The sequence below is a fragment of the Mesocricetus auratus genome, unplaced genomic scaffold (genome assembly GCF_017639785.1).
Source record: "Mesocricetus auratus isolate SY011 unplaced genomic scaffold, BCM_Maur_2.0 Super-Scaffold_100009, whole genome shotgun sequence".
Lineage (NCBI taxonomy): Eukaryota > Metazoa > Chordata > Mammalia > Rodentia > Cricetidae > Mesocricetus > Mesocricetus auratus.
In genome coordinates, this window is record NW_024429193.1 from 50,138,357 (window position 1) to 50,426,714 (window position 288,358).

Genomic DNA, 288,358 nt, shown 5'->3' on the forward strand with positions numbered 1-288,358 from the left:
TTTGTATTTCTGGCAGAATTCTGCACTGAAACCATATGACCCTGTCCTTTTTTTTTTTTTTTTTTTTTTTGGTTGGGAGACTTTTGATGACTGTTTCTATTTCATTAATTGTCATAGGTGTATTTAAACTGTTTCTCTGTTGTTGATTTAATTTTGGTAAGGATATCTATTCTGAAAATTGCCCATTTCCTTTAAATTTTTCAATTTCGTGGAGTACAGGTTTTCTTTTCTTTCTTTTTTTTTGTTTTTTTTTTTGAGACAAGGTTTCTCTGTATTGTTTTGGAGGCTATCCTAGAACTTATTCTGTAGACCAGGCTGGCCTCAAACTCACAGAGACTCACCTGCCTCTGCCTCCCAAGTGCTGGGAAGGAGTACAGGTTTTCAAAGTATGACTTGATGATTCTCTGGATTTACCCAGTGTCTGTTGTTATGCCCCCCTTTTTCTTTGTGATTTTGTTAATTTGCATGTTTTCTCTCTGCCCTTTTTTTAGTTTGGATAAAGGATTATCTCGTTGATTTTCTTGAAGAACCAAATCTTTTTTATTGATTCTTTGTGTTGTTTCCTTGTTTCTACTTTATTGATTTCAGCCCTCAGTTTGATTATCTCTGCTGTCTACTCTGCTTGGATGAGTTTGCTTCTTCTTGTTCCAGAGCTTTCAGGTGTGCTGTAAATTTTCTAGCGTGACTACTGTCCAATTTTTTCTTGTGGGCACATAGAGCTATGAACTTTCCTCTTTCAAAGTGTCCCATAAGTGTGGGCAAGTTGTGTTTTCATTTTCATTGAGTTCTAGGAAGTCTTTTATTTCCTTCTTTATTTCTTCCTTGATCCAAGAGCATTGTTCAATTTTTATGAATTTGTAGGATTTCTGTAATTTGTGTTGTTCTTGAATTCTAATTTTAAACTATGGTGATCCAATAAGATACAGGGGTTATTCCAAATTTTTTGTATCTGTTGAGGTTTGCTTTGTTTCCAAGTATGTGGTCGATTTTAGAGAATGTTCCATGTGTTGCTGATAAGATGGTATATTCTTTTGTGTTTGGATGGAATGTTCTATAGATGATTTTTAAACCCAATTGAGTCATAACTTCTGTTAGTTCCTTTGTTTCTCTGCTAAGTTTCTGTCTGGTATTCCTGTCCAGTTGTGAGAGTAGGATATTGAAGTCACCCATTAGAAGTGTGTGGTGTTTTGAGTTTTAGTAATGTTTCTTTCAGGAATGTGGGTGCCTTTGTATTTGGTGCATAGATGTTCAGAATTGAGGCTTCATCTTGATGGATTTTTCCTCCAGCATAAATTGTCTTCAGTGTTTTTGATTTTAGCCATTCTGACAGGAGTAAGACTGTATCTGAAAGTTGTTTTGATTTGAATTTCCCTGATGGCTAAAGATGTTGAGTACTTTCTTAAGTGTCTCTTGGCCATTTTAGCCTACTCTACTGAGAATTCTCTATTTAGTTTTGTACCCCACCTTTAAATTGGATCCTTTGGTGTTTTGGAGACATGCTTCTTGAGTTCTTTGTGAATTTTGGAGATTAACCCTCTGTCAGATGCAGGGTTAGTGAATATTTTTTCCCATTCTGTGGACTGCCTTTTTGTCTTGTTGACTGTGTCCTTTGCCTTACAGAAGCTTTTAGTTTCAGGAGATCCCATTAGTTAATTGTCGATCTCAGAGTCTGTGCCACTGGTGTTATGTTCAGAAAGTGGTCTCCTGTACCAACTCGTTGAAGAGTATCTCCCACTTTCTCTTCTAAAAATTGCAGTGGTGGTTGGATTTGTGTTGAGATCTTTGATCCATTTGGACTTAAGTTTTGTACACGGTGATAAACATGGATCCATGTATCCAGCTCTACAGAAAGTGCTAGAAGGAAAACCTAGACCCAACAAAGATAACTACACTGACAAATACACAGGCAATAGATAATCCCACTTTACCAAACACCAAAAGAAAAAGGGAGGAGAAACTACAAAAAATAACTCCACTACCAATAAATCAAGCACAAACAAGAATCATCAATCAATGGTCATTAATATCCCTCAATGTCAATGGTCTCAACTTGCCTATAAAAAGACACAGAATAGCAGAATGGATACAAAGACAGAACCCATCCTTCTGCTGCATACAAGAAACACACCTCAACATCAAAGGCAGACGTTACCTCAGAGTAAAGGGTTGGGGAAAGATTTTCCAATCAAACAGACCCAAGAAACAAGCGGGTATAGCAATCCTAATATCTAACAAACTAGACTTCAAATTAAAATCAATCAAAAGAGATGAAGAAGGACATTTCATATTCATCAAAGGAAAAGTCCATCAAGATGAAGTCTCAGTTTTAAACATCTATGCCCCAAATACAAAGGCAGCTACATTCATGAAAGAAACATTACTAATGCTCAAATCACACATAAAAATGCACACACTAATAGTAGGAGACTTCAACACTCAGCTCTCTCTGCTAAACAGGACCTCCAGACAGATACTTAATAAAGAAACAAAAGAACTAATAGAAGTTATGACCCAACTGGATTTAACAGACATCTATCGAACATTCCACCCAAACACAAAGGGATATCCCTTCTTCTTGGTGCCACATGGAACCTTCTCTAAAATTGACCACATAATAGGAAACATAGAAAATCTCCACAGATAAAAAATAGGAATAACCCCCTGTATCTTATCAGACTACTATACATTAAAATTAGAATTCAACAATAACACAAATCACAGAAACCCTATAAACTCATGGAAATTGAACAATGCACAATTGCACCATCCCTGGGTAAAGGAAGAAATAAAAAAAAGAAATTAAAGACTTCCTGGAATTCAATGAGAATGAAGACACAACATACACAAACTTATGGGACACTCTGAAAGCAGTGCTGAGAGGAAAGTTCATAGCACTAAGTGCACACGTGAAGAAACTGGAGAACAGTCATACTAGAGAATTAATAGCACAGCTGAATGTTCTAAAGCAAAAAGAAGCAAACTCACCCAGGAGGAGCAGACGCCAGGAAATAATCAAACTGAGGGCTGAAATCAATCAAGTAGGAACCAGAAAAACACTGAGAAGAATCAATGAAACAAAGAGTTGGTTCTTTGAGAAAATCAACAAAATAGATAAAATCTGTCCAAACTAACCAAAAGACAGAGAGAGCATGCTAATTAATAAAATCAGAAATGAAAAGGGGGACATAACAATGGACACTGAGGAATTCAAGAGAATCATCAGGGCTTACTTTGAAAATCTGTATTCTGCAAAATCGAAAATTTAAAGGAAATGGGCAGTTTCCTGGATAGATATTACTTGCCAAAACTAAATCAAGAACAGATAAGCAATCTAAACAGACCTATAACCCTTAATGAAATAGAATCAGTCATCAAAAGTCTCCCATCCAAAAAAAAAAGCCCAGGCCCAGATGGCTTCCATGCAGAATTCTATAATCCCTTTTAAGGTGACCTTGTTTGCCACAACTAAAACACTTGAGATTTCGATTTTTCTTCAAACCTCTGGAAACCACGTTTCATGCATCATCATGGTCATGAGATTCAATATTGATCGTATCTCCAATCCATTCTTTTAAGGGTTCTGACCTTGCCTCTAAAAGCCTAATTATCATTTTGCATTATGCATTCATATTTTCAAAAGCCAGAGATTCAGTTAGTGTTTGTCTAGCTTCTGAATTTGGTATCACTCTATTTACTGCTGATATGAATCTTTATAAGAAATCAGGGAAGGTTTCTTTAGGGCTCTGTATGACTTTAGTAAATGACTCAATCTTCTTTCCTATCTATTCAATTGTTTGTCAAGAGATTGTTAGAGATTCTCTGAGAGGGTGGATTTTGGAGAGAGAGGAATGAGGCTCTCCAGATCAAGCATAAGTGAACTGGAGGTTCTAGTCAAACAATGTGGACCAGGCTGACATTAAACTCAGAGACATAAGCTCTTTTTTAATTCTTTCATGTGCTGGAAGCTTAACTGGGTGGGGTTTTATCCTGAGGCCATCATTCCCTTTATTCCATTCAACATTGTTGGGACCTAGCCTCGACAGGGTCTCTGAATTGTTTGTCAGCTGATAGCCACAGGTGCATCCTGTTTTCTAGTCCTGGCTTACTGCCCCTGCATTGCCCCACTGACATCAATATCTAGCAGGAGGAAAACACTCTCTCTTCCACCTGGGGTTTTTCCACTGTGTTGTAAGACTATATAAGACTGCTCTCTCCTACAAGAGAGAGACCTCTTAGCACTTGCAATAAAGATGCAGACACACACTCTCCAGGCATTAAGGCAACACATGCATTCTCTTAGTATAAACAGCTGGACATCTGGTCTTTCTTTTCCTGTTACCTTGGACCTGCTTGTGGCACCGGCGCTGCAATTGGAGGTCCCACCGAGATTTAGAGAGACTTTGAAAGATTGTGAAAGATCAGCCAGAAAGAAGACTCAGGAGAGGAGAGACTCGAGAAAGAAAAGATTTGAAAACAGCTACTTTATCAGTAAAATTGAATGGTCAAATCTCCAGGCTTTTGCCTGAGAGATCACCTTCTAAGGAGAAGGTGTATTGGATTAATTTCCAGCCTTTACCTGATCCACTGAGGTTAGGAAAGTAAGGGGAAAACTGAGAGATTGTCCTCAGTTGAAGGGTGTATTGAACTAATCTCCAGCTTTTTACCTGATCCACTGAGGTCAGGAAAGTAAACGGGAACTGAGAGATCGCCCTCAAAGGCTGAGCAGCAAGTAAGGCTATGAGGGTGTATTGGAAAAGGGGACTAAGTTAGGGGTACGAGGTTAAATCTCCAGGCCTTTGTCTGACACCAAGGTCAGGAAAGAAAGGGGAACCTGAGAGATCCCCTCAGTTGGAGGGTGGATTGAGTAAATATTAAGGCTTTTGCCTGAGGGCTCATCCTCGGTTGTAGGATGGATTGAAATGGGTAAATTAAAAATTGGTAACAGTTAGTAAACGAGGTACTGGTCTTAAGTAAGAGAAAAGGACAAGGCAAAAGTATATGGAATGGAAAATACATGGAGAGTCTGGATACTGTGTGTTGTTGTTTTGTCTTTAAACTGTTTAATTGCTAAGAAAGGAACAAAGACTGCTAAAAGACATTTGATTATCAATGCTGCTAAATTAATCCAACTTAAATATTTTGAAAATGCTTTGACTTCTAAATTTAAATATAAGGACAGATTACTTGGGAAAAGAATTTCTGCTTTTGTTTCCACAGAAAATAATAAGCTGTGGGTTCCTTCCAGACTTGTATGGTTTGATGAAGCAAGACCACCTGAAGCAGTGGCCCAGGTGATCCAGCATATAAAATAGCTGAGATGATGCAGCCTTGCAGACCACAAAAACAAGGACTTCAACAGGTTTCTGGTTTTTTCCTGTCATGATCCCCCTGGTATTTCAGCACCCCATAGCAGCAGGAAGTAGTTTGGAAAAAATGATGCCCACATTCCCAAATATTGTTTATAAATGTTTGTTTGCATTTATACAGGGTTGGTTATTGATATAAGTTTAAGGTCAATTTTGTGAGTCATCTCTAAAAGCTTTTACAAGGAGTGGGTATGGCTGTAGCCCCTGAGTGTAGCTCAGAACTTCTCAAATGGAGGGATGATGAAGGGCATACAGGACTTTTTCAACCTTTTGTTTTAATTCAAGGGTTGACTGGAGTTGTTCTGTCATAGTGATTTCAATTAAGGAAGTTTCATTTCAACAAACTAATCATGACCTAGGGGAAAAGGGTGACTGAAAGATGTATGTATGTTCTGAATGTATGGTGTGGCCACACCAGTATGTATGAAATGCGATTGTGAATGCATGAGTGTGAACTGCTTAAATTGCCTTGGATATGATTAAAAGGATACTTAAGTTACTTTTGATATAGTTAAAAAGTTACCTAAATTGCTTTGGATATAGCCAAAAAGGTCATCCAGCCAGTCAATGTCTCAACAGGAAAGGTTGACGATTTTCATCCTCAGAGACAGTCAGTGGAAAAATAATAGAAGCCTACAACATGGCCCGAGAACCAAAGAAATCTGCATGGAAGATTCTATAGAGTAGCAAACAGTTCAAACAAAATTTCAAAAGATAAACAAGTGGGAGATGTTGGGGCATAGCCCCCACAGGGTCTCTGAGTTTTTTGTCAGCTGATAGCCACAGGTGCAACCTGTTTTCTAGTCCTGGCTTACTGCCCCTGCATTGCCCCACTGACATAAGCATCTAGCAGGAGGAAAACACTCTCTCTTCCACCTGGGGTTTTTCCACTGTGTTGTAAGCCTATATATAAGACTGCTCTCTCCTACAAGAGAGAGACCTCTTAGCACTTGCAAAAAAGACTCAGACACACACTCATTTGGAAGTGGCTTACAGTCCAAAAGTTTAGTTCATTGTCATTATGGTGAGAAGTATGGCAGCATACAGGCATACATGGTGCTGGAGAGTTCTACATCCAGATCAGAAAACAGTAGGAAGAGACTGGGACATACTTCCTCCAACAATGCCACACCTACTCCAAGAAGATCATACCTTCTAATAGTGCCACTCCCTGTGATCCTATAGGGGCCATTTTCTTTAAAACTACAACAACATTATGCTGCTTGTACCAAGTGAACAGGAGGTAGTAACCACTTGGATTGTTGGTAATACATATACACATCAGAGAATGGTAAATAAATGCACCCTAACTTCATGAACCTACTTTGTTGAAATTTCTTGGTGTGGGGGCACACAGAGATATTCCTTGTAAAGTGAAGGATACATTATTTTGCCTGGCATTTCCCACCACCAAGAAAGAAGAACAATGTTTAATTGGCCTACTATATTTTGAAGAGAGAACATTCCTCACTTAGGTGTGTGACTCCAGCCAATATAGCAGGTTACTCTGATAGCAGCTAGCTTTGAGTGGGGCCTGGTAAAGAAGGCTCTTCAACAGGTACAGGCTGCTGTGCAGTTGTCTCTACCACTTGGACCATATGATCCAGTAGACCCAATGATACCTAGTGTGTCAGTCACAGAGATGTTGTTTACAACTTTTGTAAAGTTCCTATAATGAATTATAGATGAGCCTCTTGGGATTTGGGATTAAGTCTCTACCATCATCTGCAGATATATATTCTCCCTATGACCATTGACAATATTTAATGACAATGGGTCACCAAATTACCATGTGACCTGAGCTGTACATTATGAGCTAGGTATTATTTGACCTACTATGTCATAAAGTAGTATATGTGCACAGCAGCAAATCAAAGTTATGAAGGGGCAAGGTGGAAAAATATTGGGGTGGAGGTGCATTGCTGTTTATTCTTGTTGATTGTCATGCCTCCACAGTGCCTGAGGTGACTTCCAGAATATCCCAAACCCTAGCACTTAAAACAAACATCTGTTACTATATTCCATTGTTCTTCTTTTGAGAAACAGACATTGTCATTTTCAATATTTTTCTTTTATTTTTGAAATCATATTTATATCACTTCCACCTTCCCTTTTCTTCCCCCAAACCTTCTCATATACCCCTACATGCTCTTTCAAATACATATCCAACTTTTATTAATTATTGTTACCTATATATATATATACATATATATATATATACACATATACATGCATACATGTTGCTGAATATAAACTGCCAGTCTGTATAATGTTACTTGTGTTCATGTTTCCAAGGCTGATCATTTGGTATTAGGTAAGCAATTGGTGACTCTTTACTGGAGAAGGCTATTTCTCCTACTCTCATGATTCCTTAGTTGACTGTATGTAGTCTTTGTGTTGGATTGATGCCTCAGGGCATTTTGCACATTCACTTTTGCATGTCTATTGTTGCCTTGTTCAGCTCATGTTTATGTAGTTGTGTCGGTGAGACTTTGTGTGTGTGGCTTCTAGCATTCTAACTAGGAGACAAAGTTTCACAGCAAGCTTCCTGATTCTATGTCTCTTACAATCTTTCTGTCCCTGCTTCCACAATATCCCCTGAATCTTAGGTGCTGGAGTTGTTAGCAGGTGTATCAATCGAGACTGAGCTCCATAACTTTACATTGATTGGTTGTGTTTTTTTGTAATAATCTTCACTGTTGAAAAGAGAAATTTCCTTGATGGAGGTGAGGACTACACTTATTTGTGGGCATAAGAAGATATATTTCAAGTGTAATTAGGGGTTATTCTGGTTTAATAAAGAGGAGGCTGTAGGCTTTCCTGTATAACTTCATTAGTCCCAGGTAGTTGGTTAGGTTTCCAATACCAGGTATGATTTCCCTGTTGTTGAGCAAAATGTAAGTATACTTAGAGAGCTGTTGGGCATCACCAAAGTTTAAACACCACTACTGCATTTAGAGTTATCATGCCATACTGGTTGTTGGGATTTATAGATGATATAGGAAGCGAGAACTATTGATAGCCTCCCTCCTTTTTAAGTTTGCATGGTGCCTTGGGCATCAGTGAAATAAAGATATTATTTAGGGAGGAAGCACTCTGGTCAGTTCCAGGTTTGGGGTGTCTGATCCCTGTGTCAGAAGTGCAAAGTACAAGGTGTCTACCTCTTGTGAGGGGTGGTGGTGTGGGGGACTAAAGACAATAACAATAGCCTGTGTGTCCAGGAAATTTCTTGAACTACCATATCCCCTGGCTCTTACAATCTTTCCAACTCCTCTTTAACAGGGTTCCCTGAGCCCTTAGGGGAAGGCTTTGATGGAGATATCCCATTTAGGATTGAATATTCCAAGGTATTTTAATCTTTGCACTTTGTTCAGCTGTGGGTCTCTGTATTTGTTCCCATGTACTTCAGGAAGAAGCTTCTTTGATGATGGATTTTGTCAAAGGACTTTTCTGTATCTAATGAGTTGACCATATGATTTTTTGTGTTTCAGTCTGTTTATATGAGGGCTTACATTTATCAATTTACATATCTTGAATCATCCTTGGAACAAAATCCACTTGATTGTCCTGGATTGTCACTGCTCTAGAGGTGGTGGAACCTGGGAGAATGAAGCTAATAAATGAGGCAGAAGCCAGTCTCATGCAATAGCTAATTTTATTCATAGCCCCAAAGAATTTATACTCTAAAGTCTAAAAAGGGTCACATGAATGAAGTTCTCATGAGTTCAAGCTGTACACAATCACAAGGACAAGTGGCAAAAACATGTTTTTCCATAGAGGCATATAAAGGATAATTTAAACAGTTGATTGAATAACAATAGAGAGCGATGTTGAGTAATCTGAGGTAAACTCTCTCCTATCTGCTACACAAAACAAATTCCAAGAACAATTAAGTTTTTAAAGAAACCTAGATCACAAGACTGTTTTGTTTTTTTGAGTGTTCTCACAAGCACTCAGAATTCTCCTCACGTGACTTCATTCCTGGACTGTGTTCTGACAATGGATCTTTTTGATCTGTTTGGTTTGCAAGCATTTTTTGAGGATTTTTGCACCTGTAATTCTCTTTCTTTGTTGGGACTTTATGTGGTTTGGATACCAAGGTAACTGTGGCCTCATAAAAGGAACTGGGCAATATCCCTTCTATTTCTATTCTCATGAAATAATTTGAGGAGTTTGGATGTTAATTCTTTCAAAGTCTGATAGAATTCTGAGCTAAAACCATCTGGTCCTGGGAATCTTCTGGTTGGGAGACTTTATCGCTCTATTTCCCTAGGGGTTATAGGCCTGTTTAGATTGCTTATCTGATCTTGATTTACCTTTAATAAGTACTATCTATAAAGATCTTTGGGATTTTCCAAATTGTTGAAGCACAGGTTTTGAAAGCATGCCCTAAAGATTCTCTGGATAGGTTTGGTGTGTATTATGTCACCCCTTTTGTCTCCAATTCTGTTAATTTGGATTTTTTCTGTCATTTTTTTAATTTGTGTAAGGGTTTGTCAATGATTTTCTCAAAGAACCAACTATTTGTATATTTTTGTTTATTTTTTCTACTTTACTGATTTCAGGCCTCTTTATTTCTTGCTATTTGCTCCTTTTGTGTTTTCTTCTTTTTCTTCTAGAGCTTTCAGTTGTTCTGTTATGGTACATTTAACATTTTTCCATTTTTTTAAACAATGGAAGCACTTAGTTGTAAAGAGAAGCCTTCCCGCCAGCCTGGTTCCAGAGCCACATGAGTCCCAAATAAACACACAGGAGGTTATATTAATTATGAAGCTGTTGGCCTTGCTTGTTTCTTACTGGCTAGCTCTGAATTAAGTATTTATTCCATAATTGCTAATTTAAGTATTTCTCTTACCAGAGAGGTTTCTGGGCTTCTTATCCCTATGGCAGTTACATCTTGACTTCCTGTGTTTCTCCTTCCCAGAGTACTCCTCGGCTCCTAGTCCCACCTATCTTGCTTCCCTATTGGCCAACAGTGCTTTATTGACATATACACAGGACTTTCCCCATCATCTCCTCTTTTCTGTCTAAACAAAAAGAAAGGTCTTAACTTTAACATAGTCAAATTATATATAACAGAAGAGTTATCAAGTAGGAACACAGTTACAATATTTTGTCTATCAACATTTAGTAAGATTTAAAGAAAATATCATCTATCTCATTCTTGTGAGTCCAAAGTCCTATATGTAGCTTATCTTTTATCATAACTAAGGAAAACCATCAGCCTTCAACTCTATCAAAGACCACAGAAGGATAATACATAAACACTAGGATTGACAGAGACATCTTACTGCCTGGACAGTCACACGAAGTTCCTCTGTAATTTTGGGGCATCCATCATCAGCCCATAGGCCACAATGTGTCCAGAAGATTTCTCAGCAAAGCAGGAAATTTCAAACTGTCCATCTGCATCAGCAGTCTGTCATTTCTTTTTCTGTGTCCTATAGAAAGTCTTGTAGACTCTTCCATGAAGCAGGAACCCTGAAGGACTGTTTGAGTTTAACAGTCACTTTCCTGTGGGTCCTGTATATCCAGTTTATACAGCAACAGTCAAACAGTCTAGGCATGAGCAGTTTTTTGCCCAAATGGCTAATCTTGCCATGTTGAAAGCAAACTCCATAACAAGTTTCTTCGATGCTCATTTTCCTCTCAGACATAATTGATGCTGCCAGGAGTAGACATTTCTCATTGTAAAGAAAAACCATAAACCATTTTAAATGCCATTTTCTGAAGGTCTTTGAAAGGTTTGAAGACTATCTATCTCAAATATATCTCTGTATATCTAGAAAACTTAACTTACCTAATATAAGTTCTGACTATTATAAGTAACTATCTATAGTCTGTATTCAGTTATTCATTATGTTTTAAAAGATCAGTATAAGCACAATACATAATCAAGAGGAGAAATATACACATCACAAAATTGACCTTGGATTTGTATGAATAAATGAAAAACCATACCAATACAAAGTACTCACTTCCATACCATAATCCCCTTTTTCCTTTAAAAAGAGATTGTGATCATTAACCAATTATAAGCAATGCCATTCAAATGAAAACAAAGATTTATAAACAGTATGGGAATTTGGACGTCACTCATTCCAAACTGCTTCATGCTGGATTGGGGCGCTGTTCATACCATGGGGATCATTATTTTCAGGGTCTGTAAGGCTACACAATTACAGGAAACCATCAGAAACAGGACTCATCCTATATATATAAAACACACATCAGATCCCATATGAGTCTGCTAGGTCCTCTGGTGCAAGGCAATGATGAAAATGATCGTTTATTAATAATTAATGTGTTGGAAGCTTCAGAATTTCCTAAGAAACACCATGTTAACAGCAAAGGTTTAAAGAAGGATTTTTCTATCACTTGGCAACAAGCCAAAGAAATATTATGCAATTGCCCCACTTGCTCATTCTACAATCAAACTCCATTACCAGCAGGTTGTATTCCTAAAGGTATTCACAGAAATGAACTTTGGCAAATGAATGTATTTCACTTCCCAGAATTTGGCAGTTTGAAATATGTACACCATACAATAGACACATTCTCAGGCTTCCAATGGGCTACTGCCCTCAGCTCTGAAAAAGCTGATTATGTTATTACACACCTCTTAGAGGTGATGGCTGTTATGGGTATACCTGCACAAAAAAAAAACTGACAATGCTCCAGCATATGTCTCCAGTAAATTGGGACAATTTTTCAAATATTATAATATAAAACATGTAACTGATATACTTTACAATCCCACAGGACAAGCAGTGGTTGAAAGATCTAACCAAACCTTAAAAGAATTGCTTCATAAACAGCCAGGAGGAACAAAGACCCCCAAACACAGGTTACATAATGCTTTACTAATATTGACTTTTCTTAATGCCAATGAAAAAGGACAAACTGGAGCAGAAAGACACTGAACTACGGAGAAGACTTCTGAACTGAACCAACCAGTGCATTTTAAGGATGTTATGACCTCTGTCTGGAAACCAGGATATGTGTTACGTTGGGGAAGGGGTTTTGCTTTTGTTTCCACAGGAGAAGAAAAACTTTCGGTTCCATTGAAATTAATTAAGATTTGATCTGAACAGAAGACATCTCAGGAGGAGGAAAATCATATTCTACCATAGGTAAAGTGGCCTCATAAAAGGAAGAGAAGTGTTTTGAGTTTGTTTTTTTTTTGTCTTCACAGGTAAACTCAGGAAAGAATACTGGACATATGGATTCCTGAAGAATAATGAAAAGCTACCCTGAGGACCATCACAAAAACAATAACTCACTGTGTGGTATCAAAGTCTAAATCTCTCTATATTGCTCTTTATAATACCCTTATATCTTTGTTTCTTCATATACTTTAGTCCCCATTCATTTAACCGAACCTGGCTTTGGAGTTGGATTGGCTCTCCTACTCTAAATTCAAGCACATTATTTAAATAAAATTCAGAATTTCTGTATTATTTCAAAGAGCCTTTGATGTAAGACAGAAGAAAATAAAATTAGGGACTGTTATCTGTGGATTTCTTTTTCTGAAAAGTCTAATCTCCTTCATGTTTACCATCTTCCCTATTGTCACCTTTTCCACTATGCATACATATGAAAGTTACAATATTTCTTTGTTATCATTAATGTTTGAGTTTTCCAGAGAACAAGGGATTTCCTGACAGCAGTCTTCAACTGCTTCGGAGAGAGAATGAGGATCCACTTCCTTAACTCTACCTGATTCGACTGGATGCATCTGAACTGCCCCAAATCATCAACTCCACCTGACAAGCACCATCCTGAAACTTGCTTGGAGCTACATCCCTCGACACAACTCTTGACCAAGGGACTGACACAGTGCACCTTCTACAATCTGGCCAGAGCTTTAGACCAGAGCTTCAATCAGAACTCCAGTCAGGAACTTCAATCAAGCATCTCCTGCCAAACAGAGACTGTCTAATCTATTTAAGATTTTATTACACTAACTTTTTTCTTCTCACAGAGATTGTAATCAACCCATCTCAGCAGGAAGTAATTTTGATATTTCCACACCCCCTCTCCCTACTATTGATATTATAGGATAGTTTACATCTGTTAGGGTTAGTTTTCAATTATTTTAGAGTTGGGATTGGAAGGAGGTGTTCAGACTTGGGTGTTTCTTTCAGATAAGCCTAGGTTTAGATGGGATAGATGTTTGATAAATTTTGTTCATTGACACAAGTTAGTTTTGTTTTAAGTTTAAATATTCTTTTTAGACTAAAAGGGGAATTGTAGGGTGAAATTTAGTACTCCACCATTAACCATGTGGCATATTAGAGGCGCATACAGATGAGGTAATTAAAGGGCGGTTTACTGCACAGCTAACCACACCCACTTTAGGAGTGACTAAAGACGTATACAGACATAGGCAGTGAACTACGTCACTAGCCAGGCCCACTTTGGGCATGGCTAGGGGCATGTACAGAGGAAGGAATAAAAGACTGAGCAGGGGAACTCTCGCCCTCTTTTTGGCCTCCAGTTCAGAGGCGGAAAAATACTTGGCTCATTTGGGTTGCTTGTTTTTCTCTTGTGAGTAATTTCTACAATAAATACTTACCTCTACTCTCAATAAGTGTGCCATTTATCATTGCAGCATCACCTCATGGTGGATTTTTGCTTGGATATGCTGTGCCCTTACCTATCTCTTCTGATTAGTTTTGGTTTGAAGTCTATTTTGTTACACATTAAAACGGCATACTAGTTTGCTTCTTATATTCATTTGCTTAGGATATATTTTTCAACCCCTTCACCCTCAGGTAATGTCTACCTTTGATGTTAATGTGTTTCTTGGATCCAGCAGCAGAATGGGTGTTTTGAAACCATTTTGTTAGTCTATGTCTCTTTATTGAGGAATTGAGATCACTGATGTTGAGAGTTACCAATCAGCAGTGTTTGTTGATTTCCATTATTTTGATGTGTTTACCACCCCCTTCTGATTTGTTGATCTGATATTGTTTATTCCTTGAATTTTCTCTGGTGTGGTTAACCTTCTGGTTGAAGTTTTCCTTCTAGTGCTTTTTGTAGGGCTGAATTGTAGATCGATGCTGCTTCAATTAGGTTTTACTATGGAATGTTTTTCTTTTTTCATTATGATTGAACATTTTGCTGGTTATATAGTCTGCGATGGCATCTCTGTTCTCTTAGAATTTGTAGAAAATCTGTCTAGTTCCTTACAGCTTTTAGAGTCTACACAGAAAAGTGAGGCTTTATTCTAAAAGGTCTGCCTTTATAAGCTGGTTGGTCTTTTTCCCTTGCACCTTTTAATGTTCCTTCTTTCTTCTACACATTTATACGCCATGGAGAATTTCATTTCTGGTCCAGACTATTTGGTATTGTGTATGCTTCTTGTACACTATTAGACACCTTCTTCAGGTTAAGAAAATTTTCTTCTGTGATTTTGTTGAAAATACTTTCTGTGCCTTTGACCTAGGTTTCTTTTTCTTCCTCTACTCCTACTATTCATAGATTTGGTCTTTTTATAGTATACCAGAATTCATGAATGTTTTTTTGCCTGCATACATACATGCATGCATACATACATACATACATACATACATACATACATACATACATTTTATTTCAGGCTTCACATGTCAACCCCAATCCCAGATCCCTCTCCCTCCTCTGTGCCACCCCAACAGCTCCCCCAGATTCCCACCCAATCCCCACTCCATTCACCAGGAAGGGTGATACCCTCTGTGGGGGATCCACAGACTCTGCCATTTCAACCAGGGCAGGGCCCAGGTCCTTCCCCAAAGAGATCAGGCTGAGAGAGCATCCCTCACTGTTGGACGGGCACCGACAGTCCATCTGTATGCCAGGGACAAAAACCAATTAACCACCCAAGGCCCCACAGATTGTCCAGGTTTCCTCGCTGACACCCACAGTCAGGGGGCCTGGATTAGTCCTATGCTGGTCTCCCAGCCATCAGGCGGGGGATCTAAGTGTTTCCGCTTGTTCAGATCAGCAGTTTCTGTGGGTTTTACCAGCCTGGTCTTGACAAATTTGCTCATCATTCCTCCCACTCTGTCACTGGCTTCCAGGAGTTCAGTTCAATGTTTAGCTGTGGGTGTTTGCCTCTGGAAATCTCATTAGGGACAGGTCTCTCCCCAAACCTATAATGACTCCCTCTATTATGGTATCTCTCATCTTGTTCTCCTCTATTCTTCCCCTGACTTAATCTTCCTGCTCCCTATGTCTTCCTCTCCTCCATTCCTCTTCTCAGCTCTCTCTCCTCCCACCATGATCCCAGTCCACTCAGGAAATCTTGGCTTATTCCCCTTATATGGGGTACCATGCATATCTCTGTTAGGGGGTCCTACCTGATTCCCAGACTCTCTGATGGTGGGATTGTATGCTGGCAATCCCGAGTCATGTCTAAAATCCATATATGAGAGAGTACATACCATGTTTGTCTTTTTGTGACTGGGTTACCTCACTCAGAATGGTTTCTTCCAGTGATATCTATTTACCTGCGAATTTCAAGATTCCATTGTTTTTTTTTTCTGCTGAGTAATACTCCATTGTGTAAATGTACCACATTTTCTCTATCAACTTTTCAGTTGAGGGGCATCTAGGTTGCTTCCAGGATCTGGCTATTACAAATAATGCTGCTATGAACATAGTGGAGCAGATGTCCTTGTTGTATGAATGTGCATCTTTTGGGTATATGCATAAGAATAGAATCGCTGGGTCTTGTGGTAGATCGATTCCCATTTTCCTGAGGAATCTCCATACTGATTTCCAAAGTGGCTGTACAAGTTGGCATTCCAACAGTAGTGGAGGAGTGTTCCCCTCTCTCCACATCCTCTCCAGCATAAATGGTCATTGGAGTTTTTGATGTTAGCAATTCTGACAGGAGGCAAATGGTATCTCATAGTTGTTTTGAGGTTCATTTCCCTAATGGCTAAGGATGTTGAGCACTTTCTTAAGTGTTTCTCAGCCATTTTAGACTCCTCTATTGAGAATTCTCTATTTAGTTCTGTACCTCACTTTTTAAATGGCTCATTTGGTGTTTTGGAGATGTGCTTTTTGAGTTCTTTGTAAATTTTGGAATTAGCCCTCTATCAGATATGGGGTTAGTGAATATCTTTTCCCATCCTGTGGGCTGCCGTTTCTTTCTTGTTGACTGAGTCCTTTGCCTTACAGAAGCTTCTCAGTTTCATGAGATCCCATTTGTTAAGTGTTGATTTCAGTATCTGTGCTACCAGTGTTATGTTCAGGAAGTGATCTCCTGTACCAATTCGTTCAAGAGTACCTCCCACTTTCTCTTCTAACAGGTTCAGTGTGGCAGGATTTATGTTGAGGTCTCTAATCTATTTGGACTTAAGTTTTGTGCATGGCAATAGACATGTATCTATCTGCAGCCTTCTACATACCAATATCCAGTTATGCCAGCACCATTTGTTGAAGATGCTTTCTTTTTTCCATTGTATAATTTTAGCTTCTTTGTCAAAAATCGAGTGTTCATAGGTGTGTGTGTGTTAAAATCAGGGTTTTCAATTCAATTTCATTGGTCTACCTGTCTATTTTTGTGCCAGTACCAAGCTGTTTCCAGGACTATAGCTCTATAATAGAGCTTGAAGTCCAGGATGTTGATGCTTCTGGAAGTTCCTTTATTGTACAGGGTTGTTTTGGCTATCCTGGGTTTTTTGTTTTTCCATATAAAGTTGATTATTGTTCTTTCAAGGCCTGTGAAGGATTGTGCCAGTATTTTGTTGGGGATTTAATTGAATCTGTAGATTGCTTTTGGTAAGATTACCATTTTTACTATATAGATCCTATCTATCCAAGCGCATGAGAGACCTTTACATTTTCTGGTATCTAATTTCTTTCTTTAGAGACTGAAAGTTCTTGCTATACAGGTCTCTCACTTGTTTGGTTAGTGTTATCCCCAGATATTTAATGGTGTTTGGGGCTATTGTAAAGGGTGATGTTTCTCTGATTTCTTTCTCAGCCCATTTAACATCTATATATAATAAGGCTACCAATTTTTTTTTAGTTAATCTTGTATCCTGCCACTTTGCTGAAGGTATTTGTCAGCTGTAGGAGTTCCTGTGTAGAGGTTTTTGGGTCACTTATGTAAACTATCCTATCATTTGCTAATAGTGAAGGTTTGACTTCTTCCTCTCCTATTTGTATCCCCTTGATCTCCTTTTGTTGTCTTATTGTTTAGGTAAAACTTCAAGTACAATATTGGTGAGATATGGAATGGACAGCCTTGTCTAGTTCCTGGTTTTATAGTAATTGCATTGAGTTTCTCTCCATTTAGTTTGACGTTAGCTGTTGGCTTACTGTATATTGCTTTTATTATGTTCAGGTATGTTCCTGTTATCCCTGATCTCTCCAGGACCTTTAATATGAAGGGGTGTTGGATTTTGTTGAAGGCTTTTTTCAGCATTCAGTGAGATGATATTCATTTCTTCTGTCTTGTCTTTATTCCCTGAGATCTCTCTTCCATCTCTTGTATTGTGTAGATGAGAGTTGCCTCTGATGTGCCTGTTTAGTTCCTGAGTTTTTCATTTCTAAATTCCTCTCATTTTTCATTTTATTGAACGAATCAACTGTCACTTTTGTGCCTTGAACTGTTTTCATTTCATTCCACTATTTCTCATAGATTTCCTTGGTAAATTTATTCATATCCTCTTTTAAGAACCTCTAACATACTCATAAAGGCTATTTTCTAATCCTTATCTTGCACTTTAGCTATATCATATTTCACAGGGCCTACTGTAGTTTGATTGCTGGGTTCTTATGCTGGAGCTGTGTTGTGTTTTTATGCTGGAGTCTAGGCATCTGGTTTGGGGAGGATTGTAATTCTATGTGCTGATATCTGGTGTGTAGGGTTTTTTTGTTGTTGTTGTTTTGTTTTTTGTGGGTGTTCTCCTTGGTTTCTTTTGCCTGCTCTGGTTCTTAGAAGTAGGGTTTCTATGTGTTGCCAGGTAGGGCATTAGATCCTGCCAAGTGTGGTCACTTGGAGTCTGGCAGAATGTGTTTCTGGGTATTGGGAATTGACACTAAGGAATGTGGATGGGCTGGGAGGGTTGACAAGAGAGACCATCTGGGTGAGGAAGACCACCTGTAGTCTGTTACAATGCTATGGGTAAGACTGGGGAACTGGAATTGGAGGGGAGGAGGGAAAGTAAAGATTGCCTTTCTGACTCCCTGGCTGGCGTGGCCTGCATGTTTCCAGGGAATGCCTGTGAGAATTGGCAGTTGAGACAAAGAGGTGGTAGGAGAGGTGATTCCTTGGCAGGCATGTCAAGGCTGTTTTGATTTACACTCCTCTAATTGCTAGAGATGATGAAGATTTTTTGAGATATGTCTTAGCTATTCATTTTCTTCTTTTGAGACCTCTGTCTCATTTAGGTAATTCTCATTGGAAAACATTTTTTTGCAGGATTGGCAGGCTTTTGAGACAAAAGACAGGAACGATCTTTCATATTGTTGGTGTTTTCTTTTTGTGATGAGATCTTGAAATATGTATTTTTGTTTGTCTAGGAAGGCTGGAACTACAGGCCATACATGGTTTGGGTGGAATGGAATTAGGGACACTATGGGGATTGGATGTGCCTTCTGGTCCAAACCTAGAGTGTAGGGGGTAGATCTGGCTGGGTTGAAAAGTTAGATGTGGTTTAGGAGGAGACTGTGGGTTGGGGAAAAGATGAGGGTTCTGGCTGAAAGCTAGAGGTAGATTTGCCATAGGCAGGGCAAGGGCAGGATATGGGCTGTGAGATCTGGGCTAGATATGGTGTGTTGGGGACGTTCAGGAAGACTCATGGGGTTAGGCCACAGAGGATGTGAGAGATTTAGCTGAATGGAGAGGTTAGGTGCAGGGTAGAAGAGATGTGTGGGTAGAAAAAGATGTGTGGGTGATGGCAGGCAGTGAAGGTCCTGGTGCATACCTACTTAGAGGTTTGTTGTGGTGCAGGAAGGCTGAAGCAAGAGTAGGCCCAGGTACTTCATGTACAGACACCCAGGCTAGATCTGTTGGGCTGGGGTGAAGGGGAGTGTCAGGGAGACTCACAGTACTAGACCCTGAAGAAGGAGGAGGGGGAGGGGCCTGGCTAGGTGAAAGACATTAGGACCAGTGCCTCATCTTAAAAGTCAGCAAATCTAGCTATTATATGTAATGCTGCTATGAACATAGTGGAACAGACATCCTTGTGTGAATGAGCATCTTTGGGTATATGCCTAAGAGTGGAATTGCTGGGTCTTGTGGTAGACTGAGTCCCATTTTCCTGAGGAATCTCCATGCTGATTTCCATAGTGGCTGTATGAGTTGGCACTCCCACCAGCAGTGGAGGAATGCTCCCCTTCCTCCACAACCTCTCCAGCACAAACTGTCATTGGTGTTTTTGATTTTAGCCATTCTGACAGGAGTAATTTGCATTTCCCTATTGGCTAATGATGTTGAGCACTTTCTCAAGTGTCTCTCTGCCATTTTATATTCTTTTATTAGAAGTATTAGAGTGTAATTCTCTATTTAGTTCAGTCTCCCACTTTTTAATTGGATCCTTTGGTGTTTTGGAGACTTGCTTCTTGAGTTCTTTGTAAATTTTGGAGATCATCCTTCTGTCAGATGTGATGTTAGTGATTATCTTTTCCCAATCTGTGGGGTGTCTTTTTGTCTTGCTGACTGTGTCCTTTGCCTTACAGAAGCTTCTCAATTTGAGGAGATCCCATTTACTAATCAATGTCTGTAGTACTGGTGTTATGTTCAGGAAGCAGTCTCCTGAACCAATTCATTCGAGAGTACCTCCCACTTTCTCTTCTAACAGGTTCAGTGTGGCAGGATTTATGTTGAGGTCTTTGATCCATTTAGACTTAGGTTTTGTGCATGACAATAGACATGGATCTATCTGAAGTCTTCTACATGCGAATATTCAGTTATGCCAGCACCATTTGTTGAAGATGCTATCTTTTTTTCATTGTATAATTTTAGCTTCTTTGTCGAAAACCAGGTGTTCATCGGTTTGTGGATTAATCTCAGGGCTTTCAATTAGATTCCAAGACACTAGTGAGATCTCCAAAGATCTACAAGGATGATACCAACTGGCAAACTAAACAATAGTGGAGAGACTACACTAATAGCCCCTCCTTGATGATATGGTTGATGACTATCCTATATGCCATCCTAGAACCTTCATCCAGTGACTGATGGAAGCAGAGACAGACACCCACAGCTAAACACTGAACTGAACTCCTGGAACCTAGTGACAGAGATGGAGGAATGATGGACAAAGGGGTCAAGACCATGATGGTGAAACCCACAAAGACAGCTGACAGGATAAGGGGAAGCTCTTGAATCCCAGACTGATTCCTGAGAGGCCACCAGGGGACTGATCCAGACTCCATGAATGTAGTCTCAGTGAGGAGGCCACATAAATCACTGGGGCCTTGGGTAGTAGATCAGTGTTTACCATGGTTTATGAATGATCTTTGAAAGCCCATTCCAAATAGAGGGATGCTCTCTCAGCCTGGACACATGAGGAAGGGCCTAGGTCCTGCCCTGGATGAAATGACAGATTTTAGAGATCCCCCCCAAGGAGGGCCTCACCCTCCCTGGCGAATGATGTGGGGATTGGGTGGAGGGCTTGGGGGCTGGTGGAGGGACAAGGGAGGAGGGATGGGAGAGGGAGCTGGGATTGACATGTGAAGCATTCATGTTTCTAATTTAAATAAAAACATTACCAAAAAAACAAAACAAAACAAAAAAAAGTCAGGAAATCGACCGCCACAGAGCCTCCCCTCCGGGCAGGAGCAACACACCACAGATTTCTGGTTTTCTTTTCCTACAACGGGACCAGGTAAACCAGGTCCTGTATCCGGGCCTACCTTACAGTGCCTGGGGACTGCCACAGAGCCTCACCTCCCAGCGGGAGCCACACACACCAGATTCCTGGTCTTCTCTTCCACCAACAAGACCAGGGAACCAGCAACAGGACAGGGAACCAGCAACAGGACCATGGGACCAGGTAAACCTGGTCTTGTCCACCCACTGGACCAGTGCCTGCAGTCTGCCAGTGGGAGCCTAAGCACTCCAGATTTCCGGTCTTCTTCTCCATCCACAGAACCAGGACTAGAAAGAGGAGAACTACCAGAGTATTGGACTTGCTTGCACACTGACAGGAAACTCTGGTCCCCTAACCACCAGACCAGTAAGCGGCTCTTTCTGCACCCACTAGAAGAAGGGATGGCAAAGAGACAATAAAAAACACACTCAGTAAAAGAAAAACAAATATGACACCACCAGATTTTAGAGACTCGGCACCAGCAAGTCTTTAACATTCCAATGCAAAAGAAGCAGAAGAGAATGACCTTAAAAAACAACTTCATGAAAATTATAGAGGCCTTGAAAGAGGATATAGAAAAATCCCTCAAAGAAATGGAAGAAAAAGCAAACCAAAATAATCAAGGGAAGAAAAAACAAACCAAAAAATCTAAAAATGCAACAAATGGTCAAAAACACAAAGCAAAACTTGCAATACACAGTTCAAATAGTAAAAGGGTTGTAAACTTAAATAGAGACAATAAAAAAAAAACACAAAATCTGAAGGAAGGCAGGAAATAGAAAAGCTGGGCAAATGGTCGGGTACTACAGATACAAGAATTACCAACAGAATACAAGAGACGGAAGAGTGAATCTCAAGTGTTGAAGACACACTAGCAGAAATGGATTCTTCAACCAAAGAAAATCTTAAGTCTAACAAATCCTTAGCACAAAACATCTAGGAAATATGGGACACCATGAAAAGACTAAACCTAAGAATAATACGTATAGAAGAAGGTGAAGAATACCACCTCAAAGGGGCAGAAAATATATTTAACAGAATCATAGACGAAAACTTCCCCAACCCAAAGAAAGACATGCCAATGAAGGTACAAGAAGCTTACAGAACACCAAATAGAGTGGATCACAAAAAAGTCCCCTCATCACATAATAATCAAGACCCCAAATATACAGATGTAGAAAGAATATTAAGAGCAGCTAAGGAAAAATATCAAGTAACATATATAAAGGCAAACCTATCAGAATTACACCTGACCTCTCTATGTAAACTTTGAAAGCCAGTAGATCCTGGATAGATATTCTACCAACACTATGCCCAGACTACTATACCCAGCAAGGCTTTTAATCACTATAGATGGAGAAAAGAAGATGTTCCATGACAAAACTAGATTCAAGCAATACATATCCACTAACTTAGCCATACAGAAGGTTCTGAAAGGAAAACTCCAACCCAAGGACGTTAACTACAACCAGAAAAACATAGGCATTAGATAATCTGACCTTACCAACAGCCAAAAGAAAAAAGGGTGGAATTCACACAATTCCACCAACAACAACCTTCCAAATCAAAGAAGAATGAACAATCAATGGTTATTAATATCCTTCAATATTAATGGTCTTAACTCGCCCATTAAAAGACACAGGTTAACAGAATGGGTTCGAAGACAGAACCCATCCTTCTGCTGCATACAACAAACACACCTCAGACTCAAAGACAGACATTACCTCATAGCTAAAGTTTGGGAAAAGATTTTTCCAATCAAATGGACCCAAGAAACAAGCAGGGTAGCAATCCTAATAGATTTTAAAATTAGATTTTAAAGTGAAATAAATCAAATGAGATGAAGGTCATTACATACTCATCACAGGAGAAATCCACCAAGATGAAGTTTCAATTCTGAACATCTATGCCCCAAATACAAGGGAATCCATGTTTGTAAAAGAAACATTATTAAACTCAAATCACATATAAAGCCCCACAAACTTATAGTGGGAGATTTCAACACCCCACTCTCACCACTAGACAGGAATACCAGACAGAAACTTAACAAAGAAGCAAAGGGGCTAATAGAAGTTATAACCCAATTGGGATTAATAGACATCTATAGAACATTCCATCCAAATAAAAAAGAATATACCTTCTTCTCAGCACCACATGGAAACTTCTCAAAAATCGACCACATACTTGGAAACAGCAAACCTCCACAGATACAAAAAAATTGGAATAACTCCATGCATCTTATCAGACCACCATACGTTAAAATTATAATTCAACAACAACACAAATTGCAGAAACCCTAAAAACTCATGGAAATTGAATAATGCACAATTGCACCATTCCTGGGTCAAAGAAGAAATAAAAAAAGAAATTAACGATTTCCTAGAATTCAATGAGAATGAAGACACAACATACCCAAACCTATGGGACACTTTGAAAGCTGTGCTACGAGGGAAGTTCATAGCACTAAGTGCTCACATGAAGAAACTGGAGAAGAGTTACACTAGAGAATTAACCACACAGCTGAAAGCTCTAGAACACAAAGACGTAAACTCACCCAGGAGGAGTGGACACCAGGAAATAATCAAACTGAGGGCTGAAATCAATAAAGTAGAAACTAGGAAAACAATACAAAGAATCAAAGCAAAGTTGGTTCTTTGAGAAAATCAACAAGATAGATAAACCTTTGTCCAAATTACCAAAAGGCAGAGTGTGAACATGCAAATTAACAAAATCAGAAACAAAACGGGGACATAACAACAGAAACTGAGAAAATTCAGAGAATCACCAGGTCATACTTTGAAACCTATACTCCACAAAATTTGAAAATTTAAAGGAAATGGACAATTTTCTGGATAGCTATCACTTGCTAAAATTAAATCAAGAACAGATAAGCAATTTAAATAGACCTATAACCCCTATGGAAATAGAAGCAGCCATCAAAAGTCTCACAACCAAAAAAAGCCCAGGTCTAGATGGCCTCAGTGCAGAATTCTACCAGAAATTCAAAGAACAGCTTATACCAATTCTTCTCAAAGTAGTCCACGCAATAGAAGCAGAAGGGTCTTTGCCAAACTCTTTCTATGAGGCTTCAATAACCTTGATATCCAAACCACACAATGACATAACTAAGAAAGAGAACTTCAGATAAATGTCCCTCATGAACATATATGCAAAAATACTCAATAAAATACTGGCAAATCAGATCCAAGAACAAATCAAAACAATCATTCACCATGATCAAGTGAGTTTTATCCCAGGGATGCAGGGATGGTTCAACATAAGAAAATCCATTAAGGTAATCCACCATATACAGAAGCTGAGAAACAAAAACCACATGATCATCTCACTAGATGCAGAAAGAGCCTTTGACAAAATCCAACACCCCTTCAGGATAAAGGTCTTGGAGAGATCTGGGATAACAGGAACATACTTAAACATAATAAAAGCTATATTCAGCAAACAAACAGCCAACATCAAACTAAATCGACAAAAACTCAACGTGATTCCGCTAAAATCAGGAACAAAACAAGGCTGTCCACTCTCTCAATACCTTTTCAATATTGAACTTGAAATTCTAGATAGAGCAATAGGACAACAAAAGGAGATCAAGGGAATACAAGTTGGAAAGGAAGTGGTCAAACTTTCACTATTTGCAGATGATATGATAGTTTACATAAGTGATCCAAAAAACTCTACCAGGGAACTCCTACACCTCATAAACACTTTCAACAAAGTGGCAGGATACAAGATCAACTCAAGAAAGTCAGTAGCCCGACTATATGCAGACAATAAAAAGGGCTGAGAAAGAAATCCGAGAAATAAGGCCCTTTACAATTGCCACAAACAACATAAAATACCTTGGGGTAACACTAACCAAACAAGTGGAAGACCTGTATCACAAGAACTTTCAGTCTTTAAAGAAAGAAATTAAAGGAGACATCAGAAAATGGAAAGATCTCCCATGCTCTTGGATAGGTAGGATCAATGTAGTAAAAATGGCAATCCTGCCAAAAGCAATCAACAGATTCAATGCAATCCTCATTAAAATACCAGACCAATTTTTCACAGACTTTGAAAGAACAATAGTCAACTTTGTATGGAAAAACAAAAGACCCAGGATAGCCAAAACAACTTTATTCAACAAAGCAATATCTGGAGGCATCACCATCCCTGACTTCAAGCTCTATTATAGAGCTGTAGTTCTTAAAACAGCTTGGTATTGGCAGAAAAATAGACAGGTAGAGCAATGGAAGAATTAAACACCCTGATATTAACCCACACATGTATGAACATCTGATCTTCGACAAAGAAGCTAAAAATATACAATGGAAAAATGAAAGCATTTTCAACAAATGATGCTGTCATAACTGGATGCTGGCATGTAGAAGAATGTGGTTAGATAGATCCATTTCTATCACCATGCACAAAACTTAAGTTCAAATGGATCAAAGACCTCAACATGAACCCAGCCACGCTGAAACACTTAGAAGAGAAAGTGGGTGGTATCCTTGAATCAACTGGCACAGGAGACCACTTTCTGAACATAACACCACTAGCACAGACAGTGAGGTCAACAATTAATACATGGGACCTCCTGAAACTGAGATGCTTCTGTAAGGCAAAGGACACAGTCAACAAGACAAAAACGCAGCTCACAGAATGGGAAAAGATATTCACTAACCCCACATCTGACAGAGGGCTAATCTCCAAAATTTACAAAGAACTCAAGAAGCAAGTCTCCAAAACACCAAAGGATCCAATTAAAAAGTGGGCTACAGACCTAAATAGAGAATTCTCAATAAAGGAGTCTAAAATGGCTGAGAGGCAGTTGAGAAAGTGCTCAACATCCCTAGCCAACCAGGAAATGCAAATCAAACCAACTCTGAGATACCATCTTACTCCTGTCAGAATGGCTAAATCAAAAACACCAAGGACAGTTTATGCTGGAGAGGTTGTGGAGAAAGGGGAACACTCCTTCACTGCTGGTGGGAGTACCAACTCATACAGCTACTTTGGAAATCAGTATGGAGATTCTTCAGAAAAACGGGAATAAGCCTACCACAAGACCCAGCAATTCCACTCTTAGGCATATATCCAAAATATGCACATTCATACAGCAAGGACATCTGTTCCACTATGTTCATAGCAGTATTATTTGTAATAGCCAGAACCTGGAAGCAACCTAGATGCCCCTTAACTGAAGAGTGGATAGAGAATATGTGGTACATTTACACAATGGAGTACTATTCAGCAGAAAAAAAAACCAAGGAATCCTAAAATTTGCAGGCAAATGGATGGCACTAGAAGAAACCATCCTGAGTGAGGTAACCCAGTCACAAAAAGACAAACATGGTATGTACTCTCTAATATATGGATTTTAGACATAGATCTGGGGAGTGCTAGCTTACAATCCCCCAGCCAGAGAGTCTGGGGAACAGAACCTTCATCCAATGGCTGATGGAAGCAGAGGCAGACTCCCATTGCTAAACAGTGAGCTGAATTCAAGGAACCCAGTGACAGAGAGGGAGTACCGATGAGCAAAGGGGTTATGACTGGGCTGGTTTAACCTCCAGAAACAGCTGACCTGAACAAGGAGTAGCTCTTGAATCCCAGACTGATGACTGGGATCCAGCATGGGACTGATCCAGACCCCCTGAATGTGGGTGTCAGTGAGGAGGCCTAGGCAATCTATTGGGCCTTGGGTACTAGATCAGTATTTATCTCTGGCATATAATGGACTCTGGGTGCCCATCCCACAATGAGAGATGTACTCTCAGCCTGAACTCTTGGGGGAGGGTCTAGGCCCTGCCCTGGATGAAATTACAGACTTTGGACACCCCCCATGGAGGGCTTCACCCTCCCTGAGGGAATGAGGAGGTATTAGGGCATTGGTGGGAGGGAAAGGGAGAGGGACCTGAGATTGACATGTGAAGCAACCTTGTTTCTAATTTAAATTTAAAGTAAAAAGAAAAACAAAAAAAAAAACACCGTTGCCTGGAGAGACTTAGAAGAAAGATAATAAATCTTTAATTTTCATGCATGAAAAAAAAAGTCAGCAAATCCCCAAAGTGCCTATCAAAGGGCCCAAATTTAGAAAAACATAAGACGTTAAGTTTACATCTCAAGGGCTTATTAGATAAAGTGCAGGATCTTTGGCACCCATGTAAAAGCTGTCCATGGTCATTTACATCTCTAACTCCAGCAATGGAAGAGGGGTTACAGATGTGAGTTACACTGTGAGTTATAGCAACATGTAAAGAATAGGACCCTGTCCCCAAACTACCCAATATAAAGACAAAGGAGTAACCAAATTGAGGTAGTTATGGTGGGAGCATGCTTATAACCCCAGCTTTTTGGTGGACATTGTTTTTTTTTTTTTTTCAAGACAGGGTCTCGCTATGTAGATCAGGCTGCCTTGTAACATAAAGTGATCTATCTACCATCTCCAGTATGAACATCAAATTTATATGACACACTAGGAAAGACAATGTGGCTGATGATTAAGGAAAGAAGCTGACACAATAAATAGACCCAGAAATTGTAAATAATTGCAAATCTCACTACGAACAGGAAAATCCAAATACAATCTAGGCAAAAAAAAAAACAAAAACAAAAAACCTACCAGAAGAATACATGGAAAATAGTTATATCTTTTATTCATGAGGAGAATGCCAGCTAAATCCAAGTCTAGACAACACTAAAGAACTATCCAAGACACCTAAAATTAAAAAACAAAAAAATGCCAATATCTTCAAAGGCATCAGAGGATACACACAAACTTGGTAGCTGTAGAAATATAAAATGGTATCAACACAGCATTCAGGAAAACACTCTGGCAATTTAAAATAAAACTAAATGTGCACTTGTTATGTGACCAGCACTCAGTGTTGGCTATTCTCTTAAAAAAAACATTAAAGTTGATGTTGACACACAACCTTGTTATCAATAAGAGCTGGAAATTGAAAATAACCCAAATATATTCTCCAATTTGTAAAGTTCTGCATCTTAAATGTGGATATACAATTATATACATGAAACAAAATATCAAAGAATTATAAACACACATACATGAAAAACATGGAAATGTGTAACCGAGGTAAGATTATATTGTCATTGGCAATTTCCTAATTCTTTTACCATAATGCAGTGGTTTGAAAGAAAATGGCTCTCGAAGGGGGCCATTGTCAATAGCACTATTAGGGTGTGACATTAGTGGATAGTGGAGTAGGTGTGGTCTTGTTAGAGGAAGAGTATCTCTGTGGAGGCAGGGTGTGTGCAAGTCACACCCAGTGATTCAGACCATTCCCTGTTTTCTGCGAGTCAAGATGTAAGAACAGTCAGCTCCAAATCTGCCTAAATGTCGCCTTGCTTCCATCCATGACAATAATGGACTAAAGCCCTGAACTGTAAGAGAGCCACCACAATGAAAAGATTTGCTTTATAAGAACTGTTGTGGTCCTGCTGTCATTTCACAGCAACAGAAACTCCAACTAAAACACATAGTTACATAAAACATTACAACTAGGAAAAAACAGGTGAAAAATAAACGGGATTCCAAACTATTTGGCAACTTCCTACAGTATACATAATTATTTGAAAACCAAAGTTTAAAATAAAGGAAAACACAAACGAATAAAAGCCACCTTTACCTTTTAATTAGTATCTTTTAGGGGTACATCCCAAGATCTCCATTGGATATCTGAAACAGTTCTGAACCTTATATATACTATGTTTTATTATTTACTATGTACACAAATTTATAGCCTCTTTTACATAAAGTAATGCACCATAACTACAACGTTTATTCTGAAGTAAAACCAAAACTGACAATGCTTTTTTCTTCTTCACAATATCATGAATAGACTCGTTCCTACCAACTCAGTATTCTTTTCTCATTAAGTCATGAACTTTCATATTATTACATAAAGAATGTAATTTATGGAGTTTCTTTAACATACCCAAATTTCTTGCACTATTGCACTTATGATTTTGAGCTACTTTCAGTAAAGAAAAAGTTCCTCAATCATAAGGATTGCATTTGACAAATATGATATCCACTAAAGTTAAAATATACAGCATGATTCAGGGATAAGGGGATGATTTATATGCAGGTGAGATGATACAAGATTTCAAGTGACACATATCAGTAAAAAATGCAAAACTTACTAACTGTGGAATTCTGGTATTTTTCATTTAATGCAATTAGACCATAAATGACTTTGTGCCTATGTTGAGTCTATGTACATAAACTTTGTCTACGTACAGTTTAATATTGTAACCTAAATATCTGGAAGAATTCTCTGAACAACAATGAAAATTACTTTTTGATAAGGTTTATGAATACCAATCCAGTTTTCCAGGAAGTACACAGACTTTTTAGATCTATTTCCTTCTGCAAGGCACTGACAAACTGTGTTTCAAAGGACATTTGTTCAATCCAACTAAGTCACTCAATCTGTTGGTACAAAGATATTCATTATTTATCTTTGCTATCATTAATATAAGCAGTTTATGTGGTGATGCCCCCCTTAACCCCGCAGTCTTAGTTAGGGTTTCTATTGCTGTGAAGAGACACCTTGACCACAACTCTTTTACAGAAAAGCATTTAATTGGGTGGCTTATAGATCAGAGGCTTGGTCCATCATCATCATGGTGGGACATGGTGATGTGCAGGCACAAATGGTATTGGAGAAGGAGCTGAGCATTCTACATCTAGTGCAGGCAACAGGAAGTGAACTGTCTCATTGGGCATGACTTGAGCACATATATAAGACATCAAAGCCCACTTCCACAATGATACATTTCCTCTAACAAGACATACCTACTCCAACAAGGTCACACCTCCTAATAGTGTCACTGCCTTTGGGGGCTACTTTCTTTCAAACCACCACACCCCCTAAATTTAATCTTGATTGTTACTTTTAATGAGATCTGAGTGGGTATCAACTTTTGGCAGACAGTCCCAAAACAAAGAATGCCAAGGAAAAATTAGTGCTGCTTGCTAGTCTGCCTTCATGGATCTTATTCTCCAAGTTTTCTGGGCTTCCAATGTGGACTGAAAACCAATGTCTCTCCATGAATCTTTCATTCTTTCAAAGGCACCTGGCACTGTGAACTATCCAGCATGCAGAGAGTCATTGTTTTACTTACTATCTAGACCTTATTGCTTGGTTCTCAGTAACTGTTAAATTTTACACACACACACACACACACACACACACACACACACACACACACACACACATTTATCAGAACCATAATATTTCTGGGGAAGTCTACCTCTTCTGATATTTGATATTAATTATTTGCTTTCCTTTTTAATTTGATGGGTTTTCTTAGTAGGATCCCATGATAAATTGCCATAAGGCAGGTGGCTTATATAACATAAAAATTTCTCTAAGCTTTAGAGGGTAAATTCTCAGGATTTTCTTTGAAAACACTATAGGAAAATATCCCATCTACTCCTACCATCTGGCTGCCAGCAATGAACACACTTTAGCTTGCAGCTGTTTCTTTCCCATTTTTTACTCCATTTTCACATGACCTTCTTTTCTATGTCTTTGTATTTTCCTGTCTTCTTTAAGGACAATGGCCATTGGATCTGATGAGCAGAATCTGATGTGGTATTAATCTGAAAATTTATATTTATCAACTCCTATCAATTCCAACAAAATCCCCAGTTTTAATAGCTATTGAAAACCTTTTATTTATCATTCTTTCAATTTCTTCCTCTTGCATCATCAAAATGGTAAGGTATTAGATTTGACATTCAAATCTCAGATACTGTATTTCTATTTTTACTACTTTTCCTTCATGATAATTACTTTATATATTTTCTACCATTTTGTCTTAAAGTTGATTGAAAATTCTTGTGTTTTTTAGATTATATTCAGTTCTAGAACAGCATTTTAATTTTCCACATCTGTGCTACAATTTTTATGACTTCATAATCACTTTCCTAAATATTTTATCATTGTTACTAATCTCTATTAGTTTGCTTCTACTCAGATTCCTCCTTAGATCAATATTTCCTGCTCTTTTATATGCCTTGCATTCTTTTTAATTTTGTGTCAGACATTTTCTACAAATGGCACATGTATAAAATGACACATTACCTCCAGAAAACAGTATGCCCTTCTCTTGTCATGCTTCAATGTGTGGAGATCAGAAGCAATCTGACTGCAGGTGCAGAGGAGTTGGCCTCTGTTGCTAAGATGGACTCACCTTATTCTGTGTTTATTACTACAGGTTTCTGTTACTCATGCGATTACTTTGGGCTTCCTTTGTGCAGTGGTGAGAGACTCTATTGGAATTGTTTTGTCTTTCTGGTGACCTTTCAGTTTTTAAACAATAAATGTCTGTGCACTGTATCATTATTACAAAATTTAGGATACCTGGGGATTTCTTCATATTCCATATATGTCTTTGGCTTTAAGTACCTCAGGATAATTTTTTTTCTTTTTTAGTTAATTAATAAGCTCTGTGTTGGGTACAGTTGCTTACACAACCTTAACAGACAAGCATGGGAGTATGAACCGACAATCCTATCACTTGGCAGACTAAGGAAATCATGAGTTTGGGTTCAGCTTGCTCTACCTCACCAGTTTCAGAACAGGCTGGAATATACTGCAAAATTCTCAAAAAAAATCTCAGATTTTATTCTTTGTTTTAGGTCTGTTCTACATTATTTCAGTCCTAAAAAATCAGTATACCCTGCGAAGATACAATATGTATCTTTTCTAAAACTATAAACTGTGTGAGAATTCATCAAAAATTCTTCTACAAACTTGTTATACTCTGGGCACTTTCCAGGTCAACTATTTCCTCCCTTTTAATCCTAATGAGGATCTAGAAATTATCCTTAACCATAGAGATCTAAATAAAAACTTTTCAATCATTTGCATGAGGAGAGAAAAAGATTCATTTATCACTATTATCTTATAGTTAGGTTTTTATTTTGGATTTTGGTCTCAAGATCTAGGTTCTAAAAAGATCAAATTCCAGTAAAAAGGCTAAGTATCTACCCAAAACTACTTTAACTAGCAATTATAATTTTCTATAAATGAAAAAGAAGCTCCTAGCTGTAGTGTAGAGTAACTTTTGTTATTAATCATGTCTACATTTGTTTACAGACTTTTCAATCTTATATTGTTTAGGAACATCGACCCTAATTTATTCATTATCATATGCATATAGAGGTCAGAGTATAACTGGTAGGAGTTTTCTTTTTTTCCACTATGTGGGTCCCACATATTGAATTCAGGCTATCAGGCTGACAAGTGTCATTAGCCATTGACGTTCACTTTTACAAAGAACAAGATAGTAGTATATTTGCAACAAATACTTCCTTGTTCACTAGTAATTAAAAAATCCAATCTTAGAGACCAGACTCTATGAAATTATTGCAAGCACGTATGATAGACATATGTCCAGAATCAAATAAATACCCACTGACTTTATTTGTGTGTGCAAAATTTAAGCCATCAGAGAACTCAGGCCAGGTTCTATTTATGGGGTGGGGGATTTGAGGGGTGGGAGCTTGGGGGTTATTACAAACAACGATGATGACGACACAAGTTTAAGCACTATAAGAAATGTCTTAATAAGGTAAAACTTCAACGTTAAACCCTGATTCTACATGATATGCTGACCAATGTTGATTATTATGGGTAATGGAAAATGTCTCTCATAAAAGTGTTTCTAACAAAGATGCTTTTAAAATGACTTGCAGAATATTTAAGGCCAGTGATACAGACAACTTGGTGTTCTTTAGTCTGTTTTTCTTCGATAAAATAGCAAACATTACAATGGTATTATCCTTTGGTTTTATTTTCTGAGATAAAAAAAGTCTAGGCATAAATATTTCTAATCTTCTTAATGGCATCTTTAAGAAACTTACCAGATGGCTTATTACAATTCTCCTGATTATCATCTTTCATTAATGTCACTGTCAGCCTTGATTAACTGATTCAAATTTTCAGAGTATCATGAGCAACTTTTTGTACATCTTTCTCAAATCCCTGAGAATCATTAATTATCACAGAAGTAGTTTTTTTCCTTCATCAAAAGTCTCTGGAAAGCAGTGGTGTTCTTTCATTGGTTACAGGGCAAGGAGCAGTGTCATAGAGAGTTAATCCATGTAAATTGGCTTCCACCCGTAAAGTAATTTTCTGGAACAGAAAAGAAAATTATATAGAGAAGTTTGGTCCTTATGAGAGACAATCTCTTCATTATGCTCCATAGTCTCCCTTACGCAGTCAGAGATAAAAATGGATCTAAAGGGGAACAGGAAATCACTGCCACAGGCATCATCCTGAGCACCAAGTGGAATTGGAAAATCACCTTCTTGCCTCAGTAAGTTTCCTGGTTTTCTTTTGTAGTTTTTTGTAAACTTATACGGCAGGGCTGAATCTATGTGAATGCACACAGATTACAGAAGTCTATTGGAGATTTTCTTGTTATGCTCTGCAATTCCATTATCAAGGCTGAAATTTACTTTTAATACACTACTTCCTCAAACCCAGAAATAATTTCACCAGAAGTTCCTCTTCTTGTATCACTGTCTCTGGTGACAGATATTAAACTGCTAATTTTCAAGGACAGGGAATTAGTCAATGAAATAATCTTGTATTCCACATGAAACTTTACTGAATGAAATTCAAACTATTTTCTTACCTGAAAATCACGAATGTAAGTCAGGAAAAATCCAAAGAAGGAAAATGACATAGACCATTCTGCAGCAGTAGTGACTATGTGAAGCACATAACCCTTGAGTCAAAGACAAAAACAGGATAGTTTTGTGAAGCTTTATTCAAATACTCTAAAGTATTTCTCAAACTAAGCAACATGAAATTCTTATAGCTCAATCTCTTCCTTCTGAAAAATCAACCTTTGAGTTTTGAATGTTTTGAGAATTGCAGTAGCTTTGAGGAATACACCTCCTAAACCATACTAGATGTCTGAGTTTCATTAGATTAAATATAATTTCCACTAAATAACCAAGACAAAAGAGACTCTCCACTATACAATCAAGGAGTTACTTCTTTCTCTGAGACATAAGAATCATAAATCAACACGCATAATCCTTATACTTAGGAGGCTGAGTGAAGATCACAAATTTAAGGTCATCCAGACCACAGAGTGAAATTAAAAATATACCCCTCCCCCACAAAAAACACAACAAAACAAGTTGTGCCTAGCTTGTACAAGACCCTTTGTTTGGTCCCCATCCCTGTAAATCTTTAAAAAGTATATACGGAGGGAGCATGGGGAGATGCTCAGTTGGTAGTGCTTGCTGTGCAAACACGAGGACCTTCACTCTCTCCCCAGAACCTCAGCAAAAAAAAAAAACAGTGTAATGGTGCATGCTTCTGACCCTAGAATTGCGAAGTGGAACCGGGCAGACTATTGAAGCTTGGTGGCCAGATAGCACAGGAGCACAGCCACATTAGCAAGCCACACACACACACACACACACACACACACACACACACACACACACACACACACACACACACACACACACATCTCTCTCTCTCTCTCTCTCTCTCTCTGTGCATATATATGTATAAATCTCCATAAAAGTCATAAAATGACACTAGGAAAAGTTCAAGAATACTCACTATAAGCTTTCATAAGGTCTAGTTTTAGAGTCTGTACACTAACTTACAACATATTTGAAACAGGGTTGGAGAGATAGCTCAGTGGTTAAGAGTGCTTGCAGCTCTTTCAGAGGAACCAAATTTGGTTCCAAGGTGCAATGTTGGGCAATTCATATTTGCATGTAAATATAGCCTCAAGGGATCCAATGCCCTCTTCTGGCCTGTACAGGCATCCATGCATATATGATGTACAGATACATACAAATAAAGATAAATTTAAAATGAAAATAAATCCTCAAAAAATCATACACACACACACACACACACACACACACACACACACACACTTTTGATAGACTTTAAGCTCTTACTTTATCCTCAGGGTTCCAGTGTAGTTTCTGTACTACATCAGCACCAAAATCACTACTGTACAAAATTGATGAGCAAGTCAGCACTATAAAAAAGTCAAGGAAGAAGCTCAGAGACTTGAGGGTTTAAACTTGTAAATCCTAACAACAACAATAAATCACTTTAAAGGCTAGCTTACCCATTTGTTGCTATGGTCCAATTCTATTTCTTTAAAGAATTAATGTCATATGGCAGTATTAAAACTAAAGATCTATCCAGAGGGCCCCCAGGAATAGTTAACATTATTATGCCCTTTCCTCTTTGATCAAAAAGTAGCAGCTCTACCATAAATTTCCACCGAATAATTTTCTGTAATGAAATTCTGATTTCTCTTAAGTATGACTATGCTAAACATTATTTTTGTTCCTGGCACAACCACTTGATTTCAGTCTGAATTTCATGTACAAATGTATAACTTTCATTAGCCTAGAGTGACTTTAAAGGGAGGTGGATGGGTAGGGAGTGGGCGGTGTTGGAGTAATGCCTCAGCAGTTAAAAGAACATGTTGCTTTCACAGAGGACCAAGATTCAATTCCCAAAACCCACATGGTATTTAACAATCATCCATAAACTCATTTCCATGGTATCTGACACCCTCTTCTGATACTGGCAGTTACTAGGTATGCACACGGTACACATGCATACATGTAGGTAAAACACCCTTACACGTGAAATAATTAAATATTCATTTGTTTAATAAAAAATATTAAAATTAACAAACTGGTACTTACATTGTACCTATTTTACTCACTTGTTTTATTCTTCTATTCTCTTTGCATAATAAACCACACTTTACAACAAAGGATACTGCTAAGTGCACTTACTCCACACCAGATAACCAACAGCAGTCTGACCCAGAAGACTTGTTTGCTGTGAATTTTAGGTTGCATTTGGTAGGAAATGATGGTCTGAACAAACATGTATAATGAACCCATACTAAAGGCAAGCACAGCTCCAAATACATGTGCAACAAATAGTGTTGATTTCTGAGAAGCAGAAAAAAGAAGTCAGTCAACGAGAGAAACTCAAACACACCAACAATTATCATTTAAAGGCACAAACCACATAATTCAATAGGACATTTGCTGCATGGACAAGCTCTGTGGATTCCAAAATCACTTCCCCAAAGCACTGGAAGATTATAGTGAAACCAGATAACTTCATTTATCAACAATTACAATGATAACAAGCATCCATGATTTTTGGTTATTTTTTTACTTATTTAACATTTTTATTGGGTCCTATTAGGTGTCAAATATTTTTTAAAGTTATTAATATGCAAATGAATGAAACACACTCAGCCCTCACAGTACATGTTTCAGTGAAGGTACACAAAAGTAAATAATAAACTTCAGAAATAAGGATATTCTATAGTAAAGTACAAAATGGTAATAATAATAGAAAAAGGCAAGAGCAGAGAGCTAAGGACACCAGGGGAAGAGAATTTAAATTTAAATGTAATTTAAGGCCTTCAGGTCACTAATTTGTTATTGATTATGCCACAGGGATTACTATTAGTTTGTATTGATTATTCCAACAGGGATTATTATAAGTTACAGTGTCTTTCCCTTATTTACTTAATTCAATTTCTATCATCATGTGTTCCATCTGTTTAAAAGTAACAACCAGAAATATTAAATTTTTATAATCAAACTTTTAAAGCAAATTTTTGTTGAATCATTGTTGTTGTTTTTTTAAATTAGTGGTATTTGTACGTCCTTTGGTAGAAAAGGCAAATTCAATACTTGGTGCAGAAAGAGCATAATGACTAAGAAAACAAAGGAAGGGCAGGGTTCAGTTTCCTTTCTTATATCAGCTACATAATCCACAAATGCAGTTGATTTGCTATCCCTCAGTTGATTGCTACAGGTGATTCTTAATGCACAGAAATCAGAGAGTTTGATTTCTCAAAGGCAGCAGCTTCTTTTCTTAATGAGAGAGTGGGTTACTTGCTTGAAGACTTGGATTTTTTATCTGGTAAAGCTAAATATAGACATAGCCCAACCAATGCCATTACATAATTCCTTAACAAAATCATTGAATTAAAGGCAAAAACTAAAGAATGGAGGGAAAGCACTTGCTGTATTAAAAATCGAAATGGAGGTGTATAAAATTAAATGGAAACAGAAGAAAGGAAGGTAAGCAGGGACAGCTAACACTAATAGCCACTTGAGGGGGTCTTATAGAAACCTACTACAGTAGAAGCTTCTTAAAATATATACATAAAATGAAAGAAATCTAAATAGAATCACCAAATAACAGGGGGAGACAAAACCCCAAGAAGATCTCTTGTGATCAAGTGAAACCTTCAGTGCCATGAATAGGTTATATCTAATTGAGTTGTTGGCTTAAGGGGCCCAATGAGAACCCCTAAACAACTCAACTATTGCCAAAGCAATTGATTGCTCTCCGCAAACTGATGGTAAGGTCTTATTGCTAAAGACAACGTCTACAGTCTCACTGAACATGGAGAAGCCATGATGTTGCCTAACTAGAGCCTTCACACTTACTGATTAGTGTTCATGGTACTGGATGCTATGCTGCATGCCATCGAAGGAGAGACATAAACACCAGCCCAGCTGCAAACCCTTTATTCTACAATGGTGACCGGCCTGAAAGATACACTGGTTCAATAGTGGCACAAAAGTTGTAGGAGTAACCAATGACTAGCTGATTGGACTTAAAGCCCACCTCACTAGATGGAACCCATAGCTGACACTGTTTGGGTGGCCATGAACCTGAAATTAGACAGGTCATGGGTCTAGGGGAAAACCAAATACTACTGTTCCACTAAAGAGACATAGCAATAAAATGACTCTTAATGACATTTTGTTATAGTCTTAGGTCAATGTCTCACTCAGCTATAATTAGAGAAGCTTCCTCCTGCAGGAATACTGAGACCCACAATTGGACAATATGCAGAGAGTAAGAGACCTTGGAACACTAAGTCCTAAATATAATGTCTTCATCAAACCCCTTCCTTCAAGGATCAGGAAGCATTGCAGAGGAGGAGACAGAAAGAGTACAAAGACCCAGAGGGGATAGAAGATACCCAGGAACCAGTGCTTTCCAGATACAATAGGACTGACACACATATGAATTCACGGAGACTGGCAACATACACAGGCCTTGCACAGATCCAAGCTAAATGGGGTTCCACACTGAGAGAGGAAGTAGATATGTACCCCATCCTTAACCATTAAGCTATCTAAATTAATAACTGCTCACAAAAGAAAAATTAATCTTCTCCAATGGAGTCTCTGTTAGGTATACAAAGTACACTTAAGAGCAGGCTCCATGCTCAGGAGTAGATGACCAACACAAAACAAACTCAATGGGATTTTGGAAATTTTTTGTCTTATAATGCACTTTTTTTTTAACATTACTGGTCTTTTGCTTATATATCATGGTTCTCACTTTTGTGTTTAAATGGTTTTTGCATGTTTAAATGGCTTTGTGTATGTATGTATGTGTGTGTGTGTGTGTTTCTCCTAGTTTTTCTGTTTGTTTTATTCCAGTTCATTTGTTTTTGTTATTGTTTTCTTTTGCCTGTTTGCTTTCTACAAACAGAAAGAAGGTGTGGAGTTAGACAGTTGGATGGGTGGAGAGGTGGGGAGGATCTGAGAGGAAATAGGAAGGGAAATTGTGATTAGAATGTATTGTATGAAAAGAAAATTAATTTTAATTTTGAAAAGTTCAATACATGAGTAGTTATCAGCTTTAATCATTTGTGTAAATAAACTATTAAAAAACAAACCTACAACTTACTATTTAGTTTCATAATTTTAGAAACTAGGGAAACAAAAGAAAAGAGCTTAAGGTTACTGACAACTATCGGAATGAGATGTAGAAGGTCTGGACCAGTGGCTGTATAGTAGAGCATGGAAGAGAACCAGCCCTACTAATACCTTGACTTTATGAGATTAAGTTTCTTTTTGAAGTTATCCAATCCATGGTATTTTCATATGACAAGTCTTCATATCTCCCTGCTTATTACCCGATTCCAAACCTCCTGAAGGATAAATCTAGAAGGGAAACATTTTTCTAAGTGAACACCAAGGACCCTTGCCACCCATTACTCATCTTGTTGGATTTTACATATTTACTGTTCAAAGGCATTCAACTTATATTAAATTATATTTAAAATACCACATTCTAATAATTATCAGGCTTCCCCTTTAATACAAGCCACCACATGATAAGACATCTTTTCTCCAACCTTTTAAGTACCTTCAGTGTTTCTCAAAATGTTCCTAAATAATGAGCACTTGCATGAACTAAGTAGTGTGCTGGGTGCTGGAGTCATAGTGGTGAGCAAACTGCGCTTACAATTAATGAGAAATATACTAAAATATGAATAGGAAAATGAAAACTACTAATAAAAAATAATTAGACCCCAGTAAGAACTAGAAAGGATGAGCTTTCCAAGACTAGAGAGTACAAAAAGAAAACTCAGAACACATTGCAGTAGGACCCAGCAAAAAGACTTTCTAGGAAAGTGAGGGCTACACTGAGGTCTGGATCTACTTAGGACTGAGACTTGTAGCATGCTCAAGTACTTATTAAGGGGGGGTTAAAGAAACCTGCTTTATTTAAGGAACAACAAAAAAGTGGGCAGGCATCATATACAGTGGCAATGTTAGGAATATAGTGATACAAAAATGAGGCTAGAGAACCAGATTAGAGAGGACCTTTGATCAGGTTAAATATCTGAGTTTATTAAATTATTTTTTCTTAATGTATATTATCCAGAGTTTTAAGGAAGGCAACAGAGAACCTTTTTTTAAATGGAGAATTGAGTAAGGGAAAGTAAGAGTGAATACAGATGAACAATTCCTTCAAAAGAATTGGCAGGAAAGGAAGGAGAAATAAAAACTATGAGAAGCAGAGCACTTAAGAAATATTTAAGAGTGAAATCAGTAAGTCATTATCCCATTCACTCCAGTCCTAAACTTACCTCCAAGGACCCTCTACCTCAAATCATAAAGGAGGGATAAAACGTAGGTGATAATATTCACCACTTTAAGTGGCAAAACCTTACATGGGAAGAAGAGGAGCACATGGATATTTGAGAGACACTAGCATCTGTGGACAAAGGGGCCAGAAAGGAAGCTATGAGTAAGAGTCAGAATGTTCAAGATATCCAAAGGTGAAGGAGGAGGTATAACCAAATGATCTGATTCAAAATGATAAAGCCCAGAGGACTGGTATGATTACATGAATTTGGAATGAATGCAGAAAACAAAACACCAATTTTAGACCTCCAATGTGTCACTTACAATGTCTACCAGTTCTGTCTGATTTTGAGGTAACCTCCAACTAAGAATGATGAAGTCTGTCCTGACTGTACTGACAAACAGTTCTAAGAACTTAACGTTTGTTCAGATCATTGAATATGGATTACTCTAATAGTTAAAGCAGCTGTTTTTATAATGGTCAAACACAGCTTAATTTTCTTAGGTGAAGAGGCAGGAGCAGCATGTGATTGAACAGCTCCGTTTTTCTTTTACCACAGACATCCAAGAATTTCTGGAAAACACCCTTCTTGGTTAAAAAACGAACCTGAAAATTTGCCACAAGAGAAAGTCCTAAACAACTCAGTATCCCAAGTACAAGGCCAGCTTTGTTGAATTTGATGATTAGGCTCTCTTCAGGACTCAGTGCATGAACTTGTTTGTAACGAACATACATGGTAGCAATACCTGGGAAGAAAGAATTTGAAAAAACAGCGAAGTAATGAGTAACCAGGGGAATGAAATGCCAGCGAAGAGTTTGCACACAAAGGTGAGCTCTATCTAGAACCACAGAGTGTCCTTTGAACATAAATAGGAAAGGAGAACATAAAAACAGCAGTACATATTAAAGAACTTTTACAGCTACACCATAGAACTACTTGAACCTCTGTGTGTCTGAGCAAGCCATTTGCCTTTCCCCTTTCCTGTGCCTCATGTCTACAACTACTTAGTATAAAACTTAGAAAATAAATTTGATGTGTTCTGAAAAAAATCTCATGATATTCTTATTATATTAAATCCATAATATTTTTAGGATCAGCATCAAAGTCAAAAGTAGAATCCAGATGGGATGTGCATAGGTAAAACAATCAAAAGCTTCCTCCTCATTCTTGTACTGTTTTATTTCAGGTTTCCACAAGTGGGCTCATGCAGCACAGCAGTCAATTTCACAAGAAAACAGAGCCTGCTTTATATGTTCACATTTCAAGAAAGGGCCAAATCAAACTTTCTAGTGGAGAGTTATTGCCAAACAACACTGGAGTATAATAAGCATGACAGATACATGCTTCGTAGATATAAAGAGATAATATATTTTTATAAATTACTTTAACTTCTATTTTTTCAATGGTATTTTACATTTGTTTGTTTTGTGTGTGTGTGTGTGTGTGTGTGAGTGAGAGAGAGAGAGAGAGAGAGAGAGAGAGAGAGAGAGAGAGAGAGAGAGAGAGAGAGAGAGAGTCATTAGACACTCTTTGGTAGCTTGTTCTTTCCTCTCCAAGGTAGGATCTGGGGATCAAACTCAAGGTCATCAGGCCAAGTACCTCAATCTCCTGAGCCATCTGGCCAGTTCTATTTTCTTTTCTCATGCAAGCAAATAATATTTATTGAATTGACACATGAAATTACTTTAAATGACCATATTTGATGATAAAACATTTTATTAAATTAATAAAAATCTGGTTTGCAAAAAGGGCTTGAATATAACTTACTATATTCAATATATACTAACCAAAAGTAAAAACATAATTCCATCCCTCAAACTTTTAAACTGTTCTTCAGGAAAGAATTTAGTAGTGTCAGTTTTACCTACTGTACTTGATTTCACACTGGTTGTTTAAGAAATCTACCTAAGGCCCCAAGGGATGTTTCATTGTGTCTGAAACCTCTGCTTAGCTAAGACATCAAATAACAACACAAATTATTTCTTCAAAGTGTATTTTTATAGTTTGATATATTACAGCAGGCAGTAATGCTTACCACTATATAATGAATTTTCTTTCTGTTTTTTAAAGAACATAACTACAATCCACAATTTAGAAGTAACACATTCTCAAGTATAACTAGAAAATAAGCAGTGATACAATTTTGAAAGAAGAAAACAGTAGTTTGACTATACTTAAAACCACTCCCACTTCCATTACTCACCTAAAACTGCAGCGATATTTAGCATTACTCCAAAGAGGCATCTTTCTGGAGGTACTGTACCAGTATCACTGAAAGACAAAGAGAAAGTATGTGGGGTTCTTACACTAAGTAGACTACCATACATAACAAGGGCTGTTTAAAAAAACCCTTTATCATTTAAAAGACACTGAACTCAACTCATATATTTGTAAGAAGACCATAACTTGAGTTTATAAATACCTGCCTGCCCTTTTTCTATCATTTCCTATCTTTTCACTACCATATAACAGAAACCAACAGAAACCAATTATCCTTAATATGTTAAACATACATTCTGCACTTATCCAAAATTAGGCACATAAAATATCAATGTATCAGCCTCACTGGAATATTCTGTAAATAGCACTGACCCTTTCATAGCTCTTGTCTCTTTGTACCTGTTGTTGATTGCCTGTACTTCAACTAACACTTGTTTATCAACTGATCATTGAAAATACTTATCAAACACCAATTATCAGTTATTGTCTTATAGTTAGGGTTTTCACTACTGTGAAGAGACACAATGACCACAACTCTTATAAAGAAAAATATTTAATTAGGCTGGCATACAAGTTCAGAGGTTCAGTTCATTATCATCAATCATGGTGGGAAGCATGGCAGCATGCAGGCAGACATGATGTTGGAGAAGGAGCCAAGAGTTTTACATCTGGATCAGCAGGGAGCAGGAAGAGAGAGTGATGATCGGCCTGGCTTGAGCTTCTGAAACCCCAAAGCCCAACCCTAGTGACACACTTCCTCCAAGAAGGCCACACCTCCTAATAGTGCCTATGGGGGCTTTTCATTCAAACCACCAGTGATCACTTCTGGGACAGTAGTAGAGAGGATAGTAAGTTTGATGAAACCTCTACCCTCATGGAACTCATAGTCATGACCTATTTTGAGCATCTTCTTACTTTTAACTTGGACCAGTCCTCTAGCAGACTATGACTGATAACACTGTATCCAGGATCTTCAAAATACTTACCACACTGCATTTCAACAGTTCTTTATAAAATCCTATCCTCTAAGGCACTGTAGACTACTACACAGACCCAGATAGAAAACAAACCATTTAAAAAGTATAAATCTTTCGATACATTCTTTTATCTCCTTAACACTATTTTTTCATCTGCTAAATGAAACCATTCATTCCTAGCTTTGCTGGGTCATACAAGAATGAATACAATGTGAGATAATTCATGTAAACTGTACAGCAAAGTGGAGACATACAATAAGTGTTACTGCCTTTCCTTTCCCTAAAACTACTATAAAGATAAAAAAGACAAGGTTGTTAGTCTGTAAGTAAATTATTACAGATTATACAATTATTGGTTATTGCCCTAATACAAGTGCCATTATTGCATCTTTAGGGATGTCTTTGTCTTGCTGGTCATTGCTGTAGTTTGTAGGTATCATAACTGGGTAGGACTATTGATTGCTCGTCTCCTTTTGCAGCTTGCATGGCACACTGTAGTACTAAGAAAGCTAGTCTTCTGGGAGGACGCTTCCAGATCAGATTCAACTTAAATTCTGAGTCCTATGTCTAAAGCACATGGGTCTTCAGCAATAGGAGCTTACCTTCACATTCTGTGAAGCAATCAAGAGCAATGGCAATAATCTGTACTCTTTGGGGAGTTGTTTGGACTGCCCTAACTAACAACACAAAAGGAAGGTTTTCATGCCTAGCACTTGAGTTTTGTTAGGTAGTGTATGGCTGTTGCAGGGAGAATTCTATCACTTCAAGTGGCAAATTTTCATTTAAACTATATATTGGTACACACACACACACACACACACACACACACATGTAAGTTCAGATAAACATAAAATAGTATGATTCCATATGGCTTTTTTCAAACATCTACAGTGTTTTTCCCCTTTCCTGCTTCACACGACCCGTATCTTGCTCTTGAGTTCACTCACATATGAAGATTTGGAGTTAGGAACTGCAGATGAGAGAGAATGTGCAGCATTTTTCCTTTTTTTCTGAGTCAGGATTACCTAACGCGATAAGCCTTTTCTAGCTGGATCCATTTACCTGAACATTTCATAATTTAATTTTCATTACAGCTTAATAGTATTTTATAGTATATTTGTACTATGTTTTCATTGTCCATTCATCAGTTGAAGGACATTTAGGTTGCTTCCATGTGCTGTGGACTGACTGTTACTGAATATAACTGAGCAAGTATCTGTGAAGCAAGATGTCAAATCCTTAGAGCAATAGGCCAAGGAGTGGTACAGCTGGGTCATACGGAAGATTTATTTTTAGTTTTGTAAGAATTCTATACATTGATTTCCAGGGTGGCTCCATCAGTGTGCAGTCCTATTAACAGCAAGTGAGGGTTCTCCTTTCCCCACACCATTGCTAGCATTTGTTGTCAATTGATTTTAGACATCTCAAAGGAGTTTTAATTTGCATTCTCTAATTTCTAAGCATGGTAAGTACTTTTTAAGATATTTCTTAGCAATTTTTATTTCTTTGAATTCTGTTCATATCTATAGTCTATTTTTAATTGGATCATTTTCTTGGCTCTTTACTTTTTTAGTTCTTTGCATATTTTGGATATTAATCTTCTATCATATGCATGATTTGCAAAGACTGTCTCCCACTGTGTGTGCTCCTCTTTCCTGAACTGACTGTTTCTTTGCTGTACAGCCAATGGCTGGCCCACCATCTGAAGCATACTACTTACAAACCTTTGAAGTGAATTTTGCATTTGTTTATGGCCTTTGGGACTGTAACTGTTTGTAGCATCTACAAACCAAAAGGAAATCCTTTTGCAGAATATTTAGATTAACTTAGTTATATATCATGCAGATCAAATAAATGAGTCTAAGTGGAGAATAGGTACTATATTTTAGCATTAGAGAAAGAGCTCAGGGTAATACAGAGCTTATTATCAGAAAAATAAAAGCAGAAAGAGATGGGGCAGGGGAGAGGGCATGTCCAGGGAATTTGGAAACGAGAACAACAGAGAACTGAAACACTCAAAAGATACTCATTAGCTCCTAAGTTACAGAAGGCACTGAATGTAATAAGACAAGTTTTCAGAAGGGGAAATAGAAAATGTTGACAGACCTTCATCAATCTTAAATATGCATCTTCTTGCAGAGTTACAAGGAATTTGCCTGTCTGCTTGGGCTATGTGTTTGTCTAACACAAGGGAGACTGTCAAATATTTACTAGAAATGAACATTTGAAATCATAAAAAAATGTGGGTTTTATAAACATCTCTAAGTGTACCCAATTTGGGTATGACCTTTGTGTGTTATCTCCATTACAGAAACCACAGCCATATGGTAACCTTCTGAAGCACACCTATTTGCCAACGCATAAAAACTCAACTGTTTTAGTGGTTCAACTGAACCTTCTGGTTTCATTTTTTAAAAATTTGCTGTTTTCTGTGTTAATAAGGTTAATTATCAGACATAAATGAAGAAATGAAACAATTGCAACTAACACAGCATAAAAATACTATTTAGACAAAGGTAAAAAAAAAGCAATTGATTCACTGTCTCTAAGATGATGTTTCAAAGGCTTCAGCTATACTTCAGGTGGAATCATTTAGATGAAAACACTAGGGCCTGCTGAGTTGTACTTAGTGATGGTGTTTTCACCACCTCTAACCCTATGTAATTCCTTTAACTCTTCCTTTCTCCCTATTTAATTCACCTTTTCTTATGAGAATGTTTTTATTAATAAACTTTAGTATCTTAGAAATTATTCCTAACTATCTTTCTAATATTCTCTTTGTGAAATGCATAAACATGCCTGGCAGTGTCAAAGTCAAAATCTTTTTATCTTGTTGTCTATCCAACAATACCACATAGAGAAATACGCAATGGGGTCTTTAGCATCACATTATTTCTAAAAGCCAAGGGGGGATGTTAACATCTTATTTTTTAATTTAAATTAGAAACAAGTTTGCTTCACATGTCAATCTTAGCTCACTCTCCCTCCCCTTCTCCCCCTCCCCCCGCTTAACCCTCCTGCAACCCCTTCCCCAATCCCCACTCCACTCTCCAAGGAGGGCAAGGCCCTTGTTGGGGGAATCTCGAAAGTCTGTCATAGGATCTGGGGCAGGGCCTAGACCCTCCCCATGTGTCCAGGATTGTATGCTGACACTCTCTTGATTCATATCTAAAATCCATATATGAGTGAGTACATACCATGTTGTCTTTTTGTGACTGGGTTACCTCACTCAGGATGGTTTCTTCTAGTGCCATCCATTTGCCAGCAAATTTCAAGATTCCATTGTTTTTCTCTGCTAAGTAGTACTCCATTGTGTAAATGTACCATATTTTCTCTATCCACTATTCAGTTGATGGGCATCTAGGCTGCTTCCAGGTTCCGGCTATTACAAATAATGCTGCTATGAACATAGTCAAACAGATATCCTTATTGTATGAATGTGCATCTTTTGGATATATGCCTAAGAGTGAAATTGCTGGATGTTGTGGTAGACTGAGTCCCATTTTTCTGAGGAATCTCCATACTGATTTCCAAAGTGGTTGTGTAAGTTTGCACTCCCACCAGCAGTGGAAGAGTGTTCCCCTCTCTCCACATCCTCTCCAGCATACATTGTCATTGGTGTTTTTGATTTTAGCCATTTTGACAGGAGTGAGATGGTATCTCAGAGTTTGTCCTGATGGCTAAGGATGTTGAACACTTTCTCAAGTGTCTCTCAGTCATTTTAAACTCCTCTATTGAGAATTCTCTATTTAGTTCTGTGCCCCACTTTTTAACTGGATCCTTTGGGGTTTTGGAGACTTGCTTCTTGAGTTCTTTCTAAGTTTTAGAGATCAGTACTCTATCAGATGTGGGGTTAGTGAATATCTTTTCCCATTCTGTGGGCTGCCTTTTTGTCTTTTTGACTGTGTCCTTTGCCTTACAGAAGCTTCTCAGTTTCAGGAGGTCCCATTTGTCAATTGTTGATCTCAGTGTCTATACTACTGGTGTCACGTTCAGGAAGCGGTCTCCTGTACCAATTCGTTCAAGGGTACCTCCCACTTTCTCTTCTAAGAGTTTCAGCGTGGCAGGATTTATGTTGAGGTCTTTGATCCATTTGGACTTAAGTTTTGTGCATGGTGATAGGCATGGGTCTATCTGTAGTCTTATACATGCTAGCATCCAGCTATGCCAGCACCATTTGTTGAAGATGTCCTTTTTTCCATTGTATATTTTTAGCTTGTCGAAGTTCAGATGTTCATACATGTATGGGCTAATATCAGGGTGTTCAATTCTTCCATTGGCCTACCTATCTATTTTTGTGCCAATACGAACCTGTTTTCAGGACTACAGCTCTATAGTATAGCTTGAAGTCAGGGATGGTGATGCCTCCGGAAATTTCTTAATTGTACAGGGTTGTTTTGGCTATTCTGGGTCTTTTGTTTTTCCATATAAAGTTGAGTATTACTCTTTCAAGGTCTGTGAAAAATTGTGCTGGTGTTTTGATGGGGATTGCATTGCTTTTGGCAAGATTGCCATTTTTACTATGTTAATCCCATCAATCTCATCTTATTATTTTTAAAAATGAAAATTATGGAGTAAAAAAATACTAACAATAAGAAAAAGGGAAAGAAGTAAAGAGAGAAAGAACTCTTTAAAAACGCAGATGACAAAACAAACTCTGGATGGAAAGCTACCAAACTACCTATCAATTTAGGAGGCGGGAACTTCAGGCATGAAGAAGGGACTTTCACTATATTTTTTATTATTATTTTTTAATTTTAAATACAATCTTTTCTCACTTTACATACCAATCCCAGTTCCCACTCCCTTCCCTCCTCCTGCTACTCCCTTTTTCTCCCCACCCCATGCCCTATCCACTCCTCAGAGAGTTCAAGGCTTCCCATGGGAGTTAATGAACTTGGGCACATCACTTTGAGGCAGGACCAAGGCCCTCCCCGCTATATCTAGGCTGATCAAGGTATCCCTCCTAAGAGAATGGGTTCCAAAAAGCCAGTTCAAGCACTAGGGACAAATCATAATCCCATTGCCAGTGGCCCCACAGACTGCCCAAGTCACACAACTGTCAGCCACGTTCAGAGGGCCTAGCTTGGTCCTGCACAAGTTCCCCTGCTGTCAGTCCAGAGTCAGTGAGCTCCCACTAGCTCAAGTCAGCTGCTTCTGTGGGTTTCTCAAACTGGTCTTGACACCTTTGCTCATGTTATTGCTCCTTCCTCTCTTCAAGTAGACTCTTGGAGCTCAGCCCATTTACTTTATTTTTTTAAATTTTTATTTTGAATTTATGTTTATGTGTGTGCATCTGTGTGGGCTAGAAGAATGTATCAAGTCCCCTGAAACTGGAGTTACAGGTAGTTTGGAGCCACTCTATGTGGGCCCAGGGAATCAAACGTGGGTCCTCTGCAACAGCAAGAATTCTTAATGGCCAGGTCAACCCTAGTGACTCCCTGTGTATAAGCAACATCATCCTGTTAAAAGTTTGTTGCAATAATTACTTGCTGCTTCTGTACTTTAAAAAGGTGGGACAAGGAGGGCTAGAAAGGTGACTCAGCAGGTAACAGCACTTACAGCTCTTACAAAGCACCTGGGTTCCATTTCCAGCACTCACATGGCTTACAACCCTCTGTAACTCCAGTTCCAAGGGCTTGGATGCACTCATCTGGCTGGCACCAAGCATGTATGCCACACATACATATTGCCTGATAAACACTCATAAGAATAAAATTTAAAAGTGGTTATGAACACAGTGCATGCAACACCCATAATTAAACTGTTAGTAGTTTTGAAATTTCAAAAATATAACTATTGATAACTATTTTTCAGAAATATCTAGTCAGTAGGTCATGAAAAGTAAGAACACAGTCCCTAGAGTAAAACTGAAAGGTACAAACCACGATTCATTCACTGAATGAGTTGTATATCATTGAGCAAATTACATACTTTTCCAGGACCTTATTTCTGTGATATAGTTATTGATCATGGTCAAGGTATAGTCTACAGGGAAGCATTATGGGTAGTTAGTGGGCCCTTTAAGATGTGAGGCCCATTAAGAGGTCTTTAGGTCACTGGGTATGCATACTTAAAGGGAATTACAAAGCTCTGTCCTCCTTCTTGCTTTTGCTTTCAGGTCATGAGGTGAGTGCGTTTGTTCCCTGTATATTATTGCCATGACATTTGCCCTGCCCCAGGCTCAGAGCAATAGGACCCATTGAAAGCTCTACAACTGTGAGACAAAGCAAACCTTTTCTCCTTAAGTTGGTTACTTCAGATAAATATTATAGCAACAGAGGATGACTACAGAGCCTCTCTTCTTAAATGAGGATAAATTTCTCTACCTCATATGGATGACGTAAGGATTCAATTACTTAAGGCATGAAGAGTACTTAGAATATCACCTTGTCACACAATAAATCAATAAATATTTGCCAGTACTATTATATTTTCTTAATGTTACTATTGTTTGCAACATTTATTAACTTTAAGAGAAAAGTAATTCTATTCCTAGTTTCTGAGGCAAGCTTAAGCACTTATTTAGAAGACAAGTCACTAAGAGATTAGAATCTATTAACTGACTTATCCCATTGTTTCTATATTTCTCCATTACATGTAGAGAATCAAATGCAAGTTCTAGTTTATGTTTCCTTTGCTATAATGGCAACATGAAAACTTGAATTTTCAAATGAAAATTGAAAAGCCACATTCATTATAAACTGCTAATTAAGTAGTCATAAAGATTCTCCATGGTCTGGTAAAGTAGCTTGGTGGCGGGACACTTACCTGGACCTGTGTTGCCACCCCAGTTCTGAGGGTAGGGATTACTTCTAAAAGACCAATATATTTCACTGACCTGATATAAGGCAATGCAGGGTCAACATGGTGGAGTGTTACTGCAGTGATGTATGAGAATATGAAGGTAGCAAATGTCCAAATTACAAGTGCTGATGGCAGGAAACAGAGGCCTTGCTGAAACCACCACATTTCAAACAGGCTGTCTACAGCAGAAAATACAAATGAGAAACAGTGATGGATAAGTTTTTCTACTCGTTAGTCACCCACTCCACAAAACTTGTTCTCTTGTTCTGCAAGCATCCCTGCACTTGCACCCTTACTCTATAAGCCTCCTTTACATACTATTACCAGCATTATTTTTCAGAACTAAGACTCACCTACTGGCCACAGCCAGAAACTTGCTTTGTACCTTATCATTTCACACATAACTAAGTACCAGTCCTGATTCTTCTCCTATTATTTCTTTGCAGTCTATCTTCTCTCTCCATCTTCATTGCTTCTACTCTATCTAAACAGCTATTACCTTTGACCAGATTATTAGAATAACTTTCTAACTGGACCTTGTAATGCTGTTAGGTATAAAGCTACCCTTTTGTATCATCAGTACCTCACTAATACCAAAATATAAAAATGTTGAAGTCCTTCATACAAAATGCATAGGATTTGCCTATAGTCTACATACACCCCATACATTTTAGGTCACCTCTGTATTATAATAATGAAAATCAACAAGACAGTTGTCATAATGTATTATTCAGATAATAAAAATATTTTTACATCTACAATACAATTGAGTTTTTTACCCCCTAATATTCTCAATCTACAACTGGTCAAATTAGTGAATGTGGTCTTCTGTTTCTTAGAGAAGAGAAAGCTACTAAAATCTTTGTAATCTCTAGACTGGCAAATGTCTTATATACTGATGAGCTGGTTGGGCAGTGTAGCCTCTGGCCATCCTTAGAAGCACAGATTGACATTAATCAATCCTGACTCTGCAATGTAGTTTCAGTTCAAAATCTAAAAGAGACAAATCAGATGAACAAAAGAAGTAGTGGAGGATGCCTGTAATCCACAGAAGACATCTAGATGGGGAGAGAGACGCTCTTGAGCTACAGTGGGCAATAGTTTCCCTGGTCATGCTTTCCAGACCTCATTCCTCTCATCCAGGTCCTCATGGTAAACTGGAAATCTGGTGTTCGGAGCCAAACAGATCTTTTTTTTAATCAGTTAAGTTGAACCTAAAAGTTTGAAATCCAGAGGTCAGTGACTCTCCCACATCAGGCTCAGTCTGCCTGCCTATATATGTGCCAGTGTGCCTCTCTCTGAAACAAGGTCTTAAGCATTCCAGGAGAGCTAAGTTAATTGTTGGGATTTCAAGTGTATACCACAGCATGCCTAGTTGATGAGGTTCTGAGGCTCAAATCCAGGACTTTGGGTATAGTAGATAAGCCATATCAGTTTCTCAAGAAGATATGGTCCAGAGTCTGACTTGTGACTATGGATGATAGAGAGAAGACAGCAAAAGATGTAGGGCTTCAAAATGTAAAAATGCAGGAAGACCAGGGTGACAAGACCAGCACAGGGCTATCCCTGACCACAGTTTGGATTTCCCTTATCCAGACAAATGAGTGGGAGTACTGCAGCCAGGAACAGGATGACAAGGAAGGCATGCTGCTAGTAAATCCACCCAAGCACCAGGGCTTCCACTGGAGTCTGGAGAACACTGGGAAGTTGATAGGTAGGAAGCCTGCAAATGGTAAAGGGGAAGTGGAGGAGTATTTGCATGACAGCAGAGTTCCCATGACTGAAAAACAGCTGCTCTACGATTTCAGGAAATCTTTCTTTACTTCCCCACCCAGAGAGAAGAACTACTTTCTGGACCTGCCTGTGAGTAATACGTCCATAGATGATATAAGAACGAGCCATCTGGGTCAAAAGGTGCTCAGTGAACTAAAGAGTCAGAAGAATACAACTATACAGAGGCATAGGCTCAGCGCCTGCAGGGACACCATAAATGAGCACTCTGCCTACCCGAGGCTACCATCACTCCTACACCTCTTCTACATATTTTTATTTTTTTATTATCTTATGTGTAGGTGTGCTTTGTCTGCATATATGTCTGTGTATGTGCCCCTGGTGCCTTGAGAGGTGAGAAGAGGGTGTTAGATCCACTGAAGCTGGAGTTACAGTTAGGTGGTTGTAAGCAGCTATATGGATGTGGGAACTGACATAAGTCCTCTTCTCTGGAAGAATAGCTGCTGCTCTGAACTGCCTAGTCATCTCTCCTCTAACCTCTACACATTTCCAAGTCTACCTCTAGCTCATCTTTGCTGTTTGCAGCAGCAGCCTGTACTTCACCAACACCGACATCAATCACACTGAACAGCAACATATTTTCTTCCTCACTAAACTTCAGTTTTAGGAAAACAAGAAACAGTTGTTTTAGACACTATTATATTTCTGGTTCCTATACAAAGGGTTAAAAACAAACACTTAAATACATACTACATGCCAAGATGTTATGTAGTAACAAGCCAAGAATGTGAATTATATCTTCATTTACTTAAATATTTAGAAATTTAATTGTTAAAATATAAGTGCCTTAAATTTAAGAGTAATAGTTCCTAGTATTTCCCATTAACTTGGTAATTCCTGTAAATACCAAATCAAATTCCTTGAGTCTGAATAATGCTCCACAATCTTCTACTTCCGTGTCTCAGACTGACTTTCCCAATAATGAAATTTCAGCCACTTGCAACTCGTGCTTCAATCATATGATGAGTTGCAAAATAAGCATACGTACATTGCTAAGTAAGCTGCTTTCCCTTTGCTCCAAAAAGCTATTAGTATAAGTTTGATTCAAGTAATTTCCTGTCTAAATTGTCATAATCTCCTAGAGTTTTTCCCTTTCTTAACAGTCCTTAATGATCTATCAACATTTTCATTTATCTATTTATTCTTGGCAATTCCTTGCAAACATTTTATAGGTGCTTTTACTAAAGTAGGTTTTTGAGTGAATAATCCTGATGGTTGATTTCCTTAGTCAGCTCTTAAATGCAACTGTAATTCCTGTTTCCAGTAATTCTTCTCAATTCTGTAGGAACTCAATTCTATTAATTGTTGGTTTTGTCAAGTCTTACATGTGCTTTTCTTAGAGCTTGACCTCTTAGAAACCTGCAATGTGATGGTATATAGTCTCCAATACTTTTTTTGGAAACAGTCCTCCCTTCCTTCCTTCCTTCACTCTCTCTCTCTTTCTTTGTTAGACAGAGTCAAGTAATCTTTACTTCACAAAGGAATAAAGGGAATATAATCAAGCAAAGGCTATCATGTACACAAATGGTACTGGATCAACTTGTCCAGTGTATGAAATAATAAATGATACACTATAATTCTATAAATCATTAACTCAAAATTGATCACAGAACTCCCTATAAAATGACAAAATTATATTAACTATAAAACTCCAAAAATAGAAAAACATACATGACTTTATTTTTTTAATTCTAGACTGGGTAAGAACTCCCTATGTAGTTAAGCAGGCTTATGAACTCATGATCATCTTGTCTTTATTGCTTAGATGCCAGAATTATAGGCATGTGCCATCACATCCAGTTTATACAGTACCAGGAATCTAACCCAGGGTTTCCTGCATGCTAGCTGCTTTACAAAGTGAACTACCCTCCCAGACCCCTAACATGTTTTATGACTTCCAAACTATGAGCTTGTATTTGTGTGATCTTACATCTGAAAGTATTCTAAACTCTAGCTATGGGTAATGAAGTTGTCTGAACATACAACTATCAAACAGTAATCCAAATTCAACAGTGTAATAGATCCAGAAATACCTGAGGGTGTTTTCCTGGGCTTGTAATGCACAACTTCTGTGCAGCCTCTGCTCTGATCATACAAGGTACATTTTGTACCATGTACTCGCTCAGATTCAAAGCTGAATTTGAATCAGGTTTTAGTGTAAAATACAGTTTTTTGTTCTTAAAGAAGCATAATGGTTTAGCTATAGAAAACAAATACTTTCATATTTTCCTGTCATTCCTCAGTGTGTAGCATCTGATTAGTATATCTTGATTGAAATGTGTTGGAATATTTGATTTTAAAATTTTCAGATTTATAGATTTGAGCCAAAACAAGCAAAATGTCATTAAATGATTTCAGCTTGGGACTAGGAAAAAAAATGTTCACAAATAAAATAGTCCTAAATGGACTTCTACTACATATTTATGCAAAGCAGCACAAATAGGATAAATTAAAATCTAGCCACTCTGCAAAGCAGAGGATGCACTTTGCCCCAGAACAGTGGTTCCTAATGCTGTGACCCTTTAATACAGTCCCCCATGTTGTGGCGATCCCAACCATAAAACTATTTTCATTGCTACTATATAACTGTAATTTTGCTACTGTTATGAATCATAATGCTGTTTTAGGTAACCCCTGTAACCCAAAGGGGGCACAGCCTACAAATTGAGAAACACTGCCTTAGAGTGTCAAATATTTATTGATTGATTAAATTTTTAATGTAAAACTAAACAAGTTCATTCATCATATTATCATTCATATTTGCAGTGATCTTTCATAAATGGTAAAATTATATGTATACCGAAGAACTGTTTTAAAATAAATTTCTTTGTGATGTTATTTTCAATGTTTGATTTACTTACCTAGTTCATATAACTATATACCCAACATCATGTAAAAATTTCTCTGATGAGAAAGAGTTATGAGCGGAAAAAGTTTTGAAATACCAGTTCTAAGAAACTTAATGTTGAATTTGATTCCCAGAAACTACATGACAGCAGGAAAGAACTGACTCCCATAAGGTGTTCTCTGACCGCCACATGTGTACCACCATACACCTGAACATGAACACGCGCACTCACGTGCACGAGCACACACACACATAAACACACACACACACACACACACACACACACACACACACACACAGACTGACTGAATGAACTATTTCAAGGAGAGTCTGTATTTGATTTTGTTAAACACTTGAACTACTTACTAACCTGGATCAACTTTATGCTAATTCTTTGGCTGCTAGTCTCTCAGACCATATAGACTGTGAGCTTGAACCTTGACTCAAAGATGGTAGGCTTTATACTGTTTCCAGTTCTCAGATGGTATCTTTATTCCTCCACCTAGACACATAAAGAAAACAGACAAATTTCAATGATCTGTATTTTTCAAGAGGGAGAGATTTTTCTGGCCCTTCATTCACAGACTGTGTGTAGAGATAGATCCTGGCTAAATTTGAGAAAAGGCGGTTCAAAGGCTATGAGTTATGTAATCAAGAGGAAATGTTTGCATTTTACCTAATGACAGTATTACTGGAAATTCGATACCCCAGGAGATCCAGGTATGAATCCTCCCTTCCTGTTCCAGGCAGAAGTAGAATTCTATTCCTTGTCCTTCACCTTTTTTTTTTTTTCTGTTACAAGCCAAATGCTTTCAAAGAAGGTAACAGCTAGTTTATCTCTCTTGCTTCAGTTCCTTGCTTGACTTTTTCGACCTGGAAGATTTCCCTTTCCTTGTTTTGGTAAGTGTGGTTGATTAACAAAAGGTTTTATCATTGAGTTCTGGTTGTACTGGAATACATTATCTTCTAAGGTACCTCAAACTTAAAATCCCCCTGCCTAACCTCCAGGTTCTGGGATTACAGGCATGAGCCACCATGCCTAGCTGAGAAATTCCATTTTCTTTCATAGAAAACGTGTTTTGCATTTAAAAAGCTAGCATAAATTATTCAGAATTTAGGTGTTTCAGCCAAAGATATCTTCAAACATTTTGCTCATCCCACTACTAGTAGGATAACCTCCTCCCCATTTTACTGCTTTTTACCTCTAGATTTTTCTTAATATTCAAAACGCAGCAGAGGGCTGGAAAGATAGTTCAGTTTAATCCAAAATCCGAGTAAATAAAAGCCAGGTGTGGCAGCATGCTTGCAACCCTCATGCTGAGGAGGAAGAGACAGGGTTCCTGGGGCTCACTAGTCAGCCTATGCTACACAGCAAATTCCAGGCCAGTGAGACTTTCCATCTTTGAAAAGTTATAGGACACCCGAGGCTGTCATCTACCCTAAACAACCACATGCATACATGTACACCAGCACATACAGAAACACACACACACACACACACACACACACACACACACACAGAGCAGAAATGCTATCTTCTACATACAACCTTTACCAATCTCTTTGCACGTAGAAGTAAGCACTTCCTGAGAAAATTTGACTTACAATCTATAGCTCTTTACTTCTATAATATGAACATTTCAAAAGTTATCTGAAGTGAAAGAGTTGGAGTTCACTTCATCAACTGCAAACACAGGAACTCACCTGTCATCACTTAATACTAGTTGAATGAATGAAAAACTGACACCAAATCATCTACACTCCAGTAACTGTTTAAAAAAGCAGCATTATCTTTTTTTCTCAGACTTCACAGTAACTCTTGCATAGTAAACTCTCTCGAAAATCCTCACATGCTATCACTAAACAATGGTAATTCTATTTCTGTAAGTCATTTATTCTGTTCTTCCGTCCTTCTGCCCACTCTATGATAGTGCCACTCTTGTTTCGATCTCCATTTCTGGTTGAACTGCTTTTCTTCCCCTCCATCATTCAATCTGCATTTCCAAATTACCTATTCCCCTATGTAACACTTTTTTAAAACTGTGACATTGGGAAAACTTCAAAATTCATCTGAGGCAGTTTCTCTTTTAAAAAAATGGAAATATTTTCAGCACAGATTGCACCCACCATCCATGCAGTAGTTAAAAGAAAGGAACACAGTTATTTAAATTAATATATCATAAAATTTCAAACTTCAGTTCCTATGTTGTATTCATCACAATTCAAATGCTCAGAGCCTTCTAGTGGCTAACAAGACAATAAAAGTACAGGATGTTTCCTTATCATGGAAAAGTTCCTGTGCCAGATAGTTATTATAAAAGTTAATATGACAACAAAGAAAGACCATTACACACTGGTGATGGATAATCAGTAACAGCTTTTAAAATTGCCAAATACTTTAAACTACAATTATTTATGTGGTGTGTGTGTGTGTGTGTGTGTGTGTGTGTGTGTGTGTAGGGGTGTACATGCCACATGGCCAGAGAATAAATTTCAGGAATCAGTTTTCTTCTTCTACTATTTGTTTCTGGGGGATTGAACTCAGGTCCTCAGACTTGCTGGTAATTTTCTTACATGCTGAGCCATCTCAAAGCCCCAATATTATTTTTAAACAATCTAAAAGAACAGCTGTTACAGTAAGGTTTATTAAAATACTAAATGAGATAATAGATGTTAGGAACTATTATAAGTGGTTAGTAAGTATTTACTCCTTTTTACAATGTGAAAAATAAATTACCTATTTTATGAGTTCACAAAATTCCAATCTTCAGAACTGCACAAACTTGCTCCTTTTACAAATGTTGAAATCTATATACAAAGAAAATATGTTATTATTTTAACCACATGATTTTAACCCAGTGAACAAATAGTATCTGTGGCCTGAACACTAGCATGTAGCATTGTGAACAAAGTGTTTTTCTTTAAACAGTTGATGCTTGAAATTTTTAATATCAGTGATCCACCATCTGTAGTTAAGGAAATGTTTTAATTGTAGGAAGTCAATTTTCTTACTGTCTGGCACAGCAGACAAATTTCCCTAACCCTTAGATACACTGTTCTTTTTAAAATCCCACAAGAATGACTTTCTAGTTGTTGGATTTCAGGTAAATTACTTAATTTCTGAGAGACAGTATTCCAATTTAAAATAAGTTAAAAATACTATAATGATTTATGAATTTTGCAATTATATCTACCCATACACAGCTGTGTATGGATTTCTTCTAGGTACGATGTATTTGTATCTGTTTAGGCTTTGAAGATTCTAGCTGTTAAACTGACGGTTTAGAGGCAAGGCACGGTTTAAAATATTGTAGCGTCTGCCAGAGACAACTGATAAGCACACAGGATGGGTAAGGAAGAGTACTAATGGCCCATGCTCCTTCACCTCCAAAGGCTAGGGCATGAGAGCAATTTCGGGACCAAGCAGATTGGAATTAAAATGGTTAATCATTTTAAGAGCTAAAACAGTCAGGAACCCTTTTAAAGAGGTGGGTAGAGTGTTTGCATAGCAAATAAGAGGCCTTAAGGTCAATTTCCAGAACCCCCCCAAAAAAGAAAGCTTTAAAACTACTTGACAATATAAGAAAACTTTAGACAACAGAATTTCAACAAACTGTATTGCATCTCTTACCCATCTTCTCTGCTTTCTTTGAAGTTCCATGAATCAGAAATCCAGTTACTTTTTTTTTTCACAAACATTTAAAAGCCACTAAATGATGACAGCTAAAGAATAATAGAAATGTAAACTCTGGATGTTCCAAGTGTTCCAAGGTGGCCCCAGGCTTCTTTCCAGAGGTGCACAGGACCATTATTAGGCCCAAGCAAAGCGTTAAAAATGACTATTTTCCTGAATTCTAATATGGCCTCTTGACAAATGTAATATTTTCTAATGGTTAATCCTAAAGTGTCTAATTACAAGGCAGAGAAACAAGAATTTGTTAAAACTGGGAAAGCTGGAGAACTTAATTTTGTCTCAGTGTTTTTCAAAGGTGCGCGGCTGTTAGGATTCACAGGAGTAAAATTTCCTTTTAGATAGGGACCACTCCTGAAACACAATCGTGGGTTGTACACTGAGCTCCGTGTAAACACAAGGTCACCACTAATCTCCGTTTCGAATTTCCCCAGTCCCCCACCAACTAGAAATAAGGGCTCAGGGATGACAAAGGGTACTGAAAGGTTTCGTTAGTTGCTTCAACAAAAGCAGTGTTTAGGACACTGCTTTATTTCTCCCCCTCACACCCCCCTTCCTGCAAGTCTTATAGAAGAAGAGCTTCGCTGTGCCTGGGACAAGGAAAATATCAGCGACATCAAGCTTGGCACGAAACACACTTGGAGTGCGCTGATAGTAGAGGTTCCAAAGAGAGAAAAAGTGGGGTGCGGGCACCTTAGCCTGGTTGTCATCCATCGCGACTCCTGGAGGAGTTGGCCCGCAAAGGGTCATGTGCACCTAGGAGCCAGGTGAGGAGCGTGCTCCCCGGGGCGATGGGGGCTCGCGCTGCGCTCCCGCCTGAACCTTTAGAGCCCATCTTCCGATGCAGCCTGCACTAGACAGCCCAGCCCGCGGCCAGCCATTCTCCCCCACCCACCTCTGGGTCTTCCTTTCCTGTCCAGGACTTGCCACCATCAGCTTTAGGACGCAGACCCGGCCCGCGGCAGGAATCAGGGCGGAGCCCCGGGGCGCGCTCCCAAGCCGCTCGGAGACGCGCAGCAGCCCAGGCTGAGCCACCGCTTTACGGCAATCGTGAAAGTGTCGTGAACGCGCTGCCGCCTATCAGTCACTCAATCGGCTGAGCTCGGAGTTGCTATTTCTAGGCTTGTGCTTGTTGGGTCGGGGTAAGGCTGCGGGGGCCCGGCCTGGGGAAGTGGAGGGAATGTCGAGGACACGGTGGGGTGCGTTTCTCCCAGGAGGAGTGCAACGAGAGCTGGAGGCTCTGGGCTGGACATAACTGAATGGCTGCTGGCGGACTAGTTGAGGCGAACGCCGTCCTTGCTGGCGCCCGGTGGCCTCGCGCGCGGGGTTGTGGGGAGGGCGAGGGGCGACGCTGGCGGTCCTGAGGGCTCTGGAGTCGGAGGTGGAGGGGCGCCTGCGCGGTTTGCGAGCCGCGGGTCGCGGGAGGCAGCATCCCAGGGCGGCCCGGGGCGAGCAAAGGGCTGGGGCGCTGGCCGCGCCGAACCGACCTTGCCTGGCAGGTCCACACCCTCCTGGCCCGGTGTTGCCAAGTCCACGAACCTTGCAGCATCCTGTGCGGTTGTTGCCTTCCCTTTGGAAGTCCGTGGTGATGTTTCCTGGCTTGGGCCACGCTTCTTGTTCAGCAACTTTTCTAGAAATTTCAGCCCATATTGACAAGCTCAGAGATTGCCAGCTAGAGTTTATTTCTGTAGCGTTCTTAGAAGGAGATTGCCAGGGTTTGCCTGTGCTCCCAGGAACACTTGGCTGAACCTTGAGCCTTATGTTTTACCGAATTTGACCCTCCCCCACTTCGATGCTTGGCATTTTGTTACCAGTTTTTGTCATGTTGTGTCATTGCTGCTGAATATATGGTTTTGCTGAAACTCTTAACTCACCAGGCAACAATCCGTAGTTGCTTTTCAACAGGTATAAGGGCATTATCTGTGAGTAGATAGAATGTTTCCTTCCTACCTTAGACCTGTCAATAATGTGTTCAAATACGTGTGTGTGTTGAATTGACTAGTTCGAACTCAAGATAAACTGTATAGGACATTTGAAGCATTACCAGTTTAAGACTATTGGCGTTCGAAGATTTCCAGAAATTTGGAGTTATAAAATCGTTTTGCTTTGTGTTTATTCTATGCTGAGAAACTCTAAATTCCCTGTGCAACTTGTCATTACAATCCTTCCGTATAAGAATCGAATTAGGTAAATCTGCCTCTCACATTACCACCAATTACATTTTATTGCATACGACTTTCTTTTCTACGCCACGTATGTTGCTCTTTAAACTGGCTAGAAATGGTACTGGTGTTCATTTTGAGGGTCATGCTTAACTCTTTTTAAAAGAGAACAGAAAATGAATAAGATTCCAGCATGTAAACATACTGCTGAATCGGTGCAGATTAAAAACTTGGCACCCTTAAACCTGGGGGAAGGAAGAGAAGTTTTAGAATTTCACATAAGTTGGATATTGTGTAAGTTTTACTTACGGTCTGCTCAGCAGTTGAGTTTTCTGTTTCTGCTTTTGTTGTTTTAAACGTGATATTTATCAAATGCTCCTGGTCTTATCCATTACACGGATAAGGCGGGTAGGATGCTGCTGTGTGTTCTACATGAGAAACTTGAAAATCGACAAATTGATTTTAGTAAACGTATTCATTAAGTATCATTTCTTTTTTGAACGTATTTATCCATGCCTACACAAGGAAAATGCTTTGTCAGATAATGTACCTTTTATTGCCTGGCACATGATATAACTTAGCTGAGGACAAGACCCAGCCACTCACACAGCCTTTGCATTTCTTCAGAGTGTAGATGGGATATCTTTCTGGGCCTAGAACACCCAAGTGCTCACTAAATACTAGAAGAATGGTATTCAGTAACGGCTGTTTTTCTTTTTAATGTCAACTATAGTATAAGATTGTGGGGGAAAAAATGTTAAGACAGAAATGGTCCCATGGTCATGGGACTTGGAGAGCATTGTGGGGGCAAAGACAAAATATGCTCTACAAACAGAAAACTTTCAAAGGGAGATAAGGGCTACATGAAAGCACTAGAGCCAGGTTGTAACTGGAGGGAGGGTGTTTACTGAGTTCAAGTGGAAAGGTTGCAGTTCTCAGTTAACAGTTCAGAGCTGTACTCTGAAATTGTAGGTTTTGTTACAAGTTCATTGGTAGTTTTCCATTAAATCAAACTAAAGTCTTAATACTTAACCATAGCTTATGAACCTCTTCAGCCATCGATGCTTCAGACTTCATTTTCCTTTATGATTTGCCTTGGTGATCTGTCAGGTACCTCAGTGAGGTACACTTTACCTCCTCATTCTTCATTTCTTGGACTATTCTTTGCTGCTCTTAAAGTACCTAGTTCCTTTTCTTCTGAGCTGGGTATAAAACCTCTTTTTGCTGACTTCTACCACTATTTAAAATGTGTTCTTCCAATTCTTTTCTGCCTCAGCACTTTATTTTCTGTGTGTCTGTCATATGTTGTAGTGTTGCTTACCAGGTTTTAGTACAGGCTAGGTTTGAGAGCTTAGACCATAAGTGTCTTGTTCAGTATACTCAGTGTTTGGAACTTAGAACTTTGCTCTTAGAAACACTACTTTGACTGATATGTTTCTAGGCTAAGCAGCAATAACTCACTTTGCTGGGGTTTTGCTGTTGTTATTATAGTTTTAAATTCTTATGAAGTAAGAAAAGATACTTTATGACTGCATACCTTTTTGGACATAGTCCTGACTCCACACAAAAGTTTCAATCAGTTCTGATAACTTTTGTTAATATTTCTAATCCCAATTTCCGTTGTCATGCTCTTTGATCTTCCTCTCCTAAGCTTGCTTTTGCAGCTGTCTGATCCTTTGGCATACATTAACTTTTAATGTGGTGAAAATCAGAAACTCGTGGATCGCCGTTTTCCCATTGGCAGTAGCCCCTCTCCCCTGGGATTGTGGAAGGAAAGGTGGAGATGACCTGGAGCAGTGTCAGCAACTTCTCTGGCTATTGGCATGAGTTGAAAGGAAGCAGTGTGACGGGCTTCTTATGCCTGGATTCCCATTTACAGTGCTGTTACTAGTAGCTTTACAGAGACAATGTTGCCAAATAGAGATGTTCAAAAGCTCATTGCCTTTTAAAAATGTATGACTTACATAATGGCTAGAAGAGAAACAATTTGTTCAAAATGTATTTTATAGTGAACAATAAAAGGTTAATAGAAATTAGGTCACAAGGGGAAAAATTCGTAAGTATCAGTTTGTCAGCTAGTCCTATCAGTTTGTCAGCCAGTCCTGCCAAATGCTTAAACTTAAAACCATTAGGATCAGTTGCTTTTAGCTGTTCAGTGATAAAATAGGCTAGTAGTGAAACACACTAGGCCAACAAAATAAGAATGGAGCTGACTAAACTTTTATTTTTCCTTCAAGTGAAATTCTGTAAGAATGGGTTGTAGATTGCCAAATATGTATTTTAAAAAATGTATCATCCAGTTTAACTATAGAAATATTGGCTACTCTAGCCAAACATGATGACAGATGCCTATAATACTAACACTCAGGAGGCTGAAGCTGGCAGATTGAAAGTTCCAGGTCAGCTTGGACTACCTAGCAAATTCTAGGTCAGCCTGAGCATCAGAGTGATATCCCATCAAAATATGAAGGAGGGAGGAGAATAAAAAATAAATAAATTGAACTACTCTAAAGCTAGTTGTTTGATGATTGTTAGTCTGTCTTTCAATCCAAAGTGATAACATAGTTTTCTTTTAACATTATTTAAACACTGCTGTTGTACACCACCTACAGCTGCATCTCTGTTTATTCTGTAGAGATTTTTTTTGAAATTTGCTTAACTTTTTTTTCTGAACGGAAAATGGGAGATACATGATTAGGTTTTAGACACACAAGTAACATTAACATTAAAGTTTGGGGCTTGAATATATATATATATATATATATATATATATATATATATACATACATACATGGATGTGGAAGAGAGACCCTGGTCTATAAGTGACAATAACATTGTATCTAGTGCAAGGGTGTCCTTCTAGTCTATGCTACTACTTGCCTTCAATCCTCAGTCTCCTTCTTTAACCCATTATAAGGCGGTCCCTACTGCTCTCAGTCAAAGCAGAATAAACTGGATCCTGCTGAAGAAAGGGGGGTGGGGAGATGAGCTGACTAGTTTATGGTTAGGATACCTGAGATCCCAGATCACATTATAAATTCGCATAGTGGCCTGTTTCTGGGAACATCATGTTGCTTCCTGGATATTTAAACTAGAAGGTCACAGTATACATCTTGGTAGGTCCAGCTGTTTTTTTGTCACTGCTGTTTTAGTTCTATCAAGATTATCCTTACTTCGTTTTGTTGTTAATCTTGTTGTGTTCTGCTCCCCCTGCTCAGTAATGGTGAGTTCCTCACAAGATTCTTTGTTCTTTTCCTTTTCTCTCCATATTTAATCCCTATAAGAACTTTCTGTTTTCTAGCTTTCAGACTTTGGCTCTAAGTGAAATCACATCTCTCACCTGAACTACAGTCCTTTGATTTCACTGAAAACATCTCAGACACAAAGCTTTGTGTATCAACTAGGCAGAATGGCATACACCTGTGGTTCCAGCTACTTTGTGGCTGAGGCAAGAAAGTATGCCAACCAGCCTAGGCAAACATAACAAGGTACTATCTTTTTGTTGAAAAAATTTATTTTCATATAATATATTTTTATCACATTTTCCCCTTCCCCTCCCTTACTCCTTCCAGATTCTCCCCACCCACCCAACTCCAGGCCCTTTCTTTCTCTCTTTAAAAGCAAAAGCTCAAGAAACTTAGACTAAATCAATCAATAGGTTAATAAAACCCACAGAAACATGAAATCAGAATCCAAAATATACAAGAAGACCAATATGACAAAAAAAGCCCAAACCAAGCAAAATGAGACAAAAATGTCTATAAAAATATCATTCATTTTGTGTTGACCAATTTTTCATAGGCCTACTCTGAAGTCTGGTTAACATACCTAGTGAGACTCCATTGGAGAAAACTGATTTTTCCTTTGCAGACATGGGACTCATGTCCACTTCCCCCCTTTCATTGCTGGACCCCCATCTGGCTTGAACCTGTACAGGCCCTGCATATGCTGCCATATTAACCGTGGATTCGTATGTACATCAGTTCTGTTGTACCTGGAGGACATTGTTTTTGCCTCCTCTCCCACATAGATCCCTGAGCCACGGGAAAGGGTTTGATGAAGACATCCCATTTAGGACTGAGTACTACAAAGTCTCTCATTTTCTGCACATGTTCAATTGTCAGGCTCTATTTTAGTTTCCATCTATTCAGAATGCTTCTCTGATGATGACTGACCCAGGCATCTATGAATATAGCAGAATGTCATTGGGAGTCATCTCATAGATATGTTCCTTTAGCAGAACAATAGTATTTTTTCCTTGTGCCTATGGCCTATCTAGTCTCAGGTTCTTGGCTACCCTAGCAGTGTCAGGCCTAAGTGTTATCTCATGGAATAGACCTTAAATCCAATCAGAGAGTGGTTGGTTACTACTACAACATTCATAACATGATAGCCCAAGAGTCATGAGACACATTTTAAACAATAGGTGGAGAGTATACTCTCAGCAGCAGAAGGGTTGCTTATCAAGTAGAAGACTCTAGGTTTAATACCTGGTACTTTGAAAAGGGAGGTTGCATGTGTTCTTTCCCTTGCTGCCATTGTCACTAGTTTCCTTTTCACCTCTCACTCTGAAAGATGACAAGTTAGAAACTTCCCAAGCTACCCCTTTACACATCAGTGGTGTGCTGCCTTTTCTTCTCTTTTACCTCTTGTATTGAATCCTTAAGAACTTTTCTGCTGATTCTTCCCTCTAAATAGAAATTACTAGTAGACTTCACTGTCATTTGTATTAACATTTTTATCTTCTTACTGTAGACCATCACTAAAACCATCAAGATTATGTGCTAATTTTTAATTGTTCTTTCTGTTTTGTCCATTAGGCTTAATATATAACATCCTATTAATCTTTTCTTTTATAATTATTTTCTTATATGGTTAATTATAGTAATTATGTTTTCTCTAGTCCTTTCTAATTCAAGGCAGCACTCCAGGGAATAAGTGCGCAAAGGTCCTTATGGCTTCACTTAGTCTGCTAGCTTACTACTTCACCTCCTCAGATCACCCTGCTGACACATGCATGTAGTGCTGGTCTGGAAGCTTTTTGTTTCTGTTTACAGTATCACCGGTAATGCCATCTATATCTCTTTCCACCATTAAAAGTTTTATCTTTTGATTTAGCTTTAATGCTGACCCTGTTTTTGCTTAACCGTCACTTAATAGCTATGTGAACATGTTAATTAGTCTCTGTACATTAGTTTCTTTTTCCTGTAAAAATTAGGATAATTAGCACACATAGCCCCACCCTCCTAGATTTGTTATGAGGACAAAATTAACTAATTTATAAAGGGTTCTTACTTTGGGGTATAGGTGCTTAATAAATATTATCTATTATCATTAGGTAAAAATGTAGTTTAAGAACATGTTGTTGTAACTCAGTGGTAGATCACTTGCTTAGCATGTGCAAAGCCCTGTCTAATCCTCAGTATCACACACACACATGTAAAAAAATGATTTCAGCTAAGTTATTCATCTAACATTAATATTATTTTGCTAGTTTAGCATCTCCTTTTCTATATATACACATGTGTACGCATATGCACATTTGTGTACAAAGTGACTAGATTGTTTCCAACATTTGATCCTATTGTTAACTGAAGCAGTGTAAGATGGACTGTGAACTGTAGAATGAGATAAGCTGTATGGTATGGAAGTGCGTGACTATGAATGTCCACAGTTTCACTTAAAGGAAGTTTATATACTTACTAGTAAGAGCTAGAACTAAAACTAGGTTCCCTAGGTGGGCTTCCTCTTTGCTTTTAGACTGAATTTTTTTTAATTTACTGTAATATATATATATAGGTAGCAACTGACAAATGTATCTCCCTCTGCCCCTCAGGTAAATAGTTACACAGAAGACTACCAAACAAGATAAATCATTGTCTCCAAGTAAAAGAAAACCAAGATCCATGAGTGGCCACCGGTCAACAAGGAAACGATGTGGAGATTCTCATCCAGAGTCCCCTGTGGGCTTTGGGCATATGAGTACTACAGGGTGTATATTAAATAAATTGTTTCAATTACCAACACCACCACTGTCAAGACACCAATTAAAACGGCTAGAAGAACACAGATATCAGAGTGCTGGACGGTCTCTGCTCGAGCCTTTAATGCAAGGATACTGGGAATGGCTAGTTAGAAGAGTGCCCTCATGGATTGCCCCAAATCTCATCACCATCATTGGACTGTTGATAAATATCTGTACAACTATTTTGTTAGTCTTCTACTGCCCTACAGCTACAGAGCAGGTAATGCCTTAACAACAGTAACATTTGTCCAGAAACATTGTTATTGGGATTTCTAGGTCATTTTATATAAAGGCAAAATATTCTCACAGCTATTTGTCAACTGTCTTTATCCTATCACACTTCAATGAATTACCTAAGTCCTTCCTACTATGTATACTACTGTTGTTTATCAGAAACTCAAAGAAAGGAGTATTTGAGATGGCATGACTAAAAACAAAGTCTTTTGAAAAGTGTTTTTCTCAGTCAGGTATGGTGTCAGATACCTGTGACCCAGTACTAAGGAGGCTGAGGCAGAAAGACCTTGAGTTGGGAGCACCATTCCATAGCAAGCCTGACTTGGCCATTTGTTCCACATAGGTCTTTTTTTTCTTTCTTTCTTTTAGTTCCTCTTTTAATATGCCAGCATAGTTCATGCAGAGTGTGTGAATATATTTCTAGTATTTCCTTTTTTAAAGACAGAATTTTACTCTAAAACCCAGGCTAACTCCAGACTGTATAACTTCCTGTTCTGTGTGAGTTTATAAGCACACACCACTGTATCTGACTCATTTTCTCAAATAGCTTGCTGCATCTCAGTCAGGATACTTAGCAAATATCAATACAGTTGTATAATGACATCACACAGCTGTTTCTTGTGGGGTACCAGGACTCCTAATTTGGTCTAGATTATGGATCCTTTAAAAAAAAACAGCAAGTAGGTTGTTGATTGCAATAGAAGAATTCTAATAATCCTAAGCCAGATCTAGGAAGAGGATTAGAAAGTAAGGGAAGGTTTAAGAGTGACTCAAGCATTAATCATTTATTGAACACCACAGAATGTACTGGGTAACCATGGTTTCCTGTGATACTTTTTTTTTTTTACACAGTTTCCTTAAGTGATTTTTATTTGCTTGAGTACTGAGTGGGAAATACTCTGATCACAGGGATGTTTTCAGGATTGTGAGGTAGACTTGAGGTAGACAGTGACTTGAGCACTCTTTCTGTGTTTTGCATGGAAGGGGTAATGTCCTTCAAAGCTGTATGGTACAGTTAGAGTCAGCTCAAGATACATTAAAATAGGCAGACCTATTCTGTGATAGGTCTGCCATCTCTGAGACTGTCAGTAAGACACAAAAAGTCTCTAACTCTATCTTTCTAAACCTGGTTTGTAGTATTGTAAGCATACAGGGCTCAGGAAATGGAAGCTGAGTATGGTTTCCATTTGTCAAAGAGATTAACTATATAACTTTCTTTCTTACAACTCCTTCCCATTCCTCATTTCTTCTATGATACAAAATGTTCGTAGAACAAACAACCAAGTCCCTATTGATTTTTTTTGTGTTATATTTACTCGTATTTTAAAACCAAATTGCTATAAATTTAGCACCCAGAAAAGTTTCAGTTGGTTGTATTTGATTCTTTTTTGTCTTTCACCAATAGTGATGGTGAAGTTTTGTATACATGTATTATGAATGTTCTATACACTATTAAGCTGAAGATTTTTAAAAGCTTTTTAATAATTCTTTTTTATTTTATGTTATAACATAATTATGTCATTTCTTCCTTTTCTTCCCTCCAAACCTTCTGCATGTAGATACCAATCTTTCTAATAGAAATGAAGTTCATTATTTGAATGGCTTTACCTGGATTTGTTTTTTGTTTGGAAAAGGAAACTCCTGGTAGATGGGAAAAGAAAATAAACTAATCTTTTTCAAATTTTCCAGGTACAAATTGCAACCTCTGTAAATGGAATACCAAAATAGTCCCTTGATCTGTTTGTTACTAAAATACTTAAATTTTACCAGCTTAGTAGCTTAGATTTTGTTATTTTTGTTGCTGGGTTTGGGTTTTATTGTTTGTTGTTTGAGACAGAATCTTCTTCTAAACTATTATTACAAGTATGTGCTACTAGGCTTGTTTTATTGCTGTTTGTTTTTTTTTTAATTTTACATTTTTGGGCTAGAGAGATGGCTCAGTGGTTAAGACATATTACTCACTTTGTTTCACCTCACCGTGTCTATACCAGGCTAGTTTTGAGCAGTCTCAGTCCCCATGCCCATGCCTTCCAAGTGCCGGGATAGGTTTTAGGACTGTAAACTAATGTTGTGTTTAGTCTTACAGCTTTAGGTATGTAGTATGTTTGAGTTACTCTTGCTGTGTAAGACAGATAAAGGAAATTAGTATTAGCTGTTTTATACACATGATAATTAAAATTGAGCTGACCTGTTACTCATGAGTTTTATTAAGTTGCCAGCACTGCTATAAGAGCAGAACAGGAGGAGGACTAATAATCAGACATCTCATTTGTAGAGGGTGATGGTACTTGTAACCCCAGCATTTGAGAGAGTCTCCATTTCCATCCCATCCTGGGCTGTGGAGTAAGAACATTTGTCAGTTACGATAGCAAGACTTTTGTTGAATTTAAGTACATTTTTGGGGGGTCATATAACCATGAGGTTTTTCGGTTATTTGTTTTTGTTGTTTTGTGCTTTGGATTTAACTCACTAAAACAACTTGTTGAATCTTTAGCATAGAAAAATGAAAACTAAAATACCACATTCACAATATCTGTCTGCAAAGTTAATTTCTATTGTCATTCAAAAAAGAAGAGAAATTATTATATAAAGAAGTTCAAAGAAAAAAGATATAAAAAGCTAAATTAAAAATCTCCCTCTCTGTCTACAGTGTTAGTTACTTTTCTGAATGCAGTGACAAAGTGTCTGACAAAAGCAGCCAAAGGATTTATTTTGGCTCACTAAAGTGGCAGGGAAGGCAGTGATGGCAGGCGTATGAGGCAGCCGGTCCCATTGGATCTGCAGCTAGGAAGCAGAAAAAGATGAGTGCTTTGGCTCAGCTACCTTCCTTCACTTTCCTTCTCAGTGTGGGTTCCTAGTGCATGGAATGAAGTCACCCTTATCCAGGGTCTATCTGGTCTACCCTCTTCAGTTAACCCTTTTCCAAACAGTCTCATAGATACACCCAAGGATGTGTTTCTAGGGTGATTCTAAATCCAGTCATTTGACAGTGAAGATTAACCATCACACCCACCTTTCCTCACTATCCTTGCATTTCTCTCAGATTTTGCAAACCAACTTTCTTACCTACATATTTGAGTTAATGATACCTGACTGATATATGTGTTCCTTCCTTCACCTGGCTTTCCACACCTGGAATAGGAGACTTTCTTTAAAAATAAAAATATCTGAGAGCTGTAAAATAATGGAAATGAGGAAAAAGTAACAGAAAGGAAAAGATAAAACCAGGGAAACTAGTGTGTCTTTTTTTTCTTGTAAATAATTGTTGTTTTGCTGTTTCCTGACATTGTATGCACACTAATAGTTGAAATCATCTCTGTTTTCATAATAACACTCTAGCCCATTAAAACGCCTTTCCAGTAGAGAATATACTGAATATTTTACAACTGCTATCTAAGAAAATACCGTGGTAATTTTTTCATAGCCTAGACATGGGAAAATACAAAGCATTTAAATCATCAGTGCTTCATCTTCTGAGAAAAGACAGTTTTCTTTAAAACTGTGACTATAAAGATATGAAAAATAATGTTCAAGGCCTCTGCAAGCCAGAGCATCTTTGTCATAGTGTTGTTCTATGAATCTTTGTAAAAGCATGTTAAAAACAAGTTGCTCGATAAAGAAAAGTGAAAAATACTTGTATTGTTGGACATTCTCGAACATTCTCAATATATGTTCACCACATTGGGAGCAAGAATCCCTGCAGTGAGAAGTGAGAATGTGTTCAGTACTGTTGGACCTAGTATTTCCATGATGAAATGAGGGCATGCTATACTAGTTCCTTTGTGGTTTGGATTGCTTATTTAGGCAGTATTTCCGGGCATGGTGACACATGGTAATCCTAGGTCATAGAAAGGAGGTAGGGGCAGGAATTTAGACTAGCCTCAGCTACCTAGAAATTTGATTCCAGAAGCTTGGATTATACCAGACCCTTCCTCATAAAATAAGAAAAATTTTGATTAGGCATGGTACTACAGGCCTGTAATCCAAGAAATTGGAAGGCAGAAGCAGAAGGAATTCAAGGCCCCATTTGGCTACATGCAGTTTGGATATAGACTGGGCTATGTGATTCCCTATTTCAGAACAAAAATGAAAATAGAGTCTCACGAAAGAACCCCATGCTGACTGTGAACTAACTGTAGCCAAGGTTGGCCATGAATGTCTGATCCTCCTGCATTCTCCTCCCAAATACTAGAATCATAGGCAGGTTACCATGCAAGGCTAATATATTGATTAAATAATGGGAAGAATTTAGAGAAGACAGTGTAGTCCCTCATTCTGTAAAATTCCTGCAAGTACAGTTATCCTTTGGGAATTTTAAAGGCTCGATTCCACACAGAAATCAAAGTCTGTGGATGCTTAAGTATCTTCTCTAAGATTGTCTAGAGTGCACATACAATCCATGTGTACCATTCTGCATTCTGCAAACAATCTCTAGACTACTGGTGATACCCAATACAGTGACAGGCTGTTAAGGAGCTATGTGTGGTATTGTTTAAGAAAAGAAGAAAAATTGGTATAGATGCAGATTTTCATACTTTAGAACTTTGGCTTATTGAATCCCATGGTTATGGAACCCAGAGACATGGGGTATGGGGTCTATTGTAGTTAATAGTTATTATAGTTCTGAGCACCTTTAAAAACAGGTAATTTAGCCGGGCGGTGGTGGCGCACACCTTTAATCCCAGCACTCGGGAGGCAGAGGCAGGCGGATCTCTGTGAGTTCGAGGCCGGGCTGGACCGATAGCCTCCAAAACAATACAGAGAGACCCTGTCTCGTAAAAGCAAACAAAAAAAAAAAAAACAAACAAAAACAGGTAATTTAATTCTTCTAACAATCCCAGTCACTTCAAGCTTCAATAAGTTGTTTATTATTTAGTGCTTGCATCATCTCCTACAGCTTTCAACCAGGAGTACTTTTCTAGAAAATGAAGAGATATCGGGCTGGCAAGACGGGCTTAATGGGTAAAAGTAGTTGTCTCAGTCTGAAGACCTGAGTGTTCAATTCCTGGACTCACATGGTGGAAAGAACCTCTGACCTCCACCTCTGTCTCTGTCTCTGTCTCTGTCTCTCTCACTGTCTCTCTCTCTCTCTCTGTGTGTGTGTGTGTGTGTCTTTCGCTGTCTCTCTCACATATACACACACACAAAGTAAATGTGATTGAAATGAAAATTAAATATATGCTGTTAAAAAAACATTTCAGCCAAACCTGGGTAATGAAAATATCTGAGTGTTCTTGTTTTTCTGCTTTCTTTTATTTCACAGGCACCTCTTTGGGCATACATTGCTTGTGCATGTGGCCTTTTCATCTACCAGTCTTTGGATGCTATAGATGGGAAGCAGGCAAGAAGAACCAATAGTAGCTCTCCTTTGGGAGAACTTTTTGATCATGGCTGTGACTCTCTATCAACAGGTATTATTGCTTTTAATGCTGAGAATTATTAACTGTTAGAAACAATGTGATAAGTGTTGGAATAAATTTAGGTACTTCCTAGACATGATTTTGTATTAAATTTCAGTGTTTTGTGAGACTGGTTAATGCTTGTTCATTGTTGGTGTTATTGGACAATTTTGAACCTAAACTTACTTGCATTTATTTTTAACCCTTTGATTTGGCTGGATTTTTGGGGGGGGGTTGTTTGTTTTTTTTTTCCTAGTGCTTGGGGTTCAAACCCAGGGCCTTACATATACTAGGCTAGGCAAGCCCTCTACTACCATCTCCATCTGAGGGCCTTTTTTAAAAAAAAATATTAGAGTATAGTTGTCATTATCACATATCTCACAGTTTTAGATAAAAGTACAATAGTGCATGATTAGTAATCCATGACCTTGTATTTAAATGAATCTTAAGTGTGGATAGGTAAGAGAATATTATACATTTGAATTATAAATATGCAGTAAGAGCCTGGATCAAAAGATTGATGTGATCAAGACTAGAGGTGTGACATACACCATGAGGATTACAGTTAATAATACTGTGTTATATATTGATAATTTACTTAGGAGTAGATTTTAGGTGTTTTCCCCCACAAAAGTATTGACTATGTTAATTTTCTTAATTTTAATAACCCTTTCACAATGTGTACACATACTAAAACACTGTTATACAGGTTTTTTATTGTTTGTTTGTTTTTTAAGGACTAGTAGGAAGAGTACTGGCAGTGGGTTGAGTTAGCATAATTAAAGTATAGGTGATGTGTCCGTGTTCTAGTGGGTCTTAATAATAAAAGCCAGGAGCCAGGTATAGGGGGAAATGCTGAGAGATCAAGGAGATGAAGGAACAAAACCACAGTCACCTTACTTCTCAACTTCCCAGTGGAAAAGGGAGCAAGTACCTGTTTCCTCCATCCCATAACCCTTTCTCTGCCCAGTAATCTCACTTCCTGTCTCCACACAGCCATCTCACTTCCTGTCTGTCTGTTAGCTAGCGGCAGACTCCACCCTCTGTTCTTCAGACATGCTTTATTTGTACAAACAAGATATCACCACAGTGATAATGTCTGTATTTGTAGTATGTTGCAAGCTTTTCAAATAATACTCAAGTGCATTTTTAGAAAAAAAGATTTAGAAATGAAATTGAGGTGGGCATTGTGGTGTTCACCTAACAGTCCTATCACCTGAGAGGCCCCAGCAGGAAGAGGCTAAGTATAAGGTCAGCATGACTTATGGAGCAAGCTTTAGGCCAGCCTGGACTATATAACAAGATTCAATCTCAAAATCACAACAAAAAATGATACCAATTTCTAACTAGTCTTCCCAACAGGAGTATTTCCTTTCTTATTTTAATTCAATTCTTCAGCTGTTCTATCATTTGGCATAGTGTTTAAAATATTTTTAAGTCTTGCTAGTTTTACATCGGAGTCCAGTTTTTTCATATCAGTGTTATTACTTCTTTGTGTCCTGATTGTAGCTGCTTGTTACAGAAGAACAGCTAAGTAAGTCAGATTAAGGAAAACTCAAAACTTTCCAGTGAAACTAGTTTGGTAATTTGAAAGACTACTAGAATTTAATGAGGAAACTATAGAATGTCAAGTGTTTTGTTTTTGTAATTTGAAATAAGTTGTTTCCCAATGTAGTTTTAGTTTCAGACTTATAAAGGAAGTAGGAACCTTTGCTTGTTGAAACTCTCTGGGTGGGTTGGTTGTTTTGTTTGTTTGTTTTTGTTTTTTGTTTTTGACTCTGTGCTTATAAGCAAGTAGGTCCCTTTGCTTGTTGAAGCTCTCTGGATTGGTTGGTTGTTTTTGTTTGTTTTTGACTCTGTGATTAAACAGTTTATGCTTTTTTGTGGGCTGTGTTTGTATTGTTTTTAAATTGGGGATGTGTATGTATGTGAGGCCCCAGTGTAGCTCCCTTCAGAGGCCAGAAGAGGAACTCACACCCTAGAGCCAGGTTGTGACCCATCCAAAGTAGGTGTTGAAACCAAACTCCGGTCTTTTGCAAGAGCAGTATGTGCTCTTGACCACTGAACTATCTCTCAAGTCCCTACTTTTTGTTTCCATTGTGGCTAAGACTTTCTTTGAAATCCATCCTGCCTCACCTTCCCTAGTGCTGAGATAGGCATGTTCTTGGTAGCATGTCCAGCCCCCTGAAATGTTTTACTACTCATTTAGTACTACTGTAAGCATGCAGAATTCTTGAAACATACTGAAGTGTATTAGTTTCTTTGAGAACTTTGCTTCAGCTGATTGATTTAGTCTAAAAAAAATACATTGAAATTATGTTGTAAAAAAATATCACATAACTGAAAGTAGATTATCTTTAGTTCATCTAAGATGATTTTCAGTTCAATTGATGTTATTGGTGCCATTCAGTTTTCATTTTCATTTTCATTTTTCTTCTGCAGTTTTTGTGGTTCTTGGAACATGTATTGCAGTGCAACTTGGGACAAATCCTGACTGGATGTTTTTTTGCTGTTTTGCTGGGACATTCATGTTCTATTGTGCACACTGGCAAACATATGTTTCTGGAACATTGCGATTTGGAATGTAAGTAATACTTAATGGTAATTTTGTCTTTGCTTTCAAATATGGAGAATGTTGCTTATAGATAATTAAGCATCAAGATTTGATCAAGTAAACTATTTAAAACTGGTTTCTCTTTGGCATATGTCTCCCTGTATCATTCAGTCATCTTTTTGAAGTAGAATGAAAAATCAGTAGATCCACATTGTCATGGGTCTTTCCAAATTCACTTTTTTATCCTACTGTTTTCCCCCTTAACTCCATGTTTATTTTGACATATAAAAATTGTTTTTAAGAGAGAGTTTCTGAGCTGGAGAGGTGGCTCAGTTGTTAAAGCAAGCACTCATCTTCTAGATGACTGGTGTTCAGTTCCAAGCACCCATGTCTGTCAGGTGATCCAGTACCACCTGTAACTCCAACTCTCTTGAATCTGACACCCTCTTCTGGCAACTATCCATACATCATCACATGATTAAACATAAAAATATTTTAAAGATAAGGATGAGTTTTTGAGAGCAAAGAACAGGTCTTTTCTTTAAATGTCATAGATTAATTAGGTTTTAGTATTTTATGCTATTTTACTTACAAATCTACAAAAACTAGTTCATTTGATAGCATATTATTTAGGTTTTTCTTTTTTTTTTCCTTTTTTTGCTGCCAACAAAATATCTGAGAATTTAAGGATGAAATACATAAACAACTTTTGACCTGAATGCAGAGTTCCTACCTGTTGATCAGTACTTCCATAATGAGTAAACTAGTCTTGGGGATGCGATTAAGGATGGCATTCACCATCTAGGTTTTTGTTTGTTTGTTTTTGTTGTTACATTTGTTTATTTTTATTTGATCTGTGTGGATGTTTTACATATATATATATATATATATACATACATACGTACATACATATCTGTGTGCCACATGCATTCAGATCCTTTGTAGTTACAGATGGTTTTGAGACACCTTGTGGGTGCTGAGAATCTATCCTAGGTCCTCTGGAAGAATAGTCAGTGCTTTAACCACTGAGCCATCTCTCCAGTCCCCACCATCTGGTTTTTAATTAATTATTTATAAATCCTATTTATTCTTTTTTGTTTTGGACAAATTTAAAAAAAATTGAGAAAAGGCTGTATTTATGAACTGTCAAAATAAAAATAGTCTGATGACTACAAAACATTTTAGCCTAGTCCCTGGATCCCTAATGGTTTTATTTATTTGTTTGTTTGTTTGCTTACTTACTTATTTGATCCCCAGTAGGAGTAATTTTAATAGGTGTCAAAAAAGCCTGACTACTTTGAAATTTAGTTGCTCACCGCATTCAGTTCATATGATTTTTGCTAAATTTTTAAAAATAGAACTTGGGGACCATTGAAAATGACTAAACAGATAAAGCCACAAACATAAGCAGAGTAAATTCTTATATAACTTTTAAATAGAACTTAATAAAATAAATGGTTACTAATGTTTATGGTGCTAATTTTTTAGAAGAAATTTCAAAACAGAGATTTAGAGACTGTGGTTAAGGTCTGTCTGAAGGTGGGATGAATATCCATGTGAAAATTTTTATATGCATTCATCAATTATTTATGATACAACCCATGCACAGAAAATGTTGAGGAATTCTAAAGAACGTAGTAATTGAATGTATATAATTGCTTTATTTTCAATGTCTTTGTCTTAAAATAATATTTTCATAGTCTTTTTCTGCTTTAGGTAAAACCACAAAATGTTTTTAAAAATTCTAAGATCGTTTTTTTTTCTTAATTCAGTTGTAAGTTTTAGTGATGCTGGTGCTTTCAGAAATGCCATGATTTGTTATCTATATTTCACCATTCATGCTTTTATTGCTTATTGTCACAAGTTTTTGGTGTTGCTTGGGCCTTTGGATTTAGGGGGAGGGCTGATTTGTGTACTGATGAGTCTCAGTTGGATTTAACTTTAACCTTATTTACCAACCAATCCCTTTCAATTTTCTCTCACCGTTTCAAGTAATGCAACACCGGCTATATGGTGTGGGGAGAGAGAGACACACAGAGAGAGAGAGAGAGGGAGAGAGAGAGGGAGGGAGGGAGGGAGGGAGGGAGGGAGGGAGGGAGGGAGGGAGGGAGGGAGGGAGGGAGGGAGGGAGGGAGGGACAGGGAGAGAATTATGAAAGTGGAAAAATAAAGCACATAGACAGTGATCTTAGGAACAGTTTAATATTATGGCTTTATATCTTACAGTCAGAATTTACTGTGACGTATTTGGGAAACCTTATACAGTCCCATGTGGTTGGATCTTAAGATGACTGTATGGGAGTAGCAGAGATAAGACTAACAAAGATTCATAAATAAATTCTTTTTCGCCTTCTCTGCTTTGCCAAAAAAATGTGACTTTTATCTAGATCTGCAGGGAACTTTTGCAAGACCTAAAGCTGAGAAATTGACCTTTAGAAAGGTCAATCTGGCCATGTTAAGTACATTAGGATGGACTGTGACAAAAACAAAAAGACCGCTAGTAAGAATCAGCATAATTAATATGAGGTGCTATAAATCTTACACTAATACTATGGCAATGTTCTTGTAGGGAGCAGAGTAGATTGGAGAGAGACTTTGGAGGCAGACACTGTAGGATATAGTCTCTCACTAGGTGCAAAGAATGAATCAAAGGACAGGTACTACAGTGACTTCCCAACAGCTTTGTTTTGTTTGGAGGTTGTGTGGAAAGTAGAGAAAGGCACTTCAGAAAAAGAAATTAATTTAAGTGGCAAATTCTACCTAGAAAATATATGCAAGGGATGCTGTATACCTGAATAGAGTAAGAATGACAGAAAACTTGGGGGATGGGGCTTTGAAAGAAATAGTCAAAGTGGGAGGATTCTTGTTGGAATGAACACTCAGGAGATAAATGAATTTCAAGAAAGAATGATGCTTACTGCTGCCAGGACTGAAAATAAGGACAGAAAACTAAATACTGAATTTGGCAGTATGAGATATCCATAGTACTTTCTGTAGAAGGAGCTAGATTGTAGTTAGATAAGTAAGTTAACTTCTAGTTACATTCTTCAGGTTATTTATGAAATATATGATTAATAGGAAGGAGAACGGAACTGGTTAGAGGAGAGGACATATACAAAAAATTAAGCATGCAAAACAAATCACTGAAAAATAGAGAAATAAAGAAAATAAGAATGATTTGTAGAACAACATAGCTCAAGATGCAAGGCTACAAGTGTTCTAGTATAGACCTATAGCTGAGTGGTAGAAAGTTTGTCTAGCATACCAGAAGTCTTGAGTTCAGTTCCCTAATACTGCCAAAAGTTAATTTAGTAAAATACCTGGTAGTATTGAAGTCAGTGTAAATATGCCTAAATTAAATCAGATGTCATGAGGAAAATTGTACAACTCCACTAAGTAATACTGAATTTCCTTTATAAAGTAAAGATGAGCTATAGCATTCATGAAAAAAATGTCATTAGTACTTTTTGTATAAGGAACTACTCATCAAAAAACCAGTACACTAGAGGGTGTAGAATATATAAAGCCTCCCCCAAAATACTGTTAGTGTTCACACATTTTTCTCATGACCACATATAAGTGTAGGTTAGATTAAATTCAGTCACTTTTGTATACATGAAAGATAATAATTTCTTTTTGCTTAAAAAAAAGGTCAATTCTCAGCTGTGGTTTGAGTAAAGAAATTTTTACATATAGCTTCTGTTTACTTTTTCTTAGGAACATGAAAGCAGCCTCAACACGAGAAATGCTAGCTTTGAATACTTTTACTTTAATTGTCTTAGCGTCATTTATACATGGATAAAAGGGATCTTGAACATTTCTCTTTTGTATGTAATAAACTCAGCTGTTTATGCTTTCAGTAACCTTATAAAATAAAATGTTTGCCAAATAAGTTTAGGGAGATGGGCATGATTTTACATGCCAGAACTTGGGTGGCTGAGGGAAGAAGATTGGAAGCTCAGAACCAGCCTGGGCTACATATGGAGAATCTATCTCAAAATAGTAAGCAAAATATAAAAGGACATTTTTGGTCTCGTTGGTCTCTTTCATGTTAATTTTTTTAAATTCCAATGTTAAGTTCATAGTGTCTTGAGCAAATACAAGCAAAAAGTTTTAGTTCATCAGGGTTAGAAAGATGGGTCGATGGTTAGAAGCGTGTGCTGCTCTTTCAGAGGACCAGATTTTGGTTCCCAGGCCCCCTGCCTGGAAGCTCACAACCACCTGTTCTTTCATCACCTTCTTCTGGCCTCTGAATATAATAAATCATTTTAAAGGATTTTAATTCATCTGTGACTAAATACTCACTTTCCATTTACAATCTAGCATTGTAAGGAATGCTTTGGACACTTCTGAAATTTATGACCTACACCTTTCAGTACTTTGCTATGGTCACAGCTAAAACTGGCCTTCCACAGTAAATGACAGTGACTATAACAATAAACAGACCCTTGTCTCTGGGTCCTTTTGGACAGAGCCAGTGCTACTCACTCACACTCATCCAAGCTTAGCTTAGCCCTTTACAGTTTTTATTGACCTTGATGTGAAGGATTGGGAAAGAAAATGAAATCAGAGAACTCAATGGGAGAGGTAGGATGGGCAGAGAAGAAACGTCTTATGAGTTGACATAGAAGAACAGAAATACCAAGTCCCTGCAAATGTATGGGATTAGATGCTACAGAAGTGTTGGAAGTGAATAGAATTCTTTCTGTGCCCTGAGACAAAGGAGTATTGTGTGCTGTGAACTATATTGTATCCCTCTCCCATTTATCACGGCCATTGTTTTTTAAAAGAGAAGTATTGTGAGTTGAAGCTCATTTGTGAGCATCTTTAAGTGATTATGGTTTAGATTACATGAAAGTTCTTACTTTTGCTTACATCATAAACCCTCTATATCTAGGTGTTTTTATAGTGATGCCCCATAGATGTGTGTATAGAACTAAATTTATTTATTTACTGGAGACAGTCTCTTCCTATATGGTCCCACTATGTAGACCAGGCTGAACTCAAAATAACAGAGATCCACTTGTTCCTCTTCCTGAGTACTGGGATTAAAGGTGTGTGCTACCATGCCCAGCAAAATCATTTTTAAATACATAAGCACATAAACCATTTTAGCTATCTTAATCTTTTAGTAGAAACTATATTTATGCAAAAATATTGGTCTTAAAAGAATCCCCCTTACTCTAAAGGCAGGACTCTTTGGGGATTTCAGTTTGTTTGAAATAGGGTCTCACTCTAGCCCAGGCTGTCCTATAACTCAATGAATAGGCAGGCCTCAAACTTATAGCCATCCTTCTGCCCCAGCCTTGCAGGAATTCCAGGAATGTAACACCATACTTGCTAGAACATTCGCAGAATTATTATTTGGGGACAAAGAAACAAACAAAAAATTCAAATTAAGGGGCCAGTTATAATTGAAACTCAGGCCATGTCTTAGGTTTCTTTCTATTGCTGTAATAAAGGCCATAACTAAAAGCACCTTGTGGAGTAGGGATTATTTCATTTTATAGCTGTTTGTATCACTAAGGCAAGGCTAGACAGGAACTGAAACAGAGACAATGCGGGAGTGCTGCTTACTGACTTGCTCCCCATGGCTTGTTCACCCTGCTTTCTTATAAGGTTCAGGACTGCCTCACTAGGGGCAGTACTGTCCCCTGTAGGTTGGGACTCCCTGCATCAGTGATTAATCAAGAAAATGATGCACAGACTTGTCTACTGGCCATTCTGGTGGAGGCATTTTCTCATTTGAGGTTCCTTCTCAGATGACTCTTTAAGTTGACAAAAACTAACCAACACAGGCCAATATATTTTGACTCAAGTGTTCCAGGGTGTGTGTGTGTGTGTGTGTGTGTGTGTGTGTGTGTGTGTGTGTGTGTGTGTGTGTGTGTGTGTGTGTGTGTTGTGTACTGGAGGTTGAACCCAGACCCTTCTCATGCTATGTAAGTACTTTTGTACTAAGCTACAGCATCAGCCCTAATGGATTTTATGTTAGGTGACTCTGAGATTCTCATTACTTCTGAGAGTTACTAATTTATGGCATTATTTCTAGTGTACTTATAATTAGGTAAAATTTTGGCTTCTGCAATAACTATATTGCATTTTTTCTGTCTATACTATTAAGATTTTACATTTATTCTAACTACAAATGATACCATAAAAATGTTATTTCTATTAAATAAATTTACACCTTTTACCCCATAGCTAAATGAAAAAAGTTAAACTATATATTCTACTTGTAGTCAGAAAACGCTAGTTTATTTTTTTGTTCAAGTAATAATTCTAAAAAATAATTTATTGAAGAATTATAATAAGAGGCAATGACACTGGGAATGTGGCTAAATGATAGTACACTTAGCAGCTATGTGCACGACCCTAGGTTTGATATCCGGCACTACCAAAAAGATTAAAAAGTAAAAACAATAAATCTTTCTAAAGACTTCATTTTTATAGTTGTATGTATGTGCAAGTGCCTTTATGTGTTTGTACACCACTTTCATGTAGTACCTGCAGAGGCCAGAAGAGGGTGTCAGATCCCCTGGAACTGTTGTGAGCTGCTTATTGGTATTGGAAACCGATGCCAGTGTACTGTAAGAGCAGCCAGCATTCTTAACCACAGAGCCACCTCTCTCGTCCTGTGTCTGCTCTCTTAATGTTAATGTCTAATCCATTTTCTGTTGAAGATTCAGGAAGTTGTACACAGAACACCTGTTTACAATCTCTGTATACGTGCTTAAGACTTTATCACATGAATCACTAATGTGAAAGATCTTCCTTTTCATGCCTGTGTAGCTGTGTGTTGGTAATGATTGGCTTGTGACAGAATCTCACCTCAGGCATAGGCTGTTCTTGAATTCAAGTTCTGCTTTACCCTACAAGTGCTGGAATTGTAGGCATGCACCATGCCAGGTTCACTTATTGGGTGCCTAGTGTTATAGATACTATTATAAGATAAGTATTTGTATTAGTGTAGAAATGAAATTAAAGTTAGTATTACCTTATCAGGTAAAATTAAGAATATATTTCTATCATCAGCATTCTCAGTTTCTAATTTAGATTAATTTTTAAAGGGTATTTAAGCAGGTCTTACTGGACATGATTATACTGAGTACTCTAGAGTTGGTGGTAGGAAGAGCAGAAGTTTAAGGTCTTCCTCTGGTAGAGATTTTGAGGACAGCTGGGCTAGGAACCCTGATTTTTGTTTTTTGTAGTGTTTTTCATAGTGCCACAGGCCTAGAACTACAATACTGGGTAAGCAGAAGTAAGTGGGACAAGTCCAGCCTGGGTTATATAGAAATTTCTAGGCTCACCTAAGCTGTATAGAAGACCCCTAGGCAAAGGGACCAGAGATTCATCAGTAGCTCTATGGTAGACTGCTTCCTAACATGCACAGGGGCCTTGGTTTGATCCCAAGTTTGGGGTTAATAAATGATTCTGGGGAAAGATGAGCAACTTTCATATCACAAAATATAATTTAAATTGATTTATATCTCATTAAATAATTGTATTAGTTACAAACCAAATGCATTTGTTGGGTACCTCTTTCAGCTCAGAAATAAAATGAAACTTGCAGATAATCAGGGGCCAGGAATATAACTATGTATAAGAAGGTCTACATGGTTTCCATTACTGGAGGGACCTGTGACTTAATGAAATTCATTGGCAAGGAACATTTGCCACGCTAGTAATTGACTATATTTTTAGTATTAATATTTCTAAGCGCCTGCTTACAAGTCATTTTAGTGTGTTACATTTCAACTCTTTAAACTACTAATGTGATTTGAATAAGAAATATGTATGTATGCACAAGGATAACATATAGCACATGTATTGTGTCATTTGATCTGGGTGTCTTTATAAAGGTACTGTCTCCTTTAAAGTCTAGTTTTTGTTACCTGTTTTAATAGGGCTCATAAGAAAAATATCTGAGTAAAGTTATTTTGAAATGTTTGTTTCCTTATGCATAGATTCGATGTTACAGAGTCCCAGATCATAATTATATTATGCCAGCTTCTCTCAGGAACCCTGGGGCCTTGGTTCTGGAACTTCACGGTAACTGCTAGAATATTCATGCAGTCTAATGAACAATGGCGTGAATTCAATAAAGACAGCACCTTTGTCATGCACAGAATAATTGAAAAAATAAAAATTCAAGTGTTTTTGGTGGCATTTTACAGATAAATGTTACCTGAAAAGAAATTATTTTAAAATATAATAGGGCAATAAAAATCCACCATATATATATCAGTGTTTCAAAAAGCAGTATCTCTGGTTTGATGTAGATGACAATTGTTTCCCATTTACCTGTAGTACTTAATATTGTTTGCAATCCATGTGAAATTTTTAAAAACACCTTTCCACCATTATTTTTAAATTTTTCTTTCATGCATATGAAAGAAATATATATATGTATGTGAAAGATATATTGTTTATATACACACACACACACAATTTGGAAACAAAATAAAGCAAGCAGAGTTTTGTTTTTCACATAAGTTGAGAAAACTCCATATTCATATAGGCAATATTCTGCTTATTTTCTTAACTTCTTAGCATGTCCTTTAACTATTCTAGTTCTGCTTGGATTAACAGTAATCTTGGTGTTAACAAAAACAAAAGAAACAGCTCCACAAATAGACTCTAGATGCTAGTTTCCTCTAGTGTCATTTGTTTCTTCTAATGTTTCCTTCTCTTATTTGTGCTTTTGAAACTACCCTTAGCTCTCTTGTTACTATAGCCATCCTTTAAATGCCTTCCCTTTTCTCCTTTTTTTTTTCTCCAGTAGATGTATGTTTCCCTGATGAAGTGCTAACTGTTAATATATGGGTTTTTCTCTCTCATGTTAGAATTGTAATTTTGACCTAGTGACTTTGGGAAATCTATGGCTAGTCGGGTAATTTTTAAACTATACTAAGAAAGTTTATTTACAATCAGGAGTAGAGCTGGCATTCATCTTGTTTTATAATTTAAGAAATGTTGGGAAACATTTGTCCATATGGAAACTTGACAAATCTTTCTTACTACCCAAGGCCACACTACCTTTCTCCCACTTTAACAGAGTCCTTTCTGAAAGGTACATTATGGCATTCTTAACCCAGTTTCTCAGTGGCATTAAGGATAATGTTGGAGACAAAGTAACCTTGTGATGTGGAGAATACTAAGAAATGCATTAGTAGGTTCCAGTAGCAAAACAAAAGCTATTTTCAGCTGATACCCTTACTCTGCCCTTCTACATCTTTCTTTTCCAAAGAGCTTTATGCTCTTGCAATTGTCCAGGTACATTGTTTTCGATAATTCGGTTGTTTGTTATTACTGCTTAGGGCTAAACACGTTTTTACCTGTATTATCAATGAGAGTAACAGTCAGAATATAGGCAGTATTATTTATGTCCATGTTCATTTATAAAAATTAAAGTGACAAGACATTTTGGTTCAGAATGTAACTTGGTGGTTGAGGTTTGCCTAGCATACCCAAAAGTATGACTTTTATCCCTAGCACCAACAAAAAGACCTTTAAGGTGCCCTAAATTTATAGAGCCCTTTGTGCTGTGCTAACATATTTTTGGAAACTGATATATTTAAATATGATAAATTTATTTTCAAAATATGCTGTTGTCTCTAGATAGGCTGCTTTCACTTTTATTGGGTACTAATTCTTAGAGATTTTCTTTTGCTTTTTGTATTTATTGTTTTGTCTTACATGCTCATTCTTTCAGTGATCAATGATTTTAGTAACTGAAATTAAATCATCAGGTATATTTTTTTTCAAAGTTGGAGAAAAAAATTTTTAGAAAAAAATGTTCTAATTTTTTTCTAAGTGATTTTACTAGCCTTTAAACTATCCTCTATTTATGTTCTAGCAATTTTTTGGTAAAAGTGTATTATAATACAGAAACATCACCCTGAAATGACAATAAAAAGTAAAAACTTAAGACAAATGGTTATCTTAACTGATTGATGGATTAAAAACTAAAGACTTTTACCATTGCATAAGAGCAACACTCCTCTTGCTTGTCCGAGGTCTACTTATTTTCTCTGTAACTTTGGAAAAGTCACGTAACACTTCTGAGTTTCCTCATATATAAAATGGCAATACTACTTCCACCTCATAGGGTTGTAAAGATGGGAAGTATTAAAAACATAATTCTCTAATGACACTATACTTGGCATATAGTGAGTCTTCTTTATCTTCATATTTTAAAGTCTTAGCAACTTTCAATACTATACAGATTTCCTCTAGAATTGACTGATAGAGAGGAAAACCAAGACAGTAATTCTTTTAACTGCATACTGATTTAATGCTAATGAGCAGAAAAGACCCTGGGTTCTTCTGTTTGAAAAGTTGCCAGTTAAATCTGTACCTCTGCTTCTGGCTATATTTGTCTCTACTTAAAGTTTTCAATGGGCTTTCTCTTTTTAATTTCTCAGAAAATCTGAGGATCCATACTCATGTGGTAGGTAATAATGTTTTATAATGATTCAGCTTATTTAAAAATAAGCAGATTTGTTTATATATGTAGTGTTTGAATTAAAAATACTTGGAGGTATCGTTGAGCTGCCTGGTTAACATTATTTAGTATTAATCAAAGCTTGTCATGCACCATTTGTCCCTTATCAAGGGTAATAAGTAAAATACCTTGGCTGATCTTTATTACAATCTCCTAACACTGCACCTTAGATGTAACATTTCACATTCATGTCCATTTACAAATAAATCTGTAGTTAGTAATACTCATAAGCATTGAATATGATTCCTGAGTCCTTCAAATTGATCGTTTTTAAGGGCAAAGCTTGATGTTTTTGTTTATTTTTTAACATAAGCTCAGAAGTCAGATTATACAAACTAGGGAAGTTTTTTGTTTGTTTGTTTTGCTTTTCTAGTGTGAATTTATCCCTACTACATGTTCTATGTTAACCATGCTAATAGTAAGCCCAAGTTACAAAACAGTTGTATTTACTATTTATGGTATAATAGAAGTAGTTAACTTACAAATTAGCTGCAAGTGTTCTCTTATGATGCATGTAAAAGAAAAAAACTAGATTATTTTCTCATCTCAGAGGGGAAGCCATGTTAAGTTCTGGGAAGAAATGATGAATATGGTTATCAGCTCTCATGGATCCCTTTGTATCCTTCATTACAAGTGCATTTGTGCATTTGCTATCTCTCTGAAAGATGAGAATAAAATGAAACTTGGTAAATAGTCAGAGGCTAAGGTGTAGCTGAAGGTGGAGAGCTTGTCTGCCCTGTATTAGACCCTGGATTTATCTCTAGCACCGAGTAAAAGAAGTCAGAAAATTTCCTCATAGTTAGCAAGCTAACATAGGTTGGGGTTATTACATGCTTTTAATAATCTTAAAGGCCATTTTCTACCTCTCATACAATAACTGCCCTGATAGGAAATTTTCTAAACTGCCAACCTGTTCTGTTCCAGGGTTCCTGAGATTTTCATGTCAACTAAAGAATTCATTGATCCCTTCTTTAGAGGTTAAAATGATGCATATGTATTCAAGGACATTTTGTTTTCTTTATATCAGGGTCTGTCTATGTATCCCAGGCTGGTCTTGAACTTAAAATCTCGTGCTGAGGCCTACAGAGTACTGGACTAACAGGCTAATGCCACTACGTTATTCTCCTTGCTTCTAGTATTTTACTATACCCTTAGAATAGTGCTGGTAGAAACTATTTTGCTGAGGCTGGAGAGCTAGCTTAGCTGTTCAGAGCAGTGGCTGCTCTTCCAGATGACCCTGGTTCAATTCCCAACACCTACAACGCTGCTTATTGCTGTTGTAACTAGCCTCTGTAGGCACACACATAGTGCACAAACATATATGCAGGCAAAGCACCCATACATGTAAAATATTGAAGAAATTATTGATCCACGGGGCTTAGTGTATACACTGAACCTGATTTTGACCTTGGAGCTGCCACCCTCACAGTCACCCCATCCAAAGACTACAAAGCATGTATAGCTACCCTGCCATCCTCCTTTTGTGATAGCCATCTGAACATTGTTTGTCTCTGGCTCGTAAAGTTTAGATATGTTCTGACAAAGTTTACATTTATGTTGTTCAAAGTCCCTGGGGAAATTATTGTCCTTTCACAAAAATATTAAAATTAAGTAGAAATGGTAAATTGTTTTAAATCAATACCAATAAAGTATCGGTTGTAATAAAGTATTAATAAAGATTTTAAAACACCTTCCAAGGATAAAGAAAACTTCGTTTTCTCCCTCTGAAGCTTTAGGCTATAGAAAACTAATGTTACAGAAAAGAAATTTGTTTTTAATTTTTTTATAGTTCCTTGTTTTTGGTGCTCTTATGCTACAGATCTCTGTCTTCAGGGATTTTTTTTCCCCTCAAGGGATGGTTATTGTCCTTGATTTTTTCCCCCCTTTCTCCTTGTTTTTGAAGACAGTCATTGAAATGAGAACCATTAGTAGCTCTTGGTCTCCTTTCTAAAGTAATAATGAAAACAAATTTAGTGAGCTGGAGAAGTGGCTTAGTAGTTAAGAGCACTTGCTACTCAATCATGAAGAAGAGTTTGCATCACGAATCAGAAAAAGGCCTGTGATCCCATATCTAACAGAGTCTGAATTCCTCTTGTGACCTTTGCACATCCTTGTCTACAAGTGTGCATACGTTTCCCAATCACACAGAGAAATATATACAAATAAAACAAATCTTTTAAAGAAAGAAAAGTGATTACAAAAATCTCAGATTTCTACCTATACAAAAACCTTTCTAAACAGTGATCTTTCCTGCAGAATTAAAATACTAAAATGAGGCCCCTACTATTAAGTGTCAGTGTAAACTGAGCCCACAGTGAGATTTCCTGGGCAGGTGACATAATAGACTGTCACACAACTTTGTATCCCCTAAACACCATCATTAGCTATCAATTTATTACTAACCATTTCTTCTGCCTCCTTCCTTAGTTCACAGACCTTTGGATTTTCACTGGCTGTGTTTAATTCTTCCAGGATCAATGATAGGCAGTTCTTATGAAGGGGGTTTAGATATTTGTTCTAAATCCAGTAAGCATATAGGAAAAAAAATACATCTAACTTCCTACCAACTGGTAAGATTTTCTTGGCCATCTCTCCCTCATACACTGACAATATCTGAATAGTTTAGAAAGTCTTCCAAAGCTTTTCTTTGAAACCCTACTTAGAGACTATAAAGGTCTATTCATGCTTCCTTTTCTGTCTTAGACTCATCCATAGTTCAAAGATTAATTGTGTGAGGTTTCTCCATTTTAATTTTGTAATTCTATACTTCTGGCCCTTCCCCTTCCAAAAGGCTACTTCATATGTCCAGCAAAATGTTGTAAGATGTCTACCCTCCACCCAAGACAGAGTCGATCAGCTTTGACACACCTACCTGCTTAGTCTCCTGAGTCTACTACTGAGTGTAATTCCCCTTATTGGCATCACCACTCACCAGGTCAGCTCTACAGAGTCTTTTTAGCTTACTTCAGTCCATTTTTTCCAATAAATATGTATATCAAAATAATTACATTACTGCTTGCAGCTAAATATGCATATGTTTAAAAACATTTATCCAGCAAATAAAGATCAGTAGTTTTCATTTTGAAGAAACTGGTTTCAAGTCAATTTCTTCTGGGTGTGAGAGCTTACATATCCTAAGCTCATGTGACTTTCCTGCCTTAAGTATCAGTTGTAGAAGTGGGGGCTCTGTTCTATAGCAACTGACCCTCCTTCCTGTTGATACTTGGCTTTTCTTAGATTTTTATAGTTAATAAATTATCCACCTTAATGGAACAACTAACACCCTAAAAAAGTGTAGAGTGAAAAATCTTGTCCTTACTTCCCAGCTGCCCAGCAGTTCCCACATTTTCCTCCCCAAATAGGTAATGCTTTTCTTAGTTTCTAATATATACATCCAGAAGTCTGTTGTGCAATTGCTGGTAAAAACAAAAGGAAAGTATTATTTGTCTTATTCTTTCCACAAAATATAGCCTACACACATTCTGCAACTTTCCCACTTAACATTAGATACTTTCCCATTTCAAACTTAGGTCACTGCTGTGCCAGTTCAGAAAAGCTTCAAACTGTTCCATTATGTGGAACTTACTTAACCACTACTTCATTGAGGGATTTTAAAAATTCCTCCCACACTAATTCTGTAATAAATAGCCCTGGTTTTGTTTTGTTTTTAAGAGTGCCTGTAAAAAAGTCTTTCCATTAAAGTGTTTGGATTCCATGATCTAAGCAGTGCTAACCTGCAGAAGGAAAGGGATTGCTCCCCAATCTTTTTGCCCATGTTCTTTTTTTTTCCTTCAGACTTTTGGGCTTCTGATTCCTGTACTCCCCCTCCCCACCCTTTGCACTATTTGTCTCTTCTTGACCATAAGGTCATTTTCAGTAATCTCAAAGCTAACGCTCAGCTGTTTTCAATTATCTTTCCAGAATGTGAGGGTCGTTATCCTGGTGAGAATAATACTCTATTTAAGAATTCCTTGATTTTCTTTTTCACACCTGTAGCATATCAAGCATTAAATGTGTATATCTAAGGGGCAATACACTTATTTCTTTCAAGGTCCCAGGGATTTATTTCCTTTCACTTAAAGTTAACCATTTCAGTTGCTACTGCAGAGAGCTTACTTTAGGATTTCCAGCTATGTAGATATACAATGTAATTCTCTGCTTGATACTAAAATTTTCATACACACATATACTTTTTCTTTTTGGTGAGAAAGGCTAAGCTATAGAAAATTTGCTTTGGAGAGGGGGGTTTTTATTGCTCTGAAATTTGTTAAATTGAATTTAAAAGGCTCTGAATTTTATGTGATTTTGTTCATAATAAATTTTGACACCTACTATTCCCCTTTTGCTCCATATTTGAAATTTATCTTCTGTTGTGCATGATAGAGGAATGCTGCTTTGCTTGCAAGAAATTAACTTGAAATTGTGTTTTGAGTAATTCTGCTTTTTTGGCTTTTTGTACCTAATCAGAATTGATGTGACTGAAGTGCAAATCTTCATTATAATCATGCATTTGCTGGCAGTGATTGGAGGACCACCTTTTTGGCAATCTATGGTAATTTTGTTCCCATCGTGTATCCTATGTAATGCATGTTATCTTCTGCTTGTGTTTCTAATATAGCATAATCAAGTTAAAGGGTAATGTTTAAAGTTATTTTACTTTTTTCTGAGTGAAAGTTACAGCAAACAGTAACAAGTTTCTTGTTAGAGCATGGGAATTGTATTCTTTGGAGTCCTGGGTACATTGTGTTTTGAAAATCTGAGTCCTTATTGTCAACCCATTTTACACTCAAGGGAACAACAGGTAATGTGACAAGTAAGTTAAATAGTGATGCAATTAATTGTTTTTCTTTTTTCTGTGCTATATGACTTTACTAGGTCTTCTATCATGCTTAATACTGAATAACAAATTTGGGGTTTGAGATTGTAAATAACTCTGGCACAGAGAAAAAAACAATATAAGTGTTGCTGAATTATTTCAGTGCTATGGGAGTATTTTAAAGTCTGTGACTTTTTCTTACTGCCCTGAAATATACTATACACCCCAACCCTGCATCCCCCATGAGCTAGTTTAGTTTGCTCCTCTGCAGAATGAGGGTAATCGGCACCCATGGCACAAACAAGTTACTATGTGCAAGCACCACACATCAGATAAGAAGCCCTCCGTGAAAACTGGAGCTCCATGTATGATTGTTTCCTGTTCTGTTTTGGGATTTGGTTTTGCTTTGTTTTGTTTTGTTTTGTTTTTGGAGCTGGTATCAGGCTGCCCTTAAAGATATTATCCTTGTCCCTTAGGCTCCCAAGTGTTGGCATTAAGAACTCTGTCACTTCACACTTTGCTCAAGTATTGTTCAAGATTGAGCTGGGTAGTTAGTACTCCCTTGTTAGCAGTTAGCAGCTGGTCACCACCATCAGTTCGGTAGTTATTTGATGTGATTGAACTAAAGAAAATTTTAGTAAGTCAAAATAATTATAATTCTTAGAAGTCAGATTCATTTTAAAATATGAGAAATTGACTGACTTGGACTTTCCCCTAACTTATTCACTTCCTAATGGTAAATTAGGTACTTCCCTACGTATTTATTGCCAAAATTAATTGCCTTTTGTTCAGAGGATAAACTTACAAAGAAAGAAGAAATAAAGGAATAAAATGATTTTCCATCAACCAGGAAAATTATGAATCCATTCCTTCAGGGCATAATACCATTTGTGTACCATAGATGTCACTGTGCACACCTGTTGGTTTCTATGACTAAAGTATAGAGATAATTTTATTTCCTTTGTCCTTTATAGATGATCTGGTTTTGCTCAGGCTTCAAAAAAAAGAAAAAGAAAAAAGTTTAGCCTTAACAGGGAGGTAAAATAGTTTTCCAAAAAGCACATCATAAAACGTAAATTTATTCAACCTTCACTTGTAACTATAGATTATTCATTTTATAGACTTTGTATTTCGCATAAAAATTCCCCTCCAAAATACTACTTTTTGATTATCGTAAACACATATACATGTAAAATGCCTAAGGTTTTTTTTTAAGTATTTTAATATCCATAAAATGAGAATTCTGGCTTGATGTTTTGAAAATAATTTCAACACCTGGTTTATAGTACTAATCCTTAAAAATGGCACTACATTACACATACATATATTTTAAGTACGTATATCCATATTTTAATACATATACCTGTATTTTATTTCTTAGGGGTACCTGGCAGTAAATTGATTCAGATATACTTTTACCTTTCTCAGTAGAACTTGTATAAGTTATCTGTGTAACTAAATTTTTAAAAGGTCCAATAATCCTAGTCTTTGGGAGGTAGAGGCAGTTGGAGCAGAAGTTTTAAGTCGTCCTCAGCTAGACAGTGAGCCGTGTCAGCCTGGGTTGCCTAGCACATCCCCACGATAGCAACAAAAAGTTAAATAGTGATCCTGTAATAAGACCCTTGTAAATAAGATAGTATAATCATGTTTCTGTCGTGCCAGAAGGTGACTTTTTCTTATTCTTATTACCATCTGTTTGATTATTTAAGGAAAGTTCTTACTGTCTCTGTAGCCCAGGCTTATGATCCCCTTGCCTCCATCTCCCAAATTCTGGAATTAGATCAGCCCACAACCATGTCTGGCTTATCAAGACATCTTCTAAACTACTTATGAAACTGACTTAGACTGAGCAGTCCAAATTCAAAATGAATATGGCTACCACAATCAGAATGTGTCAGGAAAGCAAATCTCCAGGCTTTGACCTGTTATCCTCTATATATTGTGATATCATTAAACTAAAAGGAAGGACCTGACCTTTTCTGATCATTGGAGACTTAGTGAAATTATCTGTGGTGTTTGATCTCAGATTGCTATGCAGGTTACTATTCCTTATCCTAAAAATTTGGCATCAGAAATGTTTCAAACTCAGGTCATTTTGGATTCCGAATATTTATCACCACATACTTGTTCCTAATCTGAAATCAGAAATGTTCCAAAGTCTAAATTTGAGAATTAAGTTTTGAATTTTGAAGCATTTTCATTTTAGCATAGACATGTCCACTTCAATTTTCTTTTTACTTGGCTCATGAGTATATATATATATATATATATATACTGCATTGTATTTTGCTCAGAAACTGTGACTGCATTTAGTGATACCATCATTTATGCCAAAATGAGGAAAAGATATTTATTTAGGGCTCACATAGGGAATTTGCATTCTTTTTAAAACCTCAAGCTGTAAAACTGCCTGTATCTTCCAAATCTTTGTTAAATTATAAGATTTTTACCATAAATTTAGCAATCACATTTATAGTAAAAGAAACAAAACACAAACATTGTAAATGTCTTCATAAGTTTGACTCCAGAAGATCAGCTATTTTGCAAAGGTGAGTGATGGACAGCCACTGCATTTGGGTTACCCATTCTTTGCCATTTTTTTTTCCTCAAAGATATGAATTTAAGGTTGTAGTTGGTATTACTGCTCTTTCCTGAGGTTTGTTTTGTTGAGAAAGTACTTTTTTTTCCCCCTCTACTCTTTTGGCTCTTTGGGGCACCTGTGACCCAGTTCCCAAATAAATCACACATGGAAACTCTTTCTTATGAATGCCTGATCTTAGCTTAGCTTGTTTCTAGCCAGCTTTTCTTAACTTAAATTATCCATTATACCTTTTGCCTCTGGGTTACCTTTGTCTATTTTTGTGTACCTTTCGTTACTTCTTACTCTGTGGCTTGCTGTGTAGCTGAGTGACTGGCCCCTGATGTCCTCCTTCTTTTCTCATTCCTTCTTCCCTGATCCTCTCTTCCCAGATTGCTCCTCCTATTCTCTCTGCCTATCAACCCCACCTATCACTTCTCCTGCCTCGCTATTAGCTGTTCAGCTCTTTATTAGACCGATCAGATATTTAAGACAGGCAAAGTAACACAGCTTCACAGAGTTAAATAAATGAAACATAAAAGAATGCAACACATCTTTGCTTCATTAAACAAATGTTCCACAGCATAAACAAATATAATACATCTTTCACTAATATTCTGCAACAGGAAAGGAATACTTTTATTCACAAAAGTTAATACATTTCAAGAAACAAGAAATACATTTTTGTGCATTGCTTCTTCCTAAAATGTATAGCTTTTGGCACTCTCTTAGAAAGCAGTGGAGTATGAACATGTAAATAAATTAATCATACAGTACACTTGTAGTTATTTACATTTGGTTTTTTGTTTTGTTGGGGGGGGTAGGGGAGAGGTGGTTATTGGTGATGGTGGTGGTGGTTGGTTGCTTGGTTTTTCCAGACAGGGTTTCTCTGTGTAACAAAGTCCTGGACTCTTTTTGCCCATAACCTCACAGAGATCCACCAGCCTCTGTCTCCCAAGTGCTGGGAATTAAAGGCAAGTGCTACTGTACCTGGCCTACATTTGATTCTTTTACGTGCAGGCATTGGTTAAATATTCTTAAATCTTTTAGAATTTAACTAAAGCAACTAGATAAATGTTTGGGGCTATTTGAAGGGCTGAATATTTCATGTAGTATCATGAATTTGTCTTTCTTTTTCAGTGCTGGGGATTAAGTTCTGTAGGTTTGGTAGACAGGCACTCCATCGCTGAGCTACATCCCCAACCATTGCCCTGGAAGACTTTTAAAAGAAAATGCCCTTACATTTAAATAATTTGGATATAGTGATTTTCCTTAAAGTTTTGTTGAATGCTGTAATTATGTTAACATTTTTAGTGTTTTCATGGAATTCACTTAAAATAATTTGCTTAAGGCTGGAGAAATAACTTAGTTAAGAACATGTGCTGCTCTTGTAGAGGACCCAAATTCAGTTCCCAGCACCACAGCAGGTGGCTGATAACTGCTTACAATTCTAGCTTCAGGGAATCTGACACCGTCTTCTGGCCCCCCCAGGTACTAAATTCACATGTCCAAATACACATATACACATTATTAAAGTAAATATATAAATAAAAGTCTTTAAATCACTATGTATCTTCATAATCTAACCAAAACATATACATTGTGTCTGGTAGAAGTGCTGAGAATTTAAAACTTTTTTTACTTTTTAAAATCAGTTGTAGTACATTGATATTGTTTGGGTACATATACTTCCTGTCACAAAGCCAGGTCTTTTTTCCCATGACTATAGAAAAGACATCAGAACTTCAGGGAATTTTTCATCTACCCAAGTTTGGAAGACTACTGAAATTGTAGGCAAGTTTGAGATAAAGGGCTTTTCAGACAGCACCTTAGCTATTTCTGTAGAGTAAATGCAGTCTGAGTAGCAATGATGATAAGTGAGATTATACTAGGAAAAGGGTTAGAAAAGACAAAACATTCACACCTTTTTTGATGTTGAGTATGGGGAAATATGGTACAAAAAAAGTGGATTTTTGTTATTGTTTTGTAAGTTGTTCATTGGTGCCAAGTTTGTAAGTTATCACCTGTTAAGAATTCCTTGTACTTGACCTCACATTTCCCTGTGTGTACTGCCTTTCCATTATAAGGTGGAAGGATGATCTGTGTAGTCTTAAAAATCAATTCAAATGAAACCCTACACTTTTACTTGCATTCTGATAGATACAGCTAACATGATAGGTGTTTAGGATACTTTGCTCCAGAGTTGCTGGCTTGCTTTCTGACCCAAGCCTTGTATTAATTTAGTATTTGTGTTTATTCTTTCTTCCAAAGGGAAAAAGTTTCATGTTACTAAAGCAGCTTCCCCAAATTGTAAATACAAGTAATAATGCTTGATCAGGTTGATTGTGCCATGGGGGCCTGCTATATACAGGTGTCTCCTTCGGTGTACTGATACCCTGGTTATAATATAGATACCCCCTGTGACGGTGCAGTACTCTATTAGGCGAAGGCATATTTCTGCCTTTGCCAGAAACATCCATTGTCTCTGTAGAGACATGGAGAGAATGGCAGGAGACTGGAAAGTAAGAACGGAACTCACTATAGAGTTCCAGCCAGGTGCATCACATTTACATAGTAATATCCCAGAACAGAATAATCCACAATAGTTCAAAGCCTCGTTATTATTTATTATCTCCTCTCTTGAAAAGCTTGGACTTGGGCTGTAGGGTAGAAAATTAGGCAAAGAGGAGGACAGTTTGGAGTGTTGTACAAATTTCTGAACTTTAAGTGGAGATATTTCATGTAGAAGATTAAATGCTGCTTAATGTGATTCAAGAATCAAATAGTTGGCTCCATTTTCTTTTTAGACTTCAGATTTGCAAGAGGTAGGAGAGTTTGATAAACAAAGTAAGTTCTTGAGAGTTTGGAAGAAATGGAACACCCAGACATTTTGAATTTGTCTTGCCAAAAAGAGTTTCCCTTCCATTACAAAGGGAAATGTCTTATATCCTACTTGATTTAAAACATAGGCACATAAGTCTTGAGTAGAGTAAATGACCCTGTTTAAAGTGTTTTCATTGTGAGACCTCATTATCTTTCAAAAGTTGTGGACTTTTATAACCTTGTTCCTATAATTACTTAGTATATCGTAATTCATCTTACCTTTGGGCAAAGTTTGAAACCAGAAAAGCAAAAGACTGGGCATAAAAAAGAAGAAAGTCTTTGGTGACCTCAAGCATTTAGTATGAGTCCACTCAATTCCTGTCTTTACTTTAGGTAAATCACATTTTTAGTGTACAGTCACAGCAATATACTGTTTGCTGAAAAGTAAGCTTTTACGCTTGGGGTATAGTTGTAGAGGAGCACCAGTTCAGATGCCCTTCGCTTTTTTTTTTAAGTGTAAATGCCACTTAGTTGCCCTCAGCTTTCACTAGCTGGTTGTATCCCAACAGGTCAGAGTTTGGAATTCTTATACATAGAACTTTTTTCTATTACACCATGCTGATTTCAGAATTAATTTGCAAATATATTTATTACTTTGGCTCTTCTGCTTAGCAGCTAGGAAGCTACAATTTACAATACAGTATGCCAAGGAGTGTAAAGGCATCCCCTTTTACTTAAAAATAAATAAATTTAGATATATTCACTGAGCTTAGGATGCAAATTAATACATTGTATTTTCTTATTACTGTTAGACTCTCATTTCTCTTTAAGATTTATTTTATGTATTAGTGCTCTTTTTGCATGTGTACCTGTACGCCACAAAAGGGCATCAGATGATTGTGATAATAGATGATTGTGAGCCACTGTGTAGGTGCTGGGAATTGAACTTGGGACCTCTGGAAGAGCAGTCAGTGCTCTTATCCTCGGAGCCATCTATCCATCCCATTCACTGGACTTTCATGTCAGAAGTAAGTCTCATCTTTTGAGACTTGTTCTATTGTTTATAATTTGAGGAGAGGGAAATTTCCATTACATTAGTATTAACTATAAGGAATGGAGACTTTTTGAGGTTATAAATATTTGTTGTACTATTTCATATTTGAATGTGTATATATTTTAATTGTCCTTTCTCTCTACCCTTTAAAGATTCCAGTGCTGAATATTCAAATGAAACTTTTTCCTGCACTTTGTACTGTGGCAGGGACCATATTTTCCTGTACAAATTACTTCCGTGTAATCTTCACAGGTGGTGTTGGCAAAAATGGATCAACCATAGCAGTGAGTATACTTTAAGATTTCCAGATATTTGCAAACTAAGACTTTTTCTTACCAATATTTTGTTTTCCATTTAAATAAGACAAAATCATTTGTCAACTTAGAATTTCTATTAAGCCTTTAAAATATATACTCACACATACTTTTGTATGCTGATAATTGTTCATGTATGTGGGCACAGCACACATGTTTTTAGAAATTATGGCACGCTATATGAAAGTAAGTGGCACCTGCCAAGGACAGAGTGTTTGTGCTTTCCCAGTTCATGAAGCTGCTTCTCACTAGTCTGAAGTCCAGTTTATTGTAGTTGTTAGCTGGCAGCCACTATGAGGTTCTAGGATGTTTGGGTTAAAGTGTTTTGTGGTAGGTCCATGTAGCAGCTGACAGCGTTAAATGTTGTTAACTCTGCTCTGTACAGGGAACAAGCGTCCTTTCTCCTTTCCTCCACATTGGATCAGTGATCACATTAGCTGTAATGATCTACAAGAAGTCAGCGGTTCAGCTTTTTGAAAAACATCCATGTCTTTATATACTGACATTTGGCTTTGTGTCAGCTAAAATCACCAATAAGCTTGTGGTAAGCACCGCAGTTTTTACTGTTATAATGTTCATCTTAGTTTGGTTTTGTGGACCTGGATTTCTCTCTGTGAACTTCCTAGGTAGTCTGAGAGTTTGCCATATAAATTTCTTTACATCAGTGAAAGAGCTGTTTTTACTCTTCTGACACTTCATTTTGCGTTTACCTCAAGTTCTTTGAAGCTCTACATCCTTTCACTACCCTGTCCACTCTAACTTGGCTAGTCAACTTAATGTGCATGCTTCAGTGTCATCTTGGACGTCCATTGAAATCCTTTGTATAAGAGTGTTTCCTACTGGGATAGTTGGCATGACTGTTCCCTTTCTCATGCAATTTTAATATTCTTGAAATTTGTTTTTAGTTTTACAAACTCAACAACTATTGCTAAGTCATTCTTGAAACCTCATATGAGTGAGCATTATACTGATTTATACTGCACACAGTTCTAAAATCAAAGTGCCTGTTTCATGGATTTTGTTCTACTCTCAGGTTGCACACATGACGAAAAGTGAAATGCATCTGCATGACACAGCATTCATTGGTCCAGCACTTTTGTTTCTGGACCAGTATTTTAACAGCTTCATTGATGAATATATTGTACTTTGGATTGCCCTGGTAGGTATTGTACTGTCTTATTTTGTGATCTGTAAGTTAACTTGTTTTCTTGTTTGAATGAGCCAGTCCTAAGAGATCCTAGAGTGGTAATAATGACTAGGACTGTCAGAAACCCACATTTGTAATGTAAGAGAGCAATTGTGACAGATAATGCAACTCAGAAAGCTTGAAATGTTATGCTTAGTATATAGCTTAGTGGTCAAGTGCTTGCCTGATGTGCATGAAGCCTTGTGTTTGATTGCCAGCACTGTGCTTAAAAAGTCAGGCCTGTTAGCAATGCCTGTGTGCCCTGCACTTGGGAACTGGAAGCCAGGATCAGAAGTTGATCTTCCTCAACTCATACTGAATTTGAGGCTCACCTAGGTTGTGGAAGCCTCTGTCTCAAAAAATAAAATAAGTAATAAAAAGCTTGATATGTTTACTGTATCTCTAAGGAAAGATTTGTTAATCCTTAGCTATAAAGGACACCAGGAGACAACTGTTATTTTAACTGTATGAATATGATATAAATTTGAAGAGACAAAAGTCAGAAGCCACCTTTCTGTGCTCTCAGGAAACTTAGGGAAGCCTGTAGACATGTTGAGAATCTAATCAAGCATCTCTTCTCTTTTTTAGGTCTTCTCTTTCTTTGACTTGATTCGTTACTGTGTCAGTGTTTGCAATCAGATTGCATCTCACCTGCATATACATGTCTTCAGGATTAAAACCTCTGCAGCGCACACTAATCATCATTAATAATGTGACTGGGGTTCTGTTATGCTCATGTTTTCTGCAGGAAAGAATCTGAACATGTTAAGGAGAATGGGGGTGGATAAGAACAAATGTAATTTATAATAATCAATGTTACATAACTTTCATTCTTTGTCACTGGTAACACTCCCTAACTGTCCTGTTGCGAGAATGGGAATTTCAGGTCCCATCCTGTAAACTGAACATGTTGTCAAACAGGGTTTGGCTCCAGAAAGCATGGGAATGCCATGTGTTTGTGATTATCTTGAATACAGACTATGCTGTCAGAAGAGCGCATCCCCAGTGGTGGTGATTCTAATGTAAAATTTTTGCAGGCCAAAAGATTGGTTGCTTTATAATTTTAACAAATCATCATCTTTTTGTAACACCTTGTTTATTGTCTTCTCAGACTTTCTTTTGTAAGGAGCTCAGCTTGTGGCATATACATCCTACTAGCTTGTGAGGTGAGAGCAGTGATAAAGACCTTAAATTGGGATGGAAAGTTTTCCTGTCTGTACATTGTTGAGGAAGTGATTTTATTATTGATCAAGAAATGATGTTTCTCGGCAGGCTTGGGAAATCTTGCTAGCATGCAGATAATGTGGTAACTTTGTCAATCCATTTTATTTTTTTAAATAAATATATGATCTCAGAGCCAGCCTTTTTTTTCTTAGTTTCATTCAGGGGAAAGGTAAACTAAATTTTAAATGTCATCTTTTTAAATTGAGACAATTTTATGTGTGTTGTTTAACAATTAAGGAAATGTGGTCAGCTGTGTTGTCAGGATAAGGCTTTGACCACTTTGCGGTATAAACTGTTAAATTTTTTAAAAAGGAGAAATGGTTTGTTCATTTTCTCTCCTGTAGGTTCTTTATGTTGTAATCATTACTCCAGCATTGTATTAATGGTCCAGAATGGGATGGTGGTGGTAGTTTACTTTGCATTCACCTTTTTGGTATTTAGGCTACTGTTGGAATGTCCTCTGTGAATCACATTTATTTTCATTGTATCCAGATGTTCTCTTTCTTTAGTATAAAGAAGTACAAAGTTTAGTGAACTCCAGCACTTGGAGGTAGAAGCAGGAGGAGGATCAGAAGTTCAAGTTATCCTTGACTGTGGTGTTTTAGGCCAATCTGATCTACACAAGACTCAGAAAATTGGGGGCAGTGGACTGGGATATAAAGATAATCTAAGAAACAACAAGGGGAAAAAAGGACAGGTAATCCTCCAATAGTACAGTTACATCCATTGTTTTATTTATTTCAGCAGACATTTAACAGTTGTTTATGCCTAGTGGAAATTGAGGCCTAAAGAGGCGAAATGAAATACCAGTTGTCACACATTATTACTGTACTCCAGATGGAATCTAGGCTGTCTTCTGAATTCTAGTTAGTGTTTTCTATACAATACCAATGCTATAAACAGAGTTACTCAGGGCTAATTGAAATAAACACATGTGTCATGTTTTTTTCTCCTCAACATAGAGGAAATCTGAAAATCGCTCATGTGTGCTTCCTTTGGCCCTAGAAAAATGTCAGCATCATTAAGTCAATGATTGCTTTGTATAAAGCCTCAGCTGGCCCTGGATGCTGTGTTCACTGACCTCCTAGAGTATGAGAATCATTCAACATGTGGGTGTTTTTTAGAAAACATAGTCTGGACCTTTTTGGTGGGGATTCTGGACAAGGTCCCACAGTAGCTTGGGCTGGCCTTGAACTCTCAGTTCTCCTTGCTTAGCCTCCTGAATGCTGGGGACATAGGCTGTGCCACCATATGTACTCCAGGTTCAGAAGTCTACCAGATAGACCTATTTTGGAGCCTCAGTTTTTTTCTCAGCCTTGACAGCATTCTGGTTTTTGGTCTGAAACTTTTCAAGATCTAACAAGGTTTTAGCAACCACTTCTATAAACCCTCTAAACAGATAGAATGGTTCCTAGAAGCTGTAGAATTATATTAGGCATGGCATGTGGACATCTACCACCTGCAGTAGGAGTATGTGTTCCTCAAGTCAGAATGTGTCCCTTAAACTTCCATTTTGTGGCCCTGCCTCTTGTTACACCTCCCACAGCATTTGCACTCTTTGTATGGGATTCAGAAACTTCTGAAGGCTGCCATAAAAAGTACGGTGGGAAAGCATTTCAAAGATAGAATTTTAGAAGGCAAGATGTTTCTCTTGCAATTTTAAGCAGAAACTGAATGTAGTATAGGAAAAGAAGGCCTAGATAAATAATAAAAACTTTTGATTATAAAGGGAAAAAAATGCCAATGCAGAGAGGAATCTCTCCACCTTAGAGAATAGAATTGGAACCTAAATAAGCAGTTGAGGTGAGATGCCTAAGACTGAAGGTCATGGACTACCCCTGGCTGGGTTAAGGGCAGTCTGGTCTGTTTATGGAAGTCATGAAGTAGCCTTCAAAGGCTTCTGTTGATGGGGATTTCTCCATTAAGTTGTCCCCGGCCAAGCTGCCTCCTTCATGCTAGCAATTCCTGCTCATGATTCTGGAAAGCACACCTGACTTGTACCAAAGACTACTATGTTGTGGCCACATTGATCAAGATTTCTTACTCTTCCTACTAGAAGTGGTGCTGTTGACCCCTGGTTTTGTGATTCCAAACAGCCTAGTGTGACCAGGTTCTTCTCCATGTCTAGTTTAGTTCTCCTATACAGTGCCTCCTAGATTGACAAACAATAAGCAGTTTATATCTTTATTCTCATCCTCACATGTCAGACCACTCTTTTGTACATGGGTCATTGGGCCCCAACAATGTTGTCTGCTGAAGATTTTATAACAGTGGTTCACAGGAGATGGCAGTTGCAGAAATTGCTAATCAAGCACCCACACCTGTACTACTGTTTCCCACTGTGTCCAGTCTGCTAAAAATGCAGCTTTGAGTACAGTTCTATGAGCTTGGATGAGAGCTCTCAAAGTTCTGAGAAACGCTGACACCAAGGATCCCAAACTCAGACACCACTTTGAAGTAAGACTGGGTACCAGTTGGAAGGAGGCCATGGATTCCGGGGCTGAGAGCCTCCCTCACTGATCCTGTCACACCAGAAGGGCCAAAGTCCAAATTGGCCTGTAGCTCTAGACAGTGTTGCCCACCATGGCCTTTACTTCACAGTCTTTTCCCTTGATTTCTTCTGTTTCTTCTGCTCTTCGTATTCAAGTATTTTCTTTTGGAAATAGCCTGTGGGTTAAAGCAGGTGTTAGGTAGACTGATGAACTCAGGAGTAAGTATTCTCCACAAAAAAAAAAAAAAAAAAAAAAAAAAACAGACCCCACACTCTCCCCTACCCATAAGCTGCCGGGATCTCTAGGCCCTTACCAAATTTACTCTAACCCAAAAGGAGACCTACAAATATTAGTTAGCTCCAGAAAAAGACAAAACAGGGCCCAGGGTGCTGAGTGATAGACAGACATCTCTTTACAAACTACCAGCCCCTGAAGCATTTCCTATGGTTACTTCCATTGAGCCCTTCTGTTCTGTCTGTCACTGAAGAGGAACACTCTTCCAGGACTCCTCTCCTTAAGGGAGATACTTGCAGAGAAGTTGGTGGGCTGTGTGTACCTGCAGGAGGATTCCTGCTCTTCTCTGCTTCTTGGATGAACAGGGAGAAAAGTTGTGTCTTCACAAACTTCTTCACAAACCGGCGCTTGGTTTTGGAGGTGACAGCTTTACAGAAGGATCGTTCTTGGAAGTGGCCTTTCCCACTGGCCTCGCGTTTAATATAGGAAGCATAGTGACCCACAGTCTTGACAAAGAACTGCACAAAAGGTCCTGAAACATGCTCGTTGATTTGTTCTGAAGCTGCAAGAGACAGAAAGGCCTATCTCAGAGCAATACAAGGATGAAATTACCCAAATTCACCTCTCATTATGGTTTCCATTGCTGTCTGGAAGTTCCTAGGGGAGGCAGCTGAGTAAATAACTGGTTGAAATGGAAGCCTGAGACTGAGATGGTTCACAGCTACTATACCAATTTCAAGTGTCTGGGACAGAAGGATTGCCACAAGTTTGAGACCATGTCTCATGTTACAAAAGCAAAAGAAACAGGAGTCTAGAAACTCGGTATAGATTCTCTACCATTCCCAAGTAAAAGAAACAAAGTCTCATTCAGGATTTAGTTCCCTGACACAAGCTACTAAACGAGTTTATTTTAATAAACAAATAGGGAATAATTCCCTCAAGCTCCCTGGGAAAGAGGAGCCTAGAACTTACTCTTTAACTCATTTATTCCCTGACCAAGAGAGTCCAAGATGTCATCCTGAAGTTTTGGTGGTAGGATGTCTTTTTCATCACCAACCTAGAAGAGAACAGACCTAGATCAAGGTCAAGCATTCTGGTCAGGAGATCAGGAAGGGTGCCAGGAGAATATGAGGAGTTTATGAGTTCTTGCCCTACTCCACCCCAAACCACTGCTCCATAGAGAGTAGCAAAAATCATTTCTTTGCCTCCAGTTTGAATTCAAGCATGAGCAAAGAGATGCAAAGAGATTATCTATTCATCCCCACAAGTGTATGTTGCTTGCTCAAAAGACACTGTCGCTGAAGCACAGTGGATCCTTGCCTGTGACCTCATGAGGGAAAGACAGCGCACGTTCTTTCTCAAAGTGTCTATTGAGATCAGTAGGACATCATGAGACTCAAAAGGTTAGGCCTGCAGGTGCCCTCGATGCAAACACTTACCGACAATAGGAAGGTTCCTTCACAAAGATTAACCAACAGGACCTGAAGGAAACACAAAATGACTTTATCTCTTCATGGATTTCAACTACCAACTCCCTTTCTGCCATGACTATACCTGAAGCCCAGGTAGCAGTAACATCAGTATTTGTAATTCTTATTTCCTGTCTGGCATTCTCATTCCTTTTTTGCTTTTCTAGAAATCTAATTTCCCAGGTAGAAAATGGTGTGTGTAGCCAAGGAAAGAGCCAAGATAGAAATAAATACAAGGAAATATAGCCATAGCCATCCCTCAAAGCACTAATCATGACATGCACATCTTTAATCCTAGCACTCTGGGATCCTAGGCAAACAGAAGATTGCCTTAAGTTGCAAGCCTGGAATGGGTTTAACAGACCCTTATCATCATCAGAGAGATCCTGTACCATCATCATCACAGTACTACTACTACTAATAATAATAATAATAATAATAAGGAAAACAACACCGGCTATAGGAATAGTAGAAACTGCTTCCTTAATGCAGAGCATGCCCATGGCACACTCAATACTCACTTTGCATATTTTATTTAATTCTAGCCATAATTCTATGAAGCTAGCTTTATCTCATTTTGTACATGAGATAAACCTAGAGAAGTTCACATCAGAATCAATGGAACTCCAAACTCCAAAAAGCAGTCCAAATATCTAGGCATGAGCTCAACCTGAACTATAGGATTTCTGGTGATGAGATAAATGCCAGCATTCCTCAGGGAACAGTGAAACCCATTCCCATCTGCCAAAAGGGGTCCTTTCCCTTACCTCAGGCAGGAGGGACATATGGCTAACTCTAGTATCTATCAGCATATCAAAGGCCCATGCTGCCCCCCCCCCCAGGCTCCTCCAGTATCACAAGTACCTGTTACACATTCTAAATTCCCTACTAGCTTACTAGCTTTCTCACCATTAATGTAAGCTCACAGCTTCCCTCTGCTTAGCTACTTATCCTTCTTGTAACCCAGGTATTCTCTGTGTGCTCTCTCTCACTCTCTCTTTCTGTGTGTGTGTGTGTGTGTTGTGTGTTTGTCTCTTATTCTCTCTCACTCGCTCTCTCTCTCTCTCGCTATGCTCTATTCTCCATTTCTTTTTTTTTCTTTTTTTTTATTTATTATTATTTTTTTTTATTTTCCATTTTAAATTTAGATAAGAAACAAGGTTGCTTCACAAGTCAGTTTATTCTCCATTTCTTACCAGCTCACTCTCCACTGTTCTCTCCTGCTTCCCCAGCACTGCCCATGTCCAATATGCTGACTCTGTTCAGTCTACTTTCTGTCTCTGCTCTGGAGTCTTCCAGATGCCTCTCTCATATCTATCTACAATAAAATCCTTAACCATATCATGGAGCAGTCATGGCAGCAGTTTCTTTAGTGTGCCTCCTCGTATACAGTTCCTAGAGGTCATGGTGCTGAAAAATAGCAAACCAGTTCTGTTAAATTGTGGTCTTTGGGACCACATCCTTTCTCTCTAGCTCTCCTTCAGCATCTGGTCCTCCGGTCTACTCAGCAGAGGACTGGTCAGAGGCAGCCATGTTTTGATCTTTTCACACTCTCATGCACAATCACCCGGGCTTCTTAAAAACTCCCTTAGATTGGCTGGAAGTGGAGGTCAGTGGTAGAGCACATGTTTAGCATGTTGTTGGCCTTGATTCAATTAATTAAAAGCTCGATAACAGCCTTGAGCCTTCCAGTAGGAAACTCAGCAAGGGAAGAATATTAGCCCAGGGTCAACAGGAAGAGGAAAGGAAAAGAAGCAAGAGGAACTATGCATGTGCTGGCTGCAAATGAGACAAGCAGAGAATCAAGTTCCTGGACCATCAGGACAGCCTGAGAATTCCGCAATTTAGACACAACAGTCATGCTGCTGATTCCTCAGAGTATTCTTAGGTAACTGGACCACTTCCATTATTTAAATTAAAATATTTCAAATGATTAGATTTTGACATTTGAAAACTCATGAACTCTGACATCATTCCTTGGTTTTGCTTTGAGATAGGATCCTGTGTAGTCTAGGGCTTGAACCCTGATCCTTCTCCTTTCACTTCCTATAAGCAAGAGATACCACAAACTAACACTCAAAAACAGCAACAACAACAGTATCAAACTGTTAACTATTCTACAGGGATTTGGTCACCAATGAACCATAGGTCTCAAATCCCGTGCTGGCATTTAAGGACTACTTTGGGTCCCTATTTTTAATATCCTTCCCGGGTCTTGACAATAGAATGAAGGATCCCTATATGTTCCCTACTTTCAAATGTAAGGGAAGAGAAACTAGAAAATTTGCCAAAACACAGCCTGCACTGTAATTATCCATCATCAGGGGAGAAAAGCTGAACTAGTCCAGGCCTGAAACAGCATGTATACATAGGTTTGAATGCCTTCATGCAAGGAAAGCTGTTCACTTGGGGGTGGGGAGAAGTGTGTGCATGAATATTTTTTGAGGTTGTTCCCAGAAGTCTTTTCAGTATTTTGATTATATTGTCTATGGAGTAATTCCTTTCAGAAAACTTATGTGGAGAATCAGAGAACCTTGCACTATGCCCAAAAAGCACTCATGCATACACCCCATGTGAACTTGCTCCTTTGTCGGTCTTGCCCATTTCTCTGAGCAGCTGCAAAGGAATAAAATAAGAAAAAGCTCTTGGCTAGCAAGGGCCAGAGCCTTACTGGCCTTCGTCCTGTCTTCCTTGACTGTTGGGAGGAGCCTCAGCTTCAGAGAAGGGAAGTTACATAACCTCTGGGGTTGAGACATTTTGAGTTTTATTACTAAAGTGGGGCTGATACCCTGCTCCAGTTAATCATAAGGCTAAGGGTTGTTCACAGGGCATGTGTACTCAGCACAAGAGCAAGAGAAACAAAAGCAAACAGCCTGCTTCTCTCCCTCCCAGGAGCACCTTCTAAATAAGGGCTTTGGCCTTTCTGTGAGTTCCACTGCTGCCTCATCTAAGGTACAAGTTTGCTGGAACTCATCAACCTCTTATGTAAAGAGGAAATCCTCCCACTAGGACTACCTCCGGGCCTCTTTAGTGCTTGCATCATGATGCCTCAATAGGTAACCATGTCTCTACACAGTGAGTTAATAGTTAGCCAGGGCTGACCTTCCCAAGTAGTCCTGTATTCAGCTATAGTGATATATATCATTTCAAGTTCTTTGTCCACCTTTTGGGGTGGATGTGATTAACACCCATTTATATAGTTGAACCCTCTTTTATGTCAGGTCTATTACTAAGCAACAAATCCAAAGATTTGAATCTATGTCATCATTACCCAACTGAGCCCTGAGCTACTCAAAAAGATGGTACTTGTTGCAAATCTCTTCATTTTCAAAACTTAGTTTACAAAAGGGCTTCTTTCCAAGAAATTTGAATTCCAGTGGAGTGTGTGTTGCACAAGCCAGCTGTGATCATTCATTTAACTGAGAGATCACCAAAGTGACTGCTCAATAAGGATAACGGGCTAATAAGATAGTCTCATGACCTCAGAATAAGCAACATCTTGTTTCTTAAGTCCACAAAACAATCATGGGCTGTGTATCAGGTGCCAGGTTAGGAGCCATGTCATTTTTCTCAGTCTCTAGCAATACTCATTTTACTGATAAATTCAGGTTTAAAGAGATTAAGTAATATGCCCCATCTCACACAGCTGTTGGCAGCAGAGCTAGGATACAAATCAAAGCCTGCCTGGCTGTGAGCCATGCATTCTCTTGGATGCAGCTTACCTCTTCCATGGGACTCTCCATCACCTCCTGCTGGAAGCGCATCTGTACCCCGACCATGAAGGGGGTGGGGCAGCAGACAGTTGCCAGAAGGCTCTCAGGGACCACAGGGATGTATGTGTGTGCCCAGCTAAAGGGGTAGAGCAGAGCTGCTGCGGCGTGAATACACTGAGACAGGGTACTGGAACACAACAGAGAGGGGGTCAGCAAGGCTCATGTTCCTATGCATTGGCCCAGAGCCCCACACTTACAGAAGCTACTGGCAATGTTCCTATGCTGGGTAAAATAAAAATTCCAAGTCTGGAAGCCATGCTGATCACAGGGCTTGTAACCACTTGTTGGTAAGAGGAAAAGTAGAAATCAGGAGAGGTGAGGCCCTACTAGCCAGAGTGGGGCCCCCTTTAATCTCTATTCCCAGCTAGTTCTCCCAAGTCATTACCAGAGCAGGAAATAAGAGTAGCTCAGAAGACAGGTCTTCATTTAAGCAGGATCTGAGTGAGCATTTATGCTGCAAAGCACAGGGATAACGAGAAGAATAACACTGGCCCTTCTCTGAAGGACTCATAGCTAATACCAGGCTTTGGAGAAGAGGCAGAGCCATCATCTACAGCCATGCCCCCTTATGGCTCCCTGTAGTTACCAGGTTGGTGCCTGGGTTCGTCTGGGAAATCCCTGGGTTCCAGGAACAACTACTCAGAGATTCCGGAAAGTCCCACAGAGGTGACTCCTCAAGATTTTGCTACAAGGATTCCTCATGTCCTTACTGTCCAAGTCACAGCTCAGTCTCCTTCCTTACCCTCACCATACACAGCCCCACTCTGGCATTCCTATTCTCTGCTAGTTCTCATAGCTTTTCATTTCTCCAGCCAAACTGCCCACATCTAAGGCCAATGCAAACACAGATGCGGAAGCCCTGGTATCAAGTTAGCACTTCCTGAGTTGGACAGACTAAGTCTCTATCTAGTGCCTAGCTAAAAACCTTGGCTGGCTGGAAGTCCCCTCCCTGCACCAGCCTCCAGTTTCTGAAAATTCCATGTGGCAAGAAAGTAGGAAGTGTTAACATTTCCTGGAGAAAGTTCATTCCTGAGAGGCAAATGTGCAGCTTTCACACCCCAAACACGGATCCGAAGAGAAAGAGCCTAGTTGGAGCCTGAGCTCCAGGTACCACAGAAACTTCTACACAGAGTGTAGAAGAACGTTCTCCAAAACAAAAATGATGCCCCTTTTCATAAGAATTAGCCTATGATATTTTCCTTTTTGGTTATTGCTGACATTGTTTTCATCACACAAACCCCTGATCCCTGCCAAGCTTCCTTTCCTCTGGAACTCATGACATTCCCTTGATCCTCTGTAGCTTCCTCAACTTCTTTTCCTTCGTCGTGAAAGGATCGTGCCAGGATTCAGCCCAAAGTTATTCCTTCTTGCTGTGGTGGCACATGCCTTTAATCCAAGCTCTCAGTAGGTAGAGGCAGGCAGATCTCAGTGAGTCCCAAGCCAGCCAGGACTACACAGTCGATCTCCTACTCTTTATCAATTGTTTTTCTATGCCTGTCACATGAGTCCCCACAGCCTTTTCAGACTTGAATTCTCCTGAAGGTAGCAGCCAACACATGACAGCTTCCTGCTTCTACTCACAGGCATATACTCAACTGTGAACTGAGAGTAGTAGGTAGTCCTCACCCATCTGCAGCTAGTGGTGTCCTAGGTGTTTACCACTGAGCATCCCGCCTTTAATCCTCGTCACAATTATATAAAGCAAATCCAACCACTTTCATTCTACAGATAAGGATATCTTGACTTCAAGAAGCTAAGAAGCCAGCTGAAGTGGAACTACAGCTAAAGGTGGAAGAACAAGATTTGAAAGTGATTCTGCTGGTTTCAATACCTGTGCTTAAAACCAATACATAACCCTTCATGTCCTTATGGGCAAACACAGAGTCTTCTTGCTATTTCCCCAATGCTTGGCATCTGGCAAACAGTTGACATGCAATAAATATTTGTTGAGTGAGTTCATAAATGGGTAGATGAGCTTATCCTCCATGCTATTATATAGCTTCCTGTCCTCTTCTCCACCCTCTTTCCTCCCTCAGCCTGACCTTGCAAGGGCAGAATCATGTCTGCATTCACACTAGCTGACTCTGCCTGTATTATACCAGGAATGCTCCATGTCCTTCTTAGATTAGTATAGTCAGGCAGCAATCAAATTTGGAGATGGCCAGATAAATTACACTACCTGTTTCTCTAGGTCTAAAATGCAGAAGCTGGAAGGTACACACACGGGCCCTACAATCAGACTGCCTTCAAGAAGCACCCATATAGTCCCTTGGATCTGGGAATGCAACTCAGTCTGGTCAGCCCGTGGCAGAGCTTACCTGAGACCTTCTGCCAGGAAGATGATTTTTCTTTCCAGTACTGCAGAGGCAAAGATCTGAATAATCTTCTCAAAATGGAGACAGTGCAACAGAGCACTAAAGTCCACATGTTCCAAGTGGGAGTCCAGGGGTCTTGTCAGTGAGATGAACTGTGGGAAAACCACAGAGAAAGACTGCAGCAACACAAAATCACAGACCCAGTCCAGGCCTACCCCACTCTTCCCACAGAACAGATCTGATCCTGGCCGACCCGCCTGTGGCTTCCTTCTGCTCTGAAGACAGCTGGGTGGAATCTTCAGTATGGCCAGGAAATCCAGCCTGGGACACATGCCCGTCTCCATATGCTCCACCATGTGCATGTTCTGGAACAGAGCTCTTCTCCTGCCCAAAGCCCCACGTGGCTTGGGCCTCCCAGGCACTGCTTTCCTCTCCTCCTTCTATCCTTGAGCCCCAGATGCCTACCACAGTCAATTTAAGACTTCCTCAAACTTTTCCTTGCAGTGCGACTGCCAAATCTTTAACTGTATTCTCTGGTATGTTTGCTCATTTACATGTTTACCGATGTGCCTTCTCCATGAGACTTTTAAGCTCTATGACGTCAGGAGCCATATTCATCTTACTTCACCACTGTACCCAGAAAATACCTATTTCAACACATAGCACTTTGGTACCTGTCTTTCCTTCAGTACTTATTTTTCCAGTAACTGAAACTTCCTAGTGACTCCCTGGTTCTTCTTTGGGAATGACCAGGTTCAGAGGTACACATGGAATTTCCAAAGTCCCAGATATCCTGGCTGGAATTCTACTTGCTACCTCTGTTCTTTAGTAACTTTGAGCAATAGTACCAACTTCAAGAGATGGGTGTGGACTTAGGGGTGGGGATGAATGATAAGAAATAAAACAGATGGAGACTGTAGGGTAGAGACACAGGACAAACACAGAGAATGAAGGTAAGGTGTAAGAGCAACTGGAAGTTTGGAGAGTAGGCACGAACTGAGCACCATACATGACCACGGACAAAATTCAGTAGACTTATAGTAAATAGATGCAGGTAGACATCAGGTTAGAAGGTGCAGCACAATTGGGGTGAATTTTTAGCTCTGTCACTAATCATAATGACTGACTCAGCTTCCCTATACTTGAACCTGGTGAATGAAAGAAAAACATTGAGAAGTCCCACAAAAGCCCACCCTCTCCAGCCACAGAGAGAGCCACACACTTGTTAACCTACCTCTGTGCCTGAGTCAGGGATAAAGCTCTTAAGGGTGACAGTCTTTCCAGGAGCAGGGAAGGCAGCCTCTCGGAGACCTTGCATGAATGGGTAGATGACAGCCATGGAGATCTGATGCCTCTTCTCTACTTCATCTAGTATCTACAGGGTAAGGACAACAGGAAGGGAAGCAAGACTTAGACAGATTCTACTGAATATCCTAAGGCTCTCACACTGGTCCTGCTTATTCTCTGGCATTTTCTAGGCCCCTCCACCAACTGGCTTCCATCTCATGGACAAAACCTACTTTCTTTTGATTGTCTCTAATAGTCTTTCTGTCTCCTGACACTGACATAAAACTACCAGGCCTAACAAGTCATGTCCCATGTTAGCACTAGCTAGAATAGGAACCTAGAAGCCTAACTTTCTGGGTATCACTCTCCTATTTACTGTGGACTATCATCAGGATGAGGTTGCCACCAGTCCTCAGTGTGATTCACACAAGTAAGATACACCCAAGCAGAAGTCCACGGAGTTCCTCTCCTTCATCCAGAGTCCTTCTGGCTACCAAGATAGGTGATGTCCAGAATTAGGGACTCTGCCTTGATCCTATACCCAGCAACACAAGTCCTCAATTTCTCTTTTAGTCTCATCAGAGGCAGGGTAAATCTCAGGATCCTCATTGAATATTTGCCCTTTGACTTGTGTGGTGCCCTACTTTTTATGAAGTATTTTCTCATGTTATACTTCATCTGCACCTCAGACCAACCAGGAAGGCAGGAAGAAGAATGAACAATAGTTCTTTCTCTCTGAGGGGAAACAGCCTCCTAGGTTTCCTTTAAAAAGGGTTGAGCCCAGTTTAGCCCAGTTTTACCCAATATCCTTGATGCTGGCTGGGCTATCAGGAAGGTGTTCTACCAAGGGCTCAAGTTGCAAGGCAAGCAGCCAGGCAGAGCCAGAAATCTGAACAGGCCTGCCTAACAGGCTCCAAGGAATCTTGTCCTAACCCTACCTTGGAGAACAGGCCGAAGCAGCCGATGCAGCTGATGATGCAGTATACTTTGGGAAGGCGAGGGCCAGGACCGGCAGGCTGGGGAGAGACAAGAGTTTCCTTCAGGGCTGCAGCTTCCACAAGGGTTCCCCCACATGAGACTGATGGGGCAAAAGTTGGGGTGCTGTGGATGTGGGTCAATGGTTGTATGGAGAAAGGCCTGTACAGAGGTTCTTTTCATGGAACAGACGGAAGAAGGGTCAAAATAGTTATCAGAGACAAAAAACGATGATTATTGTTTACAATAGCCACATTATGCAACAAGCCTATGTCTCTCAACAAATGAAAAGATAATCTGTAAATAAAGTAGAGTATTATTCAGATAATAAGAAAGGTGAAATTGCAACATTTTGAGGAAATTGGATGTAGCTGACAATTATTATCTAAAGCAAAAGAAATCAGGCACAGAAAAAGACAAATATGTATTTTCTATTTAATGTGCAAGATTTGAGTTTTAGAAAAATAAGACATAAATAAAAGACATGAGGAGCTAGATATGTGTCTCCATGGTTAAGAGTACACAGAAGATCCAAACTCAATGCCCTGCACCAACACTGGATGGCTCACAGCCACCTTTTACTCCCATTCAGGAGATGGCCCTTCTTCTGGCTTAATAAGACACCCATACACATTTGCACATAACCCACACACAGACACATACATTTGCACACACCCCACACAGACACACATATATGCATATACCACACAGAGACACACATATGCACATATCACACACAAACATATGCATATACCACACATATATAATTAAAAATAGTCTTTTTAAAAAGAGAAACAGGAGGGTAGAAGAGATGGCTCAATGCTTAAAAGCATTTGCTGCTCTTTAGGAAGACCTGGGTTAGTTCCCAGCTAAATGGTAGCTCACAATCATTTGTAACTCAAATCCAGTGGACTTACATGCATGCATTCAAATACTCAGATACTTTTTTTGTTTGATTTTACGAGACAGGGTTTCTCTGTATTGTTTTGGAGGCTGTCGGTCCAGCCCGGCCTTGACCTCACAGAGTACTGGGATTAAAGGCATGCGCCACCACCACCCGGCCTCATATACTCTTTTTAAAAAGAAAAAGAATGAAAAACTTAAAATTAAAAAGGTGATGAGAGTAAATATGTATAATTGAAGTACATGGATTGCACATAAGAAAACATAATAAAATCTATATTTTATACAGTGGGCATATGCTAATAAGAGAAGAGAAGGAGAAGGAAGAAAAGGAGGAAGAAAGTGTGAGTGGCAGCCTTTGGGGGCCAGAAACCCAAAGGTAAACATTACTGACTCATAGCCAACATGAGCTGAATGTCAGTGAGAACAAAAATCAATGTGTCTTAGCCATGAGGAAATGTCTAAAGAGGAAAATGTTGGAAAGGTGTCTACAGAATCCTTGAACTGATTGCCAAGAATTGTTGAAATCTCAGGCTATCTGGGAGGCTCCAGGCAACAAGGCAACCAGGCCTGGGTAGAGAAAACTACAAGAGGGTTCAGTTGGAGCTCCTCTCTGTGGGTAGAAATGTTTGAGCTGGGAGAGCACAGGCCAGAGCCTGGTGTCTTGAGAGGGGAGGAACAGTACATCCTTGTTCTTGTGGGATTCCAGAAGGGACACTAACATGGCAGCATGTGCTGAGCTGTACTCTCCCTATAACCACCACTGCCACCAAGCCTGAGCTTTTGTAGCTGAGGCTTTGGCAAGCCCAGCTGTGGAGCTGAACATTCTGCAGAGAGGAAGGGGTGGTTCTGTGTAGCACCGACCAGGAGGCGCCTGCAGTATCCAATCTTCCTGCTTCCATCCACGTTGGTCAGGACAAATGAGAAGGTCTCCCTAAGAGAAAGCAGACCAAGGATGTGCTCACCAGATTCGAAAACAAGATCTAAGTCAGCATCAGAGAATTGGAGAGGACGACAAAGGGGCACTGCTGATTAATCATGAGGATAATTACCATGGTCACTCACTAAGCACTCAGTGGTGCCAAGCCCAAATGCATCACCTCATTTGACACTCAAAAGAACCTTTCTGAAGGAGGTTTAATTACTATTGCCACCTTAAAGATGAAGTAAGTAAGGTTTGAAGGCTTTTCTTAACTAAAATTTGAAGTCACGGTCGACTTCCAGTGTTCATGATGTAAGAAGCCTTTGATATTGTTGTTTTGGAATCCAAAGACTTTCTTTCCAGTCCAGCTTCTGCCAGTGGCAGAGTCAAAAATAGTGACTATTTCTTATAGGATAGATTAGAGACTCTTAAGTGCCTTTGGATAGAGGTCATGTCACAGTTAAGATCTTTGGCCTAAAGGACCCTAGGCAAACATTCCTTGCAAAAAAAAAAAGTCATACCAGGTGAGGGGACCACAAGGGCCACACATTTGTCGTGTTATCCAAATCTTGTACCCTTGCCCCCAGACTGAGTGGTTACCTGGGATAGTCTGTGAGTTGTGTCCACTCGTTCCCATCAGGGAAGCAGAACAAAGGAATGGCTTTGAGTAGCCGTTCCTCCTCCTCCTGTTGACCCCGGAGCAGGTTCTCCCTCTGTAAGGAAAAGGCAAGCGGATTTAGGCAGAGGCAGAGGTCACAAGGCTATCAGCCTTCTTTCCTGTTAGCATGTACTACAAAGGTGCCTTTGCCTGGTACCACAGAGTCTGTATTCCAGGTCTTGCTGGAATGACCCCAAGAAAGAACAATTTGTTCTAGGCCACATCAATATAACATCAGGTTGGAATTCAGTATTCTGAGGATTTTTTTAATTTTAAAAGGGGGTTAGAGAGGTCAGCTGGTCTCTTAGAGGGTGACATCAGAGAAATATTACATCAGCAAAAAGAAGCATCCTGTCCAGTTGCTGAGAGCTAACAAGAGGGGTTGATGGAATGGTGCACTGTACCTCACACAGTGCAGAGTCAAACAAGGAGATCGCTAATACTTTGGGAGTATGATCTCAGCCTGTGTTTGCGTCTTGGGTATGCCTGATTCTCTACCACACAACCAGGAAGGGCCTTCTTAGGAGTCCTGGCAGAGGCTGAGCTTCTCTGTAGGAAAAGGTGACCGAGGTGGAATTTGGGCAAACTAGGCAAGAGCACGAGGCTGGTTTCCCTGCTCTAGAGGTTCAATCAGTCCCTCACAAGGCAGTCAGACCTAGATTCTCTGGGTGATAACAGAAAGCTAGGGCCGGGCTACAAAGGAAAGAGAGTAGTGAACTCAGAGCTCAAGACCTGGCAGGGTGGTACAGAGTAGAACTCTTCCACCACCTTTTAAACACACCTCTGTGCCCCCACCCCTGTTGGCAGGTCCCACCTCTCCTCTGTCCTTACCTTGGGAAACTGGTAGGTGATTGTGGGTTCATAGTCATCCCCTGACCGATTTCTCTTTAAAGAAACGACAAGAAGGTATTCAAAGAAGTGCTGGCCTCCAGCAAAGCTAGACAGGGAATGTTCCTGGGTCCTTTCCGGTTCTGTGGCAGCTTCCACAGTGTTGTTCTGGGACGGTCCTAGAATGGAGATGAAAGGGTCCCTTAAGTATTCCATTCCTCCTTTCTGTAGTTTGTGTGAGAATCTGGGCAACTTGTGTGCCTCAAGGCCACACTGCCAGTGCTGATACCAAGCCTGGCCAGGCACCACCAGTCACCGGGTAGGAAGGACCAGAGCCAAGTGGGCAGTTTCCATACCTGTCCTGGAAAACTTGAGACTGTTGAGTGACACAGGGAGAAAAGAAAACACTGATGTAGAAACTGAGGAGCCATGCTCTGTAGGCTTTTGGAGGCCTGATGCCTGACACTGCAGTCTGCCTACCTCAGCAATTCTGGTAGTATTTCATGTGCCCTGAGTAAATTTGGACTAAATAATCAGATGGGTCCACTGGGCATTTTCTTATGGCTATACCAAGACCTCCCACAGGCAACATAACTAGCTCTACAAACTGGTAAGGTCTCCTGGCCTGATCACATGGGGGCCATGTGGATTTTGGCATGTAAAGGAAAAAGAAGGAGGAGCAGTCCAGGAGGAAACAGCCCATAAGAGGATTACCCCAAATAGGAAGTAGGCAATCCAGTTCTGACCTGCTCGAAGTCGTGGCAAGCGATTTCGGAGCAGCCTGAGGGTTCGGCCTACCCCTTGTCCTTCCATCGTTCTGGACTTTGGGGGCATGAATGTTCTTTCTCCTTCAGGCTGGCCACAGAAAGCCTGAGAAAGTGCCTTCTGCTTTGGTCTCCAATCACAGCTTTATTAAGCTGAACCATGTGTTGTCTCCCAAAGGCGGAGAGCAGTTTCCATCCCGTGTACTCCGTAGTTGAGCAAGGAGGATGTGAAAGGACCCACGAGGCAGCTTAACATGGGCACTGACAGAGACAGCATCCTGGCAAGGCAGCTCAGCTCTTGGCTCCTCCCAAGAGCCCCAGGGTGTGGTAAGAGAAAAGGTCATGAGCAAATATCTCAAGGCAGAACTGCTCCTGGAATAAGGGCTTTGAGTTCCGGCGCCCGCAGACCATGTGGTGAGTTTATTTACAACCTCAGGCAGTGAGGGATGCCTGGAAAAATCAGGCCATGAACTCCACTATTTCCTGAATCTCAGCATAGGTATTTTACACTCCATGTCTTTGACTGTCCTCTGTTAACTTTCCAAGTTGCTCATAAGAAGCTGCAAAGTCCCACCAGGCCAACTGGCAAATTCTAAAACATCCAGGACTTCAAGAATTCAACCAAGAACACTGGACTGAACACTTCCAGCAGCCAAAACGCTACTGCCTTCCCCTGATTCAGGTAAGTAGATTCGCCCAGTGATTCTCTAAATAACTTCTAGCAAGAGAGGGGGTCTCTTGACAGACCCTACAGATACTCTCCTGATGGTGAAGTAGAAAACAAAGTCCACCTCTGAGAGATCCTGCTACTGACAGAATAATACAAAGGTAATCCTTTACACCCTGTAACATGTCCTAGTCCAAGGAGAGAACTCTTTCACTGAAACTATTCCAGAGCCCCAGCAGAGGCTCTCTTTCTAAAGGAAGCCCTGACTCAGGAAACTGTTCCTAGTCCAGAGTAGGGGACTGGTTGTATCAGGAATAGTGGGGGTACAGAGCATCTTCACTCCTGCCTAGCCCTTCCTGTTTGGACCAGGTCAACATCCTAAGCTGCAGATCCAGTGCTGGGTCTAGAGGCTGAGGAAGAGGGGGAAAGTAGCCATCGATAAGCCAGGTTTCTCACATAGTCCTGGATAAGGAAATGTATGGGATAAGAGGAAGGAGCCTTTGCCAGGAAGTGCGGAGGGAGGAAGCAAAGGGATCTGGTGCCTCTGTCTGCCACTCCTGCAAGGAATTAGCAGCCCTCTGGGAAGGAGTGTGCTGATATGGCAGGAAGCCTGTCACTCTGCTTCCAAGAACTCTAGAACTGGGCCTTTGTAGCGCCAGTAAAAGCAAGGACCCGGAGGTCCAGTGTTGACTTGTTGGGAAAGCCCCAAACATTGTAAGTAGAATGAGAGCTGAAGCCGTGAGAGGGGTGAACCAGGACATCCCAGGCAGTCACTGTGTCTTTCCTGTATCCTGTACAGGCATGTTACACTTCTTTACTAGCTTTCTTAAGGAACAAGTACCTGCATGATAAAGAAGGGAAAACTGAGGCATTGAGTCATTCGGGCTACTTAAAAGGAACAGGATCTGTAGAAGGTGAGCATTATAAAGGTTCCAAATCCAGGATGAGGCCTTCTGGTGTATTGCACAGTTAACATGCCATCAGGTAGGTGTGTGTGTGTGTGTGTGTGTGTGTGTGTGTGTGTGTGTGTGTGCTGGGGGTGGGAGAGCCAGAATCATCTTCCCGATCATTCCAGAAGTTCAGGAAATATGTCTTTTCCTAAGTCCTTGGGGCAGCATTTTCACTCCATTTCCTCCTGCTTTATCAGGAGAAATGGGGGAACAGCAAAGTCAGAAACCCTAGACCATAGAAAAGTGGCGAGGCTTGCTTTGGGGCTGAGACTCCAGAGATCCAACAAGAGTGCTTTCTCCTTCTCCCCCTTCAGACAGGGCTATCACAGAAAAGCATGAGAAGAACTAGTGTGCATCAAACTCCTGCAAAATACAAGGCATCTCACTTAATCCTCACTTTTAATTGAGGAAGGAGCCACCCTTCTAAGGAAGTCAAGAGTCTGGTTACACTTGTTCTTCCACCAGGAAGCCCCTCCCACAACCACCTGAAGGAAAGAGGGGACTTTGGGGAACCTTGATCTGAAAAGCTGTTGTTTGTTCTTTGCTGAGCTGCTGGTGTCCCAGAACCACCACAGCAGTCTTCCCTACCAGTGTTTTGCATGCTTGCACACACACACACACACACACACACACACACACACACACACACACGCCTCTGAGAAACAACTGCCTGAGACTTCAGAAGGGGAAATCCCCCAGGAAGCAGGAGGATAGCAAGAAAGATGAAAAAGTCACACCCATATGACCTGGCAGGTGCCGAGCTTATGAACAGGCACATACACACAGGCCTGCCTTCCTGTTCCTCAACCACAAGGAAGCCCCTCCAGGTACCATTGCTGCCTTCATGGTGCTGTACGGGTGGTGTGGGGGAACAGCTAAAATGTGTCCTCTGATCCTCTGAGCCCCAGGAAGCAGATCCAGCCATTCAGCAGATTACCCAGGTTTAGGAAGCCCACAAAAATCAAGCCAGGACTCTGCAGGGAAACACACACACACACACACACACACACACACACACACACCACGCACACACACACCTCCTTGCATGCAGACAGAAGAGGCACATACTAGAACAAGCACAGCTGGAGCAGGAGTGAGGGTGGCAGAAGTGAGAAAGGACAAAGAGCTGATCAGTCACAAGTCACTGCAGTTCCAGGAAGGAAGCCCTGACCTCAACTCTGGCGTTCTCCAAGACCTATTAGGAGAGGGGCCCACTGACCACTTCACTTGCAAATACTGGAAGGGGTGAACTCTCTGGGAATGACCCTTCCAAACCTTTCAGTTTCAGAAGCACGGACTCTGTCTGAACAAACTCAGGAGTGGCGACTCAGACCTAGCGCTGGCTAGTCATAAACAGCGACAGATGTTTGTTGAATGAATGGACACATTAATGAATCCTAATTGCCCTTCTTCCAAATGAGACATCTCAGTTCATCCCTCCCATCCACCCAGAGCAGGGAAAAAAAATCCCATCTCATAGGTCAGGACTCAAGGTCAGGATTGAGAAAACAGTTGGGCTGGTCTACCTGCTTAACCTTCCTCCCCACCCCACCCCCGCTACACACACACACACACACACACACACACACACACACACACACACACACACAAACACACACACACACACACCCCAACGTCTTGGCCAATGCTAAAGTCTTGGGGAGACAAGTTTTTGTGGCGCGGTTATCAGCAAGGCAGAGACAAGCTGGCTCCCAGGAACTAAACAAATGCCAGTGCAATCCTAGTGCACCACAAGCTTCCTGGATGGAAGGACACGTGGCCCACAGCCCAGAGCCCCACAACCTTTGCAGGTTTCTGGTCATCGGGCTTCCCCTCGACCCAGCAGATCTGTTCACTGGCTGACTCTCTACCTGCTTTACTGAGTTCACCTGCCTCCTGCCCAGACCACCCAGATCCCGCCCAAACTGCTCCTCAATCTTGCCCCTAGTGCCGCACTGAGTCTACAGTCCTGGCACCCAGGTCCCCATGCCCTCTCCCCACCGCGCACTGTCGCCCGCACTAACCCCCATGGCCGCGCTTCAGTCTCAGGCTGGCTCGGAGGCGGCGGCCGAGCCCATCCATGGCCCCTCCAGTGACCGACGCCGGCTCCCACGTCCGCGCCGGCCCCGCCCCCCTAATCCTTGACCTTCGCAGGGGCTCTGGAACTTTCACTTTCACGCAGGAGGCGCGGGGAGGTGGGGGGGACTAGGGTGGGGCAGCGCACCTTCCGGGCTCCTACCCAACCCCTGGTGCACCTGGCCTCCCTGCCCCCCCCACCCCGTGCCTAAGCCCTGGGGTGACAGAGGGCGCTAGACCGCGCGTCCGGGAGGGGCGGTGCCACCTCACTGTCACCCTCTGTGAAACTCCACTTTCAGAAATACACTGATAAGTGTCTGAAGAGACCCCTATCTCCAGGGCAATGACTGAGAGATGCACCTCCCAGTTGTTTACAAACTAACCAGAGAAGGTGCAGAGTTTCCAGACCTCCTTCAAAGCTAAATGCCCGTTCTTGCAACTATTTGGGGAGGTGTCTACTTCCAGTTCTCTTTCCTTTGTCACCTCTTCCTGGAGACTCCTGAGAAAGGACCTGAAAGGTGGATTAAGGTACTGTTCTTATCTTTCATTTGACTTCGCCAGTCCACAGATCAAGAAAATGAGGATATTACGAGCCTGGCTACTGTGTGAAGATTGTGAGTGTCAGACACTAGGGTTAGGAAACCTTCTGGAAACTGTAATGTGATACAAATTTAAAGGATTCCTGTCAGCATTATAACCGTTTCTACTCCTAACCCTGGAGACCAGCATTTCTTCTCTCCTCACCTCCACTGACTTCTAACTAGGTCCAGACTTTACAATGCAGCTATTAACCAGGCCACTGTGATAAGCACCCCCGCCCTGGGGCTTCTGTGTTGCATCCTCACTTCCTCCCATGACAGGGCAGGTATCTGTAAAAGAGGGATGGACAGTCTGCTTAAACTTTGTGTGTCCACCAAGGTCTTTCTTATCTTGGTCTCAGGAATAAAAGGCAAAAGGAAGTGAAGACCCATAAAAATATGCCTGGGATCCATAGTCCTCCTTAGTCTCTCCATGTCTTGCCTCCAAGTGACTCGACATTCCTCAACTCTATAGTTCAGAAGGAACTGAAGAGTCAGCCCTTGCATTGAATTGACTATTCTGAACCGAGGTTCTGTGAATTACGTTGGGTGCAAGCAGTTTACACTTAATTATACAGTTTGTTTTTGTTCCCCGTCCCCTAGTTCTTTGTATGAAAGAACATTGAAAGACATGGCTGTCCCCAAGTTCCTTCTCTTATGAGACCCACAGATTATGATTCTCTCATAAGAGAAGGAACTGCTCATGAAAACCTTGTCCAACTTATTGTGTCTTCATTGGCCTAAAGAGTGTTTATTTTTAAGCAGAGGATTAAAAATACATGTGCACCAAGAAGACAAGGATAAGAAGATTAATGGAAACTGTATTGGAAGCAGCCTTAATGTGAAAAACAAACAAACAAAAAACACCTTGCATGTTCATTAACAGAAAAATTGGTGAATCATGGGAAATGTATACAATTGTGTATTATGCAGGAATAAAAATAAATAAGCCCCTTTTGGCACTATAATGTTTATGCTGTGAAAATATGATATTGAGCAAGAGTTACCAGACCCCAAAGAGATATGCTTCAATTTACATGAAGTTTGAAACAGATGAAACTAACCTATAGTATGGGCAGTCAGGATGATGCATCCTTTAGGGAGGAAGGAGGAAATACTGACTGGGGGATACCTTGGGATTCTGGTGGGGGACAATACTGCCTGAGGGATACCATGAGTCTCTGAGGGGGGCAGCTGACCATGTCCACTCCTAATGTGATGCTAAAGACATTCATTAGGTGGTTATTCTTTGCACTAAGGACATAGCCCCCCCCACTTTTTTGGTTATATTTGAAACAAGGTTTCTCTATGTAATATGCACTGGCTGCCTGGAACTCCTAGACCAGGCTGGCCCTGAATTCAGAGGTCTACCTGCCTTGGCCTCCTGAGTGCTGAGATTAAATTGCCCAGTGATTTAAGAACTTTTTAATAGGCGTATGAGGCTTTCACTTAGACTAGAGTGATGTCAGAAGCACTGCTGATGACAGTAGTGAAATGGGGGTGGAAATTGGCCAGGAATGAAATTAAAATTATTGCAATGTGAAGAAGTAAAATCTACATTTCTGAGAAGGGTGATTAACAGCAAGGGAAAAAAGTTCAGTGACCCATAATTGAAGGGATATTTGTGGGTTCTTTGAGAAAGGCAAGAATGCATTTGCTGTTGGCGGAGAGATAGGAATGGGGAAAAGCAAAGGCTTGTAGCTCAAGAAAGAATGAGTGGAAAAAACAAAGTCTGAGGGGAGAGAAGGGTGGGTAATATAGGCACTTTAGTGGAATTTAGGCTTAATTGTGTTTTATTAGGAATATATATTATTTTATAAAATGAGTTTCATTTTGACATTTTCCAAACATACACAAAAATCTGCTTATCTCTTGTCTCCCTACCCCATGTAACAGTTTCACTTTCACCATATATTCCTGTTTCTACTTTCATGTTTTTGTTTAGTTTTTTTGTAAGCCAATGAGAAAACATGCAGTATTTGTCTTTCTAAGTCTGGTTATTTTACTTAACACAGTGATCTCCAGTTCATTCATTTTCCTGTAAAGGTCATAATTTCACTCTTTTTCGTGGCTGAATAATACTCCAATGTGTATATAAGCCACACTTTTCATCCATTCATACTTAATGGGTACCTAGGCTGATTCCTTAACTTGCCGATCTTACATAGTCAAGCAAGGGGCATGGATGTATAAGTATCCCCAAGGCTTCGTGTCATAAGAAATGGGAAAGTTCCCTATCAGTTGGGAACTTGGTGGAAGCTTTTGACAGTCACAAAGCAAGAATTTCAGCACAATTACCAACTGCCTAAGGCTATCTCCCTTCCCAGCCATAATCCTGTGGATTTTCTAGGAATCTTGCCTGAAAGCCCTTTACAAGAAAATGACATGGTACCAAACCCCTCTTTCAGCTCTAGTGATTTCTGGCTTTATTTTATTTAAGATACTTCTGAAAGAACCTTGCACTTCTCTTTTATCAAAGGAGAATAAAAGGGAAAAAGGGAAGAGGTCTTAATAACCTTTAGAGATGTAGCTCAAGAGTCACTGGAGGTGTGTGTGTGTGTATGTGTGTGTGTGTGTGTGTGTATGTGTGTGTGTGTGTATGTGCAAGACAATTGGGCATTCTTCCTTGAGAAGCCAATACACTCAGGTGCATCTTACTTTCTGCTGTTCTCTCTTGAGAAGCACATGCACTGACCTGGGCATGGGTCCTTCTGAACACTTCTCATTCTCACAACCACGGTGCTTAAGCCTACATTAAAACTATCATTGATAAAATTTTGACTCTGCTTCACTATATTGGCTAGTCCTGAAATTCTCTTTAGTGTCAAAGCCATAACTCCCAATGAAGCCTGAGTTGAGGTTCTTAAAAGTCTCAAGCTGGGGAGGGGGGCAATGTGGAGCTGCCACCAATGACACTCTTTTATATGCTAACTTCTACTCCTTCAGTTGTATACCCATGAGTGGCTTAACAAGACAAGTGAAAGACCTGTATAGCAAGAACTTTGAGTCTTTAAAGAAAGAAATTAAAGAAGACACCAGAAGGTGGAAAGATCTCCCATGCTCTTGGATAGGTAGAATCAACATAGTAAAAATTGCAATCTTCCCAAAAGCAATATACAGATTCAATGCAATCCCTATCAAAATACCAGCACGATTTTTCACTGACCTCGAAAGGACAATCCTTAACTTTATATGGAAAAATAAAAGACCCAGGATAGCCAAGGCAACCCTGTACAATAAAGGAACCTCCGGAGGCATCACCGTCCCTGACTTCAAGCTCTGTTATAGAGCTGTAGTCCTGAAAACAGCTTTGTATTGCCACAAAAATAGACAGGTAGACCAATGGAACCAAATTGAACATCCTGATATTAACCCATACATGTATGAACATCTGATTTTTTCAAAGAAGCTAAAAATGCACAATGGAGAAAAATCAAGCATCTTCAACAAATGGTGCTGGCATAACTGGATGCTGGCATGTAGAAGAATGCGGATAGATCCATTGTCTATCACCATGCACAAAACTTAAGTCTAGTTTGTTTTTTGAGGACCTTCCATGATGATTTCCATAGTGACTGTATTATTTTACATTCCTATCAGAAGTACATGGTTTCCTTTTTTCTAAATCCCCCCTACTTGTTGTCTTCTTGATGATTCTGATTGAAATGAGACATAATCTCAGCATAGTTTTGATTTGAATTTCCTCTATGACTAAGAAAGTTTGAACATTAGAAAATAATCTATACTTTGGTCAGCTATATTTCTTCTTGTGAGAACTCTCTGAGATAGATGTGGTGATCAACACTGGTAATAATCTCAACACTTGAGAGGCAGAAGCAGGAGGATGAGAATTTCGAAGTCTACACATGGAGTAAAAGCCAGCCTGGCTTACATGAAACTGTCTCAAGACAAAACAAAACAAAATAAGCATCAACAAAGGTTACACCATCACCATACATGGGTATACTTCTTTAAAGGGCCACCCTCACTGACCCACTTCTATTAACTAATCTCTCCCCTGAAAGATTGGGGATCAGCTGTTCAAACACATGAACCTGTGAGGAAAATTCCAGAATGAAACCATAGCTTTTGCCTCTGATCCTCAGAGGTTAATGACAGTCTCATAATACAAAACTCATTCAGTTCTTACTTCCCCTTCCCAAGAAGTCAGACCTGTAGACAAGTGTGTGTCCTACTTTTCTGTGCAGTCTTTCTGTTTCCCAATGCTTTGCGAAGGGCCCTGACATCTCTACCACAATTCTATGGTCCTGTCTTCTTGATATGGTCTGTGAAAGTCACACAGAGGAAGCTTCTAATCAGCTATCTTACTCCAAAGCCCAGAGTTTTGCCTTAATATGAAAAAATTTAACTAAAGGGGAAAAAAGAATGAATGTAGACATAAGTTCACAGATGAGGAAGTGAAAGCACAAAAGCCCTCTATGTCTGTTAAGATGAAGGTTTCCTCCAACCTGTATTGTTATCACTCTGTTCTTCTCCAGCTCACCTCTACATTGACTGTGAAGTGGAAAAAAAGACTTCCCTTTTATTGAGAGGTCAGGGGGAGGGTATTGCAAGCAAACACACACACACACAATTCACTACGTGATGCAGTGGGGCATGACAGAATGAACTTAGGCATCTGAGATTCATAAACGTGGACTTTAGCCCAACTCATTCTGCTCACACTACGTTCTTGGGTTAGGCATGCCCAGAACCTAATTTTCCTGAGATAATAAAACCGCCTTCCAAGGGTTGTTGTTGCAAGATTGGAAAGAACACACTTGAATGTATCTGTAATACATTTCCTGTTCTTTACTCTTCTTTTAACCTTAACTCATTGTAATCTCAGTGTGTTTAAAGACAGAAGGTACAATAGGCTCCTGCTTCTGGGCGTCTCTCAGAAACTCCAAGAAGCACCAAACTGCAGTCCATAGAGATTCAAACTTTTTTCTGCCTCTAATTAGGCACATTTTCCCCCTGAGACAGACTGCTACTTGTCCCCTATGTGCCACTTTGCTTAACTTGGTCATTGACCTTGCCTTCCTTTCTACACCATGATAGCTGAGAACAGCATTGAAGTTTGTGTAGAATTTGCCGAGGACTTATAAGTCTTTGTTTCATGATAAGAGAAGCTGCAGGAAGTTGAATTTAAAGAGGAAGTACTGCAGCTGTTTGGGGGTGCACAGATCTTTCCCTTCTGGATGCCTCTGCTTATCTCTTGACATACCTGCACGTGGCAGTGATCTGCTGACCTACTCTAGGAGAAATGCCCTTGCGTCTATTCTTCCTTAGAATTAGTCACAGCAATGTTTATTCAGCTGAACATAGGGTCATACATAATATATAAAAATATATATAATATATATGAACTTCCCAAAATAATGGACCTGTGAGGGCTCAGTAATACCATCAGATAATCTTGAACTATTCCCCTTCCTCTTATGATAAGCATAAGTTCAAACTGAGTATCTATCAAGACATCTAAATTCTTGGCTTCTGATCTGTGACAAATAATTTGAACAATACATATCAGACAGGAACATGCAATGACATCTAAAATCAGAAAAATAACACTTAAACACTGGAAACAAAGACAGTATTTTATGTTGTGACAGAGAATACCTGAAAACATCTTTGCCAATATTGCCCCAGGAAAGGTGTGGGTAGCTTATTTGATAATGAGCAATCTGCTGGGGTATTCCTTCCTATTTTTTAAGATTTCTTTTTTTATTATTTATTTTTAAGTTTAAATTTAGATTAGAAACAAGGTTGCCTCACAAGTCAGTTCCAGGTCCCTCTCCCTTTCCCTCCCCTCCTCCAGTGCCCTCCCACCAACCCACCCATTATCCCCTCATTTCCCCAGGGAGGGTGAGGCCCTCCTTGGGGGTGTCCATAGTCTGTCATTTCATCCAGGGCAGGGCCTAGACCCTCCCCCAAGAGTTCAGGGTGAGAGTGCATCTCACATTGTTGGATGGGAGTCCAAAGTCCGTGTGTATACTCAGGATGAGTACTGGTCAACTGCCCAAGGCTCAATAAATTACCTAGGCCTCCTCACTGACACCCAGATTCAGGGGGTCTTGATCAGTCCCATGCTGGATTCCCAGGCTGATGCCTGGGATTCAAAAGTTAACCTTTGTCAGGTCAGCTGTTTCTGGGGGTTAAACCAGCCCAGTCTTAATCCCTTTGGTCATCAGTCCTCCCTCTCTGTTACTGGCTTTCTTGAGTTCAGCTCAGTGCTTAGCCATGGGAGTCTGCCTCTGCTTCCATCAGCCACTGAATGAAGGTTCTGTTTCCCAGACTCTCTGGCGATGGGATTGTAGGCTGGCACTCCCCAGATCTATGTCTAAAATCTATATCTGAGAGAGTACATGCCATGTTTCTCTTTTTGTGACTGTGTTACCTCACTCAGGATGGTTTCTTCTAGTGTCATCCATTTGCCTGCAAATCTCAGGATTCCATTGTTTTTTTCTGCTGAATAGTACTCCATTGTGTAAATGTACCACATTTTCTCTATCCACTCTTCGGTTGAGGGGCATCTAGGTTGCTTCCAAGTTCTGGCTATTACAAATAATGCTGCTATGAACATAGTGGAACAGACATCCTTGTTGTATGAATGGACATCTTTTGGATATATGCCTAAGAGTGGAGTTGCTGGGTCTTGTGGTAAGTTTATTCCCATTTTTCTGAGGAATCTCTATACTGATTTCCAAAGTGGCTGGACCAGTTGGCACTCCCACCAGCAATGGAGTAATGTTCCCCTTTCACCACATCCTCTCCAGCATAAATTGTCTTTGGTGTTTTTGATTTAAGCCATTCTGACAGGAGTCAAATGGTATCTCAGAGTTGGTTTGATTTGCATTTCCCGGATGACTAAGGATGTTGAGCACTTTCTCGAGTGCTTCTCAGCCATTTTAGACTCCTCTATTGAAAATTCTCTATTTAGTTCTGCAGCCCACTTTTTAATTGGATCCTTTGGTGTTTTGGAGACTTGCTTCTTGAGTTCTTTGTAAATTTTGGAGATCAACCCTCTGTCAGATGTGGGATTAGTGAATATTTTTCCCATTCTGTAGGCTGCCTTTTTGTCTTGTTGATTGTTTCCTTTGCCTTACAGAAGCTTCTCAGTTTCAGGAGGTCCCATTTATTACTTGTTGATCTCACTGTCTGTGCTAGTGGTGTTGTGTTCAGGAAGCTGTCTCCTGTACCAATTCGTTCAAGGGTACCACCCACTTTCTCTTCTAAGAGGTTCAGTGTGGCTGGATTTATATTGAGGTCTTTGATCCATTTGGACTTAAGTTTTGTGCATGGCGATAAACATGGATCGATCCGCATTCTTCTACATGCCAACCTCCATTTATGCCAGCACCATTTGTCGAAGATGCTTTCTTTATTCCATTGTATCTTTTTAGCTTCTTTGTCAAAGATCATATGTTCATACGTGTGTGGGTTAATATCCGGGTTTTCAATTCCATTCCATTCCATTGGTCTACCTGTCTATTTTTGTGCCAATACCAAGCTGTTTTCAGGACTATAGCTCTATAATAGAGCTTGAGGTCAGGGATGGTGATGCCTCCGGACGTTGCCTTGTTGAACAGGGTTGCTTTGGCTATCCTGGGTCTTTTGTTTTTCCATACAAAATTGATTATTGTTCTTTCAAGGTCTGTGAAGAATTGTGCTGGGATTTTAATGGGGATTGCATTGAATGTGTAGATTGCTTTTGGCAGGATTGCCATTTTTACTACATTGATCCTTCCTATCCAAGAGCATGGGAGATCTTTCCATTTTCTGAGGGCTTCTTTAAATTCTTTCTTTACAGATTAAAAGTTCTTGCGATACAGGTCTTTCACTTGTTTGGTTAGCGTTACCCCAAGGTATTTTATGTTGTTTGTGGCAATTGTAAAGGGTGATGTTTCTCTGATTTCTTTCTCAGCCCTTTTATTATCTGTAGTAATAGTAGGGCTACTGATTTTCTTGAGTTGATCTTGTAGCCTGTCACTTTGCTGAAGGTATAAGAGTTCCCTATTAGAGTTCTTTGGGTCACTGATGTAAACTATCATATCATCTGCAAACAGTGAAAGTTTGACCTCTTCCTTCCAAATTTGTGTCCCCTTGATCCCCCTTTGTTGTCATATGGCTCTGGCTAGAACTTCAAGTACCATGTTGAAAAGGTATGGAGAGAGTGGACAGCCTTGTTTTGTTCCTGATTTTAGAGGAATTGTGTTGAGTTTCTGTCCATTTAGTTTGATGTTGGGTGTTGGTTTACTGTATATAGCTTTTATTATCCCTGTTATCCCAGATCTCTCCTATACCTTTATCATGAAGGGGTGTTGGATTTTGTAAAGGCTTTTTCAGCATCTAGTGAGATGATCATGTGATTTTTGTTTATGAGCTTGTCTATATGGTGGATTACGTTGATGGATTTTCATATGTTGAACCATCCCTGCATCCCTGGGATGAAACCTACTTGATCGTGGTGAATGATTGTTTTGATGTGTCCTTGGATCCGATTTGCCAGTATTTTATTGAGTATTTTCACATCAATGTTCATGAGGGATATTGGTCTGAAGTTATCTTTCTTAGTTGTGTCTTTGTGTGGCTTGGGGATCAAGGTTATTGAAGCCTCATAGAAAGAGTTTGGCAAAGACCCTTGTGCTTCTATTGTGTGGAACACTTTGAGAAGAATTGGTATAAGCTGTTCTTTGAATTTCTGGTAGAATTCTGCACTGAGGCCATCTGGACCTGGACTTTTTTTGGTTGTGAGACTTTTGAGGGCTGCTTCTATTTCCATAAGGGTTATAGATTTATTTAAATCGCTTATCTGTTCTTGATTTAGTTTTGGCAAGTGATAGCTATCCAGGAAGTCATCCATTTCCTTTAAATTTTCAAATTTTGTGGAGTACAGGTTTTCAAAGTACTGATGATTCTCTGGATTTCCTCAGAGTCCATTGTTATGCCCCCCTTTCCATTTCTGATTTTGTTAATTTGCCTGTTCATTCTCTGCTGTTTGGTAAGTTTGGACAAAGGTTGGCCTATGTGGTTGATTTTCTCAAAGAACTAACTCTTCATTGCATTGATTCTTTGTATTGTTTTCCTAGTTTCTACTTTATTGATTTCAGCTCTCAAATTGATTATTTCCTGGTGTCTACTCCTCCTGGGGGAGTTTGCTTCTTTGTGTTCTAGAGTTTTCAGCTGTGCTGTTAATTCTTTAGTATAACTATTCTCCAGTTTCTTCATGTGGGCACTTAGTGCTATGAACTTCCCCTATAGCACTGCTTTCAAAGTGTCCCATTGATTTGGGTATGTTGTGTCTTCATTCTCATTGAATTCGAGGAAGTCTTTAATTTCTTTTTTTATATCTTCTTTGACCCAGGAATGGTGCAGTTGTGCATTATTCAATTTCCATGAGTTTGTAGGTTTTCTGCAATTTGTGTTGTTGTTGAATTCTAATTTTAAAGCATGGTGGTCTGATAAGATGCATGGAGTTATTCCAATTTTTTTGTAGCTGCTGAGGTTTGTTATGTTGCCAAATATGTGGTCGATTTTTGAGAAGGTTCTATGTGGTGGTGAGAAGAAGGTATAATCTTTTTTTTTAATTTTTTTATCATTTTTTATTTTAATTTTAAATAGCTTGTTTTACATGTCAATCCCAGTTCCCTCTCCCTCCCCTCCTCCCGCACTCCCCTTCCCCCCCTCCCTCCCACCCTATTGCCAAATCCTTCCACATAGGGGATATCTAGAGTCTGTCATTTTACTCTTGGTAGGGTCAAGGCACTCCCCTAAGAGTCCAGGCTGAGAGAGCATCTCTCTTTGTGCTATAGGCACATGAAGACAGTTTGTATACCAGGGATAGACACTGATCCACAGCTCAGGGCCCCATAGGTTGCCCAGGCCTTCTCACTGATACTCACATTTGGGGGGTCCAGATCAGTCCCATGCTGGCCTCCCCACTGTCGGTCTGGGGTCCAAGAGCACTCCCCTGTTCAGATCAGCTGTCTCTGCTGGTTTTGCCAGCCCATTCTTTGCCAATTTGCTCATCACTCCTCTCTCTCTGTCACTGGGTTCCTTGGGTTCAGTTCAGTGCTTAGTTGTGTGTTTGCCTCTGCTTCCATCAGTCACAGGATGAAGGCTCCCGGATGGTTATAATCTTTTTTATGTGGATGAAATGTTCTATAGATGTCTGTTAATCCCAGTTGTGTCATTACTTCTATTAGACCCTTTGCTTCTTTGTTGAGGTTCTGTCTGGTATTCCTGTCTAGTGGTGAGAGTGGTGTGTTGAAATCTCCAACTATAAGTATGTGGGGCTTTATATGTGATTTAAGTTTTAGTAATGTTCCTTTTACAAATGTAGATGCCTTTGTATTTGGGGCATAGATGTTCAGGATAGACACTTCATCTTGGTGTATTTCACCTGTGATGAGTATGTAATGACCTCCTTCATCTCTTTTGATTGATTTTATTTTAAAGTCTAGTTTGTTAGATATTAGGATTGCTACCCCTGCTTGTTTCTTGGGTCCATTTGATTGGAAGATTTTTTCCCAACCTTTAACTCTCAGGTAATGTCTGTCTTTGAGGGTGAGGTGTGTTTCTTATATGCAGCAGAAGGAAGGGTTCTGTCTTCGAATCCATTCTGCTAGCCTGTGTCTTTTTATGGGTGAGTTAAGGCCATTAATTTTGAGGGTTTAATGACTATTGATTGCTCATCCTTCTTTGATTTGCAATGGTTGTTGGTGATGGAATTATGTGTGGAATTTCACCCCTTTGTTCTTTTGGCTGTTGGTAGGGAGAGATTCTCTAATGTCTATGTTTTTCTGGTTGTAGTTAACTTCCTTGGGTTGGAGTTTTCCTTCCAAAACTTTCTGTAGGGCTGGGTATTGGATATGTATTGCTTGAATCTAGTTTTTTCATGGAATATCTTGTTTTCTCCATCTATAGTGATTGAGAGCTTTGCCGGGTATAGTAGTCGGGGCTGGCATCCATGGTCTCTTAGTGTTGGTAGAATATCTATCCAGGACCTTCTGGCTTTCAGAGTTTCCATGGAGAAATCAGGTGTAATTCTGATATGTCTGCCTTTATATGTTACTTGGCCTTTTTCCTTAGCTGCTCTTAATATTCTTTCTTTATTCTGTATATTTTGGGTCTTGATTATTATGTGGCCAGGGGACTTTGTTGTGGTCCACTCTATTTGGTGTTCCCTACGGTTCTTGTGCCTTCATTGGCATGTCTTTCTTAAGGTTGGGAAAGTTTTATTCTATGATTTTGTTGAATATGTTTTCTGCCCCTTTGAGGTGGCTTTCTTCTCCTTCTTCTATACCTATATTCTTAGATTTGGTCTTTTCATGGCGTCCCATATTTCCTGGATGTTTTGTGTTAAGGATTTGTTGGACTTAAGGTTTTCTTTGGTTGATGAATCTATTTCTCCTAGTGTATCTTCAACACCTGAGATTCTTTCTTCCATCTCTTCTATTCTGTTGGTAATGCTTGTATTGGTAGTACCTGACCGTTTTTCCAGCTTTTCTATTTCCTGCCCTCAGATTGTGTTTTTTAAAATTGTCTCTATTTCAGTTTTCAATTCTTGCAGTGTTTGCATTGTTTCTTGCAATTTTCAGTTTATCTTTTCATCCATTTGTTCCCTTTTATGAATTTTTTGGTTTGTTCTTTCTTCCATTTCTTGCATTTTTTGGTTTGCTTCTTCTTGCATTTCTTGCATTGTTTGCTTTGTTTCTCCTTCCATTTCCTGCCTTTTTTGTTTTTTTTTCTTCCATTTCCTGCATTTTTTGGTTTGTTTCTTCTTCCATTTCCTGCCTTTTTTGGTATGTTTCTTCTTCCATTTCCTGCCCTTTTTGGTTTGTTTTTTCTTCCATTTCTTGCATTTTTTGGGTTGTTTTTTCTTCCATTTCTTGCATTTTGGATTGTTTTTTCTTCCATTTCTTTGAGGGATTTTCCTATATCCTCTTTTAGGGCCTCTATCATTTTCATGAAAGTAGTTTTAAGGTCGTTCTCTTCTGCTTCATTCGCATTGGAATGTTGGAGTCTTGCTGGTGTGGAGTCTCTAGAATCTGGTGGTGTCATATTTGTTTTTCTGTTGCTGAGTGTGTTTTTGTATTGTCTCTTCCCCATCTCTTCTTTTAATGCGTGCAGAAAGAGCCCCTTACTGGTCTGGTGGTTAGGGGACCATAGTTCCATTTTGGTGGGTGCTAGCAAGTCCAATAATCTGGCAGTTCTTCTATTCCTTGTCCTCGTTCTGGTCCCGTGGGTGGAGAAGAATAGGAATCTGGGGTGCTTAGCCTCCCACCTGGTCACCTGGACCCTTTGCTGGATCCTGTTGTACCTGATCCCACTGAAACAGCTGCTTCCCTGGTTTCCCTGACTCAACTGGTTTCCTGGTCTCATTGGTGGGAGAGAAGGCCTGAATTGGAAGCTCTGTGCAGTTCCCAGGCAATCCCAGGCACTGGAACACAGCCCCAGAAGCAGTGCCTGTTGTACCTGATCCCGCTGCAACAGCTGTTCCCCCGGTCTCCCTGGCTCCTGTGATTCCTAGACCCTCCGGAACAGCTGGTCCCCTGGTCTCCCTAGATTAGCTAGTTTCATTCCTTCCTATTTTTGAGTGATCTTCTCTTGAATGAAGAGCCCATGTTATTGGTCTGTTGATGGGGGATGTCCTTCTGTATATATGTTTCTCTTATTGGTCGATGAATAAAACATTGTTTGGCCAATAGAGGCAGGAAGATAAGTGGGACTAGGAGACAAGGAGAATTCTGGGAAAGGTAGGCAGATGGGGGGGATCCAAGGGATGCCATGTAGCAGCCAAAAGGAGTTACAGGTCCGGGAATTCTCTAGTAACCCAAGACCACATGTAAATACATAGATTTATAGAAATGGGTTAATAATTAAGATAGAGCTAGCCAATAAGTAGCCATAGACAACAGTTTTATAATTAATATAGTCTGTATATTTATTTGGGTCTGAGAAGGGCAGCATGACCTGGCGGGACAAGAAAACTCCAGTAACTGTCTGTTCTCTGTTTCTTTTCTTGGATGGTCTTATTCTGGGGCAATTTGCCCCTCCTTGCATCATTTGTTATACTTCCTTCTGTCACAAGTCTTTCCTTTGTTTTTTTTCCTTCTTTCCTCCCTCTCTCCCTTTCATTTTGCTTTGCTTATTAAGTTTTCCTTCCTTCCTTCTTTCCTTCTGAAAGGCTATCATGTAGTTCAAAGTGGATTTCAAACACAATATATAACTAAGGTCAGCTTTGGACTCTTGACTCACCTACCTGTGCCTTCTCAGTACTGGAATTACAGTACTATTTCAATTTGAAGGCTATTTCAGTTATTACACACCTCTCTATATATTTCTGAGTTTGCTTATTCAACCATTCTCTGCATTTCCGGAGTTACTTCCAGAGGCAGAGGTCTATGTTACTTTTTCCTCACCTCTAAGTCCCTAATGTTTACCACACTGCGGGGTACTTGCTAGGTAATCAGCAAGCATCTGCTGTGTTAATTAATACATAAATGGATGTGTAGCCTGCCTAAGGACTGTCTATGGAGAAAGAAAAGTAACTCTATCATTTTGCTCTTCTGTTCAGAGCAAACACTTTAGTACCTAGAGTCTGTTTTCTATTATTCTGCTGGCAACCTGCTCATGGCTGTATGTGGTCAGTGGAATGTGGTCATGGCATTCTTGGTCTCCTTTTCAGAAACTGACTTTCATTGGGCATGTTTTCTGCTATGGCCATGAAGAGGTAAGGAGAAATCAATTTTGATAAGGGCCCAATAAAATTTGCTGAAGATTTCTAGGATGAGTTTCTCCATATAGATGGTGTTTTTTTTCCATTTCTAGGTACCACATATATTATGGAAACTGCTGAAATGAAGCCAGAATTTGTAACTTACTAGGGCCAACATGCTTCTAGAGAAAAATCAAGGATGGCTAACAGCCTTGGAACTGCCTCATTTATATACCTCTTATTACCTGGGATTACAAGCCACTTATGATTTGGCTGTGACGTTTCTAAACACTCGACTACAGATGCTTTGTTTTCTTTGTTGCTGTTATTTTTAATGTGGTGTATGTATAGGACAAGTGGCCTCAAGCTCATTATGTTAACCTTCCTGCTCTATCTCCCAAGTGCTGGGATGGCTAGTATAAGCTATGATGTTTGGCTTCTAAATATATTTTATCCAGCGTTCTAAAGCAAATGCACATGCAATATATAGTAATAGAAGTCTCACAGTGCAGTACCTCTGCCACTCTAAATTCAGTGAGTAGAAATTCCCATAAATAAATAAATAAATAAAATGTCTGAAATATCCTACAATACTTTTTTTTGTTTCATTGTTTGATTGCTTTCTTACCTTCTTTTTGAGACAGAGAGTAACAACATAGCTAAGGCAGGCCTCAAACCTAATGTCAATGTTCCTGTCTCAGCCTTCAGAGTATGGGAGCTATAGTGTGCGTACCATCATGCCCTGTTTCCTATAGTGTCTTCACCACCCCAATTATGTATTGTAACCTGCAGTTTAAAAATTCCGAGAGGACAAAAGAGCTGTTCGAATATTTAAGAGCATTTCATGCTCTTCCAGAGGACAGGAATTCAAGTCCAAGCACCCACATGGGACAACTTACAACCATCTGTCACTACAGTTTCAGGGCCTCCAATGTCATTCATTTCTGAGAACAACTGCAATCAGGTGCATGCCATCCCCCACATATACATAATTAAAAATAAAATAAACCTGAGACACTCCAGATTGCTAGCAACTTTTCTGCAGACTCTAGAGCCACACCACTTTGACTTGGATCTAAGCTCTACCTGGTATTACTTTGTTACATTAGACAAGTTTCTTAGTTTCCTAATTTCTTCAGATTTGATGACGATAATATTGGTGTCTAATCTCACAGTTTTTAAATCACTAAGTAACCCCACAAATCATGTTCATTTAATTTTAATTTTAATTAAGCCTTTACTGTATAAGAGACATTTCATTATAAAAAAACTTTGCCCATATTCATTTCTTACTACCATTTCCCAAACCTCTTACTCAAACACTTGCTGTCTCCTTTCTCCTCTCAAATGGTTCCCCTTGACTTTTATATCTGGTATATAATATGCATGATTAAATCTTGATCTTATATATGAGGGAAAGTGGTGAAATATTTTGCGGGCTGGACAGATGGCTCAATGAGTGAGTACAGTTCTTTCAAAGGATCAAGGTTCAATTCCCAGGACCCACAATGAATGCACATAACTGCTTATAACTTCAGCTCCAAGGGGTCTGATGTTCTATTCTGTCCCTGCCCATATGTGAATACACACACACACACACACACACACACACACACACACACACACACACTTTGTGTGTAACTATATATTTAAAATCAGGTTTTGAATTTGAGAGAAAATATGGTAATTGTACTTTTGGGTCTGGTTTTATTTCACTTAACATTATGACATCAAGTTCTATCCATTTTCATACAAGTGACATAATTTTCTTCTTTATGGCTGAATAAAACTCCTCTGTATGTATATTCCAGATTTTCTTTTTAAGTAAGACCTTACTATGTGGTTCTGGCCAGCATAGAACTCACTATAGCAACCAGGTTGACTTCAAATTTATAATGATCCCTATGATTCTGCTAGGATTGCAGGTTCAGACCACCACATCTAGCTTTTGGTTTATCCAACACAAAGATTTATGTACAACAAGCTAACATCAAACTTAGAGTGCAGCTGAACTCCTGTTCCTATTTCTTGTATGTCCCAAATGCTCCGATTGCAAGTTTGCATTACCATGACTCGTAGATTTGTGTCTCCCCCAGTCCTCCTCCTATGTTTACTGAAAATAACCCAACATGGCAGGGATGAATCACAAGGCTCTGTAGCATGTTTGAAAATTCATCCCACTTAGTAGGCTACATGTCTGACAGGTGGGAGAGACTGTTGAAGTCCAAAAAGCTTCAGCATTTCCTCAATGGTTCTACCTCAGTGATTGGATTGAAGCCTATGACCCCAGGAACATAATTATTCCTTCTTTTTCTCTTCCTGTTGCAGCAGGATAGAGCCAGGAGCCAAGACTATATATAGAGAGACCTTGCTATTTTAATGTGGCATATGACTCACAGGGCCTCTCTGAATGAGCTTAAGCAGACATGTGACACACCTGCTATCTTGCTGCAGATGGGTGACACATCTGGTATCTTTCTGTGTATGTGTGACACACCTGCTGCTTTGCTGCGAATGGGTGACATATCTGCCAAGTCTTAAGTGACCTCAAGTTATATTATTAATTTTGGATGTGAAGTTCACAAAAGTTCTAGTCTTTTTCAATGCAAGTGATATTTTCACAAAACTGCATAACCATATAATTGGAATTATAAGTAGGTTGTGAGCTGCCTGACACAGGTGCTGGGACCTGATCTTGGGTCATCTATAAGAGCAGCATGTGCTCTTAACCACGGAGTTATTCTTTAGCCCCTTATATGTGAATTTTAATTGACAAATATAATTAATATTCTTTCCTGTTTACCTGAACTGCAATGAAATCTCTTCATTGCTTTGATTCCACATCCTATTTATTTCTCTGTACCTCATGTGTCTCATTAATTTCCATTCTCTGTCCCTTTATTGATAAGAAGAATCTGAAATTATAGAACATTTAATTACAAGGGACAGTATCAAAGTCATGAATATGCCCCAAGGTGATCCTGCCACTGCCTAGGGGAGTTGGATTGACAGTTTCAGGAGTGGGAATTCTTCTGCCAAGCCTGGCTTTCTTGTTGGGCTGAAGTCGTCTCCATAAGCAGCTAATCAGAAGCCCAGAAGATCTCTCTCTATAAGCCTCTTTCATGAACACCAGAAAAGATTGGATAACTCCCTTTTCCCCTTCCCCTTTTTCATGTTGAAAAACTAGGCAATGCCTAGGTGCAGTCCCAGAACACAGGAAGAATACAGAAAGTAGTGTGCTTGTGTTACTTGATTCACACCAGACTCCAGCATCTCTGGATTCTTTCTTATGGCAAAACTCAAGAAGGGGTTAAACCTACATCCCACTCACTTTCTTCTCTCACCTTCTTGCCACTGTCCAACCCTAGAAGTATCTGGAAGAACAATTGCATCCTACACAAAGGCTGTCTGCTAAGTGAACACAGCATGTAGAGGAAGCCAAGGAAATGATGAAAGACCCTGAAATGTAACCACAGGAAGAAGGAGGGAAGGTCCCTGAGGGCGGAGAGTTGGGGTGAAGGTCTAGGGTAGGACTAGATTGCAGCTATGTCATCCATTCGGGCCTCAGAAAGTGTTCTCTCTTCTTTCCCTTTTGGCTGCTACATAGAGGACTGTTTCAATTTTAAGTGCTGTAATTTCAAAAATATGGACATCAGCATGTACAGCATGTACATACAGTGTGTGTGTGTGTGTGTGTGTGTGTGTGTGTGGTGTGTATGTGTGTCTAACACCTGTCCCCAATTTGAATTTCTGTGCTAGAGACATGGCTCAATAGGTAAAAAGTGCTAGCTACACAAACATGACAACCTGAATTTGATACCTGGGACCAGTGTAAACAGTAAATGTTAGATGCAGCACTTGGGTAAGATGAGAGACAGACGAAGGCCAGTTATCCTGGAGTACAGATTGCAGCAGCCTGCGTGGCTTGAAAGCCCCTCAACAAAATGGAAGTACCGATTACCAAAAGATGTCCTACACGCACTTAGCATGGGAGCATGCAAGCACACACAAAACACACATATAACACCAAAAATGAACTCTTCTAAATAGGGCCACTCTGAGTATCCTTAGCAAGCCTGCACTTTTGGAATTACACTTACTGACAGGGATATAAAGGACAATTTCAGCCTTAGGGATCTTCTTATCAGACTTTAAAAACAAATATTTCTTTTTGGTCTTTTAAAATTCAATTTTATGTTTTAAATTAGCACACAAAGTATTAGATGCTACTTTAGTATTCTCAAACAAAGTGTGTTTTGTAGATTCTTCTCCTCATTCATCTGCTCCATTCTCTGTTACCCTAATCTCTTCTTGAGGCCTCCTTCACAAACTTTAAACAGTTCTAAAATTTCCTCTATTATATATATATATATATATATATATATATATGTGTGTGTGTGTGTGTGTGTGTGTGTGTGTGTGTGTGTGTGTATGCATCTACATCGGGTGCCTATGTGGAGGTCAGAGGACAATTTGCAGGAATTATTTGCTTCTTCCCACCAAGCAGGTCTCTTGCGGATTGAACTCAGATTGTCAGGTTTGGCAAAAATACCTTTACCTACTGAGATATCTCCCCAGGCCCAGGATTTTTTAAGAATAACCTTCCCCATCTTCTCTGTACTTTACATCTCACTCTGAGATATCTTCACGTCACTGTTCTTTTCCTGGAGTGTCGTGCTGTCGGGTACTGGGGACTGAACCATATGAATGTGAACTCAGCCCTCTGAGGCATTTTCATATTCAACATGAATCTCCTAGAAACTGCAAACACCAAGGGAAATTTTATGTAAGAATGTGACTTAAATAAAAGTAATGGAGCTAATATTATTGCCAAGTACTCCAAATACAAATATTAGTTTTCACAGTAGAGCTCACAAGTGGCCTTAGACATGAGAGGAAGCAGAACATAGTAGTAACCAGCAGCTGATGGACCACACAAGGGATGTGAGGTCTGAGAAGCAATCAAGTTGCACGAAACGTGAGAAAACCTGAGCACCAAGTTCCCAGGGTGAATGTGAACGTGCATTTATTACAAAACGGCAGAGGCAGTGGGTGTGAGGTGATGGTTTGTGCTCAAAGGAAACCAAATGCAAATTGCTATTCTTTCTGTAGGACCTAGTTACCAGTTTCCTTTTATCAAGAAACAAGAGACTTGTTGCAGGAGGCTGGGTACCAAGTGGGGCCAAGGTTCTTTAGCAGCTTGCTTTAGAGAAGGAGGTGGAATGTTCACCACAACATTAACCAGAGGAAGCTGTCTGCTCCTCAGGGTCTTTGTGAGACTTCCTGTCCTTGTATCTGATGGAACAGTTTGTGAGAGAGAGATGAGTTTTTCTGATGACAGAGATGGGGAGCTGGGAGGGAGTGTGACTGCCTCCCATGTTATCTTCAAGCTGTGTGTTGACTGGGGGTGGAGGGGAGGGCAAGCTGCAGCTGAAGGAAGAAAGAGCACCAAATGTTAGGTCAAGAATTCCTGATGCTCAGTCCTGACCTGCCGTTTGAAAGCTTCTAAGGAAACTTCTTCCCTGTGAAATAGGAAGAAGGTAATGCCCACTGACCCTGAGAGTAACATCATGTTTTCATTTTAATTGTTAACATGTTCCTTGCTCCCAGGATCCCCTTATCCTTCCTCCTGTATTTCTGGTTCCAAACTAAACTTAAAATTCTGATTGTGTTTGTTGTTTTTTGTTTCTCTCTCCTCTCAAGACCATATCTTGATACATAATCATTTCAGATTTAAGTGATAATTCAAATGTTTTTTCCAAACCGTGAACACATGAACGTACACATGCACACACACACACACACACACACACACACACACACACACACACACACACACGGGTTTCTGTCTTCATCTTTGAAATACATACTATTTTCCTTCTTTGTATATTATTCCTTTTGAACTGCCCTTGTTTTTCTGGATAACCAAACTGGCTTACTGTCTTCTACACAGATTGGCAAGGGGTAGGGGCAGTGGAATGCTCTTTTCATAGGCCAATTCTGTATAACTTGAAATGGTGTACCTCTTCTTGTCCCCCTCAAAGTCTTTCTATTAGCTTGTTTATGAGATCTTCCAGACCTACAGTGTTAAAGGAGAATGTAGAGTCCAATCCTGGGTCCTGGCAGCCCTCACAATGTAGCTTTAGCTACCTTTCCTAAATGAGCCAAACAAAAGGAAGAGTGATAGTGGAAGCAGAGAAAGCACATTTAGTCAATGTGGACACTTTGGAAGAGTCTCCCTGATTCCACATCTGTCTTCAGGGGACTGACATGAAGCTTAGATTTAACTAGAAGGACAGAGGCATACATCGCTAAGCAAGCCTGACCCGAGTTTGGTCCCACCCATTGTTGATCCATCTTTGTTTTCTCAGCTCCAATCTCTCCTATGAGGGAGTCTGGTAAAGTGAAGAACCACACGAAATGTTTTCCTGGAACACAAATTCTTTTACTGGCTGGCACCAGAGCTTTAGTTTTTCCCTTCTCGTAACAAAAAAGGAAATTCCAGTTCCTTGGGGTCTATTGTTTCAGTAGTATGATAGCCAAAGGGAGGGGCACAAGTGTCTCTTTACAGGGATGTCCAACTTTTTTTTAAATTGCCATGCCATGTTGTAATCTAAAAATGTGTTGGGCCACACTCATAGCTGTCCTGAAATGTATTCAACTCTTAGATGGTATGATGGGCAGTTACTCCCCATGATATGATATTATCTGCTTGACCATGCATGTTTTAAAAGACCACAAGGTCTTTTAAAACTGCTGTCTCAGTTGCTATGTTGTCTCAGTTGCTATGAACTCATATATGCAACTGCCCTGTTGTATCTGGAAAACACTATTTTCTTGTAGTTGCTAACTGCCTCTGGCTCTTACAGTCTTGTTAACCACAACTTTAGTGCCTTTTAATTGCCATTTACTATTGATCTCTATATCTGACCTACAATCACAGAGCCTGCATGGATCTGTGCTGTACTCTGTAAATAAATTGTGGTTATTTAGCGAATGGATTTTGTGATACTCCTAACAGTGGGAGTGAGGAGGGGGGCATCTCTGACTTCTTTGCCTACACTTGGGACCCTTATCCTCTTACTGGGTTGCTTCACCCAGCCTTACCATGAGGGTTTGTGACTAGTCTTACTGCATCTTGTTGTGCCTTTTTTGACATCCTTGGGAGGCCTGCTTTTTTTCTGAAGGCAACAGAGGAGCAGTGGATCTGGGGAGGTGTGTGTGTGTGCGGAGACCTGAGAAGAGTGAAAGGAGGGGAGGATGTGGTTGAGATGTACAGTTGTATTGTATGAGAGAAGAATAAACAGAATGGAAAAAAGAGAATGCATATATAAGCCTGGCTGACAAATAGCTTCCAGGAGCCCTAAAGCTAAAAATATTATAAATGCCTAAATCTGATAGGAGAAATTTCCCCAAGTTGTAACTCATATACCCTATGACTCCTCTGACACATTTCTGTAAATAAATGGGTTCATGACTTTATTTTGTTCTATGATTATAATAATCCACATCATCTCATTCACAGTAGAATATTCACCTTTATAGTGATGATTCCTGGGCCATGGTCACTCATATTGGCTCAGAATAATTAGTCTCATTTCTTTTAAAGCATTGCTGATATTTTATATGGATCTGTCCTAATTGGTCTTATTTTTAGTTCTAGAATCCAGAAGTAATTCATTTTATTAAATAGAAAGGGCTGAGTACAAGAGATAGCTTTTGTAGTCACGGACCTAAGAAAGCAGAAAAAGAACAAGAAGTGAATTGGCCATTTCAGAGTTACTTTGCTTATAAGATGGGGTCATCAACCAAAAGAACTGATTGTGTTACTATCAGTGATGTCAGTTGCCTCTTTGTGTAAGGATTAAGGCAGAGAGACTTCAATACTGTGCAAATGGAAGCTAACATGTTTGAGGATTTGCACCATCATGCCTTTCTCTCATGATTTCTTAGACAGCCAGGAAAGAAAAATCCCAGTTTCCTTTGGAAATTTATTATGAGTGATTCCATTTTTATTTTTAGACTACTTTATTGGGGTCTAGTCTAGTTTAGTCTGAATCAATGGGATACTATAATTATAATATTTTCTTTGTTTGTTTGTTTGTTTTGAGACAGGATCTCACTATCTAGCCCTGGCTGAACAGAAACTCACTATGTAGACCAGACTAACCTTGAGCTCTCAGAGATCTACCTGCCTCTGCTTCTGAGTGCTGGGATTAAAGGTGTGTGCCACCACACTCTGCTGGAATACTGTAATTTTTTAAACCAAACATGTTAATGTCTTTCTCTTTAGTTTGGCAGTGTGATGTGATGGGGACTTTACCGATTGTACCTTACAGCAAACTTTTTGTGTTCTGGACAAAAATGAACACATTTAACTGACCTGAATCCTTTTGTCTTTTTGCTGTTTCTGCTGTCTTGGAATATTGACATTACATCTGGAAATCCAGTAACAAGCTTGAAACCAGAAGGCACAAGAGAAAAATGGGAAAGAAATGGTTTGTGCAAGTCCATGAGATGGTTTGAATGTTCATAGCCCCGTGTGCTTATGGGTCCCCAGTGAAAATGTTGCTTTGGGATGCTGTGAAGCCTTTTGGACAACAGGTCTGTCAGATATAGGGTCACGGGGTTAGAGAGCTATAGGCCACCTCTGACTCCTCTCTGAGTCTCTCTTTCATGATGTGTTGAAAAGTACATGTCAAGCCACAAGCTCCTACTACCATTGGAGACTCCCCAGAAGCCATGAATGCTCTCCGTGAAACATGAGCAAAATAAATCCTTCATCCATGAAAATGTTTTTTATGAGGTATTCACTTGAAGTGATGAGAAAATTAAGCTAACAGTACAGTTTAGCAGAAAGAAATCAAGAACCTGGTAAAGTGGTGGTACCCTTAAGTAACTGACCGACCAGATACATGAGACAGGTAAACCCTTGTTGGCTTATATCATGTCAGTTGGATTTTTTCTGTATAGAATTCTGTGCTAACTGGTACATAGGTTTTGGCCTCAAGAAGTGGCTGAAAGATCTGTGTACAGATATAGGCATCACTCTTAGTTCTAAATCTAATACATAAACATAGTCGGTCCATTGAACCATCCCAGATTTTTTCACCATTCATTGCCTCACTACTAAGCCACCACATTCTCTTCTTTATTTATTTTGTTGTGTCTCATACCTGTAATGGGATGAAGAGAAAAGATTATAATTTAGAGGTCATTATTTTCTATATACTGAGTTTCAGGATAATCTAGGTACTCTTTCTCAATAAATGTCTCAAAGAAAAACAACATCCCAGGCAGCCTTTACAGGTCTCTGAATCTCTCTTTTGTCATTGTTCCTTCCTCTCTGGAATTCCAGAGTCCCATTTCCAGATATCTCAGCCTCTTCAGATTTGAACCCTTGTCTCCTCTGTTCACTGGGATGTCTATGCTCTTCACAGCTACCCCAACCTTTTGTTTTAGTATGAACACTGACCTTAACAGGAAGCTGGGGTAAGAGTAGGTTTTGTCTCATTTGTTATCTTCTTCTTGGGAACTATACTATATAGTCTTGTAAAACATAGTACCTAATGCTAGAAAATAATAGTGGTATATGTTTGTCTAGTTCTCTGATTTTATAGTGTAAAGGTTTTAGACATAACTGCAAGTGACCACAGACACTTATCAGCATTAAGCTTCTATGTTTGTTATCTAGATCAGAGTACACTGGAATGAAGTTGTCAGTGAGAACACAGTTTTTGCTTCAAAGGGTATAAAAGTGTTTACTTTGAGCAAATATAAGCAACCATGGTCCAGAAACATGGGTTCAATCAAGTTTTTTTCAAATAACCCTGTAAGTGGTCACTTGCATTTTTGTTAGTCACAGAACAAATACAAGTCAGAAGTCAGAAACCAACGCACTTACCAAATACATTCTCAGGGACATTAGGTAAGCATGTTACAGCAAAGTAGAGGAAATATCCACATTGCTTTAGATCCTATCTGATGCCATTCTTAGCTTTTGGGTAGGTGGATACTAGTTCCTGTTGAGAACAGGTTTGAAAGGTTTTTCTTACTAATCACAGGAAGCCTTAGGTAAGATACAGAGGTGTCTGATAAAAGGTTATTGGACTAAAGGTAGCTCAAGATAATTTTGGCTCTACAACAATGAATTTTAATCAATCCATCAGTGTCCAAAATCTTCAACACAAGTGGAGCTTTTGCAGGGAACTTTAGTTCTTGTGGTAGAGGGAAACTCAGGCAAGGAACTAGTCTGTCTTTACAGCAAGGAGTAGATTGTAAGTGTTCTATCAAAGACTGCTCTTCCCACTCAATCTACACTATCCCTTCCCCAGCTTGGCTGCTGTGAGCCCTCACTCTCCCAGTCATCTCCTCCATTCCATTCCTGGCTTGGTTTTCTGATACAGCAAGGCTCCTTCTAGCGCCTCCCTAGACCATGCTAACTGAGAAGTGTCTTTCAAAACTGTGGTCATAGACCAGTCAGAAGAGCTGAGACCCACTTGTTCCACTGGGTACCAATGTTGTGAGCTTTCTGACTCTCTCTACTTATATATCTGTTTCTCCAATGCCCCTCACCTACAGTCAGTGAGAGAACCCTGTCTGTGAAAGCATGCTATGAACTGTGGTAGCATCACTTAAGAAAATGAGATTCTTCCACAGAGATCATAAGAAAAATTAACCATCTGCCTCTGAATGTCTGACCCTGAGAAGAGGCTAAAGTTCACACATGTAGACATCTCTTCTTAGGAGCAGTGCTTTAGGGAGCAGTCCTTTTTGCTATCAAGAGAAAGACTGTAGTTAGTAGCATCTTCTGTTGCTGGCTTTCAGAGCTATCGTAGAAGCAGATAGTACCTTTGCCCAAGGTCATATCTTCACCTTGGAAGCCCATTTGTAATGACTGAATGAGGTGGGGGATATAGAAGCTCAGGCTTTACTCTGAGGTAAGAGAACTCAGGTGACTGTCAGTTGTTCTGCTGTCCTGCTCAAATCTTTTGTTGTCCAGATAACCTAGCTGGAATTATATCTAGTGTCCTAATCTTATTTGCTTTTGAGTACAGGATGCCTATATTTGGTTTGTTTTCTGAGACAAGGTATCATATATATATATATATATACATATATATATATATATCAGGATGGCCCAAAATTGTTATGTGGCAGAGGCTTTTTTGAACTCCTAATTCTCTTGTTTCTAGCCCTTAATCACTGGGTGTGAGGTACTATGCTTGGCTCTACATGTTGACCAGAAATCCCTCTTCAGATTGGCTGGCCCAAACTAGAGAGTCTAATAAACTGCTACAATGGCTACTGTAATTTCTAATTTTATTATAATATCATATGTTTGCTAAATAGTATCTACTCCCCACTGTCTAGAAGTAGACAGTTTACATGAAAATGTCTGGAAAGAACCATAAAAGGAATGAAAAGAGAATGTTTTCTAATTCTTGGAAAATATCCACCCATTCCTAGAAAAGATAGGAATAGAGCCAGGCATGAGGATTATGCCTATATTCCCAGCATTGTGGACACAGACATAGGGGGATCAGGAGGTCAAGGTTAACCTCAGCTACACAGAAGTTCAAGCCCACCCTGAGGTTCTATCTGACACTACCACACTCCCCCACCAAAGAAAGAATACTACTTTCCTTCATGGGCACACCTTCCCGACTTCATTTCTCTCATGTGATAATTCCACAGAGATTGCTGAAGTTGACTTGTGAGTTCTTTTTCCCCACTTCTATTCCTTGCCAAGAATAAACATGTCCTTCACTGCTTAAATGGTTTTGTCATAGGTTTCACAATTCTAAGTAGAGAAAGATTAATGTGAGTAAATCTTGCACTCAGCAGGCTGAACCTTCTCAAGGCTACATCAGAATGCAGCCTCCCTGTCCTGTTTCTGTGCTTCCTAACAAGTGACAATTTCTGATAAACAGCTGCTGCCCACACTGACTATATCTGCTTCCGTACAATGCAGTCTGTGTAACAGGGCATGGTTTCTGTATGGGCTGTGGCAGCTCTAGACCAGTGTTGCTTTCCTGAATCTAGGGAAAAAGAAAGGACAGACAGGAGACTGTGACTCCCTAAATGGTAAGTCTTAATAATACAGGATTCAGATCCTTTACAACTCATGTTCCACCATTTTCTCTTTCCTTTTTAAAAATTGAGACAATATCTCATATATTCCAGAAGGTCCTTGAACTTACCATGTAGCAAAGGGTGAGTGACATTGAATTCCTGCTTCTCATGCTTCCACTTCCAGAGAGTCTTGAAATTAGAGGTATGACCCACTACACCTGAGTTTCCTATTTTTTCAATGTGATAGAAAATAGAAAAGGACATCCAGAAAATAATTGGAAGACAATATACACTTATTGAGTGCAGGGTTTGAGCAGAATAATATGCTAGGCACTTTTCCTGCATTGTCATATTTCATCCTTACAAGGAGTCCTGTCAGGTAGTTACTCTTATTGTGCTCAGTTCATCAAGTCCTTGATATGTTCTGTCTTGCAAAAAAGTTTAGGCAGTTCCATGGTGAATGAAGAATGATCATCTCTGATCTCCTCAATGTCCAGCCTGTCTTCTATAGCATGAGTCCCCAAGAAAGCTTTTGTCTCATGATCAGTTGGTGCTCACATCCTCCTCTTGCAGTTTCGCCTTCAAGTCTCAACTTTGAAGATCTCACAGCCCCTCCCTGATCAAGCTTCAGGAGCAGATCAAAGACACATTCAATGCCAAACCTCCACCCTAAGAAATAGAAGGGAACAAGATCTCAGCCCACATCCTGTGTTTAAACAGAGTCTCCACAGGTGAGCCAACCCAGCAAATGTTTATGAACATTTTTCAGCTCATGACCAACCTGGGATTCCAACAAGTCTCTCATTTGTTTGTCAGTAGCACACTATCAGCAGCTGACCTACTTTGCATAGAGCTGGTAAAAAGTGAACATATGACCCTTCAGTTGTTCTTGTACTTGTCCGTTTACTGACTTACTGAGGTCTTTCTTTCCTTTCTTCTTTTTAGTCCTTTTATAGGTAGGCTATTGCTTAGGTAGCCTGGCCTAGCCTAGAGCTCTTCACATTCCTGCCTTTGCTCCTGGGCACTAGGACTACATGTGTGCTCCACTCAGTATGGCAGACTCTGGAGTTTTGTTTGAAACATGTTTCCTGAAGATAATGGAGTGAAGATAAAGGAGCAAGGATTGGTCTTGGCTTCACATTCCACTTAACAGAAGGAAGGAGATTAAAATCTATTATTACACAACCTTGTAACAGTTCAAGCATGCACATTATACATGAGATTTAGTTCAGATTTGTAAATAACTTCTCATGCAGAAAGAGTTCATGGACAAGGTTAGTGTGTGTGTGTGTGAAGGTCTTAAAGCTCATTCTTTAACTTCCTGGCTGTTCACTGGGTCTAGGTTTTATTTAGGTTCTCTGGGTATGGTACAGGCTCACGGGTATCACCTGTCTTCAAATGCCTGTCTTCGAACCATGCTGTCCTTGCACTGGCCCTAAGAACTGTTGGCTTCTCTAAATACCACTCCTGTGTCTGTTGCCTAGGTGATCCTCTTAGCAGGGCTCCCAAGTTCCCCTATAGGGAAATGTTAAAAAGGCCATCTATTCCTTGGTTTAGCACACTGTTACAAAAGCCCCTGTCTTTTGCATCAAGGTTAGGCTTGCCTGATCCAGGCATTAGAAAACAATGCCAGCGACACATAGCTTCAGGAACAGGAGTGTGTTGGAAAAGCTAGAACAGATCACTTTGCAACATTAAAAACAGGCCACCCCACTCTTGACCTTAGTCTGTGTTTCATTTATGATTACTTGTTTTAGTGCATCTGCATTTCAACGTTTTGACACTCCTTTTCCCATATGTATCCTCCCAATTTTCGGAGGTAATCCCTGCTAAGAAAGAAGTTGGAAAATCCAGGACAAATGGTAGAATTGAACTTCCCATCCCTGACCACCAGATGGTGATGTTTCCATAGTTTTCATTTACCAACACAGTAAGGCATGTCACAAAAGTGATGGAGAAGTCACTGATGGCTTTCTTTAGTTTATTGTGGTTGGGCCTGGTCAACTGGCTAAAATACCAAGACAGAAACCCTCAGAAACACGCTACCAAGTGTGTGTTTGCAAGTGTGCATTCACAGTGACATGTGTGATACTCTAGAGTTAGCCTTTTCATCAGGGTAGGAAATAACCACCAGAGGATAAAGCCTCGGTTCAAACTAGCAAAGAACTTCAAGTTGAAGTCAAGATGTAGGAGGTTTTAAATTCATGTTCTCATTCTAAATGCAGGTGTAGTCTTGGATCTGTAATTGAGTATTTCTGGTCAACTTTTTTTCTCTCTTAAAGGTGAGGGAAATAAACTTAGTAATTTCTAAAATCTTGCTGTTGCAAACAATTCAAAATTCCCTTTTCAAATGAAAATGTATAGATATTCAATATATACAGACTTGTTGAGGGTGCCTCAAAGCATCTCTTTCCATAAACCTGTACTTTATGTTGATGGGAATCTGGGAAACCTCAGACTCCAGTAAGTTCATTATAAAACATTTTGGATAGGATAGCACTTGGAGTTTATGTCAAGTATTCTAGCTAAATTAGTTGTAAAAGTTGTTATAAATTCAGCCATCACACTACATTTTACTTTGTGTAAATCATACAACTAGGAATTGATCAATATCCAATTATAAAATGATATGTTTCATACTTATCTATGACAAAAAACTGCGTATACATACTGATATCTCTCAATATGGGATAATTGTGATGGCCAAACCTTGCTGTCAGACTCATAGGTCTGGATGCAATATTGGACTCCTCTGTGGATAAGTATCTAAAGGGAGCAGTCCTGTTCCAGCTCCATTATTTGAAGACTGTAGGAAATGTTGGTGCCATCTCATAAACCATCTATTGCATCCTCTGTACTTGATGAAGCTGCATGAATATAAAAATAAGCAAGTCTAGAAGTAGCTAAGCACTGGGCTGAGCTCCTGGGGCCCAGTAGGAGAGAGAGACAGGAGTGATAATATGAGTAAAGGGATCAAGACCATGATGGAGAAACCCACACAAACAGCTGACTCGAGCTAGTGGGAGCTCACTTACTCTGGACTGACATCTGGGGAACCTGAATATGACTGAACTAGACCCTCTGATTGTGGGTGACTGCTTGTGGGACCACTGGCAATGGAACCATAATCTATCCTTAGTGCATGAATTGGCTTTTTGGGACCCAGTCTCTGTGGAGGAATACCTTGCTCAGGCTAGATACATGGGGGGATGGCCTTGGTCCTTTCTCAATATGATATGACAGACTTTATTGACTCCTCATGGGAGGCCTCAACCTCTCTGAGGTTGTGAATGGGGGGTGGGGCAGGGGGAAGATGAGCAGAGCAGGAGGAGGGGAGAGGAACTCAGATTGGTAAATGAAATAAAAATGACCATTTTAATAAAAAAGTAAATCTAATCTATGAGCTAGGAGCTAGACATGGGTTGTTGGATGGAACAAGAACAGGCCATATGGGGAGGTTCTGGAGTGACTGTGAGGTTCCATTTTTGTCCCGTGTCCCAGTGTATTTTGTCTATCTTTTCATTTTTGACTTGTATACTTTTAAGCATGTGTAATGTATTAGTAAAGGGATTTGTTTCAACAAACTCCCAATCTAGGTGTGCAAGTTCAAAGCTGTGATCTCAGCTCTTGGGAGAGGGAAGGCACGAAGATCAAAAGTGTGAGGCCAGCCTCCTCTATATAGAATTGGTGTCCAGGACTACATTAGACCTTATATAGAATTGTATCTCACAATTCTTACAAATTAACAGTCCTTACCCAACATACAGGAATTATATATATATATATATCCCTTGTGCTGGAAAGTTTTATGATGATTTGACCCAAACTAATGCCATCTGAGAAGGGGAATTTCTCCGTCAGATCAGGTTGTAGGCAAGCCTAAAAGGCATTTTAATTAGGGATTGATGGGAGAAGGCCCAGTCCATTGTGGGTCATGCCATCCCTGGACTGGTGGTCCTGGGTTCTATAATAAAGCAGGCTGAGCAAGGAATGAGGAGCAAGCCAATTAGCAGCACCCCTCCATGACCTCTGCATCAGCTCCTGCCTCCAGGTTCCTGCCTTGTTTGAGTTCCTATGCTAACTTCCTTCAATGATGAACAGTGATATGGAATCATAAGTCAAATAAATCATTTTCTCAACAACTTTCTTTTTGGTCTTTGTGTTTCATTGCACCAATAGAAATCTTAATATTGAAACTCACTAATTTTTTTACTTAAATGGATCCAAATTTAGATATTTTCCACATTTAAGCTAAAGCTATTACTTCTTCCTATTATCAAAAACTATGAAGTCTAAACTATCATTAATTTTGTCAATAATGGATTTTGTCCTGGTTTCATTTGTAAGTCTGATATTTTATGTTCTTAAAGTACTCAAAGGAAGGATTTTTGAACTTTTTGATCCTAGACATACTCATTATACAACACATGATATAAGAACGTGTCTTGCTTCCTTGTCTTTTTAAGTAGTTGTATTTAAATTGTTGTGCACTGATACACATGACATATTATCAGAAATTAGTTTTCTCTTTTACATTGTAGTTACAGAATTATATTGAACTAAGATTATATGAAATCATGTTATCAGAATTTAGAATTCAAACTTTGGAACTGAAATAGGTTGAGAACCCCTGATCCAGGGAATAAATGTCCTACTAGAAAGAGGGATGTCAAGAGAAAGTATATAGAAGGATGCAGCAGCTTTGCTAAGTCCCTACTTATAGACATGCTTCAATGCCAGGGAGAAAGAAGAAAAAAATAAAAGGGATTTAAGTCCCTAAATGAAGTGGCCATAACAGACTGCAGGGAGAAAGTGACTTTCAGGAAAAGTCCTGTGCTACATGTAAAGAATATCACATGGAAATCCCGGGAGAGAGTGTTTTAGCTTGTTCAAAGGCCTTAAGGTGGAGACATGACTGGAATACTAGAGAAATTGCAAAGGAACATTGTTTTCCCAGAGCAGAACACCCTCTGCCTGCTCATAGTAGATGTTCAGACAATTGTTTAAGTGGTTAATATGTAAAATAGCAAAACCAAAGTGGTATCCTTTCTTCACACGAAGGAACACTTGAGTGCTGTGGCCAATCCTCTCAGTCTCAGCTACTTCAATGGCCATCATAGTGAAAGTTAATCTTATAAGCCAAAGACAAATAAAACAAAACACCTGACATAACAAAAGCAAGCATCCAATTCATTAAGAGATTTTTTGAGTGCTCCTGAAACTCATTAAATGAATTTATTGAGTGCTTGTGAAATGGCTTGGTGAGTAGAGATGCTTAACACTATGCCTGATGCTCTGAACTAGAGCCGCTGTACTCATCTGGTAGAAAGGAAAAAAAAAACCTGTCACCAGAAAGTTGCCCTCTGACCTCCACATCCATGCTATGGCACATTCTTTCTCACATACAAATAAATAGATATAAAAGTTACTGAGACCTATTTTCATGATAATTGTTCTGGTGGAATGTGAAGATACAGTTTTCACAGCTTAAAATCTAGTACAGAACATTTCATTAGTGTTCGCTTCATACATCATTTTTGACTCTTGAAGAACTTTCATTTGTACCGCCTCTGTTCTGGAGTACAGGAGTCAGTGTGGTGCCTTCCTGAGAATGGTCTAGGCTACTGACCTGTCCTGGAAATATCCTCATCCTCATGCATGTGCCAAACATGTGAACATTCCCTATGCACAGTCTTGACAGTCATGGAAACAGCCCATCCCACAGAAGACTGAAAGGCAGTTGACTCCACCACTTCCTCCCACTCTCTTCTAACTCCATGCACAGCTGTTTCTTACACATTGGGGAAAGGCTTCCACCACAATTTCAGAAACCAAAGACACTCATGATGTGCCCACTGCTTTTATTTCAGAACTTTAGGTAGAAGCAGGATGACTTTTGCCAGGAATAAGAGACTGTTGAGAGCCCTGAGTACAGGTGACAGATTATATATAGGCACAGCAATTACAAGCTGGTGCTCAAACACCTGATGCCTGTCATTTATGCAAATACGTGACTTCATTCAGACCCTGGAAGACAGGCACTGGAAGACATTTCTATTATTTACCCTGGGGTAGTGTTGAAGGATCCACTGGCTCAGAGGTCCAGCTCGCATGACAGCTTCCATTTTCTGAAGGAGCCGTTACAGCAGAGGCAATGCAACCAGGAACACAAAACACAAAGAGTAGCACCATTTGTTGAAGATGCTTTCTTTTTTCCGTTGTATAATTTTAGCTTCTTTGTCAAAAATCAGGTGTTTGTAGGTGTGTGGATTAATTTCAGGGTCTTTAATTCGATTCCATTGGTCCACCTGTCTGTTTTATGCCAATACCAAGCTGTATTCACTACTATAGCTCTATAGAAGGGCTTGAAGTCAGGGATGGCGATGCCTTTGGGAGTTCTTTATTGCGCAGTGTTGATTTGGCTATCCTGGGATTTTTGTTTTTCCATATAAAGTTGAGTATTGTTTTTTCAAGGTCTGTGAAGAATTGTACTGGGATTTTGATGGGGATTTCATTGAATCTGTAGATTGCTTTTGACAAGACTGCCATTTTTATTATTTTGATTCTATCAATCCCAGAGCATGGGAGATCTTTCCACTTTCTGATATCGTCTTTAATTTCTCAAAGAGGTGATTCTATTTTAAATAAAATCTGAGTTATATTTCACAGCAACTTCATATCTCTTGTTATCCATAGAAGGTGTTGGGAAGAGAATGTCGTAGCAGTTGACTTAAGCACAAATTGCTGAAAATCTGGTACCCCCTCTAAATAGTAGAATAACTAGGTTTCAAGATGAGTATGCTCATTTATATAGATTTAATACTGTTTATGTGTTCCATCTTGGCTTTTAAGTCACATTCTTCTAACCTCAGCCACTTTTACAGAGGGATTTAAACTATAGCATACTACATGTGTATCTATTCTATGAGTCTTATGGTCTTATGATTGCAATCCTTCACCCTCCAAAATCCAAGAGATACTAAATGAGGAAAGTTTGATGTGAACTCACCAGGATCCCTGGAATGGATGCTCACAAGGAGTAAATTTGATGGCGTCTTAGTTACTTTTCTATTGTGTGATGAGACAACATGACCAAGGTAACTTACTAAAGAAATGTTTATTGGCATTTATGGTTTCAGAGGGTTAGTTTAGTCCATGACTACCATGGTGGAAAGCATGGCAGCAGGCAGCCATGGCTCTGGAGCAGAAGCTTAGTGCTCACATCTTGAAGCAACAATGATGAGGCAAAGAGTGTCTAAAATTAGTAGTGGTATGGGCTTTTGAAACCTCAAAGGTCATCCCCAGTGAGACATCTTTTCTACCATGACCAAACCTCCTAATCTTTTCCAAATAACTCCATCAACTGTGGGATAATTATTCAAATATATGAGCCTATAGGGACTATTCTCATTCAAACCATCACAGATGGTAACTCTTTAAAAGCTGTTACACACCAGGTGCATACCAGTAATCACATAATTAAGGAAGCTGAGGAAGTCTGCTTCAGGTTAGAGGACATCATAGTCTACATATTGAGTTTCAGCCGAGTCAGATCTCTACAACCAGGCTCTAGCTGAAAAAAACCCAAAGGAAAGAAAGAAGAGATGTCTTTGATAAGCGATGTATTGTTGTCCTATGTGTGATATGTGCTTGGATCCGGAGTTCTCAAATTCAATAGGAAGTATTTCATTAAGTGTCAAAGAAGCTAAAACAAATAGCCCTGATTGATATAAACCCACAAATACTATGACTTATTTATTTGCACGTATCTGTGAGTTTCAGTTCACACAATTCTAATTGTCCATACCAACAATATTCACTATACAACAGGAGGAGATGCCTCTGTCAATTTTACCTCAACTACAAACTTACCCTCTAAACACAAGGTGGCAGTGCATCATAGATTTTAGCAGATTTTCATGACGGAGGCAGCTAGCTTGCCTCTTGTATCCTGGATTTGCCGCTCAATAGTTGGTAGCAACTTTCTTCTCTGCAAACTTTGAATGCTAGTAGCAATGGTCTTTATTGGCTAAAATAAATAGTTAAGTAGAATTTGCTGATGAGAATTCAGAATTCAGTTTTTTTTATTCATTATGCTTTAATTTTCCATTTTCTTTTATGATCAGTCTTGTCAGAAATGTAAGTACACATACCCTGCGCTTTAATTAACACATCTGTAATGTTACACAACAAAGTTACTTCCTCAGGATGTTGATTCTTGTGTGGACTTGTTAATGGGTGGAAAATGCAATTCGAGTTTCTTCATTCAATTGCCTTCCACGTTCCTTCCTTCAATTGCCTTCTACATTTCTTCACTGAAAAAGACCTGACTTGTGTTATATTAGAGGCAAGTTCTATGCTGATATCTTTGATTATGTGAACTTCCTTACATCTTCTAAAGTAGATACTTAGAGTATTTGGTGATGCAATTTTTTTCAATTGAATTATTTCATGAAAGCATTTCTATTGTGCATTGTCTGGTTCTGTGAATAGGTACCAAACACTCAATGCCTAATTATTATAGAAAGAATAGAAATTCTTTAATTTGTAAATTTAGTAAGTAGAAAAATGTGTCTAAATTCACAATAACTCTGCTAAGATGACAACATCACATAATGGGTACTTTTACATCCATATATTGAATTATGGTTATCATCACTTTTCAACACTGTATAAACAGTGCAGATTATATGTTCTAGAATACCTAAAGGAATAAAGCAGAATAGAAGATTGTGTAAAGGCAAAGAGAAGATCTGATATGAAATTTAAGAATTGCTAAGTTTGGGGAGAGGGAGAGAATGGAAGAGTGTCATAACACTTTGAACAGAGAGTTGCAGAATGTTTGAAGACAGAAAATATGTCATTTTTACTGAAGCAGAACTATGAGGTAATGGTCCTGGATGGGTTGGAAACAGCAGATAAAAATTGAGTTTACACACAAAATTCTAAAAATAGAGTAACAATTATTCATGGGAAAAGAGATGCTTCTATGTCACCATTATCTTTACATTTTAGCAACTAGAAATTTATCTTATCATCTCCTAGATGCCAGGCAACACTATGAAACAAGACAGTATCAGAGAGTACTAGAGGGAACATTTGGTGACGCATACATAGGTGAAATTATATTATAATCATAGTTTAATAACATTTTGGAGAATGTGTGTACAGAATGTTTAGGAAGAACTCCTAAGGGAAGAAAGTCCCTTGTGCACTTATTAAGAATTACATGTTAGAAGTCTTTGGTGTCATTTATCTCTCCATGTTTCACTTTTCTATGCTGCCCTCCTCTTTTCAATCACGATTTATCTCCTTTTTTCCCCCAAAATCCTCTTAAAACCCTTTATACTGGTACATTCTATCTCTGTTCCCTTGAAATTTCCTCATGGTCATCAAATAATACAAAGTACATTCATTTAACTTCAAAAGTCTCTCACAGTTTTTGAGCACAGTTCAAAAGTCCAAACTTGTGGTGATGTTTCATTTATGATCTAACAAATAAAGATTGCCTGAGGATAAGAGTGCAAATCTAGTCACACTAGTTAGCCATAGAGGTTAGGCGGTGGTGGCACACACATTTAATCCCAGCAGCCACACTATTTAGCCATAGAAGCTGGGTGGTGGTGGTACATGCCTTCAATCCCAGTACTAGAGAGGACTATTAGGTGGGCAGAGATAGGAGTGAACTGTATGCAGTGAGCAGACATGCTGAGGATAGGATTGCCCATTTTGGTCTGAGTCTTGGCAGAGGTAAGAACTCTCTAGTGGTTCACTGCTTTGCTTCTTTTCTGATATTCAGCTTGAAGCACAGTATCCATCTCTGGGATTTTATTATTTTGCTACACAAAGTTGCTTCTGAGATTCAGGGAAAAATTTTAAACTGCGAGCCCCAATAAAATAAAAATAGAACATTATATTTCCCACATATAATGACACATAATAAACCTGTCCATCTAAAAGGAAGGAGCTAGGGGCATAACAAGGAAATATTGGGTCAAAACAACATGAATACCTATCAGGAAAGTCTACAGACCTTGAAAATTTGCTATCTGGCAAGGTGACCATGACTTTGTGGTGACCAGTGTCAGAATGTTGTAGTTTGAATGTGAAATGTTCAAAGGCTCATGAATTTAAACACTTGGTCTCAAGCTGGCAGTGTTCTTTTCTGGATTGTGGAAACATTAATTGGCCAAGTCTGAGTGAGAGGTGTTTGCCACTGGATCAGCCTTTGAGGTTTATAGTCTGGCTCTACTTTATGTTCACTCTGCTTGCTGACGTAACTCCAAGTGGTCTGTTGCTTCATGTTACTGCCACCACTCCTTCCCTACCACTCTTATCCCTCCCAAAGTAAGGAGCCAAAATAAAAGCTTCTTCCTTGAATTGTCCCTTCTCAGGTATTTGGTTACAATGAGAGAAGAAAGTAAATATAGTATTTGACTAAGTTTTTGTGAATTCCAACTTTGTGTGGTTTCTTATTTCTTGTTTTTTTCCCAGTGCTGAGGTATAAGCCAGGACCTCAAACCTGCTAATGATTTACTACTGAGTTTAATCTCAGCCTTCATTTTTTGTTCAAAAAAGATACTATAGTTAGTATTTATACTTCAAATAGTTGGACACTGGAAATACTTGCTTAAATTTTAATTGATTGATGTTACTAGAAAATAACATACCCAATTATTATCTTGTTTTGTTTTTTAGGTTTTTATGTTAATTTATTATTATTATTTTTATTTTAAATAGCTTGTTTTACATGTCAATCCCAGTTTCCTCTCCCTCTCCTCCTCCCGCACCCCTCCACCATCCCACCCAACCTCCCAGCCTATTGCCAATTCCTTCCACATAGGGGATATCTAGAGTCTGTCATTTCACTCAGGGTAGGGTCCAGGCACTCCCCTAAGAGTCCAGACTGAGAGAGCATCCCTCTTTATGTTATGGACACACGATGTCTGTTTGTATGCCAGGGATAAACACTGATCCACTGCTCAGGGCCCCATAGGTTGCCCAGGCCTCCTCACTGACTCTCACATTCAGGGGGTCTGGATCAGTCCCATGCTGGCCTCCCAGCTATTGGTCTGGGGAGAGCTCTCCCCTGTTCAGATCAGCTGTCTCTGCTGGTTTTGCCAGCCCATTCTTTGCCAATTTGCTCATCGCTCCTCTCTCTCTCTGTCACTGGGTTCCTTGGGTTCAGTTCAGTGTTTAACTGTGGGTGTTTGCCTCTGATTCCATCAGTCACTGGATGAAGGCTCCCGGATGGTTATAAACATCAAGTTCATTATCAGGAATGGGCATTCGAGGTGGTCTCTCCACTATTGCTTAACTTGCCAAGTGGTGTCATCCCTTTAGATCACTAGAGGTCACACAGGTGCCTGATATGTCTTCTAACCTATGATTCCCTCTGCCCAATTATTTTTAAAAGGAAATTTTCAATTGAAGTTTCAATATTTAGCAAGTATTTTTGCCTTATGATAAATTCTTACTGATGGGCTCACTATTTTAAGAGCAAATTAAACTGACTTTAAACACCGAATAACTAAGCAATTATTTGTTGTCTTTTAGATTGACAAAAACAATTCTGAAAGCAATTAAAATACATGTACACTTTATGTTAGAGTTAGGTTTTACAATGCACAACATTTTGGACTTGTATTATACTTTTGAATTTATGTAATGCTTGAACATAAACACTCTGGAGACAGGCAAACAGCTTACATTTGAGTCCTGGTTCCAGCTTTCAATGGTTATATGACTTTTAGAAAATTGTTTTAACTCTCTGGGACTCAGACAAGAGTCTTGTAGAGTAGAAGCCACAGAAATAAATACTTCTCTTAAATGCTTAGTGTAAGGATTGATTGTTTTTTGCTCACTAAAAACATTTTATCAATTACTGAGAGTATCTCTGTTTCTAATAACAATGGATTTTAGTAGTATGCATTTCTTGAAAATTATAGAATTAGGGAATGTCTTCAAATGACCCTGATGTTTCTATTTTGAATAAAAAGGAAGGATCCCAGATTCCCACTCTGATTCAGAAAGAAAATGACAAGTCAAGGACTGTTTGGGAAACCTAATGAGACCCTACCTGTAAATGGAGTTTTCTATCCAACTTGATCCCACAGCTGTTTAGTCCCAAATAAACACACAGAGGTTTACATTAATTATAAACTGTCTGGATGATGGCTCAGGCTTCTTATTGGCTAGCTGTCTCTTAATTATTAACACATTTCTATTAAACTATGTATTGCCATGAGGCTGTAGCTTACCCATAAATCTCCAGCCTGTTACATCTTTAGCAACTACATGGTGGCTCCCTGGAGACTCTCTGTGTTCCTCTCCCAGAAATCTTCTATAGTATAGCCCCACCTGTATTTCCTGCCTATCTATATACTTCCTGTCTATTGGCTTAAGCCGCCTTATTTCTCAACCAATAAGAGAAACACATATTCACAGTGTGCAGAAGGATGCCCCCCATCACCTGCCTCAAAGGCGAAGGAGGATTTACAATACAGCTCAGTGGAAAAACATTTTTACCATGTGTGGGAACTAGGGTCAACCTCCAGTAACAATAACAAAAGGACAGTAAAAGAAATTATAGAAATTACAGCGTGGATTTGGGTTTTAACTCATATTTTTTATAATAGATTTCAATCATGAAAATTGAACATTCATTTAATATCCTTTGCCTACTGATTAGCATAGTATTTCTATTTGATAAGTTATATTATCTCATTTTATAGCTGATCTGAATTTTTATAACTCCTCTATGGATGTAAATCCTCTAATATTACATTTCTTACCTGAACTGATTTTCTTACTTGCTTTGATTTTTCCTCTCTCTTCTTGCATTTGTGAAACACTTCACAAATGGCTGATCATTTTGTACATACAATTTTCAGCTCACTCTTCCCCTCATTTTGTTGTAATATTAGTCCTTATAATTTTGGTATTGAATATAGAACAAGTTCTTTTGCATTTTTCTTTTTCTCTTTGGAGTGGTAGCTTTTTTTTAACTAAAAGCATTCTCAAATTTCTCTGTGTTTGCTAATATCCTCAAATCTTTTCACATTTGAGAACTCCTACTTGTTTTCACTGAACAAGGAAAATATACTTCAACTGTGTTATGTTTGGCAGGATAGAATAGCCTGGGAACACACTTACTGTTCCTCAGAACCCTCTAAGTATAGGTATAACTTGTTAGCACCATTTCAAATATTATGCCTTTTTACCCAGGTGAAAAATCCTTCATTAATGGTGGGGATCTACAATGCAGGAATTTGTAATATCCGGTCCCACAGCAGCCCACAAAACAAAAGAAATATCTTACTTCTATAGTCTTTTAAAGTGAAAGGTCTCTGATAAGAGATAAGACCTTAGTGTAAGGAACTTCCATGTGAATGTACTAGACAGGATATAAGGCTGTAACCCATGTTCCCTTGGGCATGAGAAAGAACTAAAAAAGAGCATAGCTACTCTAACATAGCAGTATATGAAAGCTAATATTCCACAGTTTTTGCTTGTAAATAGAAAGAGGCAATCTTATAGAACGGGGCTTAGACAGAGGTGAAACATGAAGACTTTTCAGACACTGACTTCAGTCCTGGCTATTCATTACTGAATTATGGCATCTAGGAAGGCTAAGGTCATGGATCCCTCTCTCCTTTCACTGTGCCAGTTAGACAGTTGGTAATCCTTGAGTTAGGTGCTGCTATCTGTATTAAGATAGCAAGAGGATGTTATTCACTTGAGTTCAAGTGATATGTCGGATGTTGGCCTGGATGAACTGAATTAACAGGTGGACTGTAGAATAGAGATTAAGAATCAAAATTATTACACAGTATTCATCATTATAGGTGTGACCCAGGATATTCATGAGGAATTCTTAAATCATTTGTCTTGCACTGAATACGGTTGTCTGATGCTAGATTCTGGTCAACTTGTTCTTCAATGGATCTTTTAAGAGGCTGCACTACTTCACACAGGCACAACATTCCTTTTCTAAAAAGAGGCAATTTTATCTCTTTCTACTGTAAGGACACCTGAGCCTATTATAACTAGGAGTATGACCGCTGTCAATGAGTCTATTCATTAATGATCATGAATTTTTATTATGCTTTCAGAGGTTTTACTTTTATAATGGTTTGAGGGATTTTATAGATTGCCAAATATTTGAAAATAGGTCATTTTAGTGAGTCTCTATTTTATTTTGGAACAGAGTAAAACTTGTGAACATGGCTAAATCACCAGAGAAGATAGCGTAGCCATCTATGCTGATGCAGAAAAAGACACACAACAAGCTGTCAATCACCAAAATGGTGGTAAAGTTACATAGTATATGGTGGTTAAGATTAAGAAAGTGCTCTAAAGTGATTAAAGATTAAAAAAAAACTTTTTGACTGGAACTGAAAAGGAGAAGTGACGTAAGAAAAAAATAGAACAGTAGAAGATGGATCTATCAATCAGAGAAGGCTGGACTCAGAATCAATATGAAAAGTTCAATTTCAGATGGAATAGAGTTCATGAGATTCCCTTGTCACCATTAGACACTGATAAATTCAAATACACGATCAGTTTCTTCTTTCCAGAATTGGTCACTGGAGTGTGTTCAGAAGGAATTCCTCCACAGATAGAAAGATGGGAAGAGGAAAGGGAAAGCTCCCACCCAATTATTATTATTTTTTAACTAGAAGGTTGAAGTTCATCTGAAGAACAGGTGTACTCAGAGGCAGGTGACAGGTGATTCAGAATGTTATTTCATGAGTATGTATGGTTTAAGTGTGAGGTGTGTTGTCCTTGAGGTCCATGAACTGGTTTTATCCTGGACAAATGAATCTAAAAGCCAAGAGAGCCAAGATTTTAGCATCAGTGATGGTGATGGGGCAGACTGTATATGTTCCTAACCAGGAAATTGGATGTTTAGGAGTTATTTTTAAGTAGGCTAGTCTCTGAGGTGGATCAGTAGAGATGGTGAATTGGGGGCAAGCTTTCGGTAGGATAGCAAGTTTTGTATCTTATGGCTATGAGAAAGAACTGGTGTGTTCAGTAGCCCAGGAGCATATCTCTTCTCTAAGGTTTGAAAATTTTCCAATGATTTTAGTTGTTGGATCTAAAATGATGAAATTAATGATGACCCTTGGTTAAGAAAACAAGTAAGAAAAAAGAAGGGAGATAATGGAACTAAATCATAGAAGATTAGGAGACTTCATGTCTAGAACACAATGTGATAAATTTCTCAACATTTTATTCTATTTCTTTGAGACAGTAGGTAAACTAGTGGGGGTGGCAATGGATGTCTGATATCATCAATACTAGAAACTCTTGATTTGATGAATTAGTGAAATTCACTTTTGGATATATCCTTCAAATTTGTAAAGCATTTAAGTTGTTAATTCTATTATATCATTATATATATTATTTATATATTTGTGATATTTATATATCCTAGTATAATACCATGACTACATTATGTGTTATATTACACATGGAGGAGCAAGAGAAATATGAAGCAATTGTCTTATATATAAGTTGTGCAAGTTTGATATTTACCTCCAACTGGTAATATAGCCAAATTTCTTGCTTGACATTATTAACACTGTGAATAGAGTCATTCCAAAGAACAGTCAGTCTTTAGAATCCCAGAAAACTGAACATAGTATGGCAACTAATTGTGCATAGTAATTCAGGAACCCAATACTGTCACTATGCCTATTGGATTTTCTCTTATGTGGAATCAAAGCTCTATCATGTTCTGAATATAATTACACATCCTGGGGTAATACAAATTAAATCCCCCAACTATTACTTGATCTTGTAAGTGGAAAGTTGTTTGTGAGATGTCTCATCTAAGATATGGACTCAGATATGACAAAAATGCCATGAATACCTGTGGAAAAATTAACAGTTCCCTGCCAGGCAGAAAGAACTGTCTGAAATCAAGAGGAGAAAATTCTCACTATCTTGTATTTGCATCACCTACACAGGAAAATTATTCAGGTTGTTCCAGTTTCTTAACTCAATTAACTCAGACAATACAGGCCTTTTAATCTTCTTGGGACTGTGCACCATTATTGAGGATTGAATGTAATTAAATATTGAATCTAATTCAAGAAAAATTAGTGACCTGTCTGCTGCCTTATGTTTCTATACTTCTAGAGTATTACAATGAATTGTACCACTAAGTGTCTATCAATATTATCTATCAGTGAAGAGTCTTAGGTTCTAAAGACTAACAAGGAATGAAGGAGCAATTTTTTAAATTCCCAGTCACACAGGCTCTACGACTGTTGGAGCAGACATCGGACAAATGTTGAACTCATTTTTGTGCTTTGTACAGTAGCTCCCAGTGATGGTCCTTATAGTGTTTATGCATGAAAGGAAAACAATTTGGAGACTGACTGATGCTAGGTATACATGACACTTTCTTGTGGAATCTGATTATTTATTTATTTTCTATATTTTTTATTTAACTTTTTACACGTGTCACTTTCAGTTTCCTCTCCCTCCCCTCCTCCCCCATGCCCTAATTCTCCCAAACCCTCACCCCCACTCCATCCCCCTCCACTCCCCAGGGAGGACAAGAGCCTCTATGAGGTATTTCCAGAGTCCATCACATCATCCCGGGAATTGCCCAGGTTCTTCCCCATGTATCCAGGCTGAGAGAGCATCCCTTCCCTCCACGTGGCATGGGCTCCCAAAGTCCCTCTGTATGCCAGGAATAAATATTGCTCCATTCTCCAAGGTCCCACAGATTGCCCAGGCCTCCCCTCTGTCACCCAGGTTTGGTGGGAGGATGTCTGGATCAGTCCCATGCTGGCCCCCCAATCATCAGTCTGGGGTCCATGTGATTCCCCTTGTTTAGGTCAGCTGTCCCTGTGGGCCTCGCCAGCCCGATCCTGATTCCCTTGGTCATCACACCTCTTTGCAAGTGGGTTCCAGGAGTTCAATTCGGTTTACAGCTGTGGGTGTCTGCCTCAGTCTCCATCAGCCACTGGATGAGAGTTCTAGGATGGCATATAAGGCAGTTATCATTCTCACCATCATGAAAGGGCATTTAAGGTAGTCTTAATGCCAGTTGGTATCTCTCCTGTAGATCTGTGGAGATCTCACTAGTGCCAGATCTCTCCTCCAACTTATAATGGCTCCCTCTTTTATGGTATCTCCCATCTGTTTCTCCTCTATTCTTACCCTGGCTCAACCTTCCTGCTCTCCCGTGTCATCCTCTCTCTTCCTCTTCTCTCCCTCTCTTTCTCCCATCTCCTTCTGACCTCCCCTTCTCCCCTTCCCCAATCTATTAGGATATCGCATCCCATAACCTTTCTCCGGGTTATCATGCATATCTATCTTAGGGTCCTCCCTGCACCACAGACTCTCTGGCGGTGGGGTTGTGGGTTGGCAATGCCCTCCTCCATGTCTAAAATCCATATATGAGTTTGTCTTTTTGTGACTGGGTTACCTCACTCAGGATGGTTTCAAGTGCCATCCATTTGCCTGCAAATTTCAAGATTCCATTTTTTTCTGCTAATACTCCATTGTGTAAATGTACCACATTTTCTCTATCCACTCATCAGTTGAGGGGCATCTAGGTTTTTCCAGGTTCTGGCTATTACAAATAATGCTGCTATGAACATAGTTGAACAGATGTCCTTATTGAATGAGGGTACATCTTTTGGGTATATGCCTAAGAGTGGAATTGCTGGATCTTGCGGTAGACTGATTTCCATTTTTCTGAGGAATCTCCATACTGATCTCCAAAGTGGCTGCACAAGTTGGCATTCCCACCAGCATAAACAGTCATTAGTGTTTTTGATTTTAGCCATTCTGACAGGAGTGAGATGGTATCTCAGAGTTGTTTTGATTTGCATTTCCCTAATGGCTAGTGATGTTGAACACTTTCTGAAGTGTCTCTTGGCCTATTTGGACTCCTCTATTAAGAATTCTCTATTTAGTTCTGTACCCCATTTTTTAAATTGGATCCTTTGGTGTTCTGGAGATTTGTTTCTTGAGTTCTTTGTAAATTTTGGAGATCAGCCCTCTGTCAGATGTGGGGTTTGTGAATATCTTTTCCCATTCTGTGGGCTGTCATTTTGTCTTGTTTACTGTGTCCTTTGCCCGGCAGAAGCTCCTCAGTTTCAGGAGGTCCCATTTGTTAATTGTCAATCTCACTGTCTCTGTTTACTGGTGTTATGTTCAAGAAGCGGTCTCCTGTACCAATTCGTTCCCACTTTCTCCTCTAAGAGATTCACTGTGGCTGGATTGATGTTGAGGTCTTTGAACCATTTGGACTTAAGTTTTGTGCATGGTGATAGATATGTATCTATCTGTTTTCTTTTACATGCCAGCATCCAGTTACTCCAGCACCATTTGTTGAAGAAGCTTTCTTTTTTCCATTGTATAGTTTTAGCTTCTTTGTCAAAGATCCGGTGTTCAAAGGTGTGTGGGTTGATATCAGGGTCTTCGATTCGACTCCATTGGTCTACTTGTCTGCTTTTGTGCCAATACCAAGTTGCTTTCAGGACTATAGCTCTATAATAGAGCTTGAAGTCAGGTATGGTGTTGCCTCCGGAAGTTCCTTTATTGTACAGGGTTGCCTTGGCTATCCTGGGTCTTTTGTTTTTCCTTATAAAGTTGAGGATTGTCCTTTCGAGGTCGGTGAAAAATTGTGCTGGTATTTTGATAGGGATTGCATAATATCTGTAGATTGCTTTTGATAAAACTGCCATTTTTACTATGTTGATCCTACCTATCAAAGAGCATGTGAAATCTTTCCATTTTCTGATATCTTCTTTAATTTCTTTCTTTAAAGACTCAAAGTTCTTGTTATACAGGTCTTTCACTTGTTTCGTTAGAGTTACCCCAAGATATTTTATTTGTATTTGTGGCTATTGTAAAGGGTGATGCTTCTCTGATTTCTGCCTCGGCTCCTTTATTGTCTGCATATAGTAGGGCTACTGATTTTTTCAGTTAATTTTGTATCCTGACACTTTGCTGAAAGTGTTTATCAGCTGTAGGAGTTTCCTGGAAGAATTCTTTGGTTCACTTATATAGACTATCATATCATCTGCGAACAGTGTAAGTTTGTCTTCTTCCTTTCCAATTTGTATCCCCTGGATCTCCTTTTGTTGTCTTATTGCTCTAGCTAGAACTTCAAGTACAATATTAAAGAGATATGGAGAGAGTGGACCTCCTTGTCTTGTTCCTGATTTTAGAGGAATTGCCTTTAGTTTCTCTCCATTTAGTTTGATGCTGGCTGTTGGTTTGCTGTATATTGCTTTTATTGTGTTTAGGTATGTTCCTGTTATTCCTGATCTCTCCAAGACCTTTATCATGAATGCGTGTTGGATTTTGTCAAAGGCTTTTTCAGCATCTAATGAGATGATCATATGGTTTTTCTTTTTCAGATTGTTTATATGGTGGATTACATTGATGGATTTTCATATGTTGTACTATCCCTGCATCCTTGGGATGAAGCCTACTTGCTCATGGTATATGATTTTTCTTATGTGTTCTTGGATTCAATTTGCCAGTATTTTATTGAGTATTTTCGCATCAATGTTCATGAGGGAGATTGGTCTGTAATTGCCTATCTTGGTTGTGTCTTGGTGTTTGGCTACTAATGTAATTGTAGCCTCGTAAAAAGAATTTGGCAGTGATTCTTCTGCTTCTATTGTGTGGAACAATTTGAAGAGCATTGGTATTAGCTCTTCCTTGAATTTTTGGTAGAATTCTGCACTGAAACTATCTGGCCCTGGACTTTTCTTGGTTGGAAGACTTTTTATGTCTGCTTCTATTTCTTTAGGGGATATAAATCTGTTTAAATTGTTTATCTTTTCTTGATTTAATTTTGGTAAGTGTTATCTATCCAATAAATCACCCATTTCCTTCAGATTTTCCAATTTAGTGGAGTACAGATTTTCAAAGTATGACCTGGTGATTCTTTGGATTTCTGTTGTTATGTTCCCTTTTTCATTTCTGACTTTGTTAACTAGTATGTTTTCTCTCTGTCTCTGTCTTTGGTTAGGTTTGATAGAAGTTTGTCTATCTTGTTTATTTTCTCAAAGAACCAATTCAATGTTTCATTGATTCTTTGTGTTGTTTTCTTTGTTTCTACTTTATTGATTACAGCTCTCAATTTGATTATTTCCTGGAATCTACTCCTTCTGGGTGAGTTTGCTTCTTTTTGTTCTAGAGCTTTCAGGTGTTCCATTAATTCTCTAATGTGGCAATTCTCCAGTTTCTTCATGTGGGCACTTAGTGCTATGAATTTTCCTCTTAGAACTGCTTTCAAAGTATCCCAAAGGTTTGGGTATGTTGTGCCTTCATTTTCATTTGAATTCTAGGAAGCCTTTTATTTCTTTCTTTATTTCTTCCTTTATGCAGGGTGATGCAATTGAGCATTGTTCAGTTTCCATGAGTTTTTGAGGTTTCTGCAGTCTGTGTTGATGGTGAATTCTAATTTTAAGCCGTGGTGGTCCGAAAGAGTACAGGGGCTTATTCCAATTTTTTTGTATCTTTTGAGGTTTGCTTTACTGCCAAGAATGTGGCCCATTTTAGAGAAGGTTCCATGTGGTGTTGAGAAGAAGGTATATTCTTTTATGTTTGGGTGGAATGTTCTATAGATGTCTGTTAAACCCAATTGGGTGATAACTTCTATTAGACCCTTTGCTTCTTTGTTAAGTTTCTGTCTGGTGGACCTGTCCAGTGGCGATAGTGGGGTATTGAAGTCTCCCACTATAACTGTGTGGGGTTTAATGTGTGATTTGAGTTGTAGTAATGTTTCTTTTATGGACGTGGGTGCCTTTATATTTGGGGCATATATGTTCAGAATTGAGACTTCTTCCTGATGGATTTTTCCTATGATGAATAAGAAATGTCCATCTTCATCTCTTTTGATTAATTTTAGTTTGAAGTATATTTTTTTAGATATTAGGATAGATACACCTGCTTGTTTCTTATGTCCATTTGATTGGAAAGTCTTCCCAATCCTTAACCTTGAGGTAGCATCTGTCTTTGAAATTGAGGTGTGTTTCTTGTATGCAGCAGAAGGATGGATTCTGTCTTCATATCCATTCTGTTAGCCTGTGTCTTTTTATAGGTTAGTTAAGAACATTGATATTCAGGGATTCTTAATGACCATTGATTGTTGATTCTTGTTTGCTTTGGATCTGTTTTTGGTGGTGGTTTTATGAGTGAGTTTTTCTTCTATTTCTGATTTCTTGTTAAGTTAGATTATCTATTGCTCATGTTATTTTGAGTGTAGTTAACTTCCTTGGGTCAAAGTTTTCCTTCTACAACTTTCTGTATGGCTGGATTTGTGGATACATATTGCATAAATCTAGTTTTGTCATGGAATATCTTGTTTTCTCCATCTATAGTGATTGAGTGTTTTGCTGGGACTAGTAGTCTGGGCTGGAATCTGTGGTCTCTTAATGTTTGTAGAACATCTATCCAGGACCTTCTGGCTTTCATAGTTTCCGTGGAGAAGTCGGGTGTAATTCTCATAGATTTGCCTTTATATGTTACTTGGCCTTTGTCCTTTGCTGCTTTTAATATTCGTTCTTTAATCTGTATGTTTGATGTTTTGATTATTATGTGGCGAGGGAACTTTTTTTTCTTTTTGGTCCAGTCTATTTGGTGTTTGGTAAGCTTCTTGTAGTTTCATAGGCATCTCCTTCGTTAGGTTGGGAAAATTTTCTTCTATGATTTTGTTGAATATATTTTCTGTACCATTGAGGTGGGCTTCTTCGCCTTCTTCTATACCTATTATTCTTAGACTTGGTCTTTTCACGGTGTCCCATATTTCCTGGATATTTTGTGTTAAGGATTTGTTGGATTTAAGACTTTCTTTTGTCGTTGAGTCTATTTCCTCTAGTTTATCTTCAGTGCACGAGATTCTGTCTCCTATCTCTTGTATTCTGTTAGTTATGCTTGCATCTGTAGTTCCTGATTGTTTTTTCAGCCTTTTGATTTCCAGCATTACCTCAGTTTGTGTTTTTCTTTTTTTTAACAAAACAGAAAAGCTAAAAGTTTAATTCAGAAAATTTTTCTGGCAAAGCTATTTTTAAATTGAAATAATACAAGTCAAGCACATGATATAGTGAAAGTCACTCTTCATGATTTGTAAATTTACTTAATTATAACCCTTGTCAATTACTACATCCCAATAGCTAATGGACACAAGTACATGGAAATTCTCAAAATTATATTAAGTAGTACATTAATTAACACAAACATGGGAACTGTGGAAGGAAGGATATTTGAGAATCCAGTAGAGAATGAGTCTTGAATAGTACTTTCAGGAGTCTAGTTTAGTTATGCAAAGTGCAAGATGAGAAAGAGCTGTTTCAAAGATCTATTCAAAGATTTGAATTAGAACAACTCTCAACAAAGGCTGTTATAACTTTATACCCTGCAAAACAATAAAAAAACTGAAGGAAAAATGCAGAATCCCACTACTAAAACAGAAGAAGGAATGTACAACCACTGAGATAGATCCACAGATGATCACAAAAATAATACCTGAAATATTTTAAAGAATAGTGGAAATAACCAGCAGCTTATAGTGAATTAATAGAAAGATTCCTTAGTTCAGGTTTCAACTGAATTTTAATATCCAATGATTTATAAAGTTTGTTTAACTAGTTTTTCTAAAGACATTAAACAAGCTTGAGCCATTTGTGCGGAGGGAATGTCACTGAGAAATTATCTTCATAAGACCTGAATGTAAGAAAATCTGTGTTTTTCATATTGTCTCCATTTTGGTTTTCAGGCCTTGGACTGTTTGAATTGTTTCCTTCATCTGTTTAATTGTTTTTTCTTGGCTTTTATTAAGAGATTTGTTGATTTCTTGCATTTTTTGGTTTGTGTTTTCTTCCATTTTTTAAGGGATTTTCTCATGTCCTCTTTGAGGGCCTCTATCACTTTCAGGAGGTTGTTTTGAAGGTCATTCTTTTCTGTTTCATCTGTGTTGGTATGTTCAGGTCTTGCTGGTGTAGTTTCTAGACTCTGGTGGTGTCAAACTGGTTCATCTGCTGTTATCTGTGTTTTTATATTGCTTTCTTTCCATCCTTTCTTTCAGTGGGAGCTCATGGGGTCTCTTCCTCTCCTCGTGGGTTTGGGACTAAGAATCCTTTCCAGTTCGTTCAAGCAGGTCTAATACTTCAATGGGTGCAGGTGGGCAGATTCAGGGCAATCCTTGTGGGGGGGCAGGTCCTCTCTAGGCACAGAAAATGCCCAGCAAGATGGAGCCGGGGGATGTAGGAAGTTGTGGCTCAGAGCAGGGCCCCTACTCACCTTTAGCACTTAAGTACTCAGAATCTGATTATTACATTTAGACTATTAGTATCTTTTTATGCAATTGTTTTAGTATATTATTTCAGTCATTTTATTTCCATGGAATTGGTTGTAATGAATATATTTTATTTATATTCCAACAATTACTTTTCCATACTTTCTCTTTTTTGTCTATCTGCCTCATGGTTCATCAGTGTTTTTAATCTTTTCAAAGAAATTATTTCTGATCTCATTTTTTTCTGCTTGGCTTTCTTTGTTTCCCTAAACTTTCACCTCAACTTCCTAACTTTTGCAATTGTCTGACTGGGAGTATATCATGATGAGATTGGATAGATAAAGCCATACTACTCAGCATGACTATTCTTCCAATATGAGAACTTGTTGCTGCTCCTTCAGTTTTTCCTAGGACAACCATCTTGTTTGTGGGCAAAGAAGCAACAGAGATTAGGATGATGTTCTGTGAATGATCACAACTATTCTTTTTCAGTTGTTCATTGACCATTCATAAGCTGTCTTATCTATGTAAAGTATTTAGAAATAATTATGAGTCGGATATTGATTGTAGTTACAACCATGTACTGACATAGAAATAATATACATTAACAACATTTGACATTATAGGTATGCCAGATTCTCTCTTTCTTCCTCTATCCATGTTTCCTTTCCTCCTTCCATTCCAACCTTCCTTATTTTTTTGTTTTGAAGACAAGATATTACTGTTGCCCTAGTTAGCATGGAGTTCACTATGTAGTCCATGTTTGACTTAAACTCATAGAAATCCACTTGTTTAAGTCTCCCATTGCTGGGATTATAGGTGTGAGCCACCAACTACTTGATTGCCTCATACTTTGGGAAATTTATTTCAAAGATTAAGGCTATCACTTTGTCCCTTTCTATTTCTTGAATGGTCATCAATTCCTTAGTCTGAATTCTCATTTCTTGTCTTTTTGATATTTAGACATGGGAGAACTCCTGGGCTCAATCTAAACAATTATTTTGTTTTCATCCAGGCTTATGTTATTTACAAAATCATCCTTAAATATTCTTAAACATCATTTTTATTCTGATAACTCCTAAATTTCTATTTCTAACTCACATTTCTCTCAACTTCAAATTTGTACATCCAAATTCCAAGTAAGTTTCTGAAATTTGACCTCTCAGGTCACAGTCTGAGTTCTTCCCTCAACTCCTTGGCCATCTACATCTACCTCCCCAGTAACTGCAGCTACAGTTCTTTGAACTCCTAAATTTCCCAAATCTTGCCAATTACAAAGAATAAATGTAGACAGAATGTTGATAAAGTGGTCCCTCCATAGGAAAAGGGTAAGTTTTTAGTCACTGACCATATAAATTACATGTGAATAATTCCAAGGACAAGCACGATTCAAGCAGAGCTAATAACTTTCAAAGGTTTTTGTTGTTTACCTGCCAATAGAAACATGCTTTGATGCCAGGTATGAAAATCCTGTGAAATAAAACCTGACTGCTGTATCTTAACAGATGTTTACCAGCCTTGGGATGTGGGGAAAAGGTTATTAAGCCTGGGAGTACTTTGTATAACTGTGGACTCTACCTCCTACTAGGAGGCATGACATTAAAAGCAGAATCAGTAGTAGAGAGCTGTTGCTTTACCAATTAGCCGCATATATAGTCTAGGAAACATTTTCTATTTGGAAACCTTTGTGATTTCTAAGGACAAAAATGTTATATAAAACTAATCAAGACTCTGTTGGATCAGTACTGAAGGCAACCATGTCCAAGTTTATTCTCATCATTGGTAAGTGTGTAATCAGATACAGAGACTTCATCTTACCAGGTCTCTTCATTATTATTTTTGTAAAGATATTGGTATGCATATGATGTTTGTGCTGACTGCTTGCTACTGGATCACTATTTTAGGACTTTCCCTGGGGAAGACTATTTCTCTTACTCATAACATTCATTTGTTGTCTGTAGTTTTTTGTGTAAGGTTGAGACCCAGTGAAATTACCCCTTTGATGTTAGTATTGATATTGGTGTCCCTTTTGAGGCAGTGATGCTGATGAGATTTCATGGGTGTAGTTTATCTGACATTTCTAGGAGATGAGCTCTCATAGAAATCCTCCTGTTCCTCTAGCTCCTACAATATTTCTACACTATCTTCTACTATTATCCTCGAGGGCACAGGAGTTATATCAGTTAGAGCTGGGTACCACATGGTCAGTTTTTCTCTGCATTTTGATCAGTTACAAGTTGTTGTTTTCTGTAATGATCTCAATCTGCTCCAAAGAAATATTTGTTTAATGATAGGTAAGAACCACACTTTATTTATTTTTCCATTTTTTATTTTTTGATTTCATTTTAAATTCTAACCACAGTTCTATCTCTCACCTATCCTCAAACCCCCCATCATCTCTTCCTACCTCCCCTACCTCCCCCTAGCCCACCTCCTGTGCACCCCTCCTCAGGGGTAAGGGCTCTCATGGGGAACATAGTCTAGCACAATAGGTTGGGATAGGGCCAGGTCCCTCTCCCATGTATCAAGACTGCGCATGGCATCCCACCCTAAGGAATGGACTTCAATAAACTAGCTCATGTACCAGGTTTGTATCATGGTCTTACTGATAAGCCCTTCAGCTAGTCCAAGCTTCACACTGTCTCCCACATATGGTGGACCTAGTTCAGTCCCCTGGAGTCTCCATGGTTGTAGGTCTAGAGTTCATGAGTTTCCATGAGCTTGGTTCAGCTGTCACTGTGCAAGAACCCCACTTAACTTTGGGTAGAAGGACAAATATATGTGTTTACAAAATATGCTGGTTTAGTTAAAGTGGAAGCTGGAAATTCTCCTCCAAGGTCTAGGACTTTACTAGCCCTGGGTAGTTGGCTATGTTTACAGGCATGATTTACCTCTGTTGAGTGAACTAGGTTTCTTTCTTTCTCACTGCTATCTATTTACTTGGTTATGTTAGTAGAATAACTTTGTCTAAAGATTATCAGTACTCAGAATTATTCCTTAATTATCATGTGTAATATTCCTGTGTTAGCAATAACATAAAGTATAATTCTTAGAAATTCAATCATTCATACAGCATGATTTTATAGATACTTTAGGTAATTCCAAAATACACTAGCTGCACTAAACCTGCAGTTTCCAAACTTTACTGAATGTCACAATGTTTTAAACATGAAACATCAACCATAATTTGTAAAGAAGTCAGAGCAATAGTGGTCTGATCATCTTGATGGTGGTTCAAGCCTATAATTCCAGGATCTAAGATGCTGAGGCAGAAGAAACTCTAGGCCACAACCAGTCTTAGTGAGAACCTGTCATAAGAAAATGTACTGTGTTAAAGCTGAGTAGAGGCATATTGAGTCTTACAGCATTGTCATTCTGATATCATTTCAGAGGGATTTGCAAAAGGCTTCATATGAAACATCTCAAGGCTCTAGGAGAAACACATTCTCTGCTTTTGTTGTATAATGTAAGGCCAAATGCATCCAATAGCTGAAATGTATTACTGAGGTTGTGGCAACTATAGCAAGCAGGACAGACCACAAGCTTTCTGAGTCAGATCCTAGTGAATAGTGGGTAAATATGTATTCTCTGTTTCTAGGTCTCAACTTGCTACTGAATGCCCATCTGGGTAAGTCATTGACTGTATATTTTGTTATTAACAAAGCCTCAGTTCCCCATAAACTACTTGTAATACAATATTCTTCTTAATGCAGGTGATTATTAAATTATATCCTAATATTTAGTTTTGAAAAAACCTTATCAAGAGACAATATACACTAGGAAATGAGACAGGTTTACTTTATGGAGAGTGCACTGTTTCAGTTTTATTGTCCCTGCTATCATATACAGCTTGACCATCAGAGAGGTATAAATTGATAACCACCTAGCTCCACATGACAACGGGACTGTATTATTACATGTTTAAGCAAACCAAACTCCTCCAGTTAATTTTCCCAAATTTAACATAACCTATTTTAAATCAATTACTGTTCCAGAGTTGGAATTATGGGTTAGTCTTTGAGAGTTTGTAGCGGCATCTTGCCTGTGAACCTGTAATGGTGGCACATCCATTTGGGCATGGCTTCAGACAGATGGAAGCAGAAAGAGGGAAGCATGAGGTGTGATCTAGCTTGCCAACTCTTTCTCTTGGGCCAGTGGATCTGATAAGAAGGGTAGAGAAGTGCTCCTGTGGTTCTTTGTTATGAACTGTGTAACTGTTCCCCAATAAACATTCATTTATCATTTATCTTGGGTCTAGTGAAATATTTACATCTGTGCCTTCAAGAGTTCTCACAACAATCACTTCTAACCAGATATCGGTACAGATAAGGAAGGAAGCAGGGGCAAACTATGAACACAGTTTATCACATCAACAAAAGGCTGTTATTCTTATTCTTCACCTTTTACAGGCTCTGCCTACCAGCTGATGTGTTACTTCAACAACTGGGCTCAGTATCAATCAGATGTAGAAGGTATTAAACCTCATGACATTGACCCCTGCCTATGTACTCACCTAATTTATTCCTTTGTTGGGATTTGGAAAAATAATATTACCATGACCAAAAAGAAAGCCTTGGATGACTACAAAGAATTTAATGATTTAAAAAAAAGGTAAGAGAAAGGGAAGATGTGTAATTTTGTGGCTGTGCTCCTTATTGTTATAAACTATAAGCACCATGTTGTATAAATGTGATATCTTGAAATTATATTTCATAATGCAATATGGTTTTAATTAAATTATCTCTGGTTTGAATGGTCTTAAGGTACTTTTTTTCATTCATTTACCAGTATTATGTCTTGCTTTAAAAAATGTCCAGTCATGATTTCAGTCCATTTTCCACTCAGGTTGTTTATTCTCAGGGGTTTTGGTTCATGATATGTATTGGATATTAGCCCTTTACCAGACAGTCCTCAAATATTTCCTCTTGTGCTTTAGTTTGTCTCCTTAGTCTGTTGATTGTGTCTCCTTTGTTGTGAGAAGATGTGGTATGATGCGATCCCACTGAACATATTTCCTTCTGTTGTCTGTGTCCTGAGGATCTTTCTAAAAAATCACTCTGCAGATCACATTTGTTCAGATTTACCCATGTTCCCTTCAGGTAGTGTTATAGTTTCACAACTGGTGTTTGTGTTTTTATTCTACTTTGGTTTGGTTTTTACTTTTGATGTGAGGTAGTAGTCCAATTTCATAATTCCACCTGCAGATAAATATGTGCACATATATATATCACCTACTCTGCTTAGTATTTTAAAAATAATCTAATTTATTCCTTTATTTGTGTTTTTAATCACTCAAAAAACTTCACATCCAAACATCAAGCTGATCTATGGGAGTCCAGTCAAAGAGAGGGAAGAGGGATTATATGAGGAAGGGAGTTCAGGATTATGATGGGGAAACCCATAGAAACAGTTGACCTGAACTTAAGGGAGCTCATGGACTCTAGACCAACAAACAGTTGGGGAGCCTGCATGGGACCGAATCAGGCCCTTTGCATGTGGGGAAAAATTTTGTAGCCTGATCTGTTTGTGGGATGCCTGGCAGTGGGACAAGCATGAGCTGATTTTTTGAAACCCATTCCGTATGATGGGATGCCTTGTTCAGTCTTGATCTCTGTATGGGTGGAGACTTTGTTACTGCCTCAACTGAATGTGCCAGGCTTTGTTGACTCCCCATGGGAGGCCCTACCCTTTCTGATGAATGGATGGGGATAGGATAGGGGAGGTGGGAAGGACAGGGAGGAGATGAGGTAGGGCAAACTGTGGTTGCTATGTAAAATGAATAAAAATATATACAATTAGGTGTAGGTTTTGTTTTATGTTTAATTTTAAGGTTTTTACTTTGCTTTTTATTTTAAAATTTAGATTAGAAACAAGGTTGCCTCACATGTCAATCCCAACTCCCAATCCCTCCCCTCTTCCCATGCCCTCATACCAACCCCCCAGACCCTCACCCCAATCCACACTCCTTTCCCCAGGGAGGGTGAGACCCTCCATGGAAGGGGGTATCCAGAGTCTGTCATTTCATTCAGGGCAGGGCCTAGGCCCTCCTACAAGAGTCCTGGCTGAGAAAGCATCCCTCATTGTGGGATGGTCACCCAATATCCATTTGTGTGCCAGGGATAAATACTGATCTACTACCCAAGGCCCAATAGATTGCCTAGGCCTCCTCACTGACACCCACATGCAGGGGGTCTTGACCAGTCCCATGCTGGTCTCCCAGCCATCAGTCTGTGTTCTAATATCTCCCTCTAGTTCAGATAAGCTGTGGGTTAAACAATTCCAGTCTTTACCCCTTTGCTCATCAGTCCTCCCTGTCACTGGGTTCCAGGAGTTCAGCTCAGTGTTTAGCTATGGGAGTCTGCCTCTGCTTCCATCAGTCACTGGATGAAGGTTCTGTTTCCAAGACTCTCTGGCCCTGGGATTGTAGGCTGGCACTCCCCTGATCCATGCCTAAAATCCATATATGAGTGAGTATATGTTTGTCTTTTTGTGACTGGGTTACCTCACTCGTGTTGGTTTCTTCTAGTGCCACCAATTTCCCTGCAAATTTCAAGATTCCAATGTTTATTTTCCACTGAATAGTACTGCATTGTATAAATGTACCATATTTTCTCTATCCACTCTTCAGATGAGGGGCATCTAGGTTTCTTTCAGGTTCTGGCTATCACAAATAATGCTGCTATGAATACAGTGGAACAGATGTCCTTGTTGTATGAATGCACATCTTTTGGTTATATGCCTAAGAGTGGAATTGCTGGGTCTTGTGGTAGGTTGATTCCTGTTTGCCTGAGGAATCTCCATAGCGATTTCCAAAGTGGCTGTAGGAGTTAGCACTCCCACCAGCACTGGAGGAGTGCTCCCCTTTTTCCACATACTCTCCAGCATAAACTGCCATTGGTGTTTTTGATTTTAGTCATTCTGACAGGAGTAAGATGGTATCTCAGAGTTGTTTTGATTTACATTTCTCTGATGGCCAAGAATATTGAGCACTTTCTTAAGTGCCTCTCAGCCATTTTAGACTCCTCTATTGAAAAGTCTCTATTTAGTTCTGTACCCACTCTTCAATTGGATCCTTTGGTGTTTTGGAGACTTGCCTCTTGAGTTCTTTGTAAATTTTGGAGATCAACTCTCTGTCAGATGTGGGGTTTGTAAATATCTTTTCCCATTCTGTGGGCTGCCTTTTTGTCTTGTTATTGAAAGCATATAAGCTTCTGAATTTATTCATAAACAATATATTATTTGTACACTGTGTTTGAAAATGTTATATTCTCATTTTGTTTAGTTCTAGGTGTTATTTCAGTTATAAATTCATTTTCAAGTCTGTCTATATTTTGGTAATTCAATATATTTTCATTTGGCTACATGTTGATAATTTCCAAATAAATGCAGTTTTCCTAGAAAAAAGAATCATCTGTTATGAAAAATGGAACAATTCCTGGTATCTTGGAATTTACAAATCTGTTCAGTATATTCACAAAAAGACAAGGAAGACAGGCAACTCTTAATGGAACTATGCATACAGGTGTAAGAACTTAAGTACTATTTTTTAATGGGAGTATATTATTTTATATTCTTGCAACACAGATTACCCCATAATATGTGAGTCCCTATTTCAGCACAACCAACTCAGAATCGTGAGGAGGAAGAGGCACCTGAAACTTTAGCATTGTCTTCTCATGAAACTTGCACTTTAGAAGTTGATATTTTAGAATCAATATTCCCAATAATGTGTGTATTTCCAACTCACTGAATTTGTATTAATTGTTATCAATACTGAAAACATGATATCTCAAATAAGATCTATCATTTTAGAGGAGTTAGAGTGGAGAAAGTTTCAGATGGAGATATGTAGATGCAGTGGTCATGTATGAAATTTTCTTAAAAACATTTATATACATATATATGTATATGGGCACACATACATATATACACACATATATTTATGCATACAATAACAATTAGTGAAAAGGAGGACATGAATTTGAAGAAAAGTGTAGAGCTGTATATGGAAGGATTTGAAAAGAGGAAGGGGACAAGATTGGCCTTGAACTCACAGAGATCTACTTGCCTCTACCTCCCTAAGTGTTGAGATTGAAGGTATGTGTCACCACCACTCAGCTACTGTATAATTTCAAAAATAAAAATACTGCCTTATAAAAGTCTATACCTTAGGTTAGATTTGTGCAAGTGGCATTAATGTATTTTAGGATAATGACAATACAAAAATTGTAATGAAATTTCCAGTACTAGGAAACATTGTTCATAGTTTTTCATAGTTTATTGTATCATATCATGATAAGGATGAATCAGATGAAAAGGCTCAATACTGAAAACTGCCATTTTAAATAGAAAAATGCATGAGATTTTAATTTTCTTTTCTCTTTTTTAACATTTTTATTTTTAAATTTAAATTAGAAACAAGGTTGCTTCACATGTCAATCCCAGGTCCCACTCCCTTTCCCTACCCTCCTCCCATGCCCTCCCACCAAGCTCCCCCCAATAGCCCCTTATTTTCCCAGGGAGGGTGAGGCCCGCAATGGCGGTGTCCATAGTCTGTCATTTCATCCAGGACAGGACCTAGACCTTCCCTCAAGAGTCATCTCTCATTGTTGGATGGGCACCCAAAGTCCATTTGTATGCTAGGGATAAATATTGATCTACTACCCAAAGCCCAATAGATTGCCTAGGCCTCCTCACTGACATCCACATTCAGAGGGTCCTTATCAGTCTCATGCTGGATTCCCAGCCATCAGTCTGGGATTCAAGAGCTACCCCTTGTCAGGTCAGCTGTTTCTGGGGGTTAAACTAGCCCAGTCTTAACCCCTTTGCTCATCAGTCCTCCCTCTCTGTCACTGGGTTCCTTGAGTTCAGCTCAGTGTTTAGCTATGGGAGTCTGCCTCTGCTTCTATGAGTCATTGGATGAAGGTTCTGTTCCCCAGACTCTCTGGCCATGGGATTATAGGCTGGCACTCCCCAGATCTATGTCTAAAATCCATATATGAGATAGTACATGTTTGTCTTTTTGTGACTGGGTTACCTCACTCAGGATGGTTTCTTCTACTGCCATCCATTTGCCTGAAAATTTCAGGATTCCATTGTTTTTTTTTCTGCTGAATAGTACTCCATTGTGTAAATGTACCTTTTTTTCTGTTGCTTTAAAGAAACAACCAGCTGAAAACACTCCTGTCCATTGGATGCTGGAACTCTGGAACTGCCCCGTAAGTCCTCTAAAGAGATTTCCATTCATTTACTAGTGAAGACAAGCTAAGTGAATATGTTAACTAAATAAATTTTTATACTGGAACCTCAATACTAACTAAAAGGCACTGCAAAGACCAGTGTTTTTTTCATGCTTAAATTTGTATGGATATTCTGGTACTCCATCCCCTAAGACTTTGTCATCTGCTTGCTAACACACCTCCTTCTCAAAGTATCTCAGAATACAAATCCAGAGGAACAACTGACATAATTTTGCTTTTTACTTCCAAAAGAAGAGAAACAAAATGTTAACAGTAAGACTTTTTTGAGAGTACATGTACTTGGGAACTATTTAAAGTCCAAACATGCTGAACTGTGCTATCTGCTTTCAAAACAATAAGACCAATTTCAAAGAAAGTTAGAATCAGTAGAAATAAAATAAAGTGAATGTCTTCTAAGAGCAGGGATTATACCAGGATGCCCAAAGAAACCCAGAGAATTGATTTAATATGAAGAAAGATTATGGTAAAGATCTCAGAGGCAGATATTAATCAATAAAACTTTTGTATTCTAGTGTGTTCTTATTCCTGAAACCTTATTATGATTATTTTGGGTATTCTTCAGTTTTATCACCCTGGTCTCTGCTCCAGAGGGCCGCCAGTCTTTCATTACTTCAGTTATCAAATTCCTGCGCAAATATGGCTTTGATGGACTGAACTTATTTTGGCAGTACCCTGGTTGTCATGGAAGCCCTCCTAGGGACAAGCATCTCTTTACTGTGTTGATACAGGTAAGGAAAGCAGGAATAACTTCTCTCATTCCTAGAAAATGCAAATCTTTCTCTTTAGAAAGAACCTACTCATGACAGTATCAATGAGGCTAATAACACGAGTAAATAGTTAATGGTCCCTAAGGGAAATTTGCCTACAATCATTTCACTAAATAAACATACTAACAAAATGACTCCTATGTTTCAATTTTTAAAAATTTTATTTAGTCCAATTTTTCTGCCTGCATATATTGGGTATGTAGCTTTTCTTTGGACCGTGATCAGTCTACTATGGTGGAGTAAGGGGGACACTCCTCCATTGTTTGTTGTAGTAGTGAAAACTTGTACAGCCACTTTGGAAGTCAGTATGGTAGTTTCTCAGAAAATTGGGAAAAAATCTACTTCACGATCCAGCAATACCTCTCTGGAGCATATATGTAAAGGATGCACACTCATACCACAAGGACATTTGCTCAACTATGTTCATAGCAGCATTATTTGTAATATCCAGAACATGGAAACAGCCTAGATGCCCCTCAATCAAAGAATGGATAAAGAAAATATGTTACATTTACACAATGGACTACTGCTCAGTGACACCTTGAAATTTGCAGTCAAATGGATAGAACTAGGAAAAAACCTTCCTGAGGGAGGTAACCCAGACCCAGAAAGGCAAACATGGTATGTGTTTACTCATAAGTGGATATTAGACATAAAGCAAAGGTTAGCCAGCCTACAGTCTACAACCCCAGAGAAGGTAGGTAACAAGAAGGACCTGAAGAGAGGCATACATGGGTCCCTCTAGGAAGGGGAAATAGACAGCATTTCCTGAGTAAATTGGGAATGTGGGGATGAGGAGAGAGGATGGGAGGTAAGGGGAGAGAGGAGAAGGAAAGGGAGAGGTGAACATGAGGGAATGGGAAGGTCAAGTTGGGTAAAGGACAGAGAGGGAGAGCAAGGAAAGAGATATCTTGATAGAGAGTGCAATTATGGGGTTAGTGAGAAACCTGTCACTAGGGAAATTCCCAGGAATCTACAAGGATGACCCCAGATAAGACTCTAGGCAATAGCGGAGAGGGTGCCCAAACTGGCCTTCCCCTGCAGTCAGATTGATGACTACCTTAATAGTCATCATAGAACCCCCGTTGATATAATACACAATGAAGAGTAAAACCTGAAATGTATGGGTTCAATATTTGAAGACAGTAAAATACCTTGCTTTTACCAATTAAATGTCCTAGGCATTTTAACTATCTATAAGGCAAATTTTCTGAGGATTCTATTAATACATATGGTACTCTGATATAGTAGTATAATAAGAGTAAAACCTAGTATTCTAAATAATATTTGAATCATGGAACATATCATAGAATTATCATCTGGTACTAAAAGTGATTTGTCTTCCAGTTGTTTTCCCTTCTCCATTACATTGGAAGAGCTATCAGTCACATGATATAGGAGATCTGTTGAATAAATTGAAGCAGCTTTCTGCACAACTGAAAGCTGGATGCAGGGTTAAGTGTATTTCCAGAGCATGATAGTGCAGAAGATCCATTGATTGATATTTAAGAACTATATCTTGGTTTGTGAGTGACAACTAACTTTCTGTGTGAGTTTGTGAAAACATCTCTATTATCTGTGAATGTTAGGCATCTGAAAATTTTATTAACATCTTCTACCCTAATGAATTTATTGAGATGTTGACATACTAAAATAAGATAAAATAAGTAAAATCACTTTAGAATATATTTTGTTTAAGGAGCTAAATTAGTTCCAATGACAACATCTTATACACTATTACTCTGTAGGAAATACGTAAAGCTTTTGAAAAGGAGGTGAGTAAGAATAAAAAGCCGAGGCTCTTGGTCACTGCCGCAGTTGATGGTGCTATCGCCACAATCAAATCTGGCTATGAGGTTTCCCAACTGTCACGGTGAGTGATGCATATTGTCCTGTATTATTATTATGTGTTGTGAGCAGAGTTTTCTTTTCATTGGGATGTCTCACTACCCAAGGTCTTTGCTCAGAGCATTTTGTAAAGGGTGTTTTTCTGGCATACGTATGGATAATAGCCATATGAGATTGTTTTAAGAACTTTCTTTTTACCCAGGTCCTTGGACTACATTCAAGTCATGACATATGACCTCCATGGATCTTGGGAAGGCTACACTGGAGAAAACAGTCCCCTTTATAAATCTCCAGCTGAAACTGGCATTAAGGCCTTCCATAACATAGTAAGATACTACACAAATAAGGGAAAAGGCAAATCATATGGAGATTTTGTTAAAAAATCAACACAATTAATGCAAATGTCATTTTCTTAAGTCACCAATCATTTCTCTTTGAAATAAATTCATATTCATCAAAATGTCGTAGAAGAAGCTGCTTAATCCTTTTTAAGTTAACATGGAGAAATTGAACTAATAGAATGACAAGTCAACACAACTAATCATAGGTGGTCAGTGGCTTAGGCCCTATAGTAACTTTTGTCCCTGCAGAAATACATCATGGATAATTGGAAGCAAAAAGGGGCAGCACCTGAGAAGCTCATTGTTGGATTCCCAGCATATGGACACACCTTCATCCTGAGTGACTCCTCTAAAACTGGAATTGGTGCCCCTAGCAATCGTGGTGGCCATCCAGGGCCCTACACAAAGAAAACTGGACTCTGGGCCTACTCTGAGGTTAGTAGGTAGCTTTTCAGTGCTTTATAAATTTCATGCACCTAAAATGAAAAATAAACTGACTTATTCATATTATCTCATATTTACACTAAGCAGAATTTTATTTCAAGGACTTAAATTTTATACCATAGTATCTAAGTAACCAAAAATGTTAAGCTGTTAGTAACACATTGTCCTTTCACTTTACACACCATATTCTTAAGTACATTTGTACATTTTCATAAATAAAAAATATGTAAACAATCAAAAGTCTCAGATTACTGTGGATTCCAGAACTAAAAATTAAACAAAACTAAAAATATAGACCATCTGTGAATATTTAAAAGTATTTTAAGACAGACATATATCTCATTTGTTCATCTCTTGTCTAGGACATATATAGCCCTAGTTTCAGTTTCCAGCATCATAGAAATAAAACAATGGGCTCATACTACACAGTGATATATCACTCATTTAATTGACTGGCATAGTGCCTCACATGGGCAAAATTATCATCATCTTGACTAGAGTCTAAGGTACATAGATTGAGATACACTTTCAAACAAAAAAGTAAACAAAAAGACTGGAGATGTAGGTCTATGGTAACTACTTACTATTGGTAAGGCCTTAGTTGTGATATTAGTACAAAAATAAAACACATCTGAGTCTTCTTAACTACAAATATAATCAATTAGAGAATTGGGGAAAACCTGTGTAGATAATACAAGGAAGGAAAGCAACTATATGTGCACATTTTTTCTTACATGGAATTAATATTTCAAGGATCTGAAATTCTTAACTTTTTAAAGATTTGCACATTCCTGAAGAGTGGAGCCACTCAGGTTTGGAATGCTGCTCAACAAGTGCCATATGCCTACTATGGTAATGAATGGGTTGGCTATGACAACATCAAGAGCTTTCATATCAAGGTAAGGTTAGTCCCTTGGATGTGCTGGGCCCTGACTCGGAGTCCCAGGAAACCAAGTGATTCCTGCTGTCCTTTTTTCCTTAACCAGGCTCAGTGGCTTAAGAAAAGCAGTTTTGGAGGTGCCATGATCTGGGCTATAGATATGGATGACTTCACTGGCTCTTTCTGTGGTCAGGGCACATTCCCCCTGACCTCCACCTTGAAGAAAGTCCTCAAATTGCACAATGCAAGTAAGTGACAGTTAAAGTATGATGGAGGTATATAAATGTTCCTTCACTTACACAAATGAAGCCTTGACATGCCTATGCTCTTTCTCAGTGGTATTCTTACCATTTTCTCTGAATGCTAATCACCATGCCAGCAATTTTTTTCATCCAAGGTGATTAAATATGTGTTGTTTATTTTCTTTGACTGGTATTTGAGAAAGAAATCACTTTCTTTCAGCCCTTTGCAAAAGAAGTGATAGAAATAAATGATGTGCTCAATTTATCAATTTATCAAACTAAGCTGCCCCCTTTTTGCATTTATATAGATATAAATTTGCTCTCTCTGTCTGTCTGTCTGTATGTCTGTCTGCCTATATATTTTTGTAAGAGGATGCTGGATCTCCAGGAACTGGAGTAACAGATACTTGTGAGATGCTATGTGGGTGCTGGGAATTGAACCTGGGTTGAGCAGTCAGTGTTCTCAACTGCTGGGCCATCTTTCCTGCCCCCTTTTTATTTTTTATTTATTTTATTTTATTTTTAAATTTAAATTAGAAACAAGGTTGCTTCACATGTCAATCCCAGGTCCCTCTCACTTCCCCTCCCCTTCTCCCATGCCCTTCTACCAATCCTCCCAACATCTCTCCTTTCCCCAGGGAGGGTGAGACCCTCCATGGAAGGGGGTATCCAGAGTCTGTCATTTCATTTAGGGCAGGGCCTAGGCCCTCCTACAAGAGTCCAGGCTGAGAGAGCATCTCACATTGTGGGATGGGCACCCAAAGTCCATTTGTATATGAGGGATAAATACTGATCTAGTACCCAAGGCCCAATAGATTGCCTAGGTCTCTTCACTGATGCCCACATTCAGGGGGTATTGATCAGTTCCATGCTAGATTCCCAGCCATCAGTCTGGGATTCAAGAGCTAACCCTTGTCAGGTCAGCTGTTTCTGGGGGTTAAACCAGCCCAGTCTTAACCCCTTTGCACATTAGTCCTCCCTCTGTCACTGGGTTCCTTGAGTTCACCTCAGTGTTTAGCTGTAGGAGTCTGCCTCTTCTTCCATCAGCCATTGAATGAAGGTTCTGTTCCCCAGACTCTCTGGCCATGGGATTGTAGACTGGCAATCTCCAGATCTATGTCTAAAATCCATATATGAGAGATTACATACCATGTTTGTCTTTTTGTGACTGGGTTACCTCACTCAGGATGGTTTCTTCTAGTGCCATCCATTTGCCTGCAAATTTCAGGATTCCATTGTTTTTTTCTGCTGAATAGTGTAAAAGTACTACATTTTCTCTGTCCACTCTTCAGTTGAGGGGCATCTAGGTTGCTTCTAAGTTCTGGCTATTACAAATAATGCTGCTATGAACATAGTGGAACAGGTGTCCTTGTTGTATGAATGGGCATCTTTTGGGTATATGCCCTAAGAGTGAAATTGCTGGGTCTTGTGGTAGACTGATTCTCATTTTTCTGAGGAATCTCCATACTGATTTCCAAAGTGGCTGTACGAGTTGGCACTCCCAATCAGCAGTGGAGGAGTGTTCCCCTTTCTCTAAAACCTCTCCAGCATAAACTGTCATGGGTGTTTTTGGTTTTAGCCATTCTGACTGGAATAAGATGGTATCTCAGAGTTGTTTTGATTTGCATTTTCCTGATGACTGGGGATGTAAAGCACTTTCTCAAGTGCCTCTCAGCCATTTTAGACTCCTCTATTGATAATTCTCTATTTAGTTCAGTAGCTCACTTTTTAATTTGATCCTTTGGTGTTTTAGAGACTTGCTTCTTGAGTTCTTTGTAAATTTTGGAGATCAGCCCTCTGTTAGACGTGGGGTTAGTGAATATCTTTTTCCATTCTGTGGGCTGCCTTTTTGTCTTGTTGACTGTGTCCTTCTCAGTTTCAGGAGATCCCATGTATTAATTGTTGACCTCAGTGTCTGTGCTACTGGTGTTATGTTCAGGAAGCGGTCTCCTGTACCAATTTGTTCAAGGGTACCACCCACTTTCTCTTCTAAGAGGTTCAGTGTGGCTGGATTTATGTTGAGGTCTTTGATCCATTTGAACTTAAGTTTTGTGCCATGCCAGCAAGTTTATACTCTACAAAAAATCAGGACTACTTAGTGCTTTTGATTTTTTTCTAGTTCAGCTAGGCACTTTGGGAAGATAAGAAACCCTAGCCAGTATTTTCATAAATCAAACGTATTATACATAGAATTACTGATGCCTATATTGGCTGTAGAAATTTTTTCTTAAAGTGCATTTGTTTATATTAATTATATTCACATCTCACAGAAAGGTTTTGTATACACTGGGTGGTCAGAAGGTATTTCTTAAATGACTTTTATGGGAAATGTCTTAGTTTTGGTTACTATTGCTGTGATGAAACAACATGACTAAAAAAAGGTTTTATTTGGCTTAGACTTCCATATCATTGTTAATTATGGAAGCTAGGGTAGGGACTCAAGGAAATCAGATCAGGAACCTGTAGTCAGGAGTTTATGCAGAGGCCATGGAAGAATGCTTCTCATTGGCTTGCTCTTATAACATGCAAGATCACAAGATCACCAGCCCACAAGATCACCAGCCCAAGCACCACCCACCATGAACTGGGCCATCCCTCATAAATCTCTAATTAAGAAAATACCCTATAGGCTTGCCTACAGCCACAACTTTTGGAAGCATTTTCTTTTTTAATGAATTTTATTTAAATTAAAACCAATCTTATTTTACATAGCAATCCCAGCTCCCTCTTCCACCCTCCCTCCTCTCATGTCCACCCCCCGACCCCCTATCTCACCCCCTATAAAGTCTAACACATTATATTTGGGGCAGGACCTAGGTCCTCCCCCATGTATCTAGGCTGAGAGAGTATCCCTCCATAGGGAATGGGTTCCCAAATTCCAATCATGCACTAGGGATAAATACTGGTTCCACTGCCAGAGACTCTATAGAATGCCCAGGCATCACAACTAACACCCACATTCAGGGGGCCTGGTTGGGTCCCATGGAAGCATTTTCTTAAATGAGGTTCCCTCCTCTCAGATGCCTTTAGACTATGTCTGGTACACATAACACTATCCAGAAAAAGGGGCTGACTTTTGAAATTGTGAGCTAGAGAGGCTTGATACAATAACTGCTTGTAGTTCTGGTGTCACCCGAGGGACCCTTTGCTTAATTGTTCCTATACTCTAGCCCTCCCCACCCCAGTTCTCCCTTGTCTAAGAGCAGCCAGACTTCTCACAGGAGCTCATGGATCTGTATGCTTTTATTTGTTATTATGCTATGTTTTAGGTTGCAAAGTAACTTCTATTACACCCAGTCGGAGAAGGAACAGCAGCTCTGGGGCCTTGGAGCCTGCGTTGCTACTCAGTGGTAAATAACAGAAACACTATATGGATGGTACTTCCTGAATGGAATCATAGTTCAGAACTGCAGGACTGATTCTCTCATCACGACCAGCCAACATTGCTGATCTAGAAATGAAAACTATTTGCCACCCTTTCCCAGAGCTCTGAACAATCTTTTTCCTCTTTCAAGAACTATCCTAATTCTACCCAGTGTACTAAAATAAAAGCTGCAGTCAGAACATGAGTGAATTTGGTTACTTTATAATTAAACAGAAACTCATATTTATTTATTCTTTTTAAAATAATATTGTTATTTTTCTTTGCTAATTACATAGGTCTATACAATTCATTTTTATTTCATCCATGCCATGTTACTTGCCCCTCACTCTCCTTGGGTCTGACCAATCTTTCTCACTCCTGACTTCATGTCTTCTTTTCTTATGATTGATATTACTTTAATGCCCCTGACTACAATTAGTTCTGATGCTATGCAATAGGTATTGTTCTATGCACTGGAAGATGAGCAACCTCTCAACTATAATATCCTTTAAGAAAGTGATTTGTCAGTCAGCAGCCATAAACTACTTATAGCTCCTCCACCAAAAGTGGGACCTTCAGACACCTTCTCCCATTCATGTGAAAGTTTGAGTAGCTTGATCTTCTGCCGGTCTGGCATAGGCAACCATCGCTGCTGTAAATAGATGTGCACCACATCATATCTAAAAGTCAGCATTTCACAGATATCATTCTAATCATCTAGATCTAACATTCTACCTACCTGCTCATCCTCTTTGATGGAGGTTGTGTTGAGACAGATATCCCACCTACAGACAAGCACTCACAGTCGTGCTTTCCTTCGGCACTTTGGTCAGGTAATTCATCTCTGCATTTCTCTGAATAAAGTTGAAACTAGCACATATATTTGTGTATCATCATAAACATTAAGAAGGCAGTTTGACAATATGATCTGTGAAACACCACCAGTAGGTCCTCATTTGTCTCTATGTTTGCGCAAATGATGGGCTTCCTGTAAGATTTACAATACCAGGCATTAAATCCCTCCTGTGTAAAGGCCTCAAATCCAATCAGAAAGTGGTTTCTTACACCAGAACAATTACACTTTTAATTGCATCAGTGGGCATACCTTGCCTGGCAGGTTGGTATTGTATTGCACCCTAGTCTGATAGCTCCCAGGTCTGTACCTGGAGTAGCAGGAAGAATGCCTTTAGAGCAGCAGGCCTTAGAAAAACTCCTTCTCTATCTGTGTGCTAGATTTTTCTATCTGAGGGTAAATAAGAAAACACACATGCTTTCTGATGGCAACTTTCTTTTTTACTTCATCATGAAAAATCCCTTTCTGAAATTCCCTGTCTCCATATAGTTAGAATTCTTTACATACGGCTACACATTTCTCTTTACATACACATATCCCTGTCCTGTAAATACATACATCTCCACACACAGTTTTGTCTCTTTTTACACAGTTACATCTCTTTCCGTAGCGACATCTACCTTCTACACAGTCACATATTTCTATACACAGTTACATCTATTTTTCACAGTTACATTCTCCACACAGCTCAGCTACATACCTTCTCACTTCTTCAATTTTATTCTCTCTAATTGTGTAAGCGTCTCCTCTGATCATTAGAAGTTTCTCCTGTCTCCACAGCCTTTTTTTGTTATGGTTCCCATGTACCTTAAGGTACACGATTTAAGTCAGATTGTAACTAGCATTTTTGAGTTAGGAAGTGCTTCTCATTAAATTGTCTAAGGTTTTTCAGAATTAAGTGTTTTATTTATATGCAAGATGAACTGATAGTGAACATTAATCAATCAATCAATCAATTAATCAATTAATTTGTTTTTTTTTTTGAGGCAGGGTTTCTCTGTGGCTTTGGAGGCAGTCCCGGAACTTGCTGTTAGAGAACAGACTGGTCTCAAGCTCACAGAGATCCGCCTGCCTCTGCCTCCCAAATGCTGGGATTAAAGGCATGTGCTACCACAGTCCGTGACATTGGACATTTATTAAATCTAGTTGTTAGGCCGGGTGGTGGTGGTGCACGCCTTTAATCCCAGCACTCGGGAGGCAGAGGCAGGCGGATCTTTGTGAGTTCGAGGCCGGGCTGGACCGATAGCCTCCATAACAATACAGAGAAACCCTGTCTCGTAAAAACCAAAAAAAAAAAAATCTAGTTTTTAACATGCTGTCATAAGTGGGGTTCTTCAAAAGTCAGAGGTAAGGAGACTAAAGATTGCTTAAATGATTCCTCATAAAAATATAGATGAGACTCTAATGTCTCTGGATTAAATATTAATTATGAAATATTTACATAACACACAGGAAAGTGCTTTTAAAATAAAAATATATCTTTCTATAAATGGATGCTATGACCATGTTTTTCTCCATTATCCCCAGTAGAGCACATCAAAGCATCTTTGAGATGCTTACCAAAGAGAAATTCTGACCATCATGTCTTCCAAAGGAGGAACTGACGAGTGTATATTGTCTAAACCTTCCAGAATAGGATATTTTATCAATCTGTAGCCGCCAAACACTTCATGAAATATCTATTTTATATGATGCATCAATACATGATTCTGAAAAATAAAACAGACTTTTCTTTTAAAAGGGTGATTGGAGGACATTGAATACTCACCAAGCTTTTCTCAGTTAACACTGCAGATTCATATGAATTCACAGACACAACAGAGAGACCCGGCTTCTTGGTCCACCTCTACTGTTTGCAAGTTAGGTTCATGGCCTTGGACAAATAATTTTAGTTCTGTGCATTATAATCTTTACTTTTTATGTGATATTGTATTATTTTTCTTGCAGGATGACTTGACATTTTAATTACATTGTTCAGGCAACATTCCCTGACACTGAAAAGACTGAAAATTTATTAATTTTATCCTATTTAAATATATCGTTATTGCAAAGTTATAAGCAGTCAATTTTCAGCTACCCATATTAATATATGAGAATCCTTGTGTGGGTAAAAAAAAATAACAAGAGCATGATTTTTCACATTTGGATTCAAAATCTATTTTTATATTTTATAGTTTTAAAATAAATATTTATATATAAAATGAAACATGAAAGGAGTATTTTAAGTAGCATAGAAAAGCCTTTCATTCCAGATTGATGGCTGTGTGGAAAGCAAGTGACTGACCCAGACCCCCTGAATGTGGGTGTCAGTGAGGAGGCCTAAGTAATCTATGCGGCCTTGGGTAGTATTTATCCCTGGTGTACAAATAGACTTTGAGTGCCCATCCCACAATGAGGGACTCTTGGAGGAGGGCCTAGCCACTGCCATCAATGAAATAACAGTTACTAGAGATCCACCATGGAGGACCTCACCCTCCCTGGGGATTGGGTGGAGATTTGGTGGGAGGACTGGGGGACCTGGTGGGGAGGGTGGGGGAGGAGGGGAGGGAGAGGGCTGGGATTGATATGTGAAACAAGATTGTTTCTAACCTAAATAAAATAATAATAATTAAAAAAAGAAACCTTCCCCCCCAAAAGAAAAGCCTTTCATTATACATATGAAAAAATTTTGACACAGATAACAAAAACAATAATACGTATACTATATGATGCTAATTCTTAATATTTGGTTGATATTCCCCAAAGAGAAATCAAACCCTGAACTTTCATTTATTGAGTGTGCCTGATCACAGGTCCTAGTTCCTTAGAAGTTATACTTTTGTTTAGTTTTCTCTGATTCATTACTAACTTGTGTGAATAATGAATTTCTAGAAACATGTTAATTTCATTAATATCTCCTGATTTTTTGTTCAATTATTCATCTTTCATAAACCTTTATATATTCATAGGATTCCTATAGGAATGTCACTTCTTTACTAATGTTAGCCTTCTCATTCATTTCTCTCTGTCTCTATTCTTCTCAATATCCAGATTTTTTCACAAAGCATTAAAAATACTTTGAAAGAGCCAGATTTTGCTCTCATGAAATTTTATTTTTATTTAGTTCCTTCAGTTGTAATTTAGGCATTTATTTGAGATCATTCTTACTTTTCATTGTATTTTCATAAATACAATATCCTCTTAATACTGTTTTCACAGTGTTTTATGGGTTTTTGTATGTTCTATATATATGAGCATAGAATCCTAAGTAGCTACAGAAGCTAGGAAAGTAGAAAGATACCATGGATTGAGAAATAATGAGATGCTCTAAAGAGGGGGATAGTAGAACACATGTGTTATTCAGAAGAGAGCAAAATGGGACCCAACTGGTAAACAAAGGAAAGAAGAAAAGACAAACAAGAGACACAGATAGGATTGTGAGATCTGAGATCTGTTCTCTAGGATGGAGAAGCTGTAGCACCCCAGAATCTCAGGATGATTACTTTATGCAGTTTAATAGACAAGCATCTTCAGTATCTTCAAACATCTGTAGGGGAGTCATCTTCAGGCCATAAACATTCAAGATGAGAAATGTACAGCTGAGATTTTCTTGCACACATTCTGAATATTCATATCTGGGTCACAGGGAAGCTTTGTTATTACTCTGAGCTTTATCTGGAAAAGGCTTTGCCACCCCCATAGGACTGTGGTATTGGGGTCTTTGATATCTCTGCTCATGTCTAATACTCCACATTTACTTAGAATTCCATTCTGTGTGTGTGTGTGTGTGTGTGTGTGTGTATGCTAATGGTGTATGCTAATGGCATTATCCAACACAGAGTGATATTATTCCCTCCAAGAGCCAAGGACTATATAACAAAAACTCAAGGGCCAGTTATGGCAAATATCCATTCAAATTATTATTTGGGGTAATAAAAGAAGATGACCTCCAAAATACATTTTATTGATACTGCTCTTAGTTGCCTGACAGAACTTGAAGGTAAGACCCTATTACTGAAGACTTCACAAAATTTGGACACAGGATTTGGAGGAAATAACCTGAAACTGACATGGAAATATTGTTCTTGATATCTGTCTTTCATAGATTTAGAGGGTGCTACACAAGCTGCCTAGGTAGAAAAATAATCAATAAGTAGCTCAGATGTAAAGCCTATGAGCCGCAATAATGATGGGCACAGTAAGAGATTTCCAATATTGGAATGTTAGCCGTGGGTGTAGCATACATTCATTAATTTGACTCATAGCTAGAGTATTTAGCTCACATATATTTCATGTAATTACTGATATTTTAAGTGCCTTTCCTAAAGTCATCAGTAAAGTAATATCAGAGCCTACACAACTTCCCGAATGTGAAATATGAGACTTTTTTCCAAGTAACAACAGGCTTTTTAATTTAAATTAGAAACAAGCTTGCTTCAAATGTCAATCCCAGCACTCTCTCGTTTCCCTCCTCCATCCCAAGCAACACACCCAACTCCACATCCAATCCCCACTTGTCTCTACAGGGAGGGTGAGACCCTTCAAGGGGAATATTCAAAATCTGTCAAATCACCCAGGACAGGGCCTAGGTCCTCCTCCATATGTCCAGGATGAGAGAGCATCCCTCCATGTGGAGTGGGCTCCCAAATTCCATTCAGATGCCAGGACTAAATATTGATCTGGTACCCAAGGCCCCAAAGATTGCTGAGGCCTCCTCACTGACACCCATGCTCAGGGGTTCCAGATCAGCCCCATGCTGGCCCTTCGGTTATCAGTCTGGGGTCCATGAGCTCCCCCTTGTTCAGGTCAGTTGTTTTTGTGAGTTTCACCTGCCGGGTCATAACCCCCTTTGCTCATTACTCCTCCATCTCTGCAACTGGGTTCCAGGAGTCTAGTTCAGTGTTTAGCTGTGGGTGTCTGCCTCTGGTTCCTTTAGCCACTGGATGAAGACAAGGGTGTCCATATCTTTTAAATATTGTGCTCGAAATTCTTGGTAGAGCAATAAGACAACAAAAGGAGATCAAGGGAATACAAATTGGAAAGGAAGAAGTCAAACTTTCACTATATGCAGATAATATGATAGTCTAGGTAAGCTACCCAAAGAATTCTACCAGGTAACTTCTACAGCTGATAAACACCTTCTTCAAGGTGGCAGGATACAAAATTAACTAAAAAATCAGTAGCCCTACTATATGCCGACAATAAAGGAGCCGAGACAGAAATCAGAGAAACATCACCCTTTACAATAGCCACAAACAACATAAAATACCTTGGGGAACTCTAACCAAACAGGTGAAAGACCTGTATAACAAGAACTTTGAATCTTTAAAGAAATTAAAGACAATACCAGAAAATGGAAAGATCTCCCATGCTCGTGAATAGGTAGGATCAACACAGTAAAAATGGCTATCTTACCAAAAGCAATATACAGATTCAATGCAATCCCTATCAAAATCCCAGCACAATTCTTCACGAACCTTGAAAGGACAATCCTCAACTTTTTATGGAAAAGCAAAATACCAGGATAGCCAAATAAACCCTGTACAATAAAGGAACTACCTGGAGGCATCACCATCCCTTACTTCAAGCTCTATTATACAGCTATAGTCCTGAAAATAGTTTGGTATTGACACAAAAATAGACAGGTAGGTGAATGTAATTGAATTGAAGACACTGATATAAATCCACACACCTTTGAACACCTGATCTTTGACAAAGAAGCTAAAAATAAAGAATGGAAAAAAAGAAAGCATTTTCCTCTTTCATCCTAGACTCTTGAAGAAGGGCCTAGACCTTACCCTGGATGACATGACAGACTCTGGAGATCAACCATGGAGGGCCTCACCCTCCCTGGGGATCAGAGTGTAGATTGGGTTGGCGACAGAGGGACTTAGTGGGGAGGGATGGGAAGGAGGGGGGGAGAGGGAACTGGAATTGACATGTGAAACAAACTTGTTTCTAACTTAAATAAAAAAGGAAGAGGGAAAAAGAAAGAAAATATCTTCAGCAAATGGTGCTGGCCTAGCTGGACGCTGGCATGTAAAAGACTGCAGATAGATCCATACTTATCACCATTCACAAAACTTAAGTCCAAATTGAAAAGTGAGGTACAGAACTAAATAGAGAATTATCAACAGAGGAATCTATAATGGCTGAGATTCATCTGAGAAAGTGCTCAACATCCTTAGCCATCAGGGAAATGCAAATCAAACAACTCTGAGATACCATCTTAGTCCTCCTGTCAGAATGGCTAAAATAAAAAATACTAATGACAGTTTATGCTGGAGAGAATTAGAGAAAGGTAAAAACTCCTTTACTGCTGGTGGCAGTGCCAACTTGGACAGCCACTTTGGAGATCAGTATGGAGACTCCTAAGGAAAATAAATGGTAATCAGGCTACTACAAGAACAAGCAATTCCACTCTTAGGCATATATCCAAAAGATGTACATTCATACAATAAGGACACCTGCTCAACTATGTTCATTGCAGCATTAATTATGATAGCCAGAACCTGGAAGCAACCTATATGCCCCTCAACTGAAGAGTGGATAGAGGAAATGTGGTACATCTACACAATGGAGTACTACTCAGCAGAAAAAATGGAATATTGAAATTTGCAGACAAATGGATGGCACTGGAAGAAACCATACCAAGTGAGGTAACCCCATCACAAAAAGACAAACATTGTATGTATTCACTCATATATGGATTTTAGACATGGATCAGGGGATTGCCAGCCTACAATCCCACCACCAGAGAGTAGAAAACAGGGAGAACCCTAAGAGAGATATGCATGGTACCCGGAAGAAGGGGAATGAGATGAGATCTCCTGACTACATTGGGGGCCTGGGGGGAGAGAAGGGGAGAGAAAGATGGGAGAAAGAAAGAGAAAAGGAGGGGAGAGGAGGACATGGGGGAGCAGGAATGTTGAGTCATGGTAAGAATAGAGGAGAGCAGGATGAGATATACCATAATAAAGGGGGCCATTGTAGGTTTGAAGAGAGATCTGCCACCAATGAGATTTTTCAGAGATCTACAAGAATGACACCAACTAACGTTAAGGCTACCTTAAATGCCCTCCCTTGATAACGAAATTGATGACTACTTTATATGTCATCCTAGAACCTTTCATACAGTGGCTGATAGAAGCAGAGGCAGACACCCACAACTGAAAACCCAACTAAACTCCCTGAAACCAGCTGCAAAGAGGAGTAGTTAGCAAAGGAAACAAAACCCAGCTAGTGAAAACCACAGAGGCAGCTGACCTAAATAAGGGAGAATGCATGGATCCCAGACTGATGACAGAGTTCAGCATGGGACTTATCCAGACACCCCCTGAATTTGGGTTTCAGAGAGGAGGCCTCAACAATCTATGGGGATCAGTATTTACTCCTGACACACAAATGGACTTTGGGAGCCCACTCCACATGGAGGGAGGCTTTCTCAGCCTGGACACATGGAGGAGGGCCTAGACCAGCCCGGGATGATATAATAGACTTTGAAAATCCCCCATGGAAGGACTTACCCTCCCTGGGAAACAGAGGGGTGATGGAGTTGGGGGGGCAGGAAGGGGGTTGAGAGGAAGGGGAGGGAGTTGGGAGTAACATGTGTGAAAAGTTAAATAAAATTATTATAAAAAATAGTTTATCTGTTCTTGATATCTATCCAGAAAATTGTTCATTTCCCTTAAATTTTCAAATTTTGTGGAGTACAGGCTTTCAAAGTATGTCCTGAAGATTCTCTGAATTTCCTCAGTGTCCATTGTTATGTCCCCCTTTTCATTCCTGATTTTGTTAATTTGCATGTTGTCTCTCTGCCTTTTGGTCAGTTTGGATTAAGGTTTGTCTATCTTGTTGATTTTATAGAAGAACTGACTCTTTGTTTCCTTGATTCTTTGAGTTGTTTTCTTTATTTTGACTTTACTGAATTCAGCCCTCAATTTGATTATTTCCTGGTATCTGCTCCTCTGGGATGTGTTTGCTTCTTTTTGTTCTAGAGTTTTCAGTTGTGCTGTTAATTCTCTAGTGTGACTATTCTACAGTTTCTTCATATAAGCACTTAGTGCTATGAACTTTCCTATTAGTACTGCTTTCAAAGTGTTCCATAAGTTTGGGTATGTTGTGTCTTCATTTTCATTGAATTCTAGGGAGTCTTGCATTTCTTTTTTTACTTCTTCCTTGACCCAGGAATGGTGCAATTGTGTGTTGTTCAATTTCCATGTGTTTGTAGGGTTTCTGCAATTTGTATTGTTATTGAATTCTAACTTTAAAGCATGGTCGTCTGATCAGATATAGGTGGTTATTCCAATTTTTATACCTGTTGAGGTTTGCTATGTTCCCGAGTATGTGGTCTATTTTAGAGAAGGTCCCATGTGGCACTGAGAAGAAGGTATATTCTTTTGTGTTTGGATGGAATGTTCTACAGATGTCTGTTAAACCCAACTGGGTCATAACTTCTGTTAGTTTCTTTGTTAAGTTGCTGTCTGTAGGTCCTGTCTAGTAGTGAGTGTGGGGTGTTGAAGTCTCCCACTATAACTGTGTGAGGTCTTATATGTGACTTGAGCTTTAGTAATGTTTCTTTTACAAATGTGGGTGCCTTTGTATTTGGAGCATAGATGTACAGAATGAGACTTCTTCCTGATGGATGGATTTTTCCTGTGGTGAAAAATAAATGGTGTACTCCAGCCATCTGCCATGGTGGAGGAATGAAGGGCCCAAGCTAATGGGTTTAGCTCATGAAACAACTACAATAAGATACTTTGTTTTTGTATCAAAAAAAGAAAAAGAAATGACCTTCTTCATCTGTTTTGATTGATTTTAGTTTGAAATCTCATTTGTTTGATACTAGGATAGCTAACCCAGCTTGTTTCTTGGGTCCATTTGATTGTAAAATCTTACCCCAACCTTTTACTCTGAGGTAATATCTGTCTTTGAAGTTGGGGTGCGTTTCTTGTATGCAGCAGAAGGGTGGATTCTGTCTTCATATTCATTCTGTTAGCCTGTGTCTTTTTATAGGCAAATTAAGACCATTAATATTGAGGGAGATTAAGGACCATTGAGTGTTAATTCTTGTTTGTTTTTGATTTGTTGTTGGTCATGTCATTGTTTGTGGATTTACCCTGCTTTTCTTTTGTCTTTTGGTAAAGTGTGATTATCTATTTCCTATGTTTTTGTGAACTTAGTTACCTTTCTTAGGTTGAAGTTTTCCTTCCAGTACTTCCTGTAGGGCTGGATTAGTGAATATGCATTATTTAAATCTGGTTTTGTTGTGGAATATCTTGTTTTCACTATCTATAGTGATTGAAATCTTTGCTGGGTATAGTAGTCTGGACTTGCATCCATGGTCTCTTAGTGTTTGCACAATATTCATCCAGCACCTTCTGGCTTTCAGAGTTTCCATGGAGAAGTCACGTGTCATTCTGACAGGTTTGCCTTTATGTGTTACTTGGTCTTTTTCCTTTGCTGCTCTTAATATGCTGTTTTTATTCTGTATGTTTGGGGTCTTGATTATTATGTGGCGAGGGAACTTTTCTTTGTGGTCCACTCTATTCGGTGTTCTGTAGGCTTCTTGTACTTTGATTGGCATGTCTTTCTTTAGTTTGGGAAAGTTTTCTTCAATGATTTTGTTGAATATGTTTTCTGCACCTTTGAGTTGGGTTTCTTCCTCTTATTTTATTCCTAATTTTCTTAGATTTGGCCTTTTCACTGTGCCCCCTATTTCATGGGTAGTTTTTGTTAGGGATTTGTTGGACTTAAGATTTTTCTTTGGTTGATAAATCTATTTCTCCTAGTGAATCTTTAACACCTGAAATTCTCTCTTCCAACTCTTGTATTTTGTTGGTTATGCTTGCATCTGTAGTTCCTGATCATTTACTCACCTTTTCTAATTCCAGCATTCTTTCAGAGTGTTTTTTTCATTGTCTCTATTTCAGCTTTCACACCTTGCACTGTTTGAATTGTTTCAATTTTTGGTTTGTCTTTTCTTCCATTTCTTCAAAGTATTTTCTAATTTCCTCTTTTAGGGTCTCTGCCATCTTCATGAAGTTGTTTTAAGGTCATTCTTTTCTGCTTCATCTGTGTTGGAATGTTCATGTCTTGCTGGTGTAGATTCCCTAGACTCTGATGGTGTCATATTGGTTTTTCTGTTGTTAAATGTGTTCTTATATTGTTGTCTTCCCATTCCTTCTTCCAGTAGGTACAGGTGGGGTCTCTTCCTTTCCTGGTAGGTGCAGGTTTTAGGTTTTCTTCTGGTGGTTGCAAGCAGGTCCAATACTCTGATGGGTCTCACAGTGGTTGCATGTGCCACACCCTCTTCTCTGCTCTGAGTGGTGGTGGAAGTAGACCTGGTCCTCAGGCCAGAAGATCCCAGAAATGGCAAGAGGAAGGAAGTTAGCCTGAGGTGGGGGCTGCAGTTCACCTCTGCCCTGAGTGAAGCCAGGAGTAGACATGCACTATCAGCAGGCTCCTGGTTGTTTGGTCCTCTGCAGGCATGTCAACCTGGCTACAGTCCCCAGACCAGGAGATCCCAGAAAGGAAAAGAGCAAAATATAAGACTTCTTTTCATACATTACATCATACTTGAGTTCCAAAGTATATGTTCACTACTCGTCTTTGTTTGAGCCTATTTTCCTGCTCTGCTCTTCTCTCTGACCCTCCTCATGTTCACCCCCTTCTAGCTCTAGTGTTCCCCTTTGGGTCACATGCATTTTATTACCATTTAAACCCATTTTCCTAAGAAAATTACCCTCTACAGTTCCATTTCTAGTTTCATGAGTCTCAGTATCCCAAGTAATGAGACTACTTTTTATTTGATTAGTTTATTTGATTGGTCTAGTACTCAGACCTGGAAGGAAATCTTGAGCATTGTTTTGCATCAACCTTCCATTCTGTAGAATCACATGTTTAACAAGCTACACTACAGGCCTCATTGCTATTTTTATTTACTTTTATTTCTTATTAAAATATTTAAAATTATATTATAGTTACATTTCTCCTTTCTCTTTCCTCATCCAAATTCTCCCATATGCCTTTCACATTCTTTTTCAAATCCATGACCTCTTTTTCACTAATTTTTATTGCATGCATATATATATATATATATACATAAATACTCCTAAATATAACTCATTGAGACTGTATGATGTTGCTTGTGTGCATGTTTTCAGGGCTGAACATTTTGCATCAAACAACTGGTGTGCTCTTCCCTGGGAAAGATCACCTCTCTCACACCAAGCTTTCCTCACTTCCCCATAGTTCTTTGTGTACAGTTGAGGATTTTTTGTGCTTTTCCCTACCTACTTGGTATGTCCATTGGTGCCATCCTTTCTAGTCTTAAGGATATTTGAGACACACAGAAAAAATACACACATGTATTCTATAGTTATTATTGTGGCCTATTGAGGTCTTCATTTTTCAAATTTTCCTTAATCCTTAAAACTGGCTTGTATGTACACCTTCACATTAATTTTACAAATTCTAAAATTGAGGTTAATAAACTGTTCCACTTTTCCACTCATATGGTAACCAGGAGGACTGAATCATAGTATTAGGGTGGTTTTGAATATGCATCCTTTTCAAATTTTCCACTGGTACCACTCTCAAGCCCTTCATTTTGTTCATAGAAATAATCAATGATATGACAGAGTTTGGAGATCCCCCATTAAGGGTATCACCCTCCCTGGAGAGTGGACTGGGGCTTGGGTGAGGGGTTGGGGAGGGGCACGTGAGGAGAGGAGAGAGAGGGAGCTGCGACTGTTATATGAAGCAAGTTTGTTTCTAATTTATGTAAAAATATAAAAAACAAAAATAAAAGTGATGGGGAAGGTCCTGAGTACATGTCAATAAAGCACTGTTGGCCAATAGGGAACCAAGATAGGTGGGACTAGGAGTCCAGGAGGGCTCTGGGAAGGAGAAACACAGGAAGTCAAGATGTAACCGCCATGGGATAGGAAGCCCGGAAATTTCTCCGGTAAGAGAAATACTTAGATTAACAATTATGGGTTAAATACTTAAGTCAGAGCTAGCCAGTAAGAAACAAGAAAGGCCAACAGCTTCATAATTAATATAGCCTCCTGTGTGTTTATTTGGGTCTGATGCAGCTCTGGAACCAGGCTGGTGGGAAGGCTTCACTTTACATAAAAGAAATAGAGTAATTTTAAAAAGCCATGTAAAGATGGAAAATACACAGAGTCTGGATGCTGTGCATTATTGTTTTGTCTTTAAACTGTTTTACTATTGAAGTATGAGCAAAAATTGCTAAAAGACAATTGATTATAAATGCTGCTGAAAAATTCAAACCTATATATTTTGAAAAATGCCTTGACTTGACAATTTAAATCTAAGGATATGTTGTTTTGGAAAAGAGATTCTGCTTTTGTTTCCAAAGAGGATGGAAACCTATGAATTCCTTCAAGGCTATGATTTGATCAAGCCAGATCCCCTGAAGCAATAGCCCAGATGATCCAACATCCAAAAGAGCTGAAACCATGTAGCCACATAGACTGCTACAGCCAGGACTTGGTCAGGGATATGGACTTCTTAGGATCCCCTTGGGATTGATAGATTCCCCAAACAGTAAAAACCAGTTTGGAGAGAACTATGCCCATATTCCAAAATATTGTTTATAAATATCTGCTTTCATTTAAATGGTTGGTTGTATATAATTAAAGATCACAGTCAGCTCTTTCTTAAAAAAGGACAATATGATATAGAAAGGAATATTTTACATTGATATGGACTTTGGTTTATTGATACATATTTAAGGTCAATTTTGTCATATGTATATTTCTACTCTTGTTTAGGTATTGTATTTATATATCTCTTTTAAAAGTGTAATGTATAATTAAGTATAGATTATAGATTGTCATCTATAATAGTCAAAACTTACAGTTATGTTAGGTTTTCTTTATATAAAATATATATTTCAAATGGATAGGTATTCTTCAAAACCTTTTGAATATCTACAGAATATGGCATTTAAAGGGGTTTATTAGGGTCTTTCTTGGCGATGAGACACAATTGTTTCTGGTGACACCAATTATGACAGAGAGGAACATGGGTGTTTGATGGAGTTGAAGACAGATAGTTAAGGTTGTGGTTTTCCTTAGTTATGATAAAAGTTATATATAAAACTTTGGATTCACAAAGATAGGATAGATGATAGAATATTTTCTTTAAATTTTGCCAAATGTTAGTGGAAAATATTGTTAACTATAATTATTACTTGATGACTGTTTTGTTATACATAAGTTTACTATGTTAAAGTTAAAACTTTTATTTTTATTTAGATAGAAAAGAAATGATAGGGGATATCCTTCTGTATGTTGTGAATATATGTTTATCTTATTGGTTGATGAATAAAGCTGTTTTGGCCAATAGATGGCAGGATTTAGTCAGGCATGAAATCTAAACAGAGATAGAGAAAGGTAGCAGGCAGTGTCAAGGAGATGCCAGTAGCTGCTGAGGAAGTAAGAGGCCTGGGTATTCTCTGGTAAGCCAAGACCATGTGGAGATACACAGATTAATATAAATGTGTTAATATTTAACTGAGAGCTAGCCAATAAGAAGACTGAGCAATAGGCCAAACAGTTTATAATTAGTATAAGCTTCTGTGTGTTTATTTGGGATTAAACGTCTACAGGCCAGGAAGGGACACAAACTTCCATCTACACAGTGGTGGATGGGAGTACAATTAAGAGACACCCTCCGTGGGGAGTGGATGGGGGGGCCGGTGGGGGGTATTGAGAATGGGAGGGAGAGGGAACTGGGATTGGTAAGCAAGGAATCCAGTGACAGAGAGGGAGGACTGATGAGCAAAGGGGTTAAGACTAGGTTGGTTTAACCCCCAGAAACAGCTGACCTGACCTGGGATTCCAGCATGGGACTTATCAAGACCCCTTGAACGTGGGTGTCGGTGAGGAGGCCTAGGTAATCTATTGGGCCTTGGGTAGTAGATCAGAATTTATTCCGGGTATGCCAATGGACTTTGCATGCCCATCCAAAATGAGAGATGCACTCTCACCCTGAACTCTTGGGGAAGGGTCTAGGCCCTGCCCTGGATGAAATGACAGACTATGGACACCCCCATGGAGGGGATATTGGAGGAGTTGGTGGGAGGGCATGGGAGAAGGGGAGGGAAAGGGAGAGGGACTTGGTATTGATATGTGAAGCAACCTTGTTTCTAATTTAAATTTAAAAATAAAAATTAAAAATAAGATTGTTTTTAAGTTAAATAAAAAAGAATGTTGAAGAATAAACTTCGGTATTCAGTATTTACTGCATTGCCCTCTTGACTCTAAAACAACAACAAAAAATTCATAAAAACCCCAAAAAGTAAGGAGAATAATTTAGATTCCAGGACACACAAGTCTGGGTCATGAGAAGTGGGAAAATACATATCCTACATAGATGGCAGAAGGAAAGACTCAATAGGATGATTTCAGTAGCCTAAGTGAAAAGGAGCATTTAGAGCCATTCACAGAAATGTGGTTATGACAAGAGATACTGGTCTAAAGTAAACAATCACATGAATAGCAGCATGCACTAGATTCAATGTCTGCTGGCCAGTTGTATAATGTTTTATGTCAAGGCTTCAGAATTCAGTAAAGACCATTGTGTAGGGAAAGACTGGAACAGAGAAAAGGAATAGAATAGAGAAATGGATGAAAAAGGAGGTAATACACTTTAATACAAAGAATCAATCACAATAACCCACACATTTGTTTATAAGTAAAGATGAGTGACTTACAAGAATGAGTGAGTGAGACATTAGTGTATGAGTGACAAAGAGCGACAGACTGTTCAATTAGTTCCTACACTTTTACTGTCAACTGTATATAATCTCCAATTTTTTGTATTTCATTAATATAGCTTTTACTATGATTCCTCTGTTTGAGAAGATTCTCTCCTCATAATAAAAAAGAATCCATACAGTATTATTTTCCTGTCAATAATGTGTTCTCAAATAATGTTGACTTTCGTGAGCACTGTCAAGATGAACATGATGGAGCAGTGAAACTCAGGAAAATCTGAAAAGACATAGAAGAAGAGATAGGGTTTAAAGGTAGGTTGAGTTCAGGCAGGTCTCCACTTACACAAGTGACCAAGCTTTCCTTACTCAGTAACAGGAGCTATTTTTTTTTCTTTTGGAGTTCTAATTTCGGTTGGAGCTCTTTTTTATATTTTATTTTCCAGTTTAAATTTAGATAAGAAACAAGGTTGCTTCACAAGTCAGTTCCAGGTCCCTCTCCCTTTCCCTCCCCTCCTCCCGTGCCCTCCCCCAGCCTCCCCCCCCCGTTATCCCCTCATTCCCCCAGGGAGGGTAAGGCCCTCCATGGGGGTGTCCATAGTCTCTCATTTCATCCAGGGCAGGGCCTAGACCCTTCCCCAAAGTTCAGGGTGAGAGTGCACCTCGCATTGTTCTATGGGAGTCCAAAGTCCGTGTGTATAATTGGGATGGGTACTGATCTGCTGCCCAAGGCTCAATAGATTACCTAGGCCTCCTCAATGACACCCACATTCAGGGGGTCTTGATCAGTCCCAGGCTGATGCCTGGGATTCAAGTTCTGGCTATTACAAATAAAGCTGCTATGAACATAGTGGAACAGACATCTTTGTTGTATGAATGGGCATCTTTTGGATATATGCCTAAGAGTGGAGTTGCTGGGTCTTGTGGTAGGTTTATTCCCATTTTTCTGAGGAATCTCCATACTGATTTCCAAAGTGGCTAACCAGTTAGCACTCCCACCAGCAATGGAGGAGTGTCCCCCTTTCACCATATCCTCTCCAGCATAAATTGTCATTGGTGTTTTTGATTTTAGCCATTCTGACAGGACTGAGATGGTATCTCAGAGTAGTTTTGATTTGCATATCCCGGATGGCTAAGGATGTTTAGCACTTTCTCAAGTGCCTCTCAGCCATTGTAGACTCCTCTATTGAAAACTCTCTATTTAGTTCTGCAGCCCACTTTTTAATTGGGTCCTTTGATGTTTTGAAGACTTGCTTCTTGAGTTCTTTGTAAATTTTGGGGATCAACCCTCTGTCAGATGTGGGATTAGTGAATATTTTTTCCCATTCTGTGGGCTGCCTTTTTGTCTTGCTGACTGTGTCCTTTGCCTTACAAAAGCTTCTCAGTTTCAGTAGGTCCCATTTATTAATTGTTGATCTCACTGTCTGTGCTACTGGTGTTATGTTCAGGAAGCTGCCTCCTGTACCAATTCGTTCAAGGGTACCAGCCACTTTCTCTTCTAAGAGGTTCAGTGTGACTGGATTTATGTTGAGATCTTTGATCCATTTGGACTTAAGTTTTGTGCAGGGCGATAAACATGGATCGATCCACATTCTTCTACATGCCAGTCTCCAGTTATGCCAGCACCATTTGTTGAAGATGCTTTCTTCATTCCATTGTATATTTTTAGCTTCTTTGTCAAAGATCAGATGTTCGTACGTGTGTGGGTTAATACCTGGGTTTTCAATTCGATTCCATTGGTCTACCTGTCTATTTTTGTTCCAATACCAAGCTGTTTTCAGGACTATAGCTCTATAATAGAGCTTGAGGTCAGGGATGGTGATGCCTCTGGACGTTGCCTTGTTGAACAGGGTTGTTTTGCCTATCCTGGGTCTTTTGTTTTTCCATACAAAATTGATTATTGTTCTTTCAAGGTCTGTGAAGAATTGTGCTGGGGTTTTAATGGGGATTGCATTGAATCTGTAGATTGCTTTTGGCAGGATTGCCATTTTTACTACATTGATCCTACCTATCCAAGAGCATGGGAGATCTTTCCATTTTCTGAGGGCTTCTTTAATTTCTTTCTTTAAAGATTCAAAGTTCTTACGATACACGTTTTTCACTTGTTTGGTTAGCGTTACCCCAAGGTATTTTATGTTGTTTGTGGCAATTGTTGAGGGTGATGTTTCTCTGATTTCTCTTTCAGCCCTTTTATCATCTGTATAGAGTAGGGCTACTAATTTTCTTGAGTTGATCTTGTAGCCTGCCACTTTGCTGAAGGTGTTATTCAGCTGTAAGAGTTCCCTGGTAGAGTTCTTTGGGTCATTGATGTAAACTATCATATCGTCTGCAAACAGTGAAAGTTTGACCTCTTCCTTCCCAATTTGTATCCCCTTGATCCCCCTTTGTTGTGGTATGGCAATAGCTAGAACTTCAAGTACCATGTTGAAAAGGTATGGAGAGAGTGGACAGCCTTGTTTTGTTCCTGATTTTAGAGGAATTGCGTTGAGTTTCTGTCCATTTAGTTTTATGTTGGCTGTTGGTTTGCTGTATATAGCTTTTATTATGTTTAAGTATGTCCCTGTTATCCCAGATCTCTCTAAGTCCATTATCATGGAGGTGTGTTGGATTTTGTCAAAGGCTTTTTCAGCATCTAGTGAGATGATCATTTGATTTTTGTTTTTCAGCTTGTTTATATGGTGGATTACGTTGATGGATTTTCGTATGTTGAACCATCCCTGTATTCCTGGGATGAAATCTACTTGATCGTGGTGAATGATTGTGTTTGATGTGTTCTTGGATACGATTTGCCAGTATTTTATTGAGTATTTTTGCATCAATGTTCATGAGGGATATTGGTCTGAAGTTCTCTTTCTTGGTTATATCTTTGTGTGTCTTGGGGATCAAGGTTATTGAAGCCTCATAGAAAGAGTTTGGCAAAGACCCTTCTGCTTCTATTGTGTGGAACACTTTGAGAACAATTGGTATAAGCTGATCTTTGAATTTCTGGTAGAATTCTGCACTGAGGCCATCTGGACCTGGACTTTTTTTGGTTAGGAGACTTTTGTTGACTGCTTCTCTTTCCATAGGGGTTATAGGTCCATTTAAATTGCTTATCTGTTCTTGATTTAGTTTTGGCAAGTGATAGCTATCCAGGAAGTCATCCATTTCCTTTAAATTTTCAAATTTTGTGGAGTACAGGTTTTCAAAGTATGACCTAATGATTCTCTGGATTTCCTCAGAGTCTGTTGTTATGTCCCCCTTTTCATTTCTGATTTTGTTAATTTGCGTGTTCACTCTCTGCTGTTTGGTAAGTTTGGACAAAGGTTTGTCTATCTTGTTGATTTTCTCAAAGAACCAACTCTTCGTTGCATTGATTCTTTGTATTGTTTTCCTGGTTTCTACTTTATTGATTTCAGCCCTCAATTTGATTATTTCCTGGCATCTACTCCTCCTTAGGGAGTTTGCTTCTTTGTGTTCTAGAGCTTTCAGCTGTGATGTTAATTCTCTAGTATAACTGTTCTCCTGTTTCTTCATGTGAGCACTTAGTGCTATGAACTTCCCCCGTAGCACTGCTTTCAAAGTGTCCCATAAGTTTGGGTATGTTGTATCTTCATTCTCATTGAATTCGAGGAAGTCTTTAATTTCTTTTTTTATTTCCTCTTTGACCCAGGGATGGTGCAGTTGAGCATTATTCAATTTCCATGAGTTTGTAGGTTTTCTGCAATTTGTGTTGTTGTTGAATTCTAATTTTAAAGCATGGTGGTCTGATAAGATGCATGGAGTTATTCCAATTTTTTTGTAGCTGCTGAGGGTTGATATGTTGCCAAGTATGTGGTCGATTTTTGAGAAGGTTCCATGTGGTGGTGAGAAGAAGGTATATTCTTTTTTATGTGGATGAAATATTCTATAGATATCTGTTAATCCCAGTTGAGTCATTACTTCTATTAGACCCTTTGCTTCTTTGTTGAGTTTCTGTCTGGTATTCCTGTCTAGTGGTGAGAGTGGTGTGTTGAAATCTCCCACTATAACTGTGTGGGGCTTTAGATGAGATTTAAGTTCTAATAATGTTTCGTTAACGAATGTGTATGCCTTTGTATTTGGGGCATAGATGTTCAGGATAGACACTTCATCTTGGTGGGTTTCACCTGTGATGAGTATGTAATGACCTCCTTCATCTCTTTTGATTGATTTTATTTTAAAATCCAGTTTGTTAGATATTAGGATTGCTACCCCTGCTTGTTTCTTGGGTCCATTTGATTGAAATTTTTTTTCCCAACCTTTAACTCTCAAGTAATGTCTGTCTTTGAGGGTGAGGTGTGTTTCTTGTATGCAGCAGAAGGAAGGGTTCTGTCTTCGAATCCATTCTGCTAGTCTGTTTCTTTTTATGGGTGAGTTAAGGCCATTAATATTGAGGGATATTAATGACCATTGATTGCTCATCCTTCTTCGATTTGCAATGGTTGTTGTTGGTGGAATTATGTGTGGAATTTCACCCCTTTGTTCTTTTGGCTGTTGGTAGAGAGGGATTCTCTAATGCCTATGTTTTTCTGGTTGTAGTTTCCTTCCTTGGGTTGGAGTTTTCCTTCCAAAATTTTCTGTAGGGCTGGGTTAGTGGACACATATTGCTTGAATCTAGTTTTGTCATGGAATATCTTGTTTTGTCCGTCTATAGTGATTGAGAGCTTTGCTGGGTATAGTAGTCTGGGCTGGCATCCATAGTCTGTTAGTGTAGGTAGAATATCTATCCAGGACCTTCTGGCTTTCAGCGTTTCCATGGAGAAATCAGGTGTAATTCTGATAGGTCTGCCTTTATATGTTACTTGACCATTTTCCTTAGCTGCTCTTAATATTCTTTCTTTATTCTGTATGTTTGGGGTCTTGATTATTATGTGGCGAGGGGATTTTTTTTGTGGTCCACTCTATTTGGTGTTCTGTAGGCTTCTTGTACCTTCATTGGCATGTCTTTCTTAAGGTTGGGAACGTTTTCTTCTATGATTCTGTTGAATATGCCTTCTGCCCCTTTAAGGTGGATTTCTTCTTCTTCTATACCTATTATTCTTAGGTTTGGTCTTTTCATGGTGTCCCATATTTCCTGGATGTTTTGTGTTAAGGATTTGTTGGATTTAAGGTTTTCTTTGGTTGATAAATCCATTTCTCCTAGTGTATCTTCACCACTTCAGAATCTCTCTTCCATCTCTTCTATTCTGTTGGTAATGCTTGTATCAGTAGTGCCTGACTGTTTGTCCAGCTTTTGTATTTTCTGCCTTTCTTTAGATTGTGTTTTTTTAATGTCTATTTTAGTTTTCAACCCTTGCAGTGTTTGCATTGCTTCTTGCAATTTTCTATTTATCTTTCATCCATTTGTTGCCTTTTATGAATTTTTTGGTTTGTTCTTTCTTCCATTTCTTCCATTTTTTGGTTTGCTTTTTGTTCCATTTTTCCCATTTTGTGCTTTGTTTCTTCTTCCATTTCCTGCCTTTTTTGGTTTGTTTCTTCTTCCATTTTTTTCATTTTTGCTTTGTTTTTTTCTACCATTTCTTGCATTTTTTTGCTTTGTTTCTTCTTCCTTTTCCTGCCCTTTTTGGTGTGTTTCTTCTTCCAATTCTTGCATTTTTTGCTTTGTTTTTTCTTCCATTTCTTGCATTTTTTGCTTCGTTTCTTCTTCCATTTCCTGCCTTTTTTGGTTTGTTTTTTCTTCCAATTCTTGCATTGTTTGGTTTGTTTTTTCTTCCATTTCTTGCATTTTTTGGTTTGCTTTTTCTTCCATTTCTTTGAGGGAGTTTCCTATATCCTCTTTTAGGGCCTGTATCATTTTCATGAAAGTGTTTTTAAGGTCATTCTCTTCTGCTTCGTTCGCATTGGAATGTTGGGGTCTTGCTGGTGTGGAGTCTCTAGAATCTGGCGGTGTCATATTTGTTTTTCTGTTGCTGAGTGTGTTTTTGTATTGTCTCTTTCCCATCTCTGCTTCTAGTGGGTGCAGAAAGAGTCCCTTACTGGTCTGGGGACCAGAGTTCCCTTTTGGTGGGTGCTAGCAAGTCCAGTAATCTGGTGGTTCTTCTATTCCTTGTCCAAGTGCTGGTCCCGTGGGTGGAGAAGAAGAATAGAAATCTGGGGCGCTTAGCCTCCTACCTGGTCCCCTGGTCCCTATGTTGGGTCCTGTTTTACCTGATCCGGAACAGCTACTCCCCTGGTCTCCCTGGCTCCTCTGGTTTCCTGGTCTCGTTGGTGGGAGAGAAGACCTTGGGTCTGGGGTGTTTGGCTCCCGCCGGGATTGGGAGCTCTGTGCAGTTCCCAGGCGATCTGCAGGTACTGGAACACAGGCCGAGAAGCTGGCCTGTTTACCTGATGCTGCTGCAGGAACAGCTGCTTCCCTGGACTCCCAGCCTCCTCTGGTTTCCTCGTCTCGTTGGTGGGAGAGAAGACCTTGGGTCTGGGGTGTTTGGCTCCCGCCGGGATTGGGAGCTCTGTGCAGTGCCCAGGCGATCTACAGGCACTGGAACACAGGCCGGGAAGCCGGCCTGTTTACCTGATGCTGCTGGAGGAACAGCTGCTTCCCTGAACTCTCAGCCTCCTCTGGTTTCCGGGTCTCCTTGGTGGGAGAGAAGACCTGGAGTCTGGAGTCCTTGGCTCCTGCCGGGATTGGGAGCTCTGTGCAGTTCCCAGGCGATCTGCAGGCACGGGAACACACGCCGGGAAGCCGGCCTGTTTACCTGATGCTGCCGGAGGAACAGCTGCTTCCCTGGATTCCCAGCCTCCTCTCAACAGGAGCTATTTTTAATCCATACCCCTGAGCCAAGTTATTTCTCTAGTTTTTCAGCTCATCTATAAATACAAACTGCAGATCCTCATTTTGCCTTTTGGACAAAGAGTGGAAACAAAATTTCTTTCTTGGTGATTCATCTCCCAGTGCCAGTAAGTCTTTCCCTCCCCTAAACAAATCTCATAGTCTTATTAATTGGAGTGGAAGGGTGTAGCTTCAAAAGAGAACTTTAACCTTTCATGACTTCAGTTGGCTTGGAGCTAGATGAGCGTCTTTTATTATTTATTTGTTTATTTATCTAAAACTTTATTCATTTACTTAATAATTATGGTTTCACCTGAATGTTTGTTTGTGTGCTACTTCATGGATGATGCAAGAGAACAGAGAGAGCATCAAAAACCCTGAGTCTTCATGTGTATGCTGTAAATTGAACCTGGGTCCTCTAGAAGAAAAGCCAGTGCTTTTACCCACTAAGTCATCTCTCCAGCCCTGATAGTGTTTTTAAAAAATGAAATAAAGGAAAAGTTATTGCTCTTTTATTACTTCACAAAGGCTGCTCTCCCACAGATACCTCATACCAGGTTACCATCCTACACTGTGATGAGGCCAGCTCCTTGTGTTGACAGAAGAAATTGCTAAAATTCTTAGTACAGATCAAACAAGTGTTCCTGTCTTATTTCTTGATGACTTGAACATTTATCATGACTCATGTGTATCCAATCCAAAATATATTACTTGTATTTTCATCACTTGAGATTACTCTATTTGAACTTAAAAGCCTAAAGATAAAATCATCTGACTGATGTTCTTAAAAGTAAATGCTACCCCTAGACCATCTGAATGTGGGTGACAGTTATATGATCTGATCTGTAGGGTGGGGCTGGCAGTGCTACCAGAACATAACCCAAAGGCATGAACTATGGTGGGATACCTTGCTCAGACTTGATATGGTGGGAGGGACTTGGTCTAGCCTCAACTTGGTACACCAAACTTTGTTGACTCCCCAAGGAAGGCCTTACCCCCTGTGAGGAGTGGATGGTGGGGAAATATGAGGTGGGAGTGGAAAAATGAGAGGGAGGGGAAAGTAGGTTTGGTATGCCAAATGAAAAATGAAAAATGAATTTTTTTATGTAAAAAGTAAATGCTGTCTAGGGTTGATGACATGCTGACATTGTAGGTCTTGGAACATCAGGAGTTAAATATTAACCTTGCTGCATACTTAAAGTGAGGCTTATATAACCTATATAAGACTCTAGCTCAAAATAAACCAATAAAATGTGTAGCAGCATCGGCATGGCATCTTGTGCTCTGTGAAAACCATGTTTAATTCCATTATCTTACTGATTCTGGAAAACAATGCTCTGTGAAATTGGACAGCAGAGGTCTATCCATTCCAACTTACAAGCTAGTCAAGGCAGAAATGAGCCATATGACACATCCCAGGTTTAATTCATGCCAAAAGTTCATTTTTTTCATATTTTGGGGGTGGGGCATAACCTTCTCTCCAGTGTTTTTTCCAAGTGAATTAAATGAAGGAAACAGTAAATAGTTACTTCATAATGGTTTGCAGTTATGTGCTAATTAAACACTGGTCATTATGACTAACAGTGACAGAGTGCTTGAAAAGAACCAAGTCACAATTTACCTGCTTCTACATTATATTTCAGCAACAAACCATGGCTTCTAAAGTTAATTGTTCCTCTGGTAAGGGGCAGGCATATCTAAGGAGATCTTTACCACAGAAATGCCCAGTATTTATTTCTTACATTCAATATCTAAAGTTCTCACTTTATCTTCTCCACTAACCAGGAAAGTTCTTTAGAAACCTGTGGTTTCTTAAGAAATCTATAATCCTTGCACAACTTTCTTTGTTATGTTCTTCTGAGTAACAAACTCTGCCCACCAGCTGATGTCCTTTCCCCAGGCAAGGACTAGTGCTTCCAACAAGGATGACATCAACCCCTGTCTTTGCATTCACATGATCAGTGCCTTTCCTGAGATTCAAGATGAGATCTTGACCAACTCACAAAATGGTCTAACTATCTACAAGACATTAATTGACCTGCAGACAAGAAAGTGATAGAAGAATTTAGGTTCAGAGATGTTTTATCTTTAAGAACATTTAGGCCAGGTGGTGGTGGCGCACACCTTTTAATCCCAGCACTCAGGAGGCAGAGGCAGGTGGATCTCTGTGAGTTCGAGGCCAGGCTGGACCGACAGCCTCCAAAACAATACAGAGAAACCCTGTCTCGGAAAAACCAAAAAAAAAAAAAAAAAAGAACATTTAGGGCAAGACACTATTGTCATCCTTCTAGAAGCCATGCAAGTCACGAGGAATGACGTGCTTTTCTTGTGCCTGTTGTATTAAAGAATGAATACATCACAGAAGTGGCTCTCTACATGTTTATAGGTCAATAGTTGATGCAAATTTATAGAGGTTGACTGTGTGAAGAATGAAACGAAGTCTCTCTTCTATACAAATATAGACCAGGGCTGTTACTAATGAACTATTCCATGTCCTCAGTAAGGAACTTCACTTCAGGGCATAGAATTTTAGGAATGTAAAAGTACAATACCCTGGCCCATGAAATCTAACTACTCATAATGTGGGCATAAGAATGAAAATGGAGACAAGCCATGACGATGATCTGCATGAAATTTCTCACGGTTCCTACTTTACAGAAACAGCTAACAGTTGAAATAGCTTTCCATTGTTTTCATATAACACTACCACATTCTTTTACTGTTCATTTGGCAATATTCAGCTGAGGAACTGGAGAGATGTCTCTGTGGCCTTGGTTTCAATTCCTAGCACCCACATGGCTGCTCAGGACTTTCTATATCTGTACTTTCATGGTATCTGATGCCTTTTTCTGGAGTATAGACATACATGCAGATAAAACATCCATATACAATAAATAAATAAATAAATAAATCTTAAAAAGAAATGTTGAAAATTCTCTTGGAGATTGGTGGTTTAAGATTTTGAAAGTGCTATAAACTTTCCTCTCAACACTGCTTTCAAAGTGTCCCATAAGTTTGTGTATGTTGTGTCTTCATTCTCATTAAATTCCAGGAAGTCTTTAATTTCTTTTTTATTTCTTCCTTTACCCAGGGATGGTGCAATTGTGCATTGTTCAATTTTCATGAGTTTGTAGGGTTTCTGCGATTTGTGTTATTGTTGAATTCTAATTTTAATGCATGGTGCCCTGATAAGATACAGGGGGTTATTCCAATTTTTTGTATTTGTGGAGAGTTGCTATGTTTCCTATTATGTGGTCTATTTTAGAGAAGGTTCCATGTGGTGCCGAGAAGAAGGTATATCCCTTTGTGTTTGGGTGGAATGTTCTATAGATGTCTGTTAAACCCAGTTGGGTCATAACTTCTATTAGTTCTTTTTTTCTTTGTTAAGTTTCTGTCTGGAGGTCCTGTCTAGTGGTGAGAGCGGAGTGTTGAAGTCACCTACTATTAGTGTGTGAGATTTTATGTGCATTTTGAGCTTTAGTAATTTTTCTTTCATGAACGTAGGTGTCTTTGTATTTGGGGCATAGATGTTTAAAATTAAGACTTCATCTTGATGTACTTTTCCTTTGATGAATATGAAGTGTCCTTCTTCGTATCTTTTGATTGATTTTAATTTGAAGTCTAGTTTGTTAGATATTAGGATTGCTACACCCGCTTGTTTCTTGGGACCGTTTGATTGGAAGATCTTTTCCCAACCCTTTACTCTGAGATAACGTCTGTCTTTGATGTTGAGATGTGTTTCTCGTATGCAGCAGAAGTAAGCGTTCTATCTTCGTATCCATTCTGCTAGTCTGTGTCTTTTTATAGGCAAGTTGAGGCCATTGACATTGAGGGATATTAATGACCATTGATTGATGCTTTTTGTTTGTGCTTGATTTATTGTTAGTGAAGTTATTTTGTGTAGTTTCTCCTCCATTTGGGATTGACATGTAAAACAAACTATTTAAAATTAAAATAAAAAAAATTTAAAAAAGATTTTGAAAGTGGCTTTAGAATGCTACTTTTAAAAATGATTCCCCAAGTTGACTTTCTATGATGTATGAGGATCACCTAGACTTTGTCCCCTCTTCTCTTGGTCTCTATAAGTTTTATTGCCATATTCATTGTTAAAACTTGCAGACTTTCTTTATCTCAGTGTTGGAAAAGCTCTTCTCCATCACAGCATGGACATTTCTGTGTGAAAATGAGAACATCTGTGATTACAAATAAAAGAACATTAAAATATTGGATCTAACACTTCTTCATGTAGGGGTAGGTGCATTTAGGAGACTGCAAAGAACAGTATCATGAGACAGTCTAGAAAGATCCCAGAGAACACTTGATATACCCTTGGATGTATCTTTTTAATATGTTCTGAAGATAGGGAGAGGTTTTTATTTGGTGGTGTAGCTTCTTTACAAGTTGCTTAGTCCCAGTTAAAGTTATTAATCCCAGTTAAAGCTACTCATCTACTCTGCTAGACTAGGGAGGAATCATTTCTTTGACATATCACTGAAACCTTATCAGGGCTGAATTGACATTGTTTTTCATATCTCCCCAGAAGGTCTAAAACTTAGTAATCAAATGTCTGTATCAGTAGCAGTTTAATTTTCTGGACATGGACTAAAAATATCTCTAAGCCCCTATGACTCTTGACTCCCCATGTTCAGATGAGCTGAATTCTTTTTCATGTTAGCTGGAAAGTATTCACAAAATGTCTGGGACCACTCACAGTACCTACCTCACTGCAGTCTCAGCTATAGACAAAGTATCTATCCAACAAGGATGCTGAAGAGGTAAGGATGGAAAATATCATTGAATAAATTAAATAATATTTAAATATTAATGAAAACTAATTATTAATAATTTTGAATAATTAAACATCATGATTGATGGGGTTGATATTCTTAGATCTTTATCCTATAGATGAATTTTTTGAATGGAAAGGTAGGCAAAGCAACAAGCCTGGGCTGATGATTGTCATCATGGTAGGTGCTGTTATCTCAGGCATCACTTTTTCACTGAGGTCACACAGCTGTGCTACTGAATGTCCCAGAAATCAGTGTTGCTATCTCCATATGTGACCTCCTAGGGTTTTAGTGTTCTATACTAATCAGTCAGTTTGCATTCTGAGGCTTCTGTGATGTGTACCCAGAGAAGTAATAAGGTAGATTTCTGTCTCTTCATGGACTTAACAAAAAAACGATACTCATTTTCTTTGGCTCATTTAGCATGGCTTGCAGTTGAAAGTTGTCAATCATGCTTATCTTTAGTGGATTAAAGCACCCTATCCTGTTGCAATACTTTAAGTTCAGGTGAATGATGTCAGTGAGCTCACAGCAGTCTACAGAATTTTTTCAGCCAGACATATTTTTATTTAAGGTTTCCTTCCCATATTGTAAATGTGTGGCCTAAGTGGAACAAAGAATTAAAATTTCAATTGAACAAAAATGTACTGATAGAGCTACTGTCCTTTCTTTTCAAGTAGTTTTCACCTACCATCCTAGAAAATTAGGAGTGTTAAATCAAGACAACCTATTCTATGTGCTCTTGAAAACTGAGTCTGTTCCCAGGTGCCACTTTGGAGCTATAGGTTAGGCTTAGTGTTAATGATCCATTTCTCTCTAACTATTTCAGTGTGGTTGTTGAAGAACTCTTTAGGAGGCCCACAAGTTTTAGAATGGATTTCTATTGCTGTGATAAAACACCTTGAACAAAAGAAACTTGGAGAAGAAACTGTTTATTCACTTCCATTTCCACATCACAGTTCATCATCAAAGGAAGTCAAGGTGGAGAATATGAGGCAGGGGCAAAAATGGAGGTCATGGAGCAGCACTCTTTACTGGCTTGCTGTTAGTAGATTGTTTACTCTTTCTTATAATGATCAGAACCACCAGAACAGACAATGGTGACAACAGCCACAGGGAGCTGGGCTACTCCCTAGAAGCAATCAACCAAGAAAATGCAACACATGTTTGCCCACAGGCCAATAATTTGGGGGCATATATTTTCTATTGAAATTCCTGCTTCCAAAATGACTCTAGCTTATGTCAAGTTGGTAAAAATCCTAGTTACCACAACCTAGTAATTTATATGATTTCTAAAGAACTTTCTGTAGCTATGAAATGTTCCTTCTGTCCATAAATAAGGGACTAAGTGAGTCAGTGTTGCTATAGAGTACATGTGAGCTAGGGAGAAAGAACTCAGTGTCTCATTCTTGGGGAAAAGTTCAAAGTGTCCTTGAAGTTAGGGAATCATTGTGCAGTAATTTTATAACTTTTATTCCATTTGTATTTGGCATATATTGATGAATAGTTCAAAAAACAAAAGGGAGTGCAATTGATTCAATTGAGAAGTCTCAGTGCATTATCATGATCCAAGAAATAGGATAGTTAATTGTGCATGAAGAATTGAGTAGAGAGTTTATCAGAACAAAGGTGGTAATAGAGATCACAGTGTATTAACACTGAAGTGTATACACTTGGTTAGTGTAGTCAAATGCCAGACACCAAAGTCTAAAAGTGAATGTTTCACTATTTGTATTTTCTCTTTACAGGTGGAAAAACTCCAACCCAATCTAGTGCTCCCATAACAGTATGTGGTAGTAACAGTAGCAGCTTTGCAGGGGAATATTCTATGACAACTCTGAGCAGCAGAAATGCCAGGTTATTCACTGCCAACAGGCCCATGGCCAATAATCTAATTGAACTAAGAAGAATGCCATGTATACCTGTGTGAGCAGAAAAACTTTCACACAGCACTTCAGGCTTGTCTTGTTATGATTCCCTTGCTCCAAGTGATGATAACACATAGATAGACTGGTAGAAATATAGATTCATTTCTACTCTTTTGATATACATGTTAAAAACAGACTTGAAAGGAGAAGTTTGTTCCTCACTGCATTTGTTTGAAATTATATTTTAAGACCAATAAGTAAAATAACTGATAATTTAAACGTTAAACAAATGGACAAAGCATTTGAACAAGCATTTGTAAATATCATCCAAATGACCAATAACTGAAAATGTACTTATCCTAATTAATAACCAGGAAATGCATATCAGTTCACAACATGATGCTATATAAAATCCCCAGTAGAGTGACTGATGGAAGCAGAGGCAAACACCTACATTTAAACACTGAACTGAACCCAAGGAACCCAGCGACAGAGAGAGAGAGAGGAGCGATGAGCAAATTGGCAAAGAATGGGCTGGCAAAACCAGCAGAGTCAGCTGATCCGGACAGTGGAGAGATCTTGGACCCCAGACCGACAGCTGGGAGGCCAGCATGGGACTGATCCAGACCCCCTGAATGTGAGAGTCAGTGAGGAGGCCTGGGCAACCTATGGGGTCAGTGTTTATCCCTCAAATACTAACAGACATCGTGCATCCATAACACAAAGAGGGATGCTCTCTCAGCCTGGACTCTTAGTGGAGTGCCTGGACCCTACCCTGAGTGAAATGACAGACTCTAGATATCCCCTATGTGGAAGGAATTGGCAATAGGGTGGGAGGTTTGGGGGGGATGGTGGGGGTGCGGGAGGATGGGAGGGAGAGGGAACTGGGATTGACATGTAAAACAAGCTATTTAAAATTAAAATAAAAAATTTGTAACCTCAAAAAAAATCCCCAGTAGATCAGAAACAGAAACAGTACATCCTAGATATTGTCAAGAATGAATGGTATCTGTTGTCCAATTAGGAGAATAAATTAGAATAATCTCTTTGGGAGACTTCTTGGGCTATAGCCACTGAAGTGGAACCTGTCAGATTGTGATGGGGGATGTCCTTCTGTGGTGATGGACAAAACACTGTTTGGCCAATATCCAGTAGAGGCAGGAAGATAGGGGGACTAGGAGATGAGGAGAAAGCTGGGACAGAGGCGCCATGAAGAGATGTCATGTAGAGACCAGGAAGATAGGAAATGACAGGCATATTCTGGTACGATAAGGCCATGTAGAAATACATAGTTTAGAATTCATGGGTTAATCATTAAGACAGAGCTAGCCAATAAGAAGCCCTAACAATCACCCAATGGCTTAATAATTATTATAAGTCTTTGTGTGCTTATTTGGGGCTGAAGTTAGTTCATAAGCCTCAAGTGGAATCAATGAAGTGGGGTCCCATCTTCTTTCTGGAGAGTTTAAAGGTTGGTGTTAGGAAATTTTTTGTTCGCTGTGGAGCACTTAAACATTAATATCAGCACAGAAAGTGTAACTTGCATTGGTAAACATACAGGGAAAGGTAACAATAAGGATGAAATTAAGAATGGGGAAATTTAGGATTTTAGAGAATACAGAGTTAAGACAATAGTAGTCGTAGATTTTGTTTTCTTTTGTCTTACACCAATGGTCTTTTGATATGAGACAGAAACTCTGAATTTTATTTAAGCAGCATGTTTGAATTTTGAGAAGGAGGCTGAAGTCCAACTCCAAAGCCAGGTTTTATTTTTATGTAAATAGTGACTACAATAATGCTGTGAAGCAGAGAACAGGAAGACAAGAGTTTAGTATAAATATTTGACCATACTTCAGATTCTTCTTTGTATGATGGTTCTTTCTGGATAGCTATGCTCTCTTTTTTAGGCATCTACACATTTGGTGTCTTTTTGCTTTTTGGAGTTGGGTTTTCCTGAAAATACAAGAACAAAACACTCTCCCTAGCTTTGTGAGGTCTCCGTACAACTTGTGGGATATACCTTGGTGGATGGCCTATCAATTCTCCTCATCAAGAGCTTTCTCCTGTTCAAACCAGATCTGGATCAACTTTGACGGTATCCAAAGATTTTCTTCTCCTGTAGAAACTAAGGTGAAATCCCTACCCCAACATAACACGTATCCTGGTTTCCATACTGAGGTCAATATATCCTTGAAGTATACCTGCTGATTTAGTTCAGAAGTTTTTTTTCATTGTGCAGTGTCTTTCTGCAGCTATTTTTCTTTTCTTATTAGCATTAAGAAAGTTTAATGCTAGTAAAGTATTATGTAATCTGTGTTTGGAGGTCTTTGTTCCCCCTACCAATTTATAGAACATTTCCTTTAAAGTGTGTTTAGATCTCTTAACCACTGCTTGTCCTGTAGGATTGTGTGGCATACCAGTTACATGCTTTATGTTATAATATTTAAAAACCTGTTTCAGTTTGGTGGAGACATATGCTGGAGCATTACCAGTTTTTATTTGTGAAGGTATACCCATAATAGCCTTTACCTCTAATAGGTGTATAATAACAGAATCAGCCTTTCAGAGTTTAGAACAGTGGCCATTGAAACCCTGAAAATGTGTCTATTGTATGGCACACATATTTTAATTTTCCAAATTATGCAAAGTAAAACACATCCATTTGTCATTTCTATGAATTCCTTTAGGGTTATTAACTGCTGGTGAAGGAGTTTGGTTATAAAACAACAAGTATGACATTTCTTTAATATTTCCTTAGCTTCTTGCCAAGTGATGGAAAAATCCCTTTTTAAACCTTTGCTATTCACATTGTTTTTTATGAAATATGAGGCCTCCAGCACACTTCCTATTAATGAATGCTCAGTTTCATCATTGCCTTGAGCTAGAGGATCTGAAAGGCCCATATGGGATCTGATCTGATGGGCTATATATGATGAGTCCTATTCCTGACTGTTTCTTGTACTGGTATAAACAATGAAGTTAATTCTGTATGATCAGGAATAAATTCATCAAATTCAGCTGTCTCAAAGTGTAATACTGAAGGAGTGTTAATCTGGGTATTCCTTTGCTGCAATGATCCTGACCCCATAGATTTATTGCTTTATCAGCCACATATGGTCTCAAGGTCATCCTCTTTGTCTTTCTGGAACTGTATGTTCAACCCATCTTGTGCTTTCTTTGTACTTAAGATAGGGTTCCAATCCCTAAGAACCAAACATTTGCTTCTGCAGAGGCCATCTTGGGAGTCAAGATTTTTGAGTTATAATTGTAACATCTTATCCTATGTCCACCAAGCTTCAGTGTTCCCACAATGAAGACATCTGGTATTTTACTTTTTTTTAAAACCTTTGGAAATTGCTTCTCTTAACCATGTCAGTGTCATAAACGTTATAGTCAATGTTGGTTGTGTGCAGGATCCATTCGTCCAATGGTGCTGATCTGATCCTTAAGGGCCAAATCACCTTTTTGCATTGTGGATTCCCATTCTCATGAGGTAAAGATTCTATGAGTATTCACCTAGATTCTGTATCTGCTAACCCTATTTGTACTGCTCTAAACAATCTTTGCAAAAATGCAGTATAACTTTCCCTCGGTTCCTGCAACTCCTTGGTTTGGGGTGCAATTCTCTCCCCTGGTTCCTAAACTTTATTCCAAGAATTCAAAGCTGCTGTATGGTACAGAGACAAGATGTGTTCATCATATGCAGCTTGAGTTCTGGATCAGCATAAAGATCCTCACCAAGAGTTTTATCCTGAAGAGCTATAAACCTTTCATTAAGCCAAGAGCTTTAGCTTCTTCCCTCCATAAAGCCCTCCATTCAATTTGAGACAAATTTTCAAAGACAACTGATATAAATTGACCCCAATCCCTAGGGGCCACCCTATTATTCTTTGTCTATGACTCTACTAATTGCCTCACATATGATGAATGCATGCTATAAGAGGCTACTGCTTCCTTTATACCTTTTAAATTTTTCATAGATATTGGTTCCCACTGACATTCAACAAAATGTTTGGGTCTTTTTTCATTGCTGGTTTTTCAGTAACAGTCACAGGGAAAGCCATAAAAGATGACATAACGACCTTAGGTAGGTCTTCCCTGACTCTGAAATATGCAGGTAATATTAAATCTTTATCACGCCCTATTATTTGTATCTCTGATTCTGGTGTGTCATATTGAAGGTCTTCTAAGGCCTGCAATCTATTGTTTCTCTGAGTGTTTGAACTTCCTGGCCCATATACATTTCTAAACATTTCATTGAATCAGTCAGTTTCTTGTTCTCTTGATTTATATATAATTCTAAATATTCTCATCCTTAGATATTATCTGAATAGCATGTAAATTGCCTTCCAGAAACAATGTTCTATCGGTTAGCTTGTTATTAGTCTCAGACATGGAACAAGATTTTTTGTAAGTATTTCAATGCTATGTTCCAATTTTCTATTCTGTATGTTGAATTTTTGGATATGGAACACATTTTTTTCTGATAGTATTTCAATGTTATATTCCATTTCTTTTGTTTTATTTGTCAAATCACTAGACATGGAACAAATTTTACCTGTTAGTTCAACATTTTTATATTTCATATTTTGCATTCTGTTTGTCAGATCTCCATTGCCATTTTCAATATCCTGAATCCTTTATTCTAAGTTCCCATTACTTTTCTACTTTGACTCCTATCTTCAGCTTTTAAAGCCAATATCTGTATCTGGGTTTTTATTAGTAATACAACTAGAGTTAGTGCCACATCAGTCATCCCACTTTTGGGGTATGAATTCACCAAAAAAGCCATTTTCCTGTAGTTACAACCACCAGCATGGCCTGAGGCACTATCCTACCAGCTAGTTTTTCTTTTTTCTCTCCTAACGGCCTTTTCTGAACCCCCTCCTTAGGCTGCTGCCAAACTAGGTAACTGCCTTGAAATTTTGTCAGGCTTATAATCTGTCTCAGTCAGCCTCATTTGTTCATCCTAAGGGATGGCAGATTTGATCAGGCAATTGGAATTCATAAAAGGAGGAATTAGTTAAAAGGGAGCATTTTCTCCCACACTAAAAATGGGAAACACAATTACAATAAAGATAGGTCTATGTATGATTATGCAATGCGTGATTTAAAAATGGATTAATTAAATGAAGGGATAAATTCACGTTACCAAAAGTCAAAGAAGAAAGGGGGTAAATCCACACACATAACCACCAGCAACAGCAAATCAAAGACCAACAAGAATTAACACTCAATGTTCATTAATTTCTCCCAATATCAATGGTCTTAACTTGCCTATAAAGAGACACAGGCTAACATAATAGATAGAAAGATAGAACCCATCCTTCTGCTGCATACAAAAAGCACATATCACCTTCAAAGACAGAGGTTACCTCAGGGTAGAGTGTTGGAAAAAGTTATTCAAATCTAATGGACTCAAGAAACAAGTTGGTGTAGCAATCCTAATACCTAATAATTAAACTTTAAACTAAAATCAATCAAAATAGATGAAGAAGATCATTTCATATTCATCACAGGAAAAATCTATTAGGATGAAGTCTCAAATCTGAACATCAATGCCCCAAATACAAAGGTACCCACATTCATAAAAGAAACATTAATAAAACTCAAATCACACATAAAACCTCACACACTTAAGGTGGCAGACTTCAACATACCACTCTCACAACTAGACACGATTACCAGACAGAAACATAACAAAGAAACAAAGGAACTAACAGAAGTTATGACCCAATTGGGTTTAACAGACATCTATAGAACAGACCATCTGAACACAAAAGAATATACCTTATCAGTGCCACAAAAAAGAAACCTTCCCTAAAATCTACCATATATTCAGCAACACAGCAAACTTTAACAGGTACAAAAAATTGGAATAACCCCTGTATCTTATCAGATCACCAAGGTTTAATTTAAATTCAAAACAACACAAAGTGCAGAAAACCTACAAACTGATGGAAATTGAACAACGTGCAATTGCACTATTCCTGAGTCAAGGAAGAAATAAAAAAAAGGAATTAAAGATTTTCTAGAATTCAATGAGAATGAAGAAAGACACAACATACCCAAACTTATGGGACACTTTGAAAGCAGTACTAAGAGGAAAGTTCACAGAACTAAGTGCCACATGAAAAAATTGGAGGATAGTCACATTGGAGAATTAACAGCACAACTGAAATCTCTAGAACAAAAAGAAGCAAACTCACCCAGGTGGAGTAGACACCAGAAAATAGTCCAGACTGAGTACTTGCGCTCATGGGGAGCAATGATCTTAACATTTATTGTGCTGGGAGCCAGGGCTGTGATCTCCTTCTGCATCCTGTCACCAATGCCTGGGTACATGGTGGTGCCACCAGACAGCACTGTGTTGGCATCAAAGTCCTCGTGGATGTCCACGTCACACTTCATTACAGAGTTGAAGGTAGTCTCATGGATGCCACAAGACTCCATGTCCAGGAAGGAGGGCTGGAAAAGCACCTCTGGACACGGGAAGTGCTCATTGCCAATGGTGATCACCTGCCCATCAGGCAGCTCGTACCTCTTCTCCAAGGAGGAGGAAGACGCAGCATTAGCCATTTCCTGCTCAAAAAAACAGGGCAACATAGCACAGCTTCTCCTTACTGTCACAAACAATTTCCCACTCAGCCGTGGTGGAGAAGTTGTAGTCCTTTTCAGTCAGGATCTTCATGAGGTAGTCTGTCAGGTCCTGGCCAGCCAGGTCCAGACACAAGATAGCGTGGGAAGAGAAATAGCCCTCGTAGATGGGCACTGTATGTGTGACTCAATCACCGGAGTCCATGACAATGCCAGTGGTGCGCCCGGATGCATACAGGGACAGCACCGCCTGAATGGCCATATACATAGCTGGGGTATTGAAGGTTTCAAACATTATCTGCGTCATCTTCTCTCTGTTAGCATTGGGGCTCAGGCGGCCTCGGTCAGAAGCACCGGGTGCTCCTCAGGGGCCACACGCAGTTCATTGTAGAAGGTGTGGTGCCAGATATTCTCCATGCCGTCCCAGTTGGTGACAATGCCATGCTCGATGGGATACTTAAGGGGCAGGATACCTCTCTTGCTCTGGGCCTTGTCACCCACGTACGAGTCCTTCTGACCAGTGCCCACCATGACGCCCTGGTGCCAGGGGCGCCTGACAATGGGAGGGAACACTGCCCTGGGGGCGTTGTCACCAGCAAATCCAGCTTTGCACATGCCTGAGCCATTGTCAATGAAGAGGGCAGCAATTTCAACAGAGCAGCTGGAAGACACACAGCTCAGGCCAGTGGTGGACAGTGAGCCCATTCAAAATTCTTAAAGCATTTTCATTCTTACCAAACAAAACAACACATGTAAAAATATTACAAATAATGAAATTTTGCTCCCTTGCTCTTGGTAGGTCATACTTTTTTTACTGACTACTTAAAACCATGTCCATAATGCATTTGTATGCCTAATTATGCAATGTAAGAAAACAAGACTAAGGAAATTCTTTACACACTTAACAACTGTTGTGCAAGATTTGCACAGTATTTGAAACTTGAAATTTATCTTCATCAATGTGAAACTTTATATTACCTACACACTTTATTCTTTGAACCAGTATATAAAATGAAAAAATGAAAAGTCTGAACGTAGTAACCAAAGTCAGTGAAACAGAAATGAGGAAAGGGGTCACTTACAGAGGTCATGAATAGGAAGGATTTGAGGGGGAGTTTTGAATGAACATTTGGGAAGAAGATACAGGAGAGAAATATTCTGTATTACAAATGAACACAACTAAAGAGAAAGGTGGAGACTGCTTTTGTGCACAGAGAATAGATTACTTCTTGTGATGTATATTCAGGAATCAAACACAATGATGCAAGAAATGTAAGTGGAGACCCCAAAATATGCAAGTAGAAAAACATCTCTTCTGGATGCAATATGGAGATATTAACTCTTGGAAACATGTTTTGAGGTCAAAGAGAAAACAACAAAATCAACTGTCTCATGTCAACTCTCAGATATATGATGATATAGGGAAGATATAGGGAAGAAACAGAAGAGGCTGTTAAGATTGGGGTACTTCATGACAAGGGAATGGTGAGTGTAAATTCAGTGATTATGCTTTATGAAAGTCAAGGGAAAGGAAAGGGTCCAGAAGGAGCTTTTTGAAAAAACTTAAGTGAGAAGGAGAACTGTCAGGTTATTTAAAGGAAAAGAGGAAAGGGAAGAGGGTGTGGTATAGAGAGACATATCACTCTCACAGAGTATCCCCAGACACATGGGGTGTGATAGCTCTAGGTATTATGTTCAGTGAAGAGGTCTGTATCTCACTGACAAATGCCATGGTGAATATATCAACTTAACATGCAGGTAACAAGCAAAGCATATGTAATGTGATGATCTAGAACAGAGAAGCAAAATGTGAAAAATAATCAAAGGAAAGGAACAAATATTTTGAGATCAAATAAAAGGCCAAGACTGTTTCATAGTATGAGATTTCACAACTTACTTCAAGGAAGGGATGACTTTTAAAAAATTGCCATGCAGACCTGGAATTCCTGTTCCTCCTACCTCTGCCTCCTTCAGAAAATACTGTCATACTTTAAAACATGCTCTGCAGTGAGAGAGGATATGCTCAGCCTAGATACAGCAGGGAGTGTCTGGGTCCTACCGCAAAAGTTGTGACAGGCTTTGGTGATTCCAACATGAAAGACGTTGCCCCCTCTGAGGGGTGTATGTATGGGGAGAAAGTGGGATTAGTGAGAAGACAGAAGAGCTAGGGGGCTTGTATTGGTTTGTAATTTTAAATTTATTAAGAATTAAATAAAATATTAAAAAGAAGTTGCCATTCATGGGTTGCGAAGAATGAAAGAAACAGTTTGTTGATTTGCTTTCTATCTAACCACTGTGCAGATGCCATCTTAAATTTATAAGCTTGCCTATCCCAGTGATTGTTAAACACTGTGGTCCTCCCTGCTTTAGACCAATTTTTCTTACAAGAATATGAACTCAGGACGACATCTTTTCACTATCAATATTGACTTACTAAAGTGACTACAACATTATTAGCACTAGTACATAATAGATTTCAGAGCAATCAAAGCAAAGGTGTATCTTTCAAGGAGCAGGAGATGAACAAGACAGTGTAACCGTAGACTGGGTAGAGCCTTACTGAGGTAAGTAGCTTTTCTGTCCATCACCACTGGCCAAAATTAATCTTAAATATGTGCCCATGAGACATGGTCTTCACTTTGCTTTTTCTGACTCTTGAAGAAATTTATCATCAAATATGAACTAGAACCTGAGATATAGCTTTGGCGAAAATCTGGAGACAAAACTGAATTTCTGGTCACAAGTCATCTGCCTTGCAACTTAAAATTAACCAAATATCAGTAGTATGTAAATTGGAGTGGAAAAGAGGATGTTTCTAAAAGAGCACCACTGTATTTCTCCATAATATAAAAGTTTACCATAGACAAGTATGTTTCTACTTCAAAAAATATTATATTACTTACACAGTTAAAGTTCAAGAGCTGAACCTACTGAGTTAAAAACATCAGTGCTGAAACAACTATATGGAATTCTACAAAAATATTGCTGACTATTCATGCTGACACAAGGTGAAATAGCAGCACTTGGGAAATAGAGGTATGAATATGGGGGTTCAAGTCTATCCTTGACCTCACATTGAGTTTGATGCCAATGTGGCCTACATGATACACTTTACAAAAACAAAAAGGACAGAATCATGATTATACATCAAACTATTGTTGTGTATAATGTGAAGGCATGCTTGAGTCCACAATCTTATTGATTAAAAAATCTTACTGAACATTAAGAGAGGTTACATGTCAATCCCAATTTGGCAATACCATTCAACACACATAATCATTAGCAAAAAACAACCTAAAAGAGGTTAGACCACAGCTTCTTAGTGAGTACTTCACTTCCCACTGAGAATAAAAAGCATGGCTAACAGAACTACAAACCCTTCTATCGTCATTATTTCATGTCTGTTTCCTAGTAGATAAAAGGAAGAAAACAAGAGCACCTATCATTCATTGTAGGTGGGGGAGTCTAGAGTATCTGGATATTAATTTGTCAGCATAAAGCTTGGTATTTATATGCTCTGCAAGCCCTATTAAATGTGCCATTTTAGCATAGAAAGACATTGTAATACAAAAATTATCAGTTGGCCAGCTTCATAATTTAACTTTAGCTAAAGGCAATGACTTCTCAACCTTTTCTTGCCCTTTTTGCCTATTTTTCCAAAGAAGGAAACATGACTATGCAGTTATTTAACAAAGTAACTCCAAATTTTTAATGTGAGATAAGGATTAGGAGTGGAAAACTTCCCCCAGACAACTCACCTTTGAGTCCTGGAATATTGCTTAAAGTATACAGTGGAGCTGAGTCATCCCCTAAAGCCTTTGATGCTTCAACTGTGACCATGAATCCAGGCTTCTTAAGAAAACAGGACATTGCCTTTATGGCACAGCCTGAAGTTGGCCTGAAAGAGTCACAGGAGTTCATGGAGTTTAATGTTACGTGTTTGCATAACTGTTCTGAGAAGAATGATTCTAACTATAAGAGCTGAAAATGCTCAGTTGGCAGAGCTGGGCCCTCCGGTAAAAGTGTGGAGCAGACAATAATTACATTTAAACAAATAGGGACATTGTGGGCATTATTTGGTGACTGGGAGCTTGATCATGAGAACTCAGACCCTACCAGATGGTACTGATATAAATATTAACCACAGAGACAAAATTGTCTCTGATCTTACATGGCAGTGTAACTGCAGATGCTGCCAACTGGACACACTGTTTAACCTGTAGTCCTGACTAGTTTCAAAATTCCTTTGTCACTTTCAAGAGTGCCCATGCTTCTGAGGTAGAGATAGATCGAAAGGAGAATGCTACCCGCAGGGGAGATTGGAACCAGAAAGGAGAGGCACAGGGAACAAGCTGGGAATAATTGTAACCACTTTTGGAAGAAATGGAAACTGATTGCAAAACTGTTCATGCAAGACTTTAAAAATTGTATAAATAAAGATGTCTCAAGCTATTCGGGGCTAATTGCATGAAAGACAACTAATGGTCAAAGTCTCTTCTTGGAACTGACTCCACAACTCCATCCTAGGTACCCAAACCCTGCTGGAGCAAAATCTCTAGTAACTAACGTAGCAGATTAACACAAGATGGAACAGATAGTCATATAAATTGCATATCCCTGTGTGTTCTTTTCTTTTCTTGTTATGACAAGTTTTGGAATTTGGATTATGCTAATTCATAAAAAAGAATTTGTGAGCATGCTTTGACAATTTCTGATTTGTGTAGTGTTCATTCTTTGTTCTTTTAAGATTTGGTAGACTATATTAGTGTTCCTGAGATTTGGGGGCTTTTGTTTTGTTTTCCAATTTTAATACACCTTCCTTTATGTTTTTATTTGGTAATCTGTTAATTTATTTATTTAATCAAGTTTAATTTCGCATATATTTTCTATCTAAAATTACATAAAATTGCTGGGTGGTGGCGGCACATGCCTTTAATTCCAGCACTCAGAAGGCAGAGGCAGGTGGATCTCTGTGAGTTCAAGGCCGGGCTGGACCAATAGCCTCTAAAACAATACAGAGAAACCCTGTCTCGTAAAAACAAAAAAAATTACATAAAATTTTCAGAAATATTTTCACATTTTCCCTCCTAGATCCATATTTTGGTGTGCAAAAATTGCTAGGCCAAATTTTCTGAACTTTAAATGAGAAGATAATGGGCTGAGTAGAATTATCATGGAGTTGTATGTTTGTTTTCTCTGTGTTGTTGACTACAGATAGGCTTAGATTGTTATGAATGATACTACATTAAGGAACCGTTGCTTTAATTTTAAGCCAAATAACTTCTCCTGTCTTCTGTGGGGTTTTGTCAGTGTATTTCAAAAAAGCACTGTAAATTATACTACGGCAGTGACGTAGACATTTCATGTGAGCTCAAGTATGACATAGGTGCTTTTAAAATTTGCTCATGTTACCTTTAGTAGTAAATCTTGTGCACTGCATTTCTACCAAAATTTTTATTCCCTTGAATGTGAATTTAAAGTCAATATGTAATAATTCTAGAATGAACTGAAACATCTTCATTTTAAACAGTATTAAATAGAAAAAACTATTTTGACTTGCAGGACTCAGGAAACCTGCAAATACCCTATGATAAAAATACATTTACCTATAATTGGAGGGCCCCGTATCATCCAAAGCAACATCATACAAGCAGGACAGACATGAATTATGATAAAGGGGATAGAGTTGAATGGTAAAGAGAGGAACTGATCCACACTTTGAGAAATAGGTACTATTGGGATCAGGGTAGACAGTCTCAAAAGCCTGGCATGAGAGCTTGAGAAGTAGCATGCCAGACAAATTTTAAGGTAGTAAGTAAATAAATTTCCACAAGCTGAAATTTAATATGATATACCAGTATCACACAGGGCCTTGAAAGGGGGAAGATATAATGAATTTTAAGCACAGAACAGAGTATTTGATTGGCCAATAGTTATAGAAATGTCATTTTAACATCATAACCGTTATGCACTAGCAAGGAGAAATGATTTCCCACTCTCTGTGTCTGTCAGGAGACAGTATAGGAGACTCATGAATGAGTACATGGGCCATTGAGAGGGATTATGATTGCACCGATACATTTTTAGGTTAAGTTGTCTTATACTCTTAATTGAGGGACCTCCTCAAGAATAAATTTGGCACAATTCCATGTCGTATATGTGTTTTACTATTTTCTCAGTTCTCTCTTAATGTAAACGGTCTCTTCAGAGTTTCATGTTTCCTAGCCCTTTCACTACTGAGATCATAAGCACAAACCAGCACAGCTCACTGTAGACAGGTATTCTGCATGTTTGTTTGTTTAGAAACATGGGATCTTTTTCTTCATGTCTGCTTGATCTTGTACTTATATGTGTTTACTTAGGAATCATGTAAATTCTCCTGCCTTTGCCTTCAAAGGTCTAGCATTAAAAGCATAACAAATGGCACCAGACACTTTTTATAATAATTTTTATTTAACTTTTTGCACATGTTACTCCCAGCTCCCTCTCCCTCCCCTTCTCCCACTGCCCCCCCACTCTGTACCCCTTACACTCCCCAGTTAGGTTAGGCCTTCCATGGGGGATTTTCAAAGTCTGCTATATCATCCCTGGCAGGGCCTAGGCCCTCCACCATGTGTCCGGGTTGATAGAGCCTCTGTCCATGCTGAGTGGGCTCCATTTGTGTGCCAGGGATAAATACTGATCTACTATCCAAGGCCCCACAGATGGTTGAGGCCTCCTCTCTGAAACACAGGTTGAGGGGGACCTAGATCAGTCCCATGCTGGCTTATCAGTCATCATCCATGCATTTCCCAGCTGCCTCTGTGGGTTTTACTAGCTGGGTCTTGATTCCTTTGCTTGTCACTCCTCCTTGCTACTGGGTTCCATGAGTTCCGTTCAGTTTTTAGATGTGGGTGTCTACCTCTGATTCCATCAGCCACAGGATGAGGGTTCTAGGATGGCATATAAGGTAGTCATCAATCTCATTATCAGGGGAGGGCATGTAAGTTAGTCTCCTGGTATCCCTGGTCTCTCCAAGAACTTATCATGAAGGGGTGTTAGATTTTGTCAAGGTCTTTTTCAGCATCAAGTGAGATGATCACGTGGTTTTTCTTTTTCAGTTTGTTTATGTAGAGGATTACATTGATGGATTTTCATTTATTGAACCATCCCTGATTCTTGATATGAAGCCTACTTGATCATGGCGGACGAATTTTCTGATGTGTGTCTTGGATTCGATTTGTCTGTATTTTATCATTTATTTGTATTTTTAAATTTAAATTTCAATTAGAAGCAAGGGAGCTTCACATGTCAATTCCAGGTCCCTCTTTCTTTCCTCCCTTCCTCCCACAACCTCACCCCTACCCCTCGAATATCCCCCTCATTTCCCCAGGGAGGGTGAGGCCCTCCATATGAGTGTACATAGTCTCTCATTTCATCCAGGGCAGGGCCTAGACCCTCCCCCAAGAATCCAGGGTGAGAGTGCATCTCTCATTGTTGGATGGGTGCCCAAAGCCCATTTGTATAGCTTGCATGAATATTCATTTAATAACCAAGGCTCAATAGATTACCTAGGTCTCCTCACTGACACCCACATTCAGTGGGTCTTGATCAGTCCCATGCTGGATTCCCAGGCATCATTCTGGGATTCCAGAGCTAAACTTTGTCAGGTCAGCTGTTTCTGGGAGTTAAACCAGCCCAGTCTTAAACACTTTGCTCATAAGCCCTCCCTGTCACTGGATTCTTTGAGTTCAGGTCAGTGATTAGCTGTGGGAGTCTTCCTCTGCTTCCATCAGCAATTGAATGAAGGTTCTGTTCCCCAGACTATCTGTACGTGGGATTGTAGGCTGGCACTCCCCTGATCTATGTCTAAAATCCATATAGGAGATATCACATGCCATGTTTCTCTTTTTGTAACTGGGTTACCTCACTCGACATGGCTTCTTCTAGTGCCATCCATTTGCCTGCAAATCTCAGGATTCCATTGTTTCTTATTGCTGAATAGTACTCCATTGTGTAAATGTACCACATTTTCTCTATCCACACTTTGGTTGAGGGACATCTAGGTTGATTACAAGTTTTGGCTATTACAAATAATGCTGCTATGAACATAGTGGAACAGATGTTCTTGTTGTATGAAAGGGTGTCTTTTCGATATATGCCTAAGAGTGGAGTTGCTGGGTCTTGTGGTAGGTTTATTCCCATTTTTCTGACGAGTCTCCATGCTGATTTCCAAAGTGGCTGTACAAGTTGGCACTCCCACCAGGAGTGGAGGAGTGTTCACCTTTCACCACATCCTCTTCAGGATAAATTGTCATTGGTGTTTTTTATTTTAGCCATTCTGGCAGGAGTGAGATGGTATCTCAGAGTTGTTTTGATTTGCATTTCCCGGATTGCTAAGGATGTTGAGCACTTTCTCAAGTGCCTCTCAGCCATTGTGGACTCCTTTATTCAGAATTCTTTATTTAGTTCTGCATCCCATTTTTTAATTGGATTCTTTGGTGTTTTGGAGATTTGCTTCTTGAGTTCTTTGTAAATTTTAGAGATCAGCCCTCTGTCAGATGTGGGATTAGTGAATATCGTTTCCCATTCTGTGGGCTGTTTTTTGTCTTCCTGACTGTGTCTTTTGCCTGACAGAAGCTTCTTAGTTTCAGGAGGTCCCATGTATAAATTATTGACCTCAGTGTCTGTGCTACTGGTGTTATGTTCAGGAAGCTGTCTCCTGTATTAATTACTTCAAGGGTACCACACACTTTCTCTTCTAAGAGGTTCAGTGTGGCTGGATTTATGTTGAGGTCTTTGATCCATTTGGACTTAAGTTTTGTGCATGGCGATAGACATAGATCTATACACATTCTTCTATGTGCCAGCATCCAGTTATGCCAGCACCATTTGTTAAAGATGCTTTCTTTTTTCCATTGTATATTTTTAGCTTCTTTGTCGAAGATCAGATGTTCATACATGTATGGGTTAATATCAGGGTGTTCAATTGGATTCCATTGGTCTACCTGTCTATTTTTGTGCCAATACCAAACTGTTTGCAGGACTACAGCTCTATAATAGAGCTTGAGGTCGGGCGGGGATGGTGATCCCTCCAGATGTTGCTTTGTTGAGTAAGATTTTTTTGGCTCTCCTGGGTCTTTTGTTTTCCCATACACATTTGATTATTTTTCTCTCAAGGTTTTTGAAGAATTGTGCTGGTATTTTAATGGGGATTGCATTGCATCTGTAGATTGCTTTTGGCAGGATTGCCATTTTTACTACATTGATCTTACCTACTCAAAAGCATGGGAGATCTTTCCATTTTCTGAGGGCTTCTCAGCCTTTATCCTCTGTATATACTAGGGCTACTGCTTTTCTTGAGTTGATCTTCTAGCCTGCTACTTTGCTGAAGGTGTTAATCAGTTGTAAGAGTTCGTAGGGTCACTTATGTAAACTATCATATCATCTGCAAATAGTGAAAGTTTGACCTCTTCCTTTCTAATTTCTTGTCATATGGCTCTAGCTAGAACTTCAAGTACAATATTGAAAAGGTATGGAAAGAGTGGACAGCCTTGTCTTGATCTTGATTTTAGCTGAATTGAGTTGAGTTTCTGTCCATTTAGTTTGAGGATGTTGGCTGTTGGTTTGCTGTATATAGCTTTTATTACGTTTAAGTATGTTCCTGTTATTCCAGATCTCTCCAAGACCTTTATCATGAAAGGGTGTTGGATTTTGTCAAAGGGTTTTTCTGCATCTAGTGAGATGATCATTTGATTTTTGTTTTTCAGCAACGTAGTTGATTCTGGTGAATGCTTGTTTTGATGTGTTCTTGGATCCGATTTGCCAGTATTTTATTGAGTATTTTTGCATCAATGTTCATGAGGGATATTGGTCTGAAGTTCTCTTTCTTAGTTGTGTCTTTGTTTGGCTTGGGGATCAAGGTTATCGAAGCCTCGTGAAAAGATCTTGGCAAAGACCCTTATGCTTCTATTGCATGGAACACTTTGAGAAGAATTGGTATAAGACGCTCTTTGAATTTCTGGTAAAATTATGCACTGAGGCCATATGGACCTGGGAATTTTTGGTTGGGAGACTTTTGATGACTGCTTCTATTTACATAGGGGTGAAAGGTCTATTTAAATTGGTTATCTATTCTTGTTTTCATTTTGGCAAGAGATAGCTATACAGAAAATTGTCCATTTCCTTTAAATTTTCAAATTTTGTGCAGTACAGGTTTTCAAATATGACCTGATGACTCTCTGAATTTCCTCAGAGTCTGTTATGTCCCCCTTTTCATTTCTGATTTTGTTAATTTGCATGTTCACACTCTGTTTTTTTAAAAGTTTGAACAAAGGTTTGTCTATCTTGTTGATTGTCTCAAAGAACCAACTCTTCGTTGCATTGATTCTTTGTATGGTTTTCCTAGTTTCTACTTTATTGATTTCAGCCCTCAGTTTGATTATTTCCTGGTGACTACTCCTCCTAGAGGAGTTTGCTTCTTTGTGTTCTAGAGCTTTCAGCTGGCTGTGCTGTTAATTCTCTAGTATAACTACTCTCCAGTTTCTTCATGTGGGCACTTATTGCTTTGAACTTCCCCTATAGCACTTCTTTCAAAATGTTCCATAGGTTTGGTTATGTTGTGTCTTCATTCTCATTGAATTCTAGGAAGTCTTTAATTTCTTTTTTATTTCTTCTTTGACCCAGTTATGGTGCAGTTGTGCATTATTCAATTTCCCTGAGATTGTAGGGTTTCTGCAATTTGTGTTGTTGTTGAATTCTAAATTTAAAGCATGGTGGTCTGATAAGATTCATGGAGTTATTCCAATTTTTTGTACCTGCTGAGGGTTGATTTGTTGCCAAATATGTGTTTGATTTTTGAGAAGGTTTCATGTGGTGGTATGAAGAAGATATATTCTTTTTATGTGGATGGAATGTTCTATAGATGTCTGTTAATCCCAATTGGGTCATGACTTCTATTAGCCCCTTTGTTTCTTTGTTGAGTTTCTGTCTGGTATTCCTATCTAGTGGTGAGAATGGGGTGTTACAGTCTCCCACTATAAGTGTGTGGGGCTTTATATTGATTTGAGTTTTAGTAATGTTTCTTTTAAGCACATGGTTGCCTTTGTATTTGGGGCCAAGATGTTCAGAATTGAAACTTCATCTTGGTTGATTTGGCCTTTGATGAGTATGTAATGATCTCCTTCATTTCTTTTGATTGATTTTATTTTAAAGTCTCATTTGTTAGATATTAGGCTTGGAAACCCCCCACTTGTTTCTTGGGTCCATTTGATTGGAAAGTCCTTTCCCAGCCTTGAACTCTCAGGTAATATCTGTCTTTGATGGTGAGGTCTGTTTCTTGTATTCAGTAGAAAGATGAGTTCTGTCCTCGAATCCATTCTGTTAGCCTGTGTCTTTTTATGGGTGCATTAAAGCCATTAATATTGAGGGATATTAATGACCATTGATTGCTCATTCTTCGTTGATTTGGAATGGTTGTTGTTGTTGGAATTATGTGTGGAATTCCACCCCTTTTTTCTTTTTGCTGTTGGTAAAGTGGGATTATCTAATACCTATGTTTTTCTGGGTGTAATTAATTCCCTGGGTTGGAGTTTCTGTTCCAGAACTTTCTGTAGGGCTGGGTTAGTGGATATGTATTGCTTGAATCTAGTTTTGTCATGGAATATCTTGTTTTCCCCGTCTATATTGATTGAGAGCTTTGCTGGGTATAGTAGTCTGGGTTGGCATCCATGGTCTCTAGTGTAGGTAGAATATCTATCAAGGACCTTCTGTCTTTCAGCGTTTCCATGGAGAAATCAGGTGTAATTCTGATAGGTCTGCCTTTATATGTTACTTGACCTTTTTCCTTGGCTGCTCTTAATATTCTTTCTTTATTCTGTATGTTTGGGGTCTTAATTATTATGTGGCGAGGGTTTTTTTGTGGTCCACTCTATTTGGTGTTCTGTAGGCTTCTTGTACCTTCATTGGCATGTCTTTCTTAAGGTTGGGAAAGTTTTCTTCTATGATTTTGTTGAATATCCTTCTGCCCCTTTGAGGTGGATTTCTTCTCCGTCTTCTATACCTATTATTCTTAGATTTGGTCTTTTCATGGTGTCCCATATTTCCTGGATGTTTTGTGTTAAGGATTTGTTGGATTTAAGGTTTTCTTTGGTTGATAAATTCATTTCTCCTAGCGTATCTTCAACACTTGAGATTCTCTCTTCCATCTCTTCTATTCTGTTGGTAATGCTTGTATAGGTAGTGCCTGACTGTTTGTCCAGCTTTTATATTTTCTGCCTTTCTTCAGATTGTGTTTTTTTAATGTCTCTATTTCAGTTTTCATCCCTTGCAGTGTTTGCATTGCTTCTTTCAATTTTCTGTTTATCTGTTCATCCATTTGTTGCCTTTTATGAATTTTTTGGTTTGTTCTTTCTTCCATTTCTTGCATTTTTTGGTTTGCTTTTGTTCCATTTCTCGCATTTTGTGCTTTGTTTCTTCTTCCATTTCCTGCCTTTTTTGGTTTGTTTCTTCTTCCATTTTTTTCATTTTTTGCTTTGTTTTTTCTACCATTTCTTGCATTTTATGCTTTGTTTCTTCTTCCATTTCCTGCCTTTTTTGGTTTGTTTTTTCTTCCAATTCTTGCATTTTTTGGTTTGTTTTTTCTTCCACTTCTTGCATTTTTTGGTTTGTTGTTTCTTCCATTTCTTTGAGGGATTTTCCAATATCCTCTTTTAGGGCCTCTATCATTTTCATGAAAGTGTTTTTAAGGTCATTCTCTTCTGCTTCGTTCACATTGGAATGTTGGGGTCTTGATGGTGTGGAGTCTCTAGAATCTGGCGGTGTCATATTTCTTTTTCTGTTGCTGACTGTGTTTTTGTATTGTCTCTTTCCCATCTCTGCTTCTAGTGGGTGCAGAAAGAGCCCCTTGCTGGTCTGGGGACCAGAGTTCCCTTTTGGTGGGTGCTAGCAAGTCCAATAATCTTCTGGTTCTTCTATTCCTTGTCTGAATGCTGGTCCCGTGGGTGGAGAAGAAGAACAGGAATCTGGGGTGCTTATCCTCTTACCTGGTCCCCTGGACCCTATGCTGGTTCCTGTTGTAATTGATCCAGAACAGCTACTCCCCTGGTCTCCCTGGGTCCTCTGGTTTCCTGGTCTCCTTGGTGGGAGAGAAGACCTGGTGTCTGAGTGCTTGGCTCCCGCCGGGATTGGGAGCTCTGTGCAGTTCCCAGGCTATCTGCAGGCACTGGAACACAGGCCGGGAAGCCGGCCTGTTTACCTGATGCTGCCGGAGGAACAGCTGCTTCTCTGGACTCCCAGCCTCCTCTCCTTTCCTAGTCTCGTTGGTGGGAGAGAAGATCTGGAGTCTGGGGTGCTTGGCTCCCGCCGGGATTGGGAGCTCTGTGCAGGACCCAGGCGATCTGCAGGCACTGGAGCACAGGCCAGGAAGCCAGCCTGTTTACCTGATGCTGCTGGAGGAACAGCTGTTTTCCTGGACTCCCCAATTTAAAATAACTTAATGCATATCACCAAGCCTAATATGTTCTCTTTATGCAGTTTGTTTTTCTTTTTTGCCTGATTTATACAAATCACACTGCCATTTTACATGAAGGACACAAAGAGTTTCTATGTTTCTCTTTTGCTGTTGTTTTTAAGGAAGAGGGAGCTGAAAATTCTCCTGGCAATTGGAGGCTCGAAGTTTGGATCTATTCGGTAAGTTCTGTACACAGAGCCTATTGCTCTTTGCTTATGTAGTAACACAATCTCATTCTGTTATTTTACATTTTATAAAAGTATAATACATTCATTGAGTAAATAGGTTAAGCGTTTCACAGGAAGATCAAATTAAAATGAATGCATTTTTACAAGTAAACATATAGATTTCCAAATTCAAATTAATTTAGTTATATGGACTGCCATCATCTGATTGTTAGTTGCCCACTACAAAGAACTGTTTCTTTAAGTAAATAAGATCTGCCAGTTCAGAAGATGTCATGAATTTACAACTTCTTTCTTTCTTTCCAGGAACTGAATTGAGGGCCCCTCAAAGAGAGAAAATATGCTTTGAGTTAATATGAATGGAGGTGTATTTGAAGACAGTATGTGATTTATTGGACAGGATGGTATGCTATTAAAAATGAAGGGGCACAGTCCAGGGAAGCAGCTGTTCATCCGGCAGCATCAGGTAAACAGGCCGGCTTCCCGGCCTGTGTTCCAGTACCTGCAGATCGCGTGGGAACTGCACAGAGCTCCCAATCCTGGCGGGAGCCAAGCACCCCAGACTCCAGATCTTCTCTCCCAACAACGAGACCAGGAAACCAGAGGAGGCTGGGAGTCCAGGGAAGCAGCTCTTCCTCTGGCAGCATCAGGTAAACAGGCCGGCTTCCCGGGCTGTGTTCCAGTGCCTGCAGATCGCCTGGAAACTGCACAGAGCTCCCAATCCTGGCAGGAGCCAAGCACCCAGGACTCCAGGTCTTCTCTCCCACCAAGGAGACCAGGAAACCAGAGGAGCCAGGGAGACCAGGGGAGTAGCTGTTCCGGATCAGGTACAACAGGACCCAGCATAGTGTCCACGGGACCAGGTAGGAGGCTAAGCACCCCAGATTCCTGTTCTTCTTCCCCACCCATGGGACCAGCTTTTGGACAAGGAATAGAAGAACCAGCAGATTATTGGACTTGCTAGCACCCACCAAAAGGGAACTCTGGTCCCCAGACCAGCAAGGGGCTCTTTCTACACCCACTAGAAGAAGAGATGGGAAAGAGACAATACAAAAACACACTCAGCAACAGAAAAAGAAATATGACACCGCCAGATTCTAGAGACTCCACACCATCAAGACCCCAACATTCCAATGCGAATGAAGCAGAAGAGAACGACCTTAAAACACTTTCATGAAAATGATAGAGGCCCTAAAGAGGATTTAGGAAAATCCCTCAAAGAAATGGAAGAAACAACAAACCAAAAAATGCAAGAAGTGGGAGAAAAAACAAACCAAAAAAATGCAAGAATTGGAAGAAAAGACAAACCAAAAAGGCAGGAAATGGAAGAAGAAACAAAGCATAAAATGCAAGAAATGGAAGAAAAAACAAAGCAAAAAATGCAAGAATTGGAAGAAGAAACAAACCAAAAAAGGCAGGAAGATGGAAGAAGAAACAAAGCACAAAATGCGAGAAATGGAACAAAAAGCAAACCAAAAAATGCAAGAAATGGAAGAAAGAACAAAACAAAAAAATTCATAAAAGGCAACAAATGGACAAACAGATAAACAGAAAATTGAAAGAAGCAATGCAAACACTGCAAGGGTTGAAAACTGAAATAGAGACATTAAAAACACACAATCTGAAGAAAGGCAGAAAATATAAAAGCTGGACAAACAGTCAGGCACTACCGATACAGGCATTACCAACAGAATAGAAGAGATGGAAGAGAGATTCTCAAGTGTTGAAGATACACTAGGAGAATGGATTTATCAACCATAGAAAGCCTTAAATCCAACAAATCCTTAACACAAAACATCCAGGAAATATGGGACACCATGAAAAGACCAAACCTAAGAATAATAGGTATAGAAGAAGGAGAAGAAATCCACCTCAAAGGGGCAGAAGGCATATTCAACAAAATCATAGAAGAAAACTTTCCCAACCTTAAGAAAGACATGCCAATGAAGGTACAAGAAGCCTACACAACACCAAATAGAGTGGACCACAAAAAAAACCCCTCGCCACATAATTATCAAGACCCAAAACATACAGAATAAAGAAAGAATATTAAGAGCAGCCAAGGAAAAAGGTCAAGTAACATATAAAGGCAGACCTATCAGAATTACACCTGATTTCTCCATGGAAACGCTGAAAGACAGAAGGTCCTTGATAGATATTCTACCTACACTAAGAGACCATGGATGCCAGCCCAGACTACTATACCCGGCAAAGCTCTCAATCACTATAGACTGAGAAAACAAGATAGTCCATGACAAAACTAGATTCAACCAATATGAGCCCACTAACCCAGTCCTACAGAAAATTTTGGAAGGGAAACTAAAACCCAAGGAAGCTAACTACAACCAGAAAAACACAGGTATTAGAGAATCCCTCTCTACCAACAGCCAAAAGAACAAAGGGGTGAAATTCCACACATAATTCTACCAACAACAACCATTGCAAATCGAAGAAGGATGAGCAATCAGTGATCATTAATATCCCTCAATATTAATGGCCTTAACTCACCCATAAAAAGACACAGACTAGCAGAATGGATTCGAAGACAGAACCCTTCCTTCTGCTGCATACAAGAAACACACGTCACCCCCAAAGACAGACATTACCTGAGAGTTAAAGGTTGGGAAAAAATTTTCAATCAAATGGACCCAAGAAACAAACAGGGGTAACAATCCTAATATCTAACAAACTGGACTTTAAAATAAAATCAATCAAAAGAGATGAAGGAGGTCATTACATACTCATCACAGGTGAAACCCACCAAGATGAAGTGTCTATCCTGAACATTTATGCCCCAAATACAAAGGCATCCACATTCGTTAAAGAAACATTATTAGAACTTAAATCTCATCTAAAGCCCCACACAGTTATAGTGGGAGATTTCAACACACCACTCTCACCACTAGACAGGAATACCAAACAGAAACTCAACAATGAAGCAAAAGGTCTAATAGAAGTAATGACCCAACTGGGATTAACAGATATCTATAGAACATTTCATCCACATAAAAAAGAATATACCTTATTCTCACCACCACATGGAACCTTCTCAAAAATCGACCACATACTTGGCAACATATCAAACATCAGCAGCTTCACAAAAATAAGATCCATGCATCTTATCAGACCACCATGCTTTAAAGTTAGAATTCAACAACAACACAAATTGCGGAAAACCTACAAACTCATGGAAATTGAATAATGCTCAACTGCACCATCCCTGGGTCAAAGAGGAAATAAAAAAAGAAATTAAAGACTTCCTCGAATTCAATGAGAATGAAGACACAACATACCCAAACCTATGGGACACTTTGAAAGCAGTGCTACCGGGGAAGTTCATAGCACTAAGTGCTCACATGAAGAAACAGGAGAACAGTTATACCAGAGAATTAGCATCACAGCTGAAAGCTCTAGAACACAAAGAAGCACACTTCCCCAGGAGGAGTAGACGCCAGGAAATAATCAAATTGAGGGCTGAAATCAATAAAGTAGGAACCAGGAAAACAATACAAAGAATCAATGCAACAAAGAGTTTGTTCTTTGAGAAAATCAACAAGATAGACAAACCTTTGTCCAAACATACCAAACAGCAGAGAGTGAACACACAAATTAACAAAATCAGAAATGAAAAGGGGGACATAACAACAGACTCTGAGGAAATCCAGAGAATCATTAGGTCATACTTTGAAAACCTGTACTCCACAAAATTCGAAAATTTAAAGGAAATGGATGACTTCCTGGATAGCTATCACTTGCCAAAACTAAATCAAGAACAGATAAGCAATTTAAATAGACCTATAACCCCTATGGAAATAGAAGCAGTCATCAAAAGTCTCCTAACCAAAAAAAAGTCCAGGTCCAGATGGCCTCAGTGCAGAATTCTACCAGAAATTCAAAGATCAGCTTATACCAATTCTTCTCAAAGTGTTCCACACAATAGAAGCAGAAGGGTCTTTGCCAAACTCTTTCTATGAGGCTTCAATAACCTTGATCCCCAAGCCAACAAAGATACAACTAAGAATAGAACTTCAGACCAATATCCCTCATGAACATTGATGCAAAATTACTCAATAAAATACTGGCAAATCAGATCCAAGAACACAACAAAACAATCATTCACCACGATCAAGTAGGTTTCATCCCAGGGATGCAGGGATGGTTCAACATACGAAAATCCATCAACGTAATCCACCATATAAAAAAGCTGAAAAACAAAAATCACATGATCATCTCACTAGATGCTGAAAAAGCCTTTGACAAAATCCAACACCCCTTCATGATAAAGGTCTTGGAGAGATCTGGGATAACAGGGACATACTTAAAAATAATAAAAGCTATATACAGTAAACCAACAGGCAACATCAAACTAAATGGACAGAAACTCAACGCAATTCCTCTAAAATCAGGAAGAAAACAAGGCTGTCCACTCTCTCCATACCTTTTCAACATGGTACTTGAAGTTCTAGCTATTGCCATACGAAAACAAAGGGGGATCAATGGGATACAAATTGGGAAAGAAGAGGTCAAACTTTCACTGTTTGCAGACCATATGATAGTTTACATCAATGACCCAAAGAACTCTACCAGGGAACTCTTACACCTGATTACCACCTTCAGCAAAGTGGCAGGCTACAAGTTCAACTCAAGAAAATCAGTAGCTCTACTATATACAGATGATAAAAGGGCTGAAAAAGAAATCAGAGAACCATCACCCTTTACAATTGCCACAAACAACATAAAATACCTTGGGGTAACGCTAACCAAACAAGTGAAAAACGTGTATCGTAAGAACTTTGAATCTTTAAAGAAAGAAATTAAAGAAGCCCTCAGAAAATGGAAAGATCTCCCATGCTCTTGGATAGGTAGGATCAATGTAGTAAAAATGGCAATCCTGCCAAAAGCAATCTACAGATTCAATGCAATCCCCATTAAAATCCCAGCACAATTCTTCACAGACCTTGAAAGAACAATAATCAATTTTTATGGAAAAACAAAAGACCCAGCATAGCCAAAACAACCCTGTTCAACAAGGAAACATCCGGAGGCATCACCATCCCTGACCTCAAGCTCTATTATAGAGCTATAGTCCTGAAAACAGCTTGGTATTGACACAAAAATAGCAGGTAGACCAATGGAACTGAATTGAAATCCCTGATTTTAACCGACACACCCATGAACACTTGATTTTTGACAAAGAAGCTAAAAATACACAATGGAAAAAAGAAAGCATCTTCAACAAATGGTGCTGACATAACTGGATGCTGGCACATAGAAGAATGCGCATCGATCCATGTTTATCGCCATGTACAAAACTTAAGTCCAAATGAATCAAAGACCTCAATATAAATCCAGCCACACTGAACCTCTTAGAAGAGATTGTGGGTGGTACCCTTGAACAAATTGGTACAGGAGACAGCTTCCTGAACATAACACCAATAGCACAGACAGTGAGATCAACAATTAATAAATGGGACCTACTGAAACTGAGAAGACTCTGTACGGCAAAGGACACAATCATCAAGACAAAAAGGCAGCCCACAGAATGGGAAAAAATATTCACTAATCCCACATCTGACAGAGGGTTGATCTCCAAAATTTACAAAGAACTCAAGAAGCAAGTTTCCAAAACAGCAAAGGATCCAATTAAAAAGTGAGCTGCAGAACTAAATAGAGAGTTTTCAATAGAGGAGTCTAAAATGGCTGAGAGGCACTTGAGAAAGTGCTCAACATCCTTAGCCATCCGGGAAATGCAAATCAAAACAACTCTGAGATACCATCTCACTCCTGTCAGAATGGCTAAAATCAAATCACCAATGACAATTTATGCTGGAGAGGATGTGGTGAAAGGGGGACACTCCTCCATTGCTGGTGGGAGTGCCAACTGGTTCAGCCACTTTGGAAATCAGTATGGAGATTCCTCAGAAAAATGGGAATAAACCTACCACAAGACCCAGCAACGACACTCTTATGCATATATCCAAAAATGCCCATTCATACAACAAAGATGTCTGTTCCACTATGTTCATAGCAGCTTTATTTGTAATAGCTAGAACTTGGAAGCAACCTAGATGTCCCTCACCCAAAGAGTGGATAGAGAAAATGTGGTACATCTACACAATGGAGTACTATTCAGCAGAAAAAAAATAATGGAATCATGAGATTCGCAGGCAAATGGATGACACTAGAAGAAACCATCCTGACTGAGGTAATCCAGTCACAAAAAGAGAAACATGGCATGTACTCTCTCATACATGGATTTTAGACATAGATCTGGGTAGTGCCAGGCTACAATCCTATGGCCAGAGAGTCTGGGAAACAGAAACTTTATTTAGTGGCTGATCGAAGAAAAGGCAGACTCCCTTGGTTAAATACTGAGCTGAACTCAAGAAAGCCAGTAACAGAGAGGGAGGACTGATGATCAAAGGGAGTAAGACTGGGCTGGTTTAACCCCCAGAAACAGCTGACCAGACAAAGGTTAACTCTTGAATCCCAGGCATCAGCCTGGGAATCCAGCATGGGACTGATCAAGACCCCCTGAATCTGGGTGTCAGTGAGGAGGCCTAGGTAATCTATTGAGCCTTGGGCAGCAGATCAGTACCCATCCCAAGTATACACTCGGACTTTCGACTCCCATAGAACAATGTGAGATGCACTCTCACCCTGAACTCTTGGGGAAGGGTCTAGGCCCTGCCCTATATGAAATGACAGACTGTGGACACCCCCATGGAGGGCCTCACCCTCCCTGAGGGAATGAGGGGATAACGGGGGATTTGGGGGGGAGGGCACGGGAGGAGGGGAGGGAAAGGGAGAGGGACCTGGAACTGACTTGTGAAGCAACCTTGTTTCTTATCTAAATTTAAACTGGAAAATAAAATATAAAAAAAGCCAAAGAGGAAAAAAAATGAAGGGGCAATGATACTTTAGTTATGGCAGGGATCACAAAACACAGGAGATGCTGAGGTTGCAATGCTAACAGGCAATTTGCAGGGGGGAGGCTGGAAACAAAACAAGGAGCCTTGGAGAACAGCACAGACTATGAAATCAGCTGTGAACTGTCTTGTTCCAATGTGGCAATTTCACACAAACCTTCATTTCTTTTCCTTTGCTCTCCCTCAGGTTCAGTGACATGGTGTCTACTGCTCAGAACCGACAGACTTTCATTAAGTCAGTCATCAAATTCCTGTGCCAAAATCAGTTTGATAGGCTGAAACTGGGTATTGTGGAAGTCCACCTGAGGACAAGAATCACTTTACTCTCTTGGTGAAGGTGGGGAACTCAGGAGACGCCTTTAGTCCTAGAAAATTCTAAATGTCTCCTCTCCACGGAGAATTGGATTCTTTTAGAGTAGACCAAACTGACAGATTATTACCACTACATAGGTCCTGAAATATCATTCATTGATTCAACAAGCATGTGGAACACTTCCACACATGCAGGTGTAGAACAATGATGTAATTTCATATGTTGTCTATACTGTGAGTTCCAGAGGCATTATATGTTTATGTTACAGGCAAATAACTAATATACAAAAAGAGCATTAGTAAATTTGACAGAATCACTAATATAATGACATCATACATATCTCCAAGTTGTGTTTCCTTATAGAATTCAAGCCTCATAACAATTACATCAGAATATGTACTGTAACTAAATAGGTTATACTCTATGATAGTTAAAGGGTGCAGGTTAAAGATTAAACTAAAGCAGAATCTTTTGCTTCAAATTATTCTCATCTGATGTATAACACTGTAAACTAGGAAACAATTGAAGACCATCTTGTTAATGGACATGAGAGGGATCAACGAGGTAGAAAAGAAACGCAAAAGTCAGAGTAACTGATTTTGTGTGAGGAAGGATTAGAGATATTTTCTGAGAAAGTGATGCTTGAATTTAGTCAGGGAAAACAAACGTTGTCATCAAATTAGATAATGATGGGTCTGTAACAATAACGTGACAGAAATGAATGAGCAAGTCACTTTGTGAGACATGTGAGGTCAAAAGGAGGCAATTTTTGATCATGTGGGAGCTTTAGTTTTAGAAGAAATCTCATGCAAGAACATGGGGTACTTTGAGGAGCTGTAGTTAGAGGGGAACTATGACAGAACTAGCTTTTTTGAATAATTATTGTGATACTAACTAAAATAATTAGATTCAGCAGTGAAAGATTCAACAGAAAGCTTTTGAAGTAACCTGTGATCAGATGTAAACAATGGTTTTACAATTGGGAAGGAGGGCATGCAGACAGAGAGCATAAAAATTCATGGAAAGAAGGGGTCATTTTGTTTCAGAGATGACAAAACATCCCAATTTTCAGACATAAAGGACAGTATCAGAATACATTACTTTCTTGAAAGTAAAATACAATAACAGTCAATGTGTACTGAGAACAGATTATTTTCCCATCAACATAGTAAATGTGAGATATGTACATGAAAATATACAACGAAAGAATGCTGGTAATAGATTTCATACTTTAGGACCAGACTTGATCTAATGTTCTTACATTTTCATGCAGGCGTAATCATCAAACAAAAGTTAAAACAAAAATAACCAAAGATTGATGAAGGTTTTTTAAATGTAGTGTCTTCTATGATACTTGCATAAAAATTAAAACAAAACTATTATTATCTGTATATGTAATTTTTGACAGATTTGTCTACAGATGATCTACAGAGCTACACTCAGCGGCAAATTCTTTTCAGCAAGATTCCTATCAGTATATATTTGCAAAACCTCGGTTGAGTTTCACTATTACATACCCATTACATGATAGTTTCTGTTGAATAGCTATGGCATGAATGATGGTAAGAAACAAACTTCTCTAGAAAATTTGCAATTTCCAGGCATAGTTTCTAGGTAATTTCTCTTCAACAGCACAAAACTTAAAGAAACAATGCTGAATTTTATGCAATTAATATTTGCACACAGCTAAACAATTTTCTTATTATGCTTCTTTCACCAGTAAAATTATCTTGTCATTTGACCCACTTGCCACATGTCAAATTCTGGAAGCATTCATTAGAAACAATTTCTAGAAAACACAAAAAGAGGGATGAGAGATAACCCAAGGATTGTAGATTTGAACAGAGTTCCACTGAGTCTAGGCAGATTAAAATAAGGGCAGAATTTGGCCTGTTATACAGTTCTTACCACAGCCCAACTTTATCAGGTAACTATGTCATTAGACAGGATGTTAAGTCTCTGAGGTAGTTCAACCAATCAGCAATACAGCACCTGTCCATAGCACTCCAAGAGGATGCAGAGCACCGTTGAGAAGCAATTCCAGACATTAAAAACAATAAGAGCTCTAGCCAAATATTAGGGCCTGGATACTGACCACTAAATGTTTGACTTGGAGATATTTTTAAATGTCGATACATATGAGGGATCCATGTATTTAGTAATAGCATCTAATCTCCTGAATTTGTTGAGGTGATAATGCATACTAAACTAAGAGAAAATAAGAGAGTGTGTTGAAATTAATTTATCTATATTCTTTTATTGTGAAAAGATCTGAAAAACGTGAAAGGGTGATGTTTGTCTGATTTCTTTCTCAGCCACTTTATCATCTGTATATAATAGGGCCACTGATTTTTGAGTTTACCTTGTATCCTGCCACTTTTATGAAAGTGTTTATCAGCTCTAGGATTTCCCTTGCAGAGTTTTTAGGTCACTTATACAAACTATCGTATCATCTGCAAATAGTGAAAGCTTGATCTTGATGGCTGTACTGGTGGAAACAGTCCCCTCTACAATGATCCACCTGACCACGGCATTAGTGACTACCTCAATGTGGTAAGACCCTGAACAACTTCAAATGAAAATAGGAAATGTCTAATATCTTGGGGGAGTCAAGTCCAAAATAAACAAAAGGTTACCAGTCTTCTTATGCTACTTAGCAAATCTGAAAATCTAAGTCAACAATATACTTTGGAAAACCAATCTACTTAATTTTTCATTAGATGACACATTTTTGAACTGTCAGAGCATCAAGTAACCTAAGTAAGCACAGATCACCACCTGTTTTGATTGCACAACTAACCTTCTGCTACTGCAGGCAGACATCATGAACTATTGGAAAAACCATGGAGCTGATCCAGAGAAGGTCATTGTTGGATTCCCAGCCTATGGACACACCTACACTCTGAGTGACCCCTCTAACAATGGAATTGGTGCCCCTACCATTGGTGCTGGCCCTCCAGGGAAATACACAAGTAAAACAGGACTATGGGCTTACTATGAGGTCAGTAGATTGTTGTACAGTGGTCAATGAATTGCAGTTCTTTATCTGGATGCTAAAATCTGAGGAAAGTGAATGTTCATTATGTGCAGTGCCTCTCACCTAAGCTGAATGACCATTCCAAATTGTTTTATTTTTATTATATTTCTTCATTAAAAACTAATAGATCTTTAAGATTTATAAGGTTACTTCATACAAGAGATCAGTGGTATTTAACCTCCCTAATGTTGTGATCCTATTATGTAGTTCCTTGTATGTGGTAAACCCCACCAAATATCATTTTGTTGCTACTTCATAACTGTAAATTTGCTACTCTTATTAACAATAATGTCAATATTTGATATGAATGATGTCTGATACTTGACTGATATGGTGGTCTCAAACCACAGGTTAAGAACCTACAACATAACCTTAAGTTGTATGACTGCACATATAGGGAAATTATTTACTTATCATTTCATGAAGAAATTTGGTGACTCCTCAAATTACATTGCAAAATTATGAACAAAATATCTGTGTATTAAATACCTGTATATTTAAAATTCCTCTGTCATTGAGCTTTGTTTGCTAAGCTTGCCCTTGTGTTCTGGTTCTAGTCATACATATTAAAATGAGATTACATACTGCAAGTTTACATGTGGATACTGTGATCTCTGTTTTCTCAAGCTTAGTATTTCTAATTGATGAAGGCTGAAACAGGAGAATTACCAGTTTGAAGACTGTCTTAGATAGACACTGAAACTCTGACAGAATATAAAAATATGATAATAAGATCTGGAGATATATCCCAGTTGTAGATAATTTACATAGCCTGGGGAAAGATCTGTATGTATAGCATGCCTAGCAGAAATGAAAGAGAACATTGTCTCAATTTTCAAGACAAATAAAACTCATAAGAAAATGGAGGAAAACAACATAATAGAGAGAAATAAAAGCAAAGTGCATGCTATTTTTCTTTCTTGGTATTGTTTAAATATTTGAATCTGTTGAATGTTTAAAGATTTGCAACTCCCTAAATCATGGAGCAGAGAAATGGTATGGCCCTCAAAAAGTACCTTATGCTTTTAAGAACACAGCCCTAGAGAGATCAGGGATAACAGGAACATACATGAATATAATAAAAGCAATATACAGTAAACCAACAGCTAACATCAAACTAAATGGAGAGAAACTCAAAGCAATTCCTCTAAAATCAGGAACAAGACAAGGCTGTCCACTCTCTCCATATCTCTTCAATATTGTACTTGAAGTCCTAGCTACAGCAATAAGAAAACAAAAGGAGATAAAAGGGATACAAATATGAAAAGAAGTCAAGCTTTCACTATTTGCAGATGATATGATAGTTTACATAAGTGACCCAAAAAACTCTGCAAGGGAACTCCTAGAGCTGATAAACACCTTCAGCTAAGTGGCAGGATACAAGGTAAACTCAAAAAAATCAGTGGCCCTATTATATGCAGACGATGAAGTGACTGAGTAAGAAATCAGAGAAACCTCACCCTTTACAATAAACATAAACAGCATCAAATATCTGGAGATAATGTTAACCAAGGAAGTGAAAGACCTGTATATAAAGAACTTTGAGTCTTTAAAGAAAGAAATCAAAGAGGATACCAGAAAATGGAAAGATCTCCCATGCTCTTGGATTGGTAGGATCAACATAATAAAAATGGCAATCTTGCCAAAAGCAGTCTAGAGATTCAATGCAATCCCTATCAAAATTCCATCACAATTCTTCAAGGATCTGCAAAGAACATTAATCAAATTTATATGGAAAAACAAAAGGCCCAGGATAGCCAAAACAGCCCTATACAATAAAGGAACTTCAGGAGGCATCACCATACCTGATTTCAAGCTCTATTACAGAGCTATAGTCCTGAAAACAGCTTGGTATTGACACAAAAATAGCAGGTAGACCAATGGAACTGAATTGAAAACCCTGATTTTAACCCACACACCCATGAACACTTGATTTTTGACAAAGTAGCTAAAACTATACAATGGAAAAAAGAAAGCATCTTCAACAAATGGTGCTGGCATAACTGGGTACTGGTATGCAGAAGATCCATGTTTATCACCTTGTACAAAACTTAAGTCCAAATGGATCAAAATCTCAATATAAATCCAGCCACACTGAAACTTTTAGAAGAGAAAGTGGGAGATACTCTTCAAAGAGTTGGTACAGGAGACCACTTCCTGAACATAACACCAGTGGCACAGACACTGAGATCGACAATTAACAAATAGGACTCATGAAACTAAAAAGCTTCTGTAAGGCAAAGGACACAGACAAGACAGAAAGGCAGTCCACAGAATGGGAAAAGATATTCACTGACCCCACATCTGACAGACGGCTAATCTCCAAAATTTACAAAGAACTCAAGAAGCAAGTGTCCAAAACACCAAAGAATCCAATCAAAAGGTGGAGTGCTGAACTAAACAGAGAATTCTCAATAGAGGAGGCTAAAATGGCCAAGAGACACTTAAGAAAGTGCTCAACATCCTTAGCCATCAGGGAAATGCAAATCAAAACAACTCTGAGATACCATCTTACTCCTCTCAGAATGGCTAAAATCAAAAACACTGAAGACAATTTATGCTGGAGAGGATGTGGAGAGAGGGGAACACTCCTCCACTGCTGGTGGGAGTGCCAACTCGTACAGCCACTTTGGAAAGCAGTATGGAGATTCCTCAAGAAAATGGGAATCAATCTACCACAAGACACAGCAATTCCACTCTTAGGCATATATCCAAAAGAGGCAAATTCATACAACAAGGGCATCTGCTCCACTATGTTCATAGCAGCATTATTTGTAATAGCCAGAACCGAAGCAACCTAGATGCCCCTCAACTGAAGAATGGATAGAGAAAATGTGGTACATTTACACAATGGAGTATTACTCAGCAGAAAAAAACAATGGAATCTTGAAATTTGCAGGTAAATGGATAGCACTGGAAGAAACCATCCTGAGTGACCCAGTCACAAAAAGACAAACATGGTATGTACTCACTCATATATGGATTTTAAACATGGATCAGGAGAGTGCCAGTCTGCACTTCCACTGACAGAGAGTCTGGGAAACAGGAAAGAAACTAAAAGATATACATGGTACCCAAGAGAAGAGAAATGAGGCAAGATCCTCTGAACAGATGGGGAACACGGCGAGGGGTGGGAGGGAGGGGGACCTGGGAAATAGAGAGGGGGAGAAGTGGTAGAGAGATTAGGACATGGAGGCACAGCTAGGTCAACTGGGGGGGTAGGATAGGGGGAAGAGGGAATCATAGGTTAGAAGACAGATCAGGCACCATTGTGACCTCTAGTGATCTAAACGGATGACACCAATTGGCAATCTAAGCAATAGTGGAGAGACCACCTCAAATGTCTATTCCTGATAGTGAACTTGATGTCTGTAACCATGCTGGAGCCTTCATCCAGTGACTGATGGAAGCAGAGGCAAACACCCATAGTTAAATACTGAACTGAACCCAAGGAACCCAGCGACAGAGAGAGAGGAGGGAAGAGCAAATTGGCAATGAATGGGCTGTAAAAACCAGCAGAGACAGTTGATCCGAACAGGGGAGAGCTATTGGACCCCAGACCGACAGCTGGGAGGCCAGCATGGGACTGATCCAGACCCCCCTGAATGTGAGAGTCAATGAGGAGGCCTGGGCTACCTATGGGGTCCTGAGCAGTGGATCAGTGTTTATCCCTCGAATACTAACAGACATCGTGTGCCCATAATACAAAGAGGGTTGCTCTCTCTGCCGTGACTCTTAGGGAAGTGCCTGGCCCCTACCCTGAATGAAATGATAGACTCTAGATATCCCCTATGCGGAAGGAATTGGCAATAGGGTGGGAGGATGGGGGGGGATGATGGGGGTGGGGGAGGAGGGGAGGGAGAGGGAACTGGGATTGACATGTAAAACAAGCTATTTAAAATTAAAAAAAAAGAACACAGACTGGGTTGGCTATGATAATCCAGACAGCTTCAGGGCAAAGGTAAATTCAGTCCAATGGATTACTGAGATCTCATTTCTGACTACAGGAAATCAAGTAACACATGTCCTCTGTTATAACAGGCCCACTCCCTCAAGCAGAATAACTTTGGTGATGCCATGGTCTGGCTGCTGGACATCGACGATTTCACAGGTTCTTTCTGTAAACATTTAAACTTTCTTCTGACCACTACCTTAAAGGACAATCTCAATGACCAGAGTCAAAGTAAGTGACAGTCGGGCTATGTTGGTGTGTAATGGCAATCATCGACTCAAAGGCAACCTTTACATTTCCAACCCCAATAACCAGAGAGGATTTTCCTCTTTATCTGTGGGAACTTTTCAAGATGAGAAACAGTTTCTAACCTTTCCAAACCCCTTGATACCAGTATTCTATACAACACACTTATTGGAAACCAGGCCTACCTTTTGAATAGGATGGGATGTGACATATCTACTAAGTCTTCAAGGCATAAAAGTCCACAGAAAATTTAGTCATTTTAGTTTTCAAATCTTCTACTCTTAAGGGATCTTCATCAGAATTTATCTCTGCCACTTTTGAGTTTTTTATTTATTTAAATTTTATTTATTTTACATTCCAAACACAGTTCTTCCTAACCATCCTTCCACTTCCCCCTTGCCTCCCACTCCCATTCACTCCACCCAAACTATCAGGCCTCCCATGGGGAGTGAAAAGGCTTGCATGTTAAGTTGAGGCAGGATCAAACCCTGACCCCCCTGCATCAAGGCTGAGTAAGACACCCGACTACAGTTAATGTGCTTTAAAAATCTAACTCATGCACCAGGGATAGATTCTGGGTCACTGCCAGGGGCCTCTCAAAGAAACCAAACTACACAACTATCTCCCACATGTAGAGTACCAACCTAAATGGGTCCCATGCAGGCTCCACAGCTGTTGTTCTAGTTTCTGAGTTGCCACAAGCTGGGTTCAGCTTTCTCTGTCGATTTCTCCTTCATGGTCTTGACTCCCTTGCTCATTTAAATTCATCTTCCCTCTCTTTGAATTCTCAGAGTGTACCCTGGTGCTTGGTTATGGAACTCTGCATCTGGTTCCATCAGTTACTCAATGAAGACACTCTGATGTCAATGGGTGTATTCACCATTCTGATTACCAGGAAAGGCGAGTTCAGACACCCTCTCTACTATTGCTAGGAGCTTTCTGTGGGGCCATTATGTGAAGTCCCAGGAAATTTCCTAGAACTAGGATTCTCCATAACCACAGAACAACTCCCTCTATCAAGATATCTCTTTCATTAATCTCCCACTATGTCTCCCCTCAACTCAATCATTCTGTTTCCTCATAATTCACATTGTCCATCTTCTCCCCTCTGCCATCCCACTTGCCCCCAGTTTACCCAGGAGATCTTATCAAATTCCCAATCCCAGAACAATCTATGTGTCCCTCTTAGGGTCTTCCTTATTACCTAGCTTTTCTGGAGCTGGGGGTTGTAGTCTGGTTTTCGTTGCTTTATATCTAGTATCCACTAGTTACTGGGGACATACCATGCTTGTCTTTCTGCGTCTGGGTTACCTCATTCAGGATTAATTTTTTCAGTTCCATGTATTTTCAAGCAAATTTCATGATGCCATTGTTTTGTATATCTGAATAATACTCCATTACATAAATGTACCACATTTTCTTTATCTAATCTTCAGTTGCTGGACATCTAGGGTGTTTCTAGGTTCTTGCTATTATGGAAATGCTGGAGTGAACATTTATGAGAAGGCATCCTTGTGGTATGATTGGGTGCCCTTTGTGTAAGTAGCCTACAGTGGTATCACTGAGTCAGGTAGATTGATTCCCTATTTTCTGGGATGTCACCATACTGATATCCAAAGTAGCTGTATAAGTTTTCACTCCAGGAAACAGTGGAGGAGAGTGTCCTTTTGGGGAGTTTTCTCAACAAGACTTCAGTAGCGCTCCAGTGCAAACCTGATTCCATATGCTCTCTGATGAACAGTATATCTGAGATGTTCCTTATTAACCTCATTACTCACAGGGTATTCATGAAGTATTGTTGATGGAAAAGCAGTAAGTTTAATTGCCAGTTTAGCATGATCTCAGGTCAGCAATGAAGATTTAGGAATATCATAAAACTGAATTTCTGTTGTAGCTTACCCTAACAACCAAGTCTGGGTTCATCCTCTGTTACAACCTGAGAGATAATGAAATTAATTACACCTCCAGTTCATACAGTTAAGTTAGCACTTCTCTTCATTTCTAGGTAGTGTCTCTCCTCTATCCATGATCTCAACTTCGTCTTTGTGCTATATGTTTCAGGTTGTAAGGCTTCTGACCGTGAAGAGCTTTAGCCTGTAATTGCTCTTCAAATCATGAGAATAAATACAAGATCTGCAGCTCTGGGTCAGTGGTTTCTATACCAGCATCTCATTGAAAATAACATCAGTACTTTAGGTCCTTCCTGAACAGAATCACACACCAGCACAACTGTCATGTGGGTCTTCTTCTCAACACCAGCTGTGAGGCTACGAAGCATTGTCTTTACCTGTCATCTTGTACAATCTCTGAACATTCTCCTGAATTATGTTAAGACCAAATATTTCCTGCTTAGTTTTTGAAAATAAAGTTCACTCTGCATCTGCTTCTGTCATTTACCGTATGAAGGCCCTATGATGGCAATTAGGGCAGTCACCATTCTGACTAGGGGGGAGGGTCAATTCAGGCACACTCTCCACTATTGCAAGGACTCTTAGCTGGGGTCATCCTTGAGGGTTCCTGGGAGCTTCCCTGACACATGTTGTCTTTGAAAGACTTTGGAAAAAGAACAGAAAAGTGTCAAATTATGCAATTACGTAATACTTTTAAAGTGTTTTTTTTGTTTTGTCTGTTAAAATTTATTTAAATAACATTTTTCAATTATTTTACATATCAACCAGATTCCCTTCACTTCTGTCTTCACATCCCCTCCCTTTTCCCACCTCTCCACTCCCCATCTGCTCCTACTTAGTCAAGCACTGGACCTACATACAGCGGTCCAGTCGAAGAGAGGGAGGAGGGATTATATTAGCAAGAGTGGTAAAGATTATGACAGAGAAAACCACAGAGATAGCTGACCTGATTTAGTGGAAGCTCAGAAGCTCACAGACTCTAGACCGATGGCACCAACCTAGGTCCTATGTATCTGGGTGACAGTTGTAAAGCTTGGTCTTTTGTTGGGCCCCTAGGAATAGAGCAGAATCTGGCTCAGGTACATGAGCTGGCTCTTTAAAACATTCTCTAGGGTGGGATGCCTTGCCTAGCTTTGATACAAGTGGGAGGAGACTGACACTGCCTCAAATTGATATGTCATTCTTTGTAGAGTCCCATGGGAGGCTTTACCACTTCTGAGTGAGAACTGAGGAACAATGGATAGGGGATAGAAGAGAGTGGGGAGAAGGAATGGCAGGAGAGGAGAGAGAAGAAACTGTGGTTTTTAATATTGAATAAATATAAATAAATAAATAAATAAATAAATAAATAAATAAATAAATGATAAAACTGGTACTGAAATTGTAATCATCTCTTGGGTTTTTGTGTGATTTGGAGAAAATCATTTCTTGGTGTGAAATACTATCCGTTCAGGGATTGTAGTGGAAAAGTAGACTGGGAGGGTAATGGTTGATCTAATTTTTTGTCTTCTGTCTGCATACATGGTTCTGTAGATAAGTGGATGCTGTAAGAAGGCAATATTTGTGTTTCAAAATGGTTTATAATACAGGAAGAAGTGTCTATACCATGGTGATTGTACTATGCAAGTAGCCATAGTGACTCTAGGTGTCCACTATACACTATACACTATTGACCAGTAATACTTTCTAGGACATTCATAAGTCCCATCAGAGGACACAAATCTGTTAGAATACCCCCTGCTTTTGGAGATTTGGAAGCTGTGCAAGAACTCTTCATAACAAGCCTTCACATTACTGAGACTTAAGGAGATCCTTCCGAAGGTGCCTCATTCAATGAAACCAGTATTGGAGGTCATTTGTTCTTCTCTAATCCAATGGAATGACTGTTATCTGTCATTCACTTGTCAAATGCTGTTGGTTTTTCATATATTTTGGGATAGTTACATGGATATAGACACTAGCATGTGGAAATTCTTTAAATGTGATTCAGATGCATCAGAAATATTCATGATTTTCTTTTTTTTTTATTTTATTTTCCAGTTTAAATTTAGATAAGAAACGAGGTTGCTTTACAAGTCAGTTCCAGATCCCTCTCCCTTTCCCTCCCCTCCTCCCGTGCCCTTCCCCCAATCCCCCCCCCATTATCCCCTCATTCCCCCAGGGAGGGTGAGGCCCTCCATGGGGGTGTCCATAGTCTGTCATTTCATATAGGGCAGGGCCTAGACCCTTCCCCAAGAGTTCAGGGTGAGATTTTCAAGCAGCACTATCATGTAATTTCATAAGCAGTTCATTTCCTGACACTGGGTAAGTCCATATTTCGTAAAGCATCACTGTTCATTCTACCCATTCCAATTTTGTTTCTGTGATTTTGATTAATCTAAGGATCTCCTGTTGGATTTATTTGTTGGAAGCATTGTTTCTTTGTGTAGCTTTGGAACCTGTCCTAGTACTTGATTTATAGACCAGGCTGGCCTAGAATGGACAGAGATCACCCTGCCTCTGCCTCACAAGTGCAGGGATAAAAGGACTGTGGCACAAACACTGGGCTCATTTTAAATTCTTAGAATATGTAACTTCTAAATATGTGAATAGATATTGTCATTTAGCATAATTTCTCTCATGTTTTTTTAATGTTTAGTCATTTCAAAGTATATCCCTTTTAACTTCAAGAGCACTCCATTGTATGCATATTAGAGTATGCTTATATTTCCATCTACTGACTGACATCCATCATTGCACATTTTTTCTATTGTCCATTATGTTACTCTGGAAACAAAGTTACAAATATCTCTTCAGGGTCTATTTTAACATCTTTTTATTTTAAATAGCTTGTTTTCATGTCAATATTTTGAGTGTACAACTAGAAGAATAATTATTGTGTCTTTTTCTCCAAAGGAACATTCCACACTCATGAGTGCATGACCAGAGCAAATTAGAGTCCATGGGACATGAAAAGAAAGGGGTGTAGTTCAGAGGCTATATGGTTTTGAGAGGATGGCTTTTTTGACATGGTGGGTAGAGTACCTGAGAATTTATATGGTCAAATTGAATTGTAGGCCAGAACAAATAACTTGTGAAGATGATTCTATTCATTATTTAGAAAATATTTATTTAGAGGCAGACACAGCCATCCAGCATTTGCCATCATCTCCATCCCAGTCTTGGACTGGCTCCTATTGTAAGAGTCCAGGTTGGCCATTTCTTGCCCAGCTTTCCCTGTTTGAGTCTCCTGAAAATCAACCCCAAGTCCCATCCTGGCACCAATTCCCCCAGAGAGACAAGGAAGCAGACCCAGTCATCCAGCATCTACCACCATTCCCATCATGGACTGGCACACACTGGAATACAGAACCATCTGACATCTGCTGCTATTAGAGTCTTAGACCCACCTGCACCCATCTGGACAGAGCCTTGGATGCATACCACCAGAAGAGGTTGAGACCCAACCTACACCCACAGGAAGAAGTGATGGGAAGATGACAGTATAAGGAAACTTTCAAAAACAGAAATCCTAATAAGACATCACCAGCGTCTAGGGATTCACCACCAGCAAGACCTGAACATCCCAAAGCAGAGGAAGTAGAAGAGAATGACCTTAAACACAGCTTTATGGAGATGATAGAAGCAGGAACCCAGTGACAGAGATGGAGGAGTGATGAGCAAAGGGGTCAAGTCCATGCTGGTGTAACCCACAAAGACAGCTGACTTGACAAGGGGGAACTCTTGAATCCCAGACTGATGGCTAAAAAGCCAACAGGGAACTGATCCAAACTCCACGAATGTAGTGTCAGGAAGGAGTCGTCAGAAATCTCTGGGGCATCGGGGAGTAGATTAGTGTTCACTATGGCATACAAATGAACTTTAGGAGCCCATTCCACATGGAGGGATGCTCTCTCAGCTTGGACATATGGGGAAGGGCCTAGGTCCTGCCCTGGGATGAAATGACTCACCCTCCCTGGGGAAATATGTAGGGATTAGGCTAGGGGTAAGGGGTGGGACTGGAGATTGGAGGGAGAAAGGGGGAGTTGGGATTGACATTTGAAGCATGTATTTTTCTAATTTAAATAAAAAAACATAATAGAGGCTCTAAAGAGGAAATGAGAAAATCCCTTAAAGAAAGGTAATGAAAACAAAAAATATGGGAGAATGGAGCAAAACACCAACCAAAAAATGCAAGAAAGCAACAAATATCATAAAGAAAGAAAGGAAACCAAGAAAAAACAATCAAGCAAATGAAGGAAACAATTCAAACATTCTAATACCTAAAAACTGAAATAGAGGCAATAAACAAACACAAATTAAAGGAATGCTGAAAATAGAAACTCATGGTAAAAGATCAGGACCTACAGATGCAAGCATAACCAACAGAATCCAAGGGATGGAGGATACATTTCAGTTGCTGAACATAAACTACAGGGAATAGATTCATCAACCCAAGAAAATCTTAAGTCCAACAAATCCCTAACACAAAACATCCAGGAAATATGGAACACCATGAAAAGACCAAACGTAAGAATAATAGGTATAGAAGAAGGTAAAGAAAACCAAATCAAATGGGCAGAAAACATATTCAACAAAATCATAGAAGAAAACTTTCCCAACCTAAAGAAAGACATGCCAATAAACATACATGAAGCTTACAGGACACCAAATAGATTGGACCACAAAAATGTCCCCTTGCCACAAAATAATCAAGACTCCAAATATACAGAATATAGAAAGAATATTAAGAGCAGCTAAGGAAAAATGCCAAGTAACATATAAAGGCAAACCTATGAGAAATACACCTGACTTCTCCAATGGAAACTCTGAAAGCCAGAAGGTTCTGGATAGATATTCTACCAACACTAAGAGATCATGGATGCCAGCCCAGACTACTATAACCAGCAAAGGTCTCAATCACTATAGATGGAGAAAACAAGATATTCCACGACAAAACTAGATTCAAGCAATACGTATCAACTAACCCAGCCCTACAGAAACTTCTGGAATGAAAACTCCAACCCAAGGAAGTTAACTACAACCAGAAAAACATAGATATTATATAATCCCACTTTACCAAAGGCAAAAGAAAAAAGGGGTGGAATTCCACAGATAATTGCACAAACAACAACCATTCCAAATCAAAGAAGAATGAGCAATCAATGGTCATTAATATCCCTCAATATTAATGGCTTTAACTCACACATAAAAAAACAGAGGTTAAAAGAGGATCCGAAGACAGAACCGATCTTTATGCTGCATACGAGAATCACACCCCACCCTCAAAGAAAGATATTAGCTGAGAGTGAAAGGTTGGGAAAAGATTTTCCAATCAAATGGACCCAAGAAACAAATGGGGGTAGCAATCCTAATATCTAACAAATTAAACTTTAAACTAAAAACAATCAAAACAGATGAAGGAGGTCACTTCATACTCATCATAGGAGAAATCCACCAAGCTGAAGTTTCAATTCCGAACATCTATGCCCCAAATACAAAAGAATCCACATTCATAAAATAAACATTACTAAAAGTCAAATCAAATATAAAGCCTTACACACTTACAGTGAGAGATTTCAACACTCCACTCTTGCCAGTAGACAGGAATACAAGACAGAACCTTAACAAAGAAGCAAATGGTCTAATACAAGTTATGACTCAACTGGGATTAACAGACATCTATAGAACATTCCATCCACATAAAAGAGAATAACCTTCTTCTCACAACCACATGGAACCTTCTCAAAAATCTACCACATACTTGGCAACACATCAAGCCTCAGCAGGTACAAAAAAATTGGAATAACTCCATGCATCTTATCAGACCACCATGCTTTAAAATTAGAATTCAAGAACAACACAAATTGCAGAAAACCTACAAACGCATGGAAACTGAATAATGCACAACTGCACCATTCCTGGGTCAAAGAAGAAATAAAAAAACAAATTAAGACTTCCTAGAATTCAATGAGAATGAAGACACAACATACCCAAACCTATGGGACACTTTGAAAGCAGTGCTACGGGGGAAGTTCATAGCACTAAGTGCCCACATGAAGAAACTGGAGAATAGTTATACTAGAGAATTAACAGCACAGCTGAAAGCTCTAGAACACAAAGAATCAAACTCCCCCAGGAGGAGTAGATGCCAAGAAATAATTAAACTGATGGCTGAAATCAACAAAGTAGAAACTAGGAAAATGATACAAAGATTCAGTGTAACAAAGAGTTGGATCTTTGAGAAAATCAACAAGATAGACAAACCTTTATCCAAACTTAACACACAGCAGAGTGTGAACATGCAAATTAACAAAATCAGAAATGAATAGTGGGACATAACAACAGACTCTGAGGAAATTCAGAGAATCTCAGGTCATACTTTGAAAACCTGTACTCCACAAAATTCGAAAATTTAAAGGAAATGGACGACTTCCTAGATAGCTATCACTTGCCAAAATTAAATCAAGAAGAGATAAGCAATTTAAAAAGGCCTATAACCCCTATGGAAATAGAATCAGTCATGAAAAGTCTCTCAACCAAAAAAAGCCCAGTTCCAGATAGCCTCATTGGGGAATTCTACCAGAAATTCAAAGAACAGCTTATACCAATTCTTCTCAAAGTATTCCATGTAATAGAAGCAGAAGGGTTTTTGCCAAACTCTTACTATGAGGCTGCAATAACCTTGATCCCAGAGTCACACAAAGACACAACTAAGAAAGAAAACTTCAGACCAATCTCCCTCATGAACATTGATGCAAAAATACTCAATAATATACTGGCAAATACCATTCCTGATAATGAACTTGATTCTTATAACCATCCTGGAGCCTTCATACAGTGACTGATGGAAGCAGAGGCAAACACCCACAGTTAAACACTGAAATGAACCCATGGAACCCAGTGACAGAGAGAGAGGAGTGATGAGCAAATTGGTAGAGCATGGGCTGACAAAACCAGCAGAGACAGCTGATCTGATCAGGGGAGAGCTCTTGGATCCCAGAACAACAGCTGGGAGGCCAGCATGGGAATGAGCCACACCCCCTGAGTGTGAGAGTCAGTGAGGAGGCCTGGGCAACCTATGGGACTCTGGACAGTGGATCAGTGTTTATCCCTGGCAAACAAACAGTCTTCATTTGTCCATAACACAAAGAGGGATGCTCTCTCATCCTGGACTCTTAGGGGAATACCTGGACCCTGCCCTGAGTGAAATGACAGACACTGGATATCACCTATGTAGAAGGAAGTGGCAATAGAGTAGGAGGCTGGGGGGATAATAGGGGGGTGCAGGAAGAGGGGAGAGAGATGAAACTGGGATTGACATGTGAAGCAAGCTATTTAAAATTAAAATAATGAAATAAAATAAATTCTGGAAAATCACATCCAAGAACATATCAAAACAATCATTCACCAAGTAGGTTTCACCCAAGGATGCAGGGATGGTTCAACATACAAAAATCCATGAAGATAATGCACCATATAAACGACCTGAAAAACAAAATCACATGATCATCTCACTAGATGCAAAACAAGCCTTTGACAAAATCCAACACCCCTTCATGATAAAGGTCTTGGAGGGATCTGGGATAACAGGAACAAACCTAAATATAATAAAAGCTATATACAGCAAACCAACAGCCAACATCAAACTAAATGGACAGAAACTCAACTCGATTCAGCTAAAATCAAGAACAAAGCAAGGCTGTCCACTCTCTCCATACCTTTTCAATATTGTACTTGAAGTTCTAGCCAGAACCATACGACAACAAAAGGAGATCAACGGGATACAAATTGGAAAGGAAGAGGTCAAACTTTCATTATTTGCAGATGATATGATAGTTTACATAAATGACCCAAAGAACTCTACCAGGGAACACTTACAGCTGATTAACACCTTCAGCACAGTGGCAGGCTACAAGATCAACTCAAGAAAATCAGTAGCCCTACTATATACAGATGATAAAAAAGCTGAGAAAGAAATCAGAGAAACATCACCCTTTACAATTGCCAAAAAAACATAAAATACCTTGAGGTAACACTAACCAAACAAGTGAAAGACCTATATCACAAGAACTTTGAGTATTTAAAGAAAGAAATTAGAGAAGCCCTCAGAAAATTGAAAGATCTGCCATGCTCTTGGATAGGTAGGATCAATGGAGGAAAAATGGCAATCCTGCCAAAAGCAATCTACAGTTTCAATGCAATTCCCATTAAAATACCAGCAAAGTTGTTCACAGAGCTTGAAATAATAATAATCAATTTTGTATGGAAAAACCAAAGACCCAGGATAGGCAAAACAACCTTACCCAATAAAGCAACACCTGGAGGCATCACCATCCCCGACTTCAAGCTCTTTTATAGAGATGTAGTCCTGCAAACAGTTTGGTATTGGCACAAAAATAGACAGGTAGACCAATGGAATCCAATTGAACACCCTGATATTAACCCATACATGTATGAACATCTGATCTTCAACAAAGAAGCTAAAAATATACAATGGAAAAAAGAAAGCATCTTTAACAAATGGTGCTGGCATAACTGGATGCTGGCATGTAGAAGAATGTGGATAGATCCATGTCTATCGCCATGCACAAAACTTAAGTCCAAATGGATCAAAGACCTCAACATAAATCCAGCCACACTGAACCTCTTAGAAGAGAAAGTGGGTGGTACCCTTGAATGAATTGGTACAGGAGACAGCTTCCTGAACATAACACCAGTAGCACAGACAGGGAGATCAACAATTAATAAGTGGGATCTCCTGAAATTGAGAAGCTTCTGTAAGGCAAAGGACACAGTCAGCAAGACAAAAAGACGGCCCACAGAATGGGTAAAGATATTCACTAACCCCACATCTGACAGAGGGTTGATCTCCAAAATTTACAAAGAACTCAAGAAGCAAGTCTCCAAAACACAAAAGGATCCAATTAAAAAGTGGGCTACCAAACTAAATAGAGAATTCTCAATAGAGGAGTCTAAAATGCCTGAGAGGAAATGCAAATCAAAACAACTCTGAGATACCATCTCACTCCTGTCAGAATGGCTAAAATCAAAAATACCAATGACATTTATGCTGGAGAGGTTGTGGTGAAAGGGGAACACTCCTCCATTGCTGGTGGGAGTGCCAACTTGTACAGCCTCTTTGGAAATCAGTATGGAGATTCCTCAGAAAATTGGGAATAAACCTACAACAAGACCCAGCAACTCCACTTTTTGGCATATGTCCAAAAGATGTCCATTCATACAACACGGATGTCTGTTCCACTATGTTTATAGCAGCTTTATTTGTTTTTTATCATTTTTTATTTTAATTTTAAATAGCTTGTTTTACGTGTCAATCCCAGTTCCCTCTCCCTCCCCTCCTCCCGCACTCCCCTTCCCCCCCACCCTCCCACCCTATTGCCAAATCCTTCCACATAGGGGATATCTAGAATCTGTCATTTCACTCTGGGTAGGGTCCAGGCACTCCCCTAAGGATCTAGGCTGAGAGAGCATCCCTCTTTGTGCTATAGGCACACGATGACTGCTTGTATTCATGGGATAAACACTGATCCACAGCTCAGGGCCCCATAGGTTGCCCAGGCCTTCTCGCTGACACTCACATTTGCAGGGTCCAGATCAGTCCCATGCTGGCCTCCCCACTGTCGGTCTGGGGTCCAAGAGCTCTCCCCTGTTCAGATCAGCTGTCTCTGCTGGTTTTGCCAACCCATTCTTTGCCAATTTGCTCGTCACTCCTCTCTCTCTGTCACTGGGTTCCTTGGGTTCAGTTCAGTGATTGTGTGTTTGCCTCTGCTTCCATCAGTCACAAGATGAAGGCTCCCGGATGGTTATAAACATCAAGTTCATTATCAGGAATGGGCATTCGAGGTGGTCTCTCCACTATTGCTTAGCTTGCCAATTTGTGTTATCCCTTTAGATCACTCGAGGTCACTCTGGTGCCTGATCTGTCTTCTATCCTATGATTCCCTCTTCCCCCTATTCTACCCCCACCCACTCAACTTCCTGTTCCCCCATGACCAACTCTCTTCCTCTTCACCCCCTCTCTTCTTCCCAGCTCCCACTCCCCCCCACCCCTCGCTGTGTTCCCCATCCATTCAGAGGATCTTGTCTCAATCCTCTTCTCTTGGGTACTATGCATATATGCGATCAGGATAGTGCCAGTCTGCACTTCCACTGATAGAGAGTCTGGGAAACAGGAAAGAACCTAGCAGCATTATTTGTAATAGCCAGAACTTGGAAGCAACCCAGATGCCCCTCAAGCGAAGAGTGGATAGAGAAAATGTGATACATTTTCACAATGGAGTACTATTCAGCAGAAAAAAAACAATGGAATCCTGAGATTTGCAGGCAAATGGATGACACTAGAAGAAACCATCCTGAGTGAGGTAACGCAGTCACAAAGAGAGAAACATGGCATGTACTCTCTCCTATATGGATTTTAGACAAAAATCTGGGGAGTGCTAGCCTACAATCCCATGGCCAGAGAATCTTGGAAACAGAGCCTTCATTCAGCATCTGATGGAAGAAGAGGCAGACTCCCATGGCTAAGCACTGAGCTGAACTCAAGAAAGCCATTAATAGAGAGGGAGGCCTGATGACCAAAGGGATTAAGAATGGGCTGGTTTAACCTCCAGAAACAGCTGACCTGACAAGGGTTAACTCTTGATGCCTGGGAATCCAGCATGGGACTGATCAAGACCCCCTGAATCTGGGTGTCAGTGAGGAGGCCTAGGTAATCTATTGAACCTTGGGTAGTAGATCAGTATTTATCCCAAGTATACACATGGACTTTGGACTCCCATCCAACAATGTGACATGCACTCTCACCCTGAACTTTTTGGGGGAGGGTCTGGGCCCTGCCCTGGATGAAATTACAGACTGTGGACACCCCCATGGAGGGCCTCACCATCCCTAGGGAAATGAGGGGATATTGGGGGGTTTGGGGGGGAGGGCATGGGAGGAGGGGAGGGGAAGGGAGAGGGACCTGGAACTGACTCGTGAAGCAACCTTGTTCTAATCTAAATTTAAACTTAAAAATAAATAAAAAATAAAAATAAATAAATTCACTAATGATTTCAGAGAAAAAAGTCCTAAAAAAAGTGGGGTCCATCTTGCATACATGGATTTTAGACATGGAGCAGGGGATTGCCAGCCTACAATCCCACTGCCAGAGAGTCTGGAAAGCAGGGAGTACCCTAAGATATATATGCATGGTAACCCAGAGAAGGGGAATGGGATTTGATCTCCTGAGGGGATTGGGAGCATGGGGGGAGAGGGGAGTGGAAAGGAGACGGAGATGGGAGAAAGAGAGAGGAAGAAGCGGAGGGGAGAGAAGGACATGGGGAGCAGGAAGGTTGAGTCAGGGTAAGAATAGAGGAGAGCAGGATGAGAGATACCATAATAGAGGGAGACATTATAGTTTCAAGGAGAGATCTGGCACTAGTGAGATTTTTCAGAGATCTACAAGAATGACAGCAACTGGCATTAAGGCTACCTTAAATGCCCTCCCCTGATAGTGAGATTGATGACTACCTTATATGCCATCCTAGAACCCTCATCCAGTGGCTGATAGAAGCAGAGGCAGACACCCACAGCTAAACACCAAGTGAACTCCTGGAACCAGTTGCTAAGAGGAGTGACAAGCAAAGGAATCAAGACCTGGCTGATGAAACACACAAAAGCAGCTGACCTAAACAAGAGGTAATGGATGGACCCCAGACCAGTGACTGAGAGGCCAGCATGGGACTGATCCAGAAACCCCCAAACCTGGATGTCAGAGAGGAGGCCTCAGCAATCTATGGGACATAGGATAGTAGATCAGTATTTATCCCTGGCATGCAAATGGACTTTGGGAGCCCATTCCACATAGAGGCATGCTCTCTCTCTCTCAGCCTGGACACATGGGAGAGGGCTTAGGCCCTGCCTGGGATGATATGACAGACTTTGAAAATCCTCCATGGAAGGCATTACCCTTCCTGAGGAGAAGACGGGGAATGGAGTGGGAGTTTGTGGGGGTTGGCAAGGCGAGGGTGGAGGGGAGATGAAGGGAGCTGGAAGTAACATGTGTAAAATGTTAAATTAAAAAAGAAAAAAGTGGGGTACAGAGCTAAATAGATAATTCTCAATAGAGGAATCTCAAGTGGCTGAAAGGCACTTAAGAGATTGCTCAAAATCCTTAGCCATCAGAGAAATGCAAAGCAAAACCATTTTGAGATACCATCTTACACGTCAGGACAGTTAAAATCAAAAACACCAATGACAGTTTATGCTGGAGAGGATGTGGAGAAAGGGGAACACTCCTCCACTGCTGGTGGGAGTGCAAAGGCACAAAGCCACTCAGTATGGCAGTTTCTCAGGAAAATGGGAATCAGTCTAACTCAAGATTCAGTAATTCCACAATTAGGCATATACCAAAAGGATGCACATTCATACCACAAAGACATCAGTTCAACTATGATCATAACATCGTTGTTCGTAATATCCAGAACCTAGATGCCCCTCACCTGAATAATGGACAAAGAAATGTGGCACATTTGCACAATGGAGTACTATTCAATGGTTATAAAAACAATGAAATCTTAAAATTCACAGGCAAATGAATAGAAGTAGAAAAAACCATCCTTAGTGAGGTAACACAGACTCAGAAAGACAGACATGTTATGTACTCCCTCATATATGGATACTAGACATAAGGCAAAGGATTACTAGCCTACAATCCATACCACCAGAGACGCTAGGAAACAAGGAGGATACTAAGAGAGTAAAACATGGTCTCCTGGAGAAGGGGAATGGGAAAAGATCTACTGAACAAATTGGGAGCATGGGTAGGGGAAAGAGAGGTAGGAGAAAGAGGAGGGAAGAAGAGGAGTGGGGAGGAAAACATGAGGGATAAGGACAATTGATTTGGGGGAAGAATGTAGGAGAGCAAGAAAAGAGGTATCTTAATAGATGTAACCATTATAGTTTTAAAGAGAAATATGACACTAGGTAAATGTCCAGAGATCCACAAGGATGAACCCAACTAAAATCTAAGGAACAGTGGAGAGGTTACCTTAAATGCCATCCCCTGTAATGAGACTGATGACTATCTTAAATGCTGTCATAGAGCCTTCATCCAGTAGCTGATGGAAGCAGAAGCAGACATTCACAGTTAAACACTGAGTCGACCTCCTAGAATCAAGTTGTAGAGTGTGAGGCAGAATGAGCAATGGGGTCAAGACCATGCTAGGGAAACCCATAAAATCAACTTACCTGAGCAAATAGGAGCTCAAGGACCCTAGTAGGACAGTTGGGGAACCAGCACAGGACCAAAGGAAGCCTCCTGAATGTGGGTGTCAGTCTATAAGACCTCTGGCAGTGGAACCAGTATTTATCCCTATAGGGAGAGATTGTACTTATCCTTAGCGCTAAGCACTCCCATGTGGGTGTGTTCATGGGTATGTAGAACATATGGGGGTAAATAGAGTCAGGGGGATGAGACTCTCTTTGCATTTCAGTTTTGACCTGGAGAGCAGCATTCGAACCTTTGTTTTCAGCTTTCTTGGGTTTTCATGTAAATTATTTGTATTTCAATAAATACCATAGGACATCCCTAAATTTGTCTAGTTCAATATGTCTGCTTCATATCCTTAGTTCACTAATGTACTTTGTGAACCCATCCCTATGGAGGGATACTCTCTCAGCCTAGATACACGGGTAAGGGCCAAGGTCCTTCCCCAAATGATGTGACACACTTTGATGATTCCTCATGGAAGGCCTCACCCTCCCTGGAGAATAGTCAGGGTGTGGAATGCGGGGGGGGGGGGGGGTTGTTAGGGATCATGGGAGGCAGAGGAACCTTAAATTGATGTGTAAAATAAGATTGTTTCCAAATTAAATAAAAATATAAAAAAACAAGCAAAAAGATGATTATGTTAAAATTTCTTCTTTTGTATAATATTGGTCACTCATTGATCAAGGAGTCCTCTTTCTTCTCAGCTTCCTATGTTTAATTTCACATCACCATGGCTCTAAGAATTGATCATTCAGACAATTTTCTCTAGCTTCCTTCTTTGCTTAATAAATCTATTCTTTCGTACCCACAGTTCCATGTAAGATGAGTGCAGGAATTAACTACTTTGTACTGCCTAATGAAGAGAATTTGTTATCATTTTAAGAGAATTTGTTATCATTTTAGTGTCATAATGCCTTCACAATTTCTTGTCAGCTCATCTTTCTGACCTAATCTCCATTTAGCTCTTCAGTAAAATATCACAAATATTATTCTATTTCTGTGCCTCAAAGCCCTCTCAGTCTTGATTTTATGCTGTGCTTATTTGTAGTACAAAGTATTTCTCTTCTATATATTTTTCCTCAGTACTTAAAAAACTCCTGCTCAAATCCTTCTGCAATCCTGTAATTAATCAGGCATCTGGAAGTGCACATCTTTCTCACGTTTTCTTTTCTGATCTTTTGTTAGTATTTTCAGATACATCATCAATTATTTTATGGAATAGTGGTAGCAACGGAGTGTGGAAACACTGGAAAGTTATACAAGAATAGAGATTCAACTCCTTAGCAACAATTTCCCGGGCTTTTTTGAAATACACTGCCAAAACCCCACAAAAGGCAGGAGGGGTTAGTTTGCTTTAAATCAAAGGCAACATGTCCTTAATGTGGAACCATTCAGAACAAACTGAACATATCCATAGTCAACAGCGTAGAGAGATTAAACATACAACACCACACTTATTCTCCTCAACCATTATCTTCTCATTTATAGTTCAGAAAATTCTGCCTAGAAATTTGTGTATGCCGAAAATGGATCTAGGAGGTAAAGATGAGAAAATATTTTGAAAAAGCTGACATAATTTTAGATAGAAAATATCTACAAAATTAAACTTGATCAAATAAATAATTTAAGAGATTACCAAATAAAGACATAAAGGAAGGTGTATTAAAATTCTCAGGAACACTATTATGGTCTACCAAATCTTCAAAGAGCAATCAATGAACACTACACAAATCATTCCAGAAATTATCAAAGCATGGTCACAAATTCTTGTTTTATGAATGTATCTTAATCCAAATTTTAAAACCTGTCACAACAAGAAAATGAAAGAACACACAGGGATATATAATTTATATGGTTATCTGGTACACCTTGTGTTAATCTGGTATGTTAGTTAATGAATATTTTGCTCCAGCAGGGTTTGGGTACCTAGGATGGAGTTGTGGAGTCAGATCCAAGATGAGACTATGACCACTAGTTGTCTTTCAAGCAAGTAGCCCTGAGTAGCTTGAGACACCTTTATTTATACAGTTTTAAGAGTCCTGCTTGAACAGTTTCATAGTCTATTTCTTAAATTTCTAAAAATGATCTCTTTTCTTTCTGGTTCCCATCTCCCCTGCAGGTAGCATTATGCTTTCGGTCTATCTCTACCTCAGAAGCATAGACACTCTTGGAAGCAACATAGGAACTTTTGAAACTGGGCAGAACTACAGGTTAAACAGTATGTCCAGTTGGCAGCATCTGCAGTTACACTGCCATGCAAGATCAGAGACAGTTTTGTCTCTGTGGTTAATATTTATATCAGTACCATATGGTAGGGTCTGAGTTCTCATGATCAAGCTCCCAGTCACCAAATAATGCCCACCATGTCCCTATTTGTTTAAATGTAATTATTGTCTGCTCCACACTTCTACAGGAGGGCCCAGATCTGCCAACTGAGCATTTTCAGCTCTTATAGTTAGAATCATTCTTCTCAGAACAGTTATGCAAACATGTAACATTAAACTCCATGACCTGCTGTGACTCCTTCAGGCCAACTGCAAGCTGTGCCATAAAGCAATATCCTGTTTTCTTAAGAAGCCTGAATTCATGGTCACATTTGAAGCATCAAAGGCTTTAGGGGATGACTCAGCTCCACTGTATACTTTAAGCAATATTCCAGGACTCAAAGGTGAGTTGTCTGGGGGAAGTTTTCTACTCCTAATCCTTATCTTATCTGTGACCGACAAATGAAAACTAAAAGCAGCCAGCAGCACAGCTAGCATAGTGAAAGTAAGGAGAGCTTATAGCTCACAGGCTCCTTGGATCATGCCCACAGTCATGCAGCAAACAGTCTACAGGTCTTTGTAAGCAGATCAGGGTCTCCAGGTCTATTGTTTAGAGGAAGACCACTCATGCTACTCTCAGGACTTGTTCTCCAAAGAATTCACAGAGTTCCCACCAGTTATTTTCATCTATGCACAAGCAATAGGAAAGATTTTAAATGCTATGGTGCATGAACAAACTCTGACAGTACTGACAAAGATCTTACTCTAACAGCTCTGAATGTTTTAAGAGCCTGAACTGTAGTTCTTACATCACTGTGTGTGAATTTTAAACTCATGTGATGGTGTGAGTGTGGAGTCATATAGTTAGTTCCTCAGGATCTTGTTCTGAACCTCAGTCATGAGTAATATTAGTTTATCATATATGACGATAGTAGTATCATCATGATTGAATAACTAGTCTTGGAAATGGCATAGTAAAATAGGTGTTAGGCAGAGCCCATCTACCTGAGAAGTGAGTGACTAAATCCTATGGAAGTTGCTTCACGGTTATTGATTTCTTATGAAGCACAGGTTTCGAAAGTACTTGCCAGATTACAAGGCAGAGTCAGGGAGACTGCTGTCTTGGGAGCTTAGAGTATTGTCTATGACACGGTAAGAATTAGGAGTTACTTTGTTTAAATAACCTGCTTAGTCATGTGTCCTTTTTTGGAAAATAGGGCAAGAAAAGCTTGAGAAGTCATTGCCTCTAGTTAAAGTTAAATTACATAGCTGGCCAGCTGAGAATTTTTGTATTACAATGTCTTTCTATGCTAAAATGGCACACTTAATAGTGCTTACAGAGCATATAAGTACCAAGCTTTATGCTGAGAAATTAATATCCAGGTACTCTGTACTCCCCCACCTACAGTAAAAGATAGTTGCTCTTGTTTTCTTCCTTTTATCTACTAGGAAACAGACATGAAGTAATGATGATAGAAGGGTTTGTAGTTCTGGTAGCCATGCTTTTTATTCTCAGTGGGAAGTGAAATTCTCACTAAGAATCTATGGTCTCAACCTCTTTTAGGTTTTATTTTGCTAATGATTGTCTGTGTTGAATGGCTGCTGCCTAATTGGATTGACAAATAATCTCTCTCAATGTTCAGTGAGAATTTTTTAAAATCAATATGATTGTGGACTCAGGTATGCCTTTACATTATACATGACAATAATTGATGTATAATCATGATTTTGTTCTTTTATGTTTTTGACAAGTGTATCATGTAGGCCACATTGGCATCAAACTCAATGTGAAGCCAAGGATGAACTTGAACACCCATATTCCAGCCTCTATTTCCCTAGTGCTGCTATATCACCTTGTGTCAGCATGAACAGATAGTAATAATTTTGCAAAATTCCATGTAGTTGTTTCAGCAATGAGGTTTTTAGCTCAGTCTATACAGTTCTTGAACTTTATCTCTGTAAGTAATATAATTTTTGAAGTGGAATCATACTTTTATATTATGGAGAAATACAGTGGTGCTATCTTAGAAACATCCTCCTTTTCACTCCAGTTTACATACTACTGATAACTGGTGAAGACTGAGTTGCAAAGCAGATGACTTTTCACTAATAATTGAGTTTTGTCTCCAGGTTTTGTCAAAAGCTGTATCTCAGGCTCTAGTTCATATTTGATGATAAATCTCTTCAAGGGTCAGAAAAAACAAAGTGAGAACCATGTCTCATGGGCACATATTTAAGATTAATGTTGTCTAGTGGTTAGGGACAGATAAGCTACTTGCCTCAGTAAGGCTGCTCCACCCAGTCTACAGTCACACTGTCTTGTTCATCTCCTGTCCTTGTAAGATACTCTTTTACTGTGATTGCTGTGAAATCTTTTATCTACTAGGGTTAATAATGTACTCTCTTTAATAAGTCAGTATTGATAGTGAAAAGCCATTGTCCTGATTTCATATTCTTGTAAGAAAAATTGGTCTAAAGCAGAGGAACCACACTGATTAACAATCACCATGATACTCAAGCCTATGAACTGGCTAATGCACAGTGGACAGTTAGAAAGTAAATCAACAAACTGTTTCTTTCATCCCTCATAATCCATAACTGGCAACTTCTTTTTTATATTTTATTTCATTCATAATAAATTTAAAGTTACAAACCAATCCAAGCTCCCTAGCCCTCCTGTTTTCTCACTACACCCACTACACCCCATCCTTATCCACTCCTCAGAGAGGACGCGGACTTTCATGTGGTATCACCAAAGTCAGACCCAGACACTCCATGCTGTATCTAGGTTTTGCAAGGCATCTCTCCATAGAGAACAGGTTTAAAAATATGGCAGGATTTTCTGAAGGAGGCAGAGGCAGGAGGAGCACGAGTTCCAGGTCAGCATGGCAATTTCTTAATACTTATCCTTTCTTTGAAGTAAGTTGTGAATCTGATAGCATGAAACAATCTTTTCTTGGCCTTTTCTTTGATCTCAAAATATCTTTTTTCCTTCCTTTAATTAGTTTTCACATTCCACTCATCACATCATATATGCTTTGTTTGTTACCTGCATGTTCAGTTGATATATTAACCACGATATTTCTCAGTGTGATATAGACCTCCTCATTGAACATAATACCTAGAGCCATCAAACCCCGAGTGTATGGGGATGCTCAGTGAGAATGATATATCTCTCTATACCACACTCTCTTCCCTTTCCCCCTTTCTTTTTAATAACCTGACAGTTTCACTTTTCATCTAAGTTTTTACGAAAAGCCTCTCCTGGACTCTTTCCTTTCCTTTGACCTTCATAAAGCATAATCACTGAATTTACACTCACAGTTCACTGGTCATGAATGAGTCCAATCTTAACAGCCTCCTCTATTTCTTCCCTATCATCATAGATCTGAGAGTTGATATGAGACAGTTTGCTCCTATTGCATTCTCTTTGACCTCAAAAATATGTTTGGTTCCTGAGTATACATCACCAGAAGTAATCTATTCTTTGTGCACAAAAGCAGTCTCCACCTTTCTCTTTAGTTGTGTTCATTTGCAATACAGAATATTTCCCTCCTGTATCTTCTTCCCAAATGTCCATTCAAAACTCCTCCTCAAATCCTTCCTAATCATGACTATGACCCCTTTCCTCATTTCTGTTTCACTGACTTTGGTTACTACTTTCAGACATCTCATTGTTTCATTTTTTATAGTGGTTCAAAGAATAGAGTGTGTAGGTAATATAAAGTTTGACATTGATAGAGATAAATTTTAGTCTTTCCAATGCTGTCCAAATCTTGCCCAGCAGTTGTTAAGTGTGGAGAAAAAAGAATTTCCTTAGTCTTGTTTTCTTACATTGCATAATTAGTTATACAAATGCAACATTGGACCGGGTTTTAAGTAGTAATAAAAATGTGATCTACCAAGAGCAAGGGACCAAAATGTCATTATTTGTAATATTTTTGAATGCATTGTTTTCTTCTGTAAGAATTAAAGTGCTTTAAGAATCTTGTATGGTTTCTCATGCCAATAATTCTATACAACAAAGGACAGGGGAAGTATGATTGGCAAGAGTACTAAGTAGAAAGTTAGTAAGTAGCTGGCTGATCTGATAAGTGCGCATAAAGCTCCCATGTCTAACTGAGTATTGAGTATTTTTGCATGAATATTCATGAAGGGTTCTCTTTCTTAGTTGTGTGTTTGTGTAATTGTAGTCCCGTAAAAAGAGTTTGGCAATGAATCTTATGCTTCTATAGTGTGGAAAAATTTGAGGAGTATTGGCATTAGCTCTTCTTTTAATTTCTGGTAGAATTCTGAACTGAAACCATCTGACCCTGTTTTTTTTGTTGGGAGACTTTTGATGACTTCTTCTATTTCATTAGGTGTTATTGGTACATTTAAAACTGTTGGCCGTTTGCTTGGTTTCTTAATGGCTATCTCTGACTTACGTATTTAACCCATAATTGTTAATCTAAGTATTTCTCTTACTGGAGAAAGGGTCCTGACCTCTTACTACTCGGGAGACTACATCATGTCTCTCTTTCCCAGAATCCTCCTCCACTCATAGTCCCACCTATCCTGCTTCCCTATTGGCCAACAGTGCTTTATTTAAAACAATCAGACACATTTTTACAGAATGACATCTCCCAACATCTCCTCTTTTCTGTCTAAAATAAAAAGAAAGGTTTTAACTTTAGCATAGTTAAATTATATATAATAGAACAGTTATCAAGTAATAACTATAGTTACAATATTTAGTTCATTAACATTTAGTAAGACTCAAAGAAAATATCTATCCTATCTTTGTGAGTCTAAAGTCTTATATGGAACTTATCTTTTATCATAACTAAGTAAAACTATGATTATAACTATCTGCCTCCAACTCCATCAAAGACCATAGAAGGATAATATAGAATTGACAGAGACATTTTGCTGCCTGGACAGTCACGCGAAGTTCCTCTGTAATGTTGGGGCATCAATCTTCAGTCCTTAGACTACAGTGTGTCTGAAAGACTTCTTAGCAAAGCAGAAAATTCCAAGCTGCCCATCTGTATCGGCAGTCTGTCAGTATTTTCTGTGTCCTGCGGAAAGTCTGGCAGACTCTTCCATGAAGTAGGAAACCTGTATGACTGTTTGAATTCAGCAGTCACATTCTTGTGGGTTCTGCATGTCAAGTTTATACAGCAACAGTCAAGAAGTCCAGGCAAGAGCAGTTCTTGCCCAAATAACTCATCTTGCCATGGTGAAAGAAAACTCCATAACAAGTTACTGTGATTCCCATCTTCCCCTCAGACGTAATTGGTGCTGCCAGCAGGAGACATTTCTCATTGTCAAAAAAACCCTAAACCATTTTAAATGCCATTTTCTAAAAGTCTTTGAAAGGTTTGAAGACTATCTATCTCAATATATCTTTATATCTAGAATACCTAACTAATCTAACTATAAATTCTGACTATTGTAAGTCACTATGTATAGTATGTATTTAATTATGCATTATGTTTTAAAAGATCAATATAAGTACAATACTTAATCAAGAGGAGAAATACATATCACAAAATTGACCTTAAATTTATATCAATAAATTAAAAACCATACCAATACAAAGCATTCATAAATATTTTTAAAATTTTTAAATTTAAATTAGAAACAAGGTTGTTTCAAATGTCAATTCCAGGTCCCTCTCCATTTCCCTCCCCTCCTCCCATACCCTCCCACCCCCCCCCAATATCTCCTTATTTCCCCAGGGAGGGTGAGGCCCTCCATGGGGGTGCCCATAGTCTGTAATTTCATTCAGAGCAGGCACTAGAACCTCCCCCAAGAGTTCAGGGTGAGAGTGTACCTCACATTGTTGGGTGGGAGTCCAAAGTCCATGTGTATACTTGGGATGAATACTGATCTACTACCCAAGGCTCAATAGATTACCTAGTCCTCCTCACTGTCAACCCCATTCAGGGGGTCTTGATCAGTCCCATGCCAGATTCCCAGGCTGATGCCTGGGATTGTAGAGTTAACCCTTGTCAGGTCAGCTGTTTCTGGAGGTTAAACCAGCCCATTCTTAATCCCTTTGGTAAACAAGCCTCCCTCTCTGTTAATGGCTTTCTTGAGTTCAGCTCAGTGCTTAGCCATGGGAGTCTGCCTCTTCTTCCATCAGCTGCTGAATGAAGGTTCTGTTTCCCAGATTCTCTGGCCATGGGAGTGTAGGCTAGAACTCCCCAGATCTATGTCTAAAATCCATATATGAGAGAGTACATGCCATGCTTTGTGACTGTGTTACCTCACTCAGGATGGTTTCTTCTAGTGTCATCCATTTGCCTGCAAATCTCAGGATTCCATTGGTTTTTTTCTGCTGAAGAATACTCCATTGTAAAAATGTATCACATTTTCTCTATCCACTCGTCGCTTGAGGGGCATCTAGGTTGCTTCCAAGTTCTGGCTATTACAAATAATGCTGCTATGAACATAGTGGAACAGGCATCCGTGTTGTATGAATGGGCATTTTTTGGACATATGCCTAAGAGTGGAGTTGCTGGGCCTTGTGGTAGGTTTATTCCCAATTTTCTGAGGAATCTCCATACTGATTTCCAAAGAGGCTGTACAAGTTGGCACTCCCACCAGCAATGGAGGAGTGTTCCCCTTTCACCACAACCTCTCCAGCATAAATTGTCATTGGTGTTTTTGATTTTAGCCATTCTGACAGGAGTGAGATGGTTTCTCAGAGATGTTTTGATTTGCATTTCCCGGATGGCTAGGGACGTTGAGCACTTTCTCAAGTGCCTCTAAGGGATTTTAGACTCCTCTATTGAGAATTCTCTATTTAGTTTGGTAGCCCACTTTTTAATTGGATCCTTTTGTGTTTTGGAGACTTGCTTCTTGAGTTCTTTGTAAATTTTAGAGATCAACTTTCTGTCAGATGTGGGGTTAGTGAATATCTTTACCCATTCTGTGGGCTGTCTTTTTGTCTTGCTGACTGTGTCCTTTGCCTTACAGAAGCTTCTCAGTTTCAGGAGATCCCACTTATTAATTGTTGATCTCCCTGTCTGTGCTACTGGTGTTATGTTCAGGAAGCTGTCTCCTGTACCAATTCATTCAAGGGTACCACCCACTTTCTCTTCTAAGAGTTTCAGTGTGGTTGGATTTATGTTGAGGTGTTTGATCCATTTGGACTTAAGTTTTGTGCATGGCGATAGACATAGATCTATCCACATTCTTCTACATGCCAGCAACCATTTATGCCAGCACCATTTGTTAAAGATGCTTTCTTTTTTCCATTGTATATTTTTAGCTTCTTTGTTGAAGATCAGATGTTCATACATGTATGGCTTAATATCAGGGTGTTCAATTGGATTCCATTGGCCTACCTGTCTATTTTTGTGCCAATACCAAACTGTTTTCAGGACTACATCTATATAAAAGAGCTTGAGGTCGGGGATGGTGATGCCTCCAGATGTTGCTTTATTGGGTAAGGTTGTTTTGCCTATCCTGGGTCTTATGTTTTTCCATACAAAATTGATTATTATTATTTCAAGCTCTGTGAACAATTTTGCTGGTACCTTAATGGGAATTGCATTAAATCTGTAGATTGCTTTTGGCAGGATTGCCATTTTTACTACATTGACTCTACCTATCCGAGAGCATGGGAGGTCTTTCCGTTTTCTGAGGGCTTCTCTAATTTCTTTCTTTAAATACTCAAAGTTCTTGTGATATAGGTCTTTCACTTGTTTGGTTAGTGTTACCCCAAGGTATTTTATGTTGTTTCTGGCAATTGTAAAGGGTGATGTTCCTCTGATTTCTTTCTCAGCCCTTTTATCATCTGTATATACTAGGGCTACTGATTTTCTTGAGTTGATCTTGTCGCCTGCCACTTTGCTGAAGGTGTTAATCAGCTGTAAGAGTTCCCTGGTAGAGTTCTTTGGGTCATTTATGTAAACTATCATATCATCTGCAAACAGTGAAAGTTTGACCTCTTCCTTTCCAATTTGTATCCCCTTGATCTCCTTTTGTTGTCATATGGCTCTGGCTCCAACTTCAAGTACAATATTGAAAAGGTATGGAGAGAGTGGACAGCCTTGTTTTGTTCTTGATTTTAGCTGAATCGAGTTGAGTTTCTGTCCATTTAGTTTGATGTTGGCTGTTGGTTTGCTGTATATAGCTTTTATTATATTTAGGTTTGTTCCTGTTATCCCAGATCTCTCCAAGACCTTTATCATGAAAGCGTGTTGGATTTTGTCAAAGGCTTATTTTGCATCTAGTGAGATGATCATGTGATTTTTGTTTTTCAGATCGTTTATATGGTGCATTACCTTGATGGATTTTCATATGTTGGACCATCCCTGCATCCCTGGGTTGAAACCTACTTGGTGAATGATTGTTTTGATATGTTCTTGGATCTGATTTTCCAGAATTTATTTTATTTCATTATTTTAATTTTAAATAGCTTGCTTCACATGTCAATCCCAGCTTCATCTCCCTCCCCTCTTCATGCACCCCCTATTATCCCCCCCAGCCTCCTACCCTATCGCCACTTCCTTCCACATAGGTGATATCCAGTGTCTGTCATTTCACTCAGGGCAGGGTCCAGGTACTCCCCTAAGAGTCCAGGATGAGAGAGCATCCCTTTTTGTGTTATGGACACATGAAGACTGTTTGTTTGCCAGGGATAAACACTGAACCACTGTCCAGAGTCCCATAGGTTGCCCAGGCCTCCTCACTGATTCTCACACTCAGGGGGTGTGGATCACTCTGATGCTGGCCTCCCAGCTGTCAGTCTGGGATCCAAGAGCTCTCCCCTGATCAGATCAGCTGTCTTTGCTGGTTTTGCCAGCCCATGCTTTACCAATTTGCTCATCACTCCTCTCTCTCTCTCTGTCACTGGGTTCCATGGATTCATTTCAGTGTTTAACTGTGGGTGTTTGCCTCTGCTTCCATCAGTCACTGTATGAAGGCTCCAGGATGGTTATAAGCATCAAGTTCATTATCAGGAATGGGATTTGCCAGTGTATTATTGAGTATTTTTGCATCAATGTTCATGAGAGATATTGGTCTGAAGTTTTCTTTCTTAGTTGTGTCTTTGTGTGACTCTGGGATCAAGGTTATTGCAGCCTCGTAGTAAGAGTTTGGCAAAGACCCTTCTGGTTCTGTTACATGGAATACTTTGAGAAGAATTGGTATAGGCTGTTCTTTGAATTTCTGGTAGAATTCCCCAATGAGGCTATCTGGAACTGGGCTTTTTTTTTGGTTGAGAGACTTTTCATGACTGCTTCTATTTCCATAGGGGATATAGGCCTTTTTAAATTGCTTATCTTTTCTTGATTTAATTTTGGCAAGTGATAGCTTTCCAGGAAGTCGTCCATTTCCTTTAAATTTTCGAATTTTGTGGAGTACAGGTTTTCAAAGTATGACCTGAGATTCTCTGAATTTCCTCAGAGTCTGTTGTTATGTCCCACTATTCATTTCTGATTTTGTTAATTTGCATGTTCACACTCTGCTGTGTGTTAAGTTTGGATAAAGGTTTGTCTATCTTGTTGATTTTCTCAAAGATCCAACTCTTTGTTACACTGAATCTTTGTATCATTTTCCTAGTTTCTACTTTGTTGATTTCAGCCCTCAGTTTAATTATTTCTTGGCATCTACTCCACCTGGGGGAGTTTGATTCTTTGTGTTCTAGAGCTTTCAGCTGTGCTGTTAATTCTCTAGTATAACTATTCTCCAGTTTCTTCATGTGGGCACTTAGTGCTATGAACTTCCCCCGTAGCACTGCTTTCAAAGTGTCCCATAGGTTTGGGTATGTTGTGTCTTCATTCTCATTGAATTCTAGGAAGTCTTTAATTTCTTTTTTATTTCTTCTTTGACCCAGGAATGGTGCAGTTGTGCATTATTCAGTTTCCATGTGTTTGTGGATTTTCTGCAATTTGTGTTGTTGTTGAATTCTAATTTTAAAGCATGGTGGTCTGATAAGATGCATGGAGTTATTCCAGTTTTTTGTAGCTGCTGAGGTTTGATGTGTTGCCAAGTATGTGGTCGATTTTTTGAGAAGGTTCCATGTGGTGGTGAGAAGAAGGTATATTCTTTTTCATGTGGATGGAATGTTCTATAGATGTCTGTTAATCCCAGTTGGGCCATTACTTCTATTAGACCCTTTGCTTCTTTGCTGAGTTTCTGTCTGGTATTCCTGTCTAGTGGTTAGAGTGGTGTGTTGATATCTCCCTCTATAAGTGTATGGGGCTTTATATGTGATTTAAGTTTTAGTAATGTTTCTTTTACGAATGTGGATGCCTTTGTATTTGGGGCATAGATGTTCAGAATTGAAAATTGATCTTGGTGGATTTCTCCTGTGATGAGTATGTAATGACCTCCTTCATCTTTTGATTTATTTCATTTTAAAGTCTAATTTATTAGATATCAGGATTGCTACCCCTGCTTGTTTCTGGGGTCCATTTGATTGGAAAAAATTTTCCCAACTTTTAACTCTCAGGTAATGTCTGTCTTTGAGGGTGAGGTGTGTTTCTTGTATGCAGCAGAAGGATGGGTTCTGTCTTCAAATCCATTCTGCTATCCTGTGTCTTTTTATGGGTGAGTTAAGGCCATTAATGTGGAGGGATATTAATGACCATTGATTGTTCATTCTTCTTCTATTTGCAATGGTTGTTGGTGGTGGAATTATGTGTGGAATTTCACCCCTTTGTTCTTTTGGCTGTTGGTAGAGAGGGATTCTCTAATGCCTATGTTTTTCTGGTTGTAGTTAACTTCCTTGGGTTGGAGTTTTCCTTCCAAAACTTTCTTTAGGGCTGGGTTAGTGGATACGTATTCCTTGAATCTAGTTTTGTCATGGAATATCTTGTTTTCTCCATCTATAGTGATTGAGAGCTTTGCTGGGTATAGTAGTCTGGGCTGACATCCATGATCTCTTAGTGTTGGTAGAATATCTATCCAGGACCTTCTGGCTTTCAGAGTTTCCATGGGGAAATCAGGTGTAATTCTGATAGGTCTGCCTTTATATGTTACTTGGCCTTTTTCTTTAGTTGCTCTTAATATTCTTTCTTTATTCTGTATATTTTTGATCTTGATTATTATGTGGCAAGGGGACGTTTTGTGATCCACTCTATTTGGTGTTCTGTAAGATTCTTGTACCTTCATTGGCATGTCTTTCTTAAGGTTGGGAAAGTTTTCTTTTATGATTGTGTTGAATATGTTTTCTGCCCCTTTGAGGTGGCTTTCCTCTCCTTCTTCTATACCTATTATTCTTAGGTTTGGTCTCTTCATGGTGTCCCATATTTCCTGGATGTTTTGTGTTAAGGATTTGTTGGACTTAAGATTTTCTTTGGTTGATGAACCCGTTTCTCATATTGTATCTTCAACACCTGAGATTCTCTCTTCCATCTCTTCTATTCTGTTGGTAATGCTTGTATCTGTAGTACCTGACTATTTGCCCAGCTTTTCTATTTCCTGCCTTTCTTCAGATTTTGTTTTATTGTCTCTGTTTCAGTTTTCAAGCCTTGCACTGTTTGCATTGTTTCTTGCAATTTTTGGTTTATCTTTTCATCCATTTTTTGCCTTTTATTAATTTTTTGTTTTGTTCTTTCTTCCATTTCTTGCATTTTTTGGTTTGCTTTTTCTCCCATTTCTTGCACTTTTTGGTTTGCTTTTTCTTCCAGTTCTTGTATTTTTTGGTTTGTTTTTTCTTCCATATCCTGCCTTTTTTGTTTGTTTCTTCTTCCATTTCTTTCATTTTTTCCTTTCTTTTTTCTTCCATTTCTTGCATTTTTTGCTTTATTTCTTCTTCCATTTCCTCCCTTTTTGCTTTGTTTCTTCTTCCATTTCTTGCATTTTTCAGTTTGTTTTTTCTTCCATTTCTTGAATTTTTTGGTTTGTTTTTTCTTCCATTTCTTTGAGGGATTTTCCTATATCCTCTTTTAGGGCGTCTATCATTTTCATGAAAGTGGTTTTAAGGTCATCGTCTTCTGCTTCATTTGCATTGGAATGTTGGAGTCTTGCTGGTGTGGAGTCCTTAGAATCTGGTGGTGTCATATTTGTTTTTCTGCTGCTGAGTGTGTTTCTGTATTGTCTCTTTCCCGTCTCTTCTTCTAGTGTGTGCGGAAAGAGCCCCTTACTGGTCTGGTGGTTAGGGGACCAGAGTTCCCTTTTGGTGGGTGCTAGCAAGTCCAATGATCTGGTAGTTCTTCTATTCCTTGTCCACCTTCTGGTCCCGTGTGTGGAGAAGAAGACCAGGAATCTGAGATGCTTAGCCTTCTACCTGGTCCCCTGGACCTTTTGCTGGATCTGCTGGCTTCCTGGTTTCGTTGGTGGGAGAAAAGACCTGGAGTCTGGGGTGTTTGGCTCCTGCCGGGATTGGAAGCTCTGTACAGTTCCCAGGCAATCCCCAGGCACTGGAACACAGACCCAGATGCAGGGTCTGTTTTACCTGGTCCCGCCAGAACTGCTGGTCCCCTGGTCTCCCTGGCTCCTTTCATACCCCACTTTTAATTGGATTGTTTGGTGTTTGCTGACTAATTTCTTGAGTTCTTTGTGTATTTTAGAAATCTGTCAGATGTGAAGATCTTTTCCCATTCTGTGGGTAACCTTTTTGCTTTGTTCACTGTGTCCTTTGCCTTACAGAAGCTTCTCAGATTCAGGGGGTCCCATTTATTAATTGTAGATCTCAGTGTCTGTGCTACCACTATTATGTTTAGGAAGTTGTTCCATGTACCTATTTGTTCAAGGGTACCCTCCACTTCCTCTTCTAGAAGGTTAAGTGTCCTCTTCTAGAAGGTTAACTGTGGCTGGGTTTATGCTGAGATCTTTTATTCTTCTGCACTTAAATTTTATGCATGGAGATAGATATGGATCTATCTGCAGTCTTCTACATGTCAGCATCCAGTTATGCCAGCACTATTTGTTGAAGATACTTTCTTTTTTTCCATTGTTGTCACGACTACCTCGACCAGCAAGGAAGATGCGACTCAGGAATCCTTCTCATCAGCGGTTTATTCAGGACCTTGATGAACAACGTGGAGGCAGCCACGGGAAAAACCCCTCCTGCTCCCTAAATAGCCGAGGCCAGCCAACCCTGAGCAGCCACGTGTGTGCAAGCCATAGGCTCACCAGAATGCATAAGCAATCTGATGATGATGGCGTGACCCCGGCGGGATGGGAGCAGGCCAAATAAGGAGTTGTTTATTACCGAGCGCACTCACCGTCGGGATGGTGGAATGCGGAAGCCGGCACCATCTTTGAGGCGCGGTGTGGCGCAGCTCTCCACAGTTCCCCCCTTTTTGTTTTTATATAACAAAGATGGGTGAAGAGAGAGGCCCGATCCCTGGTGTGCAAAGCTGGGATAATGTACAGGTGACACCTACAGACTCTACGCCTGTGGTGACCCTGACCCATCCTGTACCTGTTTTCCCAGGGGAAGGATCTTGGGTACAACCTTCCTGCAGTCGGGCTTGTCTTCCAAGGGTAGCTTAACTGCTTACAAGCAAACCCTCGTGCAGTGCTTAGCCTTGCACCCCGACCGGAGAAAATTAGTTTTTAAAGGTAGCCAGCCAGGCTGAGGGGGACTGACCTTCTTCAATGGTAGTGAATGCTTGCATGACCATCATTGCATTACAGCGCTGATTAGACTGAGCATTACAGAAGCACCACAGGCATACCAGGGAGGCTATGGCCATCAGGCCAAGTAGGGACCCTATCCCCGCCCACTCCTTTAAGTGATCCATGGTGGCCCTGATCCAGGAGGACAATCCTTCTGCGATGCTGGAATCGACTTGGGTGGAGTTCACTGTCACTATGGCTGCGTGCAGTTGGTCGAGTTCCTTTTCAAATTCCCCTGACCAATTACCTAGAAGATAACTGGAAAGTTTAGACAAATTAGCAGCACGTATATAATTTTCAAACTGTACGCTGGTAACACAAAGACTGGGATATTTAAAAGACCTTTATTCTTCCCTACCATATCTGGGGAAAAGGTGAATAGTTTATCTTCATTTGTCCAATTCACTTGCGCGGCCTGGCATCCTGTCCAGGGCCAGGCCTCCCCCTCAAAGTGGCCCCAGCATCGGGGTGCCCACCTTGGTTGAGTAGGAGGGGTATCATTACTCCTCTTTGCTACTACTGGCCATGAACCATCAATCCAGGCCACATTGGTAGAGTAATTTGTGATAAGATGCATCTGGTAGGTGGTGGAATTACAACTTTGACTCTGTCCGGATTGATATTTATCTTTATCAAAAAACCATCCTGCAGTATGGTGGGCTAACTTAATACAGGAGCTGTTGGTCAAAATGTAAAACATAAACTTCCCTTTTCAGGAAAAGTCCGGTTTTCCCCTATAGGGGATGCCTGAGTATCTAAAGGAAGGGAGGGCAGGTTAAACTTGCTTGTGGTGGTAAACAACCAAGGGAAAGCTTGCGCATTATGGTGGACCAGCATCGGCACTGGAAAGGCCGATAGAATCCCCCAGCGTGGCTCCGCCACCCCCATTGTCGTTATCATCATCATCATTGGAAAGCATGGGGTGAGCGGCCTGAGTGGCATTTGCATCATTCGGATCCAGCGGTGTCTGTGCCTTCCTCACCAGTCGTTCTGGAACCCACACGGGGTCTTGTTGGTCCTGTGGAAAAACACAAACAGAACCTCATGCCCAAGTCAGCACGGGATCAGGCCCATGCCATGTGCCAGTCAAGATGTCCTTCCATTTTACCAAGCCTTTGCTTGGACCATGGGGTTCTTGATGCCTGTCAGCTGCAGAGCGACCTTGAGCATCCAAATTTAAAAAATTTATAGTAAAGAGGGTGAGAGAAAGCCTCTCTTTTGGGGTGCGGCCATAGCCTATTCCCCCCTTTTGTTTATTTAGACATTCTTTTAGAGTGTGATGGGCACGTTCTACTATGCCCTGACCTTGTGGGTTATATGGCAATCCATGAAGCAGCTGAACCTCCATTTGTTTGCAAAAGGAGGCAAAGGACTGAGCTGTATAAGCTGGCCCATTATCAGTTTTCAGCTGCCTGGGTTTTCCCCAGGCTGCCCAAGCCTCCAGGCAATGGGTGACAACATTGCGAGCCTTTTCGCCTGACAGAGGGGTGGCATGGATAATTCCAGAGCAGGTATCAACAGATACATGGACATATTTTAGACTGCCAAATTCGGCAACATGAGTAACATCCATTTGCCAAACCTTTAAGGGGAGCAATCCTCTAGGATTGACTCCGAGACAGGGCAGATGATGATGGACGGCACATTGAGCGCAATCCAAGATGACTTGTCGTGCATCAGCCCGGGAGAGATGAAACTTCTGTTGTAAGGTTTTGGCATTTACATGAAAATTTTTATGAAAATCTCTGGCTCTATCCAGGGTGGAACAAAGGAATATATACTCCATTCTGGTCCATTGATCAACTTTATTATTGCCCTCACTTATGGGGCCCGGGAGGCCCGTATGTGCTCTGACATGCTGTATGAAAAAACAACACTTTCGGTGCCAGATCAAAATTTGAAGCCTTTGAAACAGGGTGCAGACCGGACTGCTGGACCTAATAGGGCCAGCAGCTTCCAGTACCTTTATAGCATTTACCACATAGGCAGAATCCGAAAGAAGATTAAAGGCAAAAGAACAATTTTCAAAAACCTTAACAACAATCTCTAGTTCTACTACTTGGGGAGAGCCGGGTTGAAACTGTATCTGAACGGGTTCTGAAGAGCCCACCATATAGGTACCACATCCTGTTTTTGAGCCATCTGTGAATACATTGGGGGCACCTGGGATTGGAGCATTGGAAGTTATTTTTGGAAAGACTACCGGGTGCTCCTTAAAATATCCTATTAATGGATGTTTTGGATAATGATTATCTATATCCCCTTTAAACCCACACCTTAAAATGGCCCAATCATCAATAGTGGTGCAAAGGACATGAATTTGATCATTGGTGTAGGGCACAGTGATCACTTTTGGGGCTATGCCAAAATGTTGTAAGCATTGTTGGATGCCATTTTGAGCCAATCTTGCCACCACGGTGGGATAATACTCAATAGATTTAGCAGGGGATATGCGTGGATAAATCCACAATAAAGGTCCATCCTGCCAAAGCAAGCCCGTAGGCTGATAATATGTGGGAAGTATACATACAAAGATGGGATGTCCCTCCTTGCATCTTTGTAGGAAGGCATCTTGTAGCCTCTCTTCCACCCTACGTAGGGCGAGCCTTGCTTCAGGGGTTAGTTGTCTGGGGGGAATCCAAGGCTGGATCTCCGTTTAAGAGATCATTCAAGGGCTTTAAATCATAATTAGGGAACTTAATAAAACACCTAATCCATTTTATTTCTCCTAGCAACTTTTGAAAATCATTTAAGGTTTTTAAATTATCTTTTCTTAACTCTAATTTTTGTGGAATAATATGATCTCCGATAATCTTTGTGCCCAAATAATTCACCATTTTTCCTTTTTGAATCTTTTCGGGAGCCACAAGCAATCCCTTATTCTCCAATAAAAACATCAATCTAATAAATGCCTTTTCTAAAAATTTTTCTTCCTTGGCAGCTAACAGCACATCATCCATATAATGAAAACATCTTATGATGGGGAATTCCCTTCTTAATGGCTCAATGGTCTGTCCTACATAGAGCTGACACATAGTGGGGCTATTGGCCATTCCCTGGGGCAACACAACCCATTCAAATCTCTGATCGGGCTCTTCATGATTTAAAGATGGGACAGTAAAGGCAAACCGTTTACAATCCTTCATATGGAGAGGGATAGAGAAAAAACAATCTTTTATATCTATTGCAATAACATGCCAAGACGCCGGTAAGGCAGAAAGTAACGGCAGCCCTCGCTGTACAGGGCCCATTGCTTGCATTTGGCTATTTATGGCTCGCAAGTCCTGTAAGAGGCACCATTTTCCTGATTTTTTTTTAATGACAAAGATGGGCGTATTCCATGGCGACAGGGATGGCCTTATGTGTCCCAAGGCAAGCTGTTCAGCGACTAGGGTTTTTGCTGCACTCAATTTCTCGGAGGAAAGTGGCCACTGAGGAACCCATATAGGCTCCTCCGTCTTCCATGTAATGGGAATACCTCCCTCAGCGGCCCCTAGGAAAAACCCAACCCTTGCCTCAGGTATCTCTGGTGTGCTTGAACGGGCCCCCTATTTCCTTGTAAATGTTTTCCTAGCCCGAAACTTGGATGGCATCCCATGTCCCTCATCATTTGTTGAGAGGCGGCTGAAAATTTATTGCTTAGCTTAAAGCCCATATCATTGAGCAACTCCCTCCCCCACAAGGAGACGGGAAGATCCAGGACATAGGGCTGCATAGTTCCGGAATGACCCTCCTCATCTTTCTACTGTAGGTGTCTAGCACTCACATCCGGAGCCTTAACATACCCTAGCCCCCGTAAGGTTTGAGAGGAGGCCTGTATAGGCCAACCCGATGGCCAGTCCTTTTTTGCTATAATGCTTTTGTCTGTCCCCGTGTCTAGCAGGCCAAGAATCCTTTTTCCATCCACATTAAGTGTTAGGACTGGTCTTTGATTTAATTCCAAGGACAAAAAGGTCAGATCTGTTCCTGTAGAGCCACAACATTCCTTTCCTCTTTCATTAGACCGTGCTGGAAACAGCTCATGTTGGCTGGGCAGAAGCAGAAGCTGGGCAATCCTGTCTCCCGGGGAGATAACTACTACCCCTCTAGGTGACTCTACCATTATCTTTATTGTACCATTATAGTCAGGGTCGATTACCCCAGGATGTACCTTAAGACCCTTTAAAATAGTGGATGATCTTCCCAGGAGGAGACCCACCGTGCCTGGGTTCAAGGGTCCTTGGAGGTCTGATTCTATTAATTGTACCCCCATTTGAGGGGTCAGTACGAGTTCGGAGGCGGAACAGAGGTCCAGTTCCGCTGCACCTGCAGTGGCTCTGCGAGGTTTTCGGGGTGCCGGAAGGTCGGCCACTGTTCTAGGCTCGTCTCCCTCAGATTGGGATTTTCTGTTGTTGAGTTCTCCATGGCCCCATATATTTGTGGGCCCTGAGGCTTGGGGCCCGGTCTCCCGTTTTTTGGCATTGACATATATGGGATGACATGACCGTTAATGTCCCTAACAGACCTGCACTCATTCGCCCAGTGCCTCCCTTTTTTATATTTTGGGCATAATCCTGGCATGGTGTGTTGAGTACCTTTAAAGTTTAAAGCATCCTTATTCCTTGGCTGGTCTCTCTGTGGGCAATTACGCTTCATATGCCCCGCTTTACCACAATGGAAGCAAGTTCCGGGGTGGCCGCCTTCCCTGCTTAATTTGATGACGGTGGCCGCAAGCCCCTCATTAGTCAGGGGGCCGCCTATTTCCCTGCAGGCCCTCATCCATTCCTCAAGTCTCCTATGCCTAAGTGGAGTGATAGCCACCCTGCATTCTTTGGTACATTGCTCAAACACAAGTTGCTTTATTAGCGGCATGGCAGTATCAGTATCACCGAAGATTTTTTCTGCCGCCTCCACCAACCTGGCCACAAAATCAGAAAAAGGTTCAGATGGCCCTTGTAAGATTTTTGTCAAATTGCCAGTCGTTTCCCCTTTATTGGGGAGAGCCTTCCATGCCTTAATGGCAATCTGATTTATCTGGTCATACACCAATGGTGGATAAGCATTTTGTTGAGTGGCGTATTGACCCATGCCTAGGAGCATTTCCGCATCCCAAACAGCCTGGGGCCCTCTGGCCGCGGCATTAGCTGCGCTCTGAGTAATTGCAAATTCATTGAGATAGGCCTTCCAATCTAGATATTGACCGGGTGACAAGCATGCCTTTGCAAGATTCCGCCAATCAGCCGGTGTCATGGCAAATCTATGTAGGGTCTCTAACTGAGCAACTGTAAAGGATGCTGTGACCCCGTAGGTTCTGACTGACTTGGCCAAGGATTTTACAATTTTAAAATCCAGCATTTCATGAAACCTGTTCCCTTGTGGGTCCTGGAAGATCAGATAGGCCAGAGGCATCTCTGTTCTAACCTGTCTCCAAACTTCTGAGTTGAAGCAAGCTCCTCCTGAATTAGCTATAGCCTCTGGATAGGGAGGGGGAGCCGAAGGGACTATGTCAGTCCTTGGGTAAAGTCGGCTAACTTTCTTTCTTCCTAGCTGTAATTTAGCAAGCAATCTTCGGGCGGACTGTAAAGGTGCTTTATGGGGGGCCTCCCGCTCCTTTTCCGACTCAGACTCTTCGGTGGAGGTAGGGGCGGCAGAACTATTAATATCCTCCAAGTCTGACAGGCCAGGGTATAATCTATTCCCTTCATTCTTCTGTTTTGGTTTTATTTTTAGATCCGGGGTATGACCTATGGGAGAGGCGGCCTCAACTGAGGCAGCCGACTCTGACCTCTCCTCCTGTAAAAGTCCTAGGGCCGCCTGACCGTTCCTTATGGCTTTAATGCATTTTTGATCAGTAAGGCACCCGCGAACTAACGTCCAAACGGGCCGAACCCCGGGAGCAAGGACACCGTGCTCCGCAGCAACATCTAAATCTTTGCCTAATTTCTTCCATGACGAGAGTGTCAAGCTGCCAGATACGGCAAACCAGGGTGCCACAGTGTCACACTCCGTCAGGAATCTTTCCAAAGTACTTTTCTTAAGTTCAAGGTTTTTTGAATGCAGCAACTCATTGAGCGCCAAAAAAATTGGGTGGGATGTTGAATTACCCATGTTTTTAGCAAGGTCGATTCCTGGACTGACCTGCCCTAGTACAATCCTTGCAACAAACAGTTAAAAGAAAACCCAAAAATAAAATTGAATACCACCCAAAGGGCCAAAAAAAATAATACCCTCTGTCTCACTTTTACTCTGTCCGCTTTGATGCGGCTCTACTACTTTCCCTTTTGTCCCGTCCGCTTTGACGCGGCTCTACTACTTTCATTTTATCCCGTCCGCTTTGACGCGGCTCTACTGCTTAGCTTTCCCGTCCGCTTTGATGCGGCTCTGCTGACCGTTCTCCCCTTCTCTATGGGTGAGAACAATAATCCCGCTCTTTTCGCAGATCCCCGCCTTACCTGGGGACTTACCGGTGCACCCCCTGACCGCCATGAGTTCTGAATTCCCCGTACGGGCCACCAACTGTCACGACTACCTCGACCAGCAAGGAAGATGCGACTCAGGAATCCTTCTCATCAGCGGTTTATTCAGGACCTTGATGAACAACGTGGAGGCAGCCACGGGAAAAACCCCTCCTGCTCCCTAAATAGCCGAGGCCAGCCAACCCTGAGCAGCCACGTGTGTGCAAGCCATAGGCTCACCAGAATGCATAAGCAATCTGATGATGATGGCGTGACCCCGGCGGGATGGGAGCAGGCCAAATAAGGAGTTGTTTATTACCGAGCGCACTCACCGTCGGGATGGTGGAATGCGGAAGCCGGCGCCATCTTTGAGGCGCGGTGTGGCGCAGCTCTCCACACATTGTATAATTTTAGCTTCTTTGTCAATCAAAAATCAGGTGTTCCCAGGTGTGTGGTTAATATCAGGGTTTTCAATTCCATTCTATTGTTCTATCTTTCTCTGTGCCAATACAAAGCTGTTTACATTACTATAGCTCTTTAGGATAGCTTCCATATTAGTGATTAAAAATGCTTTCTATTACTTTTTTATGTCAGATACATATAGAAAACTAGAGGTACTTGGGAGCTGAAGAAGTAACTTGCCTTCTTAGGGGGAAAATGTCTTCTTTCATTATCTTGAAAAATTTCTATAGAATTAGTGTTGGCATTATGTACAAAGT

At 39.3% G+C, this 288,358-nt stretch overlaps 5 protein-coding genes and 1 pseudogene across 20 annotated transcripts; 3 read left to right on the plus strand and 3 right to left on the minus strand.

Annotated features, from left to right (window-relative positions):
* Nucleotides 1-32,616: 32,616 nt before the first annotated feature.
* On the minus strand, nucleotides 32,617-59,508 carry Dram2 (DNA damage regulated autophagy modulator 2). 8 transcript variants are annotated; one of them, XM_021230968.2, is made up of 11 exons: nucleotides 59,377-59,465; nucleotides 58,422-58,437; nucleotides 57,528-57,598; nucleotides 55,161-55,292; nucleotides 50,186-50,330; nucleotides 42,351-42,418; nucleotides 40,753-40,892; nucleotides 35,999-36,176; nucleotides 35,154-35,236; nucleotides 33,857-33,949; nucleotides 32,617-33,351 (listed from the first exon to the last, which is right to left on the minus strand). In XM_021230968.2, exons 5-11 carry the CDS (start codon nucleotides 50,314-50,316, stop codon nucleotides 33,244-33,246), a joined length of 801 nt encoding a protein of 266 aa, XP_021086627.2. In that variant the 5' UTR covers nucleotides 50,317-50,330; nucleotides 55,161-55,292; nucleotides 57,528-57,598; nucleotides 58,422-58,437; nucleotides 59,377-59,465; the 3' UTR covers nucleotides 32,617-33,243. The 8 variants fall into 8 exon arrangements, with proteins under 8 accessions (XP_021086627.2, XP_040608023.1, XP_012973597.2 ...); XM_040752089.1 differs by having other exon boundaries at nucleotides 58,422-58,513; nucleotides 59,377-59,457; XM_013118143.3 differs by lacking the exon at nucleotides 58,422-58,437 and having other exon boundaries at nucleotides 59,377-59,508.
* Nucleotides 59,495-99,485, plus strand: Cept1 (choline/ethanolamine phosphotransferase 1). Of its 3 annotated transcripts, none has more exons than XM_013118107.3 (9): nucleotides 59,495-59,623; nucleotides 66,480-66,888; nucleotides 72,166-72,313; nucleotides 74,744-74,885; nucleotides 82,819-82,903; nucleotides 96,782-96,913; nucleotides 97,329-97,487; nucleotides 97,977-98,102; nucleotides 98,718-99,485. In XM_013118107.3, exons 2-9 carry the CDS (start codon nucleotides 66,550-66,552, stop codon nucleotides 98,835-98,837), a joined length of 1,251 nt encoding a protein of 416 aa, XP_012973561.1. In that variant the 5' UTR covers nucleotides 59,495-59,623; nucleotides 66,480-66,549; the 3' UTR covers nucleotides 98,838-99,485. The 3 variants fall into 3 exon arrangements, with proteins under 3 accessions (XP_012973561.1, XP_005076646.1, XP_040608022.1); XM_005076589.4 differs by lacking the exon at nucleotides 82,819-82,903 and adding an exon at nucleotides 89,826-89,910 and having other exon boundaries at nucleotides 59,497-59,623; XM_040752088.1 differs by lacking the exons at nucleotides 59,495-59,623; nucleotides 82,819-82,903 and adding exons at nucleotides 63,945-64,131; nucleotides 89,826-89,910.
* A 580-nt stretch (nucleotides 99,486-100,065) lies between these two features.
* Dennd2d (DENN domain containing 2D) lies at nucleotides 100,066-119,746 on the minus strand. 3 transcript variants are annotated; one of them, XM_005076588.4, is made up of 12 exons: nucleotides 119,615-119,746; nucleotides 115,213-115,388; nucleotides 114,324-114,436; nucleotides 113,666-113,735; nucleotides 111,862-111,939; nucleotides 110,871-111,011; nucleotides 109,640-109,788; nucleotides 107,271-107,448; nucleotides 103,519-103,560; nucleotides 103,052-103,136; nucleotides 102,402-102,641; nucleotides 100,066-102,020 (listed from the first exon to the last, which is right to left on the minus strand). In XM_005076588.4, exons 1-12 carry the CDS (start codon nucleotides 119,670-119,672, stop codon nucleotides 101,944-101,946), a joined length of 1,407 nt encoding a protein of 468 aa, XP_005076645.1. In that variant the 5' UTR covers nucleotides 119,673-119,746; the 3' UTR covers nucleotides 100,066-101,943. The 3 variants fall into 3 exon arrangements, with proteins under 3 accessions (XP_005076645.1, XP_005076644.1, XP_012973560.1); XM_005076587.4 differs by lacking the exon at nucleotides 119,615-119,746 and adding an exon at nucleotides 115,956-116,189; XM_013118106.3 differs by lacking the exons at nucleotides 113,666-113,735; nucleotides 114,324-114,436; nucleotides 115,213-115,388; nucleotides 119,615-119,746 and adding an exon at nucleotides 113,524-113,548.
* LOC101843690 (acidic mammalian chitinase) lies at nucleotides 116,262-215,993 on the plus strand. 5 transcript variants are annotated; one of them, XM_040752085.1, is made up of 12 exons: nucleotides 116,262-116,387; nucleotides 116,520-116,655; nucleotides 172,919-172,948; nucleotides 173,730-173,931; nucleotides 178,482-178,538; nucleotides 179,143-179,308; nucleotides 181,096-181,220; nucleotides 181,398-181,521; nucleotides 181,786-181,971; nucleotides 182,760-182,879; nucleotides 182,967-183,108; nucleotides 215,346-215,993. In XM_040752085.1, the coding sequence occupies exons 4-12, from the start codon at nucleotides 173,747-173,749 to the stop codon at nucleotides 215,525-215,527; spliced, it is 1,287 nt and encodes a 428-aa protein (XP_040608019.1). In that variant the 5' UTR covers nucleotides 116,262-116,387; nucleotides 116,520-116,655; nucleotides 172,919-172,948; nucleotides 173,730-173,746; the 3' UTR covers nucleotides 215,528-215,993. The 5 variants fall into 5 exon arrangements, with proteins under 5 accessions (XP_040608019.1, XP_040608018.1, XP_040608020.1 ...); XM_040752084.1 differs by lacking the exons at nucleotides 116,262-116,387; nucleotides 116,520-116,655 and adding an exon at nucleotides 119,878-120,194; XM_040752086.1 differs by lacking the exons at nucleotides 116,262-116,387; nucleotides 116,520-116,655; nucleotides 215,346-215,993 and adding exons at nucleotides 119,878-120,194; nucleotides 186,372-186,666.
* A 4,360-nt stretch (nucleotides 215,994-220,353) lies between these two features.
* On the minus strand, nucleotides 220,354-222,767 carry LOC101823392 (annotated as a pseudogene).
* A 19,870-nt stretch (nucleotides 222,768-242,637) lies between these two features.
* Nucleotides 242,638-252,592, plus strand: LOC121142362 (chitinase-like protein 4). The gene is made up of 3 exons (XM_040752092.1): nucleotides 242,638-245,979; nucleotides 250,057-250,198; nucleotides 252,275-252,592. The coding sequence occupies exons 1-3, from the start codon at nucleotides 245,803-245,805 to the stop codon at nucleotides 252,304-252,306; spliced, it is 351 nt and encodes a 116-aa protein (XP_040608026.1). The 5' UTR covers nucleotides 242,638-245,802; the 3' UTR covers nucleotides 252,307-252,592.
* Nucleotides 252,593-288,358: the final 35,766 nt, after the last annotated feature.

Coding starts and splice junctions, on each gene's coding strand:
- Cept1 (XM_013118107.3), top strand. CDS start 66,550: ATGAGTGGCCACCGGTCAACAAGGAAACGATGTGGAGATTCTCATCCA. Junction 66,889..72,165: donor GCCCTACAGCTACAGAGCAG/GTAATGCCTTAA, acceptor TTTATTTCACAG/GCACCTCTTTGGGCATACAT. Junction 82,904..96,781: donor CTTGGTTCTGGAACTTCACG/GTAACTGCTAGA, acceptor TACCCTTTAAAG/ATTCCAGTGCTGAATATTCA.
- LOC121142362 (XM_040752092.1), top strand. CDS start 245,803: ATGAACTATTGGAAAAACCATGGAGCTGATCCAGAGAAGGTCATTGTT. Junction 245,980..250,056: donor GACTATGGGCTTACTATGAG/GTCAGTAGATTG, acceptor CTGTTATAACAG/GCCCACTCCCTCAAGCAGAA. Junction 250,199..252,274: donor TCTCAATGACCAGAGTCAAA/GTAAGTGACAGT, acceptor TATATGTTTCAG/GTTGTAAGGCTTCTGACCGT.
- LOC101843690 (XM_040752085.1), top strand. CDS start 173,747: ATGTGTTACTTCAACAACTGGGCTCAGTATCAATCAGATGTAGAAGGT. Junction 181,522..181,785: donor TTAAGGCCTTCCATAACATA/GTAAGATACTAC, acceptor TTGTCCCTGCAG/AAATACATCATGGATAATTG. Junction 182,880..182,966: donor TCAAGAGCTTTCATATCAAG/GTAAGGTTAGTC, acceptor TTCCTTAACCAG/GCTCAGTGGCTTAAGAAAAG.
- Dennd2d (XM_005076587.4), bottom strand. CDS start 116,043: ATGCCCCCAAAGTCCAGAACGATGGAAGGACAAGGGGTAGGCCGAACC. Junction 111,012..111,861: donor GCTTCGGCCTGTTCTCCAAG/GTAGGGTTAGGA, acceptor CTTACCCTGTAG/ATACTAGATGAAGTAGAGAA. Junction 102,642..103,051: donor GGGAATAAATGAGTTAAAGA/GTAAGTTCTAGG, acceptor TGTCTCTTGCAG/CTTCAGAACAAATCAACGAG.
- Dram2 (XM_005076590.4), bottom strand. CDS start 50,316: ATGTGGTGGTTTCAGCAAGGCCTCTGTTTCCTGCCATCAGCACTTGTA. Junction 42,419..50,185: donor CCTGCATTGCCTTATATCAG/GTCAGTGAAATA, acceptor TTTGTCTTTCAG/TGATACTGGTACAGTACCTC. Junction 36,177..40,752: donor CTCTTGTGGCAAATTTTCAG/GTTCGTTTTTTA, acceptor TCTGCTTCTCAG/AAATCAACACTATTTGTTGC.